Here is a 252882-nt window from a genome sequence, read left to right as displayed (position 1 = left end):
ACCTCACGATAGGGGAGCGTCTGCTTCCGAACGTGTACGGCGTTGAACAAATTGTGGACGGTGATGTGAGAGTGAAAGCCAAGTGCGTGTCACAGGTGTCCGACAAGATCGTATATGACGTCGAGTTAGAGGTACGCACCATGTTCAGAAATTTAGCCACTTTTATTTCAATTGCAACATAAGTCACACTGTCAGCAGGAACTTCTGTTGTCATACTACTCGATGACTGCAGATCCATTGGGCTGCTTCTTGACGGTTCCGTCACTTTACAAAGGCATGTTCTGGAGTCTGTTTCACACGTGTCTTGCTGCTGCTCAAGAGCTGCGTCGCTGCAGTACGAAAGCACATGTCCCGGTGGTGCTGACTGCTGAGAAGACTGTTGTGATTGCCATTGGTCTGTTTGGCGCCACTTCCATCTGCATCGCCTATAATTTAAATTAAAATTAAATTATGGGGTTTTACGTGCCAAAACCACTTTCTGGTTATGAGGCACGCCGTAGTGGAGGACTCCGGAAATTTCGACCACCTGGGGTTCTTTAACATGCACCTAAATCTAAGCACACGGTTGTTTTCGCATTTCGCCCCCATCGAAATGCGGCCCGCATATAAATGAAACAGTATGTGTGCCTATTTTTTGTGGGGATTAAATTACTCCCAATGATATGTTTGCAAAGGTAACGTTCCTGTGATTGTGTGCATATATTATTCTACAAGAGTGGTACCACTACAAGTTATGATACTTGCACACTTAGATACTTAGAAAGCATGGGCAAACAACAAACATAACGCGCACGTATCGAGCGGCTGCTTTCCGATCTGCCGCTTCCCGACGCACGCGACGACCGCGGCTTGCATTAAATACGGTCTGCTACCACACAAAAGTAGCGCGCGGCCCCTTTCGTTACCTGCACAACTAGTAATTTAAGTTGCAGCGTTTGGAAAAAGGGAAATAATTATCTTGAGCTCGTCCATGCCGATCGCGAGTGAAGGCACAGTGCAATCAAATAAATTCGGGAGTTCTAAGTGCCAAAACCATGCCAGAACCACGAAATCATTATGAGGCCCGCTGTAATGGGGGAGTCTCAGGAATAATTTTAACCTCGGGGGGTTCTTCAACGTGCACAAAATTCAAAGCACACGGTAACAAGGGTGTTCTCGCATTTTGCCCCTATCGAGATGCGGCCGCCGTGGCTGGGAATCGAGCACGCGTCGCAGAGCTTAGCGGCGCAACACGCATGCATTTACCGCTAACAAACGGCGGATGCCACCACAATTCAACAACGCGACACGCCTAAACAAACGGCCGTGCACTACAAACAGGCATATGACTATTCCGCTTTCAAGATATTACACGCGAATGCGAAAGTATGAGGCTTACTTGACTCGGCGCACTGCAGCTATCCATGCTTGTCGTCTGTCCTTCTCGTACCACTTCCCAGGAAATCTGTAGAACTTCACGGGCGGCGTACGACCTTTCGTGTCTTCGAGGCTGCTGTGGCAATCAACAACACATCAGTATTGCGTGCCACCTTTCCTGGCTGATGAGGTCGCACTCGGCATCGCAAAAACCACGCGCACGAGCGCTCCCGCCGTACAGAACACGGGCGCGCGCCAGCGCAGCGACGACCCTCGAAACTTCCATCGGTCCGCTAGGGGAGCATTCGGCGCTAGTGCCGGGCGGGCAAACTTTAGGTTGCCTCGTCTATTAATATGTGGGTTGATGCACTCGTTATGCAAAACGGAGGTGAGGCGTGCAGACAGGACACAAGAGTAGAGTATTTACAAGCAAACAACACGAGCGCCGCCCACTTCTCTACTCTTGTGTCCTGTCTGCACGCCTCACCTCTGTTTTGCATAATGAATCTTTACCAAGTAGCTGAGCTTTCTGCCGTTCTAAGTCTCGATGCACTCGATTTCGTCCGCATTAGGCACTCGCCTCTTGATTACTTCGTGGCACAGAAATACTCGGCATCAGGCTGTTTGTCTGCTGTGGCCTTTGTAGAAGCATGATTGTTCAAAGTGCAACAATTAAACAGATTCTTTGAGTTGCTTGCGGCTTCGCCAGTACAATTCCGGTGCGCTGGTCCGCCTGTCCAGCAATTTCCTACTGAAGGGAAACCTGCAAATAAAAACACCGCTCCGCATGCAGAAAAATGCTCTACTGTGACGCTTCTCAAACGATTGTGATGCACCACAAGAGCTGCCTACTCGCGTGATATTCTCAACAAGGAGATACATTTGTTTACTTACATGTGAAGGTGTATGCCAGAGCACTTCGGTGGCACACAAGGCACGAGTGTGTGTGCCATAGCGTCCGATGTCGACGCGCGATCGCATGTCAAACCTAAACTGTACGAAACTACTACGCATCCAAAAAACAAATTCGAAACCGAAATTCGCGTCATCCTTTATTGCAAGAATGCGTACATCGTGATTTACATAAGTCGCGGACTTAGCGATCGCTTTCTGTAAACTTAATATTAACGCACCACCTTCATAAAGCCATCAGGTATGCGTTTTTAGATGAGAAAGCATAAGGTGACCTGTACTTGCTTTCAGCTCTTTCAATAGTAATTGCGCTGGCCACATTGACCAGTAGCAACAGGGCGGCGCCCTAGAGGTTCCCACTTTTCCGGCCCAGCTTTTCCTCTAGAGTTGTTCTACTAACTCTATGGTTGCGTCGCGCCCGTTTCCATCGGTGTCCCATCGTCGATCTGTTGCTCCGATTGACCGCATGGTGGCACCACACTTTTACCCTCTCCGCCTCGCACTGGGCGCTCATGGGCAGACTACAAATGAAGCTGTGCAGGGTGATGGGCTGGACTAGTTTAGAAGTGAGGGAAGCTCATCGCAAAATTTATTATAAAGAACGACTGAGGAATATGGAAGAAAGTAAATGGCTGGGAGAGTGTTGAGGTATCTGTACAGGAAAAACATTGATTCACAGGGGAGGAAAAGAACTAGGAAGCTTAATACCAGAAAGTATGCGGTCAACGCAACAACAAAGAACGCCAAGTGCCTAGGGACAGGATCGTTTAGGGATTTTTGAGAAGGCATGATGGTGGCGCCGAGCGACGCCGTGGCGTGTTCGTTCTCGGCGTGGTCGTTCACCGGCTCGCGCGGACCGCGCGTTGTTCAACGTTGCTTATGTGATTGGGCTTGCGTTGCTTGCGTGTTGGTTGTAGGTACTTGTGGGAAAGCCGCGAGTAGTGGTGATGCGACAGTGCGGCCATAGAGAAAGGGATTGAACAATAGCGGACACTCGGCGAAAATTGGAAACAGGAAACACGTCACGCTATAGTATTAACATCGACGAATTGGGGCCGCGAGCATCGAAAAAAAGAATGTGAAATGAGATTACCAGAAATTGTTTTATTTCTTTTTATTCTTGCCCGGAAAAATTAAAAATATCTGAGTATAAATTAAATTAAACTTTACGACTTACTTCCGTTGCCTAGCGACAGGCGAACCGGCGAATGACGAGCCAGATGTATGCGTCATTCGTCAGACACACCGCCGAAGCGAGAGAGACCGGCCAGGCCCCGCACACTCTCAAGTTCAACAAATGGCCACAGAGGGCGAAAAGTCAATCGAATAATAATAATAATATTTGGGGTTTTACGTGCCAAAACCACTTTCTGATTATGAGGCACGCCGTAGTGGAGGACTCCGGAAATTTTGACCACCTGGGGTTCTTTAAAGGGCCCCTGAAACGTTTCGGACAAATTTTGTAGACGCGTAGGGTACAGCTTAAGTAGAACATTCGCACCACAATTTAGTGAAGCGTTACGTATTAATGGAGCTACAAGCGATTAGAAGTTACCCTCCTCCCCGGCCACGCTTTTCCTCCTCAACTCGTTCACCGAGCGAGCGGGGCTAAGCTCCGCCTTCACTGGTCCTGCGTCACGATGCGACGTCACATCGTCCTCTTCCGGTTGTTTTGGAGCCCGCCCCCGCCCGCGCGAAACCTCTCCGCTAGCCGCTTGGCTGTCGACCCCAAGCGAGAGCTATCGAAGCAGCGTGCGTTGCGAGCATTCTGTCGTAGCGCCGAACGTGTCTGCTATTTCGTTAACCACAGGCAAGCTGGTCATTTCGGCAAATGACTGGAGGCATAAACTCAAGCTATTGAAGGAACTTTGGCGTAGACGTACGTGAGCGGCCTGATCGGTCTGCACGGTCCACACACTTGTTGGCGCAGCGCTTAACCAGCCAAACAAAGCGCTAATATTGTTCCAACCAAGTGTAAAACATTTTAAACATTTATAAAAACAACGTGTTGATGATTACACTCCTGCGAAAAATACGCACCAGCAGCAAAGAAGAATACGCTTCGTTGCTGCTACTGTGTATGGTTGAGCTCTATGCCACCAGGTGGCTGCACCGTGCAGACCATTCACATTTGCCCTTCTGCTCATCTCGGCTCATCCCGTTACGGCACAGTCAAGCGGCCAGACCCTGTCCCCTTGCGCTTATATTTGCCCTAATACGGGACTCGCGAAACGCTATTGCGTTAGTAATCTTCCGGTGTAAAGTGACGGCCACAAACGCGCAAATCCTGGCGCCGATCGTATAGCGGCAGTCCGATGCGCAGCAGCCAGTGCGCTCTTACGCTGCCTTGCAGAGGAACACGATGTCGGAGCTTGACATATTGCCAGTCGCTACGTTTGCAGCCCACAAGGCAACAAAGTCGAATCATAGTGCTCGCGAAAAGACTGAGACCAACTCTAAACGCGGAGCTCTCGTCGTTGTACGTTGTAACACAAGCAGACGACACTTGCTGTGTGCCGGAAGTGCTTAAGTGTACTGAAAAATTGTTCTTGTGCATTCTCTTTATGCTACTTTCTTTTTATAAAAAAATATAACTCACATTCCAACTATTACGAAGATCATTTGTTCACCATAAAGTTGGAAAAATTATCGATCACGTGCCCTGGTCAGCCAATCGGATAGCTCGCCCCACTGACGTCATATGGGTGATCTCGCTCATATGGGTAGGGGCGGCTTAAAATTCCGCCGAGCAGTGCGCTACGATCGGCAGCGATGTGCATTTTTAAAACCTTATAATAAATTACACGCTTTACGCAGAGCACTTAGATGTGCCAATTAATGATCAGAAGGACCTTCTCTAACGACTCAGTACGTTTGTATAAAATCGTCAAAAGCGTTTCAGGGTCCCTTTAACGTGCACCTAAATCTAAGCACACGGGTGTTTTCGCCCCCATCGAAATGCGGCCGCCGTGGCCGGGATTCGATCCCGCGACCTCGTGCTCAGCAGCCCAACACCATAGCCACTGAGCAACCACGGCGGGTAAAAGTCAATCGAGGCGCGTTTCAGCGTAAGCGCGCAAGTGTAGCTACTGTAATTTGGTCGAATACTTTAATTTGTGCTTTCTCTGCTAGGAGCGCTGAACATGTCGGATTTTTTACTTTACCCAAAGCATTGACATAAACAATCGAGGTGTCTAAGGATGTTTTGTTACCTCATACAAATAGGCAGTTGATTTTTTTTAAAATTCGATTGTTGAAGCTGCTTTTTAGTCATAGCGTCAAGGTTTTTGTACTTGATTAACCACCGACAGCCGACAGCCTATTGGTATCGATGTGTTTCCTGGCCGTTGGCGTTCGAATACTGCGGCGGTAAAACATTTTCGAAAGCATGCTGGTTTCGTCTGCGAGTCATTACATAGACTTGCTGTAAAGAGGTCTACTCTTGGCAAAAAAAAATAGTGCCTCATTTTGTTTTGGGCGTTGATTATCATAATGAATGCGGCGGAGGTTGAGGGAGTACGCTTGAAGGTACGTTTTTATGCCGTTGATCTCAATAACACCGTAAGTACTCAAACCGATGTCGCAGAACACCCGATGCATCATTGTGTGTTCTCCGTCATCGCTTGTTTGCTGTACGCCTACTAATTCTTCATTTCTTCTTCAAGTGTTGTACCCTCCTATTGTCCTTGTTTTCTTGTGCTTCACTTACAGTATGTCGTTCCGTCAGCTGTAATGCGCATTTGCAAAACCAATACGTTTGATAAGACGCAGTGGTTATCATAATTTTACTACACATGTATTAAGCTGGCACATATGGTTCAGATACAGATGCCTGTTTGCGGACTTGCACGACGTTGATGCGGAGATTAGGATAATTATAACACCCGTAAGGAAGAGGCAGCTGACGGCCGTAAGCTGTTGCGTTCTTTCCGCCAAACTACCCGGCCTGGTAGTGCTGTAAGGATGCTGTATAAAAGTGACACGCGGTGACAGGGAAATTATTATACTTAGCAGCCGACCGTACGTTTTGTAGCTTAGGTCTTCTTTCTTGTGCGCTTGTGCTACCCTTATTAATGAGCCATTTCTTGACTATGTTCTTGACTATGTAACCGCGTTTGTGTGGATGCGTAGACGTGTGCTCTTTGTTGTACTTGTAAAATGCAAATAAAATATTTTCAGGCTTACTCAATCTTTGGTGTCGTGTGCGTTTATTCCAGTCGAGGCCATCGTGCCACCTGGAAACCGCATTCTGTCAGTAGCCCTACACGAAATGCAACAGCTGGAGCGCGGCAGCACAACTCGGGGTAACGGCGGCGTAATAAACGAAAACCCGCTCGGGATGCCCTTAAAGGTCAGTTCAGAGTGTGCCTCAACTCGATATGACTCAGCGCTACATGTCTTCTGCTGCACCTCGATCGTGCTCCCGCCAGTTTGGTTGCTGTGTGGCAAACGTAGCGCCTACATATATATGTAGGCGCTACGTCTGCCACACAGCAACTAAACTGGCGGGTGCACGATCGAGGCGCAGCAGCCAGAAACCCAGTAAAGCCACAGAACACCTGGCAAAGCCAACGCCCATACTGTGCAAAACCCCGTTTCCGGATGGATGGATGGATGGATGATTGTGGCTCAACCCTTTGAATCGGGCGGCGGCGCCGCGCGCCACCTAGCCTTTAATGGTTCTATATGCATGCATACCTATGTATTTACTCCTTTACTTTTGCGTTGATATTGTCCACCAATCATATAGCCTCCGTTTAGTTATTTCTACCTGTTCAAAGTCTATTCTACTTTCACTGTCTTTAAAACCCAAGGCTTTGAATAGTTCCCCGTTAGATTCAACTGCAGGGTGAAGTTGTTTACAAGCAAGTATCAGGTGTTCCGACGCGTTTCCTCCTCCTCTCTACACGCCTCGCACACCAAATCTATCTCCTGGTATCTGGCTCGGTACGTTTTAGTCCTCAGTACACCTGTCCTGGCTTCGAACAACAATGAGCTTCCCTAAGAGTTATCGTAAATATTTTCTTTGGCTATTTCTTGCTTAAACGTCCTGTATGTCTCCAATGCCGATTTGGTTTGCATCTCTGTACTCCACATACCCCTCTCTGCCTCCTTAACCTTTTTCTTGACAGATGATTTCTTACTTGTTCCCCCGCTACTGCCCAAGTATTTGCTTGTCAATTTTCTAGTTCGCTTCCTCCACCTCGTGTCAACATTCCTCGTGTATAAGTAACTGAAAACCTTCCTAGCCCACCGAATTTCCCCCATTTTTCTCAATCGCTCCTCAAATGCTATCTTGCTACTAGCCTCTCTGCCCTCGAAAGAAGACCATCCCAGATCCCCCTGCACTCCAAGATTTGGTGTCTTGCCATGTGCTCCCAGAGCGAGCCTACCCACACCACGTTGCCTAATTTCCAACTGTTGCCGGGTCTCTGTTCTAATACATAGAACTGCATTGGCAAAAGTCAGGCCTGGTACCATTACCCCCTTCCATATCCCTCGTACTACCTCGTACCTATTGTAGTTCCACAGTGCCCTACTCTTCATAATCGCTGCACTTCTGTTACCTTTAGTCGTTAGATATTTTTCGTACTCTGTCAGATACTCAATGCCATTATTTATCCACACCCCAAGGTACTTGTATTTATCGACTATCTCCAGCGTGGCCTCCTGTATCTTATGCTCGCCGCAACTGTTATCATTAAAAATCATGACTGCTGATTTTTCTTTGCTAAACTTCAAGCCTAACCTGTCTCCTTCTGTACCACATATGTCCATTAATTCCTGCAGATCTTCTGCATTGTCAGCCATTAATACAATATCATCCGCGTACATCAGTCCTGGTAATGACTGTTCAATCAATTTTCCTTGCTTGAGAAATGATAGGTTGAAGCCGAGTCCGCTTTGCTGTATTTTGGCCTCTAGACCTTGTAGGTACAGCATAAACATCAGAGGTGACAATGGGCACCCCTGCCTAAGCCCCCGCCGAATCATCACAGGCTCCGAAACCTGCTTTTCCCATTGTATAATCACCCGGTTACCTTCATAGATATCTTTTAAGAAATTGGTTACTCCATCTCGCACTCCTAAAGTTTCCAGAATGCCCCACAAGCCCTCTTGAAGTACGCTGTCATAGGCTCCCTTGATGTCCAAAAAAGCCAGCCATAGGGGTCTGTGTTCCTTTTCAGCTATTTCAATGCACTGTGTTAGCGAGAACAGATTGTCTTCTAGCCTTCCATGCTTCCGGAACCCATTTTGTAGCTCCCCAGGTACCCCCTCGTTCTCTACCCATGCCTGCAGTCTGTCCTTTATAATTTGCATAACCACCCTGTAAACCACTGACGTCACTGTTATAGGCCGGTAGTTATTTATGTCAGCTTTGTCCCCCTTTCCCTTATATATCATTCTCATCCTACTTAGCCTCCATTCGTCAGGCACTTTACCATCCACTAGCATTTTGCTCACCACCTCCTTCAATGCTTTCTTAGATTTCGGGCCCAATTTCTTTATTAACATAATTGGAATACCATCGGGGCCTGCCGATGTGCTACTTGGTACCCTCTTCTCCGCCCTTTCCCGCTCTTTTTGTCCAAGCGAAAGCAGTGGGTTGACCGGGCTATCCCTTTCCGACGTACTGCATGTACCATTTGTCTGTTTTGTAAATTTTTCCCTCATCATGGTTCCTATATGCTCCATTGCCGCCTCTCCTTCTAACCGAGTACCTTGAGCTGTTACTATATACCTCTGCTCTAGGCTTGTCCTATTACCCAAGGAGTTCAGATGTTGCCAGAATTTTCTAGCTGCCTGTTTATCTTTTTTATTGCTTATTTTTGACAGCCATTGGGACCCTTTTGTCTTGATTTTCTCGTTGACCAAATAAGATGCTTCCCTTTTGCATTTTATGTAGTTTACCCATTTCCTCTCTACTTCTGCTTCAGGTTCTCCCTTACTTTTGGAATACCTGTGTTCCCTGGAGGCTTCCTGACGTTTCTTTATGGCCTTCTTAAAGGGCCCCTGAAACGGTTCGGACAAATTTTGTAGACGCGTAGGGTACAGCTTAAGTAGAACATTCGCACCACAATTTAAGCGAAGCGTTACGTATTAATGGAGCTACAAGCGATTAGAAGTTACCCTCCTCCCCATCCACGCTTTTCCTCCTCAACTCGTTCGCCGAGCGAGCGGGGCTACGCTCCGCCTTCACTGGTCCTGCGTCACGATGCGACGTCACATCGTCCACTTCCGGTTGTTTTGGAGCCCGCCCCCGCCCGCGCGAGACCTCTCCGCTAGCCACTTGGATGTCGACTCCAAGCGAGAGCTATCGAAGCAGCGTGCGTTGCGAGCATTCTGTCGTAGCGCCGAACGTGTCTGGTATTCCGTTAACCACAGGCAAGCTGGTCATTTCGGCAAATCACTGGAGGCATAAACTCAAGCTGATGAAGGAACTTTGGCGTAGACGTACGTGAGCGGCCTGATCGGTCTACACGGTCCAGACACTTGTTGGCGCAGCGCTTAACCAGCCAAACAAAGCGCTAATATTGCTCTAACCAAGTGTAAAACATTTTAAACATTTATGAAAACAACGTGTCGATGATTACACTCCTGCGAAAAATACGCACCAGCAGCAAAGAAGAATACGCTTCGTTGCTGCTACTGTGTACGGTTGCGCTCTATGCCACCAGGTGGCTGCACCGTGCAGACCATTCACATTTGCCCTTCTGCTCATCTCGGCTCATCCCGTTACGGCACAGTCAAGCGGCCAGACCCTGTCCCCTTGCGCTTACGTTTGCCCTAATACCGGACTCGCAAAACGCAGTTGTGTTAGTAATCTTCCAGTGTAAAGTGACGGCCACAAACGCGCAAATCCTGGCGCCGATCGGATAGCGGTAGTCCGATGCGCAGCAGCCAGTTCGCTCGTACGCTGCCTTGCAGAGGGACTCGATGTCGCAGCTTGACATAATGCCAGTCGCTACGTTTGCAGTCCACAAGGCAACAAAGTCGAATCATAGTGCTCGCGAAAAGACTGAGACCAACTGTGACCGCGGAGCTCTCGTCAAAATGGAGTACGTTGTAACACAAGCAGACGACACTTGCTGTGTGCCGGAAGTGCTTAAGTGTACTGAAAAATTGTTCTTGTGCATTCTCTTTATGCTACTTTCTTTTCATAAAAACAAATTAACTAACATTCCAACTATTACGAAGATCATTTGTTTACCATAAAGTTGGAAAAATTATCGATCACGCGCCCTGGTCAGCCAATCGGATAGCTCGCCCCACTGACATCATATGGGTGATTTTGGTCATATGGGTAGGGGCGGCTTAAAATTCCGCCGAGCAGTGCGCTGCGATCGGCAGCGATGTGCATTTTAAAGCCTTATAATAAATTACACCATTTACGCAGAGCACTTAAATGTCTCAATTAATGATCAGAAGGACCTACTCTAACGACTCAGTACGTTTGTAGAAAATCGTCAAAAGTGTTTCAGGGTCCCTTTAACTTCTTCATCCCACCAGCTCTTGAGTTTTCGTATCCCTTGCCTTGTTTTCCTGACTCGCGCCTTACCTAGCTCACGCTCAAATAGTCTCATTAACTTTGGGTAAGTCCAATCAGTTTCAGTACTCTCTGATATTTCCTCTTCAATTTGTTTGGCCGCTATTTCCACTTCGTCTTCTGAGTAAAAAATCACATCTGGCGTTTCCTCGCGCGTTGTTCGTGCTTTAGTTTCCCTCTTAAAACTCAACTTGATACGTTTGTGGTCGCTACCTATACTTCTGGAGCCCTGTTCATCTATAATCATGGCTCCTAATCTATCGTACATCCTATGTGACATCAACGCATAATCTATTGTCGAGTGTCGACCCCCTACCTCCCATGTTATGATCCCGTCACACCTTTCAGTAGAGTTACAGACAACTAAGTTAAGCCTCTCACACATATCCAGCAGCATGTTACCTGTGGAGTCTGTGTACCCATCCATATCTTCAACATGCGCATTCATGTCTCCTAATACAATTACTTCACATACTTTCCGTTTCCTGTTGTACAGCGCCACCTGTGGTCGCATACTTTAGTTTACGACGCCACCGCTACGCTTATTTCCGTAGCACTGTGGAAGGTACAGCTTCCCTTCTCTAAATTTGTATAGGTGTTCTGTGGACCGGCCGCGCATCTGAGCGTTGGACTGTTCGGGCACCCGTCTGCCTGTTTTTCTATTTTGGGATTTAGCCTGGTTTGGTGGCCTCCCGGCGAATTATTGCGTTCATTCGGAACTTCGACATGGCAGCACTGCACTATTGGACTACGGCAAGGTGAGAAACATTGTTCGACAGTCTGCGACGCACTTCAAGCAATTAGACTTACTGCCCGGCACCTAAGCTAGACTTGTGACGCAGTTAATTTGAATTGAATAATCGTACTGGGAGATGTTTGCGACGCTTCCTATAAGCCCCAATATTATTTTAACTAATTTCGGTAGTTTTTGGGCACGCTAGTCGCACAGGGTGCTGTGACGCAGTTTCGCGTGTACCGAATTTTACTGCGACAAATTTTGGCGCTTTCTCTGACTGCCAACATTATTGAAACTAATTTCATTACTTTTTGGGCTACCTTTCGAGCGCAGTGGGCGCGTCTGTCGCTGTGACTCGGTTAGCGAAAATCAGCTCGGCCGTGGTGCGCGGTTTCGCGCTTTAATGCACTGACAAGTTCATGGCGCTTTTCTTTCTCTGACGCCCAACATTGTTGAAAATTATTTTCGATACTTTTATGTTATGAAGACCCGCTCGCCGCGCCTGTTGTGACGTAGCGAAAAGCAGCTCGGCCGTGGTGACAGTTAATTTGACGCGTACTGAATCTTACTGCGACAAGTTTGTGGCAATTTTTGTCCCCGCAACAATTTAAGGCTTCTTTCGGTACCCACGCTTGTCGAAAACGCGAAGAGCAATCGTCAAGAGTGATAACACGCTAGTGCGTTGCTTGCGCTTGCAGAACGCACAAGAGATAAGCCAAGGAGCTCAAACGCCAGGAACTAGTAACTCGAAAATTCTGTCACCTGAACGGCACCCACGCATTTTGTCTTGAGTGCGAGTAGAAGGAATTCTGCGAGCGCCCAGCATGCTCTGGTTGAGAGCCTGTGTTGTGGCCACCTCTGTGTATTCGTAGCATACTATCGCGTCGGTTGTAGCCAAGTTCGCGAAACGCGCCGTTGCCCGCGCATTCGTGCTATTAAAGTGCAGGAAATAAGTATTGGGAAGAGGGGAATGCTAGGAATTAGGATATTTGTGGTATGTACGGTATTGCTTTTGATGAGTCGGGTATTTTCTACGCCGTGTGTGTAAATGCGAACTGCTTTTGTTTGTAATGCCGCCCACTCACCACTTTCGCACGCTTCGCCTCTACAGGCATTATTCTTACATGTTAATACCAAAATAACGCTTGTAATTTTTTCAGCTCACGTCGTCTGGTGGAGCTTCCTGCGGAAACTACTGCTGCTTACCTGGTGCCACAACGCTGGATGAATGCACAAAAAGCCCGCCACGAGCATTTACAAAGAATAAAATAAACGTTAATTTTGCCTCATTTCACAAGGTGTCTTGCGTCTATGAAATTGCACGTGGCACATATTCAATACAGCCTTGTGAAGATCGTTCGCAATCAATTTTACTTAATATGATTTGCAAATAAATATTTAATAAATAGAAAATAAATATAAATACATATTTGCTGCAAAAGCAAAAAAAAAAAAAAATGAGACGGCGTGACGCGCACCAGCTAGTATTCAAAACGCGCGCGCACAAAACCGAAATCGGAAGTGTGCTTCAGGTTTTAACATCCACGGCTTGGTGCGCTGCAGTCAATTCGGCCGCTGGGTTCAATGGGAGTGTCCGCTCTTGTTGTATTCCTTTCTCTATGGTGCGGCTTTCGCCATCTGTGCTTTCGCCTCGGTGAGCTCTGGCAGTACAGAATCTGCGTTGTGTGACCCGTGCTTCCTTGACAATTGAAATGTCGAAGTGGCCTAGCGCCTCGGCAGCGAAGTTCTGCGAACCGCGACGCCGTGGCGTGCGTTGAATCTCCGGCCCACGCCTACCGCTGGTCGTTTGTCGGTAACACTGAACTTAGTGTCGCACATTACTTCCCCCTTTCCTTTGGCTTCTGGATTGGATTGGCGCGGCTCGCTACGTGCTTACGCGCGCTTTTCTGAGCGCAGATTGATGCGCGCCTGGTTTCTGCACTAGGCTTTTATACAGTCGCTTTTTCGAGCGCAGATTGATGTGCGTCTGGTTTGTGCACTGCGCTTTTATACGATCGCTTGTCGCTGCTTTTCTTTTCTCTGGCTTGATTCGTTGCGGCTTGGTGCAGGCGCGCATACTTGGTGTGCGCCTGCTTTTTTTTTTTGCGCTGGTCTTCGAACACATCGCTCGCTGCTCGCGCTTATATATAAGGGAGTGCTGCGCCGCGGGCGTACCGTGTATGTAAGCGCGCCAGAAAACTGCGCCTTGTTTTCCATTACTTTGTCATGTACCTTAATTACCACTGGGTAGCACCGAGCGATCGCTTCTAACAAACGCAGAAATGAGTCTTTGCAGCGCGTGTGGCCATTAATTGACTCCCACCACAGCCATGTGAGGTGCGACTCCAGCAGCGGTGCAGTTACCCTGCAGCCGGCGGAGAGGAGGTGGCGCTTCAGTTTATTGCTAGTTTTTGCGTGTGAACGCCCGTGATAGCTCGTGAGGTCGTGCGGGACGAGCTGCTGGCGCGACACCCACTCGGTGGCCCCGAAGGATTGTGCAAATTGATGAATGCCTCCTTCGCGGCAAGCGAAAACACAATCGAGGCCGCCTGATGACGGGCGACAAGGTTTCGCCGAGCCGGCAAAATCACGGCGGCATTGCAGACCTTGGACCATGGGTATTCGGCATGACCTGCGTGACCACCGGGCAGTTCCGACTTTTCAAGGTCGACAGACGAGACGCGGCGACGCTAGGCTCCATTATTGCAGCCAACGTTGAACCGGGGACCACCATCCACACTGCAGTGATGAATGGCCCGCATACAACTGCATCCCGAACTTAGTGGATGCTAACGGAGTGGGCCTCAATCTGCAATGGGAAACTAAACCAGACAGCATGAAACTTGTGGAGCCGATCACGGGCGTTCACACGCAAAAAATGGAAAGTCATTGGCATGCAGAAAGTGAAGCGCCACCTCCTCTCCGCCTGGAGTCGCACCTCACATGGCTGTGTTGGGTAGTCAATGGCCACACGCGCTGCAAAGACTCATTTCTGTGTTTGTTAGAAGCGATCGCAACGGCGCTACCCAGTGTGAAGGTACATGACAAAGTAATAAAAAACAAAGCGCAGTGTTCTGACCCTTTGCTTTTGTATGAATGTTTCCCGGCATTGCTGCGCGCTTACGTACACGGTACGCCAGCGGCGCAGCGTTTTCTTATATATAAGCGCGAGCAGCGAGCGATGTGTTCAAAGACCAGCGCAAGAAAGCAGGCGCACACCAAATAAGCGCGCCTGCACCTAGCCGCGCCGAATCAAACCAGAGAAAAGGAAAGCAGCGACAAGCGATCGTATAAAAGCCTAGTGCAACAACCAGACGCACACCAATCTGCGCTCGGAAAAGTGATGGTGTAAACACCTAGTGCAGAAACCAGGCGCGCATCAATCTGCGCTCGGAAAAGCGCGCGCAAGCACGTAGCGAGCCGCGCCAATCCAATCCAGAAGCCACAGGAGAGGGGGGAAGTAATGTGTGACACTAAGTTCAGTGTTACCCGTTTGTCTCCGCAGTGGGTTCAGTATTTGTTGGCTAAAAGTCGTGCAGTAGTAGTGATGTGGCATGTCGGATTTAAGTCTCGGTGAACTCTGGTGGTGTGAGATCAGTATTTCTGAAGAATTCAGTGGTGCTGACGATTGAAATATTCAAGTGGCGTAGCGCCTTGCCAATGCAATTTGCGAACTGGCGCTGTGCAGCAGCGTCGCCGTATTCGCCGCTTTTCGGCAGCGTCATCACATCGCACATGCACCTTTACTTGACGGGACATGTAGGCGGAGGTATTGCAGGTATTGCATGTGTTTTTCGGCACGACTTACTAAGTAATATAATGCTTAAGGTGGTGTTTGCTCACAACTGTTCACGCGTCCTTGAAATAGGGCAGCGCATGTTTTCAATCGTGTTCAGCGCTAGTGCACTATCCGTGACTTCATGCGATTTACTTTTATCGTGGGCTTTACGACAGTTATCGCGTAGTGCTGTGAACATAACGGAGCTTTAGTGACGTCACATGATCTGCCAGAATTCCACGAAATGCAGAGTAGATGTTTAATATTCGTACTAAGGGCGCGATAAGCACAGTGAGGTAGAGCTTAATACTGTACCCTGTGATGTTCAGCTGCATTTGTGCCCGTTTTTCGCGCTCTTAGTTTTGGCAACGGGACGCAGGGTTCGGTGCAAAGTTGGGACGAATGAATGTGTATATACGTCCGCAATAACTTCACCGCAACACATTTGTTACCCTGAAGATACTGCCCCGCCCGCTTTACTATAATCTCAGGTGCTCTCGAACTCTCTATTTGCCGGTATTTTTATTTTTACATGCTGAATGGTCCTACCGCAAACATATATATAGTGAGGTGAAGCTTATTAATGTTGCCAAATGCTTTGACAGTGTCAGATCTAACAGCTAAAATCTCAGCTAAAATCAGATCTATCTGGCTAAAAAAATCAGCAGTCTTCTGAAGTCAGCTTGATTTGCAGCTGCGAAAATTGGCTATTATTGAATTAGGGCAAGGAAGAAACGGCTTGAATAAACATATGTCTCATCAGAAAGTTGAGGTGGTGTGCTGCAGGCTAAAAGCCGTTTTGGCATTGGTCTACCTCTGTCCCAAAACCAGGCACCACAGCCAAGGCGACTTCACTTGGCTTTGACAGCTTCAAATTTGCTTTCACAAGCACGAGGTGAAAGCAAATTTGAAAGCAAAAAGCAAAGCACGAGGTGAAAGCAAGCAATGAAGCACGAAGTGAAAGCACAGTCGAGGTGAGCTCAATGCACATCACCCACACTGGGGATGCAAAGACATACGGCCAAGAGGATGCCACCTTGACGAAGCAGACACCACAGACCTCGAATTAACAAATGACACCAACTATCCCAACTGGTATACCCTCCATTCAAACCAGAAGGGCAGTACACTTACCTAGCATGGGCAACTAGGGCCTTCATCCAGAGTGTCAGTGCGACTCTGCCCCAAGAGGCAGCGACCATTATATGATATAATACTTGATGTACGGGTGAAAATGTGCCACATTCACAAAATCGGGGTTTCAGGCTGGGACCATTTCCGTGATGCACTTGAGTGTGCAGAATGTGAAGGTGTTGAAGAATCGCTAGCAACACGCATCCTTTACACACTGCAAAGAGCGACATGCTAACTAGAGCTTACTGGGCGCGTCATTTAAACATATAGGCCTCAGTAAGCTGTAACACATTCTCGGCTATAACAGGATGCACCAAATACTGTAATACTATTGAAAACACGCTGCTCGATTTTCAGTGCACATCTGAGAAATTTGAGGAGCAAGCTGCAGATGCTTTCCCCGACCACCTTACAGTGACTGACCGTCACCTGAGTTGTACGCACCTTAATTACCACTTGCCAAGGCAGGAATAGAAAGCCTCCATATACGATGGCAGAACCTGTTGTTGCTCTCGAGCATGTCAACACTTACTTAAAGTGCACATGGCAAAGATGGAGTCATTTTTCAGATGTTGAGGAATCTTGCCGAAACAAGGAAGCAAGCACTATTGCTTGTAATCAATGAAATCTGGAATATTGGAATTCCCCACAGAGTGGAAACACTTGGTCATGATGCCACTACCGAAACCAGGCAAGAAACCTGACACCATAGACAACCTTTGATCAGTTTCACTCACATTGACAGTGTGCATATTGACTGAAGGAATGTGCCTCGCGAGGCAATAATTTCCACCTGTGCCAGATTGGTTTCTGGCCTAAAGTTGACACGTGTGACGATAGCCTCTTTCTGCATCAAAGCATCACCAATACTAGCCGCTTCGGAGGAAAGATATGTGGGTTTTTTAGCCGTAGTCGAACCAAGGAGAATGTTGAGCAGTCTTCAATGAGAAGGTACTGGTGGCCTTTCATGAAGCATGCCCACGCATTAGGGTTGCCAGTATTGCCAAAGCCTCTTATGCAACCAAATGTTTGAAATATGAAGTCACAGTAAACAGCCAAAGAACTTTTACCAACTGCACAGGTGGAAATGCAGGTAGAACCCGAACCAGCAGACTTGGTTGCAGGAGTCATTCGCTGATGGAGGTAAGAAGGTGACTTAAGAGTTGGTGATAAGGTACACCGAATGCAGGTATGCGCAGTATGTATACATACTGTTAGGCTAAAACAGATTAAGTTTCTCCAAAGCAATATCAAAAGCTCAATTTTTTTAGGATGTCACTCATGTGCTTTAGGTAAGTGTGGACATCATCATCATCAGTCTGGTTACGCCCACTGCAGCGCAAAGGCCTCTCCCATACTTCTCCAACTACCCCGCTCATGTACTAATTGTGGCCATGTTGTCCCTGCAAATTTCTTAGTCTCATCCACCCACCCAACTTTCTGCCGCCCTCTGCTACGCTTCCCTTCCTAGCAGTGTGGACAAGGTTATATAAAGCGGCATAGGCAAATGATACAACTAGATACAGCTGTTAAGCGTAATATTTTTTTCTGGACTAAATTCTTGCTCCTTGAACTCATTTGAGATCATTAACTGTAGCACCAAAGTAGTGGAACACTACCGAACAAAGGCATGTAGCGTGCACATCTCAATTCTTATGCCAGTCTTCTTTTTTACACCAATAGCTGCTATGGGCCAACTCCCCTGGTTCTGATGTCTACTGGTGTTGTCACTCTTAATTCCCAAATTTATTGCAGATAAAGTTCTCATTGTGATGCGTGGATTCAAACATATGATCAAAAGATTGGCAGTCCACAATTCTACATTTCAGCCACTCTGCTGAAGGTACAGTCGTGGCGAATACTGATCCTGGAGAGTGCGATCTAGCCAACAGGTGCCATGATTGGCTAACACCTGTTCAATGTCTGCGTACTGTATATAGAGCTGGCATCCCCGCCTTCAAATTCTTACTCATCACTTTCCCCACTTGTGAAGGCAGTCCTATGTTAATTTTTCTTCTTGCATGTAATGACAGTGATTGGGTGCATCTGCTTTATTAATCTTCTAGTGCTTGGCTTCTCAGATTTACTGGATAGGGCTGGTTGATGGGGCAGAGCGCGAGACCTAGCAATGGGTAGCTCAGATATAGATTTGAGAAAACCAAATTAATTCAGCAGTAAGAAGCTAAAGGGTTGTTTTTCTGGAGACCAGTGAACAAGTCTGGATGTGAAAGAGGAGGAAGAAAACTAGTCTTTCCACTTCAACACTGGGAGGCACAACTCCCACTTATCTTACTTCTTTAAAGGAGATTACTGACTTGCACTGGCAAGTGTTCACTTCAACAAACACCGAATGAAGCAAGCTTTCTGCGCATATTTCACCATTTATTGCATCACTTTCACAGTGAGTGAAACTCCAATTTTCGTTACGCCACAACTTGCCCAATCTTGTGTTTTGCAGTAGGATGTTAGCAGTGCTATTAAGGCACTTAAATAGTCGTGAATAGTAGTAGAGAAAAAAACGTAAGAAAACAGTGGCTTTTTGTGCATCGACTATGCATGCACCTGGTGCTCTCATGTCCATTTTTTCCGCTATCTGCAAAACCATTCTAAACAAGAAAAGCTCATAAACAATTATTGTGCAGAGTCAGACAACTAAACCAGTATCCTTGGTAAGCAAGGTTTACTTATTTGGTGACATCTTCTGTGGCCCTGCTATTGGGCTTTCTTTTCATCCTTTTCAGCTGTGCAGATTCATTAAGAAGTGACAAGACAGTTTGACAATTTTAATCATTGAAAGACTTAGCGAAACCTTTTTTGGGTTTTTCCTTGCTTTCAGACTCTGCACATTGCCTTTTAAGGCATGTTTTAAGTGTTTCTTTTTTTTTATGGAGAGGGCATGTTAACATCTTTTACACCATGTCAATTATGTGGTGCCATAGTGTGTTCTTGGATGGAGTCTTGCCTTTTCATTCAGTACAATATAATGTCATTTTTTGTGTCGTAGGCCGTTTTACATTTGAGTATGAGTGTAGCATTTCGCTAAGTTTTGCCTCTGTCACCCAAGCTTGCAAGTTTGCTACCCACTGCTGTTGACATGTGACACAGGTGACTTTTGTTCAATAAAAGGAAGTCTGTCACTTATCCTGTGCACTGGTTGTCTTTTTGAATTACAATTTGTTGCCTATATTAGTTCTTTTGTTGTATCTCAGATTAGGAATGGCTATCACAGCTGACACCATTTAACCATATTGCACACAATGTGGACGATATGTACTTGCAATATATGGCCACCATAAATAGAAGTTAATTATTCAAGATGAGTGCCTTTGCATGGTGGGGCAGCCATGAATTGTAACTATAAGTTACCAGCACTGCAAGTAGCACTGTTTGTGCAGAATATAGTTCAACTCTACTACTTTCAAACATCATTATTTTTATCTGCATTTGTATAGCTCCAGTTCCTGTGAACAACACGCATCTGGCGGAAGAGTGGCTTGCACCTGCAGTTGGGTCCATTGAACAGCCAAATTTCTGCCCGTTTTCATGTTATTGGCATATTAGTGGAGGCAGTCGTTCTTATAGCAGCCTGTTTGCCCAGTGTAGAAGCCACTGCGGGTGTCAGGATCTTGTACACATCTTCAGCTTTGCAGAGGACACAGCATCTGGCACATAGTTTGTCACAGGCCATGTCTTTGGGACAAGTTGGGTTTACTCACTTGCAAAGAGAGAACCAAGCTTGTTGGATATGAATTAAACCGCCTGTACACTCGGTGGCCTTCATTTTGTGTTACATATATGGTTATAGCTACCCTTGCTTTATGCACTTCTTGTCCGGCAGCAGTTTTGCTTTTGAAACACTCAGGATAGCTTTCAGCAAGCTGGACAGGAATAGCACTGAAAAACCAGCAGATGTTAATTGTCGCACTTGTCATGTGAAGCTTCATACAGTATGATGAGGACAGAAATTAATGAGAGTGTTCCTCAAGGCCTTCTAGAACGTCATAAGTTTGGAGCAACGTGATGTATAGCACTTTTCTGATCGCATACTATAGGTTCAGCAGGTGCGGCCATGGTTGAAGTGCAGTGCAAGGTCAAGAAAACATATCTATGAGCAGCACACTGGTAAAGGAGATGCTGGGAGAACTAGTGGGAAGCCTGTTGAACATCTAATTGACCAAGTTGCTGGCTTCATCAGGCAAACTGTGATAAAGAGAAGGAAGTAATCAACACATCAGAAGGTTTTTGCGTATAGACACTGCTAAGGTTCTCAGGCATGTCTCTTGTAACACGCCAACAAATCTTAATGCGCAGGCTATGCATGACCAACTACATATGCCTTCTGTTTGGACAAAGAACTGCTCATTGTAACTGATGAAGATGGAGTGGACAAAAAAAAACGGCAGTTTCACTAATCTGGTTTCACTGGTATCAGCAGTGCTTTGTAAGTATGCATCGCCATACTCCCCACTGCCTTCTTGGTTGACATCAGCAAGGACCGGCTTGAGGCAAGGGGTAATAGACATCTTTACAAGCTAAAAATGCATGCATGCATGGAGAGCACATTGTGTCGAAAAAGTAGGCACTTCACAGGGGCACTGGAGCAGAAACAGATTATTGACAGTGGCCAAAGGCAAGCTTATCTGCTACTAAACACCCAACACTGGTGCCATGTGACACCTCTGAAACAATCCTTCTGAAAGAAGAAATCATCCTTGTGCATCCATAAAGAGGGCGGATAGGCAAAGCCCCTTCCACAATGCTGCCAGCTTCAAAAGGCCCACTTGGCACATCCTGAATGCTTCCTTCTTTGACTTTGCTGGGTGCAAGCATTCTACTGTCCAAAAGTTGTCATTGAGAGCACTGTTGGTTTGGTGGCAATACAGTTCAGAAGCGATTGTAAGAAACCTCCCTTCCGAGTTGGTCTGGAGGCTCATGGTGCTCACGAAGCGACACCATGAGACAAGCAAGGTGACTGGATGCCTCCAAGCCCTTGTTCATTTATCACACTGTTCTGTTAGTAACAACCATCAGATCTGAAACCTACAAGCTCAAGTTCAGCACTCGTGTGGTTACTGTGGAGGAACCATAATGAAAAGCACAAAACAGAAAACTGAAGGGAAGGGATAAGGCACCATTTAACACCTAGTATTGCTGCAGCCCACCCCCTTTTATTTTGTCTGGTCATGCTACATTTTTTTCTATATATAGGCATGAACTTATCCTGTGCACAGCTTACTGCAGAGAGCATAGGTGATGTTCCCAATCAGTGTCCGATTTTGATATACACTATGTCCTGGCTCAAAGAGGCTCGAAACACCGCAATGGAAGCTTCTAATAGAAAAGGTGCCTGGAAGAAAAAAAAGCTGTGCTGCAACCATCTTGGCAACATCTTGTCCCCTTAATAAAAATTGTGCTTCCGTATAAACTTCAGCCCTCCAGTTTAGAGTAAAGTACCAGTGCACTTATGAACAACGAATTAATTCTCAAAGAGCATGTGCAGTCCAGCCAGAAGCATAGGCATGAATCAGCATTGTGCTCCTGCATTGAAGGTGAATAATGCGTTACAAAATGACGAATGTGCCTTAGTAAGCTTCCCTGCAATATGAATTTGTAATCTACAAAGAATTGTCAATTAAGCTTACCAAGAGCACAGATGCACTTACAAATTATATCACAATTGAAAATAATGAGCAAACCTATGTGCCCTTTCCACTCTTAGTATGCTTTACTGCACGATGCTTATTTCCACCTCTTTATTGCGGTGTAGCAAGGTATGAAAGAAACGTTGCATAATTGAGCTTTTTCAGATTACCTTTTTTGCAATACACCTATGTTCTGCGGTGAAGCCTAAGCAATGTACTGCGGTGAAGCATACTAAAAGTGGAAAGGGGCCACTGTCACTGGACATAAAAAAGAGTTCTTTAATTATACCCTATAATTATACACTCGCGCAACCGCCACCCCTCAGGTCGCCTGAGTGGACATACTACGCTGGGTGATAGCGGCCCCCTCCCACATTTAGTATCCTTTGCCGCGTAACTAAATGTACTGCGGCGAAGAAGCAGTATATTTGTATTGAGTGAATAAACAAATTGTTTTTACAACAGTACAGAAATAAACGCGCACCATGCATCAGTCTACCACATGGAAGAGCGTCGCAACAAAAGGTTGCTGGTTCACACAGGCTGTGTAGCCCACTTATCAGTCGTAAAAGCTATTATGGGTAATTCAAAATTTCACACACACAGAAATATGTTTATATGTTTACGTTCGTACTCCTTGCGTAATAAGACTTCCAGAACTTCCACAATAGGAAGTAATTTACAACACACAAACGCAAACAACAGAGACATATGCCTTGTTTTCAACTCGGTCGTCATTGCAAATGACATATAGCATGGAAAAACGTGAACATGCTGTGTGCTAGCATCGTAAACTTCATACTAGGCAAGGAGCACACCACAATCCCGCGACAGCCGCTAATGAGACCAAAACGGGAGCACATATCTGTGAACGTGCAAATGGAGACCCTAAGCCACTCTGCTCCTCCATCACCCCCCGCTGCACGGCTCAACCACTCGTTTCAAGCACAGCACACCTAACACACATTCAGCACTGAACAGTGGGCGGTCGACGCAGTCGCATTTACATGACTTGTAGCGAGCAGCACATCCATCGATGTCCGTTAAGCAAAGTCGGACACGGCGACGCCACATCGCGGTTCGCAGAACTTCGCTGCCGAGGCGCTAGGCCACTGCGACATTTCAATTGTCAAAGAAGCACGGGTCACACAACGCAGGTTCTCTACTGCCAGAGCTCACCGAGGCGAAAGCCGCACTGCCGCACCGCCACTACTCGCGGCTTTCCGCCAAGTAACGCAGAACCTACAACCACCACACAAGCAACGCACGTACAATCACATGAGCAATGTTGAACAACGCGCGGTCCAGAGAACGATCACGCCGAGGACGAACACGCCACGGCGTCGCTCGGCGCCAGCATCGCGCCTTCTCAAAAATCCTTAAACGATGCTGTCCCTAGGCACCTAGGATCAGGTCACGTGAGGGATTCTTGTACGACAAATAGACGCACGCTCCATGCTGCCGGGCATGCTATCATCACAGAACACCTATATGCTATCATGCTGATAACGCGCATGCCGTTCGTTACTGGAAAGTACCGGGCTCGCAGCGTTACGCTCGAAACAGATTTCTGCGGCGTGGCGGCAGGATTCGCGAGCATTTTCGCTTGCATGTGAAACAGGCTTTAAAGAAAGGAAACGCGTCAAGGCAGATGACGATTATCGTTGTGTGGCAGAAGGGGCACTCCAAAGGGTGTAAACTATTCTTAGAGTGTAATCGTCATCGCCTTGTCTGTATTCCCTTTCTTTATTCAAAAGGCTAGCGCAAATAACAGGGACACAGACGGAGGAAGCGACAGGATGAGCGCTAAACATCAACTGAGGTTTTACTGCGAGAGAAGCTACATATATACATTTCGCTGGTGCATGCGCACACAGGGTTAAAACAGTACGAGAACAATCTAATCAAAGTGTGGCAAACTATTCTGCAAGTACATTTTTTTCTTTTTTGGACAAGGCAAGTGATGGACTCGTACTGACACAGTCATCACCTTCCCTGTCAATGTGGTATGCCTCACAAATCTCGCGCCCCCACCTTGTGCCTCGCCTGCCTGGCACACACGTGTTATCAAACGCAGGCACGCACCCGCACTGCTTACAATGCTTGGTCAAATGGCCGCCCGCCGCTATTGAATCTACCAGCGTTCGGTGCTCTCGTAGCCGTTCGTTTAGGCAGCGGCCAGACTGCCCCACGTAGCATATGCCGCAGGAGAGGTATGCGGTATACGGAACCCAACGATTTTACTGCGTCTAACAACTAGAAGATCCTTTTCCTGTGAGCAACTCAAAGGACGTGATTGAATTTTTGGGTGAGCAAGATGGTGTTTCGCCAGCCAATTTTGCCTTTTCAGTTGATATTGAAGAGCTCTTCTATTCCATTCCCCAAACAGACTTGTTAGACGCAGTAAAAGAGCGGATATAAAGCTGGGGGGCTGTCCAGTTCCAAAATAGTAGCGGGGTATCCGTAAATGACTTTGTAGCATTAGTTGAGTGCTACCTCTCTTCCACCTACATTTGTTTTAACGACAAGTTGTTCGTGCAAAAAGATTGTATTTGCCTAGGCTCTTGCATAGCTCCAATACTTAGCGAAATATTTTTAGGCCAATTTGACAAGCGCGTGGCAGCGTGCATGAAAGAGGAAAAACGTTTTGTGAGGTGTTTTAGACATGTCGATGATTTTATTGTGTTTGTGAATATTGACAACGAGAGCGACAAACCACAGGTCGTAAAAAGTGTTTTAGAGATTTTCGGTGATTGTTCTGGCAAACTAAGGTTCACGCATGAAGTGCCGTTGAACGGGTGTCTCCAATTCCTCGAGCTGTGTTTGTACTTTGGAACGGGGCACATGTGCTGGTCTTACCAGCAACGCACAAAAAAGGAAATTTTAGCATATAATTCGGCTCACTCAAAATTGGTTAAGCGGGGCATTGCAAAAAATTGCCTGCGTGGTGCTCTCGAAAAGTCTTGCCACCATAAAATTGAGGCTAGTTTCCAGATGCAAGTGGTTGCAGAACGCCGGTTTTCCAAAGATATCGTGACGGCTGTGGCGGAATGCCTCCTGAAAGAAATCAGGGCAGGTGGACGCCCTGGCGTGGCAGCGGAAAAAAGCTGCAAGAAGCTGAAGCGTACAGCTATACCGTACGTGCACCAGCTATCGCACCGGCTGAGAAAAGTTGGAGAGCAGTGCGGCGTGGACGTGATGTTCACTGCCCCCGAAAAGCTGGTGCGCACGTGCAAAGCCGTAAACGAAAAGAAAGAAACCGGTCTGCTCCATAAAACACGAACGCAAGTTTGTACCCTGCACGGTTGGGTTCCGCACACCGCTCTCCTGCGGCATGTGCTACGTGGGGCAGTCTGGCCGCTGCCTAAACGAACGGCTACGAGAGCACCGAACGCTGGTAGATTCAATAGCGGCGGGCGGCCATTTGGCCAAGCATTGTAAGCAGTGCGGGTGCGTGCCTGCGTTTGATAACACGTGTGTGCCAGGTAGGCGAGGCACAAGGTGGGGGCGCGAGATTTGTGAGGCATACCACATTGACAGGGAACGTGATGACTGTGTCAGTACGAGTCCATCACTTGCCTTGTCCAAAAAAGAAATGTACTTGCAGAATAGTTTGCCACATTTTGATTAGATTGTTCTCGTACTGTTTTAACCCTGTGTGCGCATGCACCACCGAAATGTATATATGTACCTTCTCTCGCAGTAAAACAAACTGCGAGAGAAGGTTGTTCTGTGCTATGGATCCCATATTATTTGATTGGGTTGGTATTAACCGTTTGATTGATAATCAAAAGATCTCAGCTTCTGCAGGTCCTGATCTTATTAATTCAAAAATGTTAAAATGTACTGCATTATTTTCATCTATTATTCTATCTAAACTGTATACTCAGTCAGTACAGTGCTCATCGCTTCCTTCAGACTGGAAAACGGCGAGGGTGGTTCCAGTTCATAAATCAGGTAACGCATTATGTCCCGAGAACTACCGACCCATCTCATTAACCAGCATTCCATGCAAACTCTTAGAACACGTAATCTATTCTCACCTCATCGATTTCCTGGAAAGCAACTCGTTCTTCCATCCATCTCAACACGGTTTTAGAAAAACCTTTTCATGCGATACTCAACTTCTTTGCTTCACTAACGATTTGTTTGCCGCCTTAGATCAAGGATTCGATATTGACTGTATTTTTTTAGATTTTGCCAAAGCTTTCGATACCGTATGTCATAACCTACTTATCCATAAACTTAATCAGCTTAATATTGACCCAAATGTGTTGTCTTGGATTAAACAGTTTCTTTCTAATCGAACTCAGTATGTCACAACCAATAACTCTTCATCTGCATTGTTAACAGTTGCATCCGGAGTGCCACAAGGCTCCGTCTTGGGGCCTCTACTCTTCTTGATTTATATTAATGATCTCCCTAACTGTGTAAAGTCATCATCAATTAATTTGTTCGCAGACGATTGCGTAATATACCGAAAGATTACTAACCCTGATGATTCAGATAAACTGCAAGGAGATCTTCACAATATATCACTCTGGTCTAAAAAATGGCTCATGAAACTTAATGCTAACAAGTGTAAATCAATGCGCATATCACGTAAAACCAGCAATACCAATCAGTGTCTATATGTACTGAACGACACTTCATTAGCATCCGTTAACGCTCACAAATATCTTGGGCTTCACATAACTAATGATCTTTCATGGAATTTGCATACTAATTATATTACTGATAATGCTAATCGTATGTTAGGATATCTTCGTCGTAACTTTTCTACCGTTCCTACTTCGGTAAAACTAACGCTCTACAAAACCCTAGTTACCCGCCGTGGTTGCTCAGTGGCTATGGTGTTGGGCTGCTGAGCACGAGGTCGCGGGATCGAATCCCGGCCACGGCGGCCGCATTTCGATGGGGGCGAAATGCGAAAACACCCGTGTGCTTAGATTTAGGCGCACGTTAAAGAACCCCAGGTGGTCAAAATTTCCGGAGTCCTCCACTACGGCGTGCCTCATAATCAGAAAGTGGCTTTGGCACGTAAAACCCCAAATATTATTATTACAAAACCCTAGTTCGCTCAAAACTTGAATACGCATCTGCCATTTGGGATAACAATCAAGCATCACTAACCGTAACGCTTGAAGCAATTCAAAATCGAGCAGCTCGCTTTATTTTATCCAACTATTCCCGCCATTCCAGTGTTACATGTATGAAAATAACCCTGAATCTGCCAGATGTTTCTTTACGCCGCAAATGTGCTCGTCTTTGCCTATTTCACAAGGTTGATCACCCAAACCAGGTGCTCAAGAATCAACTTATCACCCCACCTTCCTACACTTCATCCCGTTCAGACCACAGATATAATGTTGCCGTCCCATCCTCCCGAACGAACAAGTATCATGATTCTTTTTTACCCCGCACAAGTGTCGACTGGAACCACCTTCCTGCTTCCACCATTCAGATCACAGATGTAACTTCATTCAAAACAGCAGTCTACCACGCTGTCGCTTAACGTTGCCTGCATACCATTGTCTGCATATTACATTGCTTTGTATGTACCACTCCTTTCTGTAGTGCCTTAGGGCCTTGAAAGTATGTATAATAAATAAATAAATAAATAAATAAATAAAACCTCAGTCGACGTTTAGCGCTCGTCCTGTCGCTTCCTCCGTCTGTGTCCCTGTTATTTGCGCTAGCCTTTTGAATAATGATGTCACACCAACTAGCCCAGCTTTCTGCCTTGATCCCTTTAACGCGGCGAGCCCGGTACTTTCCAGTAACGAACGGCATGCACATTATCAGCATGACATAGCATTCCGAACAGTAAAGTAGCGGGCGCGGCGCGTTTAATAAGGGAAGCGCAAGCAAGACAGATGACGATTATCGTTCCGTAGCAAATATACACCGCAAAGGGTGCGACCGTTTTTAGAGTGTACACTCTTAAGCAAAATTACACCCTTTTGCTACACAACAATAATAGTCATCTGCCTCGTCCGCCTTCCCTATTTTAAAACGGCGAGCCCGGTACTTCCCAGTAAGGAAAGGCATGATAACGCGTTATCATCATGACATAGTATTCCCGACAGGAAAGTAGCGGGCGCGGTGCTCTCAAGAAAGGAAATGCAAGCAAGCCAGATGACGATTATCGTTGTGTGGCAGAGATAAACCCCAAAGGGTGTAACTTTGCCTAAGAGTGCACTGTAAAACAGTTGCACCCTTTGGGGTGTATCTCTGCCACAGAACAATAATCGCCATCTGTCTTGTCCGCATTTCCTTTCTTTAACGCGGCGAGCCCGGTACTTTCCAGTAACGAACGGCATGCGCGTTATCAGCATGACATAGCACCCCCGACAGGAAAGTAAGGAGCGCAGCGTTTTCAAGAAAGGAAATGCGGGCAAGACAGATGACGATTATTATTGTGGGGCAAATATACGCTCCAAAGGGTGTAAACTTTTCTTAGAGTGGGTAGCGGGCACGGCGTTTTCAACAAAGGAAACGCAAGCAAGGCAGATGACGATTAATGTACGTTCTTAGGCAAAGGTTACACCTTTGGAATGTACACTCCAAGAACAGTTTACACCCTTTGGCGTGCCCCGTCTGCCGCACAACGATAATCGTGATCTACCTTGATGAGTTTCCTTTCTTTAACGCTGCGAGCCCGGTACTTTCCAGTAACGAACGGCACGCGCGTTATCAGAATGATATCATTGCCGACAGGAAATGCTATCATGCTGATAACGCGCATGCCGTTCGTTACTGGGAAGTACAGGGCTCGCCGCTTTAAAGGGGCCCTGAACCACCCCTCGGCCTGGTGAAGTATACATAGTCTGCGGGTAGTATACGCTGTTGTGAACATCTCAGCCAAGTTCTGTTGTCGTACGCGATCCGTGGAGCTCGCAAGCGGAGCGTGAAGTCACCTTTCTCTCAAACGCTCTCGTTTCAAAAACCCCCTGATACTCGCTCTCTTACGTGTGCTTTATTTCGTCATAAAGCACATTGCAATACACGGCTGCTATTGGTCGAGGCGCTCGGCTACACCGCGGCCGCCGCGAGATGCCGCCACGAGTCCAGTGGCTAAGCGTACTACGGCTCTCTGAGGACAGCCGCGTTCGGCTTTCGTTTAGCGCGGCATAGGCACCAAATCGGAAATTTGAACTGTGCGCCACAATGACGTCTCCGCCGTAGCCTTTTCAGTGCAAGGCATTGGAGGAGGAAGGGGAGCACAGCTGAGGCCGTGTTTGATTGCCGATAACTCCGCTTCTGCTGAACGCAGTGAAGTACTTTTTGCGGCAAAGTAGTTCTGAAGTAGCCTACTTTCGCTTCAAATGTCTTTCTCCACTTCGATAAAAAGTGTTTCAGGGCCTTTTTAAAGAAAGGAAATGCGGGCAAGAAAGATGACGATTATTGTTGTGTGGCAAAATGGTGTAATTTTGCTTAAGAGTGATAGCTGTGGCGCGCTGCAGCTGTTGCTAACCAGCCCATTATTATTATTATTATTATTATTATTATTATTAGATCTTGTCTTTTTTACAGTCCTCCATATTTACGACCCCTCCTTATTAACGCATGAGAGCACAGTGCGGAAAGAAGCGCTCAAAAATCTGTCGCATTATCTCGGAGCATCTGAATTGCTCTGCTGATGGCGAGGACCCGAGTTAAGAATAAATTGAACTCACAGGAATAAGTGAGAAAGCAAAAGAACAATTTAATAATATAGTGACAAGAGTCTTGTGTGAAAGAAACATGTATGAACCAAATAAACACGGACGTGGATCAGTTCAGTGTCGAAGGTGGCGTACAATAAGAGACAAGTGCGTTAATCTTTTAGCCATCAAAGCTTACGAGACAGTACTTGCGAGACAGTGGGTTGTTTTCATAAAAGCTGGCTACTGCTTTCAATTGGTAGCAGTTTCAATTGGCAGTTTCAATTGGCAGCAGCGGCGGTGGAACGCAGACGCCTTGCAACACTTCCTTCTGGAATTTCGGAGTTGCGCAAACCTGATCCGGTGTCATCCTGCTGCGCAAGGAAATATTGGACTTCATCGCTGCACGTGCAAAGACCTGACCACCTGATCGCTGCTGCATGCGATCATGATGGCTACCATGTGTAGCGTCATCGTTCAACAGCTACCAGGGCGCCACCGACAGCTATAAAAGAAGAAACTCCTGCTGACCCCCTCTTCAATTGGCAGCAGCTGCGGTGGAGCGTAGACGCCTTCCAACTTTCCTTCTGGAATTTTGCAGGTTGGTTATCGCCACCTCCCTGTCATCTACGTATTGGTAGACACGTGTTTCGCCGCAGCTGCTGCCACTCTTGCTGATTTACAACTAATGCTTTGTTGTAATTCATGATACTTTTTCTGTGCCTCCTTGGTTCTTGCTTTTGCTTTTTTGTCGAACAAGCACTACGTTGCTTTGGTTGGCGTTCAGGTGCCGGTGGACGTAATCTGCCATGAGTGATCTCAGTAGTATCGATTGTGCAAAGTGTGAAAAGGCTATAGAAGTTGACTGTCGATCATTAACATCCAGTGATCGTTTGGGGCAGTATCACCTAGGTTCCTGTTCTGGCGTGTCACAATCCAGATATAAATATAAAGGGGACGACTATGAACAGTCTTGGAAATGTACGGCGTGCCGCAAAACCAAGACAACTGTGCCCAGCTCTAGGGAACCCGATGACAGCACTGTCACGGCGCTTCTGCTCGACATTAAGGGGAAATTAAATGAGCTGCTTCATCTGAAGAACACTGTAAATGATATGGAGGCTTTAATAAAGCACATGTCCGCCCAGTATGACACGGTGCTCGCCACCCTCGCAGAGCACTTAGGCGAAATTAGGCAACTAAAGAACAGAGTTTCGGAACTTGAAGTTAGAACAGACGCTGAACTCAGGAGAGTGCCTGCGGCTGTAAATGACCTTGAATACCACAGTCGAAAGTTGTACCTTGAAATTCATGAGCTGGCTAAACATGAGAATGAATGCCTCATGACCAGAATAAACGTCCTCGCTGCCAAACTGGATCCTGATCCTCTTAATGAGCTCCGCCAATCACCGTCTTCCTTCCCAAAAAGATGAGACACCAGCCGTGCTTGTTCGCTTCACGCGACAGTCGACAAGACACAACTGGTTTGAAAAAAAGCAAAGCTATATCAACGGTAGAATCTGATGCCCACACATCCGAAAATCTAACCGGTTATAATAGATCGTTGCACAAAATTGCAAAGGAATGGGCACTCGTAAACAATTTCAAATTTGTGTGGCATCGCAACGGAAGAATATTGGTCCGGAAAGCAGAACATGGCCATGTACATGTAATAAAGACAGCAACCGATCTCGAAAAGCTGAAAGTTGAACTGCACTGAAGTGCTGCCCCCACGTTTTCCCGCTTTGACATGGCTTCTGTTGACTCGTTATCCCCATCTGGTTTTTTTACATTTTGTTGGACCAGACCAAATCTACTCCATGCTTCCATCTCAATTGCCAGTCAGTGCGAAACAAGCATGACATGCTCGACCTCTTCTTCAGCAGCTTGACCCTTCAGTTTGATGTCATTATGCTGTCTGAAACGTGGTTTGACCAGCACTCAGTCGTATGACAACTGTCTAAATATCAATGCTGTACTAAAAACAGAGAAGCGTTGCGAGGCGGTGGTGGAAGTGTGCTTGTCCGTGATAACATTGATGCAAAGTGCATCAATGAATTTTGCTGTATTACTGATGACTATGAAGTACTATCAGCCTTAAGTGCTCGAACTATCCACTCAGTTTTCTACCGTCCACCAAGCGGTAATATAGACCATGTCTTACAGTTTCATGAAAACTTTTTCCTTTCTGTGGATGAATTGCAATTGAAACTCATGTTGGGTGGTGATTTCAATATCAATATGATGCTCGACAACCCCATGAGGCGAAATTTTGAGGCAGTTATACACGCACATGGTTGCTTCAATGTCACATCATCACCTACCAGAACTACTCATAATACATCTACGTGTATCGACCTATTTATCACAAACATTGCTTTAAATAAGATCAAATCGGGGGTGTTTTCCTGTGGCTTTAATGACCATATGCCCATATTTCTGAGTCTGAAACATTCATGTCAACGATCAACTGATACCTTCATACAAGCGATTACGCAGAATGCGTTAGTAAATTTCCGTGCCAAATTAGGAAGCACGGACTGGAAGGACGTTTATGCCGCGTTTATGGCGAGACTAGAAATGAAATAGACTTTATACTCTGCGCTAACCCTGGCATCATACAAGATGTGGACGTGCTCGGCAAGGTGCACTGCATTCACCATAGGATGGCAAGAACTCGAATTAGCCTAGACCTGAGGAGGGAACGGAAGAAACTGGCACATAAGAAGCTGATCAATGAGTTAGCGGTAAGAGGGAAAATAGAGGAATTCCAGATCAAGCTTCAGAACAGGTATTCGACTTTAACTCAGGAAGAGGACATTAGTGTTGAAGCAATGAACGACAATCTTGTGGGCATCATTAAGGAGTGTGCAATAGAAGTCGGTGGTAACTCCGTTAGACAGGATAAACAGTCAGCTATCGCAGGAGACGAAAGATCTGATAAAGACACGCCAATGTAAGAAAGCCTCTAACCCTACAGCTAGAATAGAACTCGCAAAACTTTCGAAGTTAATCAACAAGCTTAAGACAGCTGACATAACGAAATATAATATGGATAGAATTGAACATGATCTCAGGAACCGAGGAAGCCTAAAATCAGTGAATAAGAAACTAGGAATTGGCAAGAATCAGATATATGCGTTAAGAGACAAAGCCGGCAATATCATTACTAATATGGATGAGATAGTTCAAGTGACTGAGGAGTTCCATAGAGATTTATTCAGTACCAGTGGCACCCACGACGATAATGGAAGAGAAAACAGTCTAGAGGAATTCGAAATCCCACAGGTAACACCGGAATAAGTAAAGGAAGCCTTGGGAGATATGCAAAGGGGGAAGGCAGCTGGGGAGGAACAGGTAACAACATATTTGTTGAAGGATGGTGAGCAGATTGTTCTAGAAAAACTGGCCACACTATACGCAATGCCTCATGACCTCGTGCATACCGGAATCTTGGAAGAACGCTAACATAATCCGAATCCATAAGAAACTGGACGCCAAAGACTTGAAAAATTATAGATCGATCAGCTTACTGTCCGTTGAATACAAAGTAGTTACTAAGTTAATCGCAAATAGAATCAGGAACACCTTAGGCTTCTGTCAAGAAAAGGACCAGGCAGGATTCCCTAAAGGCTACTCAACAATAGACCATATCCACACTATCAATCAGGTGATAGAGAAATGTGCGGAATATAACCAACCCTTATATATAGCTTTCATTGGTTACGAGAACGCGTTTGATTCAGTCTAAACCTCGACAGTCATGGAGGCATTATGGAATCAGGGTGTAGACGAGCCGTATGTAAAAATACTTGAAGATATCTATAGCGGCTCCACAGCCACCGTAGTCCTGCATAAAGAAAGCAACACAATCCCAATAAGGAAAGGCGTCAGGCAGGAAGATACGATCTCTCCAATGCTATTCACAGCGTGTTTACAGCAGGTATTCAGAGACCTGGATTGGGAAGAATTGGGGATAAGAGTTAATGGAGAATACCTTAGTAACTTGGGATTCGCTGATGATATTGCCCTGCTTAGTAACTGAGGGGAGCGATTGCAATGCATTATCACTTACCTGGAGAGGCGAAGCAGAAGAGTGGGTCTAAATATTAATCTGCAGAAAACTAAAGTAACGTTTAACAGTCTCGAAAGAGAACAGCAATTTACAATAAGTAGCGAGGCACTGGAAGTGGTAAGGGAATACATCTACTCAGGGCAGGTAGTGACCGCAGATCGGGATCATGAGAGGGAAATAATCAGAAGAATAAGAATGGGCTGGGGCGCGTTTGGCAGGCATTTTCAGATCATGAACAGCAGGTTGTCATCATCCCTCAAGAGAAAAGTGTATAATAGCTTTGTCTTACCAGTCCTCACCTACGGGGCAGAAGCCTGGAGGCTTACGAAAAGGGTTCCACTTAAATTGAGGACGATGCAATGAGCTATGGAAAGAAGAATGATGGGTGTAAGGTTAAGGGATAAGAAAAGGGCAGATTGGGTGAGGGAACAAACGCGAGTTAAGGACATCTTAGTTGAAATCAAGGAATAGAAATGGGCATGGGCAGGACACGTAATGAGGAGGGAAGATAATCGATGGTCATTAAGGGTTACGGACTGAATTCCAAGGGAAGGGAAGCGTAGCAGGGTGCGGCAGAAAGTTAGGTGGGTGGATGAGATTAAGAAGTTTGCAGGGACGACATGGTCACAATTAGTACATGACCGGGGTTGTTGGAGAAGTATGGGAGAGGCCTTCGCCCTGCAGTGGGCGTAACCAGGCTGATGATGATGATGAAGCTGCTGACGCAGCTTTTTTCCTCAAGACCTGTCCATATTCAAATGTATGTTGTTTATGAGAAATAAAAGCACTTACTTACTACACTTGCTTTCTTGTCAGTGAAGTCAACGGCATAGTTTGTGAAAAGCGGCTTCATGAATTTCTTACATACAAGTTTTATTAGTCTGCGCCTGTGGCCACAGCGGTCACAAAAGAGTGTACTGGCAAGGCAACAATTAAACACGTTTCGAAGAGCTTCTGCAGGAATGTGCTGTCTGAAAGCATCGTGTGCACAAACCTTTTCAGAGGTGCACGTTAGAGAGCCGCAGGTGGTCGAAACTTCCGGAGTCCCCCACTACGGCGTGCCTCATAAGAAAGTGGTTTTGGCACGTAAAACCCCCTAAACTGGTGCAGAACTCGCACCAGTTTAGCACAGACCTCCTCTGTCCTAGCATGCGATATCAAATTACCGTCCGTCGCACTGCTCCCTTGTGCTTTTGCGACCAGCGACACGCAGCGCTCACACTGAACATTCTCGCTCACAACTCGGGATATGTAGCTCACCAGTGCAGGTACTCGTGAAGAAGTATCCTACCGGTATCCTGGACCTCGCATGCAAGCCACAGAGCAAAAAGCACAAGAGCGAGTTTGCCCGTTCCTTCCTTTCAGACGCCGACGAAATGTTGTTCAGAGCTCGCATGTCAACATCTCCCAGAAAACCATCTCTGATTGTTGTGCTCGAGCCTCTGCTTCATCCGCATTTCATCTATGACGAGGCGGCACATTCTCGGTTGTTCCGTCCCGAGTAATCCCATCTCGGTGCTCAGCATTTTCACGAGATCACTGAAACCTACTTCGTCTGCTCTACTTGCTACGTATTTTTCAACTGTCGTTTCGCAAGGGAATGTGAAGAGCATCTGTCCTCGTGGAAATGTTGCGCAAAATACTGCACTGCGATATGGTGGTTTCGGACTACATTGGTATTTTTTTTGCCTTGTAGTTCAGCACCTGATCCATAATTAATCTAGATTTCGTACTGCCCTGGTTTGATTCTGTCGCGGCCACTTGAAGAAATTGGTTGGCATTGCACTCTTCCTTTAGGCGTTGTAGCTCCTTTTTGTAAGCGTCGACGGTTCCGTGCCTTCCAGGTCCTTTCTTTTGCGTTCTACGAATTAAGGCTGACGCAGAGCTTCTCCATTCAGCTTGAGCACCAACAGATCTCAAGGCACTGGTGCCTGCCCCATCTACTGTTGAATATACTGCGCATCGGTTGGAAAAATGAAGTTAATGCATTTCGCGCTTGTTATATCAAAGGAGCAGTATCATATACGTCATCGCTGCAGACTGCAGGTACAATTTCGGATGTGACCTGATCACTGGGCCATCTAGGCTCGGGCGGGCTCGTTCAAACAAACTTCGAGTGTGTCTGACGACGCTGCAGCGCACGAACGCACCTCCTCAGAAGATGCAGGTAGGCTATCCAGCGTGGCCGCACAGGAATCGCGCTTTCTTTTCTGTGTAACGCCAGAACTCCTCACCTTAGGCTGCTCCTTCTTCATGTAGGACAGTGAGGAAAAACACTGGGCACTGCACCTTGCTTGAGCATGCGCCTCTTCGTGTCCTGGCGAAAGTCACATTCGAAAAAATGAAGACTGCATATACGGCCGAATAATTTGAATTCGAACTCGGCTCCCAGTTCTTTCTAGAGATAACTTGCAGCTACCGTTCCACACAGCCGTCGCCAAATCGGGCGTCAGTGCTCACTGCTGTGTTGAGCAATGTATTGATAAGTATGGTGCTGTTTCATTCCAGAATGAGGCCGGCATGTCTTGCAGTCAGCTTTTAGAACTTTTACAGCTTTATCTTAATTCCACCTTTATCACTTGGGATAACCAATGTTTTTTGCAGAAGAGCGGTGTTTGTATTGGGCTCTTGCATTGCTCCCATTCTTAGTGACTTGTTTTTATCCTGTTTAGACCATGACATTTCATTACAAGTGCAAGGCAGGGCAGTTTTTAAAATATTCAGATACGTTGGGGACCTTTTAATTTTCATTGACTGCTCTTCTGATGCCTTCATTCTGGAAACTAAGAATGCGTTAGAAACGTTTCATAAGGGCTCAGTTCCCTTTCAAACTACTCATGAGAGGCCGGTAGATAGGTCTCTTCGTTTTCTTGATCTTCGCCTGAGCTTTCAGGACAGCCACACGTGTTGGTCGTATGAGCCGCGAGCCAACAAGCCACTTCTACCGTATTCGTCCGCACATTCTAAGCTTGTTAAGCGGGCCATTATCAGTTTGTGCTTCAAGAATGCCCTTAGCAAGTCTTGCTGTCATGAAGTGGACGTAAGCTTTGAAAAGCAAACTCGACGTTTGTCCTTGGCTGGATATCCTAGGGTGGGGCTAGTGTCTGTCGGGGAACGCATTTTAAGAGAAGCGCGTTCCAGCACGCAGAGTTGCCGATGCCCCTCCCGGCATACGCCCTAAAGTAAGTGTTATACCTTACATGCACGAGATATCCCATAACTTGAAAAAGATGGCCCAAAGGGCGAATGTAAGAGTTGTTTTTTTCTGCTCCCAACAAGCTCGGCAGGTTTTACAGGTTGACGGATCCAAATGCCGTTCCTTCCGATAAGTGCAGAAAGCATCACCGCAAAAGGTTCGTCGAGTGTGTCCACCGGGTGGTTTACAACCTCCCGCTTTCATGTGGGAAGCAATATATCGGACAAACTGGGCGTTGTCTCAATGATCGGCTCCGCGAACACAGCAACAATGTAAAAAAATGACTCCGGCGGTTTCTTGGCAATTCATTGTCACGATCATGGCTGTAAATCTCTTGAGGGCCAACGCGCGATTGTTTCCCGTGGCAGTACGCAGCTCATCCGAGAAATATCTTAAGCGTAGATGATCGCAAAAATGGGTGATAAGTGTGTTAGCTTCCCTTCTCTGGCTCTCACAGAAAAAGAACTAAGTTTCTTGGACGCGGCATTACATGACCTGTAACTATGTTACAAGAATGCGCCGTTCATTTTCATGTAAGCGCATGCGCGGTCTACACTGCTTCACGTATATAAAATCGGTTTCAGTGGTACAATAAACTTTGTTGAAAGTTTGCGCTTGGTGTGTCGTCCTCTCACGTCCGTATCGTTTTTTGTTGCGCAATATTATTTAAGTAATGGATTACCAATTTGCCCAGAATTCTGCTCTCATTAAGGCAATATCATCAGCGAATCGCAAGTTACTAAGGTATTCTTCATTAACTCTTATCCCCAATTCTTCCCAATCCAGGTCTCTGAATACCTTTTATAAACACGCTGTGAATAGCATTGGAGAGATCGTATCTCACTGCCTGATGCCTTTCTTTATTGGGATTTTGTTGCTTTCTTTATGGAGGACTACGGTGGCTGTGGAGCCGCTATAGATATCTTTCAGTATTTTTACATACGGCTCGTCTACCCCCCGACTCCGTAATGCCTCCAGCAGGGGCGTCTGCGGCAGCAGGCGTTTGGTGTGTTGCGACACCACGTACCCGAGCACACGAGGGTTGGACCCTCCCGCGTGAAGCCGTGTCCGGGGAAAGGGGGATCCTGTGGGTTGAGCCGATGCCGGGTGTTCGGACCTTTAAGGCCCCCCGGCGGAGGCAACACACCTCTTTGGCCTCTACTTCACGTAGACGGCACCCCCGGACTGACCCACCCGGGGGAAATCGGTAGTTGCCTTTTCCTGTCTCTCTCTCCCTCCAATCTTCGTCTTTCTCTCACTTTTCATCTTTCCTGTCTTCTCCTAGCTTCCGCTTACTTCCAATTTTTCCAGGCAGCAAGGGTAACCTTGTGTGAATAGCCAACCTAGGTAATATCATATGTGGTTATAGTGGTAATGTACAGCTGGCGTTTGCAGGCCGTGTTTCACAGGTCCTGCAACGTCCCCTTGTAGGACTCCACGGCGGGTGGCTGGCGTTACTGCCGAAATTACAATTTCTTATGGCTTCTTCTTTCCCCTCATTACCTGATCGCTCCCTCAAGAGGGGGCGCACCCATGACGTCTTCGAATTTTTCACCAGTAAAAAAGAAACTTTTCCTCGTTTCCACGTAGTGCACTCCGAAACACCAGACAAACCCGTACGAACAATCTCACCATTCCTCGCGTCCAAGTCTCTTACCCAAGTTTTTGGTACAGGTTATAAAGTATCGAGGTTGGCAAGCGGCGATCTCCTCTTGGAACTCCGCAACCAGAAGCAATATGAAAAGCTACCCAATCTAGTTTCATTTGGTGACGCCAAAGTAACAGTAACTCCTCATCGTACCATGAATACCACCAGTGGCGTAGTCTCCGATGATGATCTCTTGGAGCTGACTGAGGCTGAGCTCTTGGAGGGCTTTAGTGAACAGAACGTCATCAACGTTAAGCGAATTAAGATGAGGCGTGAGAACAAGGAAATACAGACCAAACACCTGATACTTACTTTTGGCACAGGTGTTCTGCCCGAGTCCATCGAGGCCGGGTATATCAAGCTCCGTGTTCGGTCATACATCCCCAATCCCCTGCGTTGCTTCATATGCCAGGGTTTCGGTCACAGTTCACAGAGCTGCCGAGGCCGTCAAACCTGCGCGAAATGCAATGCTCATGAGCACACTTCTGAATCTTGTGAAAACTCTCTCCACTGCGTAAACTGTGAAGGAGAGCACGCTGCATACTCGCGGTCGTGCCCATCATGGAAGAAAGAAAAGGACATAGTTACAATTAAAGTAAAAGAAAACATAAGTTTCAAAGAGGCACGCAGGCGGGTATCCTTCCTGCCAAAGCACACCTTTGCCGATGTGGCGCGTCGGGGGGCAGCACCACAACGGTCTCCGGCTGCTGTCCGACCCACACCCGGTGAGGCGGCAGTGACGCCATCCGCCCCCTCGGCGGCTGCAGCTAACGCTGCTACGCCAACACAGCAGAAGGGGCCATCGACCCCGAAGGTGGGTGCAGCCGAGGCTACCCCAACCTCCCCGGCCCCATCCAGCGCTAGGATCGGATGTTCCAGCGCTAGGATCGGCACTAGGATGTAGGATCGCCCGTAAGAATCAGAACAAGGCTTGGGGGTTGCTACGCGCTTCTCCCACTGCAGAAAATCTTATCAACTTTAAAAAACTAAAGTCCCAAGGCAGGCGAACCCGCCGACAGGCCAAAAGAGAAAGTTGGTACAAGTTTCTATCGAGTATTAACTCGTTCAGAGATGAGGCCAAAGCTTTGAACAGGGTTAATAGGATTAGAGGGTGGCAAACATATTCACTCCCTCTGGTAAACACACAAGGCGATACACTGCAAGACCGGGCAGACTCACTTGGGGAGTATTTTGAGAACGTGTCAAGTTCAACAAATTATTCACAATCCTTTTTCAAACACAAACAAATAGAAGAATGTAAGCCTTTCATCAGAAAATGTCGTCAGAATGAACCATACAACTGTGCTTTTAGTATTGCATAGTTGAGAGCTGCCTTCAGCGCATGCAAGAGCTCTGCACCAGGATTGGACAGAATAATGTATGAAATGATCAAAAACCTACACAATGACACGCAAGTTACACTACTCGCACTTTTTAACACTATCTGGGCTGTAGGACACCTTGCAACCGCATGGAAACAAGCCATTGTGGTCCCTGTTTTGTAACAAGGCAAAGACCCTTCCTCAGTGGCAAGTTACCGCCCGATAGCCCTCACAAGCTGCCTTTGTAAGGTATTTGAAAAAAATGATTAATCGGCGACTAATTCACTTCCTTGAACAGAGCAAAATGCTTGATCCTTATCAGTGTGGCTTCCGAGAAGGGCGCTCCACAACCGATCATCTCACACGTGTTGAAGCAAATATCCGGGACGCATTTGTACACAAACAGTTTTTCTTATCCATATTCCTCGACATGGAGAAGGCATACGACACAACGTGGCTCTACGGAATCTTGAGAGACTTGTCAGAAATGGGCATTCATGGTAATATGCTTAACCTAATAGAAAGCTATCTGTCCAATCGTACTTTCCGAGTAATAGTCGGTAATGCATTGTCACGTCCTTTTACGCAGGAAACTGGTGTACCCTAGGGAGGCGTGCTCAGCTGCACTCTCTTTATTGTTAAGATGAACACGCTACGTGCTTCACTGCCACCGGCCATTTTTTATTCCGTATACGTAGACGATATACAAATAGACTTTAAATCCTGCAACTTCACAGTATGCGAGAGACAGGAACAGCAAGGCTTGAACAAGGTTTCCAAGTGGGCAGACGAAAACGGATTTAAAATCAACCCCCACAAAAGCTCTTGTGTTCTTTTTACTAGAAAGAGAGGCATGGTTCCAGATCCTTGTGTTCAACTGTGCGGACATCACATACCTATCAACAAAGAACACAATTTTTTAGGTATTATACTAGACTCCAAGCTTACTTTTATACAGCACATTAAATATCTTAAAGAAAGATGTCTAAGGACAATGAACTTACTTAAAATTCTATCCCACTCAACATGGGGTAGCGACAGGAAGTGCCTGATGAATGTTTATAAGAGCCTAATTCGATCACGATTGGACTATGGTGCCGTTGTATATAACTCTGCCGCTCCGAGCGCACTAAAGATCCTAGATCCTGTCCACCTTCTAGGTATCCGTTTAGCCACTGGCGCTTTCAGAACAAGCCCGATTGAAAGCTTATACGCGGAATCAAATGAATGGTCCCTCCATCTACAGAGAACTTACATCAGCCTTACATATTTCCTAAAAATACATTCCAATCATCAACATCCATGTTTTAACACTGTTAACGATATGACCTGCACTACACTTTTCCATAATGGCCATTTGTAAAAAAGCCTTTCTCGCTTCGAGTGAGGGAGCTTAGTGATGAGATACATGTCCCGCTCCTTGAGCTTCGCCTAATGCATCCAACCAAGTTGTTACCGCCTTGGAAGTGGCAGGTCATAGAATGTGACATATCCTTTTTAGAAGTAACAAAACACGCACCAGAGGTCGAAATACGAACTCATTTCCTAGAACTCCAGCACAACCACTCCTGCGCAGAGTTCTACACAGACGCTTCGAAGTCTAATGCCGGGGTGTCGTATGCTGCCGTCGGCCCATCCTTCTCAAAATCCGATGTACTACATCCAGAAACAAGTATATTTACGGCCGAGGCCTACGCATTACTGTCTGCTGTGAAGCATATAAGAATATCAAAACTTCAAAAGTCAGCGATATATACAGACTCCCTAAGTGTCGTGAAGGCCCTGATGTCATTCTATACACACAAAAATCCAGTACTTAGTGAACTATATTCCGTTTTGTGTAAAGCGTACAGATCTAACCAGCATATCATTATATGCTGGGTGCCTGGCCATAGGAGCATAGAGGGTAACGTTCTGGCGGACGAGATGGCCACGTCAATCGCATCGCAAGCTGTTAACCCTACCGCTGCGGTGCCTGTCACAGATCTGAGGCCTTTCTTGCGAAGGAGATTGCGAGACAACTGGCAACGCATGTGGGACGCGGAAACGGATAAGCTCCACCTGATAAAACCACAGTTAGGATTCTGGCCCTCTACTACAAAATCGCGCCTAACAGATGTCCTATTCTGTCGTCTGAGAATAGGACACACGTTTGGCACCCATAATTTTCTGCTCACCGGAAGTGAGCCTCCAACCTGTGGTAGTTGCGGGGTGAGGTTGGCCGTACTCCACGTCCTCCTGGAGTGTCGCGAAGCCGAATCTGAGAGAAAGAGACATTTTTCATTAGCATACCAACTTCACATTCCTCTTCATCCTGGAATGTTTCTTGGTCAAGAACCGCTTTTTAATACAGACACAGTCCTAGGTTTCCTCAGAGATGTGGTCTTACATGTTGTTAATCCCATGCATTCGTAGCGCCTCCTCTCTCCAGAGGATGCCACTGCGATAATTGCTTTGCATAGCACATGCCTCCAGGCCCTTGTGTTTCGAGGGCTCTAAGGAGGCAGTAGTGCTCTAGCATTTCTTAGAATCTGATATATTTTACCTATCGTATCATTCTTTTTAAATGCATATAAATGTTCATAGTACTAGTCATACGTCATCGCCATAATATTATTATACAGATTTTACGCACTTTAGAGCGTATATTTTAAGGCCCCTTTACAGCCACGTCACACCAACTTCATAGTAATCATAATTACACTGCAAACTCATTAGCACAGACATGGCGCTCTTTGGCCATACCTGGCCCTTGCGCCATAAAACCCCATACATCATCATCATCATCATCATCATCATCCGTAATGCCTCCATGACTGCTGAGGTTTTGACTGAATCAAACGCTTTTTCGTAATCAATGAAAGCTATATATTAGGATTGGTTCTATTCCGCACATTTCTCTATCTCCTGATTGAGAGTGTGAATATGGTCTATCGTTGAGAAGCCTTTACGCAATCCTGCCTGGTCCTTTGGTTGACAGAAGTTTAAAGTGTTCCTGATTCTATTTGCGACTACATTAGTAAATACTATGTAGGCAAGGGACAGTAAGCTGATCGGTCTATAATTTTTCAGGTCTTTGGCGTCCCCTTTCTTATGGATTAGGATTATGTTAGCGTTCTTCCAAGATTCCGGTATGCTCGAGGTCATGAGGCATTGCGTATACAGGGTGGCCAGTTTTTCCAGAACAATCTGCCCACCATCCTTCAACAAATCTGCTGTTACCTGATCCTCCCAGTTGCCTTCCCCCTTTGCATAGCTCCCAAGGCTTTCTTTACTTCTTCCAGCGTTACCTGTGGGATTTCGAATTCCTCTAGACTATTTTCTCTTCCATTATCGTCGTGGGTACCACTGGTACTGTATAAATCTCTATAGAACTCCTCAGCCACTTGAACTATCTCATCCATATTAGTAATGATATTGCCAGCTATGTCTCTTAACGAATATGTCTGATTCTTGCCAATCCCTAGTTTCTCCTTCACTGCTTTTAGGCTTCCTCCGTCCCTGAGAGCATGTTCAATTCTATCCATATTATATTTCCTTATGTCAGCTGTCTTACGCTTGTCGATTAACTTCGAAAGTTCTGCAAGTTCTATTCTAGCTGTAGTATTAGAGGCTTTCATACATTGGCGTTTCCTGATCAGATCTTTCGTCTCCTGCGATAGCTTAATGTTTATCCTGTCTAACGGAGTTACCACCGACTTCTATTGCACATCGCTAATGATGCCCATAAGATTGTCGTTCATATCTTCAACACTAAGGTCCTCTTCCTGAGTTAAGGCCGAATACCTGTTCTGTAGCTTGATCTGTAATTCCTCTATTTTCCCTCTTACCGCTAACTCATTGATCGGCTTCTTATGTACCAGTTTCTTCCGTTCCCTCCTCAGGTCTAGGCTAATTCGAGTTCTTGCCATCCTATGGTCACTGCAGCGCAGCTTGCCGAGCACGTCCACATCTTGTATGATGCTAGGCTTAGCGCAGAGTATAAGGTATATTTCATTTCTAGTCTCGCCATTCGGGCTCCTCCGCGTCCACTTTCGGCTATCCCGCTTGCGGAAGAAGGTATTCATTATCTCCATATTATTCTGTTCTGGAAACTCTACTAATAACTCTCCCCTGCTCTTCCTAGGGCCTATGCCATATTACCCCACTGACTTGTCTCGAGCCTGCTTCTTGCCTACCCTGGCATTGAAGTCGCCCATCAGTACAGTGTATTTTGCTTTGGCTTTACCCATCACCGATTCCACGTCTCCATAGAAGCTTTCGACTTCCTGGTCATCATGACTGGATGTAGGGGCGTAGACCTGTACGACCTCCAATTTGTACTTCTTATTAAGTTTCATAACAAGACCTGCCACCCTCTCGTTAATGCTATAGGATTCCTGTATGTTACCAGCTATATCCTTATTAAGCAGGAATCCGACTCCTAGTTCTCGTCTCTCCACTAAGCCCAGGTAGCACTGGACGTGCCCGCTTTTTAGCACTGTATATGCTTGTTTTGTCCTCCTAACTTCACTGAGCCCTATTATATCCCATTTGCTGCCCTCTAATTCTTCCAATAGCGCTGCTGGACTCGCTTCACTAGGTAACATTCTAGTGTTAAACGTTGGCAGCTTCAGATTCCAATGGCGGCCTGTTCGGACCCAGTTATTCTTAGCACCATCTGCTGCGTCACAGGTCTGACCGCGTGGTCAGTTGCTTCGCAGCCGCTGGAAACAGAGGGCCAGGATTTGACTGCACCAGGGCGGCCAATCCTGCTCTGGTGAGGGAGTGAGTTACCGGTTCTGGTCACCGGGACCTGGCCGCACTCCAGACCTGTTTATGCAATTTTATCAACAGGCTTTTTTTTTTAATCCGGTGGAATATTGCGCGGCTCTGGGATTCAAACCATGGTCCTCTTGCACGCGAGGCGGTTACTATACCTCTACACCACCACTGTATCCTAGTCGTAAGTAATCATTCGCAATCATAAGTAATTCTAAATACGTATCACCATCGTGGGATACTTTAGCTATGGTACCAGCTGCTTGCTTCCTATTCAAAAAGGAGTTCATTATTCGCCATTCTTTCTTTACGTCAGAACCAAATCTATGTATTTTTTCTTCATAATGGTTCGTTTTAGCCTTTTTTAAGCCGTTAAGAAAATTTCTTATACCACGCACGTGTGGTTATATTGAATGGTTGTCTTTGTTGTTTTTATAAAGGTTTTCTCGTATGCCCATGGCCTTTAGCAAACTATCTGTGACCCATGAATTTTGAGCTGAAGCCACTTTCTTTTTGCAATTACTCATCTGAGACTAGGCATGTTATTGTGATAACTTTGTCATAAATCGCGAGAAGGCTACCTGGGGATCATTGGTGTCAAGAGCGAAAAACCAGTTAGTGCGAGATAAATCTTCTGACAACATTTTTTTATCGAAAAGAAATTTGGTGTGAAAGTATAATAGCAACAGTTGGCAGACATAGTGTACAGAAAGAAGGGGAAATGGTCAGTAACGTTAGTTTCAAGTACTCCTGTATCAAGTGGATTGAAAATATTAGACAATGCATAATCGATTAGAGTGCTAGAGCCCCCAACAACTGAACGAGTATGACATTAATAACAAAACCTTGAAAACAAGACGAATAACTGACAGAGCTCGGAGATGACTTCATTCAATTAATGTTCATATCACCCATAATTATGATATTTTTATCGCCACGGATAACCTTGTCATGATTTTTTCGAGAGAAATATAAAAAGTGGAACTGAAGAGGAAGCTGAATGGTAAACGCAACCATTGAAAGTATGAAGTTCCTGTTATCAGTGTTGAGAAAGTTAGGATTAAATTCAAACCAAACTTCCCAGTTTTGAATTTTAACGTGAGGTCGAGTCTTCGTTTGTACGGGATTCCAGACGAGATATAGACAGCTGCTGCAGCGTAGTTATTGGACTGTCTGTGGGCATACTCTGATATATAAGGGAAAAGGTACCATATTTTGTCAACTTCGCTAAGCCAGATCGCTGAGACAGCATGATTGAAAATGTGAAAAAGAGTCTAAAGCTGTTCCCGGAAATTATCGTGATGTTTGCGGAGGCTACGCGCATTGAAATTAGTGATAACTGCTCTGAAGGAAGTCATTTAACTCACTCGTTGTGTAATATGATGCCATGATGGAAGAAAGGGGTTAAGGGAGAGAAACGTAATGTTTATAATTTAATGACCGCTAGGTCTGAATTATCGGCAATGCGGTACACTCGTGTGTTCTTGGATTTTATGGCCTTGACTAGCAGTTGCTGATCCACAAATATTGACATTTCTGTCGTTTTTTCACATCTAGTGCCTTTGAAGAGAGCGCTTTATTTCAAGTGCTCAAGTGCTCATTGATGTAGATCGCGCTGTCAAGAAATGTTTTCACACCAATGTCACTTAGGTGAAGCTTAGCCTTATGTGTTTTGCTGACAAATCCATCCTTCTGTGTGCGGGAACGGAATCTAGACACGATATTTTTCTTGTCTTGCACATTTGTAGGGACCCGATGGGCGACGTCGAGGTCAGCCGCCGTTACCGGGAACCCAATTTTAGCGCCAGTGATTTGCATGACTATGATGTAGTCCTCCCCTTGGGTGCAGGGTACGCTACTAACCCATTGTTCATTCAAGATCATTGTTCCAGCTCAACCACCCTTTCGGTTCTGCTTTATTCTCCGACATGAGCTTTTTGTTGTCGGCTGTAAGCTTGAGTTTTTCATCCCACATTTTTTCAACGATGTTAATTAAGGCACTTACAGTTGCTTCCAGGTTTTCAACCTGCTTTTTTAGTTCAACGGCATCAATACCAGTGGACTGCAACTTTGACTGAAAATTGCCAAGAATGTCGTCAGCAAATTGGCGGCTTTCAGTTTCTAATTTAGCCTCAATTGCTTAAATTTTCTTGGCAAGTTCTTAATTTCTCGGCATTTTGGGTTCGCATCAATGCGCTAACCAAACTGCTTCGTACACAACAGCACAAAGGGAAAAAAAGAAACTGTGGTAGCAGCGAAAGCGAACAGGTCACAAGCAGAAAATTAGGCAAGCTTTTAACAAAACTAACCTGCACATTCAGAAAAAATACGTGAGGCAATGCCTGCTGCGCCGTCGCTGCCACCAGTGAAGCCTCGGTGATGGTCCTGCTTGTTATGAGCGGTGCTCAACGAAGCGAACGACACCTGTTCGGAGTGCAGGAAGCTGTCATCCACGGAAATGAGCGCTTGATTTCCACGTGCGAATGTTAATACGCAGCATGCCCAGATAGCTGCACATTCAGAAAAAATACGTGACGCAATAACAGCTGCGCCGTCGCAGCCACAAATGAAGCCTCGGTGATGGTGCTGCTTGTTATGAGCGGTGCTCAACGAAGTCGACGACACCTGTTGGGTTTGCAGGAAGCTGTCGCCCACAGAAATGAGTGCTTGTTTTCCACGTGCGAATGATGATAGGAAGCTGGCAAAGATAGCTGCACATTCAGAAAAAATACGTCGGGCAATGCCTGCTGCGCCATCGCTGCCACCAGGGAAGCTTCGCTGATGGTCCTGCTATTATGAGCGTTGCTCAACGAAGTCGACGACAGCTGTTGGGTTTGCAGGAAGCTGTCGTTCACGGCAATGAGTGCTTGATTTCAACGTGCGAATGATGATACGCAGCAGAGCAAGGTAGCTGCACATTCAGAAAAAATACGTGAGGCTATGCTTGCTGCGCCGTCGCTTCTACCAGTGAAGCCTCGGTCATGGTCCTGCTTATGAGCGGTGCTAAATGAAGCCGACAGCTGTTGGGCTTGCATGAAGCTGTCATCTACGGAAATGAGTGCTTGGTTTCCGCGTGTAAACGATGATAGGAAGCACGCCAAGATAGCTGCACATTCACAAAAAATACGTGAGGCAATGCCTTCTGTGCCGTCGCTGCCACCAGTGAAGCCTCGGTGACGGTCCCGCTTGTTGTGATCGGTGCTCAACGAAGCCGACGACACCTGTTGGACTTGCAGGAAGCTGTCATCCACGGAAATTAGTGCTTGATTTCCACGTGCGAATGATAATAGGCAGCAGGTGACGATAGTTGCGCATTGAGAAAAAAATACATGAGGCAATGCGTGTGGCGCCGTCTCTGCCACCAGTGTCTACAGAAACGCCCCACTAAATTCCTTAGTAGATGTGAATTTCAATGTAACTGTCTTCAACCGCTGAGTAAGCCTGCAGCTAGCCTTAGTAAAAAGTTTAGTCGTCAAGGTGCCTGTAAACTTTTCAGAAGTATTTTTATCTGCTGCCATGCCACGCTCTGCCTCGGCTAACTTCCATCGAGGTTGTCTGATACCCGTGAATTTTTAGGGTGAACCTGTGCATGTGTGTGGCCGCTGAAGCAAGCAATCAAATCGTCTGTTAGATTTTCGTACAGGTTAACTCATATAATGCATTTTGTGTCTATGACTGCTGAAGCGAGCATGCTAGAAGTCTTTAGTTAATTGTTTAGTCACTAAGGTACCTGTGACGGCTTCAGCAATATTTGGCGGCGACCACATAAAGGTCTCATCCAGCTTCTGTTTAATTGCTTAGAGGCCTTCGAGCCTGTGAACACTTAGTAAATTTGTGTTTGTGGCCACTTAAGTACATCAAGTATCTTTGAACTTCCAGCACCTGTGAAATAAGTTTTGTTTTGTGCCGAAGCAAGTGTCTTGTAAGTGATTTTGTACCTGTGAATCTCCAGTAAGTTCTTGTCTGCAACTACTTAAGTGATCCTTTAGCAATTTTATTAATGTCCAGCTTGTCAAATCTTTAGTACTTTTACTGTGTGCGACCACTGAAGCACGCTCGCAATATGTCTGGAGTAGCTTCCTTCATGGCTAAGAAACCTGTGAACTTTTTAGGAAATATTGCACAATACTGCAACCACGCTGAAGCGAACCAGCCAGCAGTAGGCCTCCGACTAACTTCCTTTGTACCTCCCACCTTTGCAGAGGGTTGTTAAAGTTATTTAGCTTTAATAACTTTAGCTTTATAAGTTAAATAAGAGTTATAACGGAAGTAAGCCCACTGCAAGCCTCATGATAACTTCCGCAGTGGCCACACTACAAATTCTTAAATTTTCTTGCTATCCAAAGTGCATTTGTAAACAGTTTAATTCATGCGCACTTTTACTAAACATGGTGCGTCTTAACAACTCCTAATGGCTGAGCTTGTATGGAGAAATTATTGAGTTTTATTTGTTTACATTGATGCGCTTTACTGAAAACTGCTGAGTGCACTTGAGAGTAGAACTTGTGATCTTCCTGCAACTGTTTTATTGAAATAAATGCTGTATTTTTAATGAGATTGTCAAATAATTCAGCAGCCTGCAGAACTTCGTTCTGTAGCTTTGGTCCTGTTAGCACAAAAAAGTATAGCTTGCATGTCTATATGTTTTGAATTAATGCATTTTGATCAAGTTGTGTGTTATGTATCAGTTTACCGTAGCAAGAAATCATGTCCAGAATGCTTAGCTGCACTGCAGCGTTCTTTTAACGAGCTTTGAGATGCGCTGGGCTGTATTCCTGGCCGGTCTCCTGGTACTTTATCTTTTGAGTGACAAAAATGTTTGATTAGCTTATTGGACCACTGGGATGTATCTTCAAGAGTCACGCAATTTGTTTTCATAATTGTCCCACAAGCCAACACAAAACCAGGGCAAACTTACTTTGTTAAAATTATGTAAAATGCAGCAGGCCTGCTGCGCTGCTAGGGCACATGATGAGGAACGTTCCTTTTGTGTTAATTTATAATCAATATGGACGTCCTGTGGATATCCTAAATGCTCAACCAAATGTCGCGCAAACGTCCTTTGGGCGATTGCTAACATGTCCCAGAAGCGTCCTACATCCTGACAAAAATGTCCTTAGGATGTACTCGGGATTCTGCAATACGAATAATCCACATTTAAAGGGGTTGGGACACCAAATTTTGAGGCTCTAAAAAGCATGTTGTAGGTTGCTTCCGTATGCAAGGACACCTAGAACGAGGTATTGGGCGCTGCAAACATCTCAAAATAATTTTAATTCAGCTCCAAAAAGTCATTAAAAACTCCTTCTCGTAGTCAAGACCCATCGCTAGCGCGGCAGTTATACGTCACAGAGGAGGAACGAAAATATTGACGTCATAGCACACTAGCACAAAAACGTGACGTATGATGAGTAGCGATGAAATGCCGATTACGGAGCCTGCTGAGCCGAGTGACCGAGTATAGCCTCCACTATGACCGAGCTACAGGCATATAGAAGTCCTTGCTTAATGCAAAGAAGGGGTAAGGCGTGCAGGCACTGAGACAAGAGGAGAGAAGTGGACAACACGAACGCCCCACGTCGGCCCGCGAACGGCAAACTGCGTGCGCCGAGTTGCCGTGCGGACGGGCCTTTATACGTTTGAGTGTAACACTAGCCGGCCGACTCCGAAAGGGACCAGGATATGCGGCGCTCGTGTTGTCCGTTTCTCTCCTCGCATAGTCGCATAGTTCGGCAGCTCGGAGCGGTCTCTCGTTCGCTTGGCCTTTCTCAATGTGAGGGCCCGTCCACGTTACCGGCACGGAAACTCGCACCATGCCGTTTGCGGGCCCCCGTGCAACGGCGGTTTTGCTCGCGAACGGCGAGATTTCCTTGCCGTAGAGAGGACGGGCCCGGGACCCATTTGCGCGGCAGCCGTACGGCGAAGCGGCGAATCAGCGACCGAGGAGTGGTCACTCTGGCACCGACGGCAGCTTCACCGCCTCTGATCGTTTGGCGCCGCCGATATCGTCGCTAGGCCTTTTCCGGTTCACTTCAAAGCTAAAGCTTACGGCGCATCGGAATGAATCACCGACTCTTACAAGCCGCAATATTTTCTTACCGTTGTTGTCGCTCTTCGCAATAATTATAATAATCGCGACATGCACTTCGAATCGCCACTTGTTGACCTCTGCTGGCAGAGCACGCGTATGCGCGAGCAGACGACGCAGCATAGTTTTACGTCACTATTTTTTGTGGCCCACGTGACCAAGCCATGTTGCGTTTCCTCCTCTGTGACGTCATAGCATCCCCCGGAGCCCAGAAACCGAAACCGAAATCACTCGGTATAATAACGCTATTATTAAATTATTTATCGTATATATATGAATCCCGCTGTGTGTATCGTGCTCCCTGAAGCATGACGCAACGTTTGAATCAACAAACGCATGAATGAATTTTGATGTCTCCACCCCTTTAAACATCTCTTGGGCATTAGAACATACAATTATGACGTTCGCGGGACGTTTCTATGAACGTAAATTTGCGTGCATGGGACGATCCCATGGACGATCCAGGGACGTTCGAATTTCCGTTTTGGATCTCTGCTGGACATCTAGGACGTCGGTGGTCCAATGGATTATCTTCATACGTCCGAATATCCGATTTTGATGTAGGATGGACGCTCTTTGGATGTGCTTTTTCTTTGCATCGGACGATCCTAGGGACATCCAACTATGACGTCACATCACATGGGTCGCCGAGCGCCTTTAAAAGTCCGAACAACATCGCCTTTCGTCAGTGCGCAGGCCAGCAGCAGTATCGGCAACATGTTCAGCAATCGCTTCTGCTTTGCTCTACAGGTTGTGGCGGCCCTTCCGAGCGGACCACTTCCACTGCATGGACGCGGCTCAGAGGCTACGTGCGTGGACCAGACCTACGAGCCTATGCATCACGGGAATCATCGGTGGCCCTGAGACAGCGCATCAACGACAATCGGCGTGGATGTTTTCAATGGACGGACTGCAGAAACTCTGGCACGTGCCAGATGTCCGGTGATTAGGTGCCCTACGTTCCACAAGTGAGAGCGTATTGCTCTTTCTTGATAACTGTGACGTCACATCACGCGGCTCACCGAGCGCCTTTAAAAGTCCGAGCAACATCGCCTTTCGTCAGTGGGCAGGCCAGCAGCAGTATCGGCAACATGGTCAGCAATCGCTTCTGCTTTTCTCTACAGGTTAGTAAAAAACATTCCTATGTACTGTTACCGTAGCGATGACCGGTTTTTGTTGCTGCTGCCCTGCCCACAGTGTATCAAATGTATTTTGACAAATATTGCGTTACTGCCTACTAACCTACTTCTTTCGGGCGACATCGAGACAAACCCAGGACCTTCTGAAAAGGAACTGCTTTCAGAAATACTAGATGGCCAAAAGAAGGTCCAAGGAACTATTGAAGGAATTGTGTTTACACCGAATGAAATCAAAGAGCAAATCTCGACATTAAGCAATGGAATAGATGACATTGAGCAACAGTTATCCAGTTTGGGCTCACTGCCAGAACCGGTAAGTGAAATAAAAAAAAACAATTGCAGAGTTTGACAGTCAATTATCATTTCTCACAAATAAGGTGGATGAACTAGAAAACTGAAGCCGTCGCAAGAACCTTATTGTTTATGGATTTGAAGAGTCGGGAAACGAGACGTTTGAAGAACTTGCGAAGAAAAGGGACGACCTAATAACAAAGAAGATAGGTATAACGCCTGCAGGTATTGAAAGACTTCATAGGCTTGGCCGTAAATCTAATGGGAAATCTAGGCCAGTTATTATCAAATTTCTTGACTATCTGGAAAAGACGTCCATTTTACATGCATCCCACAGTTTAAAAGGCTCGTCGTTGTCTTTGTCCGAAGACTTTTCAAAGCGCGTTCGTGAGTTGCGTAAACTTTTGTGGGACAGTGCAACAGAAGAAAAAGCAAACGGCGCTAAAGTAAAGCTGGTCTTCGATAAAATAAGCATAGATGGTGAAGCATAGATGTTCTGTATGCCTGAGATACAGAAAAAGGAGAGTGTATCATATTGACCAAAAGAAAACAGTGACAGAAATAACACGATACTACGTCTTTGATAGTCCTGAACGTTAACTGCAAAGTGTAATTAATAAGGCAACCGAGCTTGAGGGGCTTCTTCTTTCTAACAATTCTGACATTGCTGGGCTGACTGAAGCTTGGTTATATGATGACATTTTTGACAGCGAATTCGTGCTTGCTGGGTACAATGCGCGATACTAAGTCTTTGATAGTCCTGAACGTTAACTGCAGAAGTGTAATTAATAAGGCAACCGAGCTTGAGGGGCTTCTTCTTTCTAACAATTCTGACATTGCTGGGCTGACTGAAGCTTGGCTACATGATGAAAATTTTGACAGCGAATTCGTGCTTGCTGGGTGCAATGCACTCCGGAAAGACCACATTGGTAGAGGTGGTGGCGTCTGTATTATCTACAGAAAATCATTACGAGTTTTCAGGTGGCCTGATGTGTCAAATGTTGAGTGCATTTTTAGTAAAGCATATTTTGGTTGAATCAGGTACATCATAGGCGTGATGTACAGGCCCCCTTTCTCTTCCCTGTCGCTTTTGGATGATTCAAAAGTTTACATGAACACGTATATAAAACCTGGCGATCGAATAATTCTTGCTGGCGATTTCAACCTGCCTAATATTGACTGGTCCACAATGTCCCTCGTAAACCATAACGACAAAACAGGTGATGCTATGCTGGATATAGCATTTGCTTTTGATTTATCTCAAGTTGTTGACGTGTACACTAGGATGCACGACAGTTCTAAATCTATATTAGACCTTTTCTTCGCGAGCGGATCTAATAGTACTAAAACAAAATGCGAAATTGTCACGGGAATCTCCGATCACCAGGCCGTACTCCTTACCTTATCTGACACTGCTATCGACAGAAATCGAAAACACTCTAACTTCTCACGTGCAGATGACACGTCGATAATCGATGTCTTATCCTTTCATTTTGATAGTTTTTCAAAGTCAACAGCAAATGTAGACGATTTGTGGATTTCCTTCAAGGATCTCGTATTGTATTGAACGTTTTGTGCCAAGCATTATTAAAAAGGTGAAACGTGAGAATCCCTGGATTTCTCGTACTTCAATACAAATGCGCAGAAAGTTAAAACGATTGAAAAAGAGAAAGCAAGCAGTTAACCGTCCTAGGTGTCTGCAAGAAAAAATTTCCGTTCTTACTGTTCAATATAAAAGCCAGATAGCACTCGATAAAGAAAATTATTTTGGCAACTTGTTGCCTAACTTTATTTCAACTTCACCAGAGAAATTCTGGCACTCCATCTCTCCGATATCCAGAGATTCTCATCCGTTTGGAGTCAACGGAACTCCAACCCATGACGAAAAAGAAATTTCATCTGCTTATAATGAATACTTCAAATCTGTTTTCACTAATGATAACGGCATACTGCCCGCTTTCGAAACATGTTTACCTCCGATGTCTGAGCTTGTCATCAGCGAGCAAGGTATTATTAAAATGCTTTTGAATCTCGATACCAAGAAGTCCCCCGGGCCCAATAACACACCAAATGCATTTCTAACTAGGTATGCACAATGGGTCGCTAAGTACTTGTTTATATTATTTTCAAGGTCTCTAAACGAAGTACAGGTTCCGAACGACTGGAGGACGGCCACAGTTCAACAGTACATAAGAACGGTAAAAAGAGTGCATCAATAATTACAGACGAATCTCACCAACATCGACAACTTGCAAAATTATGGAGCACAGAATACATACCCACTTCTCTGATTTTCTTGAAAAACATGATTTTATTACAAATCTTCAGCACGGATTCCGGAAAGGTTATTCTACTTGCACTCAATTAGTCCAAGCTGTACACGACTTTGCTAACTTTATTAATAATGGGAACCAAACAGATGCCATATTTATGGATTTCGCAAAAGCCCCCCCCCCCATTTGAGAATGTTTCTCACAAAAACTACTTTCCAAAATTAATACCACAATAAAAAACAACAAGATTACTCATTGGATTTCAGCATACTTGAGTAACCGTCAACAATATGTCACTTTTCGTAATCATTCATCTCAGTCTCTTTCTGTTGAATCTGGTGTCCCTCAGGGTTCGGTGCTTGGGCCACTTCTATTCAACATTTACAGAAACGACACCGTAAAAGACATTCCAGTTCATATTAAATTATACGCTGATGGTTGCGTGCTCTACTCAGAAACCAAAACCATAGCAGAACAAAAAGACTGAACGAGGCCTTCCAAAAGATTCCTGAATGGTGTGATGCCTGGCAGATGCCGATAAATTTTCAAAAACCGTTTACATGAGAATAACCCGCAAGAAAAATCCGCTCATATACCAATATTCCTTTGCTAACAATATCCTTTCCGAAGTTGCACAATACAAATATCTAGGATTATGGATTACTAATGACCTTGACTGGAATAAACACATTCATCAGGTTATAAGCAATGCTAACCGTAAACTTTTTTTTTCTTAGGCGGGCGCTAAAACTCTCCACACCCAGAGTCCGGCTCCTAGCTTCGAATCGGTTGTCCTTCCAATGTTATTTTATGCGGCGATAATTTGGGATCCATTTACTAAAATAAAAAATAACAAAATTGTAAAAGTACAAAAGAAAGCAGTTTGTTTTGTTTAAAATAACTACGGACGCACATCAGTAACTGGTCTGTTAAATAGGGCTGGTTTGATATCTGTATCCGAAAGAAATCGCGTTTCCCGACTTAAGTTCTTATACCAATTAATGAAAGGTCATTTTAAGATTAATATTGGCGAAATAATATCCTTCTCTTCAGGTTACACTACAAGACAACGTCATAATCTCACAATCACCCCTTTTCGTCAGCGTAGTAACTGCTTTAAATATTCACTTTTTCCAAGAACCGTAACGGAATGGAATCGACTTACTAACGATCAAGTACTATAGCAATCTCTGACGTCATTCACCGGAAGCCTCAGTGTCCATTAACATCTATTTTCTGTTGTATCCATTCTCTGCTGCCCATATGGTTACTAATTTCTTGTTATCAACTTTATGCCCCTTAAATTTTGTAATACTCTATCACTCAATATTTTATATGTTCTTGAATAATTAAGATATGTCATAAACCTTACAGTGCTGCTATGTCTACTGCTATGTTGCACTGCCATCATCGAACTTTGTTCTCTCAAATGCTGACCCTTTTTGTTTGTTCGCTAATCATTTGCGGCCTTTTTTTCTGGCTTCTTTTGTAAATAATTTGACCAGTGCTTGTATCTGTATGGCCACCCTGCAAAAATCCCTTCCTGGGATTGCAGTATCACTAAATAAATAATAAATAAAATAAATAAATCAGTAGTACATCATTGGGGCTTCTGTGGATATCCGACGGACGTCGAAATATCTGTTGTAGGATGTCCTTTGGATGTTCACTGGATATTTGTGGTCCAATGGGCGGGAGCCTCAGCGTGCCCGACGCGCTGACTGCGTCTCCCCTGCGTGGTTTTTTTACCGTTATGGCGGGCACTAAGGGGGAAGTAGTCATAGTAAAAACTCAAACGGCAGATAACAATGTAATCAACTTAATTTTGCTTCTTTTGGCGTTCTCCTTGCAAACATGAACACGGGTGAAAGGTCTAGCTCTGTTTCACTGGTTTTTTAAGATAATCAGCCTTGTAAGAGCAGACCTCACTTTTTCAGCGCTCATTTTCCTGTTTCTCTATTTCGTCACGGGATGGAATATGATGCTTATGTAGTGTTCGGCCACATTCTTGAAAAGAATATAAACGTGCTTTTCCAAAGCATCACAGTGAAGGATATGCTCATCAAGGCTTGAAACCTATTTGTTTTCTGAAGACAAGCTCGTACTGGTGCGCTCTGCTGGCAGTGCTCCATTAAACTTCGAGCATACATACTCATACACTGACGGAGAACAGAAGTGCAGCGTTGACGAAAATGCATGCAGCTTGGATGGGCACACGGCTTTCTGGTTTTTTCCGGCCCTGTTGAGGAGTTGTTGTACATCAGGAGAAAAGGCTGCAGTGAACACCTTCATGCTGTCCCCAGACATGAGCTTTTGGTTTTCGATATCGATCAATCTCCGCTTGCTCTGCTGCAGACTTTTGATCTTGTTGAGTTGTGTTAGCTTCTCTTGAAAAACATGAAGTATTTATTTATAATACTGCTTTGTAGGTGATGCAACTACTACGTCTTCAACAACTTTGTCAACTTCAACACCTCTGTCGGTTGGAGTACTCCATGGCCTCGGGGATAATCGCTTTCTCTTCATCTGGAACGAGAATTGCACGGTGTAAAACTACTGTATTTGCTCGCTCCATTGCGTAAAGCAAACAAAAATATAACAACAGAAAATGCACAAATGTAAGACAATTAAGTAAGACAACGCAGCTGCTCGTATACTGCCGAAACGGCGCTACTTAACACCTCGTAGTTACGAGCAAATCTTGTAATTAAGAGAACACAACAGCCGATGGCGAACACCAAGAGTCGTCTATTTAATTTCAGTGAATAACAAACGTACGCTCCATGGGGGGCGTGGAACCGGCGACATGGCGGGAGCGCTTACCGGTTTTCTTCTGGTTACGCAGGTCGTCACATCGAGCGTATCGCTTGCAGGAGCCCCTTCAGTGCCCACTTCGGATGACGAGGTGTGCTTGATGAATGTGACTGAGGCACTGCAATGTCCGTCAAGCGAGGATTTCTGGACGTGCCAAGTATCGACCGAGTACGGACTTTTTTTACTTCGAGTGTGCAACACTGTGTACTGGGCGGCAACGGTGGTGACTTACGGCTACAAATTCATCGTAGCGGCACTTCGTTGGCGGGGCGTGGAACCGGCGACATGGCGGGAGCGCTTACCGGTTTTCTTCTGGTTACGCAGGTTGATCCTGTCACTAATTGTCTAAAGCGGCAGTATCTTGTTTTGCCGGTTCCACCCCAAACTTTGTTTACCGTACTTTGCTCTCGTCCATCCGGAACTGACCGGACAAAGGCACAATACAAACGAAAATTTGCTCTTTTTCGGAGAACCGCGTTCTACCTGCTGCTTTTATTATTGTGTGGAGGGGATATAGAATTAAATCCAGGGCCTACTGAACAACTGCTTGCGCAGTTACTTGAAGGGCAAAATGCTATCATGGCAAAACTAACGTCCATGGAAGAAAAGCAGAATAAGCTCACTATTGATGTAACAGATTTGAAAGCTCGTTTTCTTACGTTGGAACTTAAAGCTGCGAAAATTGATGGCATGAGTACTGCTTTAACAGCTATTGAAGTTCAGCAGCGCCAGGATCACGAAGCACTGGCGACAATTACCAAAAAGATTGACGACGCTGAAAATAGGGAACGACGCAATAATTTGGTATTTTATGGTTTTACGGACGCATTTGCAGCTGAGACAGCTTTAAAATTTGAGGAACTTGTCGCAAATTTGTGTACATCAAGGCTTGAACTTGCTGATGCCAGCATTGAACGTGCGCATCGAATAGGGCCGTATCGTGAAGGCATAGCACGTCGAATAATTGTTAGATTTTCTTCTTTCAAGGCTCGTCAATCTGTGCTGTCAAGAGCACATAAGTTAAAGGGAACAGGTTATAGCATATCGGAAGATTTTTCTCGTTTTGTTCGTGACAAGAGAAAGAAATTGTGGGAGTTTGCAAGGGAGCATAAGCAGCAAGGAAAGAAGGTTATCTTAAAGTTCGATACGCTGCACTTAGACGGCAAACGGTATCAAGTAGATAGCGCCACAGGGTGCATAGTCCAACAATGACCACTTTGTACGCCTAGAGTTGCGCAGCCGCTTACCGTTATGGTTATCAACTGTCAGAGCACAAAGAACAAAATCGACGATTTCCTTATGGTGGTTCGATCGATACGACCCTCAATCATTTTTGGCACAGAGTCGTGGCTTGATTCTACAATAGCGGATTCCGAAGTTTTTCCTCCCGGGTATCAATGCTTTCGTCGCGACCGAAGTGCAAGAGGAGGAGGGGTGTTTATACTTGTAAGTTCAGATATACCTAGTATATTGTTGGATTGTTCTGTTACTGATATTGAATGCGTTTTTTGTAGAATACGGCTGCAGAATGGGAAAGGTGTCGTAGTTGGTTCATATTATAGGCCTCCTAGCACAACGTTCGAACAGTTATTCAAATTGTCTGAGTGTCTTGAAACGATTAAAGCGGATCATATTTTGATCGGGGGTGACTTTAACCTTCCACATATTAATTGGTCAAGCAATGAACCAAGGTGTACTGCTGGAGGCCGTCTATATGCAACTTTTTTTGATATTCTGGAAGAGTACACATTTACACAGTACGTCCGTGAGGCATCTCGAAATGATGGTACAGGTCATGTTCTTGACTTACTTCTTTGTAATATGCCTAATATTGTATCGAATGTCCATGTTTTACCCGGTGTTAGTGACCACAATATAGTTGTGGCTGATATAAATGTTGAGACTCTATCTGTTCCCAAAAAAGCTGCCAGAAAGGTGTACGCGTACACTAGAGCAAATTATGATGCAATTAATTCGGCATTTGAAACCTATTTTCCCACTTTTGATACACTAGCAGCCGAACTGAATACTGAACAGTTATGGAACGTGTTTAAAGAAAAACTATTTGATCTGCGTGAAACTTTCGTTCCCATTCGAATCTTGTCAACTAAACGCACTAGAGATAAACCATGGTTTAACAGTCTGCTGCGTACTCTACTTCGACGTATAAGGCGAATGTACAGGGAATGTAAAAAAAATAATTCCGTGGAAAACAAGTGTGAGCTGAAAAGAATGAAACTTAACTTTCAAAGTCTAACTAAAGTAGCTAAGAATTCTTACTTCTCGAGTCTTGGTAAGAAGCTAGTGGAGGACTCGAAACAGTTTTGGAAATACGTTCGTCTCAACGGTAAAGATAATACATCTATTCCTCCTCTAAAATATTCTCACACAATCGTTGACGATGATGCGTCTAAGGCAGCCATCTTTAGCAATTATTTTTCGTCCGTGTTTAGGCCAAGTTTTTCACGCGTTGTTAACATGGTTTCTCCAACTGAGGCAGAAGTGATGCCCGAGGTCACTTTTAGTGTGCCTGGTATTCGTAAATTGTTAGAAAATCTCAAACCAGCTAAAGCTTGTGGCCCAGATGATATACCAGCAGCGATAATAAAGAACTGTTCGGCAACGTTATCGTTGTACTTTCACCGTCTATTTAAGAAGTGCTTAGTTGAGAAGGCACTACCTTGTGATTGGAAGTTAGCACGTGTTACACCTATTCATAAGAATGGGCCAAGAAATGACGTTGAGAACTACAGGCCGGTGTCGTTAACTAGTATACCATGTAAAATATTTGAACATGTCCTTTATAGTTGTATAATGACACATTTGGTTAAACATAATCTTCTGCATTCTAGTCAACACGGTTTTCGGCAAGGTTTTTCTTGCTCAACACAGCTTGTTGAGTTCACGCATGAATTGGCTCTAGCAATAGATAAGCGTACAGTAGTTGACTGTATTTTCTTGGACTTCAAAAAAGCGTTCGATGTTGTTCCCCATGACCTTCTTATTAGTAAATTACGGGGCTATAAACTGAATGAATCAGTTATTGCATGGATAGCCGAGTATCTCTCTCTAAGACAGCAGTCGGTAGTTCTCAACGGTTGTTCCTCCGGATATGCTTCCGTGACCTCAGGAGTTCCTCAGGGCTCAGTTCTGGGCCCTCTTTTGTTTCTGGTGTATATAAATGATATTACTATTGGCCTCAAATCTTCGTTCAGAATGTTCGCGGATGACTGTGTAGTTTACAGGATTATAGAGAATGAACGTGATTCAGAATACCTGCAGCATGATTTGAATGCAATATCATCCTGGTGTGCCCATTCAGAAATGTCGTTGAATGTTAAAAAGTGTGTTCACGTCACTTTTACGAGGAAACGTTCATACCAGTTGAATACGTATACCATAAATAGCGCTACTTTAAGCACGGCCAGGGAATATAAATATCTAGGAGTTTATTTAACGAGTGATTTGAGGTGGACTAAGCACGTTCACCACATCAAAGTAAAGGCTGCCCGTGTTTTGGGTTTCTTAAGGCGAAATTTCAGCGAACTTCCATTTAATTTAAAAGAGCAACTGTATTTCACTCATGTGCGCTCATTGCTGGAGTACGCATGCGTTTGCTGGGATCCGTATACCAAAGAGCTGGCCGATACGCTTGAAAAAATACAGAACAGGGCAGTGCGATTCGTTCCAGGTAATTGGGATCGTGAACTTAGCATGAGAGAAAGCAAACGTAAACTTAAATGGGAAGAATTGAAAAATCGTAGACGAAACCTTAGGTTGAAATTTTTCCATAATATCTACCATTCTGAAACTGGAATCAATAAGGAGAAATACATTCAAGAGCCGTCCTATATATCCCAAAGAAGGGACCACAGTCTCAAAATAAACGAATTTTTCTTTAAAGGTGACGTCTTCCGCTATTCATTTTTTGTTAGATGTATAAGAGAGTGGAATAATCTACCGCCTATGATTGTATCCAATGTGTCAAATGATGCTTTTTACCGCGCTTTGTGTAAATAGTTCCTTTGTTGGTGTCAAATATGATGCTTATTTTTATGTATCCCCCTGCTGTAATGCCTCCAAAGGCGAAGCAGGTATCAAATAAATAAATAAATAAATAAATAAATAAATAAATAAATACGCTCCTTTCCCACTCGCTCTCCACACCGGCGACACCAACCAGCACAAGAATATGTACTCACCGGCTATTGCAGGTGCCTAGGAATGCGCCAAACACGGTCGGACAACTTCCCGGTCGCAGCCGTATCGTCTCTCCGGTCCGGTCGAAACAACCGGGTGTCACGTGCCTCGAACATATCTAATCGCCGTATTTTATCTTCCAGCCTTCTCGCCAAGCAGCTCGCTCCCACGTGCTTCGCACATTTGGTTCCATAGAAAACCTGCTTGGAAAAAACAGCGATCGTCAGATGGGAAATTGGAGACAGATTGCAAGCTGTCAGCATGCGTTGCGACAGGCAGAGAACTTACATGAAGCTCAAAATGGGCTCTTACCAGTGAAGCGTAGCCCCAGTGTCCTTTTCCGCTCGATAAAGTGCACCTTGTCAAGACCTATTACCAAATCCCCGTCGACCTTGCCGATATACCGAAGTGTTTGGATATGTGCGCATGCCCTTTGGGCTACGCAACGCTGCTCAAGTGTTCCAAAGATTCATTGCCGAGGTCAGTAAAGTGCACCTTGTCAAGACCTATCACCAAATCCCCACTGAGCTTGCCGATGTCCCGAAGTCGGCCATTACTAGACTTTCGGCCTGTTTGGGTATGTGCGCATGCCCTTTGGGCTACTCAACGCTGCTCAAATGTTCCAAATATTCATTGCCGAGGTAACGCGTGAACTCCCGGCTGTATTTGCCTACACCGATGACATCCTCGTCGTGAGTCTCAATCCACAAGATCACGAGCGCCACCTCCAGGAACTCTTTAGACGCCTTCAACACTTTAGCCTCCTTATCAACCCCCAGAAATACGTGTTTGGGTATTCCGAGCTCGAGTTCCTGGGTCACCATCTCGGCACTGGAAATTCTTCCGTTGCCCTCCCACGTCCAGGCCGTGCAAGACTTCCCAGCACCCACTACCCTATGCCAGATGCACGAGTTCCTGGGCCTAGTGAATTTCTCCCGACGCTTTATTCCCCACTGCGCTGAGCTTGTGCACCCATTGACTGACCTTCCCGCCAATTTTCTCCTCATCCGCGATCTTTTATTTAGTTTATTTTATTTATTAAGTACTGCAAGCCTGAATTCCAGGCTTTAAGCAGGCGTGGGTTACACTTCGGTACAATTGTACCTGAACAACAAAAAGAGCACACATACAAACAAATGAAACTGGAGAAAAGCGACTGGTGTGTCAAGTACGGCGCTGAATTATATAATTTCGAATGGTAAAATAGTAGATATATGAACACGCATGAAGACATATTAGACAAGAGCATTCATTGCTCAACAATTCGTATTGTGAAGAAAACAAGAAAAAAGTATTTGGTTCGATGCGTTAGACATGTCAATCCGATGTACAATATAAAGAAAACAAAATTGTAAAGACATCAAAATAAAGAAAAGCAGGATATAAGTGCGACGCTTTCATGAAACGTTACTAGACCATTGGTGATAAGACACTATCATTTCACATTTTGAAGTGCGGCAGTGAAAGCGGCAACAGAAGAGCTCTCGATTACTTCTCTGGGCAAACGACTCCAATGACGGATGGTACGGGGAAAAAGAATTCATGTAAGTGTTAGTTCTGCAATAAATGTCGCTAACTTTTTTTGAATGGAAAGAATGAGTGGGACGCTGCCTAAGAGGTTTCAAGTACGTACAATTGTAGATTGCAAGGTTATCATTGTATATCATGTACAATGTTTTTAGCCTTTCGCAGTAACATCTGGTTTGTAGGAATTCTAGATTTGCAGAAATTAATAGAGCAGTTGGGGATGTTTTGCTGCTGTACGAATTAAAAATGAATCTAGCTGCCTTTCGCTGAGCGTTTTCTAGTTTCCTTATATTTGTATATGTGTGCGGATCCCATACTGCCGCAGCGTATTCCAGTGTTGGCCTTATATACGTTTTATAGGCCAAAAGTTTTACATTGCTCGAAGCCTTGGGAAGTGTTCGCCTAAGTAACCTAGTTGCCTCATGGCTTTCTTGTGTATGTATGTGATGTGACCATTCCATCGAAGATCAGATGTAATAGTTGCCCCTAGGTATTTGTAACTTGAAACTACAGAGAGATTGTTACCGTTGATACTATAAGTGAAAGTGAGTGGATTCATCTTACGCGTAAGTCTCATTGCTATCGTTTTGCTGTGGTTTATTTGCAGCTGCCACGAAGTACACCGATTTGTAATCTGGGCTAAAGATTTGTTAAGAGAAACCTGGTCATCAGAACTGTGGATTTCGTTATATAGGATGCAATCGTCCACAAATAAGCGGATTTTTACCGTTATGTCTTGAGCAATGTCGTTTATGAAGATCAAAAAGAATAACGGCCCAAGAACAGGATCTTGGGGGATACCTGAATGAACGTAGGCAGAATCTGAACTGACATCGTTGATGGATACTGATTGCTGCCTAAAAGACAAGTACGCTGCGATCCATGCAAGGAGGGAATCGTGTTTAAGTAGAGGTCTTAGTTTCAAAAGAAGTTTAGGATGCGATACACGGTCAAAAGCTTTCTCGAAGTCGAGGAATAGGATGTCAACCTGACCAGATTTATCCAACGCTGCGGCAAACTAGTGAATGCTCTCTAGCAGTTGCGTTTTTGTAGAAACTCCTCGTCGGAAACCATGCTAGCGACTATCTATGATTTTATTATCTTCAATGAAGCTGGAAATGTGTTTAAAAATAATCTGTTCGAATACTTTGGCGCAAGTGCAGAGAAGAGAAATTGATCTATAAGGGGTAACAATGGATGGATCACTTTTTTGTGTATTGTAGTTATTCTGGTGCATTTCCAATCACTGGGAATTTCGGCGTGTGACAGCGATTTCCTAAATATTAAACATAAGAATTTCGCGCACCACTCAGCATATCGGTGTAGGAAAGCGTTAGGCATTCTGTCTATACCGGATTACTTTTTGACGTCTAGTTTAAATAAAATTGATAGTATTCCCTCTTCCCTGATAGTGATGTCATCAATGGGTGGTACTTCTTCAAGTGTCAAAAATTGTGGAACCATACCATCGTCGTCAGTGAACGCCGAGTAGAAGTAGTTGTTAAGTGCATCAGCCATTTCCTTCTTATCAGTTCTAGCCGTGCCGTTAATTAGGAGACTCGCGATAGATTTTTTTTCCCTCGGAGATAGGTGTCGCCAGAATTTTTCCGGGGATGTAGAAAGAAAACGTTTTACGGACACATCTTGATAACAGTCCCTTGCCCTCTTCATGTCGTGCTTTAGTCGAGTTCGCAGTTAAGATAAATTATGGGCACTGTGAGCAGAGGGGCGTCGCCGGTGCTGCCCACTTTTTTTTTTTTTACTTTTCTTCCCAGTCGAACAATATCTTTTATTATCCAAGGATTCGTAGTCCGCCGCTGTCTTCGCTTCCAGGGTACAAAATTGTTCATGCATTGCCAGGCCGTTTCTTTGCAGCTTGATGCAGCTTGATTCGTACTGCGACACAAAAATAGAAAATGAACAATCTAATGTATCTAGTACGTCAACATCGCTGGCTTGTGAAAACAAGGGAATTAGCCTCTCTTTTCTGTTTTTCAGGCATGACGTTAACTGGGATTGTGAGACAAGTCATTTTATGATCCGATATTCCCTCAAAAAGATGCACTGTCGGGTTTCGCTTGAGCAGTGTATCGTTAACGAGAAATAAATCTAAAACTGAGGCGCTATTTCCATTGATGCGTGTTGGTAGTTTTGCAAGTTGGGTTGAAGCATGGAGGAGGTCGATGTCAACAAGAAGTTCAGTGGAAGCGGAAAGTGCATCAGGGAACTCGTCTGCCCAGCTGACATCTGGAATGTTGAAATCTCCGACTAATAATAAATTGCTCTTACTGTTTCTATGTACGCACAGGAATTCATTAAGTTTCTCAAAGAAAACACTGGGTGAACTTGGTGGGCGATAAAATGCCCCAACCAGAAGGTGAAAATCCTCTGAAACAAATTTTACTATAACACATTCTACGACCGCGATATCGGGTAACCTCGTGGCAGTCAGATATTCGCGAAACATAACTGCTACACCACCGCCGTGGGAGCCCCAATCTTTCCGGTAAATTCTATACCCGACTGGTGTAATTTCCGAGTCATTAATGTCGCCAGTGCAACCATGTTTCAGTGATAACTAATATATCCGGGTTATGAGTGATCACAATAGTTTCAAGGACCGCCGTTTTACTGAGAATGCTGCGGGCATTTATGTCCACACAACAAAGTGTTCTCTCCGTGCAGCTTCCTTGTCATTTTGGCTGTGCACTCGCTTTCCTGTGTTTATGAAGAGGGACGATTTTCATTTGGGCAGTGTTCCATTCAAACAATTCGTTGTCAATTTTAACTTTATCGTGAACCAACCTCACTTTTCTGCCATTACGCCTCGCGTCAGCAGTGTTATCTCAAAGGTGTTTCCTAAGCTGTCTGGTTGCGGCTGAAAAATCTTCAGAAATCGATACATTGCTTCCTTTTAGCTTAAAGCAATGTTTGAGCACCATCGTTTTTTCGCGATGGTCGAAGAACTTCAGTATCGTAGGCTGTGGTCTATCCGATTTCCTCGTTCCCAACCTGTGAATACTTTCGAGATAGTACTTGAATGCCCAGTTTTTTCCGAAATGGATCGTCAACCACGCTTTCTGCAAGAAATTCAGGCGTCTCCGGAGTGGTTTGAGGAATAACAAATATGATTAGATTATTCCTTCTACCTCGGTCCTCGATGTCAACTTTCTTTCCAAATTTCTGATTGTTCTTTCCATATCTGTCATTTTCTCGCGAAATTCTTTCACTACAGCCAGAGACGTCTGGACATCCTTAAGTATTCCCTCTACTGCGTCAAACCTTTGCTCCATGTTTTTTTTTTTTTTTACCGTCAAGTAGCTGTTGTAAAAGCTGTTCAGTGCTCGGACCAGGATTAGATTCTATGTCTCCACAGAGCATAAGTAAGGACTGTGCAATGTTTCGTATACACAACAGAAAGCAACAAACACCGTTGGGGCACGTCAACTGGACCAAAAATCGGTTGCTAGATTTTATAGCTGAATATGTATTACTAACCTGTGTGAAAAACGCAAGGGGGTTTGTCATGATGTTGACAGATGGCCAGCCGACATGCCCACTAAAGTGTTGATGGCTCGCTGGTCTTATGTAGGCCGGGGTCGAGGCGTCCCGTCAGTGATCCTGGCAGTGACGTGGTCCGACGACACCAGCGCGCACGCTCCAAAGTGCAACTTCATTGCGCAGGCTCCGGGGGATGGCTTTGGCGTGACTACGTGCGACAATCTGTCAGGTGCTTCTGCTGGTACTGCCGTTCCCAGTAGTAGGATCCGCGTGAAAAACGCAAGGGGGTTTGTCATGATGTTGACAGATGGCCATCTGACATGCCCACTAAAGTGTTGATGGCTCGCTGGTCTTCCTATGTAGGCTGGGGTCGAGGGGGGTGGTGGCGTCCAGTCAGTGATCCTGGCAGTGACGTGGTCCGACGACACCAGCGCGCACGCTCCAAAGTGCAACTTCATTGCGCAGGCTCCGGGGGATGGCTTTGGCGTGACTACGTGCGACAATCTGTCAGGTGCTTCTGCTGGTACTGCCGTTCCCAGTAGTAGGATCCGCGTGAAAAACGCAAGGGGCTTTGTCATGATGTTAACAGATGGCCAGCTGACATGCCCACTAAAGTGTTGATGGCTCGCTGGTCTTCTTATGTAGGTCGTGTTCGAGGGGGCGTTGGCGTCCCGTCAGTGATCCTGGCAGTGACGTGGTCCGACGACACCAGCGCGCACGCTCCAAAGTGCAACTTCATTGCGCAGGCTCCGGCGGATGGCCTTGGCGTGACTACGTGCGACAATCTGTCAGGTGCTTCGGCTGGTACTGCCGTTCCCAGTAGTAGGATCCGCGTGAAAAACGCAAGGGGCTTTGTCATGATGTTAACAGATGGCCAGCTGACATGCCCACTAAAGTGTTGATGGCTCGCTGGTCTTCTTATGTAGGTTGTGTTCGAGGGGGCGTTGGCGTCCCGTCAGTGATCCTGGCAGCGACGTGGTCCGACGACACCAGCGCGCGCGCTCCAAAGCGCAACTTCATTGCGCAGGCTCCGGCGGATGGCCTTGGCGTGACTACGTGCGACAATCTGTCAGGTGCTTCGGCTGGTACTGCCGTTCCCAGTAGTAGGATCTGCGTTAAGAACTTAAGGGGGTTTGTCATGATGTTAACAGATGGCCAGCCGATATGCCCACTGGTGACCCTGGTATCCCGAAGATCAAGCTGCTTTACCCACTGTGGCTGCTCAGTGGCTGTGTTGTTGGGATGCTGAGCACGAGATCGCTGGATCGAATCCCGGCCACGGCGGCCGCATTTCGATGGAGGCGAAAACACCCGTGTACTTAGATTTAGGCGCACGTTATGGAATCCCAGGCGGTAAAAATTTCCGGAGTCCTCCACTACGGCGTGCCTCATAATTAGAAGATGGTTTTGGCACGCAAGACCCAAATAATTTAATTTTGATTAATCAAGCTGCTTTCAGGCCTGCTAAACAAGCTGTAACCCATTGGGTACTTCCCATCCACTCGAGAATTCGCGTGCCCATGGGGAATGCTTCCAGTGTGGCCATCAGCGCTATTCTCCAGCAGCAAATCGACTTCGACTGGCGTCCACTGGGCTTCTCTCAGAAGCTCCAACGTGCCGAGACTCACTACAGCATTTTTTGGCCGTGAGCTGCTCGTTATGTATTCCAGGACTATCCAGGACTATTTGGACGGCCAGCCATTTTTATGTTCTAACATATCATAAGCCTCTGGTGCTGTCACCCGTACAAACTCTTTCAAGTACGTTGCACGTGAACTTCATAACTGGTCCATATATATAAGTTTTCTACGGATATCCGGCAGATCAAAGGCACCGATATCCGGACCATCCCCATTGCCTCCGCCTACAACTCGTTCCTCACCCGTTTGTGCCTCTGGCGTGGCATGTCAGCATCTGCACCTCGCCTCTTCATTCCGGCTGCCTTCCGTCGTGCGGTGTTCCAATCCATTGACGACATATCTGCCATCCATGTATCCGAGCCACGCAGCGTCTCGTTACACAGCGCCACGTTTGGCTTAGCAAAAACGCCAATGTTCGCCAGTGGGAACGTTCGTGCCTCGCGTGCCAGACCGCCAGAGTGACCTGCAAGACGAAGTCTCCCACGCATTCTTTGTCACCTGGCTGTCGCTTTGACCACGTCCATCTTGATTTTGTTGGACCACTTCCTCATTCTCACGACTGCTGGGACATTCTAACGATGAGTGACCGCTTTACTCGTTGGCCCAAAGGTGTGCCCATTCCGGACATTACTGCGGAAACAGTCGCCAAATGCCAAATCCTTCGTTTCAGCCTGGGGTTTTCTGCTTCGGCTGCCCCAGCATCGTGACCACTGATCGAGGCCGGCAATTTGACTCTACCCTCTTCACTTCCTTCAACCGCCTGCTCGGCGCTAAACACTGCTGTGAACTGCATATCATCCCTGTGCCAACGCCATGGTTGAGCGACTCCACCGCCAGCTTAAGGCTGCCCGCACTGCGCGCCTGGATCAGGAGCACTGGGTCAACCACCTTCCTGTGGTGCTTCTGGGCTTACGCGCTGTACTTTGTCTGGAGCTTGGCTGTTTTCCGACCGAACTCGTTTGTGGTGCACCCCCTGCGCCTTCCTGGAGACTTCTTCCTTCCTTCGGGTCCCTCGCCCCAGCCGCTGCACAGTACCTTGGATGCTGTTGTGACAGGGGTCTGAAGATGCGGAATACACTTTGATCGCGGAAGTGTAAGGGAACGTGGGGCTGATCCCGATATCCAAGATGCTTACAAACAAGTTTATATTACATATTTACAAGAAAATTCAAAGTACAGACAGAGTTCACGAAGAAGCAGCAGACGAAGACTCCAGCCTGGCCATCGCTCTTTTTATCCCCTGCGTGGTCATTGTTCAGTCGCCTCCCCCAATCCGGCGTCAGGAGACCGATGACCTCAGGTCCGATCAATGCGGAGGTTTGCTGCCCTTTCCCTCCGAAGGTAGCTTTGTCTGACACACACGCATATCACTGGGCACAAGCAGGGGATAGTGGATATACACTGACCCCGTTTCCGAGGTGGACGCACCATTTGGGCGGCTGACAGGTAAAGGACCGTCGCCTTGCTACTTGCCAAAACCTCTCCTGACAGAGGTACTCCGTTGGTGGCCATCAATCATCCCTTTTGAGAACAACCCTGACGAAGCCGTCGGCCCGTTTCCCATAATCGCGCTATCAGTGACCGGAGGTTGTCGCGAGGTGAACGGCCGATCACAACAATTCCTACAGGACTGCATCCAGCAACTGTGCCCCGTCCCGCCTCGATCATCGGATCACAGCATCTTTGTGCATCCTGACCTTGCGTCTTCGACCCACGTTTTTCTCAGACGAGACGCTGTAAAGGCACCCGTTACACCCTCCTACGATGGGCAGCGTCGTGTCCTCCACAAGACGCCGAAGTTTGCCATCATCCAATTCAATAGTCGCGAAGAGGTTGTCTTATTAGACCACCTCAAACCGGCCTACTCCGAGGCACCTCCCAGGGAGCTCACCGCAGATGCCAGCCGCGTATCCGCGTATCTGCACGTAACCAAGACAGCCAGTTCGCCGACGAGTACATTTCGCCTTTGCGTCTGGGCGGGGGCTCCTGTAGCGCCCACAGATGCTGCTACGCACGGACGCGAAAGGTCGGCGCTCTCGGCCGGCAATGCAAAAAGATGAGGAAAATGAAGTTGGGCGGCGCGTGCACGCAGCGCAAGCACGGCACGCGCTAGCCCGTTCTAAGAGGCTGCTACGCTGGTCCTCTGGCTCAGCTGCAACCCCTCAGTTCGCGACGTCTCCCGGCGATGGCCGCGGTCATTAGCTGTCAAAATGCTGGCGTGAGTTGATGGCAGCAGCAGCGAGCGAAGTGACTTTCGTGCTGCATCTCGCTGAACGGCGAGAACACCGCGCAGGCCAAGCTATCAACCTTCGGCCCACCTCCAGTCTGTACTCATCGCAGATTGCTTTCAAGATAGGGCCCGCGTGGCCGCCCTCAGCCGCGTAATACGCAGCTGTAGCCGGAGTGATATAGTCTCGACAGGGTGAGGTGGGTCCTCAGCGCAAGAATCAGGAAACAGCGACGAAGCCGGGCATCGTGATGATGAAACGAAAAAAGAAAAAGATTGTATTCACTTCACTGATACATGGATGTGACTCTCATCTGAGTCTCGAGCGGTTCCTATTAACACGTGGGCCTGCACGGCCTTAAATAACCACTGGTTCTCCTGTCGTCATCGCCGTCTTCCTCCGGAGTCTGACCCGCCGTGGTTGCTCAGTGGCTATGGTGTTGGGCTGCTGAGCACGAGGTCGCGGGATCGAATCCGGGCCACGGCGGCCGCATTTCGATGGGGGCGAAATGCGAAAACACCCGTGTGCTTAGATTTAGGTGCACGTTAAAGAACCCCAGGTGGTCAAAATTTCCGGAGTCTTCCACTACGGCGTGCCTCATAATCAGAAAGTGGTTTTGGCACGTAAAACCCCAAATATTATTATTATCCGGAGTCTGTCTTTCTCTTTTTCCCATCCTTAGTGACAGCTCGGGGAAAAGGGGCGACGTCCTCTTGACCTTTGGTTTCTGCTTCTATCTTTTTGTGTAGCTCAGGTAAAAGCGTGACGTCGTCTTGACCTTTGACTTCTGCCCGTTTGTGTCAGCTCGGGGAAAAGCGTGACGTCGTGGTGACGTTTGGTTTCTGTTTCTATCGTTTTGTGTCAGCTCGTGGAGAACGAGGTGGCGTCGGTTCGAACAGAGCAATTATGTTGACGTGGGGAAGCTTGTTTGAATGCTTCTCACACCTGACAGGTCGATCATAACAGCACGTCGGCCGCCACAGGAGGTCTCGAAGGTGCTGCAGTATTCGAGCCCCTCGAAGAGACCGGTAGACCCCGTGCTTCTTGCTTCGTTTTCGCCAATCATTCCAAGGCCCGCCTGGTGACACCTTCCGGAAAAAAACACGCCCAGCCCAATGCACAACAGACAGAGAGCACTGAACCAACCACGAGAACTGCCAAGTTCACACGTTCTTCACATAACCTTACCAGAATTGTACCTGCAGCCCTCGTTTGAGATTTCTGAAAACTAACAAAGGCGAAAACCAGACTTCAGTGCGTATTTCAACCAGCCTAATGCCTAACGTTTTTGTATTTCCTTTTTCCGAGAAAGCCACGTTTATTGATAGACTGAGAAAGCATTGAAACCCAGCAACAGAGTTAATCCTCAATTCAAAACAGACAAACAAAATGCCTCGAAGAAAAGCAAAGAACAAAAGGGGACCTTTACAACAAACAAGAAACGTGTAGATGCGTGTATTTTGACAATTATTAACGCTTATAGCGCACTCGACTGTATCATCGTCTGAAAGCTGTCGGGCCTCGCCGAAGGCACAAAAGGGCGCCAGGCATACGCTGCTCTCTGTCGTCGTCTGCCACTTTGTGTGCCCGCGACTTGCTTTTTCGTCCCCGAAAATGAGGCCGTAAACGCGAGAGGAAATGCCAGCCTCCGTTTCCCTGTACGCTAGAAAAAGCGATGATCTCTGCTTGCTGCTACTTCCACGCCCACACGTGTTTTGTGATACTATTTGCGAATGTTTCCATATGTCTGTGTTATTACTTTGCTGTGGCGACATCGAATCTAATCCTGGGCCTACCACGCGTTCAGAGCATTTTCTTGATACACAGACGTTACCTGATGAACCCTCAGAACAAATGGCCGTCCTCTTCCAGCTTCTGAAAGACGTTCAATTGCGAGCGGTTCAGTCCTCAAAGCATCAGACAGAATTGGTTGCTGATGTTAAAGCAATCAAAGCCAGCCAAAAAAATATTGAAAGCAAGATTGGCTGCATCCAAGAAAGACTGGATGCTCTTGAAGATAAAGCTAATTCACTAGATCAGCTTAAGGAACACGTCACAGCTCTCCAGAAATCTGTAGCGACGTGCAACACTCAGCTTGTTTCTTTGCGATCTGGGTTCAACGACCTAGAGGACAGATCGCGAAGAAACAATTTAATTTTTCATGGCATCCCTGATTCTTGTGAATCATGGGAAGAATCTGAGGCCCACATCATTAACACGCTAGCAACTATCATCGGCAGTCTACCCGACATGGCAATTGAACGCGCTCATCGTCTCGGTTCCTATTCACCTGATAAATGCCGCTCCATTATAGCGAAATTCAGCAACTACAAAGTAAAGGAAAAGGTGCTTTCCGCGCGTAAGCTCCTACAAGATAAAGACATCACTATCTGTGATGACTACTCACCTGCCACCCGCCATATCCGAAGTAAACTGATTTCCTTTGCAAGAAAATTACCGGGAAAACCTCTGTTTCATCTTCGATACAACAAATTAGTTGTAAACAAGAAGCAGTACACGTACGATCCCGTTACAGACAGCGTGACAGAGTGCACGTCACAACACACGCGTGCTAACACCGAACCGCGTACTGCGCCACCTAATCATCCATAGGGAAGCGCGAGGGGCAGTGGAGGTCACTTATATCCCGTGTCTGTCCTTTTCACTAACATTCGAAGCATCAAGAACAAACGCGACTCATTCACTTCCGCAGTCGACACGTTTAACCCAGATATTATTGCACTTACCGAAACTTGGCTGCATCCACATATAAGAGACCACGAAATCTTCTCTACCGCACATGGCTTCTCAGTTTATCGCTGCGACCGTACGTTGCGTCAAGGTGGTGGTGTTCTTCTCGCAATTAATAAACACCTACACTCTCAACCCATTACTATTGCTACTAACTTGGAGATAGTCTGGGCAATTATCGAAATAAACTACGTAAAAATTATAATGGGCGTATGTTATCGCGCTCCTACTGACGTTGCCTCCTTTGCTAACGAATTACAAGACACAATCAATATCGTCGTAACACGTTTTCCTTCCTTACCCTTGTTTCTACTGGGTGACTTCAACATTCCAAACATAGTCTGGCATAGAGAACCTATCGTGATACACCCGTTCTCCGCGTTAGCAAAAGATTTTCTCGACTTGTGCGCACTGTTCTCTTTCAATCAACTGATAACCCAGTCCACCAGAATCGCACCACAAGTCGCTAACACCCTTGACCTTTTGTTAACAACACGACCCGATTTTATTTCGCACATCACTTACTTACCATCCTTAAGCGATCACTCCCTTATCCAGTTCAACATCAACATCTCACGTCCGAAATCGGAAAAAAAGATCAAGACAATTCACGACTATAAGAAAGCTGACTTTGAATCAATTAACCACGAGCTCTGTATATTCCTTGATACTTTCCTGACTGATTTCGATAACCGCAGTGTTCAATTGAACTGGAATATGTTTGTTACTAAAATTCGTGAATTAACAGGACAATTTATCCCTACCTACACTCTTTCCTGTAACGATAACGCTCCCTGGTACAACACCCACATTAAGCGCCTTTCAAACAAAAAGAAACGTTCGTACAGACTAGCTAAAACATCTGGAAACGCTCAAAAATGGACAGCTTACAAACGCGCTACATATAACTACATAACAGCGCTTAAACAAGCTAAAGATAACTTTTTAAATAACACATTGCCATCCATGCTAACTACTGATACAAAAAAGTTCTGGCGAATTATTAACCCAAAACATGACGACGCCATAACCCTTGTTGATAGCACCGATACCGCAATTCCCCCTGCCGATTGCGCATCTGTATTAAATGACGTTTTTGCGCGTAACTTTTCTAAACACGCTCATGTAACACGCCCAACTACACTATCTTACGACTGCGCCGCAATGCACCCTTTAATAATCGAACCCGTTGGCATAGAAAAAATAATCGCCTCATTGAAACTCTCATCCGCTCCTGGCTGTGACTTAATTAATGCTAAGTTTCTAAAAAACACTAGCACATATTGTTCCATTATTCTTGCAAAGATTTTCCAGCAATCACTTGACAAAGGTTCACTGCCTGCTGATTGGAAGGTGGGGAAGGTGATTCCACTCTACAAATAGGGTACTAAACATTCCCCACTGAACTATCGGCCTATTTCCTTAACCAGTATACCATGCAAAATTATCGAGCATGTTCTGTCTTCTCATATTGCCAACTTCTTAGAAGAAAACTTTTTTTCTGAGTTTCAACACGGCTTCCGCAAAACATATTCATGTGACACCCAACTAGTATCATTCACGCTTAAACTAAACCTATTGCTTGACCACTCTTCAGTTGCAGATCTAATTTTTTGGACTTCGCAAAAGCGTTCGATAAAGTGTGCCACAGCTTATTAATCTACAAACTGCAGCAACTAAACCTTGACCCTAAAATTCTGTACTGGCTGGAGGTTTTCCTCACTAACCGTTCACAGTTCGTTTCAGCTAACGAAGTAACATCTAATCTGAGTCCTGTTTATTCAGGTGTACCACAAGGCTCCGTGCTTGGACCCCTCCTATTTATCATATATATTAACGACTTACCTTCCTGTGTTTCATCTCAAATTCACCTATTTGCTGACGACTGCGTAATTTACACCGAAATAACTCGCGACGAGGATGTTACCAGACTTCAAGCTGACCTTAACGCCGTTTCTGCATGGTGCAATTCATGGTTAATGGAATTAAATGTCAACAAGTGTAAATTCATGCGTGTATCTCGAACTACCAGTGAACCACCTGTGTACTCCCTTAATAACGCTCCATTAGAATTGGTAACAACTTACAAGTACCTTGGCCTTCACATCACCTCTGATCTTACTTGGAATACCCACATCACCCATATAATAAGTAACGCTAACAGAATGCTAGGTTACTTACGACGCAACTTTTCCAAAGCACCTTCTTCCTTAAAATTAATCCTCTATAAAACTCTAATACGACCTAAACTTGAGTATGCGGCTTCAATCTGGGATCCAGGTCATGTAAACCTAATGCACTCACTGGAAATGGTTCAGAATAACTAAACTCGTTTCATTCTTTCTAACTATAATAGAACCACGAGTATCAGTGCCATGAAATCTAGCCTTAACCTACCGTCCTTGTCACCACGTCGAAAATTGTTCCGTTTGTGCCTTTTTCATAAATTATTTCATCACCCGCTGCTACGCAACAAACTTATTTCTCCGTCTCCGTATGTATCGCCCAGACTAGACCACATTCATAAGGTCGGCATTTCATTTTGCAGATCCAACGCTTTTTTTCAGTCATTTGTACCACGCACTTCCAATGAGTGGAATCACCTCCCCGCCTCGATAGCCACTATCGCAGATCACCTATTATTCAAGAATGCCATAGCTAGCACTGTATAACTAGGAACCTTTTTTCATATTGTTCAACCTGTACTCACAAACGACTTAGCTAACATTGTATATCTAGGTGCCATTTGTTAAATAGTTTTGTTTATACATATTTATATACATAATTTCCTGCTCTAGTAACTCCTGTTTGTTGAATTTACCCGTTTTGCTTGTAACCACTCCCCTCTATAATGCCGTAATGGCCCTGAGGGTATGATAAATAAATAAATAAATAAATCCCTCATTCTCACGGCGCATTCTACTGCAGTGACAGTCTGACTGGTCCTGGTGTTAACAGCGCAAAACGTAGACGAGACACGAGACGAGAAGACAACAGGTTTTGCGCTGTTAACACCTGGACGGAAACCCAAGAAGGCCAAGCCTGCTATTCTAGTGACTGATCCTCTTCGCACACGTATATCTCCGCCCGGTTGAACCTTTCAGCCGCGCCCCTAATCGCGGAGACACGTTCTGATTTGTTGTTACGTGACGCCTTCGTTTTCTCACCGAGCCCTTTGAAGTTCTGCGTGATGGCCTGTTCGCTTGTCTTACGGGCTGCGGTGCGGCGACTTTCTCTATCCTTTGCTGAGCCAAATACTTGGTTTGCTTGACCTTGCGCTGTTTAATCAATTTTCGTCATGCCAGGCGGTTGCCAATGCGCCTCTGAAGTTCCCGAGCGTTCGGTTCCTGCCCTGCTGGAACGCCCTTACATTGTCCTTTTTTTGATGATTCTTGAAAGTGGCCCAAGTGCGGAGGTATGGGGGAGTTTTTCAGCGCCTCCTTGAAGCTTTTGGAACTGTTTAAAGTGGTCTCGTCTAAGCAAGGAACGTCTTCCGGGATAGTCCGTGTTTCTACTTTTGCGACGTAATCACTCTCTTCTTCCGTTGCGATTCCTTCTACCACCGTCAGTAAGTCCGAAGAGCTTTCCGAATGTGTTAGTGCCGAATTAGTCTCTAATTTCTCTACTAGCCCTTGCTGTGGTATTCTCGCTGACCCGAATGGATCCTCGCTAGCGCGTTTTTTACTTATTTCACTAGGTATGTGCTGTGCTTCCTGAATGTCACTGTCACGAGGCATATTTTTGTCTTCTTGCCGTGATTTATCTCTGCTGCGATCTCCTGCGTTTTGGAACGCGTGAGAGCTGGGAACGTATGGTCGCCAAAACTCGGGCCCTTCTTCAAAAGTACCTCCGAGTGATTTGAAAATAAGTAGGGATAGTGTTTTGACAGATTTGGCGATACTGATGCTTCAGTCAGCAACAGTCCAAACGGCCATTCAATATTTACGCTGGCTATGGGCAAGCAAATACTGTTCTTCTAGACTACCTGCCGGATCCACGCATATTCCCCGGTTAAATCCTCAGGTTTCATAAAGGCAGGGTGGACAATGTCCATCGTCGCAGCTGAGCCCCTAAGTATACTTTACACAGCATTCCATTTACTACTAGGTCGCGAAAGTAGCGTCATAAGAGGGCCAAGTTGTCATCGCCATGTTTCACAAAATAAAAAAAAAAACAATTCTAGGCTTCCTATAGCCGATCGCAAGGTGTCCAGGCTCCTGGCAACGGAAACAAACGATCCGTGTTCTAGCCTCAAACGCTTTTTCTGCTTTTCTCTCGTCTTTTACTGTGACGTTTCTTCCTCCTGAATTATCAGGCTGCACGGATTTTGTCCCACCTCCAGCTTTATCGTGGTGAATGGGGCACCTGTTTTCCTTTTTTTCTGAATTTAGTGAATGGCCTGACACATGTTTTCTCTGATTCGCGACCTGCGGCGAATTCATCTGCTAGCACTGCAGCACTTTCCGAGTCTTTTTCGCCCGACCTATCTTGAATTCACAGGCTCATCTCTTCGCTCAAGGAGCCATAGAAATGGTCTAAGCAGACTATGTCAATCACCTTGTCGTAACAACCGAACGCGTCTTCCTCTTTTCGCCGCTCAATAAATTGACTTTCAACTTATAAGTGAAATCTCGAAAACATTCGCCTGGTGTTCTAGCTGCCTCCCGAAAACGACAACGGAGAGCCTCCGCTGAGAGCCGGTATTTCCTTAGCAACACAACTTTTACTTTCTGATAATCATATGCATCGTCTCTCGTTAGTCTTGCAATTATTTCGATTGCTTCGCAAGGAAGGACAGTCAGAATGCCTTGTGGCCAACTCTCTAGTGCCAAACCGTTTTTCTCGCAGGTTCGTTCAAAAATAACGAGGAACTATCCTAAGTCATCGTTTCCCTTGTGCGATGGCAAAGATCCCTTATTTTTACTCGTATTTCATTTAATGACATGTTATTTGCCGATTGCGTGGCCAGATCTAGCTGCACGTCTAGTTCATTTAGCCTTATTTCGTGAGGTCTGTCTTTCTTCTGAAGCGACTTGCTCAGCTTTTTGTCTTTCCTCTGCAGCTCTTTGTTTAGATTTCTCAGCTCTTTGGCTTTGTTCTGCAGCCTTTTGCCTTTCTTCTGCTTTCTCAGCTAATTTCTCTATATCTTCCCATGCTTCTGAAATTTCGTTCTCAAGAGCCCCGCACTTCTCAATCAGCTCAATAAGCTGCGGCTTTCTTGACTTTTCCCACCTCAATTTCCAGCTCTTCACAAATTAATAACTCTAGCTTTCTCCATTTGCTGAAATCCACGATCAATCCTGAACGAGGAATTTCTTACTGCGCTGTGACGCGAGAAAGCTTTCAACAGGATCCTGCACCCACAGAAACTAATTGAACTTGCAGTTTTAGAAAACACACGAACTGAAACGTGGCAAATCCTTAAAAAAAATAGTCAAGCGCTCACCATTGTGCTGAAGCCAGGACGAAGGGTGGAGTATCCCATTGCTGCCTACCAGTTGATATTACCTTGACCGGGTGAGGTGGGACTTCACCGCAAGAATCCGGAAACGACCACGAAGCCGGGCATCGCAATGACGAAAAAAAGAAGAAAAGATTGTACACGCTTCATTGATACGTGGATGTGACTCCCATCTGAGTCTCGAGCGGTTTTTATTAAGACGTGGGCCAGCGCGGCCTTAAATGACCACTGGTACTCCTGTCGTCGCCGTCGCCGTCCTCCTCCGGAGCCCGTCTTTCCCTTTTGCCCATCCTTGGTGCCAGATCGGGGAGCAAGGGCGACGTCGTCTTGACCTTTGGCTTCTGCCCGTTTGTGTCAGCTCGGGGAAAAGCGTGACGTGGTCGGGACGCTCGGTTTCCGCTTCTCTCCTTTCGTGTCAGCTCGTGGAGAACGAGGTGGCGTCGATTCAGAGAAGAAAGCAATTATGTTGACGTGGGGAAGCTCGTTTGAATGCTTCTCATACCTGACACGTCAATCATAAGAGGGGTACAAATGCCTGTTCACTCTACGGTACCTTGCCAAAGCCACCTATATCAAGTCAAGGCCTGTCCACTTGCCCCGTGACGTCACAGACCTTGTCCGACGTCTCGTTCGCGGCTTTGGAGAGCAGGAGCTTCGCCTGTAGCGTGTGATCGAGAATATTTTTCGTTTTGCTCATTCCGTATTTTCGCTTTGTTTAGAGACTAAAAATAAAGAAATGTGGCGAACGACAAATGCATGCGAGGTGAGACAGGCCTGTGAGCATGCCACACTGGCACTTTTATTAGAAGTGAGGTATCGTTTAGTAACTTTACTAATACTAGACAATATTCATATGTAATTAGTCAAAAGTAAGAATACCAGCTGGCCTTGAATGTGCCACGCGTGACATAAGTATTATTTGTTATAGCCAGAAGGAAGACACGAGGGCTTCACAATAAACAGAATGGCTTTTGTTATTGATGTGAAAATGTTCGTTTTTCGTACCACACCTTAAGACCAGATATCGCGGAAGTAATGCTGTAAACAGTCTGACGATTTTTCCTAAACAAACATGCCTGCCTTTACTGGTCAGTTTCCGTTTTCTAATGATAATATTTGCCAGTGTGAATAATCGAAACTTTAATTAGCGAATGCATTCAATTAGCTACCTGAAGATTTCGATTTCTCGTGCAAGCAATCTTCCGCCTACTTCTTCGTAGGCGCAACTGTAAACGCGGAACTGTGCCATCTAGCTGTGACAGGAGAATAAAGGAAGTGTTCGAATTCAAAAAAAAGAGAACAAATATAAAGAAAACGGGCGGGCACTGCTTTGTTCTGCTTAACTCCCTGGCACTTCTCCGGATTCGTCGCTGCAGGTTACTTTCCATAGGCGCTTCCTATGCCATGGCTCTAACAAAGGTGGTCGTTTGTGCTATGCTCTCGAGTTTTTCTTTTTTTGTGGCTGCGAGCTGTCGATCGCATAGACGACTCCAGATATGAGAGCAGAATACGCCGTGCGTTGCGGACAGACCAGACACGGGGCACACCTGCCTGCATCGCGCTGCGTTTTCTACCCGTCGCGCTCTAGTGCGGTGGCTGTGAGACATCGCGCACGAGCGCGAGTGTTCGGTGCCGGCCGCCGTATTTCGGCGGGGTCAAAAAACGCGCACGTCAATGCAGATGGTCGAAATTATTCAAGAGTACCTAACTGTACGGCGTCCCTCGTGTAATCAGATCGGGGTTTCGACACTAAAACGTCGGGATATAACTTATTTCGCGCTTTCTGCTGTTAATGGATCCAAATGACAGCTTTAGGTACACCGGAGCAAAAACTGCAGGGGAAGCGACGCCCACTCGTGTTTGTCACCCGCACGTCGAACTAGTGCACATATCTTACCTGATGATAAGTTCTCCGTAATCACGGCTATGTTATCTCGTCAGAACGCTTCGCCAAGCCGAAATGGCTGTGAAGGAATGTCATCACTTAACCTGGACGATTGCCGGGCTCCCTATCTATGCGATACGCCGTAAAGGCTGCAGCGTAGCATGCACGCAATTAAATGAATAATGCTGAAACCTCCGACGTCATTACATTGATTTCGTGGCGACAGCTCTATCGTGCGGTTGTATGAACAGTGGGTGTACAGAGACGTGCATATCACAGCAGCATAAGCCCGAGTCGCAACTAGACGAGCCCCATACTGCGTGCCAGAATTATGAAGATCCTGCTCATATCCGTCATCGCTTCCGCGATAGGTAAGTTAGGTTCGAAAAATTTTGTGAAGCTCGTGAGAAATTCCACTGTTCCGGTTAGTTAGAAGCCTGTCAGGAATTTCAAAGTGATTTTCTTGCAGGTGACATACTGTATGTGCTAATAACCTTGATAAGCGCTGTATGGATTTCTAAAACGGGAAAAAGCCGAAAATCGGAAACTGCAAACACGGTTACGCGTACTCATGAGCGGATAAGATGGGTCAGCGCGTGAACGATCGAACTAGCTGAGCTCGGAGGGCTCCGTTGTTTTCCTTCTTTTTCTTTCGGGGTGGAACACACGTGCCACACCGCAATAAGCAAAGTATTTGCCTCTGAGGCACAATTACTTATTGACAAAGCATGGGGACATAAGAAAATGCGGTGTGTCGGCACATTCGCTTCGAGAGATGACAAACGATATCGCAGTGGTGCGACTTCGTCAATGTGGATATAGGCACATTGCCGCGTACAGAGCAACACGGCGGCGCTCGACGTAAAGAAGCCGGTACGGCATGAGCTGACAAACGCGTGATTGGGTGGACCTCACTGCAGCATTGTGGCGCCACTTTCCAGAGAACAATGTGGTGCGCAAAAGCGAGCAATGCACCTAATAAACCTAACGAAGAACAGTGCGCAACAAAACGGTGGTTGAGCGACTATCATTAATGCGAAGGCCTTAAGTGTCTCACCGGTCGAACAACGCGTCGTCCGGGCGTTATCGAAAAATGGACCGTCCGGCGTTATAGCACCAAAATTCAATGGGACCAAATTTGATGGTGCCACCCACGACCATTGCTAGGAGTCGAACGCAGGGCCCTTGGTGTTAATTAAGGCGAAGTTAATTAAGACAGATAAGTATGAGAGTTGATTAAGGTGCTAGAACCCATTATCTTCGGTGGAAGTCGAACCGACGAACTTAGGTGGTAATTAAGGTACTGTTATTTAAAGAGTTAATTAAGGCACTCGAGCCTACGACCTTTGGTGGGAACAGAATTCAATGGCATCAAAACTGATGGTGCCGCCATTGATGGTCGAATCCACAACCACTGGCGGGAGTCAGAACCACGATCTTTGGTGCTGATTAGGGCGGCGTTAACCAAGGCACGCCTAATTAAGATATGATTAATTAAGGCACTCGAAACCACGATCTTTGGTGAGAAAAAACAAATAATAGGAAGTAACAACGCATTCGAATGGGAATATCAAGTAATTTAACAAATGTCTCCTGAGCACGCACGCTAAATTTCACCTTCATTCTCTTTAGCGTACGCTAAAGTAACTGTAAACTTTTTTTATTCCCCATGTTGTACACAAACCTTGGTTGTTCAGTCTTTGTAGTTACGAAGAAGCTGCATTTACACGATTGGGACGAAAACGAGCAGTCGAATTTCGTTGCCTCAGTCGGCCTTTCATTACCTCTTTGCCTCATCAGTCACCCTATAATCTAATCTTGCGCTCTGCTTTGTTTTCATATCTAGAGGCAGCTGCTGTGACCCATTTTTATGTAGGTGTAATTCCATATCACGCATGTGTGTGTCCACAAGCAAATTTAGGTCATAGCTAGAAAATTTGCAGTAATACAATACGCGATTAAAATCATGAAAGTACAAGAAGAAACCTAGAATTATCAATGAATACGTGCACGGTAGCGCGATTCAAAGACAGGACAAAAGAAGACACACGCAGCGCTGGGCGTGTCCCTGCCTGTAATCCGCGCTACCGTACACCTATTCAAGATGCGTTACCAAGAGGCCCATATTGCAACCCCCGTGAACCTAATTATCAAGGCGACAGAATCTCGGTTATTTTCTAAATGAATGGTTCCTCGGGCGCTTTTATAAACACTGCAAGCCTTGCATATCATCAGACAAGAGAACAACAGACTTTGGGTAGAGCCACGGGTGAACATCTTTTACGAGCGTGAAAGCAACGATGAAGACGCGGCGACTCATATGCAGAAATTGAGTAATGAAGGGAAAATCCGACACCCACCCATTCGTAGCAATTGCTACAAAGGAAAGCTATCCTCGTTCCTCGAAAGAAAAGCCTCGCAGTTGAAGAAACGCCTGTCCTGGTCCGGGACTCGAACCTGGGACCACCGCCTTTTCGGGGCAGCCGCTCTACCATCTGCGCTAACCAGGCGGCAAGCAGATGGCAGGACGAAGTCAAATTTGTCAACAACTCGAAGCGAAGACAAGTTTGACGTAATAGTTCTGCGGGAACCCGGAAGGTGGCGAGAAGTAGTTATTAAAGGGAAAATCAGACACCCACCTGTTCATATCGATTGCTACAAAGGTAACCCTTACAGGTTCCTCGAAAAAAAAGCCTCGCAGATGAAGGAGAATTCGTCCTGGTTCGAGACTCGAACCATTTAAACGTTGCAACTTTTCAAGCTAGAGTTCAAACTTATATTTATGAATAAATGAAAACGCTAGAGATTTTCCAACAATAAATGGAAGCATAGCCCACTCTCATATATCTAATTAAGGCTATAAAATGCATCACTTATACCTCTGAGGCTCACATGGCTCTCAAGCAGCAGTTTTGTCAGCTGCTCTGCCGCTGTTTTGACAGTGACAGCACATCAGCTCACGTTGGGTTGTTCCAAGCCGCGTCTGAAATCCAGAAAACATTGATCAGCTGATGCAGGTGGCACACACTACTTAAGTTACCATAGCAAAATAGTTGCACATTGGCTGTTAAAAGCCTCAAACTTCACTTGCTCACGTAAAGGAAGCAGCTTAAATGTGATAGCTTACTATTCAACTAACAAAATGGACCTTGCTTTAGCCTTGTTTTTTGCCTCAAATATATTCAAAGTGTCTACCAAGTTGACATTTCCAGGTTTCCCGAGTTTTCCCCGTTTTCCCCGAGTGCCTTTGCAAAATTCCCTGAGTGACACAGAACTTTGTTTTATGTCAAGACGGGCTGACACCATGTCGCCCGAAGCTGTCACTTCCAAGTTAGCATGTTAAAAAAAAACTACCTATTCAAGTTTGAATAGTAAGCAGTAGCGCTTATTTTATTCAAAAAGAAATCAGACTGGACGGGTTAGTAAAAATAAAATATATTTGAAAAATGGCAAAAACCTATTGCAACTCCATGCCAACATTCTCAAATACGGAAATAAAGGAGATGCACACAGAAGCAAATATTTTCGAATATGCCCTTCAATCACGAATTATGAACGACTGTTGGTACATGTGTGAAACATAGATGGTGCTTGAGACTCCACTGAAAGCAAATCAAGATAGTAGAATGACTCTTTGAGCATTTTATAATGAGTCATCATAATTACAGAGTAACTAAATATTTGAATATTGTAAAGTTAGCCATGTTACGTTTCTTCATAAAAAGGAATAAATCTCCCGCTCGAATTACATGCACAAGTTATTCATTTGCCTCAAGCATTTCAACAAAGAAAGCAATATATTTCGATGTTGCTGCCGACATGCCCCACGTCAAACATGACGTGAAATACAGTAGCGCCTTCACCAACGCGATACTCTGTAACGATACATATCACTCAGAAGCAAAATGGAAGTAATTTAGATTATCAGAATGTTCAGTTTACCCTAAGGTTAACGTTTGTGCTCTAGTCCTTGCTACCGCTGCACAGAAAAGGCAAAAGTAGGTCGCGTCCACAAATGTGGACGCCGCAGTTGAAGTGGATATTAGCTATTTCTATTAACTGATAGAAATAACTCGGGTGTCATTGGTGTAAGACCCGAACATTGTCACAAGTGCGATTCTTTCTCAACAGCTGGTAAAGCAACCTCAACTGTCCTGACGTATTCTCAACCCGCGCACAACGGCTGTGTTGCGTTTCACTGCTTTAAAGAGTTTATTTTGGTTTACATGAGGAACACCTTCATCTCGGCATCCGCCAACACTTTGTTTTTTGAGCTCATGCTCCTTCAAAGCACGAGCATGCTTCCTTTCCCGTTCAGTCCTCATTGCGTAGCTCCATTCTGCTCTCGTCCTCCTTCCACCGTGCGTTCGCCCCACGGACCATTTGAAGCATCCTGTTGGTCAGTTGCACAGTCAACGCCAGATTTTTCGGACCTCTGGGGACCGCGAAAACGTCCGAAAAATTGGGCATTTCGAAACAAAGAATGCACGTGCAGGCACATAAGGAAAGGCGTTTCGATATGTCGTTTCGGACCTGCGGTCACAGAATAATTTCCAGAAAATCGGACTGCGAAGGGTTCTTGCACCCGAAATTTCAGACGTTCTTATGCATTGACTCTATGGGGTACGTGGTAGTGCTGCGAAGCTGTCCGAATTATCGGGCGTCCGGAAAGTCACTTGTTGACTGTACACAGGCAACGCCTCAAACCGACGACACGTCGTCGAACAGGATTCCTTACGATTTCTGTATGTTACTTGAGCCAGCATTACCGTGACTTTCATTCCCTTTCAATAAGATTACAGCTGTAATGAAGAATATTATCGAAACTTCGAGAACAAGAATGCGCCGCTCACCCAAAAAGAGCATGACGGTTGAGAATCTGACACTTTTACCAGTTTTTGCAATATCAACATCTCCCTAATAATATTCAAATCTCGGCCAATACCCCGCAGTGGGTACGCGCCATCCAAGAAGCATATCCTATGCTATCCTATCCTATCGAGGCTCCGGCGCTTTTCTCTGCCTTTGTCGGTTCGCTGACTACGACAGTGTCTGTTTTGAAAAAGCAGTAGATTCCAAATGACCCCATTGGGTGGAGTTTGATGGTTCCCTGCAACCCTGCCGTATTTTGCTTCCTGTTTTTGTGATGACCACGGACGAAGAGCAGCCGGTTGCTTCCCAGCCTCCGACTGTGTTCTGCTCCGGCACCTTTCGGCAACGCGACCCTGCTTTCTTCAGCGGAGCCGACGACGTGGAGGATTGGCTTAAATCATACGACCGGGTAAGCAAGCACAACAAATGGGACGACACGCATAACCTCAACAATGCCATATTTTACTTGACTGACGTCATCGTTCGGCGGTTCCGCAACCACGAGGCTGACCTTACCACCTGGTCGGCCTTGAGAACTCCTGGAGCTATTCTGTAGTCAAGCCGTTCGCAAGTTGCGTGCCGAACAGCGCTTGCGCGGCCGAGCTCAACAATATGGCGAGACCTGGACAAGTTGCATTGAAGATGTGGTCGGCCTTTGCAAACGTGTCAACCCATCAGTGACAGAGGCCGACAAGATCAAACACATATTGAAAGGTGTCAATGACGCTGCATTTCAGATGCTTGTCGCCAAGAATCCGGAAACGACAGCCGAAGTTATTCAACTGTGTCAGAGCTATGACGAGCTCCGGAACCAACGCGACTCTATTCGCGGTTCCTCCTTGCTCAAAAAAACAATTTCGGCTTGAACACCTACTGGTTTTGCGGGGGATCATTCAGTGTTGCTTAACACAATTAAGCAGTTCGTGCGCGAGGAGGCTGCGCGCCTGCTGTCCCTTGTGCCTTCTACCCTTAGTACTACCCCCTCTACGCTGCCGCTCTTCATACAGCGCGTCTTCCACGAGCAAGTCTCTGAGGTGCTACCGCAGCCCCGGCGCTACCAGTGACTGCTCCGCTCAACTACGCGGGATCCGTCGTCACGCCTCTGCCTCCGCGCACCGACGCCGAAGTCGTAGTCACACCTCGGCCTGTACCCGTCGCCAACTCCCACGTGCCAACACACACCTTTCTTGAGTCGCCTCAACTTGCGCACCATGCTGTCCGTCCTAACTCACTACCAGCGCCTCGTTCTCATAACTTGTGGCGTACCCCTGACAACCGCCTCATATGCTACTCGTGCGGCATCCCAGGCCACGTAGCGCGGTTTTACCACCAGCATGGATTTCTCTCTCGTGAATCATCATCATTATCATTATCTGCCTGGTTACGCCCACTGCAGGGCAAAGGCCTCTCCCATACTTCACCAACTACCCCGGTCATGTACAAATTGTGGCCATGTCATCGCTGAAAACTTAATCTCATCCGCCCACCTAACTTTCTGCCGCCCCCTACTACGCTTCTCTTCCCTTCGAATCCAGTCCGTAACCCTTACTGACCATCGGTTGTCTTCCCTCCTCATTACATGCCCTGCTCATGCCCATTTCTTTTTTTTAACTTCAAGTAAGATGTCATTAACTCGCGTTTGTTCCCTCACCCAATCTGTTCTTTTCCTATCCCTTAACGTTACACCCATCATTCTTCTTTGCATAGCTCGTGGCGTCGTCCTCAATTTAAGTAGAACCCTTTTCGTGAGCCTCCAGGTTTCTGCCCGGTACATGAGTACTGGTAAGACACAGCTGTTAAACACTTTTCTCTTGAGGGATAATGGCAACCTGTTGTTCGTGATCTGAGAATGCCTGCCGAACGCACCCCAGCCCATTCTTATTCTTCTGGTTATTTAAGTCTCATGATCCCGATCCGCGGTCACTGCCTACCCTAAGTAGATGTATTCCTTTACTACTTCCAGTGCCTCGCTAAATATCGTAAACCGCTGTTCTCTTGCGAGGTTGTTAAAGATTACTTTAGCTTTCTGCAGAATAATTTTTAGACCCACCCTTCTGCTTTGCCTCTCCAGGCCAGTGAGCATGCATTCCAATTGGTCCCCTGAATTGCTAAGCAAGGCAATATCATCAGCGAATCGCAAGTTACTAAGGTATTCTCCATTAACTCTTATCCCCAATTCTTCCCAATCCAGGTCTCTGAATACCTCTTGTAAACACGCTGTGAATAGCATTGGAGAGATTGTATCTTCCTGTCTGACGCCTTTCTTTATTGGGATTTTGTTGCTTTCGTTACGGAGGGCTACGGTGGCTGTGGAGCCGCTATAGATATCTTTCAGTATTTTTACATATGACTCGTCTACACCCTGATTCCGTAATGCCTCCATGACTGCTGAGGGTTCGACTGAATCAAACGCTTTCTCGTAATCAATGAAAGCTATATATAAGGGTTGGTTATATTCCGCACATTTTTCTATCACCTGATTGATAGTGCGAGTATGATCTATTGTTGAGTAGCCTTTACGGAATCCTGCCTGGTCTTTGCTTGACAGAAGTCTAAGGTGTTCCTGATTCTATTTGCGATTAACTTAGTAAATAGGTTGTTGGCGACGGACAGTAAGCTGATCGGTCTATAATTTTTCAAGTCTTTGGCGTCCCCTTTCTTATGGATTAGGATTATGTTAGCGTCCTTCCAAGATTCAGGTACGCTCGAGGTCATGAGACATTGCGTATACAGGGTGGCCAGTTTTTCTAGAACAATCTGCCCACCATCCTTCAACAAATCTGCTTTTACCTGATCCTCCCTAGCTGCCTTCCCCTTTTGCATAGCTCCCAAGGCTTTCTTTACTTCTTCCGGAGTTACTTGTGGGAATTCAAATTCCTCTAGACTATTTTCTCTTCCATTATCGTCGTGGGTGCCACTGGTACTGTATAAATCTCTATAGAACTCCTCAGCCACTTGAACTATCTCATCCATATTAGTAATGATATTGCCGGCTTTATCTCTTAACGCATACACCTGATTCTTGCCAATTCCTAGTTTCTTCTTCACTGCTTTTAGGCTTCCTCCGTTCCTGAGAGCACGTTCAATTTTATCCACATTATACTTCCTTATGTCAGCTGTCTTACGCTTGTTGATTAACTTCGAAAGTTCTGCCAGTTCTGTTCAAGCTGTTGGGCTAGAGGATTTCAGACATTGGCGCTTACTGGTATCTTGTCTAATGGAGTTACCACCGACTTGTATTGCACACTCCTTAACGATGCCCATAAGATTGTCCTGCATTGTTTCAACACTCAGGTACTCACAATGAGTTAAAGCCGAATACCTGTTCTGTAGCTTGATCCCGAATTCCTCTATTTTGCATCTTACCGCTAACTCATTGATCGGTTTCTTATGTACCAGGTTCTTCCGTTCCCTCCTCATGTCTAGGCTAATTCGAGTTCTTACCATCCTATGGTCACTGCAGTGCACCTTGCCGAGCACGTCCACATCTTGTATGATACCAGGGTTTGCGCAGAGTATAAAGTCAATTTCATTTGTAGTCTCGCCGTTCGGGCTGCTCCACGTCCACTTTCGGCTATCCAGCTTGCGGAAAAAAGTATTCATTATGCGCATATGATTGTGTTCTGCAATTTCTACTAATAACTCTCCCCGGCTATTCCTAGTGCCTATGCCATATTCCCCCACTGACTTGTTTCCAGCTAGCTTCTTGCCTACCTTGCCATTGAAGTCGCCCATCAGTATAGCGTATTTTGTTTTGAATTCACCCATCGCCGATTCCACGGCTTCATAGAAGCTTTCGACGTCCTGGTCATCATGACTGGATGTAAGGGCGTAGACCTATACGACCTTCAATTTGAACCTCTTATTAAGTTTCACAACAAGACCTGCAAGCCTCTCGTTAATGCTATCGAATTCCTGTATGTTACCAGCTACATTCTTATTAATCAGGAATCCGACTCCTAGTTCTCGTCTCTTCTCTAAACCCCGGTAGCACAGAACGTGCCTGTTTTTAGCACTGGGTGTGCTTCTTCTGTCCTCCTAACTTCACTGAGCCCTATTATATCCCATTTAATGCCGTCTAATTCCTCCAATAGCACTGCTAGAGTCGCCTCACTAGATAACGGTCTAGCGTTAAACGTTGCCAGGTTCAGATTCCAATGGCGGCCTGTCGAATATTCCCATGGCGGCTGCAGTGGTGGCGTAGAGGTAGAGCATCCGCCTCGCGTGCAAGAGGTCCGTGGTTCGAATGCCGGTGCCGCGCAATTTTCCACCGGATTAAAAAAAATCCGCGTATTGGTAAAATTGCATTACCAGTCCTGGAGTGCGGCCTGGTCCCGGTGACTTGAACCGGTAACGCACTCCCTCACCAGAGCAGGATTGGCCACCCTGGTGCAGCACTTGGCCACAACCTCCTATATGAATACTACAATCAGACCCCGGCCCTCTCGTGAATACTTACGACCGAATCACCACGGTTTTGCATCAACACCTCAGAATCCTCCATTTTAGAGCGCAGCTCTTTGGCGTCCGTTCCTGGGTTTCGCGTCGTCGTCGGCGTTGTCGTCGGCCTCGTAACCAGCTCCGCCCCCCTTTCATCCCCCCAGCGCTAGCAGCGACCGACTGATACCGCTGGATGCCGCTGACGCCGCTAGAGAGTCAAGATAACGTGACTGCATAGAACACCGTCGCCGCCATGCAGAAAGAGGAGGAAAGGGTCCCCCCCCCCCTGTTCTTGTGTGGCGGATAGGGTGCTCTTCAGTTGCCGACGCGCCGGTTATTTCACGTAGGCCCCGGCACGTCGACGAATACGTGACCACCTTCCCACGGCTAGACCTGGTTCTTAGCGCTGCGGAAGCGAGGGTATCGTATTGTTTGTGTCGGCATCGGCGGCGTTGTCCCTGAAACCAACTCCGCAGCTGGGGTTGACTCACTATCGGCGTCAGCGGCATCAGTCAGCCGCTGCTATCTCTTCCCTCCTCCCTTTATCGTGTTGTCCGCTTGCTGCGCGCGCTTCTGCCCCCATCGTTTGCCGCTGGGTGTACACGCCGCCCCCCTCCCCCCTCTTCCTGCGAGTCTCCGGTTGTCAAAGCGCCGGCTCGAACTTAATTCCTTTCTTCGCTCCTCCTCCAATGCAACCCCTGTGCGGTGGCAATCAGAGAGCCAGATCGGTGGCGGCGGATCTGTATATGTGCACCGCCCGAGCCGAAATTGCCGCTGCCGTTCGCCACTGCGAAATTATCTGCCAGTTCTTTCTGAGCCATGAGCGAGACGACCGATGGAAGTCCTCCGTCTGCTGCTGCTGCTGCTGCTGCTGCTGCTAAAAGAGCTGCCAGAGCAGAGGCCCAGCGCCGTCGCCGTCAGAATCCAGAGGTGCGTGCCGCCGAAGCAGAAGCTTACCTAGTGGAGTCTTTGTTAAAGGAATACGTGTGAAAAATAAAAAAAAATTCTGTGATAGCGCATACATGTGTTGCTCGATTTCTTTGCCTCAATCTATCGAAAAGGTGAAACAGCTTATTTGCTGCGCTCAAATTTCGCATTAGGAAGTAACGTAATCGTCGGTAATTTTTGACTAGTGTACATGTTGTTCTTTCCCGGGTGACCATGTTTCACCGCTTAACAAATGCTATCGCACAGCGCAGGACGCGCCTGCATATATAGGAAGTTTCTGGAATGTTATCGATGCTTCTATCCGCTGTCTGTTAGCGCCGAACCTTGTGATATCTGATTTCATCGCGTGACGCGAATGGTGTAGAACTTTGTGGAAGACACGCGGGTCCCAGCGATTAGTCTGGAATATTCGACGACTGCTGTATAAAAGTCGACGCGCTTGACCCGCTGATCAGATTTTCGACGATCGCCGACTTTGTTTGCCGCTATCGTTGTGCTATAAGTGTAGCCTGTCTTGTGGGCACAGGTTCACCCAATAAAAGTTAGTTTTGTCGTTTGCAGTATTGCTACTGTGTTCTTCAACGTCACCACCACGTGACAATATGTTCCTCCTGCTGACTCATTCTCTTCGACTCGCCGAACCTTCAACGCAGCATCGGTCGCCTTTACGAAGTCGCCGTTCCCTTTCACGAATGCTGGGACGCCCTCAGCCTGTCCCTGAGGAAAACTAGAAGCCGCAGTTCCGGGGGCACGAACTGGGCAGCTTTCGAACTTTTCAAGACCTGTTTGTACCCTTGCAATGTTGTTTCCGTCTGCGTCGAAGGTATGCCCCTTCTAGCATTTCTTGACACGGGAGCCGCGGTTTTTATAACGACTTAAAAACTTTGCCGTGAACCCCGAATAGTAACGACGCTGCCTTCTGTCTCTACATTGAGCACTGCAAGCTCACAACGAATGCGATCTTTTGCGGCGTGCACAGCACGCGTCATTATTCAAGATGTTATGTGCACACTCGAGTTTGTTGTGCTTTCGCAATGCTCCCACGATGTAATACTGTGCTGGGACTTCCTTTCCACTTACCATGCTGTCATCGACTGTGCTCGCGCCGAAGTCGAGTTTTCGCCGTTGTGTGACCTCGCTTTTGTCGGCTCGCCGCCTCTGCCTGCAAAAGTGTTTGTTGCCGCTGACAATGCGATTATCCGTTTCTCATCCACTCTGGTATCTCTTTCTTGTGACGTCCCTAAGGCTGAACCGTGCTTTCTGCTCCTTCTGAAACCGCTGTCCGTAGCAAGTGGTTTCTGGCCCCCATTTGTCGCACTGACAATCCGTTTATCCGTTTCCCTGCCACTCCAATTTACTGCGGGGAGAGTGGCTTGGCAGTGTTGACGAACTCGACCTCTTTTCTACATATGTCGTTTCTGACCCCCCGTCTTTTCTTCAGATTGGCGTCATTGATGCATCTGTTCTGTCCTCTCCACCATCATTTACTAACGCCCTTTCTCGATGCGTCAACGCCCATCTTACACAGCAGCAACGTGCAAAGCTCATCTACTTACTTCAATGCCTTCGCGCCAGCTTCGGTTACTTTCAACCTTCTTTGGACCGTATTACAACTTTAGCTCACCACATCGGCACTAGTGTTCAACCTCCTTTACGTCAGCGCCCATATCGTGTGTCAGCCTCTGAGCGCCGCATCATCGCAGAACAACTTGATGACATGCTTCAGCGCGGCGTCACACAGCCCTCAAATAGCCCATGGGCCTCACCAGTTGTTCTCGCAAAGAAAAAGAACGGCTCAACAAGGTTCTGCTTTGACTTCCGCCGGCTGAAGAACATCACGCGCAAGGAGATCTATCCACTGCTTCGCATAGATGACGCCATGGACTGAGCATGTGTTGGTGGGCTAGTTGGTTAAGCATGAAGCAAGCGCCTACGTGCCGTCTCGTGTCCCCCTTCTTCGTGTGTTGTTTCATTCAGCACCGTCTTTGTAATTGTAGCCATGGACTGGTTACAAGGAGCCGAATTATTTTCTTCGTTAGACCTGAGCTCCGGCTACTGGCAAGTGCCGGTGGCTGAAGACAACCGCCCTAAAGCAGTCTTTGTTGCTGCCGATGGCCTGTATGAATTCAGTGTGACGCCATTCGGGCTCTGCAACGCACTTGCCACTTTTGAGCGCATGACGGATAACATAACCATGTTGTTCTTTTTAGCGCAAAAACCAAAAAAAAGAATACAGTGAGAGGCGAAAGGAGAAACGAGCACTACTTACAACTGTTTATTCCAAAAATAGAGCATTCCATATATATACAAGAATGCACATGCGCAAACGCATAAAACGAGCAACAAACGTCAGTCAGCTGAAGGCATTGTTATCCATTTTATATGCTTAGCAATCTGAATTCTGAATGAAATATTTTAAAAATATTTTTAAAAATATTTTAAAGAAAGATATACGGCTACGCACCTGTCTGCACACTGCAGGTCTTGTACCAACTGTGTACCACTGTTCTTTAATGTCAGGATCCTAATCAGAAGCAAAAAACAAAACCGGACGTGAACTGTTAGAAGCCTTCCATATCCATACCACTGGCATAGCTTCCGTATGTCAAATTTCTGTTGTGCTTTATGATTCAGAATTCAGATTGCGAAGCATATAGAATGGATAACAATGCAGGTTTAGCGAATTCACTACAGGTTTAGCGAATTCGATCAATAATGGCCCCTGGCGATCGAAAAGAAAGTCAACAACATATTTCCGACAGAAGTTACGACCTTTGCTTTCTTTGGGTGCGGTGAATTCGAATGTTTCCACTGTAAGCTTTGCCGTCGTGTTTCAGGCTCGTAATTGTGGCACCATGATTCGTCCCCGAGGTTACAATCGCAGACAAGAAGCTATCACCCTCGTTGTGATACCGGATCAGATGAGTCAATGCAGCCCCGAACCTCTCCATCTTCTGGCGGTGGTTCAAAATCTTGGGCATGCATTGCGCACAGAAGAGCCGATAACCGAGAAGCTCATGAATTATGGTGTGACCGGAACCATGACTGATGTTCACACGCCGTGCCAATACATCGATGCTTATCCTTCTTTCTTGTCTAATCAGCTCATCAGCCTTTGCAATTGCGTTGGGGGTAATTGCAGGATGGCTTTGGCCCGGCCTTCTCCCGGCCTTAGATCGTCTTTGCAACTTTCACGTCCTTTGAACCGTTTGCTCCAACACTTCACAGTGGCCAATGAAATGCTATGTTCAACGTACACGGCAGCCACACAGCGACTAATTTCTTTTTGGGAAATGCTTTCAGCTGTCAGAACCCTCACAACACCACGCTATCCAACTTTTGGAGTGTCCATTATGTTACGCAACTATGTTCAACCAAGTGCATGAGAGCATTAAAGAACATTTATCCTATCACTTGCGCGTCAATTTTGTAAATGAGATATGCCTGTGTGTTATTCGCATGCTTCGCACATAATGAACCGAACCATTATTGGCGGGACGGGTTGGCTCACTTTCATTTAACTCATCCTCGTAGATTAGAAATGCGAAAATACAATGGCATATACAAATACGAAGATACAGCTTGATAAAGGGCAAAAACGTGTTGCTGGAAACGAAGGTCACTGCACGTATAGACAAAACCTCACAATATATTTAAATATACATATAAGTCTCCGTTACATCTACGTATCTAAGAAAAAGTCACTGTATAGAATGCGTCAAACAAGGCAAATAAACATGTTGCGCAACCAAAGATTCACAGATCGCACCTCCCCTCTCCCTCCGCTCCCCCTGATGTATTGCGCGCGATAGGAGGCGGCGCGCCTTCTTCCCCGCTTTTCTCCCTTGTGCTCACAAGACTGAGCCACCATCGTTGGCTCACCCATGCCACCTGCCCTTCCACGCTTTCACTCGCACATACAGCATGCGGCACCTTGTCACGGTGTTATCGCCCTTGAACTTTATACGGAACATGAGGGCCACGGCGACGACAGAAATGCGCCTGGAGTTTCCATATAATTGCTATCGCAACAATATAAGAGTATCCGGCAAATGAAGCGTCCCGCAGTCCATCACTTTCCACAAAAGAAGAAGATGCAACAAAATTGAACTTTCGGCCATGCGACAATGCGCTGCGCTTCAAAATGTCTTTTTTGTTTTTTTAGGCGGGGGCACGGAAATGAAAAAGAAAACGGGAAGGAAAGCATTTTGGCAACAACCGAATGCCTACTTTGGGCACTTAATGTGGCTACCGAAGGAATATCGAAGAAAGCGTGAGAAGCTTAGTACACAGAGAACCATACGCATACTGCTCGGTATCTACACCGGCGAGACAAGACTTTCCGGAGACGTTGCGCTCAAGCGAACGTGTTGCAATCCTTAAGAGTCCCCGCAGGGATGGCGGCGAGCGACCATGCACTGTTTCTTTTTTTCGTCTGCTAGCCAGAAAGCTTCCAAAACTCTGCCAGGCGAAAATCCACTCCACCAGAGAAAAACGAACGCGCATCGAAGCGCGCCGCAGGGTGGTCGGGGCAACACGAGAAAAACGCATGCACTCTGGCTGGGTCCGCCAGCCACCGGGTAGCGAGAAAAAAAATTGAAGAGGCTCAATGTGTCCTCACGAATAAAAGTCAAAGTAGAAAAATAATAGGAACGTGGTTACCTTTGCTTTCTTTAGTGTCTTGACATGGATGCTTTGGTGCAGGTGAAAAAAACTTGATATTTTTTTTCTGTGACATGACGGCACAAGTGAACCATCACAACCCTTCGTCTCATCGGACCTCACTGCGTGCTTTGTCAACGTGTATGATAGTGTGTTGATTTGGGTTGTCTCGTTGTATAGTCCGATATACGAGTTTAGAAAAGCCAATGCACCTTTTGCGTCAAATGTTTATGACAACAAAGTTCCGGAATTGAAAATCTAAAGCACGACTTTGGAAATGTGAATGTACATTTCGCATCAAATGTTTATAAGATCTTTATACCCATAAAGTTTCAGAATATCAATACATGCGCTCAGGACCCCCATTCTAGACAAAATCCAGAATGATTTCCGGCACCGGGGATTCTTTTGGTCGGCGGTGCATGACAGCGCGAAAAGGGGGGGGGGGGAGCTGAAGCCCTATAAGCACTGGCTACGCCCCTGACCCGTAATACCGCTTAGCAGACTGGATTCTCTCCATACTTCTTACTTTGCGGACACGAGCCCTCGTGCACGCTAGACGCCATCCTTCCGTAGCACTCTGACGTGAGTGAGTCGACGACAGTCTCTCAAGCCGCTAAATACGCTGAAGAGTGTCGCCAGATTGCTCGCTCCCTCACCACTGCTGATCAGCAACGCCAGAAACACCATCGCGTTGTATCAGAGGCTCCAATGTCTTATAACCTCGACTCACTTGTATGGCTCTGGATCCATACCAGCCCGGGTCAGTCGATAAAGCTTGTTTTGACGTACCACGACCCTTACCGTCGTCGTCGTCGTCGTCGTCGTCGTCGTCATCATCATCATCATCATCAGCCTGATTACGCCCACTGCAGGGCAAAGGCCTCTCCCATACTTCAACAATCCCGGTCATGTGCTAATTGTAGCCATGTCGTCCCTGCAAACTTCTTAATCTCATCCACCCACCTAACTTCCTGCCGCCCCCTGCTACGCTTCCTTTCCCCTGGAATCCAGTCCGTAACCCTTAATGACCATCGGTTATCTTCCCTCCTCATTACATGTCCTGCCCATGCCCCCATTTCTTTTTCTTGATTTCAACTAAGACCCTTACCGTGTTGTCAAGCAAATTTCGCCGGCGAATTAGGTCATCGAGTCACTTGAGCCGTCTTGAGATCATCGACGCCGAGGGCGTGAGGTCGTGCATATAGACCGGCGAAAGCCGTACTACTATGGCCCTACTGTCGAATCTTGTCCCTAAGTCGCCAGGTTGGCTCTTTCCCGGAGGGGAAGTAAATGCTGTGAAGGATATTATCGATACTTGGAGAGGCAGAGTACGCCACTCACGCAAGAAGAAGATCACGGTTGAGAATCTAGAGGCTTTGGCGCTGTTCCCTGTCTTTGTCGGTTCACTGACAACGACAGTATCTGTTTTATAAAAGGAGTAGTTTCCAAACGCCCCCATTATACAGCTAATCTTCCCTGTAAGGAGCAGAAACTCCTTCAGTTTTCCCTGAGTATTTCCAGACTAGTCAAAACCCCTGATAATTGCCGGTTTCCCTTCCCGGCTTCCCAGATGGTAGACTCCCTGTTATTGTCATTGCTTTGTCTCTGCAGCCATTCCATGACAGCTATGAATTGTTTCATCCAAGGTTTTCCTCTTGCAGTGAGGAAGGTAGAACGTCATATGAACTGTAACAGCTTACACAGAACTTCAAGTGCAACCTCCGAGTGATGACAGGTGCTAAAAGAACAGAAACAAAAAGAAAAACTCACGACTCTGTGAGAACACTGCAAGGTGCACAACTGTCTTGACAGTCACATGGGATACTGCAGCGCAGGACGCATTCAGTAAAAACAGAACAAAGGCTAACTGGCGGTTAAGGCATCTTTCGGCGCCACCTAAATGCGGCCACCGTGACCGAGATTTGATCCCGGATTTGACTTCGTGCTTAGCAGCCACACACTATAGCCTCTAAGCAACAATGGCGAGCGGTAACGGCATTACACAAAAAAGAAGAAAGAAATGTCGTTGACAAACTTAAAAAAGCTTTCATTCTGAAACAGTCACCGTCAATAACTGCATAACGTGACAATCTGAAACCTTAATTGACGTTCATGGCGTTCAAATCGTGCAACACGATCTCCAGGAAAGTAGGAACCCATCCACCATAATAAAATCGCTTACAGAACCAAAATAAAGCGGTGTTGCTGCCGTTCTTGCAAACACAATCTGAAGTTCTCCACTCGAAAACCCGTATGACTTTAAGCAAGTGCACAACATGAAATAAACGCCGCCACCGCTGCCGAAAGTATCAAAATCGGTAAAGAAGAGCTCGAAGTGGCACCGTTGCATGTGGCGCCACCTTCGCTACTAGGGCTGTCCTTGAAGAAGGCTGTGTAATCTTACACAGCCCACATATTTTTAACTTAAAGTAACGTTATTACACAGCTATGTTTCTTGAACAGAATACATTTTTTTGCTCTCTCTTTATGGTCATATTAAATTGAGCGCCCCCTTTGCGGGCTGCAACTCGCAACATGTTATCAATGTGGTGGCAGATTTGAACCGGCCAACGTGCGCGCTTCAAAGCGTGTGTAGGAAATCTACGAAGAATTGGTTTCCGCGCGCTCCATTTGTGGTGATGATTAGGCTACAAGGGGTTGAATATGCCCTATCAATGGCAACTATCCACTCAGCTCTTCCGAAGCATGCCGGCAACTTCCGCACTTACGAAATTGACCGTGCCGCCCACCTTCCCTCCGTCGACCCTAATGACGAGCCCCCTCCCCTGCACCCCCCACCCCAATTTGTTGCGGCCTCCCTGGATCCTACCCGGTAATGTCTTCGAAATTACGGCACTTTTCTAAGTAATGAAGCGCTAGCCATATTGAAGACGTCTAAACTATAGCGTGACAAAGATTCAGCTGCTTCTCTCCTGCTAAAGGTGCATCAAACTAGCTAGTAGCCAACATATGCTTCCTGGGCAGTAGAACGCAAGAGACCATTACTGCTGTCTGTGCTGATTGCACTGGCACGTGGGCACAGGAGGCCAAAGCAATGGTTAGCATGTGTTTAACTCCACGTTAAAATATACCACACATCCCCTCAGTGAAACAGAATCTCGTTTTGAGCTGATTGGTTGTTGATGTCGAAGGGAAACAGGCGGCGCAAAACAACGATCACAGGAACACCGGTCACTCTGTGTTCCGGCCCTTAAAAATAAAAATGAAAATTCCATAGCATCTATAAAGAAAGTTTATAGTAGGAAATCTATAGAATGTCAAAAGCGATATTTGTAATGGCCTGTCCTCGTCCTCTCGTGCCGCCTCTCACCCCTAGATTCTTTAGTCATCATCATCATCATCATACCATCATCATCATCATCATCGTCAGCCTGGTTATGCCCACTGCTGGACAAACGCCTCTCCCATGTTTCTCCGCTACCCCGGTCATGTGCTAATTGTGGCCTTGTTGTCCCTGCAAGCTTGTTAATCTCATCCACCCACCTAATTTTCTGCCACCCCCTGCTACGCTTCCCTTCCCTTGGAATCCAGTCCGTAACCCTTAATGACCATCGGTTATCTTCCCTCCTCATTACAGGTCCTGCCCATGCCCCCCCCCCATTTCTTTTTCTTGATTTCAACTAAGATGTCATTAAGTCGCGTTTGTTCCCTCCCCCAATCTGCTCTTTTCTTATCCCTTAACGTTACACCTATCATTCTTCTTTCCATAGCTCGTTGCATCGTACTCAATTTGAGTAGAACCCTTTTCGTAAGCCTCCAGGCTTCTGCCCCGTAGGTGAGTACTGGTAAGACACAGCTTGAGGGATGATGGCAACACTTTTCTCTTGAGGGATGATGGCAACCTGCTGTTGATAATCTGAAAATTCCTGCCAAACGCGCCCCAGCCCATTCTTATTCTTCTGATTATTTCCCTCTCATGATCCCGATCTGCGGTCACTACCTGCCCTGAGTAGATGTATTCCCTCATCACTTTCAGTCCCTCGCTACTTATTGTAAATTGCTGTTTTATTCCGAGACTGTTAAACGTTACATTAGTTTGCTGCAGATAAATTTGTAGACACACCTTTTTGCTTTGCCTCTCCAGGTCAGTGAGCATGCATTGCAATTGGTCCCCCGAGTTACTAAGCAAGGCAATATCATCAGTGAATCGCAAGTTACTAAGGTATTCTCCATTAACTCTTATCCCCGATTCTTCCCAATCCAGGTCTCTGAACACCTCCTGTAAACACGCTGTGAATACCATTGGAGAGATCGTATCTCCCTGCATGACGCCTTTCTTACTTGGGATTTTGTTGCTTTCTTTATAGGGGACTATGGTGGCTGTGGAGCTGCTATAAATATATGTCAATATTTCACCTACGGCTCGCCTACACCCTGATTCCGTAATGCATCCATGACTACTGAGGTTTCGACAGAATCAAACGCTTTCTCGTAATCAAAGCTATATATATAAGGGTTGGTTATATACCGCACATTTCTATATCACCTGATTGATAGTCTGAATATGGTCTATTGCTGAGTAGCCTTTACGAAATCCTGCCTGGTCCTTTGGTTCAGAGATGTCTAAGGTGTAACTGATGCTATTTGCGATTAGCTTAGTAAATACTTTGTAGGCAGCGGAGAGTAAGCTGATCGGTCCATAATTTTTAAAGTATTTGGCGTCCCCTTTCTTATGGATTAAGATTATGTTGGTGTTCTTCCAAGATTCCCGTACGCTGGAGGTCATGAGGCATTGCGTATACAGGGTGGCCAGTTTTTCTAGAACAATCTTCCCAACATCCTTCAACAAATCTGCTGTTACCTGATCCTCCCCAGCTGCCTTGCCCCTTTGCATATCTCCCACGGCTTTTTTTTACTTCTTCCGGCGTTACTTGTGGGATGTCATATTCCTCTAGACTATTCCCTCTTTCATTGCCGTCGTGGGTGCCACTGGTACTGCATAAAGCTCCATAGAACTCCTCAGCCACTTGAATGATCTTACCCATATTAGTAATGATATTGCCGTCTTTGTCTCTTAACGCATACACCTGATTCTTGCCGATTCCTAGTTTCTTCTTCACTGCTTTTAGGCTTCCTTCGTTCCTGAGAGCATGTTCAATTCTATCGACATAATAATTCCTTATGTCAGCTGTATTACGCTTGTTGATTAACTTAGAAAGTTCTGCCAGTTCTATTCCAGCTGAAGGGTTAGAGGCTTTCATACATTGGCGTTTCTTGATCAGATCTTTCGTCTCCTGCGATAGCTTACTAGTATCCTGTCTCATGGAGTTACCACCGACTTCTATTGCACACTCCTTAATGATGCCCACAAGATTGTCGTTCAGTGCTTCAACACTAAGGTCCCCTTCCTGAGTTAAGGCTGAATACCTGTTCTGTAGCTTGATCTCAAATTCCTCTATTTTCCCTCTTACCGCTGACTCATCGATCGGCTTTTTATGTGCCAGTTTCTTCCGTTCCCTCCTCAAGTCTACGCTAATTCGAGATCTTACCATCCTATGGTCACTGTAGCGCATCTTGCCGAGCACGTCCACATCTTATATGATGCATATGTTGGCGCAGAGTGTGAGGTCTATTCCATTTCTAGTCTCGCCATTCGGGCTCCTCCACGTCCACTTTCGGTTATCCTGCTTGCGGAAGAAGGTATTCATTATCCGCAAATTATTCCGTTCCACAAACTCTACTAATAACTCTCCCCTGCTATTCCTAGAGCCTATGCCATATCCCTTCAGTGACTTGTTTCCAGCCTGCTTCTTGCCTACCCTGGAATTGAAGTCGCCCATCAGTATAGTGTGTTTTGTTTTGACTTTACCCATCGCCATTTCCGCGTCTTCATAGAAGCTTCGACTTGCTTGTCCTCACGACCGGATGTAGAGGCGCGTAGACCTGTACGACCTTCAAGTTGTACCTCTTATTATGTTTGGCAAGACCTGCCTCCCTCTCGTTAATGCTATAGAGTTCCTGTATGTTACCAGCTATATCCTTATTAATCTGGAATCCGACTCCTAATTCTCGTCTCTTCGCTAAGCGCCGGTAGTACAGGGCGTGCCCCCTTTTTAGCAGTGTATATGCCTAATTTGTCCTCCTTACCTCACTGAGCCCTATTATATCCCATTTATTGCCCAATAATTCCTCCAATAGCACTGCTAGATTCGCCTCACTAGATACCGTTCTAGCGTTAAACGCTGCCAGGTTCAGATTTGAATGGCGACCTGTCCGGATCCAGAGATTCTTGGCACCATTTGCTGCCTCACAGGTCTGACCGCCACCGTGGTCAGTTGCTTCGTAGCTGCTGGGGACTGAGGGCCGGGGTTTGATTGTTGTATTCATATAGGATGTTGTGGCCAAGTACTGCGCCAGGGTGGCCAGTTCTGCTCTGGTGAGGGAGTGCGTTACGAGTTCTGGTCACCGGGATCCGGCCGCACTCCAGGCCTGTTTATGCAATTTTATCAACACGTATTTTTCAATCCAGTGGAAGATAGCGCGGCACCGGGATTTGAACCACAGTCCTCTTGCACGCGAGGTGGAAGCTTTACCTCTACACCTTCGCTGCATTAGCTATAATGCATAATGCATATAATGCATAATGAGCTATAGTCGGATGTTGTCACTTAAGTCTGCAGTAAAGCGCCACTCTTGCCCTTATAACCGTTAGCCACTGTCCCTCCGCGAGGCTGCAAATAGTTCGTACTTCAAACTTTCGCTGTTACCTAAATAAGGCGGTTACCACAAAAATGATATTATAAGCGCGTAATTTTTATACGTTTTCAATCGTATATTATAGGGAAATGGTGAAAGCCTAATTCTTTAATGAACGGAAACAAAACGCTTGCTTCCCTGCAATTTATTGTCGTTTCACTTTAGTTGGCAGTGAAGTTTCGTGAGTAAAACGGGTTCAGCACTGAAATAAATTGTACCACGGACTTTTGAAGAGTGAAATTCTCGGACTCCATACACTTTACCATGTCTGTTGCACACTTCGTCGCTTCTGCCAATGAAAACACTCAAGAACAGCAGAGGCTCCGGAGGTATCAAGTATTACACCATTTTGAAAAGGTCTCATGACGACGATTGTGTTTGCTTCGGTAATTGGCTGGCGTAGTAACACAACCCCGCGAGGTCCGTGTGCCTTGGTTGCCAACTGTTGTTTTTATGTTCTATCCTATGATAGTTCGTTCATAGCTAAGACCAGTTATGATCGCAGGACTGAGAGCGCGGGACAAAAGAAGACAAACAGGGACGTTGCTGATTCTTGGTGAACAGCGACATTCTCGTCTATTTCTCTTTGTTACAGATTTTCAGTTCGGCTGGTAATACTCGTTTTATCTTAAGTCACTTCGAGGCTGCGGGCGACTGTTGTTGGTGCCTGCGAGAAGTGGTTCTTGTGGGGAAAGGACGAACGGCTGGCACTGTCTTCTGCAACCCATGCGGGAGCACTATGAGACGTGCATGTGATGTCGGTATTTTGCCCTTTCAGGTGGCTCGGCGTACAAATCCGCCGAGGTGACTGTCAAAGATAGCACGAATGTGCTTATCACTGGAGCAACCGAGGGATACGTGGTCAGTCCTGGATTCGCGAACGGCACGAGTTACCCGGAAGATTTTTACGGCAGTGTGACGATTGAATCGACAAAACGGAGAAGGGTAAGGCTTTCCCGCGAAATTTTTGCGGATCGCGAAAACGACGCACGGTTATGCTTTGCAATTCGAATTAAAAGGCGTGAGGTATGTATAGCTGCAACCGAACGTGTTTTTCTTTTTTCGGTCTACATACTACAGTTATTTCGATTTAACATATAAGTTCTGGCCATAACTTTAAAAAGAGCTCGAAGAGTCTGTTGGTTGACTACGAGTTTGTTAAGATTTGCGTTTTTACATGCGAAAAAAAATAATGACAGGAGCCTAAATATCCATGATCCTGACTGTATGTATTGTAAGGACGTAAAGCTCCCACGTTGCTAAGAGTGATGAGGTAGCTAGTGGCCCAATACTACACCAGGGAGTCGAATTCCTGTTCTGGTGAACGAGTATCCGTTGAAGCTTTGTGGACCTTTCTAAATTGTTTGTACCTGGACTAGTATGCTCCACTGGCTCTCGGCATTTTTTTAATGTGGAATGATGAAAGGAGCAAATTTGCATGGGCAAGTTCGTATAATCAAGCTCAAGATAGAATATTTGGAGATCGCTGGGGGAGGTCTACGTCGTGCAGGAAAAATAGAGGATAGTTATGATGACGATGATCAAAACTTCCACAATGCGAATCCCTAATCGCACTTTCTAAAGATGTCTTCCTCGAAGAGATGAGAGATGCCTTGCTGGAACAAGACCGCAACGTGGTAGACCTGTTTTGACAGGCGAGCATTGAAATTTCCGATGCGGTACAATGCGATGCGCTAAATATTAAGATATCTTCGTACTTGGTTTCAGTTTCAGTTTATTATTCGTTCATAACAATTTGTTGCAAAAAATAGTATACAGACAAGGGAACCAAAGTCAGAGACTGCACCGGGACCCCTGGATTAGGAGTTATATAAAAAATAAAGCGGAATACAGAGCAGAGAAACAAATTATGAAATAAGGAAAATATAATCAAGAAACTGAGTGACGGCACGCATAAAAGACAAAAGGAAGCGGAAAGATGCACAATCAATGGTAATTACATAGCTTCTAAATAGCAAAATAACATTGTAGGAAGTTAATCAGACAGGAAATAATTCTTGAGCTCATATTTGAGAGTACAAGGTAGATGACAACTTAATGGAATATGGAAGGCTGTTCCAAAGTTTAAGCGCGCAAGAAGAGGAAGGCATCTTTCCGTAATTAGTATGACATAAAGGCAACAAGAAATTTCCTTGTGCTGCAAACCTTGTGTTATTGGGATTAAAAGAGAGATCAGAACTAACGAAGTTGTAAGGAACTTGTTGAGTTAGTAATCTGAAAAATAATATCGGTAAATGATAGTAAACAAATCAGTAACTTGAAGGATGCGGTTTGTACGTAGTTGTGAAGAGGTGTTAGTGAAAAAATGGCTTCGCGTTATAATGCGGATATCCTGATTTTGAATGTGCTGGATGGAGGAAAGATGACAATGATAAGTATTACCCCAAGAAGCGATACCATAAATGATATGACTATGAATGAAAGCGAAGTATACCGATAATAATGCTTCTTTGGAAAGAAATGCACCTGATTTGAGTAGTGCTCAAATCCCAAATGCTGTTTTTTGTTTGATGTGTGCAATGTGGTTAGTAAACTTAAGGTGGCGATCTAATTTGATGCTGAGGAAAGAAACACAAGTGGAGGCAGGAATGTCATGCCCATTTAGAGTTATGGTCGGAGAGCAAAGTAAATGTCTCCGTGATGACTTAAATAACATGAATTGCGTTTTCGTAGGGTTTATAACTAGAAAATTCTCGTTACACCATTCATTAATTTTTGACAGATCACTGTTTAGTCTCAAAGTTAGCGAAATTAATGATTTATCCGAGAGGGCAACAGTCCTATCGTCTGCGTATAATATAGGTAGGATATAATTAAGGCAGTCAGGTAAATCATTGATATATATGTAAAATAATAGTGGACCTAAAATCGAGCCCTGAGGTACTCCTTGGTTAATAACTTTGCTTTCAGAGAAAACCCCGCCTGCGTACAGTGTAAATTTACGATTAAATAGATAACTTTTTAATAAATTAGGAGCTGGAACAAAAATGCCAACAGACTCCAGTTTAGTAAACAAAACTTTGTGGTTCATTCTATCAAAGGCTTTAGCAAAGTCTAAAAAGACCGAGCCAACAATGTATCCGACATCAAGTGAATAATGTGGAATGTAATCAGTTAATGCCTGCAAAGCCAAGTTAGTCAAGCTTCCTGAACGAAAACCGAACTGACAGGGTTTCAGCAAGCTAAATTTGTTAAGGTAAATGTTAATACCACGAAGTATTAATTTTCTACAACTTTACTAATTGAAGGTACAATACATATAGGACGATAGTTCGCGACTTGAGCTTTGTCCCCCTTTTTATGAACAGGAATGACATTAGCTTTTTTTAGGCTTCTAGGGAATATACTGGTTTTGAACATAAGGTTAATTAAGAGACTGAGAGCATCAGAAATAGTCTGAGCAAGAAGCTTTAAATGAAATGCGGAAATTGCATCAAAACCAAGACTTGTGTCCTTTTAAGTTGTAAATCTCAGTAAGGACTTCTTCAGATATTACAGGAAACAAAAAGAAAGATTGGTCGCATCGGCTCGTATGATAAACAGAAGGAACATGGGTAGTATTATAAATTTCATAAAAGTGATTACTGAACGCACGAGCAATGCTAGGCGGGTGAATGATATGCACATTATGGTAAATTACTTTCTCAATGGAACTGCCAGAATGCAGTGCATTCAAAAACTCGTTGATAAGTTGCCATTGTTTTTCTGGGTGAAATTTATTTTACATGAATTCATTTTCGTAATATGGCCTTTTTGATTTCTTCAATAAATTACTCAACATGTTGCAATATTTCTTATAGCGTAATGCTAAATTAACATTGAAAGGCTGTTTTTTAGTCTTCCTATACATGTTTTCTTTTTTTCTCATGCTCACAAGTAGCCCATTAGTGATCCAAGGATTGTGCGGAAATTTAAATTTCTTTTTGCACTTAACAGTGACAGTGTTAACATGAACAGCTTTTAAAAGTAAGGAGGAAAATAACTGAAGCACTTCTTCTAGATTTAGTTTGGTAGCTATAACTGTCCAGTCAATTTTGTCAACTGCATCAACAAAATTTATATTATCCAGACGAGACGTAACATAACAGGGATCTGACCTGGGAAGGTTAGATTTGAAAGTGGCGAATACAGGGTAATGATCTGATATGTCTATGTCAATTACACCAGACTGGTGCAGGCGAAATATTAGTGAGGGCATGGTCTAAGAGGGAGCTGCTTCCTTGAGTGGAAATCCTTGTGGCCGAAGTTATTATTCGCTCAAGCCCGAAGCCAGAAAAACAGTCCGAATAAGCGCATACAGTACTATTGTCGACAATGAACAAGTTAGTATTTATATCACCTACAAATAAGGACAGGCTTGTTTTCACTAGTAATTGTTTGAAGAACTAAGCTAAGATGACGTAGGAAATCAGGTATGGAAGAAGATGGAGAACGGTAAATACAGCCAATAATTCCGCCACAGTAATTTGGAAAAGACAATTGAGGCAACGGCTTCGACCCAAACAGTTTCGCAGTGAACTAGATCTATGGAAAGGTCCAGTCTACGTTTATATTTTATGTGGGGTGCGACGAAAATTGCGCTACCATCATGTTGATATGCAACACGGTTACAATACTCAGCCTGATAGGCATGGAACCCGTATAAATTGCTATCAGCCGGGCCAAGCCATGTGTCAGTTATGCAGATGAATTAAGAACTGTGGGAAATAGTCGATGAATGAAGATATGTTATCATGATTCTTACTCAAACTTCGCGCATTGAAGTGAAGCAATGAACAACCAGCAGATTTAAACAGTGATGTAGCTTCAGGAGGTAAAAACAAAGACATGTTTGAGGGAATGACTGAATGACTAAAACACAGACTAATCGCAAATCAGCTTAAGTGATGACGCTGAGGTCCGACTCAGAGCTTATGAAGAACATTTTGCTATTTTCAGTCTTGCGTGCTTTAATCTGACAGTTGTCTGTCCAAAGGAACTGCCACTTATGCTGCTTCTTTAGAGCAAGAGCTCGGCAGAAAAGACGTTTGTTCTCAAAAGGTGAGGTACTCATTGACATAAATAGGCCTATCATTATTACCAGAGAGCCCAGTCATGGAGGTTCTCAGGCGTGCCTTTCGAGCCTTACGGAGGAAGTCATTCTTCTTGATACGGGAGCAAAAGTGAACGATTAAATTTTTATGGGGTGATTTGCTAGCGACACGATGAACTGTATCGATGTCCGCCACATCAATTTGACAGTCAATTGCATCAGCGGCAGTACTCAAAATGGCAGAGCAATCCTCTCCTTGCGTTGACGGGATGCCTTTAATTTCAATATTGTTCAGCCTGCTGTACTGCTCCATTGATGAAATTCTTTTTGTCAGGGATTCATTTGGTGCTGTCAAAGCCTTGTTTGTTGCGGGCAGGCCATCAAACGTCGTCCGCATTTCTTCACACTGCTGACTGATAAAACGTACACTATCAGCAAGTACAGAAATATTGCCAGGGCCCTGTTCTTCAAACTTTTGTACAATCCTTGCAGCGATCTCTTCAACAACAGAATCCAGTTTGCCTTCAAACAAGGATTCGAGCCGCTCAATCTTCTTGCATAGCTCAGCATTAGTAGGCGTCTCACAGCAGAAGAAGTAGCCACAGCCAAAAACCAAAAAACTAGTGAGCAGCAGTCAAAAAAGAACCGTGACATAGTAAAATTTCCACGAAAAATGAAAACCAATCTGCAGGCAGCAGAAGTAGCAGGAATTAGTGTTCGTTCTCGTTGTTGCGACTGCTGCTCAATGAAGCTGGAGCCACAGTGGATCCGTTTCTATCCTCTCCGTGCCAAGGTAGCGCAAGCACAGCGTTGTCCAGGGAGGTGAAGCACGTGCCAGATGATTGTACAGATGACTCGATAATGAATGAACTGCGCAGGGTGCAGATGGCAGGAGCCAAGCAGAAACGAGGCAACGGCTTAGAAGAATCTGCAGGCAGTAGAAGTAGCAGGAATTAGTGTTCGTTCTCGTTGTTGCGACTGCTGCTAAATGAAGCTGGAGCCACAGCGGATCCGTTTATATCCTCTCCGTGCCAAGGTAGCGCAAGCACAGCGTGATCCAGGGAGGTGAAGCACGTGCCAGATGATTGTACAGATGACTCGAATGAACTGCGCAGGGCGCAGATGGCCGGAACCAAGCAGAACTGAGGCAGCGGCTTAGAAGAATCTGCAGGCAGTAGAAGTAGCAGGAATTAGTGTTTGTTCTCGTTGTTGCGACTGCTGCTAAATGAAGCTGGAGCCACAGCGGATCCGTTTATATCCTCTCCGTGCCAAGGTAGCGCAAGCGCAGCGTGATCCAGGGAGGTGAAGCACGTGCCAGATGATTGTACAGATGACTCGATAATGAATGAACTGCGCAGGGTGCAGATGGCAGGAGCCAAGCAGAAATGAGGCAGCGGCTTAGAAGAATCTGCAGGCAGTAGAAGTAGCAGGAGTTAGTGTTCGTTCTCGTTGTTGCAACTGCTGCTAAATGAAGCTGGAGCCACAGCGGATCCGTTTATATCCTCTCCGTGCCAAGGTAGCGCAAGCGCAGCGTGATCCAGGGAGGTGAAGCACGTGCAAGATGATTGTACAGATGACTCGAATGAACTGCGCAGGGCGCAGATGGCAGGAACCAAGCAGAAATGAGGCAGCGGCTTAGAAGAATCTGCAGGCAGTAGAAGTAGGTTCGTTCTCGTTGTTGCGACTGCTGCTCAATCTGCTCAATCAAGCTGCTCAATAAAGGGCATGTCACCCTCGGAATATGAGTAGTTCATCCTCTTGAAGAGCAGGCTGGTTAAACTGAAGAATACGCGTCAAATTGTACACGACACATTCCGCGCCCCGTTTTCAGCCTCGCTGCCTTTGCGTCTTCCCAAAGCTGTCCACTCTCTATGACATGACTTATGTCGGCTCCTGTCTACAGCACAGTTCCAAGCCACGCAGAGTGATAACCACTGCAATTATTCTCAGCAATTCGTCGCACACCTTTTACACACGTGTCGCACACTTTCGAGGCAGAGTGTTGGACGTGTTTTGTTGCTTATCCACCAAGGTCAGCACGACCATGCACCGGTTTGTTACTCTTACCACATCGAACTAAGCGTCAAGACGCAAATGCGAGCCCACTAGAATCGAAGGTTCAAAGGCTTACGGCAAAAGCGTTTCCAGGATGCTAATCTGCCGCCATTGGGTCGACAGCAGTCGATGCCGCTGTCTTCGTCCATGTCATTCAGTAGGTACTGCGACACCTTCTTTCTTGCCAGGGCGGGCACACTCCAAGAAGCGCTCTTCTGTGCGACGCAAGCTCTGCTCCGGGGCTTTCATAGACTATATGGCCAGGTTGGTCGTGCAAGTGTACTCTGCCGGAAGAACGGTATATACCTCCAGCTCCCGATTATGCGAGCGCCTTGACGTCGTCCGCAACTGGCGCAAATCCCAGACAACTCCGCAGACAGTAACAACCAAAGAGACCATGCGCGTGACCGACTGCGTGCGTTATCAATATTGACACATGTACTTGTTTATCTTTTCAGGGTGACCGCTTGTCACCGCCTAACAAATGTTATCGCACAGCTCAGGACGCGCCTGCATGTATCGGAAGTTTCTGAAATGTTATCGATGGTTCCATCTGCCGTCTGTCACCGAACCTTGTGTAATCTGATTGCATGTATGCGCGACGCGAATAGTGTAGAACTTTGTGGAAGACACGCGGCTCCCAGCGATTGCTCTGCAGCATTCGACGACTGACGTATAAAAATCGACGCGCTTGATCCACTGACCAGATTTTCGGCGATGGCCGACTGTGTTCGCCGCTGTCGTTCAGCTTTGAGTGTAGCCTGTTTTTGTGGGCACAGGTTCGCCCAATGAAGTTAGTTTCGCCATTCACAGTTTTGTTACTGTGTCTTCAACCATCACTACCACGTGACAATATAGTGTCATTAAGAACGTCCTCGAACGGTGCATCCTCCCCGACGACTACCGCCAACTGCTTATGACATGGAACCAGAACTGAATCTGTGATTGAACGCCCTGTCACTAATGAACACATTTAAATACTACGCACCGCTGCTCGCTCTTCACCTACGTGTTAAGCGAATTTGAAGAGCTTAGGTTTGGGCATGTTGGTGTTCCATAACTTTTAGGTTTTTAGCGTACAAAAAAGGGACTAGAGACAGAGGCACGACGTGTCCACAGCGCTAACTTCCAACAATTGTTTTATTCTACGAAGCGGTACACATATATATAGGTAACAAACAACCAACGCATGCGCATATGTACTGGTTTCTAATCAAATCAGACAGCAACGAGACATGTGTAATGAGCCTCTCTAAGTTGGTTAATAGGGGCATCGCGAAGCCAACCCTAATGAATGCGCTTCGCCCCTCATGTACTCACAAGTGTTTGTCCAGTTTTCTGGCGCAAGTGGATCGCCTGCAAAAGGCCGGTTTTTCGCAGCATATGATCACAGCTGTGGCCGAAGGTCTCCTTAAGACCGCAAAACGCGGGCGACAGAATGAGCAGTTTACTTCACCGGAAATTGCGCGAGTGAAGCAGAAACGCGCAATAGTACCGTACATCCACGATATCTCGCACAGACTGAAGAAGATTGGCAATAACGCAAATGTAAGCGTCATCTTTTCAGCGCCAATCAAGCTGTCCAACTTGTGCAAGGCCAGCTACTGTGGTTATGAGAAGCCCAGTTGCCGGACAAATCAAAAGGAAGGTCATGTTCTTTGTGAGAAAAATATCGTGTATGAACTGCCCCTGTCGTGCGGCAAAAAATACATCGGCCAAACGGGAAGGTGCGTAAATGATAGGTTGCCTGAACACGCAAATAATCTGCGAACTGGAGGAGTGGGGCATCTGGCTTTTCACTGCAGAAAGCATGGGTGCAGTCCCATTTATAATCAGTGCACTGTGATAGGAAGAAGCCCAACACAAACAACACGTGAGATTATTGAAGGGGCGAAGATCGCTAGCTTGAGAAACGCTTGTGTTATCGCGCCTTCAATCGGTCTTTCAAAAAAGAATTCGATTTTTTAAACGTATCACAGAAGGTGGTTTGATGGAGAGGGCTTTTTAATCTTGCAATTACAAAAAAAAAACTGGCTATGCATGGTCGCTTTTTCATCTTTTATATCATCTTCGCTTTCCATTACACATGTCTCGTTGCTGTCTCATTTGATCAGAAACCAGTACGTATGCGCAAGCGTATGCTGCTGTTGTCTGTTACCTATATATATGTGTACCGTTTCGTAGAATAAAACAATTGTTGGAAATTAGCACTGTGACCGCGTCGTACCTCTGTCTCTCGTCCCTTTTTGGGCGCTAGAAACCTAAAAGCGAATTCGCTTGCGCATTATTTTTAGACGTATCAAAAGCTTTTGATTTCGTGAATCATGATGTTCTACTTTGCGACTTTCATAGCTATGACGTCCGAGGGCCTTTCTTGTCTTTCCTTGGGAATTATTTGCATGGTCGAACTTAGGTTGTAGTAATCGAAATATTAAAAGTAGGCCCGCAATGTTGTCCAGTGGAGTTCGTTAGAGATTCATTGTAGCAGTGCTTTTATTTAACTTATATGTTAACGATCTCACTTTCAATTATTCATTGCCGAGTTTTTCAGTACGCTGACAACACGCTTCTAGTATCCCGTCGTGCTAATTATGATCAAGCCGTAGCCGACTTACAAATTTACGCTGTAAATGTCATGACTTGGTACCATAATTTAATTTCTATCAATCCAAGTAAAACTACACTCGTATGTTTTCCATAATCCCTTGATACATATTCGTGTCATCATTCCTTTGTTTCTTCATTGTCTTTAGTGTAATAATTGCGCCTGCTCTCCATTCCATGCCTTTCAAGTGTCCAATATCTGGGTGTTCATTTTGATTCCAGCATGTCCTGGCATGCTCATTTGGCTAACGTTTGTGAACGGCTGCGCAAGGCAGCGTGTCTGCTATACTCTATCAAAGCGTTATGCCCAATTTATATGAGGAAAATGATAGCTCATGCATTAGGATGCAGTGTGCTGCGCTATCGAATTTGTTCTTTTTACTTTTGTTCAGTGTTTTGGCATAATCAGGTTTATTACTTGCTAAAATCTATAATTCGTGCCGTGATGTCATCATCATCATCATCAGCCTGGTTACGCCCACTGCAGGGCAAAGGCCTCTCCCATGCTTCTCCAACAACCCCGGTCATGTACTAATTGGGGCCATGCCGTCCCTGCAAACTTCTTAATCTCAACCGCCCACCTAACTTTCTGCCGCCCCCTGCTACGCTTACCTTCCCTTGGAATCCAGTCCGTAACCCTTAATGACCATCGGTTATCTTCCCTCCTCATTACACGTCCTGCCCATGCCCCCCCTCCCCCATTTATTTTTCTTGATTTCAACTAAGATGTCATTAACTCGCGCTTGTTCCCTCACCCAATCTGCTCTTTTCTTATCCCTTAACGTTACACCTATCATTCTTCTTTCCATAGCTCGTTGCGTCAACCTCAATTTGAGTAGAACCCTTTTCGTAAGCCTGATGATGTATGATGTTCCAATTCCCAACAATTCTAGTCTGTTTCTTGGAATTTTTTCCCCTTCGTTCAGGTTGGTATTTAAAAAAACTCGTTCTTACGTACCTGTGGAATAATGAATTTTGCCTCCCATATATTCCTGCTCGAACACTGCGTCCACGAGATCGTTTCATTTTGCCCAGAGTGCAGACTAGATATGGGAACGTGTTCGCGCTTTCTATGTTCCAAGTGTTCTGAGTGACCTCCCAATTATTGTGTTCTCTTTAGGCAGTAGGAAAGACGTAAAGTCTGTTTTCTTTGTTTTGTATGCTTGATTTTATTGCTTTTCTTCCTGCTTAGTCCAGTTATTTTCGTGATGTGAACCGACAGTGGTGTATGCTCTGACTTGTCCCTTGCTGCCGGGCACTGCCCGACAAGTCACCTGTTGGCTTGGACAGGCCCATATTTGTACCTGTAAATCAACAATTCAAGAATCAAGCCAAGTTAAATTCAAATCAACCCAAGTTAATTAATGATTCATTAGTGGTTGAATTAAGGTGTGTTAGAAGGATTAAAGTTGATTAAGGTGGATTATGGTGTATTAAGGAAGATTAAGGTGGATGAAGGAAGATTACGATGGTTTAGGGTGGATTAGGGTTAATGAAGAAGTATTAAGACCCATTAGGGTGGATTAAGGTGGATAAGGGTGTGTAAAGGAGGATTAAGGTGGATAAATAAGGGTTAAGGTGTATTTTATATTTATTTATTTATTATACCTTCGGGGCCAGATGCATTACATAAGGCTGTTTCACATGGCGCGATTGGGTGAAAAAAATCGTTCTGCCGTGCACGTCGCAGAGCGATTTTCGCTCACAGCTTTCACATGCGTTTGCGGCAGCGCGATATCCGTCGCAGCGATGCGCAAGGTTGCCTCTTGCTCACAAAGTATCCATGCCTGCATCGTTAAATAAAAACAACATGGAAACTAGTCAAATATTCGAATTTTCCTATTATTATTCGATAATAGAATAGGTACACCATTTGTAACGTTTAAACAGAGCTTGGCCTACACGGTCGAGCGCTGCGATGGGTATCAAATTTCTTGAAAGATAGAAAAATATTTATGGAAAAAATTGAAGGAGAAAGTAATTACCACAGCATCACGCAAGGCGTTCCGCAGGGCAGTGTTCTCAGTCTGTTTTTATTCAACTGTGTCATGGCAGTCTTGCCACAAAAACTCCCGTCTGGTCTACGGTATTCTCTGTACACAGATGACATCTGCATATGGGCCTCTGGTTCTAATATACAAGACATTGAAACAACGCTGCAAGAGGGCATTGGTAGTATCGACACCTTTTTAAAAGAAAGAGGCATGAGTCTTTCATACGCAAAGACAGCCGCACTTCCTTTCACTAGACGACAGTTGATTAATTTCCATCTTAGGCTTAACGGGCGAACTTTGATTTTTGTGAAAGATCATAAATTTCTTGGAGTTATTCTTGACCGCCAACTTACATGGGCTTCACACATCCGCGCAATTGAAAAACAGACCAACGCAGTAATAAATGTACTTCGACGACTCGCAGGCAAAACATGGGGGGATCTGTCTCTTCGCTATTACAAGTTCATAACGCACTCATAAAACAAAGAATTGCTTACTCGGCACCTATTCTCCATGGTTTATGGCAAACTTCTGAGGAACGTCTTCAACGTTCACTAGCAAAGGGGCTGCGAGTGTGTCTTGGGGTTCCGCAGGCCACCTCGAGTTCTTTAGAAATTGCACGTCCAGGAAACGTGGAAACGCGTCGAGTGACACGGACAGCGAGGCAACCGAGTTGTACTCAGACAGCGTCGACTCCTGGGACGACGATTGCACGCTTGTCATGAGCCGAACGACAAAAAGAAGGCTGCTACGGAGGTCATCGTCGCCAAGTGTCTCCACCGTGATGACAACACCACAGCGCTGGCCGTACACTATGCTCTTCATGCCTGTGGACCCAGTGTCAAATCTGCGACTCCTAAACAGGCAAGTCCTTTCTGCGTTTCTTGAGGGAATGGCGCCAAACGAGATAAAGGACGTGAGAATAAACGCACGGAAGAATGTCCTTGCAGTAGATGTTCTACACCGTAGTGCACTGTAAAGCCTGCGGCGATCGACAAAGTGCAAGTGCGATCAATGATACCTACTGGCGGCAATTGCACTATCGGCGTCATTTATGATGTCGATATTTCTATACCAACCGACGACTTACCAATATTAATAAAGCCAACTACAGAAGGCACTCTCATCACGCACATCACAAGACTTGGCAACACCCGTTGCCTGAAGCTGTGGTTTGATGGAGGCAGCCTCCCCTCACACGCCAAAGTTGGCCACGTCCGCCATCCAGTCCGCCCATACGTACCGAAGCCCCTGCAATGCTACAAATGCTGCAAGATGGGACACGTAAAAGGTGTCTGTAGGAATAACCTCGTGTGCCCACGGTGTGCCGAATCTCATTCAGCAGATGCCTGCCGCGCAACTGCGTTAAAGTGCCCTAACTGCCATGGTACTCATGAGGCCTCATCCAATGATTGCCCGCGGGTGAGCAACGAGCGAGCAGTACTCAAACGTATGGTGCGGGACCATTCAACACACAGAGAGGCTGCCGCTACTCTCAGGCGGCGACGACATCGGCACCGAAGAGCAGCCCGAAGAGTTACGTCTACTGAAAGATATACGCCATCTTCCGGCAAAGCGGCTACCGTATCAACGCCAACTTCCACAAAGACCGACAGTGCGAAAACGAAGACTGGGGCAACACTCTCACCTACTGAAATGTGGCCTACACTTCCACGAGCACAACCTGCCTCGGAGTCACATCAAATTGCGCCGCCCTCAATGACCTCACGAACCGCGGATGGGACGACGACTGAGGATCACCAAGTCATAGTGATGCTGAAGTCACTTATGGACGCCATGCGCATTCTACTGAGCAGCATGAAAACCCCGTCGGCACAGAGCGCACTGCAGGTGCTGGACAGCTTGAGTCCGGTGCTTGCGGCTCTAGGGTAAAACCACGGCCCGGGAGATGCCGTCGTTTCAAGAGGAAGTCAAGAATGCATCTGTCTTTCAGTGGAACGCCAGAGGGCTTAAGTCACGCATGTCCGACTTTAGACAGTTTGTCTTTGCGCACCAGTTCCCTATTACCGTGATTTGCGAGCGCAACCTGTCAGCTCCCATCAGACTGTCCGGGTATGAGTGCTTCATGTCCTCTACCCACGGAGAGTGCAGCAAGTTTGTTGTGTTTATACGCCGTGACTTGACTTATATACATCACCCAGTGCCTCCTGACGAAGCAAATCAATACGTTTGCTTAACAGTGAAGAAGAAAAAGCTCACGTTCACAATTCTTGGAGCCTATTTATCTCCAGCAAGCCGTCTAGATTGTGAGTGCCTACGGGGAATTTTAACTTCGACTCCACAGCCGTGGGTGCTGACTGGTGACTTTAACGCCCACCATTACTTATGGGGAAGCTCCAAAGTTAACTCTAGAGGCAGAACGTTGGTGTCCTTTGCCTCTGAACACGAATTTTGCTTGTCAAATGATGGAAGCCTTACTTATCTGCGTGGATCAGCGTATAGCAGCTGCTTGGACCTAACTTTCGTTTCACGTTCGCTTTCGAGAAGAGGGCACTGGTTTTCGGATTTAGAAACACGGGGTAGCGACCACATCCCAACCTATTTGAAGATCGAAGGTTTGACTAGCTCCAAGTCCTCCAGAACCGTCCAGTGCACCGATTGGCCTAAATATAAAATAATAATGGAAGACTGTTGTCGTAACTGCACCTCCTATAACCTACAGGGCGCGATAAAGGATGCCACACAAACAACAACGCATTTGCTTTCGAGGAGTTCTTCCCGCACTGATTTCGACATCGAACTAGCAAAACTTCGAGCAATTCGCCATCGTGCGGAGCGAAGATATAGGCGCACGAAGTCCAATCATGATTTGAGAATGGCTAGACGAACACAAAAGAAAATACAGCGTCACATGAACAAGCTGGATTCACGACAATGGGCATCCTTTTGCGAGTCCCTGGATCCGCGAAAACCTTTGTCGCTTATATGGAGGACTGTTCGTGGCCTTCGCACAACCTTTGGTCAGCGCCACCCGTTTAAATCTCTGGCACTTTATCTACAATGTAGAGATATTGATGTCGCTGAATCTTTCTGCAGAAAGATTGCTGGCGAGGCAAATTCCGATGAAACGGGTACAGGAACGCTCGACCTCCCACTGTTCTCACGCGATCCCCGCATGGAATGCCCTTTTTCTATGGAAGAACTAGAAGCTGCGCTGGCTTTGTGCAGGCGTTCTTCAGCGCCAGGACCTGACGGCATTACATACCGTGCCCTGTGTAACCTAGGAGATCAAGCTCGGAAGGCACTGTTGCTGCTCTACAACGACTCCTGGCAGACGGGTACGGTTCCTCAAGAGTGGAAGTCAACTCGCCTCATTCCACTTCTCAAAGCTGGCAAGTCGCCTTTGGACATTTCCTCATACCGTCCGATCGCACTTGCCAGCTGTGTCGGAAAAACAACGGAAAGAATGATCTTAACACGTCTGGAATGGTACTTAGAGTACTACGAAATCTATCCACATACTATGGCCGGATTCAGACGGGGCCGTTCGTCAACAGACAGCGTTGTTGACTTGATAACATTTGTGCAGCACCAAAAGGCCTGTAAGCGACTATCTGCTGCTCTGTTTCTAGACGTTAAAGGAGCTTATGATAATGTCACCCATCAAGCCATCCTTAGCACGTTAGAAGCCGTCGGACTGGATGGTAAGATGTATATGTGGGTGCGCAACTACTTACAGAGGAGACCATTCTACGTGCACACAGAAAATGGCCCGACGTCCGAGCATTACGGTAGCCGAGGAGTCCCTGAAGGAGGGGTGTTTAGCCTGACTCTTTTCAATCTCACCCTCAGTGGATTAGGTTACAACCTGCCAAGCACCGTACGACTTTCCATCTATGCGGACGACATCTGCATTTGGGCATCAGGTGTGACACGACTTCAGCTTCGTGCTCGGCTTCAGAAGGCAGCCACAATGACATCTTGCTACCTTCGTGAACAAGGACTTGAAATTTCATGCGGAAAGTGCGCAATGGTGGCATTCACGAGGAAGCAAATGTCTGGTTACGGCGTATCTATTAACGGACAACTTATACCATACAGCAGAAGTCACAGATTCTTGGGAGTCGTAATTGACAGAGACCTGTCTTGGACTCCGCACGTCAATTACGTGAAAAAGAGGCTGACTGCTATCTGTTACCTGTTCAGGTTCCTTGCAGGAAAAAGTTGGGGAGTATCTATACACGTCATGTTACAGCTGTACATGGCGTTGTTCGTTGGATTCCTGCGATACAGCCTGCCTGCAATATCCAACACCTGCAAGACTAACCTGCGTACGATTCAGAGTATTCAAGCCCAAGCCCTTAAGATATATCTTGGCTTACCACGCAGTGCATCAACGGCTGAAACCATTGCCCTTGCGCAGGATTACCCAATCACGACGCACATTACCGTTGAGACAATGCGTATGCATCTCAGGCATTATGCTAGGACCCCTTCCCACCACTTGGCGAGCCTCACTGCTGCAAGGCCCTGCTCGACATTTAGCGGTATTGTCAGTGCTCGTCATGCGTCGTTTACTTCAGGGTACGCACCTGCGGCCAAGCCAGCGTTTCCTCCGTGGTGTTTGAGCCATCCACAAATACATATCATGATTCCGGGACTACAGAAGAAGACAGATCTACCGGCACCTGCTCTAAAACAGCTGAGCTTACTTCTTCTGCATGAAAAGTACAGCAACCACGTGCACATCTGTACCGATGGATCGACTACGTCGTGCAGTTCTTCTGGTGCCGTGGTTGTACCAACGCGACGAATGACACTGCGGTTCAAGACATCGCATGTCACGACCTCAACGGCGGCAGAACTAACGGCCCTGCGTCGAGCACTGGAATTCATTGATTCTGAAAGACCTAGAAAATGGGCTGTGTTCTGCGATTCGAAACCGGCATTACAGTGCACGCAGTCAGTTCTCCGACACGGATGTCATGACCAATTGACATACGAAGTCGTGAAACTTTACCATGATGTCCAACAAAAAGGTGACGAGGTCGTTTTTCAATGGGTACCTGGTCACTGTGGCATCAATGGCAATGATTCTGCCGATAACGCTGCTCGCACAGCACATCAAGAAGAGCACAGCGTTCCAATTCCGCTTTCGAGGACTGACGCTGCAAGGCAGCTTAGACACCTGGCACGCAGTCTCACAGTGACCGAGTGGAACTCGCCAAACTTACGACTTACGCGACTGCATCGACTAAACCCCTCCCTGCAACTCCGACCTCCACTCGGACTTCCTCGACGTGAAGCTGCGCTTCTCTGCCGCCTTAGGTTAGGAGTGGCCTTCACAAAGGCATACCCTACATTAATTAGAATGACTGACAGCGCAGCATGCGAGGTCTGTGGCACCGAAGAAAACATTGATCACCTGCTGTGACACTGTCCAAGATATGCCCCAGAGAGACAAGAACTTGTCAAAGCTTTCCAAAAACTGGACAATCGGCCACTTTCTGTGCAAGTGCTGCTGGAACACCGCCCCCATCGCCCGTCGGCCCATAAAGCGGTGAAGGTGCTTTTGTGTTTCTTAAGGACGACGGGTTTGTGCGACCATCTGTGACTTTTAATGCAATTTCTGTAAGACCACACGCGTCAGTGAACTCGCCGCAATTTCCTTCTTTCCTTCCCTCCTCTCTCTCCCTGTGATCTTTGTTTTCCCCTTTCCCATTCCCCCAGTGTAGGGTAGCCAACCGGACGTTATTCTGGTTAACCTCCCTGCCTTCTACTTTTCTCTTCCCTCTTCCCTTAGAAATTGCTGAAGCTCGTCACCCCCCATTTCCAGTCATACGAACGGTTGAAACATGCCGACATATTTATCGCATCTTAACCCAACACGAGAAGCATCCATTAAACCTCGCGCTCACCGAAAGAAACAAAAGCAAAATTCACGATGTTGTTCGAGAACATAAAGCATTATTACCAAGATTTGAATTATGCAAAGTGGATGTCAGTTACCCTCCCTGGATGTTAACATACCCTAAAATAGAGTTATCGGCTGACGGGATTATATCTAAGAGAGACATGTTCATAGCAGCCGCACAGCAACTGGCACTCTTCCAAATTTACTCATTATACCCCCATTACATCCACGTTTATACAGATGGTTCGTGTCATAAAAATTCCTCGACTTCAGCATTCGTCATTCCACATTTAGCGCTAGAGCAAATATTTACATTATCCCGGGAGACATCTTCCACCATGGCAGAACTATTTGCAATCCTGTGTACTTTGCGTTTCATAACATTAGAAAAACATTCGCAAAAATGGGTTATCTTTAGCGATTCGCAAGCCACTCTCACATTACTACAGAGCAATAAGAAAAATTCTTTGAACACTTCTATATTGTATGAGACGCTCAAAGAACTTACAAAAGCAAGCGCAATGAACCACGTAATTGCATTTCAGTGGATTCCTGGGCACTGCAATATTCCTGGTAATACTGCAGCGGACGCAGCTGCGAATCGAGCGCACAATAACGCAGAGACAACCAATCTTCCCCTATTGCGTAGTGAAATCCGTCTGATCCTGAGACAGATTTCTTGTCGTCTCAGCAAAACTACCTGGTTTGACCAGCAAACTAAAAACTCAGAGTTATACTCTATAGACCCATGTATAAACTTATCAATACCGGAAACTCTAAGAGACAACAGAAAATTTGAAACTTTGGTACACCAGCTGCGTCTTGGTACTGCATTTACGAAACACTTCTTGTACAGAATAAAACGTGTCTCTAGTCCGCAGTGTTCTTGTGGCCGTCCACACGAAAATGTGCATCATCTTCTCGAGTGCTCGAAATACGATACACAAAGAACGGTACTGCAAGCTAATTTGTTTATATTAGACAGAAGACCATTCACTCTAAAATAGATACTTGGCCCATGGCCAACTGCGGGCCTTCAAAGAAGAGCGCTTCTTGCTCTGAAAAAGTTTTTAGTGGACATCAACATTTCGGGAAAATATTAAGTATTGGATGATCTGAATACGCTAAATGAGTTACATAAACGCTGTTCGTGGTTCATAGTTGGTTTATGTGGTGATCGCAACTTTTACGCAATATGTATAATTCTGTCCTGTACTTGGAGTGTATTACAAGTGTTGTGTGTTTTGGCTGCTCAAAACATCGGACTTTACATATGCGTACGTGGACTGAACTAATGCACAGAACTTTGCGACTCATGTACTGTTGGACTGTATATTTTTTATTGATCCGGTGTTCTAGTGAGTGTTATATTTAGTGTCGCTATTCTCCCTTTTTGCGCAAATTTGTTTCGTCTGTCAAGTGACAAGGAGTAGCCGGTGCCACCACATAAAGGCGCCCACCTCTCCTAACATTCACTTCAATAAAAAAAATGTGCACAACCTGCGGCTCACAACAAAATACAAATGTGGTAGTAGAAGCACACACAGCAACATCAATATTTACAAGTAGGTGAAATTCGCTACGAACGATCTGTCGTGGTTAATTTGGCAGGTCAAGGTAAAGATGTATACATTTTTCAAACAAACTGACAGAGTCTGTTTGCGTTATGTGCTGTGGCAGCGAGTTCCATTCTTCAATTGTTTGTGGGAAGAATGAATAGTTGAATGTGTTGATCCGAACTTGGAGGGGTGTAACTTGTTTGTTGTGACTGTTTCTCAATGTTCGGGCCGAGCGCTGCGTTATGTACAGTCCGGTGTTTATGTTAAAGAAGTTACCCCGCAAAAGATAGAGGGATTTCAGTCTAGCAACTCTTCTCCGCTCTAGCAGCTGAGGTAATTTAAGTTCTGACAACATCCCCGAGACTGAATCCGTGGACTTATATCTAGACAGAATAAATCTAGCCGCCCTTCTTTGTACTTTTTCAATCCTTGCTATCTGGTTTTTCCTGTGGGGGTTCCATACGATACAGCCATATTCCAAAGTTGGCCTTAAAGGTGTCAAATAGGCGGTTAGTTTCGCTGTCGTGGTTGCCTGCCCTAGTTTCCGGCGCAAGCCCAGATTTTTCTCTCGGCTGCACTATATACGTTATGAATGCGCCTATCCCAATTTAACATTTCACTTATCGTTATGCCTAGATAATTGAAGTAGCTTACTTTCTGTAATCTGTGTCCTTCGATTTCGTATTCAAACGAAAGAATATTTTTAATTTTGTTTGTTATACTTATAAAAGACGTTTTGCTATGATTTATTTTCATTTTCCATTTTGTGTACCAGTCATGGACACTACTTAATGCCGTGCTTAACATAATTTGATCTTCTTTGGATGTTATATGTGAGTAAAGCAGGCAATCGTCTGCGAATAACCGAACGTTAACACCCGAGGAAACTGTCTCTGCAATATCGTTGATATAACACAGAAATAAGACGGGACCGAGCATGGAGCTCTGTGGAATACCTGATAAAGCACTCAGAATGCCGGATTTCGCGCTGTTGATTTCCACATACTGCGTTATATTTTTAAGATACGATTTAATCCAAGCGACAATAGTACTAATAATTCCAAAATTCTTTAGTTTCCTTATAAGTTTTATTTGTGGAACCCGATCGAATGCTTTCGACATATCAAGACCAATTGCATCTACCTGATTTTTACGTTGATTGCTTTTCCTAGCTCGTGAACTGTTTTTACAAGCTGGGTGATCGTTGAAAATTTGCGTCTAAAGCCATGTTGATTAGGATTAAGCAGATTTTCGCCCTCAAGGTAATCAAATAAACTTGCCGATATTATATGCTCTAGTATTTTTCAGCATGTGGACGTGATTGAAATTTGCCTGTAGTTTTCAACACAATGTTTGTTACCGGTTTTGTGAACAGGTATAACTTTCGCTCTTAACCAGTCGGAGGGCAATTTACGCTTCTCCAATTTTCGCTAAACTGGTGCCGCATCGAAAGAAGCGTTTCTTTGGTTTTAAAACAACTGAACTTTATCATTGTTGGTTGGCATTTATTTGGTGCTAAATGACCAATTCGGCGTGCTCGCTCGATGAGATTGGCAGAAAAGCATTCAAGAATTGAGGTAAAAGGTGCAACTATTTTCTGTTCCCTTTCTTGCCAAGTTTCTTTGGCGTCCGGTAGACCATAAGTGATTAAATTGTCACGATGTGGCCGGTCTTCTTGTTCATTCAGTCGAGATTCTAACAGTTCATTTCTAGTAGTGACCTCTTCAAGTGATCTTTGCATTGTTACGAGTTGTTCCGTGTACCGGTCTAGTGTTTTTGTTTTTTCTTCAAGCACTTTTAGTCTTTTGTTCATTGCACTAATTTTAACATCTATACTTTTCTGTCCGTTCTTGACCGTCTTATTATCTGCAGAAAATTCAGCTTGGAATCTGCTACTTTGAAGTGAGCGGTTATGCTCATCTTTAATAAAGTCAAAGAGAACGTGCATTTGTTCAGCGCGGTCATTAGGGAGGGAATCGCTTTCTAAAAGGGATTCGGAACGAGTACGAGGTCCAGGGCAATGTCACCGGAGCATAATAGTCATAGAGAAGCATTCACATAACATCTCACGCAATACCCGTGGGCACAGGAACAGTAGTAGACGCAGGGAATTAGACTGTTTAGCGTATAATGATAATTGTGCACCAACCTGCATCACGAAAGGGAAACGATTAAGAGCCATGCCGGTAGCGCTGTTCGCGTGCCTCCTGAAGTTGACTGGTACAAGTGGCGTATTTATATCACCGGCTTGTACTGAAGAAGGCGTTGACGATATAACTGAACTCGGGTGAACAAGTCCGCCAGTTAAGGGTGCATCCAGCAAATGCGCAATCTTGTCGATGTCGAGGATCAGCATCCGAACGTATGTCGGTTGTGAAGGAAATAGGGGAGTAGCATGGTAATCAGTTGCCAGCCTGACGAAAAGCGGGGCGATGAAGGCCTGCATTACGAAGGGGAAATGATCAAGAGCCATGCCGGTAGCGCAGTTCGCGTGCCCACATTAAGGAGGATTAGCATGGATTAAGGTGGATGAAAGAGGATTACGATCGATTAGGGTGGATGAAGATGAATTAGGGTTGATGAAGGAGGATTAATACCAATTGGGGTGCATTAAGGTGGATCAGGGTAGATTAGGATGGATTAGGATTGATGGAGGTGGTTAAAGATAAATTACAGTAGGCTTTACAAGGCTTCTTAATAAACCTTAGTCCTCCTTAATACACCTTAATCTTTCTTATTACAATCACTAATCAATAAGTTAACTTTGCTAATTAGTACTAATCTCTAATACACGGCTGGACATGCTTTAGTTCGCTTCCGGGCTTCCTTGGGTCACGTGATATTTTCTACGCCACGCAACGCCACCTTGAAACAGAGATCTAAGGCTTTCGCTTAATAAGCCACACGCAGAGTGATGTGCCACAAGCAACACTAGCTCAGGCGCATAAAGTAAATGATTTCATCAGGTGGCAGAAAAATCGTCTGGAGCAAAGAAGCTCCATTTACATCGCCATACCCCGTTCATACGACTTTAAGAAAAAAATAACCTTCTCATAAACGTTGCATACAGCATTATCGATGCTGTTATCAGCATTTCCAAAACTTTTCAACATCACAAAGGCGCGCAACTGGCCCGAAATAACGCGCCTCCACGGAATTATGCGGCCCGCGTCCGCGGGAGCCCAGGGGGAAAAATTGAAGGACGCTTAAGCTTCGCCTTCAAGAGTGGAACGTGACAGCGTTCCCGTCGACCCGCCAAGGGGTGTAAGACAAGGCGCTACGGCACAGCGATCACTTACGAGGCGCCCCGCATCGGACTTTGCACGGACCAATCACGCGGTGAGCGTCGAGCAACTCAGCGTTCGGCGCGGCAACGAAACGTGCGCCTGAGCAAGCGGAACGAACCAAACTCGGTGTCTCGGAGGGGGAAACGATGTACGCCAGCCAAACGTCGTGATCGGTACGGGCAGAGCGATAGACAGATAGTGATCTAAAGAAAGGAAGGACGCTTGATTCCGCAACCCGTGAGGGAGCACGGCGAAGCGTCGTCAGGGGAGAGGGAGTCCGGGCCGCGACGCGCCTCGCACCGGTCCCCGCACAGCCCCAATGCGCGCGTGGCGCGCCACCTGTCGCGGCAGCACCGTACATTGAGAGGAGGGGGTCTTCTGTGTTTGTCGCAAGATGGCTCTACGCGTGCGGAAAGCGCAGAAGAAATGTAGCGGAAACGCACTTCGCTACTCGTGTAACTGCGACTTCTGTAAGTTACATGTTCATAATTACCGATATACACCGCAGTATAACTTTCTACGGCTCGTTTCTAAGGCAACACCGCATTCACTAGAGGCGCTTTTGTACCGCTTTGAAGCATCGAACTCGTGGTTGAGTGGTAGCGTCTCCGTCTCTCTCCGGAGGCCCTGGTTCGATTCCCACCCAGCCCATCTTGGAACTTGTTTTTTATTCATGAATTGCCTCCCGGGATTTATCGCTCACGGCCAACGCCGCCGGCGCCGATGACACCGGCTTTTCTGCGACACGAGCTCCTTAACGCTGTCGCGTTAAAACGCGTGCCGTGCGCAGCGCGTGCCGCCGGCGGTGTCGTTGCTGTCAAGTTAGTTTCAGGAGGGAAATGTCAGCTTTCCCGCAAGCGTAGTGTGGGGCTGCCAAGTATAAAAATACGAATGACAGATTTGTACGTGCGATAACAGTACAATAATAATAATATTAACAAATTATTGGTGGCATCATATAAAACTGGCGACGTCGCTGTCGCCCCGGCAGGGCCGTAAGAAAAAAAGAAGGAAAAGAAAAAAAGAATGGAAAAAAACGGCTGTGCTGAAACTGGTTGTGACGGCTGTAGCAAGTATGTGACGCCCCCTCGGGCATATCTTGGTTCGCCCGCCAAGCTCGGTGGCCTGCTAAAGCTCGGCAGGCAACATTCGTCACCGCATCACAATAAACACCGACGAGCACGGCTGCTCGCCGGTCAGTCATCGTTCAGCACCACCACGCTGTGGAGCGTCCGTCTATCGGAGGGTGCCACAAGCCCTCCCTTGTTTACGAGCCCGGGTGGATCGTGACACTGGCGACGAAGATGGGATCATCGTGACAACGGCGTTCCGGCTCAGTTGATGCGATCGCTTTGAAGGAGTCATGCAGCTTCCTGACAACTCATCTCCACGCCTTTCAGTACACGGATTTCATTTCTTTAGCAGAGGAAAAGCGATGCGCAGGCATGCACAAGCTAGGAAAAGCAAATAAGCAATATCGAAGTAACAGCTGAGCCAAAGAACGTTTACGACTTAGTAGGCAATTCTCAGAATTTCATTTTTCTATTTGTGACTGGCAGCATCCATGCTGTGTTATTACCGACCTGCTAAGTATCTCGCGACATCTCTGGCATTCCAAACCTCGCGATGAAATCAGCCTGAAAGCTAACTTTAAATTTGTCGGCTGAACAATGCAGCAATGCAATCTTAACACTTGTAATGACTGCCGTAAAGCTAACTTCACACACGGGCTAAAATTAGGTATCACGCACTGTTTCATTGAGTGAGTACCAACTTCAGTGTTTTTCTAATGCTTCTCCTCAAACTGCCGCCAGTACGTGAAACTGTACTTCGAAGACGTGGACCTCGACGCGATGAACTACTGCAGCGGAGACAGGCTCGAGATATGGGAAACCTTGATCGTCACGAACCGCCGAAGGCTCTCTTTCTGCGGTGCGCACCGGCCCCGACCCTGGGTCTCCCTCGGCGGCAAGAGCGTCAAGATTGTCTTCAAGACAGACGGAATGTTGGCAGGAAGAGGGTTCAGGATTCGGTACAACGTCACCGCTGATAAAGGTCAGTCGCATTTTCGCCTCCCGCTTGCCACTTTTCGCGTGTGATATTGCCGACATATGCGCCAGTATACCGCTTTCAGAGACGAAATATTTATTGATGTCACTGAAACAGATGTTAGGATTGTACATTGGGCAAATTTCCACCCGTCCATTTTCGACTTGACTACTTGTGATATGTACATGCGAAAGAGCGCATGCCCGGTGCTCTTCCGCTGTCGCTAGTGGTGTGGTTGGTGGTGAATAACCATTTCATGCCTGGAAGCCGTTTCTTTTTTGTTTTCTTCACAGCCAATTTTAAGGACGAGTATATTTAAAGAAGTCTTTAGTTTCTGCTAAGCAGACATGACTTAACAGTCTGCTGGGCTTCCGTTTCTTACATTGTGACACGCGATGTAAAGTGAATATTTTTTAAAAGAACGTGACAGGAACCATTGTAGAATATTCAATGTCAATAGTCAATGTCAGTGACAGCTTCATTATGCGACCTTGCTGTCTACCTCCCTACAATTACGTGTTTCACCGGAAACATTATGCGCGCAATCTGATACAACCCTCTTTCGGTACAAAATCGGTGACAACAATTACATAGTTTTGAATAGCAGGCTCGTCTTGCGCCGATCGATAACTGAATAACAGTGACAATACCGTGAAATCAGACATCGCACCACCACACACGTCCTACCATGGTTACGCTTTTGTCTTACCTTGTGCAGCTTTTGCCCTCTTTTATCGTGCGAGAACGCCGACTATCCAATGATTCCAAGTGCGCGATGCAGAAAAAGAAAGCTCTACCTTTAAAAGTTATTTGGCTGCTATTTTTATTTCCTACGTGTGCACTGCGATTTAATGTGGGGGCAATTGCTGTGTTTTTTGGTAATCTACCTAAAAAGACATGGCAGAGCCACCTGTCATATATGCGATGATTTTTTAAAAAAATGTTCGAACTAAAAGAAAGACAGGTTATATCTTCAGCCATCTTGCACGAAGCATTGTTGAGCGACACATGCTGCTGAAAGCGACGTGGTTCCGAACTTCCGATAACGAAAGGCCTATGCAATTAATATCACGTTGCTTTGACAAGTGACGCACAAGTGAGTAACGACGCTTGTGGTGTGTATGTTGAGGTGCAAAATTAACGTTCATTCAGATATCGAGAGGTCACACCAACAGGTTCACAAATATTGCGTGGACACATTGTTTAGGAGCTGTTTGATGAAACTGCTGTTCATTACGTGCTATAAAACGCAGATGTGAGTTGCGTGTACACGATATTCATTCACACTTCCATACTTGCCACTACAGGTGCTCCGAGTTGTTTGCCTGGACACAAGATTGCCCAGTAAATGATTAGCTAGTTTCTAGACTCACTGCCAACCTGCATGTAATCAATTCCGCGTGATGCCGCTGCCTTTTTTGTCACAGTCGTTGGCAACGTGTTAGGAACTGGCACGACCCTCCAGTTTATTATGCGGCGCCAGGTTTCCCTACAGAATGCTTGTCTCTATCAGGCAGGTAGATAAAAAGGCTTCTGCACAAAACACGAACAGCTGCACACCGCTGTGCTATGAGGACAGGGGCTTGTTGGTAAGGCAGGTCTTGTTTTGTTGCAGCGCGAGCTGAACGTGTACACGTCTGTCAATCTGTGTGGCACAAATGCGCTTGCATGTGACTCCCTGGTTTTTGTTCATGTTTACCGAGCTTTTACACCGGTTGTACGACGTTTCGAGGGTGTATACCTATACGAGAACTGGAAATAATTTTTCTTTTTAAAGTTAGCGCTGGTGTATGTCAGATCTGCCTTTCTGTTGTCCTTGTTGTTTAGCTTGCGTTACAATAAAATAAGATATGCTGTGCTAACAAAGAGAGTAGCACAGAAAACGTGGGCTTACCAATCGGCATGAAAAAAATAAATTAAATTTGCAGAGTGTCTTTCGCGTCACTTTCCCGTTCCTGCGTGTTTAGAACATTCTCAAACCCTGCACAATCCGCGCAGACCTCTGTGACGAAGATCAGTTCCAGTGCAAGAACCGTCAATGTATTCGTCTTACCGGCATTTGCGACGGCATCATCGACTGTGCTGATGGATCTGACGAAAAGTCTTGCAGAGCTGGAGGTAAGCACGAACAACACTTTAAACTATTCCAACTATTTGGCATGCTGTCATTTAACGTTCAATGAGCATTGTAGCACTTGGCGGTGTTTCTGTTGTCCCCTTCCTGAAAGCTGCAGCTTCGTGTGGCACTGAACATTTCGTAACTCTAAAACAAGTTGCATTGTTGTCTTGAGGCTTATGGTTCACCACCCTGCCTTTACTCTGTCTCTTGCTTTGAGGCCACACAAAGAGTAAGAAAATTCGTGTTCAAGTTTTCAATAGCAGTAATTTCATTTTTCACTCACCTCGCTAAGTGGAGAAAAGCAAACCGGTTACAGGCTTTCTTAGTTTCCTTGGCTCTGGTTTTCCTACACCTATTAGCGTAACCATTATAAAAAAAATATTTGTTGTATTTTATTTCGCAGTTAATTGAATTTGGTCTATATAATGATCTTAGATTTGAATAAATGTTATTTGAGCATTCATTTTCACTTCTAACAAAACTGGCCACTGCCTTTTAATAAAACTAACAACCGGCATTCAACTAAAACTACATTGAGTAGACTTCCTTTTTATTTCATTTTTATATGTGTATAGTGAACCGCACACTGTAAATACTTATAGAAAAAACAGAAAAATATGGCAGTTTTAGTGAGGAGCGCCGACGAACTGAAATCTCGGAGGCAACGTCTGAGGCCGCGGCCCTGGGTGCCGCCACGCTAGCGGAAGTGGCTGGCGGCGAGCGCCCATAGGCGCGCAGCACTGACCCCCCGGTGCCCAGGGGATATGTTTCCCTTGTACGCTGCCGGATGTCCCAGTTAACTAGAACCAAGATTTTGAAGAAAAAAAAACGAGAGCTCTAGAGAAATCATACTGACTGCATAGTAGCCGTAGTCGTGTGTATTTACAGTTAGTATTTCATTCGTGGCGAAGTATTAATTGAATAATAGCTTTTTATTAGTGAACTTTTTTATTGTTGATTGAATCGCAAGGATATCAATTACAAAGTTGGAGGTCACCTCAAAGAACCTCCGAATTAAGCGTTTGTCTCGTCCTCAGCTTTTCCTCATTGGTTTATCCGAGATAAAAAAGAAAGCGCGAGACATCCAAATACGAAACAGATACGCATTCGCGCGCCGCTACTGAAGCGCTCTCAAGAGAATAGTCACGGATACACGGATATATACTAGCGGCGGCAGCTTGATACAGGGCTTCACGCTATGCGATGGTCGCGGCATCATGAGGACACGCCGCTGACGCATGCTAAGCGTAGTGGAGCCGTAGGAGGGGAGGGGGGATTTCGAAGCCGGGATGCGTATTTGGAAAATCCAGAAGGGACAACGCATGGCAACCGCAGCGCCACGCTATTGGCTGCCGCCTGCGGGGACGCGCCGTGGCGTCATGCCTAACAACGTACTCTCATCACCAGCGGTTTCGCGTAGCTTGTTGTGGGTCGTGGCCAACGCCGTGGCCAACGTTTTGTCGTGGCTGGCACGCAGACGCGGCTACGTGAAACTGGCGTAACTGTGTGCTGGCGCGGTCGCGAGCCGAGGGTGACGCGACTTCCGTCCCATCCATCGAAGCGCCCTCTCCGCCCTGCCGATTGATAGGAATCGGGACCTACGCCGGTGCGACAGTTTACGCTGCGAGGATCGCTGGGCGAAACCCATGCCGACAAGATCGGAACCTGTGAGATGGAGTCGTATTCCACCACTACTACTAATGATACGCAGCGCGATGCCCTCAAGTGGAAACAAAACGCCCTTGCGATTACTGTGCTGCTCACGTCCTGTTAATGCAATTCGGCATACATCGACACGGCGTGAAAGCACTGAATAGTTTTTTAAAGTACGTGCGCTGGCACAAAACGTTATAAACAGTCCCGAAAGAGCCTATATTGTGTTGGAAGTTAAAGTTCACTCTAGATATCAATAAATGTTGCAGGTATGTGCCAATTTCTTCACCTAATTGCAGAGAACTCTCTCTGGCCGTTATTGCATTTTTATGGCTTCCTCCATGTCCCAATATGGTGAATTTCAAGTAAATTGAAGTTGTTGCAGATGCGAAATGCCACTTTTATAATGTATTTGGTTCGCCTGTTAAATATAGTTTAAAAAGTTCTGTTCAAAAAGAAATTCCCATCTTTTTACAACTGGGATAAATAATGTTAGAGGTGGAAAGCTGTTATAATGGCATTGTGCAAGCTAATACTTTAATTTAAGAGCACTGCTTTAAGTGAATTTCTAAAGCACAGCAATTTTGCTTGCCTTTTTCTGTTTTATAAACTAAAATGTACATCTTTGAAAGGCAGCCTGACCCTCTTTAAATTCGAAATATTGGACACAGACTGGGAACACTGCTTTCCAATACACTTGCTGAAACTGCCTTGTCAGAACACCCTAGTACACAATGCAGATTCATAAGGAAGTGACAAGACAGTTTGACAATTTTAATCATTGAAAGACTTAGCTAAACCTTTTTTGGGTTGTTTTTTCTTGCTTTCAGACGCTGCACATTGATTTTTAAGGCATGTTTTCAGTGTTTCTTTTTTTATGGGGAGGGCATGTTAACATCTTTTACACCATGTCAATTATGTGGTGCCATAATGTGTTCTTGGATGGAGTCTTGCCCTTTCATTCAGTACAATATAATGTCGTTTATTGTGTCATAGGCCGTTTTACATTTGAGTATAAGTGTAGCATTTTGCTAAGTTTTGCCTCTGTCACCCAAGCTTGCAAGTTCGCTACCCACTGCTGGTGACGTGTGACACATGTGACTTTTGTTCAATAAAAGGAAGTCTGTCACTTATCCTGTGCACAGGTTGTCTTTTTGGATTACAATTTGTTGCCTATATTAGTTCTTTTGTTGCATCTCAGATTAGGAATGGCTATCATATTGACATCATTTAACCATATTGCACACAATGTGGATATGTACTTGCAATATATGGCCACCATAAATATAAATTAATAATTCAAGAATAGTGCCTTTGCATGGTGGGACAGCCATGAATTGTAGCTACAAGGTACCAGCGCTGCAAGTAGCACTGTTTGTGCAGAATATAGTTCAACTCAAATACTTTCAAACATCATTGTTTTTGTCTGCATTTGTATAGCTCCAGTTCCTGTGAACAACACACATATGGTGGAAGAGTGGCTTGCACCTGCAGTTGGGCCCAATGAATAGCCAAATTTCTGCACGTTTTCATGTTATTAGCATATTAGTAGAGGCGGTCGTTCTTATAGTAGCCTGTTTGCCCAGTGTAGAAGCCACTGCGGGTGTCAGGATGTTGTACACATCTTCGGCTTTGCAGGGGACACAGCATCTGGCACATAGTTTGTCACAGGCCATGTCTTTGGGGCAAGTTGGGTTTACTCACTTGCAAAGGGAGAACCAAGCTTGTTGGATAAGAATTAAACCGCCTGTACACTCAGTGGCCTTCTTCATTTTGTGTGACATATATGGTTATAGCTGCCCTTGCTTTATGCATTTCTTGTCCGGCAGCAGTCCTGCTTTTGAAACACTCGGGATAGCTTTTAGCAAGCTGGACAGGAATAGCACTGAAAAACGAGCAGATGTTAATTGTCACACTTGTCATGCGAAGCTTCATACAGTATGATGAGGGCAGAAATTAATGAGGGTGTTCCTCAAGGCCTTGTAGCACATGTCATGAGTTTAAAGCAACGTGATGTATAGCACTTTTCTGTTCACATACTATGGGTACAGCAGGTGTGGCCATGGTTTAAGTGCAGTGCAAGGTCAAGAAAACATATCTATGAGCAACACCCTGGTAAAGGAGATGCTGGGAAAACTAATGGGAAGCCTGTTGAACATCTAATTGACCAAGTTGCTGGCTTCATCAGGCAAAGTGTGATAAAGAGAAGAAAGTCATCAACACATCAGAATGTTTTTGCATATAGACACTGCTAAGGTTCTCAGGCACGCGAACAAGTCTTAGTGCGCAGGCTATGCAAGACCAACTACATATGCCTTCTGTTTGGACAAAGAACTGTTCATTGTAACTGGATGAAGATGGAGTGGACAGAAATAAACGGCAGCTCTATTAATCTGGTTTCACTGGCATTAACACTGATATGTAAGTGCGCATTGCCATACTCCGCAATGCCTTCTTGGGTGACATCAAGGACCAGCTTGAGGCAAAGGATAATAGACATCTTTACAAGCTAAAAATGCATGCATGGAGAGCACTTTGTGTCCAAAAAGTAGGCACTTCCACAGGGGCACTGGAAAAGGAACATATTATTGACAGTCGGCAAAGACAAGCTTCTCTGCTACTATACACCCAGCAAGTGGGGGCGGCAGCACGGCAGCGGCAATGGCGCATACCCACGCATGGCTTGTTTTGCAGATTCTGCCGTTTATCATCAGCAGTGCGGAGCCCAATTCAGCAACGATGGACGTCACCTGGATGAGCCGGTTGGATCAAGCAGCAGTGACATCGTCAACGGACAGCGGGCATATAAAGCTAACACTGCACTCGGCTACCTTCAGTGGGGGCGGCAGCACGGCAGCGGCAATGGCGCATACCCACGCATGGCTTGTTTTGCAGATTCTGCCGCTTATCATCAGCAGTGCGGAGCCCAATTCAGCAACGATGGACGTCACCTGGATGAGCCGGTTGGATCAAGCAGCAGTGACATCGGCAACGGACAGCGGGCATATAAAGCTAACACTGCACTCGGCTACCTTCAGTGGGGGCGGCAGCACGGCAGCGGCAATGGCGCATACCCACGCATGGCTTGTTTTGCAGATTCTGCCGCTTATCATCAGCAGTGCGGAGCCCAATTCAGCAACGATGGACGTCACCTGGATGAGCCGGTTGGATCAAGCAGCAGTGACATCGGCAACGGACAGCGGGCATATAAAGCTAACACTGCACTCGGCTACCTTCAGTGGGGGCGGCAGCACGGCAGCGGCAATGGCGCATACCCACGCATGGCTTGTTTTGCAGGTTGGTTATTACTCTCATGTATCAAGACTACGGTCAAATTGCCTATGTCTATTGGTGCTGCCGCTCCCTGCGAAGTGTTTTGAAGTTTTTAGCATGTGGTGGTTGGGTCTAAAGGTCTTGCTTTCCGGGGACGTTGAAACAAACCCTGGCCCAACTGTGGAAGAAATGCTGAAACAAATTTTGGATAAGCAAATTCAAATGGACAACAGGCTCGCCAATTTGGAAGAGAGCCTAGTAAAAATTACGAGTCAATGTGCTCGGGTGGAAATTCTAGAAAGAACGATTGAAGACGTTAAGCGTACAGTTCAGTATCAGCAACAGCGACTAACTGAATTAGAAGACCGGGCACGACGGAATAATCTTATTGTATTTGGTGTTCCCGAGACTGAAAACGAAACCCGTGAAGATATCGAGCAACAAGTTGTAAAAAATATTTTTTCGAACAAACTTGGCGTTACGATTTCATCAGTTGAAAGAATACATAGGCTTGGTCAAAAGAAACAATCACGCAATAGACCTGTTATCCTAAAATTGTACGATTACAATGAAAAGGTGGCAATCTTTAAAAATTGCAAAAAACTCAAAGGAACCAAAATTAGTGTTTCTGACGACTATTCGCCAGAAACAGTCGCAAAAAGAAGACTACTTTGGAAATCGGCTCAGACTGATAAACGCGATGGCGCAAAGGTCAGTCTTGTTCACGATAAGCTTTTCATCAATAGCATTGCTTACACATGGGACTTTGAGCAGAATGTGCGCATGAGACTGCGCAATGAACGACCCCATGCCACCGAAAAAGTTGATTGACGCGCAAGGCACCCTGAAATAAGGTTACTGAACATTAATGCACGGAGCATAGTGAATAAGGCAGAACAGCTTGAATACTTGTCATTGCTTTACGACGCAGAGCTCATTGCCATAACAGAAACGTGGTTGCACAGTGACGTCAAGGACGATGAGGTATTTCCAAGCACTTGCAATGTAATCCGCAAAGACAGAGGAACACGAGGCGGTGGCGTGGCGCTTCTAGTGAAGAAACCACTCAGATATGAAACTGTGCCATCCATAAACGGGCATGAAAGTGTGTGGTGCAAACTATTTCTTGGCAATACCATTTTGATAGCTGGCGTTATCTATAGAGCCCCCGGAAGCCCTGTTGAATTTTTGTATGCGCTTGACCAGCATTTAAATAACATAAGGAATGCCAGAAGTAGAATTATTTTAACAGGGGATTTTAATTTACCAGGTGTCGATTGGGATGCGAGAATTACGGGGCCAGTGGAAAAGCCTAGCGCTGATATAATGTTCGAGATTATGCTTAAGCATAACTTTGTTCAGGTAGTTCATGAGCCGACCAGGACACAGGGGCAAAATCAATCTACGCTGGATTTGTTATTTTTGACTAACGGAATATTTAATTATAATGTCGACATTGAGGAAGGCATATCAGATCATAAAACAGTAGTAGCAACTTTAAGTATAGGAAACACGCAATTAGAAAAGAATCCTTCTGTATATGTATATAATTTTAATCGGGCTGACGACACGTCGGTTATCGACTACTTAGAACGAGCTCTTGATAACATGCCGGTTGATAATGACATAAATAGGGTTTGGAGATACTTTGTATCAGCTGTTCGCGCCTGTTTAGAAAAATATGTGCCCAAGAAAATCAAGCGCATAGGAAAATCCAGTCCATGGGTAACTAGAAACATTATTCATTTGAAGCGGCGACTGAATCGTGCACGTAGAAGTATGCCAAGGCGATGTGCAGAAATAGCCAGTCTCAGTACACAAGTTAGAAAGGAATTAAAAGACGCAAAGGCGGCATTTTTTTCAACAACACTGGTGGATTACTTGCAAAACTCACCTCAAAAATTCTGGAATTACTTATCTGGTTCTACGTGCAACATTAATGCAATTAAGGTAGACGGAAATATCTGCACTAAACCAGCTTTGATCGCACAGGCTTTTAACAGTATGTTTAACTCTGTGTTTACACCTGGCAGTAATAGGCACCCCATAAATGCGAGCGATGGTTTGTTGCTGTGTGAAGATAGAAATGAAATTGTACTCTCTCGAGAAGGCATTCTAGCATTGTTGCTAAAACTGGATACCAAAAAATCTTGTGGCCCCGATGAGATACCCAATGAGTTTTTAAGGCGTTATTGTGAATGGATATCGCATTTTTTGTTTAGAATTTTTGCAATATCATTCCGTATCGGAGGTGTGCCAGAAGATTGGCTCCTTGCACGCATCGTACCTATATTTAAAGCGGGCAGTAAGTTATTGACGGAAAACTACCGGCCTATTTCCATTACATGCTCCGCGTGTAAACTGTTGGAACACATAATATCCAAAAATCTCGTTGAATATATAGAAAACAACAACTTATTCTACAGTAAGCAGCATGGCTTCCGCCAACGTCTGTCAACGGTGACGCAGCTTTTTGAGGTGTCTCATGCTTTCGGCGTCGCAATTAACAACAACGAACAACTTGATGTTATAGCAATAGATTTTTCGAAGGCTTTTGACCGGGTGTGTCACATAAAACTTATTGAGAAATTGTATAAACTTGGAGTCAATACACAAATTGTGAAATGGATCCATGCGTACCTTACAAATAGAAAGCAATATGTTCAAATAGCAGGCGAAAGATCATCCTCATTACCTGTGTTATCCGGTGTACCACAGGGTTCGGTTTTAGGACCAATTCTGTTTCTATTATATGTCAATGACATTGCTAATGACTTGCATCCTAACATTGAACTGCGTCTATTTGCGGATGATTGCCTTATTTACTGTCGCGTTAAGAATGTCCAGGATCAAGTGTTGTTCAACGAAAGCTTGCAAAGAATTTATGACTGGTGTGTTACGTGGGACATGAAAATTAATTTCGATAAATCAGCTTACATGACTGTATCTAACAAGAAAACCCCGTTGCTTTTTTTCTTACAGAATAAATAATAGCCCACTTCAACATGTTAGTAAGCTTAAGTATCTCGGGGTTACAATCACGCACAATTTGAATTGGAACGCACACATCGAAAAGATATGTGGTTCCGCTCAACGCAAACTCGGTCTGTTAAGACGAAAGTTGAAAGATGCTACACCCGAGGTAAAGCTCAAGGCGTACAAAACAGTAGTACGGCCTACACTGGAATACGCATGTATAGTCTGGGATCCGCACCAAGTAGGCTTGATAAATAAACTGGAACGAATTCAAAGACTAGCCGCAAGGTTTATCTTTAATGCTTATCAAAGGACGCAGTCTGTAACTGCGTTATTATCTCGTGCCGGTTTGCCCGAACTGGCCACGCGCAGAAAAATAGCCAGGTTGAAATTCTTGTACCAAATGTATAATAATAAATTCAATTTAGACTCCAGACTATACTTGCGTCCCCCTGGACGAGTGTCCCCACGTACAGCTCACCCTCATGTTGTAATGCCCTATGTGCCGCGTGTTGATGCCTTCAAATTTTCCTTTCTTGTGAAAACTATAGTTGATTGGAACAAACTTGACGCAGATGTATTTATTGAAACGCCCACAACTGAATCATTTGAGCGTAAACTGTCATGTGTTTGCTGAATGCATTGTTTGTTTATTGCGGAAGTGGTGTTACGTGTTTGTGGAAAAATTTTTTCCCCCACCCCTGTAACAGCCCGCAAGGGCTAACAGTATTGGAAATAAATAAAAATAAATAAATAAATTGTTGCCATGTAACGACATCTGAAACAATCCCTCTCAAAGAGGAAATCATCTTCGTGTATCCACAAAGAGGGCAGCAGGCAAAGCCCCTTCAGCAATGATGCCAGCTTCAAAAGGCCCACTTGCACATCCTGAATGCTTTCTTCTTAGACTTTGCTGGGTGCAAGCATTCTACTGTCCAAAAGTTGTCATTGAGAGCACTGTTCGTTTGGTTGCAATACAGTTCTGAAGTGATTGCAACAAATTTCCCTTCCTAGTTAGTCTGGAGGCTCACGGTGCTCATGAAGCAACACCATGAGATAAGCAAGGTGACAGGATGCCTCCAAGCCCTTGTTTATTTATCACACTGTTTTGTTAGTAACAACCATGAGATCTAGGACCAACAAGCTCACGTTCGGCAATCTAATGGTTACTGTGGAGGATCCATAATAAAAAGCACAAAACAGAAAACTCAACAGAAAGGATAAGGCACCATTTAACACTTAGTATTGCTGCAGCCCACCCCCTTTTATTTTGTCTGGTCATGCTACATTTTTTTCTGTAGATAGGCATGAACTTATCCTGTGCGCAGCTTACTGCAGAGAGCATAGGTGATGTTCCCAATCGGTGTCCGATTTTTATATACACTATGTGCTGGCTCAAAGAGGCTCGAAACACTGCAATGGAAGCTTCTAGTAGAAAAGGTACCTGGAAGAAAAAAACTGTGCTACAACCACCTTGGCAACATCTTGTCCCCTTAATAAAAATTGTGCTTCCGTATCAACTTCAGCCCTCCAGTTTAGAGTAAGTACCAGTGCACTTATGAACAACGAATCAATTCTCAAAGAGCACGTGCAGTCCAGCCAGAAGCATAGGCATGAATCCGCATTGTGCTCCTGCATTGAAGGTGAATAATGCATTACAAAATGGCGCATGTGCCTTAGTAAGCTTCCCGGCAATATGAATTTGTAATGTACAAAGAATTGTCAATAAAGCTTACCAAGAGCACAGATGCACTTGCAAATTATATCACAATTGAAAATAATGAGTAAACCTATGTGCCCTTTCCACTCTTAGTATGCTTTACTGCACGATGCTACACCCCTGTATTGCAGTGTAGCAAGCTACGAAAGAAACGTTGCATAATTGAGCTTTTTAAGATTACCTTTTTCGCAATACACCTATGTACTGCGGTGAAGCATACTAAAAGTGGAAAGGGGCCACTGTCACTGGACATAAAAAAGAGTTCTTTAATTATACACTCGCGCAACCGCCGCCTCTCAGGTCGCCTGAGTGGACATACTATGCTGGGTGATAGCGGTCCCCTCCCACTTTTAGTATCCTTCAGCGCGTAACTAAAATGTACTGCGGCGAAGAAGCAGCACATTTGTATTGGGTGAATAAACAAATGGTTTTTACAACAGTACAGAAATAAACGCGCACCATGCATCAGTCTACCACATGGAAGAGGGTCGCAACAAAAGGTAGCTGATTCACACAGGCTGTGTAGCCCGCTTATCAGTCGTAAAGGCTATTATAGGAAATTCAAAATTTCAGACACACAGAAATATGTTTATATGTTTACGTTCGCACTCCTTGCGTAATAAGACTGCCAGAACTTCCACAGTAGGAAGTAATTTACAACACACAAATGCGAACAACACAGACATATGCCTTGTTTTCAACTCTGTCGTCATGCAAATGACATATAGCACGGAAAAACGTGAACATGCTGTGTGTTAGCATCGTAAACTTCATACTAGGCAAGGAGCACACCACAATCCCGCGACAGCCGCTAATGAGACCAAACCGGGAGCACATATCTATGAACGTGCAAATGGAGACCCCTAAGCCATTCTGTTCTTCCACCACCCCCCGCTGCACGGCTGCACCACTCGTATCAAGCACAGCACACCTAACACATATTCAGCGCTGAACAGTGCATGGGCGGTCGACGCAGTCGCATTTACATGACTTTTAGCGAGCAGCACATCCCTCGATGTCCGTTAAGCAAAGTCGGACATGGCAACGCCACATCGCGGTTCGTAGAACTTCGCTGCCGAGGCGCTAGGCCAGTTCGACATTTCAATTGTCAAGGAAGCACGGGTCACACAACGCAGATTCTGTACTGCCAGAGCTCACCGAGGCGAAAGTCGCACTGTCGCACCACCACTACTCGCGGCTTTCCGCCAAGTAACACAGAACCTAACACCAACACACAAGCAACGCCAGCACGATCACATAAGCAACGTTGAACAACGCATCCTCCGCGCGAGCCGGAGAACGATCACGCCGAGAACGAACACACCACGGCGCCGCTCGGCGCCACCATTATGCCTTCTCAAAAATCCCTAAACGATCCTGTCCCTAGGCACCTATGATCAGGTCACGTGAGGGATTTTTATACGGAGAGCACCGGGAACGAGAGTTATCGCTTGGCGCCGTTGCTAGGGGTGACATCACGGCGTCCCGCAGGCTCGTAAGCCAATAGCGTGGTGCTGCGGTTGCCATGCGTTGTACTTTCTGGATATTCCAAATACGCAGCCGGGATAGCCTGACGGCGCACCCGGAACGTATGTTCCTTTTGTTCCCTTCCGCAATAGAAGCAAACGTTGCACAGGCAATGTCCATTCAATGCATTTTGGCGGATTTGCACGGGCAGCACATGCTGCTGTCGATTACGTAAATAATGTTTGCTTGACATGTCTGTGCGCCGGTAATAATGGGAAATATGAATGGTACCACGCCCGTCACTTGCTCTTCAAGAAGACAGTCATGCCCTGCGCGAATGATCACAAGGCTAAAATGATCCTGGCTCTGGGGGCGGCGCACGGCGACAAGAGGTAGGCAGCCAAGCCATTCCGGATGTGGCATTGGCGAGGACGCCCTACTCTGTCAACAATACTTAGAACTTAGGGAGTCCTTTGTGAGACGGGTAGCTTCATAATAAAGCAACGCAGAACTGCGACGGTGGTTCAAGAAGCGGAAACGGATGTTTTCACATTCTGTGCTGCTAACCCTTACGGTAGTGTGTGCGACGCCGGTGCGGAGGCCGGAACGTCAAGGTCATCAGTGTGGAGAATTTTAAAATAAGGTCTTATGCACCCGTACCATGTACATCTTCATCAAGAGATCGAAGACCGAGATTTTGAAAGCGGACTTTGCCAATGCATTTTTCGCGAAATGTGAAGAAGAACCGGACTTTCTCACTCGAGCGCTTTGGACGGATGAGGCTAATTTCTCCAAAAACACACAAGTTAACCTTCACAACCCGCACTACTGGAGTGATAGGAATCCCCACTGGCTGGCACAAACACGACACCAATGCCAGTTGTCGTTCAATGTGTGGTGCGGTATTTTTGATGGCAAAATCATCGCACCCATCTTTTTTGACAACACACTAACGACGCAACGACATCCTTGAGGGCCCCGGCTTGCGCGCCATCGGGACATCTGGTTTCCACATGATGATGCTCCTGCGCACAGTAGTAGTCAGTCTGTGGCTCGACATGCTTTTTCTTGGACAGTGGATTGACCGGCACGGAACTGCGTATATATCCTGGCCTGCAAGGTCGCCGGACATGACACCACTGGACTTCTTCTTGTGGGGATACGTGAAAGGTCGCGTGTATAGCGGCGAAACTACCACACCGGACGCCCTAAAGGCAAGAATAAGCAGAGTCTGCCTCGAGATTCCAACGTCGTTGGTCAAAGCTGCAACACCACAAGTGTTGGAAAGACGCAGGTGCTGTATTGCTTCAGACGATGACCTGTTTGAGCACGTGCAAGAAAATAACCGCTCAAAACTGGTGTAAAACTTGAGTGTTTAACGCGCCTTCATGATGTCACCCTATATTTACATATAAAAAGCTTGCGACAAAGATAGAAATATGTAAAAAACTGATTTGTTTTGCCTCTTTTCCGGAGAAAAGGTAAATTTCCAAACCAGTTGCACCGTTGGATGCTTCTTTGCGGGCGGCTGAGACGTCTTACGTGCTTTCGGTTTATTTTGTATTGAAATAAACTCCTGAGTAGCTCTTTTCTGTTCTTCCGAGAGCTGCCTTTTTTCTTTCTTTGGTGCTCTTTTTCGCACTGTTTTTTTTAAACATTGGTTGAATTTTATTTGCAGCTTTGTTTCATAATACGCGAAAGTTAAAGCTATCCCTCATGATCGATAACATTCTTGCGTCCGTAGATGCTGACGCTTATCGCACCACGCTAGTTCGGTCGCGAATCATCTCGAGCCATCTTACATGGCGAAGCCTCCTAGGATGCGGCGATAAACGAAAGTTTGCTGGGAGGCGCTTGAGTAACGGTGCGCGAGCACGCATCTATTTCATATTTAGCGGGCTTTTGTTTTTTCTTGGAAAAATCAACCAGGCACACTTCAGCACGAAATAAATGTTTGATTCGGAGGTTATTTAAGATGCTCTACAACATTGTAATTGACATGTTTGCGATTCAATAAATAATTAAAAAGTTAACTAATTAAAAACAATTAATTAATTTATGCGTCGTGACGAAAAAATACAGGCTTTAAGTACACAAAGCTGCCGCTACTATGCAGTCGGTACGATTTCTCCAGAGCTCTTGGTTGTTCTCTTTTTTAAATCTCGGTCAAGTTAACTTGTGCACTGGGTATAAGTGCCATCTCGGTATTGTTGTGTCGCAAAGAAGAAATTGTCTTAGAAATACTGTTATGATTTGTTTTTTGTTAGTTTTTTCCACTGCGTGCTATTCAAGATGACACTGTATGTGTGACCTCTTATACACGGTGTGGTCTGCGCACTTGCCCAGTGTCGTTCTATGTTCGCATGTGGCTTCGAATAAAATTCACTTGCGAGTTTAGCGCCTGTCCTTTGTCCGACTCACTGTCCCGTCTAAAGTTAGCTTATTATTCCATGCTAGAGAGAGAACCATCTGAAAGTCATGCGTACTGTACTGGCTCTCGCAGATAAGCCTCAATCCTCGCAGCTAGCGTTGTTGCTACGTCTTCTAATTTTGTTTTCTGTCATGTTGCTGGCGATAATATCAATGGCGACATGTCCACCGTTTCTAGACGAACTTTAGTGTCAAATCAAAATATATTCAGTGCTTTTTGTATGCCTTGTTTCATGGGAGGAGTGTGTGATAGTTTCTGGAACATTAAAAATATGTGTCAGTAATATCAAAAAAAGTTCAGCGGTTCACAAGGAGAGCCCTTTGCTGTTTAGCAAAGAATTCTTAGACTCTGGTGCTAGCCGACGTCAGCCTTAGTTGCTTAAAAGCATTATTGCGTTTTTCTTCTTTTTCTTAAGCATCAGGGCTGAATGAAAAGCTGGACTCGGCGTTAGTTGACTTCGTAGCGCGAACAGATTCTCATCCTATCTTCTTTTCTGCTCATCTTCTGTGCCCTTTGCCCTTCTCCCCTATGCTGAGGAACAAATCAGGCGGTTACTATGGTTCACCGCTCTGGGTATCATTTCTCTTTAATTCTTTGAATAAGTGAGCCGCAATTGATCCTTTAATGAAGACTCATGTCAACGTGGACGCTAAGATTTATTTTCCCCCCGTTTCTGTTAGGAAAGAATGAAGTCACTGACCACAGATAGGAGAGAATGACTCTTCCTGGTCCGTACGTATCCCTCGTTCACAATTAAAAGGCGGCTACGCAAAAGGCTCGTAAGTAGTCCCGTGGTGCGCCCAAGACAACTTAGAAGCATTCTACATAGCCAGCCTCTGATTGCGAACGAGAGATCCGTACGGACCACGAAACGTCATTTCACGTTGATCAGTAATCTGCTTCTTTATGAACCATGATTTTACCTGTCCAGACTACACCACAGCTTCTGCCAGGGGCGTTTGCGCAGTACGTCGCGCACTGTGCAGTGCACAACAAGGTTTTAAGCCAGGACGGTCGCTCACGCATGCAGCCAACGGAGCACTGAAGAGTATCCTGGACGTTCCGTGCGGTACGCCGGTGCATCTGCCCAACAAGCACACCGAGGACAGGCTCGTGGGAGGCACCGAGGCTGTGCCCCACTCGTGGCCCTGGCAAGTCAGCCTCGGCGAGGCCGAGTTCGAAGGGATGGGCCACTTCTGCGGAGGATCGCTCATCTCCAGCCAGTGGGTGCTCACCGCCGCGCACTGCTTGGAGGAGTGAGTGGACTATCTGCATCGAAGGGATGATTTTAAAGCGAAGCTTTCGTTGCCTCTTCCTTCGACTGTCGCAGCTTCTGCTGCCTTGCACACCACGTCGAGTGGTAGTTCTGACCGTGCATATACACGGAAGGAGCGTGGCAGAGAAGGAAGGCGACGCGAGAACCTCGTTTGCACCTTTCCACCGCGTCGCATGTGCGATGTGCCCTGTGATGTTCTCTAACTCTTAACATTAGCCTCTTGACAGCCGTAATTCTCCGTGACCCCCGCAAAAGCATTGCGGAAACTGCAGCGCTTACCCTTCAACTAGCGTGTAAGTCCTGTGGAGATGTAGATGGAATGGTAGAGAGAAGGCAGGCAGAAGAGGTAGAGAATGGGTAGAACCGGCACAGTCGCGAAACGAGTGAATAAACGCCTTGCCAATCTTCGCTCGCAGTTTTCTTACCCGGGCGAAGCGCGGCACAGGGAGAAGGCGACCTGCGAATGTGAGGCAACACTACTACTATAGAGACGACAACGGTTGCGGGCAAACTGAAAGTACGGTACAGTACGTTTCTGCAACTTCTGAACATTACACACCATTCAAATTTGTCAAGCGGACAACTGACGCAAGGCGTGCAGACGCAAAGCCGCACTAAATCACTATTGGGTCTAGGCGTCACTGTAGAAGCGGTTGCACGTCAAGTTAGCTATTCTATGTCCGCCTCGACATTGCTCGACGTCATGTGTTCGATGCCGACCAACTATCCCGACGAGAGTGAAATACAAAAACGCTCGTGCACTTGAATTTAGGCGCCCATTAAAGAACACCAGGGTGTCAAAATTAACCCGGAGGGCGCCACTACGGTGTACTTCATAATCCGATTGTTGCTTTGGCACGTAAAACCCCATAATTTTGCCAATACATCTACCGCGATGCGATGTACCATGTCAAGCAATGAGAACGCTCAATCCTCTCATAGGTTGTGAACAATAACGCACAACAATGCCTGAAGCAAACACGTCTTCCTATGTGTTCTGTGTACTACGCCGACTAACAGCAGTGGTGCACGCAAGGTGACGTTTAAATCAACTCACCAGTCTCATATTCGACTAAACGTCGAAGAAATTAAACATCTGCCGTCGACATCATCGCTAATGATCGCCAATCAAAGCAAACAGCACAAAAAGCTTCGCTTACCTCCATTCCGACAGTGTGTGGGATCCGCAAAGTTTTTTTTTACGCTAATGAAGAAAATATCCCTCATAACTTTGCATTCCACAAACATATTCAAGGCAAATGGAGGTACGAGGTCTGCCCGCATTACTGACGACGGAAATAGAGAATAGGTCAGGGAGAAATTCTGAAACGTAAGCTCGTTAAATAACACAATAGGTTAAAAACATTCATGCCGAACCTCCTCTGGGAGTTGGCTAAGTATGCGTAAGCATTGCGCAACTTGCTCCTCTGCATGCAGCCCGGAGTGATTATCAATGCCACGAAACTTATCCTGCCTGTACAAACGACAGCGCTGCGGCAAGACAAACTGCTGCGGACGGTGGCACAAGGCGCCTTGGTGACGCAAGCAAAGCACTGGCAGGTGGTGGCGCCAGGTGCGCTGATGACGTTCCGATCATTATAAGTAAGCTCTTATCGCTCTTTCGCGCCTTATTCATACGCGTCGAACCATTGTGAACCGTGAAAAAACGTACTCCGGCGGCGGCTGCGTATGGCAGCCGCCGTAACTGCGTATGGCACAGCGGACCATAACTTGAAAGCGATCTGCGATGCGGACAGAGTGCCCACTTCGGACGCTATGTTCGCGCGCTGTGTTCTTACCGCTTACTTTGCGTTGAAAAGGGACGAGCGGGCCCGTATCTTGAAAGTGATCTGCGATGGGGCCAGTGTGCGGCGTGTAATGAGAGCTTCGTGAGCGCTGTGTTCTTGCCGCTTCATTCGCGTTGAAAGGACAGCCGGCATGAAGGTAAAGTCGCTTGCTGCTGCAGGCTCTATTTTAAAAGCGATCGCCTTATGCGATGGATGGTCGGTTTTCTTGTTGTGTAAGCCTAGAAATGTGTACACATTTAATAATTAAAATCACTAACCTTTCCGGGATCATTTCTGATCTTTGTTGGCTCTCGTACGCATGGGGCGTTTGTGCAAATTACTGATGCACCGCGGTCGCAGGCGCCTTTATTACACCGCAGCTCTTAGGCACCCATTCCTGCGTCGGCGTTGTCCCGCGGCGTAACCGAGCGAACGAGCGAAGGATGAAAGAGTGAACGCGGCGCGCCGCGGGAGTATCTGATTTGTGCTGTTGAAATGGATGGGGGTAAGCCAAGCCGATGCCACTAGACGTGACGAACGTCGCACGAGTGTTATTAACGTGCTTTCTAGGCTTCAAAACCCTTCAAACTCCGCACTGTAGGTGGAGGAACATGAGGCTATCGACTGGCTTCGAAGCCATTGCGACATCGTCATTCTTCCGACTGACGAAGAAGACGCCAACTGTTTTGCTTGATAGTCATGACTACAACAAAAAGATGCTGGCATTGGTTAGTGACGCCAATACCTATACTCACCTGACGCGTGATCTCACAGGAAAACTGCAAAGGGACTTCCATAACCTTCTAGCTTACGTCTTCCAGTTGGTCCCGCCCCAGCATAAATTACTATATTACCGACTACTTTGTCACAACGGGTCTGCTCCTGCACTTTATGGCGTACCAAAGATACACAAGCAAGGTGTTCCTATGCGGCCCATTTTCGACTACATTCGGTCACCTCTGTACGAGCTTTCCGGTTTCTTACACCGGGTCATCTCGCCACTAGTTGGAAAAAGCGGCAATCACGTACGCGACTGTGGCGACTTTAAGATACGGCACGTTGTTCCTGCTCATGATGACGTCATGGTCTCATTTGATGTTAAGTCACTATTCACAAGCGTTCCAGTAGAAGTGGCTGTAAAAACTTTTGCACCGCTGTCCTCGAAGCTGAGCAGTCGCTGCCCGGCAGATCTCCAATTGACGTTCCAGACCTGTCCCGTCTCCTTAGGTTCTATTTGTCGAATGCATACATCGTCTTCCACCATAATTTTTATACCTGCAATAGGATGGTCTGGCTATGGGTGCATATATATCAGTCTCTGCAGCGAATCTGGCCATGGAGGACGTCGGGCGTTTGCATCTTTGCGCCTTCTCCAAAGGTTTTCCTTGGATATGTCGATTATTGCTTCTGCATAATTCACAACGATTCCCTCGCTGCCTTCACTGATCGTCTTAACAGCGTCGAACAGGCAATTCAGTTTACTGTCAAGCAAGAAGCATACCGTTGTGTGCCAATTCTTGATTTATTGTCAAGCGCGTTGACTCTGGCCTTTTTTTCAACGTCTACAGGAAGCCCACACATACAGGTCGGTACTTGCATTTTAACTCGGTACATCCGCTTTCACAGAAAAACTCTGTTCTTGCTACGCTGTTTCAGCGAGCAAGAGCCGTTTTCATAAGACAGGAGGACTGCACGCGTGATTTGGGACCATCTGTGAAGATTTAAGAGCCTGTGGCTACCCTCCGTCGTTTTTGACCACGGGAAGGAAAAAAAGTGTCACTCCCAGAAAGAGACAGCGTTCTACGCCGTCTCCGAAGAAGCGAGCTGCCATTCCATATGTCCCTGGAACAAGTGAGACCACCGTTCGTATCATGCGCAGGTACGACGTGAAAATTGTGCATGTGCCAACCCGCAAAGTAAGAAAGATTTTGGCAAACGTAAAAGACATATTGCCACAGGAAAATTTTCCCGGTGTACACTCTAAAAAATTCTACACTTAATCTCACGCTAAGCTGCAAGTTTAAGCGTGACGCGCATGTAAATAAGGCGTGGATGACGTTTCGAGCACCACGTGACCGAAAATAAGCGTGACATTCCTTCATGTAAGCGTGACGACCTAAATGCCTGCCATGAGTCTGTCTAGTGCGAGCGTGAGCGAGCCGCGAACACCTGAGAAACGCAAATCGCACGCTTAACCTCCCGCGGAGCGCTCGCACGGGAACTTTGCATTACGCTTATCAAAATCCCAATAGAGGATCCGTGATATATAACGGGATCTGCGCAGAGCATGTAAGTAAGTTTATTTCGACCATCACGTCATACATGATGATGCAGGGGGACCGAAGTAAAAGCTGTCTTTCAACAGAAAAAGTTTAGGAAAGAAAGTAAGCCAAGAGTGTCCGAAATGTGACATATTGAGGTTTTACATCCTGTCTCAATAGGTCATTAAGAAGTTGTGGAAGCCGGTGTTGTAACCTTTGTAGCCCATATGTTGTTCGAAATGCTTTAATTTCCCACATATCCTTATTTATTGTGTTATAGTTTTGTTCGCGCCTTCTCAGGCCTGAAGGAATTTAAATAAAAGATGTTTTATTTAAATGTTCTTGTTTAAGTGTTCGGCTGAGGCGATAGTCATAGATTTTTGTTACTGGAACTATTTTGTGTTCTAAAAATATTTCTCTTGTATGATGCAACCTCGGTTATTTCTTACCAATCCGCATTGCTTTTTTTGTAATACAAGTAATTTGTTAAGGTTTGCCTGTGTTGTAGTTCCCCATATAAGGCTACAATTAAATAAAGAGTAATAAACTAACATCATAACACAAGAGGGTAAGATTTCACGGTTGTGATAGAGCAGACCAATTATTTGTGATAATTTGGAAGTAATGTGGGCCGCATGATCGTGCCAGGACATCTGCTGGTTAAACGCAACGCCCAGAGTTTTAAACTGTGGTAGTATTTCTAGCCGACAAGATCTAAAGTATATTTGTTTTGTCAGAGTAACTTGTTTATTTTTGGCCCGAAAAACAACTGCTTTTGTTTTGCTCACATTAATTTGCAATGCATTTTTTGTGTCCATTTGTCTAGGTGTTTGAGCATGCAGTTCGCTGAATCTATTAGATCATTGGCATTTTCGCCGGATACGAATATGCTCGTATCATCTGCGTATATGATAAATTTTGCGAGGGCAAATACGTTGACGATGTCGTTGATATAAATATTGAAGAGAAATGGATCGAGTATACTTTCTTGCGCAACACCGCAGCGGACAGGGAGATGAAGCCATTTCGTCTGTGAGATGAAGCCATTTACACTTACAGCTTGTCGGCGATATTCCAGATACGATTTGACTATGAATGCTGCAAGCCCGCGATAAGCGTATCATTCAAGCTTCCGGAGAATCAATTCATGATTTATAAAGTCAAACGCTTTTGTAAAATCAATGAAAATAGCCGATACTATACTGTTCTGTTCAAATTGTTTTAGTATATATTCCTTCTGTTCTAAGAGTGCGAATTCTGTTGAAAGGTGCTTTCTAAACCCATATTGTGATTTGGTGAGTATATGATGTTTGGATTCAAATTCTGTAAACGGTTTGTGAAGAGCTTTTTCTAATACCTCTGAGAATATTAGAAGTATGGATATTGGGCGGTAATTGCCTAACTGGTTCCTATCTCCCTTCTTGAAAAGTACAGAACAGCGGGCAACTTGCATTCCATGAGGAAATACAGCATTTGCAATACAGAGATAATTGATGCGAGTGATGTAGGGCAAAATAATATCCAGAATTGATTTTATGGGCCGTATTTGTAGCCCATCTATATCACCTATCATCACCTATCATCTATGCGTGCTCTCGCGGGTAACATGGAAGTCCAGGATTCCTTACTGCGGGCCCTTTGGCTTCAACGACTTCCACCGCACGCCCAGGCAATTCTGCAGTCTCAGCTTACGCTATCTCTCGACCAACTTGCCAGGATCGCTGATCACATCATCGAGGTCTCTTTGTCGCAGTTGTCGCCCACCGTCCAGGCTGTCGCCGCACCGCTGAACAACACAGAGCTGGCGCGCCGTATCGACGATATCAATTGACAGCTCAGCTACATTCAACGACGCCTGGATCAACACTTGCCGACGCGCCACTCGCAAAGACGTGGCCGTAACACCACCCCGTCGCAGCAACCTGGCGACGACGACCGGTGCTACTACCATCGACGCTTCGGGAACAGAGCACGACGATGTCGACCACCCTACTCCACTGGACATAAGGGAAACGCCAACGGCAGCTCGTAGGCACGGCTGCGAGCTGCCAACCTGGAGGCCGTCGCATCTTCGTCACCGACCAAATTACAAAGCAGCGGTTCCTTGTCGACAGCGGTTCCCACATTTGCTGCTACCCACGAGCATGTACTCGTCCTCCTACGTCTTTCGAGCTCAGCGCGGCAAACCGGTCCACAATCAAGAGTTACTGCTTGCTCCGTCTGCACGTCTACCTTAAAAACCTGCGCCGTGACCTTCATTGGAATTTTGTCATCGCCGACGTCATCGAGCCAATCGTCGGCTCAGACTTTCTGGCGCACTAAAATCACCTTCCGGATTGCCGCCACGACCGTCCCATCAACGCGACAACGGGACATTCTTCGCGAAGACGGCGAACCACTACCCACGAGCCAAGTATCAAAGTACTCGGTGTTGACAATCATTCGCTGTACCACGCTATCCTCGCCGAATTTCCCGGTTTGACGCACGCTAGCGGGTTGCCATGTGATGTGCAGCACACCACTGTGCACTACATCCGGACCATTCCAGGCCCCCCGGTTATCTGCAGCACCCGTCGTCTTGCCTCGGACCACATGCGCATAGCCAAAGCAGAATTCGAAGCCATGCTCCGTGAGGGAATCGCCCGCCGCTCCGACGGCCCATGGGCCTCGCCACTTCACCTTGTCCCGAAGAAAACCGAAGGCTGGCGGCGCTGTGGGGACTACCGTGCCCACAACGCCCGCACCATTCCGGACAGGTACCCCGTTCACCACATACAGGACTTCGCCCATCGCATTTATGGCTGCCACGTTTTCTCCGTGCTATAGACTTGGCGAAGGAATACACGCAGATACCCCTCAATCCGGACGACGTCCCGAAAACTGCAATCATTATCCCTTTTGGCTTGTTCGAGTTTTCCTTCATGAGCTTTGGCCTGAGGAATGCTGGACAAACCTTTCAACGCTTCATCGACGAAGTCGTTCGCGGCCTGGACTTCTGCTTCGTCTGTCTTGAGGACATATTAGTCTTTTCCCATAATGCCGACGAACACCATAGGCGCCTTCGTCTACTTTTCCAACGCCTCGATGACCACGGCCTACTCCTCAATATCCCAAAGAGCACGCTCGGCGCTTCAGTCGTCAAACTAACTCGGCCATGAAGTTTCATCAGAGGGGACTCGACCTTTGCCTCAACGCATTTACCTTCAATCCACCACCGCTAAAGACCTTCCCCGTTTCCTCGGCATGCTGAACCTTTACAGGCGTTTCTTGCCACACGCAGCCGTCTACCAGGCTCTCCTCCATGATGCCTTAGCTAGTCTATGAGGAAACCAACCCGTCACGTGGACACCGGCTTTAACGCAACTTTTCGAAGAAAGCAAAGCTGCTCTCTGCACCGCCACACTACTCTCCCATCCCGTGCCAGACGCTCCCTTGGGGCTCTTTACGGACGCCTCTAGCTTCGCCGTCGGCGCCGCCCTTATGCAGCGCGTAGACAACACCTGGCATCTCTTGGCGTTCTTCTCCAAGAAACTCTCAGCTCGGAAAACAACCCCTTCAGCAGCCAGTCCCACTTACGAAACCTCGTTGAGTTCGCCAGCTTACTACAGAGAACTTCTGGCAATATACGAAGCAGTTCAACATTTTCGCATCATTCTCTAAGCACAGCACTGTACTATCTACACCGACTATAAACCTCTGACCTACGCCTTCTCTCAACGCCGCGACAAACTCCCGCCGGTCCAGCAGAACCAGCTCTCCTTCATTGTCCAGTTTACCACCGACAACCAACATGCAAGCGGGAAGGACAACGTGGTCGCTGACGCGCTTTCACGTGTTGCAGCTATCAGCTTATCGCAGGTAACAGCTGACGTCCTCGCCGAGGCTCAAACTACGGACGTCGAACTGCAGGAACTTCTTAAGGGCAGGTCCTCACTACAGCTGCAACAAGTCCCCATACCTGGATCAACAGCGACTATCTACTGCGGCATGTCAACAGCACGAATCAGGTTGTCGTTGCCCCTTTCCACTCGCTGTGGCCTCTTCAACCAGCTGCATGATTTCAGCCATCCCGGCATACGCGCCTCTACAAGCCTCGTGGTCGACCGCTATGTCTGGCCCTCCATGCAGCGGGCTTGCCACACATGGGCGCGCTCCTGCATTCAATGCCAGCGCGCTTAAGTGACCACGCATGTCACTTCACCGCTCGGAACATTCCCTCAGCCCACTGGTCGGTTTCAGCACGTCCACCTTGATATTATAGGGCCCTTTGCCTCAGCTGGACCCTATCGCTACTGCCTCATCGCCATCGATCGGTATACTCATGCCCTGAGGCGTGGACCCTCGAGGGAATCGCCACGGAACACGTCGCTTCGGCCTTCTTCGCCAGCTGGATTGCTCGCTTCGGGCCCCCTCGCTGCGTCACTACCGACCAAGGACGACGGTTCGAATCACACCTTTTCAGGCTCCTCGGGCTCAACATCGGGTTTGAGTGGTCGAGTACCACCAGCTACTACCGCTGCGCCAACGGGATGATAGAGCACTTTCACCGACAGTTCAAACGAGCCATCATGCGCCACCCGGACTCAACAGGGCTCGAAGCCATCCCAGCCGTCGCCCTATGTCTTCGCGCCACCTTCAAGCCGGACATTCAGGCTACACCCGCAGAGCTCATCTATGGGGAACCACTCCGTCTCCCAGGCAAATTTCTTGCTGCACCTACATCCACCACCGCGACATCAGATCCCACCGATTTCGTCGCTCAGCTCCGGCGCACCATCGCTGCCCTCCGTGCGTCACCTGCTGCTCACCACTGTAAGACTGACCTATTCGTCTTCAAGGATCCTGCAGCGTCCGCGACGACACCGTCCGCAGGCCTTTCCAGCCACTTTACAGCGGGCCCTACCCAGTTCTCCGTCGTGACGATAAAACCTTCACCCTGCGCGTCAACGGGAACGACGTCCGCGTCTCTATCGACCGGCTGAAGCCAGCCTGCATCGATTCCGCCGAACCAGGAAATACCATTGCACCCACAGGCGTCCATCCACGACCCCAGACATCGCAGCCTGCTTCTGTCACTACACGCTATAGACTTCGGGTGTGCTGCACAGATTTTACAAGCCCTGAGAGCTCTCCAATCCGCGGGGGGGAGGGGGGGTGATGTGGCAAGACACTCGGCGCATGTTTCCGCGCAGCCTCCGCCTTGTTATCATCCGGCCCATCGTAACGCGGCTACACGCTGGACTGCGTTACCGATAAAACACAGCGCCACCGCTGCGTCACCCGAGGTATGCGTCACCAACGGTGCCTACGAAAACAGGCTGCCCGGCTGGGAAGAGTTACTTTTCTTCCTTCCGCTACCGAGACGAGCGTAGCGTTGGTATGCTCGTCCGCTGCCATCGCTGATCGAATAAACATTTGTAACGCTTTTATGTTGGGATTCGTCCATCAGCAGACACGACATCCCACAAGAGGAAATATGACTGTTTTCATTGGACACGAATGTAGTCTGCTCTGTGGAGCTCTTGATTTCGAGCTGCAAACCCATCTATGCCCGCAGTGAGAGTTCACGTGTGGTAAGTTCACGTAGAATGTGACTCTTGTCAAAATTGCCATTGTGATTGGGTTGGCAATTAAGCGTAACTATGTTTTTGTACCTAACGTCAGTCAGTCAGTCAGTCAGTCAGTTTTTATTTGCAGGAAAATCACATCATCCAGCGGGTGGCAGAGACTAAAGGCATGACTGCCTGACGAGGTCTCTGCCCCCGTAACAAAATGAGCAGTCTACAGCAGTACAGCAGAGAGCTGGTAACAAAAGAGAAGCGGCGTTACAAATAGTACACGCCTACACCATACACACATCATACATCCTATACAATATGGTTGCTCTTAAGCACTGTGGACAGTTTATTTTTTTAAAAATCACATTGAAGATTCGCTCATATCACAAAAATACTGTCACAGTCGGTAATATGTGAAGAAGAGGACTATGATGGTGGCCTGAGAGACGACGAGGAAGAGGGTAGTTTTTTATCGCTGTTCTACGCTTGTTGGCCCAGCCATTAAAAAGCCATCTGTAAATAGACGCACGCTTCTTCCTTCCCGTAACATCACTGGTGGAGGTGCTGGGTAACAGCGGACGTAACCTGGCCACCATGTCATCCGAAGGAGAGAGTTCAACCACGGCCCCGTCGTCGCCACCGACGGTCATCCTGGCCCAGCCTCGTGACCCTGGCATGTTTTCCGGGATCGACAACGTTGACGTCGATGACTGGTTGTAGAATTACGAACGGGTCAGCGCACACAACAGGTGGGACAACACGCTTATGCTGGCCAATATAATATTCTACCTCAAGAAAACGGCACGGGTCTGGTTCGAAAACACACGAAGAAGAGATTACGAGTTGGGACCAGTGCAAGCAGAAGCTTAGAGATTTGTTCAGCAAGCCCGTCGGCCGCCAACGTGCTGCGAAGAAGGACCTTGGGACCCATGTACAGACGTCCACTGAATCTTACGTTGCGTATATCCAGGACGTCCTCGCCCTTTGCCGCAAAGTGGATAACAATATGGCAGAGGCAGACAAGGTCAGCCACGTTTTAAAAGGCATCGCGGACGACGCGTTTAACCTGCTTGCTTGAACGTAACAACGGTCAATGAGATCATTAACGAATGTCGCCACTTTCAAGACGCGAAGAGTCGCCGCATAGTTCAACAGTTTATGCGGCTACCCAATACCGCAGCTTCATCGACGTGCGAAGACATTTGTCCACCGCGTGCGCCCACCTCCTGCGAGAACGTCGTACGTATCGTTCGGCGAGAAATCGAAGCAGCGTCTCCTGCCACGCCAGTGACGCAGAGCTTTGACGATTCCAGGCCGCTTGTGTCTCTAATTCAGTCGGTAATTCGCCAAGAACTGGACAATGTGGGTCTTCCGTCCTTCTGCTCCGCTAGCCGTCCTGACTTTGCTTCGTCTGCTGCCTCTGCCCCTGTTCACCTGAGCCAATACGGTCCATATCCGGGCTATCACAACCCGGCCGAATGGCGCACACATGACGATAGACCCATCTGCTTTTACTGTGGACGTGTGGGACACATCTCTCGCCACTGTCGAAGTTCCTGGCCAGCCCACTCTCGACCAAGCTTTCCCGCCTACCGCCGCTCCCCACTGAATCCTCGCCCTCCATCACTCTCCACCGAGGTTGACGACGTACTTGACAACGCTCGAGCCACCGTGACCAGCCGCTCGCCATCACCACATAGTCGCCGCTCCCGTTCGCCCCAGCATCGTAGTGCATCGTAGCATCTAAGTGCCGCCACTTCAGCGGTAAGTTTGTGTTGCCCTTCCAACATTTCTTTCAGAAGTTCTGCTGTCTGTGGGCCAGGGTTTAATTCTACGTCCCCGCAAAGAAGAAGCTCGCACACACAATACACATTGTACGCTATGATAATGCACTGTTGTGGGCATAGCACGACCAATATACTGTGGCTATCACTTCTAAGCGTATTAAAACATGAACTAACCTGCGCGATACAGAAGAAAGGCTTAGACATCATGCCGAAGCTCGGTCTCTGCCATGCCCACTGAGCTCACAGAGCTGCAGCTGTTCTTTTATAGTCAAGCATGATGACGTCACTTGATCCCAAGGTGGCGCTGAGCCCCATACGTCGCAGATGATTTCCTCGAAAACGAGGTACTGCGTCGCTGTTCCCGCTGTCAACGAGCAAGATTCATCCGGCGGTATCTTGAAATGGCCAGACAGTTGATGAAGCGGCGTTGACGCGCTCCGGCTAAGCTCACCAGAAAAGCCTGCGCGATACAGAAGAAAGGCTTAGACATCATGCCGAAACTCGGTCTGCCATGCCCCTTGCGAAACGGCAAGTATAGCATCACGTGTTCTCGACTATAGTTCATGCTATCGGCCGTGTCGTAGCTTCGGCGACGCAGTACAGCTGGCTGTTGACGCTTGGCAGTCGTCTGACGGTTGCACTCGACCATGTACACAGCCAGGGTAACTACCTCCAGCTCTTGAGCTTGTTCTTCATAATGTTCCACTGGACTTTTATGCCAAACGTCTATGCTAGCGGCTCCGATCTGCTCTTCGTCCAGTTTTTCCTTGGTATTTCGTGTTCGGTGGCGCTCTTCCGCCAACTGGATGTTCACGTAGATTACCTCACTGTTCTTCGAACACAACTCTTGATTGAGCAGAAACCAAGCCGCTCCCTGTGCAGACATATCGATGGCGTTTAGCATCTGGACGCCCAAATTTCGCATAATAATAATAATAATATTTGGGGTTTTACGTGCCAAAACCACTTTCTGATTATGAGGCACACCGTAGTGGAGGACTCCGGAAATTTTGACCACCTGGGGTTCTTTAACGTGCACCTAAATCTAAGTACACGGGTATTTTCGCATTTCGCCCCCATCGAAATGCGGCCGCCGTGGCCGGGATTCGATCCCGCGACCTCGTGCTCAGCAGCCCAACACCATAGCCACTGAGCAACCACGGCGGGTCAAATTTCGCATAGTTTCCTCATATGTAACCCGGGCTTCGGGGCTTTCGTCAACTGTGGCCTTGATGACCGGGCTTAAATGAGAATCCCCTCTGTTAGCCTTATTTAAGTACTCAACGACGTACATAGCACAGGCGCAAACGTCCAGAATCCCCTGAAGGTCCATATTAGATTGCAGCACAGAGGGCATCCGAGGGTTAAACGGTTTCACCTTGGTTTTGTCAACGTCTCGCTTTAGCAGGAGAGTCGGTCTAAGCAGGCCGGCCCGAACCACTTCCAGGTATTCGTCGTAGGAAAGGACCCCGTGGTCTTTCAGCATTTCGTTCAGGTTCTGGTAGGTGGTAGCGTCCAATTTTTCATGCATGGCTTCGTGCTTGGACTTTAGGAACTTGTACCGGCGCAAGGCCTGCTCGTCAATTTCATCTGAAACCAGCAAAGCAGTAAGCACTTTAATCTCGAGTGTGGGACAGAATGGGGCGTGGAACCCGCATGTAGTCCGGTTACCCTTGTAGCAAGTGTGAATAAGTTGGTGTTCCTGAGACCTAGGCCTGGCGATAACCTAGCGGTCTACCGAGAGTAGATGCGTAGCCACCGCCACGCTTCTAGGCATATAGTGATTCTCGACCTCATTGGGAGAGTCGTTTAGCCAGAGCAAGATGTGAGCGTGAGCGCTTCCCCTATGCTGGAACTCAAACGTATGGAAACTGTGCAAGACAAAGTAAGGCTTAAAGGGGCTAATACTGTGGTTACGCCGATTCGACATGATTACTCTAACCATATGGTTAGAGTAATCACGCTATACGACACACGCGGCCGATATACGACACACATGGCCGGGTCCTCGTCAACCAACGTTGCGGCATAGTGGCTAGTCATCTCGCCTTCGTCAACGTCTGTCTCCGAAGGTCTAATCCTCAGTTCCTTGAGTAGGTCAAGCAGTTTGGGCCAATTAGTCTGGCCAATGGGCCAAGACAGTCGGTTTACATAATGTCTAATCATAGCAAAGAGCTCGTTCTTGCGCAAGCGCCAGCACTGCATTGTATTTGGGATTCTGTTCATGAGTACCAAATCTTTCTCCACGATTTGGCGCACGGTTTTCGGATTCTCGACGTCAGCCCTCGTCAACTGTTTCCTCTCGTTTTTGTTCCTGTAGATAACGTTCAAGTGGTTACACACGCGGTACCGCATCATTTTCATCGCCATATACAACACGTGAAGAGGCAGAGCTCCCAGCCTATCTCGCCGAAGAATTTCGCCAGAGGCCATGGAAACACTGTAGGCTTAGCCTCGGGCAGAATGTTACACGCGTGACCGATATATATCTGCGAGAACGAGAGTTCCTCGGCATGCGAGTTGTACAGGATGCTAAGCAGTTTCTTTCCCTCGCCAGGCGCAATGGTCAACGCATAGTCCTCGTCCTAAGCCAGTGTATGTTGGTCCAACGTTAAGGCAACCGTAGCCTGCATGGAATCGTCCAAGTAGGGGCACGGTTCAACCTCGTCCGGTTGAGCGGCTTCCGCACAAATCTCGCCGATTCTGGCAACGTCTATGTTATAGTGATGGTACAGCGGAGACTCGCGTAGCACTTCAACCCAAGGAGCCAGCACGTCGCGGGATACGACGTTAGACAGGTACGTAGTTTTAGAAAACTTCTGGCGTTTAATGTTCACCAGCCCTGTCCTTCTCCAGACTTTGGGGACGTTGCGCGATCATCTCGTCCATGTCAACCGGCACGGCAACTATGGGTCCCTTGATCCCAAACTGACCGTTACGCCAATTCGTCAGACGACGGATTTGGACAAATGGAATCCGTGGCGAGATCAACCGTTCGGCAACGTCGTTCAGAACCGGCAATCCGACCGTAATCGATGTATACTTGTAGCCACTGCTAACGCTGTTTAGTGGAACTTTAGCCTTGTTTAAACAGGTTCGACACATGCGACAAACTTCGCCGAACGTACAGTCTCGGCATCCCATTCGGGAAACGGTTATTGCAGTTGCGGACGCACATTCGGCCAGCCTAATCCTCTGGTGGGTCGCGCGTCTCACCCGCTCGTCATCACTCGTTGAACCCGTTCAACTGTCCATTGCAGATTATGATGAGGCATCCATTTCGGCTCGTCTTCGGCGACGTTCAGCAGCATCCTTGCGACGTTTAACGAGACGGGCATTGCGTTCACTCAGGGTCCCGAAATTAAGCGTCATACCCCCCCTCCCTCCACCTCTCCGCCCGTGCCACCTAACAGTCCCAAAGCGCCGCCAAGTCATCTTGAGAGTTGACGGTTATTCGGCGGTCAACATTTTGCTGCCTTTTTTACTCCTTTTGGTCTGCGGTAGCTATCGGCATCTCCTGGGGTGTGAAAGCCAGTTTTCTCATAGATTCGGCGCCCGCGCGAATAACTCGAAATGCGTTCTGCTGTCACCATCTATTGCAACAGTCACGCGCATCGCTGTTGCTTCGTTACTTCTACCTTTTTCGCTTAGGCTGATCCAGGGACCAGGACAGGGATTCGGTTCGTAGTCAGCTGATCTGTATGAAGCTGAGAACGACAGAAATCTGAGCTAGTTGGTAAGGATTCATTATGCAAAAAAGTGTTGGGGAATAGGGGAAGCGCTCCTGTGCCTTGTCTGCACGCCTCACCTCTTTTTGATCTGTATGCTCGTGGAACGCGCTGCTGCCAGAGAAAAGGTCAGTTACGTTTAACGTTTTCTTTTGCTTCGTTATTTTCGCGAATGACGGCTCGCCGTGACGCTGCCGCATCCGCGGAACCATATACCCGCGAAATGGGTTAGATATGGTGGAAAAGAAATCATACGAAATAGCGTCCATCATCAAACCCTGCAATAACCGGTAAACTCAGAAGCAATATGACTATCGATGAAGAAATTGCGGTCACTGACCAAGTCAACGTGAAAATAACACAGACGTTTCGGGACCCGTACGGGTTCCTTGATCACACTACAAGCAGGCAAGAGCAGCGAGTCGTTTTTATGCCAAAATGTGACGTAGGGAACGGGTGTAGTTGGCAGGAAGATTTCCATCAGTCCTGTTGATACTGTTGTCAGTAGTTTGAATAAAGATTCTAGCAAGAGTCGCGTCATCGAATTCTTTTCCTTAGCTACGATAGCAGCGTTTTCCCAATCTATGCGATGACTGCGATTATTGGCGTGTTCGGCAAGGGCGTTCGACGGTTTTTTCTTGTTGGAGACGTCCCTTTGGTGCTCTTTTAACTTCTCGTGAATTTGCCGGTTTCACCGATGTAACTGCAGCTGCAGTCTGCGCATGGTACTTTGTAAATGATACCGGGGTAATTATTGCTTTCAAGCCGATTCTTTACGTTAACAAGCTGATTTCTCAGCTTGTTGGATGGCATGTGTGCCATTCTAAGATCGTATCTTGAGAATACGTCGCTAAGAGCTTCGCTGACGCCAGTCACATATGGGACGCCAGCGCCTTTCGTGAACGACTTGCCTTGGGACAGCTTTGAATGGAGGACACAGGCTTCCATTTTGTTAAACTCCTTGGGGTACCCGTTCCTGGATAATTCGTGACGAATAGTCTTCAGTTCCCCGGCCCCCGGCCCTCAGTCCCCAGCAGCTGCGAAGCAACTGACCACGGCGGCGGTCAGACCAGCAATATACCGCACCTGCAATATACGGATTACCGAAAGTTCACAAGCCAGGTGTTTCACTACGGCCTATTGTAGACATCACAAAGTCACCGCTGCACCGGTTATCAGGTTACCTACACCAAGCGCTGGGCCCGCTCGCCGGCAAGACGGCGACGCACATTTCGAATTCTGCAGCCTTCGTGGAGAAAGTGCGCGACATTTTCCAGGATGAAGACGACATTATGGTGTCATTTGACGCGAAGTCGCTATTCACTTCTTATATATTTTCACTTCTTATTCTTCACTTCTTACTATATATATATATATATATATATATATATATATATATATATATATATATATATATATATATATATCAAATCCGGCAACGTTGATGCCTTCAGGTAGCGTGCTTGGGTTTATTGACCAGTCGCCTTCACCCAAAAAGATCACGTCCTCGTGATGCCTGCGGCAAAATGGACATTCCACATCCGTTGCCAAGGTCTGTGAGTGGTGGCGCTGACTAACACTCCCAGGGATCTACTAGGACACATAAATGCCCAAGAAAGTGGATGGGAAAACGGTGCCGCGGTAGCTCAATTGGTAGAGCATCGCACGCGATATGCGAAGGTTGTGGGTTCGGTTCCTACCTGCGGCAAGTAGTTTTTTCATCCACATTAATTTCCATTAATTTATCGTTTCTTTATTTCATTGATTCAGCCCAAGTAATTTCCCCTATGTCGTCCTTGGTGTCAGTGTTGGTTGACTTCTTATGATATGAGTAATAGAAATCGGGCCCCTCGGTTAACCCCCTTCCTGCTCGTTTATATATATATATATATATATATATATATATGCGCTCCAAACAGGCGGGACGTCAAAGCAGGGCCAGTGCAGAACTTTTTGAAAGAATTTTATCCGAAAGGCACTGCGTGGAGCTAGTGGCACAAGCCTCCGCCAGCAAGAGGTATTAAGCGTGTTACGAGCGAAGGTGTTGGCCATTCAGAGAGCACCCTTCAATTCTTCATCGATGCTCCCTCCGCATCACGTGCCCTGCGTTTCCTGTAATGCTGCGCCCAATGTGTGTCACTCGATTTTATCGATAACGTGCGCTTGCAGCGCGCGTTTCGTTTTGTGTATTATTGCCCTCAGGGGCTTGAGTGACTTGCGGAAAGCCGAGATTCATCGCTTAACCTTACAGCTAAGTGGCGCGCATGTATAACGTATATGGTCGAGCACGGTGCCCTAACGCAGAGGCAGCGCTAAAATTTGGCCATACCACAGTGAAGTGGCAACAATAGAACGTAACATTGCTTCTTCTAGATGCCGTTTTTCACAGCTTATCGAGGCGCAAACGTGTCTCCTGTTTCAGCATGCAGGATAACTGCGCGTTTTTAAACGGACACTTAACAGAAACACTGAATCAGTTTTGACTGATAAAGTATTCTGTTAAACCTCTATTTTCGATAATTTCGCCGTAATAGGTTGATTAATACGGTGTGGAGTTTGGTCATAGAAGGCATGCGCGTTGTAGCAAATACATTTAATACCTAATTCCAATCCGTTTTCACGCGCTCGCCAACCTCGAGTGCGCCCGTGGCGGATGGGCGGAGTTGTGAGTCGGGCATATTAATCTTGCTCTTGCAAATAGACACCAAGAATGCGCCGGGGCCCGATTATATACCGAATGTATTTTTGAAACGATGCGCGTGGCAGCTGTCTCCCTTTCTTGCAGATTATATTTTCCGAATCGCTGAGTACAGCCTCTCTTCACAAGCATTGGCTATGTGCCAAAGTAATCCCCATTCATAAAGAAGGCAATAAATTACACGTGGAAACATATAGACCAACATCACTAACAAGTTGCTGCTGTAAATTAATGGAACACATAGCAAAGCCGTCATGACATACCTAGAAGAAAATAACGTATTATATCCTAAGCCACACGGTTTTAGAAAAGGCTTGTCAACTATAACGCAATTATTAGAGATAACACATGACTTCGCATCAATATTTAACTCCAACTTCCAAGCTGATGCTTTTTTATTGATTTTTCGAAGGCTTATGATCGCGTCGTGCGCTGTAAACTAATCGAGAAATAAAGTCTGTCAGAATTGAACACAATATGGCAGAATGAATAAAAGCCCATCTGTCAAACTGAACTCAGTATCTCACCATAAATAATTATGACTCGGACCAACTCGAAGTTTATTCAGGAGTACCACAGGGGTCCGTATTGGGACCATTATTATTTCTCATAAACGTTAGTGACATCGCTTGTTGTGCAGAAACATTGCGGCCCTTCGCCGATGACTCGGTAATTTATACATGCGTGCAAAGAGTCGATGACCAGCTTGGACTAAAGAATACACTGAGCAATATAGCCCGCCGGTGTGACATGTGGTGAATGGAAATTATTCTTACGAATTCTTACAGTATATGACCATAACTCAGAGAAAGGCGATCTTTAGGTTCAAGTATACATTAATGGGTAACGGTTTAATAGAAACTGATGCAGTAAAATATTCAGGCATAACCTTTACAAGTGCGGTAAAATGGAATACCCATATCGATAATACATGTACGAAGGCCTTCCGAACACTCGGTTTCTTGCAAAGAACATTAACTGCAGCACAATCCTATGTTAAACTAACAGCATATAAAACTTTAGTAAGGCCGATTCTTGAGTACGGCAGCACAGTGTGGAACCCGTACCAGAAAGGTCTCTCACAGAAATGAGAAAGTATTCAAAGTAAATCGTTGCGAATTATATACTGGTGAAGATGAAGTATTCTCGACACAAAAGCGTTAGTGCTCTTAGAAACCAAGCAGCACTTACGCGGCTTACCTACCCTTGTTTGTCGGCGACGTGTGGCTGTCATGAAGTTTCTTTTTGTGCTATGTAATGACAATAGTAATATAAATAAGCGAGATTACTTGGAGCCACCACACCGAAACTCCAATAGAACCGGTCATAATAAACACATCAGGCAGTATCCGACACACGTTTAGATATTCATATATCTAAACTCTAAACGACACACGTTTACACACACACGAATATCTAAACGACACACGTTTAGATATTCATATTTCCCATGGGCAATCGAAATCTGGAATGCGTTGCCAAAGGAAATTATAGAAGCAGATTCTGTGGATGGCTTTGTCGCAAAATTGGAGCCATATTTTGGTTGCTCATGAAAGTATTTGAGCGCGTAGTTTAAAGATAATCAGTTGGTTGAATGATTGGTCACCAGTGCACGTGTGATTATATACGGCCTTACGATTTCAAATGTAAATATTGCAATGTGCTGAATCATCATAATATTAATAATAATAATCATCAGCTTGGTTACGCCCACTGCACGGCAAAGGCCTCTCCCATACTTCTCCAACAACCCCGGTCATGTACTAATTGTGGCCATGTCGTCCCTGCAAACTTCTTGATCTCATCCGCCCACCTAACTTTCTGCGGCCCCCTGCTACGCTTCCCTTCCCTTGGAATCCAGTCCGTAACCCTTAATGACCATCGGTTATCTCCCCTCATCATTACACGTCCTGCCCATGCCCATTTCTTTTTCTTGATGTCAAGTAAGATATCATTAACTCACATTTGTTCCCTCACCCAATTGCTCTTTTCTTATCCCTTAACGTTACACCTATCATTCTTCTTTCCATAGCTTGTTGCGTCGTCCTCAATTTAAGTAGAACCCTTTTCGTAAGCCTCCAGGTTTCTGCCCCATAGGTGAGTACAGGTAAGACACTGCTATCATACGCATTTCTATTGAGGGATAATGGCGACCTGCTGTGCATGATCTGATAATGCCTGCCAAACGCACCTCATCCCATTCTTATTCTTCTGATTATTTCCGTCTCATGATCTGGATCCGCCGTCACTACCTGTCCTAAGTAGACGTATTCCCTTACCACTTCCAGTGTCTCACTACCTATCGTAAACTGCTGTTCTCTTCCGAGACTGTTAAACATTACTCTTGTTTTCTGCAGACTACTTTTTAGACCCACTCTTCTGCTTTGCCTCTCCAGGTCAGTGAGCTTGCATTGCAATTGATCTCCTGAGTTACTAAGCAAGGCACTATCATCAGCGAATCGCAAGTTGCTAAGGTATTCTCCATCAACTTTTATCCCCAATTCTTCCCACTCTGGGGTCTCTGAATACCACCTGTAAACATGCTGTGGGTAGCATTCGAGAGATCGTATCTCCCTGCCTGACGCCTTTCTTTATTGGGATTTTGTTGCTTCCTTTAAGGAGGACTACGGTGGCTGTGGAGCCGCTATAGATGTCTTTCAGTATTTTTACATACGCTCGTCTACGCCCTGATTTCGTAATGCCTCCATGAGTGCTGAGGTTTCGACAGAATCAAACGCTCTCTCATAATCAATGAAAGCTATATGTAAGGGTTGGTTATATTCCGCACATTTCTCTATCAGCTGATTGATAGTGTGAATATGGTGTGTTGTTGAGTAGCCTTTACGGAATCCTGCCTGGTCCTTGGCTTGACAGAAGTCTAAGGTGTTCCTGATTCTATTTACGATTACCTTAGTAAATAGTTTGTAGGCAACTGACAGTAAGCTGATCGGTCTATACTTTTTCATGTCTTTGGCGTCCCCTTTCTTATGGATTAGGATTATGCTAGCGTTCTTCCAAGATTCCGGTACGCTCGAGGTCATGAGGCATTGCGTATACATGGCGGCCAGTTTCTCTAGAACAATGTGCCCACCATCCTTCAACAAATCTGCTTTTGCCTGATTCTCCCCAGCTGCCTTCCCCTTTGGCATAGCTCCCAAGGCTTTCTTTACTTCTTCTGGCGTTACCTTTGGGATTTTAAATTCCTCTAGACTATTCTCTCTTCCGTTATCGTCGTGGGTGCTACTGGTACTGTATAAATCTCTATAGAACTCCTCAGTCACTTGAACTATCTCATCCATATTAGTAATGATATTGCCGGCTTTGTCTCTTAACACATATATCTGATTCTTGCCAATTCCTAGTTTCTTCTTCACTGCTTTTAGGCTTCCTCCGTTCCTGAGAGCATGTTCAATTCTATCCATATTAAACTTCCTTATGTCAGCTGTCTTACGCTTGTTGAATAACTTCGAAAGTTCTGCCAGTTCTATTCTAGTTGTAGGGTTAGAGGCTTTCATACATCGGCGTTTCTTGATCGGATCTTTCGTCTCCTGCGATAGCTTACTGGTATCCTGTCTAACGGAGTTACCACCGACTTCTGTTGCACACTCCTTACTGATGCCCACAAGATTGTCGCTCATTGCTTCAACGCTAAGGTCCTCTTCCTGAGTTAAAGCCGAATAGCTGTTGTGTAGCTTGATCTGGAATTCCTCTGTTTTCCCTCTTACCGCTAACTCATTGATCGGCTTCTTATGTACCAGTTTCTTCCGTTACCTCCTCAGGTCTAGGCTAATTCGTGTTCTTTCCATCCTATGCTCACTGCAGCGCACCTTGCTGAGCGCGTCCATATCTTGTATGATGCCAGGGTTATCGCAGAGTATGAGGTCTATTTCATTTCTAGTCTCGCCGTTCGGGCTCCTCCACGTCCACTTTCGGCTATCCCGCTTGCGGAAGAAGGTATTCATTATCCGCATATTATTATGTTCCGCAAACTCTACTAATAACTCTCCCCTGCTATTCCTAGAGCCTATGCCATATTCCCCCACTGCCTTGTCTCCAGCCTGCTTCTTGCCTACCTTGGCATTGAAGTCACCCATTAGTATAGTGTATTTAGTTTTCACTCTACCCATCGCCGATTCCACGTCTTCATAGAAGCTTTCGACTTCCTGGTCATCATAACTGGATGTAGGGGCGTAGACGTGTAGAACCTTCATTTTGTACATTTTATTAGATTTCACAAGACCTGCCACCCTCTCGTTAATGATGTGTAATTCCTGTATGTTACCAGCTATATTCTTATTAATCAGGAATCTGACTCCTAGTTATCGTCTCTCCGCTAAGCCCCGGTAGCACAGGACGTGTCCACTTTTTAGTACTGTATATGCTTGTTTTGGCCTCCTAACATAAAAATTGTTACAGCGCAAACACATGCAACCACAAAGTCTGAAGGAAGGGACACAGGCGCTGTGTCCCGTCCTTCATACTTTGTGGTTGCATGTGTTTGCGCTGTAACAATTTTTATGTCAAGTATGCACCAACTCGCCCAGAAAGAAGTTTTAATGGCCTCCTAACTTCACTGAGCCCTATTATAACTCCGATCTGATTATGAGGCACGCCGTAGTGGCAGACTCCGGATTAATTTTGTCCAGCTGGGGTAATTTAACCTCAGTATACTGTAGTAATGGGCGACTTCATTGCAAAAGTGGGGAAAAGGCAAGCTGGTGAACAAGCAATTGGCAACTACAGCGTCGATTCAGCGTAGAATTCGCAGAAAGGAATAAGCTTCGAATAATGAACACCTTTTTCAGGAAGCGCAGCAACAACAAGTGGACCTGGAAAAGCCCTAATGGTGAAACAAGAAATGAACTTGACTTCATACTTTCTGCTGATCCCAGCATAGTGCAGGATGTATAATTGATAATTAGGGTAAAGTGCAGTGATCCTTAGTGAAGGCTAGGATTCACCTCAATTTGAAGACAGAAAGAGTAAAATTGGTCAAGAAGAAACAGGCCAACCTAGATGCAGTAAAAGTAAAAGCAGACAAATTCAGGTTGGTACTTGCAAACAAATATGCAGTCTTAAAACAGAAAGATGAAGACGACATAGAGGTAATGAATGAAACCGTAACCAGGCTCACTTCAGAGGCGTCACTTGAAGTGGGAGACAAGACACCAAGGCAACCAGTAGGCAAGGTCTCCCAAGTAGCAAAGGACCTATTAGAGAAATGACAAAGAATGAAAGTGTCCAACTCAAGATATAAGATAGAATTCGCAGTAATGTCAGAAGTGATTAACAAAGCGACAAGTGATATCCGAAATTTTAACGTGAGGAAGGCTGAATAAGCCGTAAAAAATGGACGCAACCTAAAATCACTGAGAACGTAACTTGGCATAGGGCAAACCAAGACGTATGCACTGGAAGATAAGCTGGGTAATATCATCAGCAATCTCGAAGGTATAATAAAAGCAGCGGAATAATTCTATGCTGACCTGTACAGAAACCAGAGGATTCGGGAGTACTCTATTCGAAACAATAACGAACCGTTTATAGAAACATCCCCTATAACTAGAGATGAGGTCAGAGGGGCCTTGCAAAGCATGAAACGGGGAAAATTGGCAGGAGAGGATGGAATAACAGTCGATTTAATCAAAGATGGAGGAGACGTAATCCTAGGAAAACTGGCGGTTCTCTATACGAGGTGTATCGACTGCAAGGCTCCCAGAAAACCAGAAGAATGCAAACATTATACTAATCCACAAAAAGGGAGGCGTTAAAGAATATAAAAATTATAGGCCCATTGACTTACTCCCAGTATGATATAAAATATTTACCGAAATAATCTCCAACAGAATAAGGGCAGCACTGGACTTTAGACAATCAAGGGAACAGGCTGGCTTCAACAAGGGATACTCTACAATGGATCACATCCATGTCATTAATCAGGTTATCGAGAAATCCGTAGAGTACAATACGACTCTCTATACGGCTTTGATAAATTACGAAAAGACATTTGATTCAGTAGAGACGCCAGCAGCCATAGATGGATTACGTAATCAAGGAGTACAAAACGCTTACGTAAATACATTGGAAGATATCTACAGAGGTTCTACAGCTACCTTAATTCTACACAAGAAAAGCAAGAAGATACCTATAAAGAAAGGGGTTAGACCGGGAGACAATTTCTCCAATGCTATTCACTGCGTGCTTAGAAGTATTGAAGTGATTAAACTGGGAAGGCTTAGGAGTAAAGATCGATGGCGAATATCTCGGCAACTTTTGCAGGGAGAGTTCTTTGTCCTGCAGTGGACATAACTATATGATGATGATGATGATGATGACCCAACTGTTATGTGGAGGCCATTTCTAGACCCTTTTATTGAAGTGTGCATTGTAGCCATCAGGTAAATATATTTAATCATTCCACACTCTTGGGTAAAAAGTAGTTAGATTTAGGTAAATATGTAACCGTTGATTGTGGGCCGCCATTTCCCCTTGAAACTGTGTTAATGATAAGCAGAAGATTGCCATTACCAGGGGGAGACAGTGTGTTCTCTAGTGCCACCAAGGCTGATGCCATGGGGGTCAGGGGGGTGCTTATTGACAAAACTGATTATCCAGTGGCGGTCAAAGTGATTCCGATGATGAAAAAGCGCCTGCGGCAGGAGAAAAGGCCATAAAAAGCCGCAGCGCGGATGTGTGAGGAGGAAATTCATGAGATTTTCAAGCCAGCGTTCGTTTTGCTGCCGTCTCATGTTTTTTTAGTATTTATTTTTCTTCTTGCCCTAATTCCGCCAAGAATGCTAAACAAACCAAGGTAATTGTTCATTCGCCACGTGTCCCCAGTCGCAACATATCTGGCTAGAGAGAGTTGGAGGTTTTTGCACTGAGGATTGCATAACCATTCGCATATGCCAATTGTGTTTTACAAACATTTGTCTTGCAGTCGCACCGCGGATGACGTCATTGTTATTCTTGGAGCGCACAGTCTTCTAGACATCGGCGATGTCACCACACGCAAAGCTGACACGCTACTAGCGCACTCTGTAAGTACGACGCGCGCGTCTTGCTTATGCGATAGCATTACAGGCACATTTCACCCATTTTGGAAGTAAACAATTAAATTAAATTCTGGGGTCTTAAGGGCCAAATCCACGATCTCATTATGAGGCACACCGTAGTTGGGGACTCCGGATTAATTTTGACTACCTGGGGTTCTTTAACCTGCACCTAAGTACACGGGCGTTCTTGCATTTCGCCACCATCGAAACGCGGCCGCCGGGATTCGATCGCGCGTGCTCGCGCTCAGTAGCAGCTGAGCAGCGTAGCCACCAACCTACCACGGCGGGTGCCGTGTACTCGAACTATCCCCCGACAGAAGCTGCGGGCCCACGAGAGGCCTAGGCGGGTGCACGCGCTCGGCGACGAGGCGCCCGGCGTGCGACCGTGGCCTCGGTTCGATCCCGCCACACACTTCTTGAGGCTGGCGAGATCCGCCTTGGAGGAAGGAAAACTGGACGTGCGTTGAGCGCACGCGGTTGCATCACAGCGGGCATGATATTGCGGGTTTATATATATGTATATATATGAAAGAGAAGTATAGAAACGTCACTTTGACAAGGGAGTGTGTGCAAGGTCGCCCGTGACGCATGCAGGCCATGGTGTCGAGACGACACGGCTGCTTCGAAGGTTATGGGTTTTACTTCTGGTCTAGATTTTCTTTGTTTGTCAATATTGGCAATTGCTCGTTGCACTCGTATTAGAAGCGATGTGCAGCGACGTCACTGCAAGTTTCCCAGACTCTCGAAGCACGGGAAGAAGCCGCAGGCGTGCATCACCTCTTAGAGGGCATACGTAAGGGACAGCCGCTGCTGACAGCAAAACCTTAAGCACTGGTGTTTTGTTAACTATGGCTCCTATAACGTAAAACTATTCCAAACTTTTCTATTCCAATTCTGCAATCAGCCCTCTGCGATTAGTGAAAACTTTTTTGGAATACCCCCACCTGTCTTTCACGCGACGTCACGAACACCGCGATACCTCGCCTTCGGATATGGCGTGTATACACTGATTATGCATGATTTGACGGAACAAAAGAAAAATTGTTATTTATGATTCAACGCCTGAAACCTCTTCCGTCTGTGCGTGCGTACTTACGATTCGCTTATGAATAATGTTCAAGCAGCGTTACCTGTGGTGATATTAGGTAACTGCTGGTGAGCGTGGACCGTGCCTTATCTTTATATTCGTTGCGTGTTAATTTTTCGCTCTTAACATGCTCAGTTGCCCTCCACATGAAATTACGGACGGCTCTCCGTATTTAAAAAACAGAGCTCACGTCCGTTTTTTTAGGTAGAATTCCGCCGTTTTTCATGAAACTGAACGGTCTACGTAATTTTTACGGCAGGTTTCACCGTAAAATTACGGAAATTTTTTACAGTGTATCGTTTTCTGCCAAACCACGCGATAAGCACGCGCATGCTGCTCTTGGAAGTGCGCGCGCGTACTTTTCTGCCAACATCACCTGGTAAGCACCTGCATGCTGCTTCTGGCTCCGCGCGCATATCATCATCATCGTCATCATCATCATCATCAGCCTGATTACGCCCACTGCAGGGCAAAGGCCTCTCCCATACTTATCCAACTACCCCGGTCATGTACTAGTTGTGGAAATGTTGTCCTTGAAACTTCTTAATCTCATCCGCCCACCTAACTTTCTGCCACCCCCTGCTACGCTTCCCTTCGCTTGGAATCCATTCCGTAACTCTTAATGACCATCGGTTATCTTCCCTCCTCATTACGTGTCCTGCCCATGCATATTTCTTTTCTTGATTTCCACTAAGATATTGACTCGCGTTTGCTCCCTCGGCCAATCTGCTCTTTTCTTATCCCTTAACATTACACCTATCATTCTGCTTTCCATAGCTCGTTGTGTCGTCCTCAGTTTAAGTAGAACCCTTTTCGTAAGCGTCCAGGTTTCTGCCCCGTAGGTGAGCACTGGTAAGACACGGCTGGTTATAATCTTTCCTATTGAGGGATAATGGCAACCTGCTCTTCATGATCTGAGAATGCCTGCCAAACGCACCCCAGCCCATTTTTACTCTTCTGATTATTTCAATCTCATGATACGGATCCGCAGTCACTACCTGTCCTAAGTAAATGTATTCCCTTACCACTTCCAGTGCCTCACTACCTATCGTAAACTGCTGTTCTCTTCCGAGACTGTTAAACATTACTCTAGTTTTCTGCAGATTACTTTTAGACCCACTCTTCTGCTTTGCCTCTCCAGGTCAGTGAGCATGCATTGCAATTGGTCTCCTGAGTTACTAAGCAAGGCAATATCATCAGCGAATCGCAAGTTACTAAGGTATTCTCCATAAACTTTTATCCCCAATTCTTCCCACTCTGGGGTCTCTGAATACCACCTGTAAACATGCTGTAAGTAGCATTGGAGAGATCGTATCTCCCTGTCTGACGCCTTTCTTTATTGGGATTTTGTTGCTTCCTTTAAGGAGGACTACGGTGGCTGTGGAGCCGCTATAGATATCTTTCAGTATTATTAGATACAGCTCGTCTACACCCTGATGTTGTAATGCCTCCATGACTGCTGAGGTTTCGATAGAATGAAACGCTTTCTCATAATCAATGAAAGCTATATATAAGGGTTGGTTATATTCCGCACATTTCTCTATCACCTGATTGATAGTGTGAATATGGTGTGTTGTTGAGTAGCCTTTACGGAATCCTGCCTGGTCCTTGGCTTGACAGAAGTCTAAGGTGTTCCTGATTCTATTTGCGATTACCTTAGTAAATACTTTGTAGGCAACGGACAGTAAGCTGATCGGTTTATAATTTTTCAAGTCTTTGGCGTCCGCTTTCTTATGGATTAGATTATTTTAGCGTTCTTCCAAGATTCCTGTACGCAAGAAGTCATGAGGCATTGCGTATACAGGGTGGCCAGTTTCTCTAGAACAATCTGCCCACCATCCTTCAAGAAATCTGCTGTTACCTGATGCTCCCCAGCTGCCTTCCCCCTTTGCATAGCTCCCAAGGCTTTCTTTACTTCTTCCGGCATTACCTGTTGGATTTCGCATTCCTCTACACTAGTCTCTTTTCCATTATCGTCATGGGTGCCACTGGTACTGTATAAATCTCTATACGTATAGGTACATGGTACTGCATAAATTCAACTCCCTCATCCATATTAGTAATGATATTGCCGGCTTTGTCTCTTAGCGCATACGTCTGATTCTTGCCAATTCCCAGTTTCTTCTTCACTGCTTTTAGGCTTCCACCGTTCCTGAGAGCATGTTCAATTCTATCCATATTAAACTTCCTTATGTCAGCTGTCTTACGCTTGTTGATTAACTTCGAAAGTTGTGCCAGTTCTATTCTAGCTATAGGGTTAGAGGCTTTCATATATTGGCGTTTCTTGGTCACATCTTTCGCCTCCTGCGATAGCTTACTGGTATCCTGTCTAACGGAGTTACCACCAACTTCTGTTGCACAATCCTTAATGATATCCACAAGATCGTCGTTCATTGCTTCAACACTAAGGTCCTCTTCTTGAGTTACGCCGAATACCTGTTCTGTAGCTTGATCTGAAATTCCTCTATTTTCCCTCTTACCGCTAGCTCATTGATGGGCTTCTTATGTGCCAGTTTCTTCCGTTCCCTCCTCAGGTCTAGGCTAATTCGTGTTCTTTCCATCCTATGGTCACTGCAGCGCACCTTGCTGAGCACGTCCACATCTTGTATGTTGCCAGGGTTAGCGCAGAGTATGAAGTCTATTTCATTTCTCGTCTCGCCGTTCTGGCTCCTCCACGTCCACTTTCGGCTATCCCACTTGCAGAAGAAGGTATTCATTATCCGCATATTATTCTGTTCCGCAAACTCTACTATTAACTCTCCCCTGCTATTCCTAGTGACAATGCCATATTCCCCCACTGCCTTGTCTCCAGCCGGCTTCTTGCCTACATTGGCATTGAAGTCGCCCATCAGTATAGTGTATTTTGTTTTGACTTTACCCATTGCCGATTCCATGTCTTCATAGAAGCTTTCGACTTGCTGGTCATCATGACTGCATGTAGGCGGCTATGCTTGTACGGCCTTCAATTTGTACCTCTTATTAAGTTTCACAACAAGACCTGCCACCCTCTCGTTAATGCTATACAATTCCTATATGTTACCAGCTATATCCTTATTAATCAGGAATCCGACTCCCAGTTCTCGTCTCTCCGCGAAGCTCCGGTGGCACAGGATGTGCCCGATTTTTAGCACTGTATATGCTTCTTTCGTCCTCCCAACCTCACTGAGTTCTATTATATCCCATTTAATGCCCGCTAATTCCTCCAACAGCACTGCTAGACACGCCTCACTAGATAACGTTCTAGCGTTAAACGTTGCCAGGTTCATATTCCAATGGCGGCCTGTCCGGAGCCAGGGATTCTTAGCACCCTCTGCTGCGTCGCAGGTCTGACCGCCGCCGTGGTCAGTTGCTTCGCAGCTGCTGAGGACTGAGGGCCGGGGTTTGATTGTTGTGTTGATATAGGAGGTTGTGGCCAAGTACTGCACCAGGGTGGCGAATACTGCTCTGGTGAGGAAGTGCGTTACCGGTTCTGGTCACCGGATCAGACCACACTCCAGGCCTGTTTATGCAATTCTATCAACACGCGGATTTTTTTCTTTTTTTTTAATCCGGTGGAAAATTGCGCGGCACCGGGATTCGAACCACGGACCTCTTGCACGCGAGGCGGGTGTTCTGCCTCTACGCCACCGCTGCACCTCCACGCGCATATCGTTTTCTGCCAAAGCACGCGATAAGCACGCGCAGGCAGCTCTTGGCCGTGCGCGCGTGGTTTTCTGCCAAACCAGGTGCTAAGCATGCACATGCTGCTCTTGACAGCGCGCGCACGTAGATTTCTGCCAAACCACGCCATAAGTACGCACATGCTGCTCTTGACAGCGCGCGCACGTAGATTTCTGCCAAACCACGCCATAAGTACGCACATGCTGCTCTTGACAGCGCGCGCACGTAGATTTCTGCCAAACCACGCCATAAGTACGCACATGCTGCTCTTGACAGCGCGCGCACGTAGATTTCTGCCAAACCACGCCATAAGTACGCACATGCTGCTCTTGACAGCGCGCGCACGTAGATTTCTGCCAAACCACGCCATAAGTACGCACATGCTGCTCTTGACAGCGCGCGCACGTAGATTTCTGCCAAACCACGCCATAAGTACGCACATGCTGCTCTTGACAGCGCGCGCACGTAGATTTCTGCCAAACCACGCCATAAGTACGCACATGCTGCTCTTGACAGCGCGCGCACGTAGATTTCTGCCAAACCACGCCATAAGTACGCACATGCTGCTCTTGACAGCGCGCGCACGTAGATTTCTGCCAAACCACGCCATAAGTACGCACATGCTGCTCTTGACAGCGCGCGCACGTAGATTTCTGCCAAACCACGCCATAAGTACGCACATGCTGCTCTTGACAGCGCGCGCACGTAGATTCCTGCCAAACCACGCTGTAAGCACGCACATGCTGCTCTTGGAAGCGCGCGCACGTAGATTTCTGCCGAACCACGCTATAAGTACGCACATGCTGCTCTTGGAAACGCGCGCACGTAGATTTCTGCCAAACCACGCCATAAGCACGCACATGCTGCTCTTGGAAGCGCGCGCAAGTAGATTTCTGCCAAACCACGCCATAAGTACGCACATGCTGCTCTTGACAGCGCGCGCACGTAGATTTCTGCGAAACCACGCCATAAGTACGCACATGCTGCTCTTGACAGCGCGCGCACGTAGATTTCTGCCAAACCACGCCATAAGTACGCACATGCTGCTCTTGACAGCGCGCGCACGTAGATTTCTGCCAAACCACGCCATAAGTACGCACATGCTGCTCTTGACAGCGCGCGCACGTAGATTTCTGCCAAACCACGCTATAAGCACGCACATGCTGCTCTTGGAAGCGCGCGCAAGTAGATTTCTGCCAAACCACGCTATAAGTACGCACATGCTGCTCTTCGAAGCGCGCGCACGTAGATTTCTGCCAAACCACGCCATAAGTACGCACATGCTGCTCTTGACAGCGCGCGCACGTAGATTTCTGCCAAACCACGCCATAAGTACGCACATGCTGCTCTTGACAGCGCGCGCACGTAGATTTCTGCCAAACCACGCCATAAGTACGCACATGCTGCTCTTGACAGCGCGCGCACGTAGATTTCTGCCAAACCACGCCATAAGTACGCACATGCTGCTCTTGACAGCGCGCGCACGTAGATTTCTGCCAAACCACGCCATAAGTACGCACATGCTGCTCTTGACAGCGCGCGCACGTAGATTTCTGCCAAACCACGCCATAAGTACGCACATGCTGCTCTTGACAGCGCGCGCACGTAGATTTCTGCCAAACCACGCCATAAGTACGCACATGCTGCTCTTGACAGCGCGCGCACGTAGATTTCTGCCAAACCACGCCATAAGTACGCACATGCTGCTCTTGCAAGCGCGCGCACGTAGATTCCTGCCAAACCACGCTGTAAGCACGCACATGCTGCTCTTGGAAGCGCGCGCACGTAGATTTCTGCCGAACCACGCTATAAGTACGCACATGCTGCTCTTGGAAACGCGCGCACGTAGATTTCTGCCAAACCACGCTATAAGCACGCACATGCTGCTCTTGGAAGCGCGCGCAAGTAGATTTCTGCCAAACCACGCTATAAGTACGCACATGCTGCTCTTCGAAGCGCGCGCACGTAGATTTCTGCCAAACCACGCCATAAGTACGCACATGCTGCTCTTGACAGCGCGCGCACGTAGATTTCTGCCAAACCACGCCATAAGTACGCACATGCTGCTCTTGACAGCGCGCGCACGTAGATTTCTGCCAAACCACGCCATAAGTACGCACATGCTGCTCTTGACAGCGCGCGCACGTAGATTTCTGCCAAACCACGCCATAAGTACGCACATGCTGCTCTTGACAGCGCGCGCACGTAGATTTCTGCCAAACCACGCCATAAGTACGCACATGCTGCTCTTGACAGCGCGCGCACGTAGATTTCTGCCAAACCACGCCATAAGTACGCACATGCTGCTCTTGACAGCGCGCGCACGTAGATTTCTGCCAAACCACGCCATAAGTACGCACATGCTGCTCTTGACAGCGCGCGCACGTAGATTTCTGCCAAACCACGCCATAAGTACGCACATGCTGCTCTTGACAGCGCGCGCACGTAGATTTCTGCCAAACCACGCCATAAGTACGCACATGCTGCTCTTGACAGCGCGCGCACGTAGATTTCTGCCAAACCACGCCATAAGTACGCACATGCTGCTCTTGACAGCGCGCGCACGTAGATTTCTGCCAAACCACGCCATAAGTACGCACATGCTGCTCTTGCAAGCGCGCGCACGTAGATTCCTGCCAAACCACGCTGTAAGCACGCACATGCTGCTCTTGGAAGCGCGCGCACGTAGATTTCTGCCGAACCACGCTATAAGTACGCACATGCTGCTCTTGGAAACGCGCGCACGTAGATTTCTGCCAAACCACGCTATAAGCACGCACATGCTGCTCTTGGAAGCGCGCGCAAGTAGATTTCTGCCAAACCACGCTATAAGTACGCACATGCTGCTCTTCGAAGCGCGCGCACGTAGATTTCTGCCAAACCACGCTATAAGCACGCACATGCTGCTCTTTGAAGCGCGCGCACGTAGATTTCTGCCAAACCACGCCATAAGTACGCACATGCTGCTCTTGCAAGCGCGCGCACGTAGATTCCTGCCAAACCACGCTGTAAGCACGCACATGCTGCTCTTGGAAGCGCGCGCACGTAGATTTCTGCCGAACCACGCTATAAGTACGCACATGCTGCTCTTGGAAACGCGCGCACGTAGATTTCTGCCAAACCACGCTATAAGCACGCACATGCTGCTCTTGGAAGCGCGCGCAAGTAGATTTCTGCCAAACCACGCTATAAGTACGCACATGCTGCTCTTCGAAGCGCGCGCACGTAGATTTCTGCCAAACCACGCTATAAGCACGCACATGCTGCTCTTTGAAGCGCGCGCACGTAGATTTCTGCCAAACCACGACATAAGTACGCACATGCTGCTCTTGGAAGTGCGCCCACGTAGATTTCTGCCAAACCACGCTATAAGTACGCACATGCTGCTCTTGGAAGCGCGCGCACGTAGATTTCTGCCAAACCACGCTATAAGTACGCACATGCTGCTCTTGGAAGCGCGCGCACGTAGATTTTTGCCAAACCACGCTATAAGCACGCACATGCTGCTCTTGGAAGCGTGCGCACGTAGATTTCTGCCAAACGACGCGCTCAATATGCGAATGCCGCTCTTGGCAGAGCGCGCACGTAGATTTCTGCCAAACCACGCTATAAGCACGCACATGCTGCTCTTGGAAGCGCGCGCAGGTATATTTCTGCCAAACCACGCTATAAGCACGCACATGCTGTTCTTGGAAGGGCGCGCACGTAGATTTCTGCCAAACCGCGCTATAAGCACGCACATGCTGCTCTTGGAAGCGCGCGCAGGTATATTTCTGCCAAACCACGCTATAAGCACGCACATGCTGTTCTTGGAAGGGCGCGCACGTAGATTTCTGCCAAACCGCGCTATAAGTACGCACATGCCGCTCTTGGAAGCGCGCGCACGTAGATTTCTGCCAAACCACGCTATAAGCACGCACATGCTGTTCTTGGAAGTGCGCGCACGTAGATTTCTGCCAAACCACGCTATAAGCACGCACATGCTGCTCTTAGAAGCGCGCGCGCGTAGATTTCTGCCAAACCACGCTATAACCACGCACATGCTGCTCTTGGAAGCGCGCGCACGTAGATTTCTGCCAAACCACGCTATGAGTACGCACATGCTGCTCTTGGAAGCGCGCGCACGTAGATTTCTGCCAAACCACGCTATAAGCACGCACATGCTGCTCTTGGAAGCGCGCGCACGTAGCTTTCTGCCAAACCACGCTATAAGTACGCACATGCTGCTCTTGGAAGCGCGCGCACGTAGTTTTCTGCCAAACCACGCTATAAGCACGCACATACTGCTCTTGGAAGCGCGCGCAAATAGATTTCTGCCAAACCACGCTATAAGTACGCACATGCTGCTCTTCGAAGCGCGCGCACGTAGATTTCTGCCAAACCACGCTATAAGCACGCACATGCTGCTCTTTGAAGCGCGCGCACGTAGATTTCTGCCAAACCACGACATAAGTACGCACATGCTGCTCTTGGAAGTGCGCCCACGTAGATTTCTGCCAAACCACGCTATAAGCACGCACATGCTGCTCTTGGAAGCGCGCGCACGTAGATTTCTGCCAAACCACGCTATAAGGACGCACATGCTGCTCTTGGAAGCGCGCGCACGTAGATTTCTGCCAAACCACGCTATAAGCACGCACATGCTGCTCTTGGAAGCGCGCGCACGTAGCTTTCTGCCAAACCACGCTATAAGTACGCACATGCTGCTCTTGGAAGCGCGCGCACGTAGTTTTCTGCCAAACCACGCTATAAGCACGCACATACTGCTCTTGGAAGCGCGCGCAAATAGATTTCTGCCAAACCACGCTATAAGTACGCACATGCTGCTCTTCGAAGCGCGCGCACGTAGATTTCTGCCAAACCACGCTATAAGCACGCACATGCTGCTCTTTGAAGCGCGCGCACGTAGATTTCTGCCAAACCACGACATAAGTACGCACATGCTGCTCTTGGAAGTGCGCCCACGTAGATTTCTGCCAAACCACGCTATAAGCACGCACATGCTGCTCTTGGAAGCGCGCGCACGTAGATTTCTGCCAAACCACGCTATAAGGACGCACATGCTGCTCTTGGAAGCGCGCGCACGTAGATTTCTGCCAAACCACGCTATAAGTACGCACATGCTGCTCTTGGAAGCGCGCGCACGTAGATTTCTGCCAAACCACGCTGTAAGTACGCACATGCTGCTCTTGGAAGCGCGCGCACGTAGATTTTTGCCAAACCACGCTATAAGCACGCACATGCTGCTCTTGGAAGCGTGCGCACGTAGATTTCTGCCAAACGACGCGCTCAATATGCGAATGCCGCTCTTGGCAGAGCGCGCACGTAGATTTCTGCCAAACCACGCTATAAGCACGCACATGCTGCTCTTGGAAGCGCGCGCAGGTATATTTCTGCCAAACCACGCTATAAGCACGCACATGCTGTTCTTGGAAGGGCGCGCACGTAGATTTCTGCCAAACCGCGCTATAAGTACGCACATGCCGCTCTTGGAAGCGCGCGCACGTAGATTTCTGCCAAACCACGCTATAAGCACGCACATGCTGCTCTTGGAAGCGCGCACGTAGATTTCTGCCAAACCACGCTATAAGCACGCACATGCTGCTCTTGGAAGTGCGCCCACGTAGATTTCTGCCAAACCACGCTATAAGCACGCACATGCTGCTCTTGGAAGCGCGCGCACGTAGATTTCTGCCAAACCACGCTATGAGTACGCACATGCTGCTCTTGGAAGCGCGCGCACGTAGATTTCTGCCAAACCACGCTATAAGCACGCACATCCTGCTCTTGGAAGCGCGCGCACGTAGATTTCTGCCAAACCACGCTATGAGTACGCACATGCTGCTCTTGGAAGCGCGCGCACGTAGATTTCTGCCAAACCACGCTATAAGCACGCACATGCTGCTCTTGGAAGCGCGCGCACGTAGTTTTCTGCCAAACCACGCTATAAGCACGCACATGCTGCTCTTGGAAGCGCGCGCAAGTAGATTTCTGCCAAACCACGCTATAAGTACGCACATGCTGCTCTTCGAAGCGCGCGCACGTAGATTTCTGCCAAACCACGCTATAAGCACGCACATGCTGCTCTTTGAAGCGCGCGCACGTAGATTTCTGCCAAACCACGACATAAGTACGCACATGCTGCTCTTGGAAGTGGGCCCACGGAGATTTCTGCCAAACCACGCTATAAGTACGCACATGCTGCTCTTGGAAGCGCGCGCACGTAGATTTTTGCCAAACCACGCTATAAGCACGCACATGCTGCTCTTGGAAGCGTGCGCACGTAGATTTCTGCCAAACGACGCGCTCAATATGCGAATGCCGCTCTTGGCAGAGCGCGCACGTAGATTTCTGCCAAACCACGCTATAAGCACGCACATGCTGCTCTTGGAAGCGCGCGCAGGTATATTTCTGCCAAACCACGCTATAAGCACGCACATGCTGTTCTTGGAAGGGCGCGCACGTAGATTTCTGCCAAACCGCGCTATAAGTACGCACATGCCGCTCTTGGAAGCGCGCGCACGTAGATTTCTGCCAAACCACGCTATAAGCACGCACATGCTGCTCTTGGAAGCGCGCACGTAGATTTCTGCCAAACCACGCTATAAGCACGCACATCCTGCTCTTGGAAGCGCGCGCGCGTAGATTTCTGCCAAACCACGCTATAACCACGCACATGCTGCTCTTGGAAGCGCGCGCACGTAGATTTCTGCCAAACCACGCTATGAGTACGCACATGCTGCTCTTGGAAGCGCGCGCACGTAGATTTCTGCCAAACCACGCTATAAGCACGCACATCCTGCTCTTGGAAGCGCGCGCGCGTAGATTTCTGCCAAACCACGCTATAACCACGCACATGCTGCTCTTGGAAGCGCGCGCACGTAGATTTCTGCCAAACCACGCTATAACCACGCACATGCTGCTCTTGGAAGCGCGCGCACGTAGCTTTCTGCCAAACCACGCTATAAGTACGCACATGCTGCTCTTGGAAGCGCGCGCACGTAGTTTTCTGCCAAACCACGCTATAAGCACGCACATGCTGCTCTTGGAAGCGCGCGCACGTAGATTCCTGCCAAACCACGCTGTAAGCACGCACATGCTGCTCTTGGAAGCGCGCGCACGTAGATTTCTGCCGAACCACGCTATAAGTACGCACATGCTGCTCTTGGAAACGCGCGCACGTAGATTTCTGCCAAACCACTCTATAAGCACGCACATGCTGCTCTTGGAAGCGCGCGCAAGTAGATTTCTGCCAAACCACGCTATAAGTACGCACATGCTGCTCTTCGAAGCGCGCGCACGTAGATTTCTGCCAAACCACGCTATAAGCACGCACATGCGATGCGATGCGATGCAAAAATTGTTCAACGAACTAATTTTACTGTAGCTGCTTTAAGAAGTGTTTGAGCGTGCTTTTTGATGTCACGTTAAATATTTCTTCTGTTAATTTGTTAAATATGTCAGGCACATAAGCACAGCGTCTGGCCGCGCCATACCTTGAGGCTGAACGCGGAACTACATAACGGACATGTTTTCTAAGCTCTGTTGAGGCGGCATTTTTTGTTTGAAAGCGGAATTACAGAAAGGTTTAACGACAACTGTTTCTATAAGTAATGAATGGAAGTTCGGTAGACCAAGTTCGCGGAAGATATTTGCCGATGTTACTATTAGGGAATTGTATGCAACATTTTTGAGAATGTTTTTTATAATCCGGTCTACCCTGCATCTCCAACGATCCGAACAAAAGCCAAAGACTGTAATGCCCTACCTCAACACACAGTAACGTAGTGCATGTGCTACAATCTTTTTTACACAAGGCTGCAATACTTTTGATATTGAACAACAGACAAGCTACTGACCTCAGTTTAGAACAAATAAGTGATAATTGATGTTGCCACAATAAATTACTATCAAAATAGATTCCGAGATATTCCACACAATCCATGTACGGAATAGGCGCACATTTACAATGAACGCAGTCCGACTCATGCAAGTATAGAGTCATGTTAATAACAGTAGTCTTAAGTGGGGAGCGAAAACAAACAAGTTGTATTTTTGGGCATTTACAACAATTCCATTTTTAGAGAACCAAAGCATTGCCTTGTACACGTCATTTTCCAACATTTCAGCGGACGTTTTATAAGATAGGTGTTTCGCCAATAATACAGTGTCGTCAGCCTATTGGAATACTGAACATTTCGATATTGCCAAAGGGAAGTCGTTAACGAAGTTATTAAAGAACAATGGCGACAAAATGGACCCCTGAGGAACTCCAGCTTTTACCGACAGCTTAGAACTAAAAACGCCCTTATCATCAGTAGAGACCACCTGAAATCTCAAGTAATTTTCGAGAACATTGAAAAAAAGCCCACGAAATCCCCAAAAATGCCGTTTGCTTAACAAGATTTGATGATTCAGGGTGTCAAACGCTTTCGCTACATCTAAAAATTGGGCATATGTGAAAAGATTCTAATCGAATGCCGAGAACAGTTCATCTGAAAATTCCTCAAGCAGTGCCACAGTACCACGCCCTGAAACAAAGCCAAACTGTCGAGTGGTCAGGATAGAAAATTTGTTAAGAAAAGAAGACACTGGTGCAAATAATAATAGTAATATTATTAATCAGCCCATTTTATGTCCACTACAGGACGAAGGCCTCTCCCTGCAATCTCCAGTTACCCCTGTCCTGCGCCAACCGATTCCAACCAGCACCCACGAATTTCCTAATTTCATCGCACCACCTAGTCTTCTGCCTTTCTCTACCGCGCTTTCCTTCTCTTGGTACCCATTCTGTAACCCCAATTGTCCCAACGGTTATCTAACCTAGGCACTACATGGCTTGCCCAGCGCTATTTCTTTTCTCTTAATGTCAGTTAGAGTATTGGCTATACCCGTTAGCTCTCTGATACAAACCGGTCTCTTTCTGTCTCTCAAGGTTATGCTAGAATTCTTCATTCCACGGCTCTTTGTGCGGTCCTTAACTTGTTCTCAAACTTCTTTGTCAGTTTCCAAGTCTCTGCCCCATATTTCAGTACGGGTAAAATGCACTGATTGTACACCTTCCTTTTCAATGATAATGGTAAGCTTCTAGTCTGTAGCTGACTATGTCTGCCATACGTGATCCAACTCATTTTTATTCTTCTATGAGCTTCCTTCTCATGATCAGGGTTTCCTATGATTAATTTACCTACGTAAATTTACTGCTTCACAAGACTCTATAGGCTGACTGACGACCCTGAATTCTAGTTCCTTTGTTTGTGTGCGTCTTCCTTGGGCTGATTTCTTCCGAATACAAGGAGCGCGACGATGCATGTCGAAAAAAAAAAGAAAAAAACCGAAGCGTCACACAAACGAGGAAGTCGCGACGACTTGAGATTCGTTCGTGCGAGGCGTCCACTAATGACAAGGATAAATATTCTTGACACACAGTGGCTGCGTCATCGCGACCGCGCTGTAATGCGCCATACTCTTGCTCATTATAGCAGAACTGCAAGCATAACCTCAATAAAATCGACTCCTAATCTACCTTCTCTCCCATTGCTTCACAAGCAACTTCGTCTATGCCTCTTTAAAAAAATATTTTAGCATCCTAAGCTACAAAGCGAATTGCTTTTGTTGCCGCAATTCGCACCTATACCTAGAACATTAGATGATGCCAACAAGGTCAGCATACGAGCCTGCAGAACAAACTACTTTTCATTTTTCTTTCTTCCATGCACATCTGTTGAATGGAATTAACTTCCCGCGGTAATGACAACGCTTCAGTACCATATATACTTTCAAAACACCTTAGCTAACATTGTTTGGACAAGACTTGTGTATGTTTTAGCTTCTGTATTTGTAATAATCCTATTGCATTTCGTTTTTGTGTGTGTGTGCGTTGACGGGGGGGGGGGTGTTCTTAATGCCCTAGGTAACATTGTATAAACATGATTAATTTTTGTTCCTGAGATTAATATTGGTTAGTAATTCGTCCTCTCTTTTATATTTTTGTTCTACCTGTAATGGCTCTTTTTTCTGATTATGTATTCACGTAATGCTTCGCCCTGAGGGAATTCCATATAAATAAACAAGCATCTCGCACTGATCATGCCTCATTTGAAAAACATTTCTCAAGAATACTATTTCTCTTCCAGAACTTCAGCGCTTTCAACAAGAACTACGATATTGGCCTGGTCAAGCTTGACATGCCCGTGAACTTCACTGACAAAGTGAGGCCTATTTGTCTGCCAGAAAGAGGCACCGATTTCCTTCGAAACGGCGAGTGCTTTGCGACTGGGTGGGGACAGACAAGAGGTGAGAGTAGACGTTTAATGGGGTGGAGTGCCGTTTTTTACAGTATATCACAAGCGCAAACGAAATTTCGAAATACGCTATCGTTGCACTCACAAGTTGACAAATAGTTTGTCAGTTGTACGTCCCGTAGTCACATATATGCAAAAAGAAAGAAAGAAATTGAGGCAGAAACCATCCACGATGATTGTCTATGTAAGGCAAGAGTAGTATAAAGTTCGTAAACAGGGATAACGTGCCTCAGAAAGGCTGGCCAACGTTTCGATAGGAGGACCTATCTTCGTCAAAGGTCTTTGACGAAGATAGGTCCTCCTATCGAAACGTTGGCCAGCCTTTCTGAGGCACCTTATCCCTGTTTACGAACTTTATACCACAGTGTGCTATTCCATCTGTCAGCCCCTTTCTTGTTTATGTAAGGCAAGAGAGAGAGAGATAGATAAAAGCAAGGCAGGACTATGTTAACTAGTCAACGGTCCGGTTGAGTAACCTATGCTGGGAGAACGGAGAAGGGTAACAGAAAGAAGGGAGAGAAAGAAGGGGGGTAGAGAGACGTGCGCAGACAACACTACAGAATCGAAGGCGCTCGCACAAGCCAGACGTTCTCAGAAAGCTAAGTATGGACAGCTGAGCTAGTTGGTTGTGATTGCCATTATGAAGCATCGATCCAGCGCACAATTGAACACCGACGAGAAAAGGACAACACGAACGCCGGACTTCAACTAAATGTTATTCACGGAAAACTGGACTTTATGTACACACATTTTTCCTCATCACTCAAGTACAATGATTACAAGAACGGTGCCGAATAAACTTGTACTTGAGTCACTGAGCACACGCTCAGTGACTCAAGTACAATCTTGCTCATCTCCCGCCCTACCAAGCTGATTCGACACACGCGTTTGCCCTGAGATAATTAAGATAATTATTTGTTCTTTCCCAAGCACAACAGAAGGAGCACTGACGCAGTGATCGTTTTCATTAGAGATACAAAAGGCTTCGAAAATCTCCGGTGTTCAAAATCTCAAGTCCGGCGTTCGAGTTGTGCTTCTCGTCCATGTTCAATTCTGCGCTGGAACGATGTTCCAGCGCAGAACTACTACGTCAAACACTTGCCTTTGCTTCGTGTGTTGTCGACAAATTCGACTTCGCCCTGCCATCTGCTAGCCGTCTGGTTAGCTCAGATGGTAGAGCGACTGCCCCGGAAAGGCGGTGGTCCCGGGTTCGAGTCCCGGACCAGGACGAATTTTTCTTCAACTCTGAGGCTTTTCTTTCGAGGAACCCGTATGGGTTTCCTTTGTAGCAATTGCTACGAACGGGTGGATGTCTGATTTTCCCTTTATTGATGTTTCATAATGTTCTCCGAAAGCACGAAAGTGCTGTCACTGCCTTCTGAGCCGATGATCGGTGGGGACAGTGTCCTAGTATTGTCTCTTCACTCGAGGAAGATGATCTAGTTCCCTGATGCGTATGACATGCATTGTATTTATGCTTCAAATTGAGGACAGTGCCACAATCGGTGGTCAATGTTCCTTGCAGCCGCAGACATCACATGCACTTCAGTCAGCTATTCTAATTAATGCCAAATAAGCTTTCGTCAAGGCAAAGCCCAACCACAACCAACACAGAAAACACACGTTGCGTCAGTGCAGTTCGGCCGAATGTTGCAAGGAAGGGTTTGGCTGTGCATTCTGCAGCACCTTGTACTTGCGGTATTCCGCTCAGCTAACGAGTGTGCGTTCTAGAATGCGAAGCTGTCTCGCAGCGTGTGTTTTTGAGATAGCAATGGGGACGCAGCGGTTTTCTTGGTTTTAGGTCTGAGCTGCCGTATCTGCGTCATCACTTTCAATGATACCGCAATGACCTGGTATCCACTGAAAAGAGAAAAGTCGAGAAAACTAGATCATGGCCTATTTCTCTAAAGTGATCAACCGACGCCTTCGCACGTCAGTTGACCGTGCGTTCAATTTCGGAAAAACGACTGAATACATTGTACGACCGGCCTTGCATAGCAGAAGACGGCCCATTTTTCAGGACTCTGTAAAGTTCACTCGAAGCGAACTGCGGAAAGCGGCGATCTCTGCAGCTGTATACCTAGTGACATGGGAAGTCTTGAACCATTGGGTTGTTCCCCTTGTGAGAACAACTGCAGCTCCACCGGAACTGGTTGAGATAGTTCATTGATGTTAATGTCGATCAGTATAGACGTGTGTGCAGTCGGTGTATTTCTCGTACTTAAACTAAGTTGCTTAACTGCAGATGACGGTAAGTCCGACTTTTTCTCAAGTCCTGGGATTGTGAGGTATACTTGAGTACGGCTCACACACCATTGAGGAATCGAAGGCCTTACTGCAGGTGCGTACCGTGATGTAAGGGAGGCACGGTGCGCAAAGACAGTTGCGTTGAATGTCGTGTGGGACCTTTCTACTGGAAGACTTGCGAGGTGGTGGCAGTGGTCCGCGCGAAGTGTCTTATGTGCACACGCATTGTCTCCATGGTAGTATGCGTTCTGATAGTGTAATCCTGAGCGATTGCTATAACTTCTGTCGTTGACGCGCTCCGCGGTAGACCAAGGCTTGTCCGGAGGGCTTGGGCTTGGGTACCTTGCATTGTATTCAGGTTATTTCTGGAGGGGTTGACGCTCAGCGGCAGGCTGTACCACAGGAATCCAATAAAGAGGAATCTGTACAGTTGCAGCATAGAGTGTATTGACACTCCCCGTGTCTTTCCTGCTAAGAACCGAAACATATGGCAAATTCTCGTCAGACGTTTATTTATAAAATTCACATGAGGGGTCCAGAAGAGATTTATTTCAATATCCCTCCTCCAAAAATATGTGCCTTGTGCTGTACGAGATCAGCTGCCCGTCGCCGGGTATCACGTATGGAGGCACTGGTATCCTGTTAAATGCTACCACCGCACACTTTCACATGATATTTGAAGTCCTTGTTCCCGAAAATAGAATGATGTTAAAGTGCCTGCCGTATGAAGCCGCGGGCGAAGCTGAAGTCGCGCCGCACTCAACGTCCATATACGCGTACAAATGTCGTCGGCATAGAAGGAAAGCCGAACGGTGCATGGAAGGATGTCGGCGAGTCCAATGAGTGTTAGATTGAAGAACGCTAGGCTCACACTCCGCCCTAAGGGACCCCATGGTTACCGTAATGCTGTGAGGTTTGGTATCCTCGGTAACTATGAAAAAGGATCTCGTTTTGTGGGCAGCTACTGATCCAGAAGTAGATCTTGCCGCCAAGTCATAATTCTTTTAACGTGCGGAAGGTCGCTCTGTGTGTTACGTTATCATATGCCCCTTTAACATCCAGAAACAGGCAACATATTATCATTTACAGGAATTCTGGGGATCGACGTGCGTCACCAAGTCGACAACGTCGTCTACGGAAGAATGGCCGTGACTGAAACGGGCCATTGCGTCTGGATATGCCTCTTATTGTTCGAGATACCATTGTAATCGTGCTCGAACCATTCTCTCCATTAGTTTTCCGATAGAGTTAGCAAGCGCAATCGGTCGATATGATGAAATGTGTAGAGGCGGCTTGCCAGGCTTGAACAGTGGAATTAAGTGAGTAGTCTTTCATTCCTCGGGAATCGTCTCTGTATGCCCGGAACTGTTGAACAATTGCAGGAATATTTTCCGAGCCTCTTCGCCAAGATTACATAGAGCACGGTAAGTTATACCATCGGGTCCTGGTGATGATGAACGCCTGCACAGGGCAAAGTGCAGCTTCGAGTTCGTTCATAGTAAAAGGACTGCCCAGGCGAGGGTCGCGTGCAATCGGCGAGTGGTTGAGCGTCGATATTCCAGCGCAACTGGTTTCGCCAGCAATCGTCCTGCAGAAATCATCAGCGACGCCAACCTCTCTTCATTGCTTATGAAAGGCCAAGAACATGAAAGGTGACAGTTCTCTATATGTGAGAAAAAAGTTTTCATGGATACAAATACTCGCAGAACGACATCCATCTTTGTGATTCGAGATTGTACATGCGACGCTGAGTTTTCTTTTGAGTAAGTCCTGACCAACCTCAAGTAATGTGCGGGCTTTTTAAGCCTACATTTTCGCTCTGCACGGTGACGAATTGCACGAAGCTTCTCAAGCTCAGTGTCGTAGTCGGTGCATGTAGACGTTCTCGAAAACGAATGAGTGGCAGCCTCTAGGCACCCCTTGTAGTGTCCTCTAGGCTAGAGGATAAGCCATGACAACAGCCGTATCCCACAATAAATTTGAATATCAGCCAGTCGATATATTGGGTGACTCCGGGTAACTTGGAGTCCGTCAGCTCTTTATTCATAGGTGGGGAGGTAGTCACTTCCCCACGTTTCAATATCTAAAAACCACCTATCCTCTCTGGTGAAAGACCGTGAAACAAAAATGAGATCCAGGCAGCTACTGTAGACAGCTCCACGCCGAACGATGCGTGTAAAGCGTACGGACACAGCTACTGTGGACAGTTCTACGCCAAAAGATGCGTGTAAAACATGCGGACCCCGAGCAACGCTGCGACAGATGCTCTGGGATTGTGCCAGCAACAATGGTACCGAAACCGCCACCGTTCGGGACGCGTCCATAACCGCGGCCTCTAGCATCGGACGCCTCGAGCTCCCTCCTCCCCGACGCCGCCCCACCTGCGGGGTCCGCCGGGGATCTTCTCCGTCGGCGTTGCCGCCGCTGGGAGGCGGCTCTCAAAAGTTCAGAGCTGGAAGCCCAGATGTGTGTCGTCCGGCAAGCCGAAGTTGCCGCCCGAGTCCAAGGACTTGTAGCCGCCATCCGAGGCCCTCACAACCAAAACTGTCGGACCATTGTTTTTAATAAAGTTTATTTTCTTGTTGTTCTTGTAGATTTTAAACAAGTACCTACTATATTTGTAGGGCCGAGCGAAGAGGTAGCCACCATAGCCACGGTTTATTTAGGCTGGCCAGTCATAGTGCCGTGAGATCTCGGGAGCTGATTCTCCAGCTGAAGAAACCAGACGGCAGAGCTGCTCCTGCAAAACTTCGGCAGGCCGTGCATCCACGGAAGGTGCGACCGCAGAACATCGGGAGGCTCGCCAGCTGCTGCTTGCGGCGACTACTCGAATACCTATAGCATTGGGGTTGCGTTGGTCGCTGCAGGCATCGCCAAGGTTGTGACTGTGGCGTCGCCGTGCCTGCGAGAAAGAAATTTCCGCCTAGTGGAACCGGTGGGCGAGCCTCTGTATCGGTGATGAGTGGGAAGTGCCCCGAACGGAAAGCGCACAACCTGCGGGAACGTGCAAGGAAGGAGAGCGGTGGGCCGCCTAGATAGCTGAAAGCGCTCGCGTTTGGCCCAGTGAATTCCTTGGAAGGCGTCGTCGTGCCTTTGAGCTGAGCAGGAGGCTCACGAACCGAGTGCAGGCTTGACGCTGGGGCCTGCACGCACGTGCTGACGATCGGCACGGGTGCAAGCATGCAATGTTGGACGACAAGACTCGGAATCGCGCAGTGGTTCGGATGACGAGAGATGCTGTCACGGAGCGCCAGCTGGAGGAGACTGGGCGCTCGAGGTGACGTAGTGAGCAAGGATGGCTGCCCGCGAGTCCTCCTAGAACTAGGGACCCGGGGGTGACAACCGGAGCCTGGAAGCTTTTTGAGAAGGAAGCGACTGTCCAGCTGGATAAACCAGAAGTCCGGCATGTTGATGTGAGATTCCCGTACATCCTACAACCGCGGGACGTCTGCCGAACTGCGTGAGACCACGTCACTCGCCTTGATGAAGTCAGGGCGCTGAGGCTGACGTGGCGGGGCTCGGTCGTCCGGGTCACCAATTTGTGGGAGGCGTTGCGAAGAGGTAGCCGCCAGGACTACTGTTTAGGCTGGCCGGCCGTGGTGCAGCGGGGTATCGGGAGTGGCCGACACCGCTCAGGTCGAGCGCGCCAGCGTGTTCTGCATTCTCGCCCTGCTTGCGCGTGAGCCCATCTTTTTCGCATGCTTTGGCGGCAATAGTGGCGCCGCTACAGATGCACTGAAGTTTCCTTGTCCATTGCATTACACACAAGAATAAAGCAGTGAGAAAGTCAATGATTCTGAGATCTTGTTGGCTTTTCATCTACAAAGCTCAGTGTTTTTCCAACGAATATTCAAATAAGACATCTCTTATTTTCACCTCTTCCCACAGGAAGCGGAAGTTTTGCGACGCTCAAGCAAGCCCACATGAGTGAGTTGCCCTTCGAAGAGTGCCGACACGCCGGCGGTCTGGTCTTCAAGGAGCTGGACGAGCACAACACCTTCTGCGCGGGCGACCCTCACGGAGAGCACGGCGTTTGCCACGTGAGTTAATTGCACCATTCTTAATACAATCACACCACAGCATCAACCTCAATCGACACAATCGGCAACTGAACACAGCGGATTGATGCGCTCTTGAGAGGAGAGGCCGACAGTCGCAGTTGTGTATGTGTGACATATGACCGAACACCAGTGATAGCCGCGGTCTCAAACATAAACCTCAGCACCAAGCGCGTAGCCAAGATGTTTTTGGAGGAAGGAGGGGTGGGGCTAAGGTTGAATTTCGGGTATGAAGGGGGCTTTCTATTCCCTCTTACCCGTCCCCCAGATTAGGGTAGCCAACCGGACGCATTTCTAGATAACATCCCTGTCTGCTCTCTTTCCTTCTGCAGTTTCACTATTCTCTGGTAAGCTTCCCATGCTTGGTATAAACTGTTACCTTCAGCAGACCCTTGGTCTGAATAAATGACTGAAACCACATTTATTCCACTTTAAAATGGGCCGAAGACGCTGCAATAATAGTCTTGGTCTGCCTGAAGGCGTGTACCACCCTGTACTGGTCTGGCGCAGGCTTTCGAAGGCATGCGCCTTTGTACATAGGCGACGTGCCATGCATAAAAGGGTGCAGGGCGCCGACCGAAAATATCTCGGGGGGAGGGGGGTGGCTGAAGCCCGGTCAGCCTCCACCCCCCCCCCCCCTGGCTACGTCAGTGACAGACATAGTTGGGCACAGTGTTCGCGGCGTTCATTTCCATACGGACAAAGCGCGTACCCGTAAAGATTCACTGCCTTGCGCTCACCAATCCACTGCTGACGGAGAGAACCTTGCCGCGTTGCGAGAGTTCTTGGACAAGAGCGTCGTTCGAGATGAAGGACGGTAGAGACAAGTAGGCGACGTTGGTAACTTGTGGACCAACAGGGTCGATTGGGACACGCTCGCTGCCCATGACTACACAGCCAGCGCCGACAATTAGGACCATATAGAAGCGCCCTGCTCCTCACGCTCACTAAAAAAATTTTGGCTTCCTGATGATGTACACAATTAATAGACTACTGAGTGGCCAACTACAGAGGCGGCCGCGTCGATGACGGTGTCAGCAGTGGTTTCCGTAGGAACAACGATGTCGAAACTAGGACCTTCGAAGGAGTCCATGATGGCACGACTGAAATTTGTGGATGCCGCTGAACCTATGCCACCGCATATGAGCCACTTATATGTTGACCCTGATATATGGCGGCGTTATCGGCTTTTACCGCCGCAGCCGCGCAAACTCTCAGCTGATTCCCAACTTGGAGCCGATAAAACGCGACCTTAGAAAGAAAAATTATTCATTCCCGGTTAAAAAATGCGCAAGTAATTTGTCTATTCAAACGAGATATGTGCAAGTGACCAAGTCAACCTTTATTTGTAATCATTGACAGTTTCAGAGCAAAGCTTTGGAAATCTGGTCGTTTTCAAAGCGAAGCTTTTCTTGCGAACCTCTGCGGGTTTTGTGACCGTGTTCTCTTGCCCAATAGGCCAACCAATCACAGCGGAGTATGCGCGCCGCGCACACCGCTGTGTTCCTTGCACCACCACCAGATGGCGCTCGCATCCGCAGCAGCGACGACGTTGGTCGTGCGCCGTAGAGCAAGTAAATAAAGCAAGAAGAGAGCAAGCAGGCGTCTAGGTCATTTTGATCATTTTTAGATCATATTTTTCCCATTTTCTCAAGAATCGCTTCACAAGATATCAGCACTCGCCTGATTTCATATTTCATTAAGACCAGAACTATTGTAGCACAACAATACGGTTTCCAAGAAAGAAAAATGTACCGCAATGGCTTTACTTCACATAAAAGAAAACAATGAACAACATAGAAAACAAAATGCTCACTGTGGGATTATTTTCAGAATTTAGAAAAGCATTAGACTCAGTCAGTCATCAAGTCTTACTACTTAAATTAGAGTTTTATGGCATCCGAGGCGGCGCTCCGGGTCTTATTCCAAGTTAACTGTCGTCCAGAGTGCAATTCACAAGCGTTAATGGCATACCTTTCAGTTACGGCCTCATGCGTACTGGCGTGCCTGAAGGCTATGTACTACGCCCACTACTATTCCTTGCTCAAATTAATGATATTGTTAATATTTCTCCCAGCTCCGAAATAGCCTGATGCGCTGATGACGCCAATGTTTTCTTTAATGGCCCGAGTTTGCAAGCAGTTGAAAATAAAGCAAATTTTTGGTTACATAGATTAGCATTGGTGACTGCATAGCCAAGAAGTTAGAACTAAACGTTAAGAAGACCAAGCACATAATATTCAAAGCTATAAATAAAGTAATGGACTCTAATCCAGTAATATGTTATAACACAAGCACGATTCAACGCGTCCAGTCGACGTGCTTACTTCGAGTCATATTTAATGAGAACTTGTTGTGGACCGGCCATGTAAACCACGCGAGAAAGTTTCGCGATCAGTGGGTTTATTAAATAAATTGTGACCTTTGTTACCAGCATGGCTTAAAAAAACCACTGTACATCACTCTAATATAGTGTCATCTTCACTATTGTTTTCTGATAAGGGGCGATAAAACACTCAAAAATTTTAATTATTTGTTCCTCCTGCAGAAGAAAGCTATTAGATCAATCGCTAACCTGGGTTATTTAGAAAGTGCAGCCTATATACTACTGGAATCATTTCAAAATATTATCTATATTTCAGCTAAATACTTTGCAATTAGCGCTCGAGACATTTCATGCAATTACCATAATAATAATAAGGTTCATTCATAATGAACCTCCTTTTCATCCGCCCACAGAGGCTCCCTAGAACCAATATAAACTTCGACACATCGCAATAAAAGCACCGAAAGCAAGACCAAATTAGGGCTTCGAAACCCTTAAACACGAGATGGTTAACTTTTTCAATGAAAACAATATGCAGAGAGTTCGGTTTAGCGGAGGCAAGAAATACTCGTGTTGACAGGTTGAGAACGGAGAGTACACTGGCTTTATGCCATAGTAAAAGCAGGTTTGCCGAGTGGCTGTGGTGGCGCCCCAGTCGGGCACTCACCTCGATTTCAAGAAGGAGCAGGGGGCAATGACCTCCATGGCGAGGCAAGGCGAGGTAAACTGGATATCCGCTAAGCGGGGAACAATGTAGTGACGGACGGTCGCTACAAGGGAGGCAAGAACGCCGGAGGCTTAGGTGTGTACGGGGAAAGGAATGAACAGTTAGTGTTCAAGATAGGCTGGTTTCACGTGGCCGCACGACACTGTCTCTTTTTTGCCGCGAACTAGAAACTTGAAGGTTTTTCTCCGAACGCGAAACCACACAAAAGGAGCCTTCATAGGAAGGAGTCAATGGTCACTTGATAAAGACGCGTCGCAGAAGGACGTGCGTGGTTGTCTCCATCGCCGGGAAACCAAACACAGGCTGCCCGCGGTCGATACGTTGTGGTGTAGGTCGAAGCTGGTTGTAGCCTCTCGAAGTGCTGAGCGGCCACTGGCGGTGTGCCGTGTTGGGTGCCCAAAATGAGGCCTGGAAAGCGGACTGCTGACTGATAGAGTATATTGGTGTCGCTGACTCCGAAGTCACCCTTGATTGTTGTTCGCAGCCCCAGTAGTACCAGGTGTAGCCTTTCCACTGAGTGCTGTATGTCGAGAACTAAGGTTGAACAGCGCGAATAAAACAAGGACACGAGGAAACAAATACCACTGACAAGCTGTCTGTGGAACTCGTTTCCTCGTGTGCTTGTTTTATTCGCGCTGTTCAACCTGAATTCTAAATATGTATAAACCACTTAGCCCTCATGAAGATCTTACTACTGTATGTCGAGTGTGGCGGTCAATGACGCCTTTCATTGTCGGTGCATACGCTCGACAATGCCGGTGCTCTGAGGGTGGTAAGCCGCGGTGTTATGAAGACGCGTGTCAACAGGCTCGCCAGAGCAGAAGCGAGCTTTGTAATTGCCGGCCTCGGTCAGTAGTGATGCGCAAAGGGCAACCGTACCGCGACACCCACGTAGCAACAAATGCTTCCGCAACTGTTTAGGCTGTGATGTCATGTAGAAGCGTCGCCTCAGGCCACCTTGAATACCGGTCGACACACGTGAGGAGGTTCCTGAAACCTTGGCAGTGTCGAAGAGACCCCACCATGTCTAAATGCACGTGATCTAAACGGCTATCTGGTGATCGAAACGGCTGCACCGCTGAACGCGTATGCCGAGTCACTTTCACGGCTCGACAGGCTCGGCAGCTTCTTGCTCAAATTCGAACATTTTTGTTGATCCCTGGCCAGAGGAAGCGTTCTGTGATAAGCCTCTGTGTCGCTCTGATGCCGGGATGGCTTAGCCCGAATATTGGCCGCCGAAACTGATGGGATACGAACGTGTGAACAGCTGCTGCCGATGTATCGCACGTGACCAATGTCGTATAGGGAAGCGGCACCTCCGCACGCTGGAGCAACGAGCCTTTTGCCCGCAAATGGCGCAGCTCTGGATCGTTTTGCTGGGGCGAGGCTAGAGTTTGGCAATGCACGGGTCCAGCAGGCACAGCCCCAATCCGCGACAGTGCGTCAGCTGCCTGAGCTTCGGGCCGCAAGATATGGCGGATGTCCGTAGAAAATTCGGAGATAAAGGAAAGTTGCCGGAGCTCACGTTCTGAGTACGAGGTACTGTTATTCTCGAAAACGAAGGTTAACGGCTTGTGGTCGGTCAGAATGTAAAAGCAGCAGCCTACAAGAAAAAAAACGGAAATGCTTGGCATCGCAATCGATGGCCAACACCTCCCTACCAAAGGTACTGTAGCGAGCTCCTGTTGGTACGAAGAACCTTGAGAAGAAGCCCAGCGGCCTCCACTCTGTGGCATCGTGCTGCTGCAGTACCAGCTGCACCTACTGCCGCAGTCGACGCCTCTACCATAAGGCGAGTTGGCACGTTGGGCAATAGATGAATCTGTAACACTGCAGTCGCCAGCCGCGTTCTGGCTTCCTTGAAGGAGTGTTTTCGTGCTCCGAGGACCAGTGGAAGGTAGGCGTTCTTTTATTTCTTTTTTTGAGTCGCGACGCAGCAGGTCGGTAAGCGGCTGAGTAACTTGCACACAGGATGGTATGAAGCGCCTGTAAAAATTTATTAGCCCCAGAAATCCGCACTACTTTCGGAAGGAGGTTGGAGAGAGGAAGTCATCGACTGCCCGCACCCGTGATTTCAATGGCTTGATGCCTTTTGGTGAAATACGATGGCTGAGAAAATTCAGGACTTCAACTCGAAAGATGCATTTCTAGGGCTTTAGGACCAGGCCGTGTTCATCCAGTAGCCCAAATAAAAGGCGAATGTGCCCTTTGTGCTCTACTTCTGTGCGACATGCAGCGATAATGTCGACATGGTATACGTAAATGAACGGGAGTCCGCGCGTAACTTCGTTCATGAACCATTGAACTGTTTGTGCAGGATTCTTCAAACCATTGCATATGAGCAAACTCAAATAGGCCAAATGGGGTAGTGATTGCTGTCTTCGAAGTGTCGCTGTGTTCGTCAGGAATTTGGTGGTACGCACTCATCAAATCGCCCTTGCTGTCTATTTTGGTTCCTGCGAGACAGGCGTTGAAGTTTGTTATGTGGGGAAGGGGATATTTATCCGGGGTAGTGGCGGCATCCAAAGCTCGGTAATCACTACAAGGCCGCCAGTCACCACTGTCCTGCTTTGGAACCAGATGGAGAGGTGAAGAGCAATTGCTGGAGGAAGGAATAACGCTGAGATGAAGCATATGTTCGAACTCTCGGCGGGCGAATTCCAACCTCCGTACAGCGAGCCCCCGTGGCCGGGTGGCGACAGGTGGGCCGGTGGTGGCGATATGTTGCGGCACTTTGTGTTTCACGGGCAGCACATAGTTTCGGGGCTTCGTGAGTAGCGGGTACACAGCAAGTATCTTGTCATACGTTGAGACCGGCCGAAACGTGCGGATGCCCGATGAGGTGAGGTTGCACTGTCGGCCAAGTACATCGAGGTATGTGACGTTGTCTTTTAGGTGCCGATCGCGAACACTCACTTCTAGGTTGAAATTGCTGAGGAAGTCCGCTCCCAGTAGGGCAAAGATGATGTCGGCAGTCACAAACACCCATCTCTTCAAGCGACGGAGTCCGATGTCTAGCGTTGTTGACCGGAGCGCATACGACGCGACGGCAGTGTTGTTCACTGCGTGGAGCGTGCATGGGTGTGGACTTGCCGCGTTGGCGATCTGCGGCCCTGGCGGGAACGATGAGCAGCTCGGTGTCCACGAGGAAGCTGGTTCCGGGCATGCGGTCGGCTGCGAAGAATAGGCGGCTTGCGTGCGGGCCGATGTCGCGTGCCGCCATTGGCGACTGCCCGGTGCATCTCAGGTCCACGAGCAGGGCTGCGTGCAGTGACTTGCTTGTTCGCGAAAGTGACGGCACTACCAGTAAAACTGCCGCGGCGAGTGTCTAGGTGCACTGCGAGACTGTGAAGGCTAATAGTTGCGCCGAAGTTGGCCGCCAGTGTTTCGCCAGTGGGAAGAATTGGGGACAAATATTAATGGAGAATACCTTAGTAACTTGCGATTCGCTGATGATATTGTCTTGCTTAGTAACTCAGGGGACCAACTGCAATGCATGCTCACTGACCTGGAGAGGCAAAGCCGAAGGGTGGGTCTAAAAATTAATCTACAGAAAACTAAAGTAAAGTTTAACAGTCTCGGAAGAGAACAGCAGTTTACGAAAGGTAGTGAGGCATTGGAAGTGGTAAGGGAATAATAGATCTACTTAGAACAGGTAGTGACTGCGGATCCGGATCATGAGACTGAAATAATCAGAAGAATAAGAATGGGCTGGGGTGCGTTTGGCAGCATTCTCACATCATGAACAGCAGGTTGCCATTATCCCTCAAGAGAAAAGTTTATAACAGCTGTGTCTTACCAGTACTCGCTTACGAAAAGGGTTCTAGTTAAATTGAGGACGACGCAACGAGCTGTGGAAAAAGAATGATAGGTGTAACGTTAAGGGATAAGAAAAGAGCAGATTGGGTAAGGGAACAAACGCGAGTTAATGATATCTTAGTTGAAATCAAGAAAAAAAAATGGGGGGCATGGGCAGGACACGTAATGAGAAGGGAAGATAACCGATGGTCATTGAGAGTTACGGAATGGATTCCAAGGGGAGGGAAGCGTAGCAGATGGCGGCAGAAAGTTAGGTGGGCGGATGAGATTAAGAAGTTTTGCAGGGACATGGCCACAATTAGTACATGACCGGGGTAGTTGGATAAGTATGGGAGAGGCCTTTGCCCTGCAGTGGGCTTAACCAGGCCGATAATGATGATGATGATGAAAAGCAGGTTTGCCGAGTGGCTGTGGTGGCACCCCTGTCACCTCGATTCCAAGAGAGAGCAGGGGGACTCCCACGGCGAGGCAAGGTGAGGTAAACTGGATGTCCGCCAAGCGGGGACAATGCAGTGACGGACGGTTGCTACAAATGTACTTAAACATCTGTGACTGTAAAAACCAGAAAATTTACAAGATAAAAAGTAACAGCACTATTAATGACATGATTTGGCTTGTTCCTTGGTATTTCGTGAGATTTGATATACTTAAGAAGGGTACATGTCCTGTGTCAAGAAGGCAGCTTATTTTTGCTTGTGCCAACTTTGTGTTGTTATACCCCGTGTTTTTCTATGCCCAGAATGCGTCTGAACCTCTGCTATGCAGTTCTTGTTCTTTTTTTCTATTATACTGCTGTTATTACCTGCGGTATGCGGTGTTTTTGTCCACTTGGTATTCGTATGTCGGCTGTATTTATACTCCCTCAGATACCTGACACGGGAGTGGCTTGCAGCTTTTCTTTTTTTTTTATGGCCATGGATTGATTTGTGCCAACAAGTGCTGACGTATATGCTAGGCTGCTTGTATACTTATTTTTGTTTGTAACCCTCGGATTGCAACATGCCTGCTATGGGGAGAAAAGCCCTAGTTAGGCATGCTGCCTTGCGGCCTCCTTCCTGGAGTTTATGCACTTCGAATAAACTTCTATTTCATTCTAATCTAATATATCGAGAAGTTAAAAGTTGTCATTACACGAAAAAGAGGTGCTCCATAGATGGAACAAATACGGAGAAAGGAAAATGGTGGCGACTGACCTCATTGCAAGAGAAAATTAAATGCAGATGTTAGCGTTTTGAAATAACGTTCCCGAAGATACTCTACTGAAGCACCAAAAACATTCTGGAACCCTGTAACAACACTCGGAGCTCCAACTCAAAATTCGCAAACGGCTATAAGCGATGAATACGGCAACGTCTTCGGAGGACACGATGCGCTGGGCTACATCAGAGACGTTATGAGGGATAACGTGGGCACAAGAGCAAGCGCAGTTCAGACTCGAAAAGGTTTAGCAACAACAGAGAATCCCGAGATATCAAAATGTAGCACAGAAAACTTTTACTGGAAAAAAGCCGACGAAAATTTAATAACATGGCCGCAGAGCCGATGAACTGCCAATACAGCTAATGAAAAACCTCGTTCCAAAGAGCAATTAGGCACTGCTGACTCATGCCATAGAGCAAATGATTAAAACGAAGAAAATTCCGGTTGGATAGCGTGAATGCGAAATGAACCTCATCTCCAAAGGCAAAGGTGATAAGAACATAGGACGTTCTCGTACGGACAGTTACAGTATCGTTGGTTTCTATACAGCAGAATGGCAATGCAAGTCATTAAATTAGAACTGTCGAAGTGGGTGGAGATATAATGAGAGAACTACAGAATGGGCCATGCAAACACTCGGAGGATATGTTTGTACTAACTGAGTGCACAGATATTTCAGCAGCGCAAAATATATACCTTAGCGGACAGCATTTCTACATAATTGTTATGGGATATTCTCTAGCACGAAGGCATAGGTGACAGCTCGCAGCGAAAAGCTTGATTAAATCGCGAATTTCATTAATGCCAGGTTTGAAAGCTTGAGCATTAAAAACAACTTCACGAATATCCAGAGCACTCCTGCTGGGTAGTATGTCGTTAGCAAGCGCTTATAAACAAACTTCGACAAGGTTGGGCCATAACAGCGATGTTATGAGCGCAGATTGCGCCGAGCGTCATTTGTGGCCGCAAATCTTGGATGCCATGGATGCCAGTGGCCGCAACCGGCGGCTGCAGATTAAAAACAAAAGTGCGAAAGGATACGGGTACTCATACTGAGTAAAAAAGAAAAAGAAAGAGAAAAAAAGGAATAGTCACAGCTTCTCCAGAAAGACGCAGCATTGATGACGACGATAGCAGAGACAACTACGCGAAGTAAGGTTCGTACTTTCATCGGTGTCACGCTTGCTCAGGAGACATTATTAGCTGTCACTCAATGACCACGAATTCGCAGTCGGAATGCTAGCGAGAGCTAGGCACCGTGCGACCGCCAACACTACACGCGTGGGGACAAGAAAATATGCGTGAAGGCAACAACCATTTGTACTCGACCTTCGCAGCGTAAGATTCCGCGCATGCGCAGCACCGTCGCCCCTAGCTCTTCGTCCCCTAACCTAAAACTCACTCTTGGCGGCAAGGACTTGCGGAGTCGCCATCTGTCGGAAGCGCCTCGCTAGCGTTGTACGAGGGATAATGCGACGCGCTCCTCATAGGTTTGGCTGTAGGCGCTCAGTAAAAACACCGCGCGAGAGCCCTACTGGTCATTTCGGTCAGTATCCTCTCAACGGCACAAGTTTTCTTTTTTACTGTAAAAATAACAATCTTGGGCAAACAGAAAGCACAGAATAGTTTATAAACTCTATCTATGTGCCGAATACGTACAGTGAACGTCCCTTGCGTGCGGTCGCCGCGATGGAGTCTCCTGAACCGGTTCCTTGCGTGAAAGGTAGGCAAACGCTGAGAGTAAACTACGTGAAATATGTTATTATAGTGGGCTTTCTGTATAACTAAATGGAGCATAACAGAATGAAGCCTCAATGCAGCGATCGCGCGCACCGACCGACTGTGCGTCTGCCTGCACGTCTGCGCACAATGTTTCGCTCTCGCTGCGACCGCACTTTCGCCCCGTGCCACGAGATTTAGGCCGCGGCAAATGAGCACTTGACATCAACCAAGCAACCAGGGTTGCGTGAGTGCTATCAGAACTGTTCAAAAATAATTTCGTTGTAAATAGGTGCTTCGACGCCTACGGCAACTTTTCGTATGCCGTCGCGACGATTCAATCTTCTTTCTTTTTTCTATACCCTTGGACGTTTCAATATCATTATTCCTGAAGTTGTGTCACACTCTATGTTTATTGGTCTTCTCAGCGAGCAATTTCCCGCTGGTTATTCTTAATCAAGTGCATTCATTGTTTAGTACCTGCAAACGCAACATTAGGGTTACAGAATGGGTACAAAGAGAGGGGAAGCGCAGTAGAGGACGGCAGAAGACTAGGTGGTGCGATGAAATTAGGAAATTCACAGGTGCTTGTTGGAATCGATTGTCGCAGGACAGGGGTAATTGGAGATCGCAGGGAGGGGCCCTCGTCCTGAAATGGACATAAAATAGGCCGATGATAATGATGATGATGATGATCACAAACATGAGCATATGCCATGCCTTTTAACAGCGGAGCTGTCCCAAGCCGAGCTTTCGCCGTCCGTTGTCACGCAGGGCGGCAGGTATCTGAGCTCCTGACCCACTACTACTCTATCCTTCTGCTAGCCATTCTCTTCCTCTTCTTTCACTTGTGGCGTTCCCTAGAGATACGGCGAAGGACTTTCGCCACAGTGCACACTGATCATGCGCCCATACGCGCGATGAAGATGGCAGGCACACACATGATGATCACAATATGCAGATGAAGAAGTGCACAATATTTACTGGAAGTCTCGCGTCGCAATATTGGCCTAAATTTAGCAGCGCCTGTGATCCTGTATTTTGGAGACTGCATTATACAGCGTTCAGTCACAGGAATGTTTGCTTGGCAATACAAAATTACCTAATTGAAACCAATGGATTACCATGTTAGACTGATCGTCCTACACCTCCATAATATCTGTTTCTTTTATTTATTTATTTATTTATTTATTTATTTATTTATTTATTTATTTATTTATTTATTTATTTATTTATTTATTTATTAGATTTCGTAGTTGTGGAGCGGTGGCTTAGAGGTAGAATATCCGCGTCGCGTGCAAGAGGACCATGGTACGAATACCGGTGCAGCGCAATTTTCCACTGCATTAAAAAAATCCGCGTGTTGATAAAATTGCATAAACAGGCCTGGAGTGCGGCCTGATCCTGGTCACCAGAACCGGTAACGCACTCCTCACCAAAACAGGATTGGCCACCCTGGTGCAGTACTTGGCCACAACCACCTTTATGAGTACAACAATCAAACCCCGGCCCTCAGTCCCCAGCAGCTGCGAAGCAAATGACCACGGCGTCGGTCAGATCTGTGACGCAGCAGAGGGTGCTAATGATACCTTCGTCCGAACAGACCGCCATCGGAATCTGAGCCAGGCAACGTATAACGCTAGAACGGAATCTAGTGAGGCGAATCTAGCAGTGCTATTGGAGGAATTAGACGGCAGTAAATTGGATGTAATTGGGCTCATTGAAGTTAGGAGGACAAAAGAAGCATATACAGTGCGAAAAAGCGGGCAACTCCTGTGCTACCGGGGCTTACCGGAGAGACGAGAACTAGGAGTCAGATTCCTGATTAATAAGGATATAGCCGGTAACAAAGGAATTCTATAGCATTAACGAGAGGGCGGCCGGTATTGATGTGAAACTTAATAACAGGTACAAATTGAAGGTCGTAAAGGGCTACGCCCCTACATCCTAAGTTTGAAAGCTTCTATAAAGACGTGGAATCGGCGATGGGTAAAGTCAAAACAATATACACTATACTGATTGGCGACTTCAATGCCAGGGCAGGCAAGAAGCAGGCTGGAGACAAGTCAGTGGGGGACTATGACATAGGCTCTATAAATAGCAGGGGAGAGTTATTAGTAGAGTTTGCAAAACAGAATAATATACGGATAATGAATACCTTCTTCCGCAAGCGAGATAGCCGAAAGTGGACGTGGAGGAGCCCGAATGGAGAGACTAGAAGTGAAATAGGCCTTATACTCTGCGCTAACCCTGGCATCATACAAGATGTGGACGTGCTCGGCAAGGTGCGCTGCAGTGACCTTAGGATGGTATGAACTCGATTTAGCCTATACTTGAGGAAGGAGCGGCACAAACTGGTACATAAGAAGCCGATCAATGAGTTAGCGGTAAGAGGCAAAATAGAGGAATTCGGGATCAAGCTACAGAAGAGCTATTCGGCTTTAACTCAGGAAAAGGACCTTAGCGTTGAAACAATAAACGACAATATTATGGACACCATTAAGGAGTGTGCAATAGAAGTCGGTGGTAACTCCGTTAGACAAGATACCAGTAAGCTATCGCAGGACACGAAAGATATGATCAAGAAACGCCAACGTATGAAAGCCTCTAACCCTACAGCTAGAATAGAACTGGCAGAACTTTCCAAGTTAATCAACAAACGTAAGACAGTTGACACTCGGAAGTATAATATGGATAGAATTGAACATGCCCTCAGGAACGGAGGAAGCCTAAAAGCAGTGAAGATGTAACTAGGAATCGGCAAGAATCAGATGTATGCGTTAAGAGACAAAGCCGGCAATATCATTACTGATATGGATGAGACAGTTCAAGTGCCTGAAGAGTTCTATAGAGACTTATACAGTACTAGTGGCACCCACAACGATAATGGAAGAGAGAATAGCCTCGAGGAATTTGATATCCCACAAGTAACGGCGGAAGAAGTAAAGGAAGCCTTGGGAGCTATGCGAAGGGGGAAGGCAGCTGGGGAGGATCAGGTAACAGCAGTTTTGTTGAAGGATGGTGGGCAGATTGTTCTAGAAAAATTGGCAAACCCTGTATAAGCAATGCCTCATTACCTCGAGTGTACCGGAATCTTGGAAGAACGCTAACATAATCCTAATCCATAAGAAAGGGGACGCCAAAGACTTGAAAAATTATAGACCAATCAGCTTACTGTACGTTGGCTACAAAGTATTTACTAAGGTAATCGCAAACAGAATCAGGAACACCTTAGACTTCTGTCAACCAAAGGACCAGGCAGGATTTCGTAAAGGCTACTCAACAACAGACCCTATTCACACTATGAATCAGGTGATCGAGAAATGTGTGGAACATAACCAACCCTTATATATAGCTTTCGTTGGTTACGAGAAAGCGTTTGATTCAGTCGATACCTCAGCCGTCATGGAGGCATTACGGAATCAGGGAGTAGACGAGCCGTATGTAAAAATACTGAAAGATATCTATAGCGGCTCTACAGCCACCGTAGTCCTCCATAAAGAAAGCAACAAAATCCCAATAAAGAAAGGCGTCAAGCAGGGAGATAGGATATCTCCAATGCTATTCACAGCGTGTTTATAGGAGGTATTTAGAGATCAGGATTGGGAAGAATTGGCGATAAGAGTTAATGGAGAATACCTTAGTAACTTGCGATTAGCTGATGATATTGCCTTGCTTAGTAACTCAGGGGACCAATTGCAATGCATGCTCACTGACCTGGAGAGGAAAAGCCGAAGGGTGGGTTTAAAATATAATCAGCAGAAAACTAAAGAAATGTTTAACAGTCTCGGAAGCGAACAGCAGATTCCGATAGGTAGCGAGGCCTTGGAAGTGGTAAGGGAACACATGTACTTAGGGCAGGTACTGACCACGGATACTTTCCAGGTACTGACCACGGTTTCTTGCCCAGTACTCTCGTACAGGGCAAGAAACTTGGAGGCATACGAAAGGGGTTCTACTTAAATTGAGGACGACGCAACGAGCTATGGAAAGAAGAATCATGGGTGTAACGTTAAGGGAAAAGAAAAGAGTAGATTGGGTGTGGGAACAAACGCCGGTTATTGACAACTCAGTTGAAGTCAAGAAAAAGAAATGGGCATGAGCAGGACATGTAATGAGGAGGGAAGATAACCGATGGTCATTAAGGGTTACGGACTGGATTCCAAGGGATGGGAATTGTAGCAGGGGGCAGCAGAATGTTAGATGGGCGGATGAGATTAAGAAGTTTGCAGGGACAACATGGCCAGAATTAGTACATGACCGGGGTAGTTGGAGAAGTATGGGAGAGGCCTTTGCCCTGCAGTGGGCGTAAAAATGCTGATGATGATGAGATTTCTTTATGCACGGTTTTCCTCTGATTACTTTTCCCCACGCGAAAATTTTTACTCTTTAAGAACCAACGTTCAAATTGTTTACTCCCTTGTTTTTATGCAGCTAATTTAACCACCCGATTAATGGCCAATACCCCACTGTGGGTATGTGCTGCAGCCACTCAGGAGAGCAACAACAACAAATGCCGGAGCTCGCACGAGAGCGAGAAGCGGAAGCCAAGCGCTGGTGGAGGCTAGCCAATCCCCACTTTAAAGAGAGGGCAACCCGAGCCAAGTGCGAGCAGAGGCAAGCTAACCCCAAACTTCGAGAGTAAGAGGCCGAGCAGGCACGTCAACTCAGAGAGATTGCTCCCACGGAGGGTGCCGATGGACGGTTCAAGAAAGAATTCATCGACCGTGAGTGCGGCCACAGCTGCAGGGTGTGTGGTAGACTGCGGTTAGATCACAACCTCACGCAACTGAAGAGCTGGAATCTAGCAAAAAGGCGACAACGAGGCAAAAGAGTCACGAAAATCGCGCTGAGCCCGAGTTTAAATTTGAGAAAACGACCACCAGCGTCTCTGTTTTCACATCTTTCACTGCGTCGAACTGGCTTTACTTTTTTTAATGCGCTTATTACCATTGCCTTTTCTATCCAATGAACTGGCCACTATCCAGCATCAACAAGTTCATAGACCATGACATTTGCCGGGCAGCACGCGCGCACGGGCGTCTGAGTGCGCGCTTTCTGCTACTCACCGAACATCCCATGCAGCCCCGTCGCCGTAGTAGAAATCTTTCTCACGGAAGTGCTTGCTGCAAACTGGAGTTGTAGCCGATGGCTACTTGTCGGTTCTAAGTGTCACAATTTAAGCTTCACGCAGGCTCTTGACCTGTAGGTACGTGTGAAGGCTAACACCGGGCTCTGCTGCGTGCGTCCGGCACTGCAGCGCTGAGCAGAGCCTACCATGTTGGACTAAGGGGCTTTATGTCGGATGCTCTCAGAGGCAGCCGCTACCTATTATAGTACTACAAGTGTTGTCAAGCGGACACCCGATGTGGGGAAACCTCCCTACTTAATGAGAACCGCAGCGCACGTGGCACTTTAAACTGTCGTTTTCAGTTTGCTTCGCCGCTTCCGAAGCAGCCGACGCGGCCACTGTGTCCATGTGATCCCTCATACCACGTCACGTCGAGGCAGCGCCACCTTTTCCAGTGGTGGAGCTCGCCCCCATACGCGTGAGAGGAAGAGGCGCGCACATTCCTGCCCCCCTCCCCCTTGTCGTAAACTTGAGTGCTTCATCACGTTACCGGGCGGTCACTCCCTCCCCATCCCTCTTGCGCAGAAGGCATCGTCAGGTGTCGCGTTTCTCCGGGCGCTGCGAGCTGCCGCGCGCCCTGCTGCCTCTGCAAGTTGTTTACCAATGCGACAAATGGCGCAGCGGTGTTTCCTGCCTACCGCGTACCAGCACGCGGGCTTTGGCGGCAGTTTTGCCGCTCGAACTTTTCATTTAGAAGGAGATCTGAAATAACTATTGCCTCGGCCGACAATTTTATAATTTCTTGCTAGATTATCTTGCCATACAGGCTCCAAGTTCAGGGTTGAGATGGCCGAAAATTGCGTTAAATCGAAACCGTGTCACGAAACTACTTCGTTAAATCGCAAAAGAAAATACACGGTTTTGAATGATCAGGAAATGAAAATGGTTCGTTAGATCGCGAATTTCGTTACACCAAGATTTAGTATATCGAGGTTAGGCAACCGAATACGAAGTGTATGGGAAAGCCGAAAATGTAATGAACTGGTGGAAACTCATCAAGGACTGAAGCCAGGACCTCCTCTATTTCCATTGTTGTTCACGCTCCATGTTAAGGGCATAGAAAGACGACTGAAAAACAGGTGAACCAAGGTTTGATTTATCCCACAAGCGTAATGGACAAATGTTGCAACAGAAAGTGCCCGGATTGATGTATGCGGACGACATAATGCTACTAGAGGACAATGCAACAGATTTGCAGACACTGCCAAAATTTGTGGCAACCCAGCAACAAATATATAGGCATTAAAGTTAGCACAGAAAATCGGTAATTATGTGATCTATAATGAAAATGGTACGATTAATTACGGGGTGTCAATTCAACAGCAAGTCATAGTCACACAGCTAAACAATATAAATACCTCGGCGTATGCACAAACGTAGGAAAGGCTTACTGAAGCATCCACCAAGATAATCTGAAAATACAGGGGATGCGGAATGCAGCAACAATGAAATATAGAGAACTTTGGGGACACAATAAATATGAGGTGGTGCGTTGAACTTGAAAACGTGTAATGGCGCCAGCGCTAACATTTGCGAATGTCATTCTGTGCTTCAATAGGATATCTTCTCAAGGTAGGAAGATAACCAAAGATGGGTAGGCCGTTTGGCTTTGGGAGCCCACGGTAAAACCACAAATGAGGCGCTGCAGGCTGACATGGGTTGGGCCTGGTTTGAAGTGAGAGAAGCGCAGAGCAAAATTAGTTTTGAAGAAAGACCCAGGAACACGACTAAAAATAAATGGGTCGCTAAAGTGCACAAGTATATGTACCTAAAAAGCGTGGGCACAGAATGGAGGAAGAGGTCAAAGAACTTGGCAACCAATTACGGGTCAAGTGAAAGTGTAAATAGACAACCACGAGTCACCAGGAAGTGAGAGAAACAGACAGTTAATTGGACGCAACGAACGGAAACAAAAAGGACCATGGAGATTTACAAGAATGAGAAGAAATCAGAACGAAAAGTTCGTACAATAACACAAGCGTCACTGCCTTGCTATTTGAGGCTAAAGCCGGTTGCCTAAGGGCAAAAACGTACCAGAGCAAATATTCGTAACAAGATGAGGCATGCGTATGCTGCAGCAAAAATCCGGACAACACTGAGCACATTCTAACGGAATGCAAAGGGATTCACTCAGTGGGACCTAAGCCTTCCAGAAGCGCGTGGATTTCAATGAACGAATGTTTGGTTTTTATTGGCGCAAGGGCCATCGTGGATTTAAAGTGGACGGAAAACATCAACCGGTCAGCAGCAAAAGATAAGCAAGATACGCTTAGGATATTGGCGGGAATTAAAGCAGGGTAAAAATTGATACGACCTGATCTGTTGCAGGCATAGATAGCAGTGCAATTTAGCGGTACAAGAAGTGTTGAGGAAGAGGAACAATACTAAAGGGACGTATACAAAATGCTAGAATGAAAACCATCTTTAGCACACCTGAGTAACTCGAGCAGGCTCGGTGACTATTTGTCACCGACCCGTTTCAAAAGGGGAGCCCATCAAATTATCACGATCAACGTAATCGTGTGAAGAAAAGAAAAGAAGAACCAGAAAGATCTCCTTCGCGCATCCGCGACTGCATGGTAATGAGGAAGTAAGCGCTTCTTGCGGATAGAAAGGATTCGAATTGCGCTGCATACGTATGCACGTGCTGCCACTAAAACAATGATACATTCGAGGCGTCCGTTGTACTAGCTAGCAGTCAGTAAATCCGTTTAACAAAAGGCTCGGCATAATTTGTGTGAGCCCGCGCTTGTGTGGTGTGTTTGCGTGCGTGCGTGCGTGCGTGTGTGTGTTTCAATTCTTTATGCACTCACGCAAAGGCTCGCTGTGTATGGATGGATTCCAACTCCTTGTACCCGCTGCATCTTTTATTGCCATAACAATTATATGGCCACTCGAGGGGAATTTCAGCCGCAGCCGTCGGCGTCGTCGTGAGGTTCGGTGTAAAGTCCAGGGGGTGAAATTGTCTCCGCACGCCGCGTGCTATATGTGCGAGGGAAAGCGTGCGAGGTTGAGGCGGCGATCTCGCGCACGCAACGGAGGAAAGCGGGCAGGAAGCACGCCGCCTTCCGTCGCGCGCAAGGCTTCGACCGGAGGGAGGGGGGGGGGGGGGGGCGTTCTACTTCGGGCGGCCGCGTGCGCCCGGCCGGGTCGCTGTATCTTGAACGCCATCAGCGACGGGCAGACGGGTAGAGAGTACGCGCTGCGCTGTGTTTTCGCGGCTTAGTCCGCGTTGCTGCGAGCGGCAGCACGCATGTCCATTAGCTCGCTGCTGCTTCCGCGTTTCCTCACTGCACCGTTTTGACAGCGAATTTCCGTGGTCATCGAATGAAGTAGTAACTCAGCGCGATAACAACCACAGAAACAAGGAAGGTGGAGAAACAAGCGCGAGTGAGATGTGTTCACGTTTGCTTGCGCACGCGTGACACCATGCTTGTTAATTTAGTTAGGCTGCCGATGTTCCCAATTTATACAGCCAATAAATCTGCTATTCTTACTTCGTATAGCTGTGTTTCGCTATCACAATCGATGCTTCGCCTTGCGGTCGAAACTGCGACTTTTATTGACATTTGATACTGAGCAGTCCCTCGCACGCCGGCTTCAGCCGCACTAAAGTGGCTGTGGAACTCTCATTTACAGGTTCGCTCTAAAACGAACAGGGGTGCTATTCTGGGCGTTGTCTAATTGCTCGATATCATCGAACTCCGTAATGGCCGCATTTCGAGTCAGTCATAGCTGACAGTGTGGCTGAATTTGACAATGTGGCCTAATCTGGCAACGTCCGGAATAGCACCCCGTTGCAAGATTTCAATGGCAAAGACAGCTTAGAAAGGCAGAAGATTGGGCTAGTTGATACGTCATGCTTACTGCTGATAAAAATCGCGCGATGTAAAGGAACACCGAACAGCGAGACAAACAAAGGCCGAGCGTTCGTCTTTGTCTCATTGTCCGGTTTTCCTTGACACCGCGACTCCAATATTCTTCCTTTCCTTAAAGACGCCTGACTGGACGAGTATTATATAAAGGGTGGGGTTTACACATGTACGCCTATACAAAAGACCTGAAAATGCACAGAAAAAAGATGCATAGAAATATAAACTAGCACAAATACACATAAATACACAATGTAGGCATTTGTTTTCTTTTTTTCAGGCAAGCAATGAACAACCGTCGCATCTGCAAACGCGCATGGGCAGGTAATTTCCGCAATGCACTGGGGCAGGCCGTTGTAGTCTGTAGCTGTTCGAAAGAAGAAAGAGGCAGAGAAAGTGACGGAATGACAGCGCTGGTGGGAAACTAGTAAGCCACAAGGATCTACATATACAACTTCTCCCCATTCTCCAAAGCACCAAAAGTATCTCTCCCCCTTCTCTCACTTGGTTTCCCACTCACTTGGGGTCGTCTGAGAACTCTCCCTCTAACCCTATAACGAGGGCGCGCACGAGGCCTCGCGAAGACTTGAGATCAATGAGATCACTACACACTACTGTCTGTCAAAACGGGCATTCATATAATATACCCTGAAAGGTATCCCAGTGTGGACTAACGGCGACATTGCATCGTGTGTTGTGACAATGTGAAGCCATCGGCTCCTCCTTCAGCGAGGATAAGTGGGCTGCGCTCTTAGGCAGCCGCGAACTCAACGACCAAACCCTGGCCGTCCCGAGTGCCCGCGATCGGGCCGTCAAGCTCCGCTTGGCGGTCCCTACGCGGGACTAGCCAGGTGGCGGGGAGTCTCCCCTACGTTTTCTCTGGACCAAATAAAGTTCACTCACTCACTCGCTCACTCACTCACTCACTCACTCACTCACTCACTCGCTCGCTCGCTCGCTCACTCACTCACTCACTCACTCACTCACTCACTCACTCACTCACTCACTCACTCACTCACTCACTCACTCACTCACTCACTCACTCACTCACTCGTAAATGGTGCGGCGAAAAAAGTGTGCAGATGAGGGCAAGGTGTGTTGTGCGTGGAGACGTTGACTGTGATATAAAACGTAAGGAACAATCCGGCCATTTGGAGACGATACGAGTGCGTGCGTAGATCGGATAGTGCTGTTAAAGATGAAACCCTGACACGTAACGTCGAGTGCAAAAGTTTAAGGACCAGAGTGGCCGTTAAATTTCTTTTTACAGGGAAGTTATATATGGATAGTTTATGAAAATTTTTCCGTCCGTCTATCGAGTCCCATCGAGAGAGAAATGTTCCCCGGCCGCGCTCCTTCGGTCCCTATTGGAGGGGCTGAAGAAAGAAACTAAAACGACATAGCCTACCCACCAATCGTTGCGCCTCGTTTTCTTCTGACGTAGTCATTACCCTAGCGACGTTACCGGTAGTTGCACTTTGGACTTGTTATGTGCAGGACGCGCGTAGTTCGCTCTCAAGAAGTGCCCTCAAAGAGCGCCGACGTGAACAACAGCGCGTAGGGGCGCGAAAGCGACGGGAAGCCGCTGCCGCCGAACGCGCAGCGACCGACGGGTCGGGACCATCGACGCTGTTAGCGAAGACGAAGAGGTACAGAAGGCCGTCTTCCCACGTTCCTACGGCCACGTCCAAAGGAGCCATTGAGACCTTCCTAATAGACGCCTTTGGTTGGATCTCATCCATCGAAGACAAGTCAATCGTCATAGTGTGGGACTTTAACGCCGGCACAGCACACCCTGACGCAAGTGGATCGTGTCCTTCTTGTTGGGACAGCTTGGAATTGAGTGCTACACGGACGTCAATGTGCCAACAACGCGTCACCGGTGGCGTATAGATTTAACCGTCGGCAAGAGCATGTCTATCATGGCAGTACAACCGATGGCGGTGTACGACAGCGACCATAAAGCTATGGTCACTGTGGTAACGAATGAGAGAAAAGATGATAACAACCACGAAGTAGCAATAACTATATAAATTATTATAGTTAACACAATAGTCACCGCAATACAGCTTCGCTGGTTACCCTTCTTCATAGAGTGGAAGGGCACCACGTTCTTTTCTTCTCAGCCTCGGCGGAAAGGCTGGAATCAAACTTACTTGATTCCACGTGCGCCAGCTTGACCAGCGCCACGCTTTTATACAATTTCACGTTGCACGGCTGTGCTAGAAGAAATTCTTTTTTTGCATACGGCCGTGGTCTCCAGACTTTTGTACTCAACAGTACTCACGAGTATAAGGAATGAATGAATCTGATTGCACGGTTTTTAACAGATTCGGATATTGCTATTATATATGTTTGGTGCGGGCTCCGTATAGCTGATCAATTTCCAAGTTTGGGACGCATGAGTATTTTGTAGGCAAGCAGTTTAACGTGTTCGGGTACGTGTCGGAGATATCGTTTCAAAAAGCTCAGCATTTTATTAGCGGTGGATACGATGTTTGTGATATGCGCTCGCCAGTTTAGATCTTACGAGAGGGTCATGCCTAAATATTTAAATGACTCGACTGATTCAATGAACGCGTTTCTAATATAGTAAGGAACAGATAAAAGGTTCTGGCTGCGAGAGAAAGTCATTCTTTTACCTTTAGTAGCGTTAGGACCGTAAGCCGGTTGCCACCCCAATCTTGCACGTCGTTAAGGTCGAACTGTAGCTGCGGTTGGTCAGAACTGTTGCGGGTTGCTCGGCAAATGACGCAGTCGTGTGCGAGCCTTCGGGTTTGTTAAGAACCTGCACGCGATGGAAGGTCATTAGTATAAAGTGGGAAGAGTAGCGGGCCGAGAACACATCCTCGGGGAACGCCCTGTGTTACACGGAGGAGTGGTATTGACGTGTACTGACCCAGAACCATTAGTAAGGTAGCGTGCTATTTGTTTTAGGATGCCAGGGTGCAAGTTCGCTTTGGATAAGTTTAGTAGTAAGCATTGGTGAAGTACTTTGTCGAATGCTTTAGTAAAATTTAAGAAAAAAAGATCACCGACGATTACGATACTCCGTAACGCGAATTTTGAGCGTAGCTGTTGAGGGGTTTCGAAATCGCGATGTACTGTGGCGAAGGATTCGATTCTAGACAGCGGGGTCCTCTCGGCGGCGCTGAGCCTCTGCTCGCTTAGAAGCGGCGGCGGACGAAGAACCGGTTGCGTAGCTCATTGTTCAGAAGGAACTTGCTGACGCTACATTGTATTACGATTATACTGACACCCAGTAGCGACAGTGAAGAACGACACAGCGTCGAAACTGTGAGTTACAAGTTCAACTCTTTATTGGGCGAACTTGTGCTCCGCAAAACAAGCAGCACTGGGCCTTTTCGATTATCAGTCCCTGGCAGTCCCGGACCCCTTGGGACTGTTGTGCCGCATTCCATTTTCTCGAACAGCTTCGACCCGCCGTGCTTGCTTCGTGGCTATGGAGTTGGGCTGCTCAGCACGAGGTTGCAGGATCGAACCCCGGCCTCGGCGGCCGCATTTCGATGGGGGCGAAAACACTCGTGAACTTAGTAGACGCAGGTGCGCGTTAAAGAACCCCCGGTGGTCGAAATTTTCCGAGTACCCAACTACGGCGTGCCTCATAATCAGAAAGTGGTTTTGGCATGCAAAACCCCATAATTTATTTTTTAACAGCTGCGGAAGCTCTGCCCACCAGTCCGAGAGCTGCCAGAATGGCGTCCGTTTTTCACGGACCGGAAGACTCGGACAGGCCGCGCACTGGCGGAGCTGTCACCAGAATATTGCTTGACCAAGCGCAAACGGATAGGAGACGAAGTCTGTCTTAAAAAGATGCGCTCGGCGTTTGACGCCATCTTATGAAAGGTGCCGTGTGCGACTGCGTACTTTGCGCGTTCCAGACGACAAATATCGCACACACAGCTATCGCTTCTATTAGATCTGTGCTTTGTGTGCCATCATGCAATTTCTTTTTTCACGAGCGCTTTAATTGCTGCAGCTTTAGTCTTCGTGTTCCTTCTAAGAGAGAAGCACAGCGATTAATTAAGTGCACATGCTTGCTTTTGTTGATGTGTTTCGCGAAAGCTGTCGTGCTCATTGCTTTGTGCGTAGCAGACGGGTAGATTTTGCTTTTCAGGTGAGGCAAACTGGAATGCGAGGAAGCATGTCATATCGCATGTGGCTATTTCACGCCGGTAACTGGGGTGGTACGCCATCGGTGCTTCGCCAGTTGCTGTTCCCATGCGTGTATGTTGGTCCCTTCTGTTGCCATGTTCGAGTTTGGTTTTTGACGTGCAGGATTAGTAGAAGGTGTACATACGCTCTGTCCTAGACACGCGTCGGGCCTTTAGTAGACGGTCTCGCGAGCTTTGAGGATATCGGTGGGGGCTCTTCGCAAGAACAGCGATGTGGCACGACCGCGATTTTGCTTATGTGCGCGCGGGAATTATGCGCTCATGCTGCTTATTATTCCATAATGCAAGCTTTATGATTGTGTCGGCGACGCCGCCTCTGGCACTGCACCGTTATGGAGGCCACGCTAGCGAATTCGCTGGGTATTGGCACATCTACGAGTAGCTAAGAGCAGACGACGGCAGCTAGGAGGATGACTTCTAGTCACGGTGCTTTTGAATGAAACCTTGGACAATCTCTGACAGCTGGATCACGTGACTGTAGACGCGCTCTTTTGTCAACGCTTGTCAGACCGGAAGCAACAGACGGTCTGCGGAGAGTCCGGGACTGCATAAGGGAAGAGGCCCGCTCAAGCACAACGATAGCGGTGGGTGGAGTCGGCGATCATCGAAGATCTGGTCTGAGGATCAAACGCGTCGGCTGTTATACACGAGTCGTCGAAGGTTCCAGTGTAATCGCTGGTACGAGCGTGTCTTCCAGAAAGTAATGCGCAATTCACGTCATGCATACATCATCATCATCAGCCTGGTTACGCCCACTGCAGGGCAAAGGCCTCTCCCATACTTCTCCAACTACCTCGGTCATGTACTAATTGTGGCCATGTTGTCCCTCCAAACTTCTTAATCTCATCCGCCCACCTAACTTTCTGCCATCCCCTGCTACGCTTCCCTTACCTTGGAATCCATTCCGTAACCCCTAATGACCATCGGTTATCTTCCCTCCTCATTATATGTCCTGCCCATGCCCCCCATTTCTTTTTCTTGATTTAAACTAAGATGGCATTAACTCGCGTTTGTTCCCTCACCCAATCTGCTCTTTCCTTATCCCTTAACGTTACACCTATCATTCTTACTTATTTATTTATTTATTTAATTATTTGAATGAATGAATAGAATTTATTGATAGGAAAGACAGAGAGGTCGACCTGAGCTAGTGCGCTCTAGTCTGCTACTCTGCACTGGGGAAGAGGGAAGGGGAGTGAAAGTATTGGAATGGATGATGATGATAAGAGAAGTGGTGAGTGCTTATGTACATGAGACAGTTGCCTCGCTAGAGCCGCTCGTCGAGCTTGGTGTCCTGCAGAAACTCCAACAATACTTTTGTTGCACGCATTGAAATTGCAGTGTCAGGCCATGGGCCGAGGATAGCTTCCTCCGACAGTAGTTGCCTGCCAACGCTGGCTAAGAAACTGTCTAACGTCCTTCGTTCCAGCATATATGCTGGGCAGTCGCACAGTACGTGTTGCAGTGTTTCGGGCATCTGGCAGTGTACACAATCAGGGCTGTTCGATTGGCCGATGAGGTGTGCGTAGCGACGGGTGAAAGCAACGCCGAGCCGAATCCTGTGTAGCAATGATGTTTTGCTCCGTGTAAGCTTCGGGGGCAAACAGAATTTACCGTCTGGGTCAATCATATGTAGACGTCTGTGAATGTTATCAGAGTGGGCTCTGTAAGCCTTTGTAAGGTCCTGCATGAGTGCCTTGATCATGGAGTTGGTGTCAGGTCGCGAGTAGGCAATCCGTACTTCATCAGAGGAAGAGGAGGCCGATCTTGCCTCACTGTCAGCGAGTTCATTACCAAAAACACCACAATGGCTAGGCACCCATTGAAAGGTGATCACGTGGCCACTTAACTCGGCACTGTGATAAAGTTCGACGATTTCCAGCACGAGCAGATAGTATGGTCCTTTGTTTAAAAAGTATTTTAGCGCCTGTAGCGCTGATTTGGCATCGCACAATATTGTCCATTTATGGGGTGTCTGCGTTCTCATAAAACGGACAGCCTCCCGTATTCCCGCAAGTTCCGCAGCCGTAGATGTCGATTTGTGGTCTAATCGAAATCGTTGAGTAATTCCAAGTTGTGGGATGACAAATGCGGCCGTTGTGGCAGATGGCGTGACCGAACCATCGGTATATACTTGTACAGTCCCACTATATAAAGTAAATATATGGGACAGGGTGAGCTGCTTCAAGCCAATGGAGGAAACGTGAGATTTCTTCCTAATTCCGGGTATCTGAAGCCTCACTAGTGGTCTTGGCAATGTCCATGGAGGTGTCGCGGGGATGTCGGTTGCCTGGAATCTTGCAGGTACAATGCTTGCGTGACATGCAATAGCTTTAGAAAAAGCACAGTCAAGGTTGATGCTTGGAAGCGTTGACAGTGGATGGTGTGAGTGTCTGGTTAGCAGGCGAAGATAGGTTCGCACAGGTTCACAAGACCTGTATATGTCGATAGGACAAGCCCGTGCTTCCGCTATTGTGCCCTTAGTTGACATGCAGCGTGGCAAGCCAAGACATATCCGTAGTGCTTGAGCCTGAAGGCTCTCCAGCGTGCGTATACAAGATGACCCCATGTTAGATAACACAGGCATGCTGTAGCGTATGTAGCCCACAAAAAGTGCCTGGTACACTTGGAGCAAACTTCGCTCAGAGGGGCCCCATCTCAGTCCTGATATTACACGAAGAACGTGTATGAAGTTAGTCAGTTTAGCCCTAAGCGCAGTAACATGTTTGGTCCAAGAAAGACTGCGGTCTATTATCACGCCAAGAAATCTGTGGTGGGTGACTAAAGGAAGCGCCGTTCCGTCGACAAAGATTGGATAATTTGACATCGATTTGCGCGTAAATGCCATGACTGCACACTTAGTTGCTGAGAGTTGCAGGCCTCTACGGCGCAAGTACTCCGCCGTTATTATTCACAATACCTTACAGGGACCAGAGGCCATTGAGTAATGGGGACGAACAAGGATGTTATAAAAATAAGAAATGCAAACTATGCAGGTCAAAAAAGATAAAGGGAAAGCATCGCACAGGGCTAGTACTAAAAAGCAGCAACAAACATAAGAGCAAAATACACAAAATAATTGAAGTGTATAAATACAGCACAAATGTCTGATACATGACTAAAAAAAATAATAAAACAGTCGTTTACAAAAACACAATAGCCTAAAAGTGCGACATTTTATGCAAAGGAAGGTTTAACGTCACGATGTCACTTGAAAGTATTCGCGCAGCTGATCATTGAATGATTGATGGTTGCATATGGATGCAATATTATCGGCAAGATCATTCCAAAGAACGATGGCATGTGGAAGGGCTGATGAATTGAAGGCTTGTGTCCTTTCATATATGCGCTTCATGCTGTACTGATAATGTAAACGGCTCGAAATGCGTGACGGCGCTTCTAGAGGTAACGCAGACTGCCTGGTGTAGTGGCGATATTTATGAAATAAGCATAAAAGAGCGATTTAACGACGAATATGCAATGGCTCAAGAGAGATACCAAGTTTTATCTGTGTTACGCTCGAAAGGGGACTGTAACGTATAATGAAGCGAGCGGCTCTATTCTGTATAGATTCTAGCAAGTTTATTAAGTAGTTTTGGTATGGGGACCATATAGATGCTGCATATTCTAGCTGCGGCCGCACAAGTGTTAGATAGGCCAGTTTTCGAACATTGTTAGGAGAATTCCGAAGGTTCCGGCGCAGATATGCCAGTGTCCTTGAAGCTTTCGCACAGATCTCGTTGACATGCGTGGCCCATGAAAGATTATGCGTGAGGTGAATTCCTAAATACTTGCACGATGATGCGTGAGACAATACCGTGCTATCCATGAGATACGAGAAGTTAGAATTGGTACGCTTGCCGCTGAAAGAGATAACCTTGCATTTATTCGAGCGAAGTTTCATTTGCCATTTATTACACCAACTGGAAATTAGGCCAAGGTTACTTTGGAGGGCGAGATGATCATCCATGGAATTAATGGAGCGGTAAATGATGCAGTCACCAGCAAAGAGTCGTTGACGAGAAGATATGTTAGCGGGCAGGTCGTTAATGCATATGAGAAACAATAAAGGGCCAAGAACGCTGCCTTGAGGTACGCCTGAAGTTACCTCACAGAGTGATGAACTAAAATTGCTAACCATTGTAAACTGTTGGCGGAAAGAACGAAAGTTACGAATCCATGGCAGTGTAAAAGAATCTAGGCAAATAGCAGATAATCTTGAAAACAAACGGGAATGTGCAACGCGGTCGAAAGCTTTAGCAAAATCTAAAAAGATGCAGTCAGTTTGTAGGTTAGCGTCCATGTTAAAATGCAAATCAGTCGTGAATTCTAGTAGTTGAGTATCACAAGAAACTCCTTTTCGTAAGCCGTGCTGTCCAGGAAAAAGGAAGCAATTATGTTCCAGGTGACTGTAAATGGGAGAAGCGATAATGTATTCGAGTAATTTACAGCAAATGCATGCCAGTGAAATTGGACGGTAGTTCTCCGGTGAATTTCTGTTTCCGCTTTTAAACACAGGGACGATCTTCGCAATTTTCCAGTCGGTAGGGAGCAAGCCAGATGATAGTGATTGTTGTAAAAGGAGGCAAAGAATTTGACTCGAAATTGATGCCGTGCTTTTTAATATTTGAGAGTTAATGTTGTTAAACACCAGCACTTGTAGAAATCTTTAGGTTATCAATGAGTTGAGCGATACCTTCAACGGTGACATTAATATGGGCCATATATTGCCAATCATCATCAGGTACAACGGGTATGTTGAAATGATCCTCCCTTGTGAATACTGATGCAAAGTACATGTTAAATGCATGAGGGCATTCACTATCCGACATTGGTAGATGGTCATCATTGGTCAGTGCAATAAGATTACTAGCACTGCCGGGAGATATTACACGCCAAAACTTTTTCGGATTGAATTTTATAAGAGAGGGGAGGTCGTGAGAAAAATATTTATCCTTAGAAACGCGAACAGCAGAACAATAAGGCTGTATTTTTCCCAAGCCGATGGAATGGAAGATGGTGTACTCTGGCGCCACCTTGTAGCGATCGTTGCAGAACATGTCTGGCGTGGCACTACACTTTTCTTCTCAGGCCTTCGCCATACCCTCATTCTCCGCTTTTCCCCTCTCGCTCTTTTCACCGCCCTCCATTGCCTGCTGCGCTCCGCGTTGCTATTTCATCCTTCGCTGTTGCGCTCGTTCACTTACGCCAACGCAGGGATCATCCTCATCAGCCTGGTTACGGCCACTGCAGGGCAAAGGCCTCTCCCTTACTTCTCCAACAACCCCGGTCATGTACTAATTGTCTGCCATGTCGTCCCTGCAAACTTCTTAATCTCATCCGCCCACCTAACATTCTGCCGCCCCTGCTACGCTTCCCTTCCCTTGGATTCCAGTCCGTAACCGTTAATCACCATCTGTTATCTTCCCTCCTCATTACATGTCCTGCCCATGCACCCCCCCCCCCAATTTCTTTTTCTTGATTTCAACTAAGATGCCATTAACTCGCGTTTGTTCCCTCACCCAATCTGCTCTTTTCTTATACCTTAACGTTACACCCATGATTCTTCTTTCCATAGCTCGTCGCGTCGTCCTAAATTTAAGTAGAACCCTTTTCGTAAGCCCTTTTCGTAAGTGCGTTTCTTGGCGGTGCTGCTACGCATACTCGTCGATCCCACGTCGTTACACTGGTGGAGGTGCGGGGTATTCTTCATGCTTGGCACCCCTTCGCGGAGCCGACGATCAAGCCCGGAATCACCATCGCGCATCGAAACACCGGTCCACCGGTTGAGTCGTCGCCTGCTAGGCTTAGCGCCCGAGTCCAGTCCCCTGCAAGAAACTTCGAGAAATCGTTTGCCTCCTACAAATAACATGGTCACCTCAGCTCCATCGCAAGTAACACTACAGAATCCTATGGTCCCGGAGAGCTTTCATGGTGATGCCTTTGAAGACGTCCAAGATTGACTAGACCAGTTCGAGCGCGTCGCCCAGTATAACCATAAGACCAGCTCGGCGGACAAACTCTCGAGTGTCTATTTCTATTTGAAGGACAATGCTCGTACGTGGTACGTAAACCGGGAGAGGAGCTTTGCCACGTGGGACGACTTCCGCGCACACCTGCTGGGTACCTTTTCAAGCATCGACAGGAGGGAGAACGCGCAGCGTCTCCTTGAAATCCGCGTTCGAAAGCCCAATGAGAGTGTTACTATGTTCTCGGAAGACATGGCCCGTCTTTTCCGTAGGGCAGACCCAGACATGCCAGAGGAAAGAAAGCTGCGATATCTCTTTCGAGGAGTGAAGGAGCAACTGTTTGCCGGCCTTGTGAGAAATACACCGACAACAGTGGCACAGTTCACAAAAGAGGCTACAGCCATTGAACGGGCTCTGCATCAACGATACCGCCAGCATGACATGAGCAACTCGGCGGCGAACACTTCCGTACTGGCTGCGAGTAACGACGTGTCTCTGCGTGAAGTTGTCCGAGAGGTGGTGCGAGAAGAGCTTCGGCAGCTCGGCTTTGTGGTTGCGCCTCGCGGAACCGACGCCAGCGTTATCTTTTGTTGCTGATGTAGTCCGGGAGGAAGTCCGGCAAGCGTTTTCAGCGCCAGACTGTGGGAACGTACCGCGGCGCCTCACTTATGCGGAGGCTGTTCGCCGTCCACTCAACGCAACTTCAACGCCGTTGACACCCATAACTACAACACCACCTACGCCACAAACAGAGCCGACATCGTCACCCTCGTCGAGTCTACCGACCCCGCCAATCATGCCAGCACAAACAACGCCGTATTTTCGACATGCGCACGCCACTCCTTGGCTCCATGGAGAGTTGCCGCCGAACTATCAGCGTCGGAAAACCGATTTGTGGTGCACCGTCGACCGTCGACCAGTGTGCTACCATTGTGGTGAAGCTGGACACGTCTATAGAGTTTGCCACAAATGGAACAACTATCGCGCCGCTCAACACCCAAGCTTTCCTGCCAACTATGCTTATTCTCCGTACGACGGTCGACGCGCTTACAACGACGCTCCTGTGAACAGTCAGCCACAAAATACGACGACGCCCCGACCACGTTCTCCTTCTCCATCTCCGGCGCGCTACAATTCGCCGACTCGTCGCAGTTTTGCCGACGTCACTAGGGGCAGATCGCCTAGCCCTCGACGGGGAAACTAGCCGCAGCGACCTCCGGGGGTGAGGTTGCCGATACTCGAACTGCTCCACATCCACCGTTATCGACGAACGACGACGTGAAGACTACATTGACGAAAAAGACGCCCAGCACAACGACGAATACGACGGATAGAAGTACGAAAGACGTAACTGACATCGTCAGCGCCGACCTCATCGTATGCATTGACGGCCACGAAATAGCCGCTCTGGTTGACACTGGCTCCCATTTTTCAATCCTAAGCTTACAGGTCGCTGACAAACTAAGGAAGGTGAAGACACCATGGCACGGGCCCAACATAAGAACCGCCGGAGGTCAGTTGATGACACCTGTCGGGAAATGCACGGCCCGACTCTTAATCGCCGGTTCAACCTTCGTCGTCACTCTCGTCATCCTTACTGAGTGTTGTAAAGGACTTATATTAGGCATGGATTTCCTACGGGAGTACGGCGCCGTGAATAACATCCGTGACAGAAGCGTGACATTTGCCACGAGTTCGCATAATGTCACCCATGAGAAGCCACAACGACCTCGCTTACGTATTGCCGCGGACGACGTCATACTTTTGCCGCGGACGACGTCATACTTTTGCCGCGGAGTTGCTCTCTCGTACAGGTGCGCTGTGACAGCCTGCAAAATGGGACTGGAGTAGCTGAACACATCAGTGCGCTAGCACTGAATTGCGGTGTCTCCATTGCCAGAGCACTTATCAATGTAATCGACGGAAGCGCCGAACTCTTGCTGACGAATTTAAGTAAGGAGCGCCGACACATCGTTAGAGGCACTGCTGTCGCCTATTTCGACGAAGTGACAGAAATACAAGACTGCCACTTAGCGCAGGAGTCGTCCTCTGCAATCCACACAGCTGCGCCTATTGTAGACGTTAATCCGACGTTAACGGCCGTTGAGCGGAACCGTCTTCTTGAGCTCATCAATCAGTACCAGGGCTGTTTCTCCTCTGCGTCAAGAGTTGATCAAACGCCACTTACCAAACACCGCATCATTACTGATGTCGACGCCAGACCCATCCGACAAAACACTTATCGTGTGGCCCCAAAGGAACGCGAAGCAATACAAAAACAAGTGAAGACGATGCTGGAATATGGCGTTATTCGACCATCTAATAGTCCTTGGGCATCACCTGTAGTTTTAGTGAAGAAGGGCGGTAGCCTGCGCTTCTGCGTCGACTATCGGAAGCTCAATCAGGTCACAAAGAAGGACGTTTATCCACTGCCACGTATTGATGATTCCTTGGATAGGTTGCGAAACGCGTGCTACTTTTCCTCAATGGACTTGAAAAGCGGTTATTGGCAGATCGAAGTGGATGAGAGAGACCGTGAGAAAACAGCCTTTGTGACGCCTGACGGACTTTATGAATTTCAGGTACTTCCTTTCGGTTTGTGTTCGGCGCCAGCAACATTTCAGCGTCTAATCGACACTGTGCTCTCCGGACTCAAATGGCAAACATGCCTCGTGTACTTGGATGACGTGATTGTCTTTTCCGCAACGTTCGACGAACACTTACGAAGGCTGAAAACTGTTTTTGAAGCGATACGCTCTGCCGCTCTCACTTTGAAGCCTGAGAAGTGCCATTTTGGTTTTCATGAGCTCCAGTTCCTCGGTCACGTCGTCAGTAGCCAAGGAGTCCGACCTGATCCGGATAAAATTGCCGCCGTCGCTAATTTCCCGATTCCATCAGACAAAAAAGCCGTGCGACGTTTTCTAGGACTCTGTGCATATTACCGGCGATTTATTGCGAATTTCTCGCGTATCGCATGGCCGTTAACACAGCTCACCCGAGAAGATATGCCTTTTACTTGGGGCGAAGACCAGCAGCGGGCATTCCACGAGTTCTGGCAACGCACGCAATCGCCTCCCGTATTAGCACACTTCGATGAGGAAGCCCCGACGATATTGCATACAGACGCTAGTAATGTCGGTCTAGGGGCGGTGGTAGTACAATGGCAGGGCGACAGCGAAAAAGTGATTGCTTACGCCAGTAAGACACTATCCCGAGCGGAAGCTAACTACTCCACCACTGAAAAAGAATGTCTCGCAATGGTATGGGCAGTTCTGAAATTTCGTCCGTATTTGTATGGTCGGTCTTTCACCGTCGTTAGTGATCACCATTCCCTCTGCTGGCTCATTAGTTTGAAAGATCCTTCCGGCCGGCTCACACGCTGGAGTCTTCGACTCCAAGAGTTCGACTTTGTTGTTACATACAAGTCTGGAAAACGGCACGCAGACGCCGACTGCCTTTCTCGGTCTCCTGTTGAGCCGACAGCACAAGACGATGACGACACAGTTTTTCTGGGACTCGTGGATACTACCGATCTTTCACGCCAGCAACGGGATGACATTGAATTGCTGTCGCTTATTGATTACCTAGAAGGACGAACCAACAGCCTGCCGAGGCTCTTTGCAAGAGGGGTGGCATCATACTGCTTGCGTCGCAACGTCCTCTACAAGAAGAACTTCTCGCCTAGCGGCAGCAACTACTTACTTGTTGTTCCATCACCGCTTCGACGTGAAATCTTACAAGCCTGCCACAACGAGCCGACTGCTGGGCACTTGGGCTACACTCGCACATTGGCACGGATTCGGCAGAATTACTGCTGGCCGAGACTTACTGCGGTCGTTAAACGTTACGTTCAGACATGTCTGGATTGCCAACGTCGTAAACCGCCATCCGTCAAACCAGCCGGCTTACTGCACCCTGTTGGCGTACCGGTCACACAATTTGCACAAGTAGGCATGGACTTTCTGGACCCCTTCCCAACGCCTACTACTGGTAATAGGTGGATAATCGTCCCCACGGATTATCTCACTAGATATGCCGAGACATGTGCTCCGCAACAGGCAACAGCAGATGAAGCGGCACGATTTTTTCTGGAATCCATCGTTTTAAGGCATGGCGCTCCCGCAGTAGTCGTCACGGACAGAGGTACTGCGTCCATGGCCCAGTTTTTAGATATCGTTCTACATCTAAGTGGTACCGCCCACCGGAAGACAACAGCGAATCACCCTCAAACGAACGGGCTGACAGAACGACTCAATAGGACATTGGCTGATATGATAAGCATGTATGTAGATGTAGAGCATAGGAACTGGGACGAGGTTTTACCTTATGTCACCTTCGCGTACAATACGGCTCGTCGAGACCACTCGCAAGACTCCCTTCAGTCTCGTATACGGCCGTGAGGTTACAACAACGTTAGACGCAATGCTCCCTCATGAATTTGACGACAACGAGACGGGTGCTGAAGAGATAACACACCGAGCAGAGGCAGCTAGGCAGCTTGCGCGTCTGGGAATCCGCGAACAACAGGACTGTGACGCCAGACGCTACAATCTTCGGCACAAAGCCGTAACATACAACATCGGCGACCAAGTGTGGGTCTGGACACCTATTCGACAGCGTGGGCTCTCTGAAAAGCTCCTAGCAAATACTTCGGGCCCTACATAGTTCTCCGACGCATCAGTGACGTCAACTACGAAGTAGTTCCAGACAGCTCGCACTGTTCAAAGCGCCGACGGCATTTACCCGAGGTCGTTCGCGTGCTTCGTATGAAGCCGTAATATGAGGGCTGACAAGACTGCGCAGTTCTTTACCGCTGCTTTCCAAGCCTCTATCATCGGGACGATGATCTTTTCTAAAGGGGGGGCAAATGACACAACTATATTTAGCTGAACCATAATGCCGCGGGTATGCGCCAGTGGGGACGACGCTGAAGTAGCGCGGGTTTTTAGATGAAGCGGGGAAAACGAAGAAGACGTTGTTGTTTTTCCCGTGGACGACTGATAAAGTGCGTTTTTTGGCGGTGCTGCTACGCATACTCGTCGATCCCACGTCGTTGCAATACACTTTTCTCTTGAGGGATAATGGCAACCTGCTGTTCATTATCTGAGAAAGCCTGTCAAACGCACCCCAGCCCATTCTTATTCTTCTGATTATTTCCGTCTCATGATCCGGATGCGCCGTCACTACCTGCCCTAAGTAGATGTATTCCCTTACCACTTCCAGTGCCTCGCTACCTATTGTAAATTGCTGTTCTCTTCCGAGACTGTTAAACATCACTTTAGTTTTCTGCAGATTAATTTTTAGACCCACTGTTCTGCTTTGCCTCTCCAGGTCAGTGAGCATGCATTGCAATTGGTCCCCTGAGTTACTAAGCAAGGCAATATCATCAGCGAATCGCAAGTTACTCATGTATTCTCCATTAAATTTATCCCCATTACTTCCTAATCCAGGTCTCTGAATACCTCCTGTAGACACGCTGTGAATAGCATTGGAGAGATCGTATCTCCCTACCTGACGCCTTTCTCTATTGGGGTTTTGTTGCTTTCTTTACGGAGGACTACGGAGGGTGTGGAGCCGCTATAGATATCTTTCAGTATTTTTACATATGGCTCGTCTACAACCTGATTCCGTAATGCCTCCATGACTGCTGAGGTTTCGACAGAATCAAACGCTTTCGTAATCAATGAAAGCTATGTATAAGGGTTCGTTAAATTCCGCACATTTCTCTATCACCTGATTGATAGTGTGAATATGGTCTATTGTTGAGTAGCCTTTACGGAATCCTCCCTGGTCCTTTGCTTAACAGCAGTCTAAGGTGTTCCTGATTCTATTTGCGATTACCTTAATAAATAGTTTGTACGTAAGGTGTTCCTGATTCTATTTGTGATTACCCTAGTAAATAGTTTGTAGGCAACTGGCAGTAAGCTGATCGGTCTATAATTTTTCAAGTCCTTGGCGTCCCCTTTCTGGTGGATTAGGATTATGTTAGCGTTCTTCCAATATTCTGGTACGCTCGAGGTCATGAGGCTAAGCGTATACAGGGTGGCCAGTTTCTCTAGAACAATCTGCCCACCATCCTTCAACAAATCTGCTGTTACCTTATCCTCCCCAGCTGCCTTCCCTCTTTGCATAGCTCCCAACGCTTTTTTTACTTCTTCCGGCGTTACCTGTGGGATTTCGAATTCCTCTAGACTATTCTTTCTTCCATTATCGTCGTGGGTGCCACTGGTACTGTATAAATCTCTATAGAACTCCTCAGCCACTTGAACTATCTCATCCATATTAGTAATGATATTGCCTGCTTTATCTCTTAACGCATACATCTGATTCTTGCCAATTCCTAGTTTCTTCACTGCTTTTAGGCTTGCTCCGTTCCTGAGAGCATGTTCAATTCTATCCATATTATACTTCCTGATGTCAGCTGTATTACGCTTGTTGATTAACTTCTGCCAGTTCTATTCTAGCTGTAGGGTTAGATGCTTTCATACATTGGCGTTTCTTGATCACATATTTCGTCTCCTGCCATAGCTTACTGGTATCCTGTCCAACGGAGTTACCACCTGACTTCTATTGCACACTCCTTAATGATGCCCACAAGACTGTCGTTCGTTGCTACAACACTAAGGTCCTCTTCGTGATTTAAAGCCGAATAGCTGTAACAAATTGTTATGAACAAATAATAAACTGAAACTGAAACTGTAGCTTGATCTGGAATTCGTCTATTTTCCCTCTTACCGCTAACTCATTGATCGGCTTCTTATGTACCAGTTTCTTTCGTTCCCTCCTCAGGTCTAGGCTAAGTCGAGTTCTTACCATCCTATAGTCACTGCAGCGCACCTTGCTGAGCACGTCCACATCTTGTATGATGACAGGGTCAGCGCATAGTATGAAGTCTATTTCATTTCTAATCTCGCCTTTCGGGCTCCTCCACGTCTACGTTCGGCTATCCCGCTTGCGGAAGAAGTTATTCTTTATCCGCATATTTTTCTGTTCCACAAACTCTACTAATAACTCTCCCCTGCTATTCCTAGTACCAATGCCATATTCCCCCACTGCCTTGTCTCCAGCCTGCTTCTTGCCTACCTTGGCATTGAAGTAAAACTCTTGCTTGGGCTAGTTGGTTCATGCGTGGAGTAGTGAAGGCAAGGCTCAGAAGACCAGGACTCAAGAAGAACACAAACGACAGGACCGGCGCCGGTCCTGTCGTTTGTGTTCTTCTTCTTGAGTCCTGGTCTTCTGCGCCTTGCCTTTACTACTTGGCATTGAAGTCGCCCATCAGTATAGTGTATTTTGTTTTCACCCTACCCATCGCCGATTCCACGTCTTCATAGGAGCTTTCGACTTCCTGGTCATCATGACTGGATGTAGGGGCGTAGACCTGTACAACCTTTATTTTGTACCTCTTATTAGGTTTCACAACAAGACCTGCCACCCTCTCGTTAATGCTATAGAATTCCTGTATGTTACCAGCTATATCCTTATTAATCAGGAATCCGACTCCTAGTTCTCGTCTCTCCGCTAAGCCGCGGTAGCACAGGACGTGCCCGCTTTTGAGCACTGTATATGCTTCTTTTGGCCTCCTAACTTCACTGAGCCCTATTATATCCCATTTACTGCCTCTAATTCCTTCAATAGCACTGCTAGACTCTCTCACTAAACGTTCTAGCGTCAAACGTTGCCAGGTTCATATTCCAATGGCGGCCTGTCCGGGGATGCGCAGGGATGGGCGGCTCTAAAAAAAACGGCATTAGTTGGTGTATTATGGTCCAGATTAGCGTGTAAGTCGGCTAGCTGTGTTTCGCACGATAATCCTTTATGGAAAGCGTGTTGTGAAGGATGGAAAAAGTTGTTACTACCTAGGAACTGCATTAATTTGGAGTAAGTTATGTGCTCCATGATCTGGCACGGTATGCTGGTTAGTGAAATGGGGCGATCGTTTAAAGGAGAGCTTTTAGTACTACATCTGTAGAGTGGTACGACAACCGCGAACTTTCATTCGTGCGGGATGCTATTGCAAGACAATGACTGAGTGAAAAGCAGGCATAAATACGCCGCAGATATATCTCTTGTGTTTTTCAGTAGCTTGGAGTTGATTTCGTCTGGATGATGATGATGATGATGATCATGATGATGACGATGATGATGATGATAGTGTAGGAACAGAAGGCCCACGAAGAATTGCCATTTATGAAACACATGATTGCTTTGATGTCGCGGCTACCATCGTTGAGCCTATATGCCTGATGGCGCTAGTCCAGTCTCTTCTTCCACCGCAACGCTTTATGAGTACGGTTCACGACATGTCCCCCAAGCGATGAAGGCGCTGCCGTTGAGCGGTTTAAGTTGTGGAGATAGCACTGCCAGAGTCTACATGAGCTCGCTTCAAGCGGTCAACGGACATGTCTTTTGCGTCCGCTGGCAAGAAGTGTGAAATCTTGGCGTCACGATTGAGGACTTTGAGGGGACCGCCATAAGGAGCTTGTAAAGGAGCACGAGTAGCATAGTGACGGATAAATACGTGAATGCTATGAAGTAAAGATGGGCTCATGTAAACATTTCTGTGGTCTTTACGAAGCGGCGCTGAATAGCCACAGAAAAGGGCGTCGCAGACCGAGGTCAAGAGTGACAGATTCCTGGCCGTGCGTTTTAATGTTTGAACCGTTGACAGCAATGACAAAGGACGTGTCATGGCGATGTCTTGAAAAGTACGGGGAATGACATCAATGTCCGCACCAGTGTCTACAGGATAGCGAACTTTCGTGAGACGGTCGGGGACGTAGAAGAGACGGCTTGATGTAGAGCCAGTAGCACTAGCCGTTATCAGTGACCGACCCGGCCGTTTCCCGGACAGTTGCAAAGCGGACGAAGTCAATGCCGGAACGATTTACTTGGCTTGTATTTACATGAATCCGTGACAGTGCGTCAGCGACAGAATTACCGGCCCCACTGATAGGCCGCATATCAGTAGTGAATTCAGAGATATATGCAAGCTGGCGAATTTCGTGGGGAGTCTGCGAGGAACTGTTGGATGTAATAGCATAAATGAGCGCTTTGTAGCCTGTGAGAATAAAGTACTGACGCCTTTCGAGATTGTGACGGAAGTGGCGGACTGCAAGGTAGAGTCTTAGCAATTCCCGACCGAAAATGCTGTAGCGGGTTTCTTGCGGTGTCAGCTCCCTTAAAAAGAAAAATATGGGCTGCCATGTCTTGCCAATCAGTTTTTCAAACACGGCGCCAACAACTATGTCAATGCGTCTGCCATAACGGACATTGGTGCGTCTATTTGCGGGTGTGCCAGTAGAGTAGTGGGCGTTCTTGGCAGAGATAATACCAGATTCAATAGCATTCGTCCACGATATAGGCGTTGCTATCTCGTGGTGTGCCAGAGAGCTGAATGTGCAGAGGCTGTAAAATTAAAGCACAACAAGGAATGAAACGGCGATAGTGATTGATGAGGCCAAGAAATGCCCGTAATTGCTCGGTGGAAGATGGACGTCATTGGCGACCGTGTGGCATTACCGCGCCTTAAACAAAGTGACGATTCCCGATAGGTGTCCTACACCTCACATCCACGATTTCACCGCATCGCTTCATGGGTGCTTCGTATTTAGCAAGATGGATGTAGTAAAAGCCAACCATAAGATTCCTGTCGAGTCTTCAGGCATTCCTAAAACCGCAATAAGTACCCCTTTCGGGATGTTTGAATGCGCATGCCATTCGGGCTCCGTAATGCCGCTCAAATTTCAGCGGTTCTTCGATCAAGTACTGTGTGCAGTCGCTCTACTGTGGAACACGAATCCGACCGACGTAAGGTGTTTGAATGCCTCCGTCAATAGGGCCTGGTTGTAAACGTCTTGAAGAGCGAGTTTGGCGTTGCTTCTCTCGATTTCCTGGGCTATTGAGTAGACGAGCATAGCATCCAACCCGTCCCACCCCGTCTGCAACCCATTAAGGATTTCTCACCTCCGGGTTACCACCTTGTAGGAACAGATGGCCCACAAAGAAGTGCCATTTATTAAACAGATGACTGCGGTGATGTCGCGGCTACCATCGTCGAGCCTATATGCATGATGGCACTAGTCCAGTCTCTTCTTCCACCACGGGGCTCTATGAGTACGGTCCACGACAATAGTTTTATTTTATCTACAGATTTAATGCATTTGGTATTGAATAGCATTGGCGGCATAGTAGACTGTACAGGCGCTGATGGCAAGAGCAAGGTTGCATCGAGTTCGATGGTGAACACGGAAGAAAAGGAGTCGAATGCGTCTGCGCAGTCGTAGTGAGTGATCATCGCACCAGTATCATCGGTGTCTGTTCACTTGGGATTTGTAATTTCCAAGAATTTTGGGGGGTTTGTATTTAGCACATTGGGTAACGTACAATGATGAAAATGTAATTTTCGGGAGAAAGAGCGAGTACTCGTATTTTTTGCTCCGCCTCGTAATATTTCCTCCATGCCAACGGACACTGTTTCAACTTCCGCGGAACGGAAAAGATGTTTTTTGCTTGTTTTCTAATGTTCTAAGGGATTTCGTAAACCACGGTTTCTGTTTGTTGGTACGAAACGTAACAACAGGAATCTGTACTGCTGCTAATTTGGCAATCTTTCGCAGAAACAGCGACGAGTTCAGCTCTAATGAACGACTACTAAGATTGCTTGAAAAAGCAAGGTAGAAGGAAACAAGTTCACTGTTTATGGCGTAATAGTCACACTTGTTGGAAGTGCGTGTGGTTTTAGTTCAAATTTGTCTCAGTGAAAACGGAATGAATCATTTTGTGGTCACTTAATTCCCGTAGGTATGTTAGTAAAGACGTAGATAATTCGTTCATATCAAGTTCGAAATGTTCGCACTCTCCACTGTGAGTCATGTTGGTTTAGTGAGCAGTTAGGTTAAGTTGAAATTAAGGCAACCTTCAAGAAAATATTTTTCTGGTCGAGTTGTAAGCTAGTACTCCAGTCAATGCCAGGATAGATGAAGTCGTCAAATAATAATACATGCGTGTTCCTATGTCTACTTGTGAGCTAACTATAAAGGTGTTGTTAGCCTTAGTGGCGAAATTTGGGTCATTACTCGGCGGCCGGTAGCAAGCACTTATAGCCAGGTACAACTTTAGAAGAAAGGGGAGGCCCCGCCCAGATGACCGAAGCCCGACAGCCTCGTCGATTAAAATAGTCCCATTTAAAAAAAAACGTGCTTTTAAAACACGTAATTCTCGGTATAAATAAAGACTTTTGTATGTTGATGAATGGTTTGGTAGAGCACTCGTGATTGGAATGCTACAGTGCATACCAAATCGGGGGGAAAAATGACCCTGTGCCTTCTACAATTCTGCGCGTCGTCTGCTTTTTAGCTTCATTGCAGGAAGCAAAAGTAGACAGATCAGCGCTGTGTGGCTTTTGCGCCGGTTTACATGTACACGGCACATTTACTACTCGTTTTCCGAGCTTCAAATGAACCAGTTGCTAGTTAACAAGTACTTAAAAAAACAATGCATTTATTGAACCTGGGGCGAGAAGACGATCGAGGCAGGAAAAGTACAAAAATGCTTCTGTGAGCGCCACAGACGCCTGACTTTCAACTACATCTCCACATATCATCATCCATTCTACATCTTCTTCATATGTACATATCATCACCAGCAGCGCAGTTTCATCCTCGTGGTAGTAGCACGAACTAAGCTGGAAAAAAGCGGTTCCTTACAAGTGATGGAGGTGCGTTTCGTTGCCCAAGAACTATCGCACGTTCACACTGGAGATCCGCTCGGGTCGCCGCATAACACCACCGGTCATGCTCGCTTCAGCGAATCCAGGCACGTCCGAGACCGCTGCTCCACTGCCGCGTTCGCCTTCCGTCGTGACCATCAACAGCAGCCAGCGCAACCCCCAAGTCATCGCTGGTCTACGCGGGGATGACGTAGAGGACCGGCTCCAGAACTACGACTTTGTAAGCGACTTCAACAAGTGGGACAGTTCACAGAAATTACGGAACAACCCGTTCTACCTGTCCGATGTCGCCTAAACCTGGCTTTGCAACCATGAACCAGATCTTCCTGACTGGGCTACGTTCACACCACAGCTTCGGCAGGATGCTCAGGCAATCTGTCATTCAGACATCTGCCCGTTTGGCCTACGTATGATGAACCCCACGACAAGGGAACCGAATAAACTACTTTCTTTACACATCCGAGATGTTCCTGGCCAAGTTTTTTTGCGCACACCTGTTTATTTTCCCGATGTCCTGCGTTCACCTCGACACACATCAAACCAAGACGTTTCGTAGCGGAAAATAAAACCCGAACACCAGCTCGTTTACCTACTTTTTCTAGATTGTGAGATATGCCGTGAACATATGGAATGATAGCACACCTGGTTTCAGAAGGGCCTGCTCGGCTCTGGTTTACAAAGTTAGGTTGCTTGAGCTGTATGACAGCCTTGCATCTTCTAACCCTGACTCACGAGCTTCCGGCCGATAACTGTTTAAGATTTTATGCGAAGCATATTACTAGAGCTCAACCCAGCTCCTCAGGCGCGGCGGTGTCGCCTTCAATACCACGTGACACCGTGACGTCACGACAGAGGAGAAACGGGGCTCCAACTCGCGCCGTCGCTCGCGGCGTCGCCTTCAAGGCTGACCACGTGACACCGTGACGTCACGACAGAGGAGAAACGGGGCTCCAACTCGCGCCGTCGCTCGCGGCGTCGCGGCGGTATATAAGCAGCTGCGCTTGTTTCTAGGTTGCTTTGGCTCAACTCTTGCAAGATGGGCTGGGTGGGAATCGAACCAGGGTCTCCGGAGTGTGAGACGGAGACGCTACCACTGAGCCACGAGTACGATGCTTCAAAGCGGTACAAAAGCGCCTCTAGTGAATGCGGTGTTGCATTAGAAACTAGCTGTTTCTAAGGCTCAGGCGTGCGTCGCTTGCTCAGGCGCACATTTCGTTGCCGCGCCGAACGCTGCGTTGCTCGACGCTCACCGCGTCCAATGCGGGGCGCGTAGAAGCTGCGCCGTAGCCCGTTGTCTTACACCCCTTGGCGGGTCGACGGGAACGCTGTCGCGTTCCACTCTTGAAGGCGAAGCAGAGTAACGCATGAGTTGTTTCTTCGTCTAGCCGAACCAAATATAGCCAAGAAACAGCAGTTCACCAGGCTAAACAGTGGTTCAACAACTAAAATAAAGGCTAGTATGCTTCGCATCCTGGGCTTAACCTTAGCTAAGCCACAGCCATTTTTTTTTAGATTTAGAGTTCACTTTCTCGTCGTGTCTTCTGCGCTGGCAGTTCAAGCAAAGGGCTAGCAAACCCATCCTCTCCTATCATTCAGCTCATTCAAAAGTGATAAAAAGACGCATCATTCAATCATGTCTAACCAACGCACTTAAGAAGTCATGTATGCATTGGCTGCAAAGCAGTTTTCATTGACAGGTAAGCCGCCTCAAAGGGCCAAGTTATACTCACCATGTGATCGTATCTGTTGCAGAAAAAATGCTCCGACAGCTCAAGCAACCTAACGTTGTAAACCAGGGTCGAGCAGGCCCTTCCGAAACCAGGTGTGCTATCATTCCATACGTTCACGACATATCTCACGATCTGAAAAAAGTAGGCAAACGAGCTGGTATTCGGGTTTTATTTTACGCTACGAAACGTCTTGGTTTGATGTGTGCCGAGGTGAACGCAGGACATTGGGAAAATAAACAGGTGTGCGCAAGAAAACTTGGGCAGAAACATCTCGGATGTGTAAAGAAAGTAGTTTATTCGGTTCCCTTGTCGTGTGGTTCATCATATGTAGGCCAAACGGGCAGATGTCTGAATGACAGATTGCATGAGCATCCATATAAGATCGAAAACCAGCTCTCCGGTCATATAAGTGCGCATTCTAAGGCTCACAAGTGCATTCCAGATTTTGATAGAACATGTGTTTTGAACAGAGCTGATGATCAACTGACAAGGGAGGTATTGGAAGCGCTTGAGATCAAGAAGCGTGGTGATGATTGTATCAGTGAAGCCTCAGTTTTTCTTTCGACAAAGGAACTGGCGTATCTTGGGAGCGACACTTAGAAGTTATTCTGTATCGTGGCTTCCTTGCGTGATGTAGATGACGGCCGTTTCTTCTTGTTGTTTTGATCCTTGACAGCAGCTATATATTCCTATGTCCAGAAACAAAACACTCAGTTGTTAGCGTGCCTACGAGTCTCGTGTCTCCTTCCTTCGTCTGTTGTTTTATTTGGCGCCTTCTTTGTAATCATGCATAACCAACTCGCCCACCAGCACGTGCTCTTACAGAGCGCAAAATTATCGAGGGAGACGCATCGGACATGCTTAGACGAAATATACGTCCTTCCTAGAGTCACTGGTCCTCCCCAGTGCAGAAGAAAGACTGCTCAGCGCGTTTTTGCGTCGATCACCGTGGGCGCAACAAAATCACTCGCAAAGATGTTTACCCCCTGCCACGAATCGACAGTGCACTAGATTCGCTCCACGGCGCCGAATATTTTTCTAGCCATGACCTTAGATCGGGCTGCTGGAAAATACCGATGTCCGAATTCGACAACGAAAGAAACGGCGTTTGCTACCCCTGATGGGCTCTACGAGTTCAATGTGATGCCTTCTGGACTCTGCAATGCGCCTGCCACCTTCGAACGCATATTGACACGTGTACTTCATCTTTATCGGGCAACCACTTCTCACCACCTAACAAATGTTATCACACAGCGCAGGACGCGCCTGCAGGCTGTAAGGACTTCCCCCGAGCACGGACTTTTCCCTGAGACGACCAGGAAGATTGCCACCAAGTCCACCTCAATGGTAGCCCCAGCGTGCCCCATCGTGCTGCAGCAGCCCAGGGAGCCTCCAACGTTCGGCGGTTAAACGTTCGAGGACCCGGAAAGCTAGCTTAAGACGTATGAGAGAGTCGCTACATTTAACAGCTGGAACAGCGACGACAAACTGCGACATGTCTTCTTCGCATTGGGAGACGCTGCGAGGACGTGGTTCGAGAACCGAGAAGCCACCTTAACGACTTAGGGACCTGTTCTGAAGCGGCTTCCTGCAGACATTCGCAAGCGTCGTACGCCGAGAACGAGCCCAAGCCCTATTAGAAACTCGGGTGCAGCTACCTAATGAGAAAACCGCGATGTTCAGGGAGGAAATGAGCCGTCTATTCCGCCACGCCGACCCTGATATGCCCGAGGAGAAGAAAGACCGCCTACTCATGCGTGGTATGAAGGAGGAACTTTTTCTCGGAATGGTACGAACCACACCGAAGACCGTCGACGAGTTTCTTCGCGAGGCCACCAGCATCGAGAAGACACTCGACATGCGAAACCGGCAATTCAACCGCCGCACTAGCTCTACAAACTACTCCGCAGTTCCGTCACTGGCCACCGAAGACCTGCGCGAGACTATCCGAGCGGTCGTGCGGGTGGAGCTACAGAAGCTGTTCCCATTATCACAGCCTCAAGTGGCTTCCATTGCCGACGCCGTACGTGAGCAGCTCCAACAACAACTCGGAGTAGCCCCTGAATCGCCGCAGCCTCAGACTGCAAGAATATGACGTCACAGTAATCTACAAGTCCAGACGAAAACACTCACACGTCGACTGCTTATCACGCGCCCCCATCGATCCCCCGCCGGGAGATGACGAGGATAACGACGCCTTCCTCGGAATTATAAGCGCAGAGGACTTCACTAAACAGCAGCGAGCAGACCCGGAGCTAAAAGGCCTCGTCGAGTATTTGGAAGGCAACACCGACGTAGTACCTAGGGTATTTGAGCGCGGATTGTCTTCGTTCACATTACAAAACCAGCTGCTCGTAAAGAAAAACTTCTCGCCAGTCCGCGCCAGCTACCTTCTTGTTGTCGCGTCGGCGCTGCGTCCAGAAGTACTGCACGCCCTACATGACGATCCAACCGCTGGATACCTCGGATTCTCCCGAATGCAGTCGAGGATACAGGAAAGGTATTACTGGCCACGTCTGACCGCCGACGTCGCCCGTTATGTCAAGACATGCCGAGACTGTCAGCGACGCAAGACACCACCAAGCGACGCAAGGCCAGCAGGATTACTACAGCCGATCAAATCTCCTTGCCGACCATTTCAGAAGATCGGGATGTATTTGTTGGGACCGTTTCCGGCGTCAACATCCGCAAATAAGTGGATCGTCGTGGCGACGGACTACCTCACCCGCTTCGCTGAAACTAAAGCTCTACCGAAAGGCAGCGCAGCCGAAGTGGCGAAATTTTTCGTCGAGAACATTCTGCTGCGACACGGTGCCCCAGAAGTCCTCATCACCGACAGGGGAACAGCGTTTACAGCAGAGCTCACCCAAGCCATTCTGCAGTACAGCCATACAAGCCACAGGAGGACAACTGCCTACCACCCGCAGACGAATGGTCTCACGAAGCGCCTAAACAAGACCCTCGCCGACATGCTAGCAATGTACGTCGACGTTGAGCACAAGACGTGGGACGCGGTGCTGCCGTACGTAACCTTTGCTTACAACACGGCGGTGCAAGAAACAACACAGATCATGCCGTTTAAGCTGGTTTACGGCAGGAACCCGACGACGGCGCTCGATGTCATGCTGCCTCACGTCACCGACGAAGAGAATCCTGACGTCGCGACCTATCTCCAGCGTGCCGAAGAAACCCGACAGCTCGCCGGCCTACGGATCAAGAACCAGCAGCGTACCGATAGCCGACACTACAACCTCCGACGACGCTTCGTCGAGTACCAGCCCGGTGAGCGTGTTTGGGTTTAGACCCCTATACGACGACGAGGACTGAGCGAGAAGCTTTTGCGTCGCTATTTCAGACCGTACAAGATCATCCGACGTATCGGTGCAAAGGACTATGAGGTCGTGCCAGACGGCATTTCGCCGTCACAGCGGCGCCGCTCACGACCTGAAATAGTCCACGTTGTGCGACTCAAGCCGTAATACCAGCGTAACTGAACTTTGGGACTTCGCGTAACTGACCTTTGGACTTTGTTTCTTTCCATTGTTTTGTCACTTTTGTTTAATAAGTGTCCTTTTGTGTTTCGCTCTCTTATATTTGTAGCATCGGGACGATTGCTTTTAAGAGGGGGGTAATGACACGTGTACTTCTTTATCTTTATCGGGTGACCACTTCTCACCACATAACAAATGTTATTACACAGCGCAGGACGCGCCTGCATGTAAAAGAAGTTTCTGGAATATTATCGATGGTTCCATCCGCTGTCTTTCCCCGCAACTTGTGTAATCTGATTGCATGTATGCGCGACGCGAATATTTAGAACTTTGTGAAAGACACGCGGGTCCCAGCGGTTACTCTGGAACATTCGACAGCTGATCTATAAAAGCCGACGTGCTTGACCCGCTGATCAGATTTTTTGGTGATCGCCGACTGTGTTCGCCGCTCTCATTGTGCTTTAAGTGTAGCCTGTTTTCTGGGCACAGGTTCGCCCAATAGAAGCTAGTTTTGTCTTTCACAGTATTGCTACTGTATTCTTTAACGTCACTACCACGTGACAATATAATTGACAATGTCTTGGGTGGTTTGAAATGAAAAAGCTGCGTGTGCTATATCGACGACATTGTAGTGTTTTCAACCACGTTCTCACAACACTTGCAACGTCCTGATGAAGTCCTTGCCTGTCTTGAAAACGCGGCCTGCAGCTCAAGACAAGAAAAATACAGTTTCGCCAGCAAGGCCATCAAAGTTCTGGGGCACTTAGTCAGAAAACAAGGTATTCTACCGGACCCTGAGAAATTTGCTGCCGTCCTCGATTTTTGCCATCCGCTGCGTCAAAAAGACGTGCGCAGTTTTCTCGGACTTGCTTCTTACTTCCGGCGCTTCCCACGCAACTTCGCTGCGCTTGCGTCCCACTCCATCAACTCCTCGTTAGTAATGCGCCCTTCGTTTGGTTCACCGAATGGCAACGTGCTTTCCTGGCTTTGAAACATGCCCTGACGTCGGACCCTATACTTCGATCCGAGCGCGCCCACCATCCTTCACACTGATGCTAGCAGTCATGGTCTCGCTGCCATTCTACTGCAACGGGACAACACCTTCCGCGAACGAGTACTTGCTTATGCTAGTCGTGCACTAATCACTCCAGAGAAGAATTACACCATAATCGAGGAGGGAGTGCCTTGCCGTTGTTTGGTCAGGGCAAAAATTTCGCCCATATCTTCACGGCCCCTATATTACAGTCATTACCGACCATAATGCACTGTACTCGCTTTCATTTACAGTTCATTCATTGTTTTAAATAAATACTCTTGGTTTTAAATAGCATATGATTGATATTTTTTACAGCGAAGCTGTATACCTCTACTGTCCAAGGAAATTTTGGTGTCGTTGGCGTGGTAAGCAAAAAGCTCCCCATACGTAGTCAGATCCCGCAGACAATGCAATGCCGGCCCGACCCGCGGCGAAGACGAAGCAGGCGTTAAACATACGCAGTCCGAAGATGTGCACTCGCGACAGCGAAACGCGAGAGGAGATACTTGCACTTCATCGAAACACGTCATCTCCTGTTGTATTCACTAATATTCGCTATATTTATTGAAAGAGACGAATTGGGGTGTTGTCTGGTTGATGACACTGATGCTGACATAATAGCAATAACTGAAACTTTGTTGACTAACAAAATAACAAACGAGGAATTGTTTCATTGCCGTAAAAATAGGTTGTGTATCTGAACGACCATACTGATAGAATTAGGGGCGGTGTATTGCTTGCTGTTAGGAAAAACGTTGAGTGCTTTAATTAACCTATAATCACTGAAATTGAATCTATCTGGTGTTGTTTAACCATTAAATTCAAAAAGTTATCTTAGGCGTCTGCTACCGGCTACCCTCAAATAGTTCGTTTTGTGATCACCTGCATGTGTGTCTAAATCAATTAACAGTAAGATTCGCCGGAGCAAAGATAATTCTTATGTGTGACTAGCTTTCCTAACATAAATCGGTCGAGCACATCTCTCTAACCCATCATCCAGTGAGACTAATCAGTTTATCGCTATCTGTTCTGACTAAGTACAAACGGTCCTTATTCCAACTCGTGTAGCAGGCACTACGTCATCATTTCTTGATCTCGTGCTGACATCAGCTGACATTATATCCCCGATAACGCACTTACCTGGCCTTAGCGACCACGGCAACTTACATTTTACAGTCACGATATCACTACCGCTGAAACGTAAACGATTTAAGGAAATAAAAGATTATAAAAAGACTAACTTCTCAGCAATAAACAACGAACTTGCTTCCTTTCTTGAAACGTTTCCACTCTGCCATCTCGATCATTCGGTCGAGACAAATTGGCGCCTCTTTAAAGAAAAAGTATCCGATCTAATAAATCGTTATATTCCAGTCCGACGTATATATTGTAACGCACCGTGGTATAACAGACACCTTAACAGACTAAGTAACAAAAAGAAACGCCTATTTCATATCGCTAAAGGGTCACTAAATCATGAACACTGGTTCTCATGCAAATCCGCTGCCGCCACGTACTTTTCAAACTTACGGTCTGCGAAGTTTTCCTACTACAACGTCACCCTTCCCAAGCTACTGAAAACCAACAGTAAGGCATTCTGGAGCTCTATGAAAGGAGATAGCACTAGAAAGGTCACTCTAACTTCACTAACTGGGAAAGCAATCGCCGACCACGCATGCGCTGACGTGCTAAATGACACGTTCGTACAGGCCTTTTCGCCGTCTTCGCATGCTACTCCTCCCGAAATACGACCCAAAACATACCCCCACGAGGATCCCATAGCTTATTATAGTAACGGTATTAAATCGATTATAAATAAATTAGAATGAAAATGGTGAGTGGTGTTGATGGAATTACCATTCAATTTTTACACAGTACTAGTGAGTATTATTCAATAATTTTACAATTCCTTTTTTTTTTTAGTCGCTTCACAACGGCACATTGTCTTCAGATTGGAAAACAGCTAAGATTATTCCGATTCATAAATCTAGTGATACGCATAACTCTTCTAATGATAGGTCCATTAGTTTGACTTCAGTGCCCTGTAAAATAATGGAGCACGTAATTTATTCTCAGGTAATCAATCATCTTGAACCTAACAGCTTCTTTACATCTAGCCAACATGGTTTTCGTAAAACATTCTCCTGTGATACCCAGCTTCTTTGCTTTACTAACGACTTGCATTCCAACTTGGACGCAGGCTTTCTTACGGACTGTATTTTTCTTGATTTCGCTAAAGCTTTTGACAAAGTACACCACACATTACGGCTATGTAAACTCAGAGCACTAAACATTGATACTGTGGTGAAGACGAAGACGAAGAAGGCGCTCTTGTGTCGGCTGTGCGCGTGATCAGCTTTCGTCTACTGCCAGTGCTACTAGACTGGGCCTAGTGCCTCATAATAAATCATCTTATTACATTTGGTGGAAGGTGCTGCACTCCCCGACCTCACCCTGGAACTTCGCAGCCGAACTTTAACATCTGCTCCAGCCGCTACTATGAACGACGCTCCCAACTATCCGCTTGGCGCATCTGCCGTTCCTGTCATGTGCGGCGCCGTGCAACGGCAGCGGGACCCTCCTGTTTATAGCGGATCAGGTGAGACTGACGTAGAAGATTGGCTCTCTACCTACGAGCGCGTCAGTGAACACAACAAGTGGGATGACCCGACGAAGCTCCGTAGCGTCATCTTCTATCTTGCTGACGTTGCGAACCTCTGGTTCCACAATCACGAACGGGAACTCCAAACTTGGTCCGCTTTCAAAACTGCATTCGCGGAAGTCTTCGGTCGCCCAGCCTTGCGAAAACTCCGTGCTGAACAACGCCTCCGCCAGCGCGCTCAACAGCCCGGCGAGACTTATACTAGTTACATAGAGGATGTCGTTGATATTTGCGCCCGCGTCGATTCCACCATGCCTGAAGAGGACAAGGTGAAGCACATCCTCAAGGGCATCGAGGACGACGCATTTCAAATGCTCCTGGCGCGGAACCCTACTTCTGTCGCAGCTGTCGTCAATCTTTGCCAGAGCTTCGATGAGCTGCGTCGACAGAGGGTCCTTGCGCGCAGCGCTCTCGCACCTGGCGACTCTCTCTCGGGCCTCACGCTTCGCTCACACACCACGCCAGCAGCATCGCTCTCTGTTGAGATTAAGGATTTCATTCGTGAGGAGGTGGCGCGCCAATTGTCTATGCTGCCTCTCAACGATGGACCTCCCCAGCCTGACACATCTTTGGCTGCTCCCATTAGGCGGGCCATTCGCGAGGAACTTGCTGGGTCTTTACCTTTCGCCCAACCCTGCCCTCCCGTGGCTGCACCTCTGACCTATGCCGAAGTCGCCGCGCGACCTGCGCCGCCGACGTTCTCGTTTCCGGCGCCAATGCGACTTCAAGCTGCACCTCCTCCCGCGTCGCCTGCCGTTCCATCTCGACGCCCAGTTCAGACCCCTTGGCGCACACGCGACAACCGACCCATATGCTTCGCTTGCGGTGTCGCCGGCCACGTTGCGCGCTTCTGCCATCGTCGTATGCCAGCTGCTAACGCTACTGTCGCACCACCTGGATATGCCTATTCCCACGATACCACCGGGCATGCGATGCTTCCCGACCACGAGTTTTCGCCGCCTCCTCGACGCCCTGTCGGCACCCATCGTTCGCCATCACCACGTCGTCGCTCACTTTCCCCCTTACGTCGCCGCCAGTCACCTAGCGAGGGAAACTAGTTGCTGCAGTTCCGCAGGCACGAACTGCAAGCTTCGCGACTTCTACAAGGCCTGCAGAGTCGCTACGCAATTTATTGGACGTTTTGGTCGAAGGAACCGCCGCAATTGCGCTTATTGATACTGGGGCTGCAGTTTCTGTTATCGACGAAAAGCTTTGTCGCAGCCTCCATAAGGTCACAATGCCGTTGTCTGGTATGCTTCTAAGCACCGCGACTGCGCAGCATATAGCCCCGCTCGCTCAATGTACTGCAAGGGTGGTCATCGACGGCATTGTCTATGTTGTTGAATTTCTCGTGTTGTCATCATGTTCGCATGACATTATTCTCGGCTGGGACTTCTTGTCTCACCATCGTGCCATCATCGACTGTGCCCGGGCCGAAGTAGCGCTTTTCCCGCTTGCCGATGCCCCGCTGCCTGACCCTTCTGAACAAACAGCCTCCAAGCTCACTATTGTGTCCGATACGGACATACCACCCGACATGTGTGTGCTTGTGCCCGTCTCTTGCTCTACCGCGCCAGACGCTACAGTACTTTTTACACCATCGCCGATTTTTCTACGTCGCAAGGCCCTACCTCTCCCATTTGCCGTACTCACCACTGCGACTGGATTATCCTCAATGCTTGTGTATAACCCGTCTCACTACCATGTGACGTTACTGCGCGGCGAATCACTCGGTCGTGTTCAGCCCCTTGACCCGCTTCACCTTCTCCATGTTTCCGACGACACGGCCTGTTATGAACTCGACGCCCTCACTTCTCCCGTGCCGTGCACATCATCACCATCATTGTCGTCGTCAGACGTTCTTGAATCTGTCGTAGACGCCGCTCTGCCGCCTCCATATCGCCAACAAGTCTTCGCGCTTCTTCAGAATTTTCGCTCGTCGTTTGACTGTGACCAACTATCTCTGGGGCGTACGGCAACCGTCACTCACAGCGTCCACACTGGTTCCCATCCTCCTTTACGCCAGCGACCATACCGCGTGTCGGCAGCCGAGCGACAGATCATCAACGAGCAGATCGACGACATGCTGCACCGTGGCGTCATTCGCCCTTCCCACAGTCCTTGGGCGTCTCCTGTAGTATTAGTACGCAAGAAGGACGGGTCAATACGCTTCTGTGTGGATTACCGTCGACTCAATAAGATCACTCGTAAAGATGTCTATCCGCTGCCTCGGATAGATGACGCCCTCGACTCCTTGCAAAGCGCGGAGTACTTCTCATCTTTGGATCTTCGCTCCGGCTATTGGCAAGTGCCGATGGCAGATGATGACTGTGAGAAGACAGCTTTCATCACGCCCGATGGCTTGTACGAATTTACCGTAATGCCATTCGGGCTCTGCAACGCGCCCGCTACTTTCGAGCGTATGATGGACACCATCCTTCGCAACTACAAGTGGAAAACATGTCTGTGCTACCTTGATGATATCGTGGTGTTTTCGCCAGATTTCCCGACGCACCTCGTTCGCTTGCATGAGATACTGACCTGCCTCACCTCTGCTGGCCTCCAACTTAACATCAAAAAGTGCCGTTTTGCTGCTCGCAAGTTAACAATATTGGGTCACGTTGTATCGAAGGACGGCGTGCTTCCTGACCCAGCCAAGCTTCGCGCGGTCGCAGAGTTTCCGACGCCCACTACTCTTAAGGCGCTCCGCAGCTTTATAGGGCTCTGCTCTTACTTTCGGCGTTTTGTGCGCAATTTCGCGACTATCATCGCACCACTGACCAATTTGCTTACCGCTACCAACGGCATCTCCGCGTGGTCAACTTCCTGTGACGAAGCCTTCCAGCAACTACGTCGCCTACTTACTTCGCCACCGATTCTTTGACACTACGATCCCACAGCGCCTACAGAGGTACATAGCGGTATCGGACTTGGTGCAGTCCTCGCACAACGGAAAGACGGCTATGACGAGTACGTCGTCGCGTATGCGAGCCGCACTTTAAAGAAGGCAGAAGCCAACTACTCAGTAACAGAAAAGGAGTGCTTGGCCATTATTTGGGCGCTCGTCAAATTTCGTCCATACCTATATGGTCGCCCTTTTGACATTGTCACCGACCACCATTCACTTTGCTGGCTGTCCTCGTTGAAGGATCCGTCAGGTCGCCTAGGGCGATGGGCACTCCGCTTACAACAATATGATATCCGCGTTGTCTACCGATCGGGCAGAAAGCACTCTGACGCCGATGCGCTTTCCCGATCGCCGCTACCTTGTGATGTGGCTTCAGTGTCTCCGCTCTTCGCATCCATGTCAGCCTTCAACGTCGCTGATATGCCGGACGAGCAGCGTAAGGATCCCCTGCTTTCAACTATGCTGAATTTCCTCCACGACCCATCCGCCACACCCTCTTCTCGAACACTTCGTCGCCAAGCCGCTCACTTTACTGTCCGCGACAACGTTCTTTACCGCAGAAATTATTTGCCTGATGGTCACAAATGGCTCCTGGTGATACCACGACACATGCGTTCTGACATATGCGCTTATTTTCATGCTGCTCCTCATAATGGTCACGCCGGTGTTCTGAAAACGTATACTCGGCTAAGGCAGCGTTTCTACTGGCACGGCATGTATCACTTCGTGCGCCAGTACGTACGCGCTTGCACGGCGTGCCAACGGCGTAAAATTCCACAGCGCCCTTCTGGTGAGCTACAGCCGCTGCCCTGCCCGGCTCGGCCCTTCGATCGCGTCGGCATAGACCTATACGGGCCACTTCCCTGCAGTTCCTCGGGTAACCGATGGATAATTGTAGGTGTCGACCACCTGACGCGCTACGCCGAGACTGCCGCACTCCCGGCAGCCTCTGCGCGCGAAGTTGCGTTCTTCATCTTGCGGAACTTCGTTCTTCGACATGGCGCACCACGCGAACTGCTCAGCGACAGGGGACGTGTCTTCTTGTCCGAAGTCGTCCAAGCCCTTCTCGCTGCATGCAGCATCGTTCACCGCAAGTCTACAGCCTACCACCCGCAAACGAACGGCTTGACAGAGAGGTTCAACCGCACACTCGGTGACATGTTGACTATGTACGTCGCCTCGGATCACAGTAACTGGGACACTGTTTTGCCTTTCGTCACGTATGCCTATAATACGGCCACACAAGCTACCACTGGCTTTTCGCCCTTTTTTCTGCTGTATGGATGAGAGCCCTCGTGTACTATGGACACAATGCTCCCATACCGACCCGACGCTTCCGAATGCACGACTGTGTCTGAAGCCGCCAAATACGCCGAGGACTGTAGGCAGCTCGCGCGAACCCTTACGACCGCTGCTCAAGGTCGTCAAAAGCTGCGGTGTGACAGTGACGCGCTTACACCAGTTTTCCCGACTGGTTCTCTTGTTTGGTTGTGGGTCCCGCCTCACAGCCCTGGCCTTTCGACCAAACTCCTTGCACGCTATGATGGCCCCTACCGCGTCATAGACCGTACCTCCGCTGTCACCTATGTTGTGGAACCTGTGACACCTTCACCCGACCATAGGCATCGCGGGCGTGACACGGTTCATGTCAACCGACTTAAGCCGTACTATGACCCCCTCATCCTACCTACGCCGTAAGTCGCCAGGATGGCTCCTCTTCTCTCCCGGGGGCCATTGTGGTGAAGACGAAGACGAAGAAGGCGCTCTTGTGTCGGCTGTGCGCGTGATCAGCTTTCGTCTACTGCCAGTGCTACTAGACTGGGCCTAGTGCCTCATAATAAATCATCTTATTACAATACTAATGTAATTAATTGGATACAAGCATTTCTAACCCACCGCATGCAGTTTGTAAGAGCCAATGAAGTTAATTCAACTCTAACACCCGTCAAATCTGGCGTTAGACAAGGGTGTGTGCTTGGACTGCGGTTGTTTTTTATCTACGTTAACGATTTACCTGATAACATTTCGTGTAAAATTTGTCTTTTTGCAGAAAACTAATATATCGTAAAATTACTAATGACGCTTTTATTTCATCTTCAGGACGATTTAAACACACTGCATAACTGGACGATAAAATGGCGCATGCAGCTTAACGCCAAGAAATGTAAATCGATGTGAATATCCCGCACTAATGAAGCCTGTCCTGCCTATTTATTTGATAACATTCCTTTAGAGATAGCAAGAAACTACAAATATCTGGGCGTCCACATGACCTACAACTTATCCTGGAAGTACCATATCGACTTTATAACGAGCAAAGCTAATCGCACACTTGGATATCTTCGCAGAAACTTCTCCCTCGCACCATTATCACTGAAACGTTTGTTATACACGACATATGTCCGTCCACAGTTGGAATATGCATCATCAGTATGGAACCCACATCATGGCATCTCAATTAACTGCATTGACAGTGTCCAGAATCGCTCCGCTCGGTTTATACTAGCTAATTACCATCGTACGGCAAGCGTAACACAAATGAAGGCTACACTAACCTACCTTCGCTGTTATCCCGCAGGAAACAATCACGCCTATGCTGCTTTTCATAAAATTGACTACCAGAACACAGCGCTTCGGTCAGCATGGATTAATCCAGCATCATTGATCTTCTTTTTAACGCGATAGCGTTAAGGAGCTCGTGTCGCAGAAAAGCCGGTGTCGTCGGCGTCGGTGTCGGCGTCCGCGGCGTTGGCCGTGAGCGATAAATCATGGCAGGCACTTCATAAATAAAAAGCAACTTCCAAGATGGGCTGGGTGGGAATCGAACCAGGGTCTCCGGAGTGTGAGACGGAGACGCTACCACTCAGCCACGAGTTCGATGCTTGAAAGCGGTACAAAAGCGCGTCTAGTGAATGCGGTGTTGCCTTAGAAACGAGCCGTAGAAAGTTATACTGCGGTGTATATCGGTAATTATGAGCATGTAACTTACAGAAGTCGCATTTACACGAATAGCGAAGTACGTTTCCGCTACATTTCTTCTGCGCTTACCACACACGCAGAGCCATCTTGCGGCAAACAATAGACCCCCTCCTCTCAATGTACGGCGCTGCCCCGACAGGTGGCGCGCCGCGCGCGCATTGGGGCTGTGCGCGGACCGGTGCCAGGCGCCTCGCGTCCCCCACTCCCTCTCCCCTGACGACGCTTCGCCGTGCTCCCACACGGGTTGCAGAATCAAGCGCCGTTCCTTTCTTTAGATTACTATCTATCTATCTCTCTGCCCGTGCCGATCACGACGTTTGGCTGGCGTAGATCGTTTCCCCCTCCGAGACACCGAGTTCTTTGCTTCGTTCCGTTTGTTCAGGCGCGCGTATCGTTGCCGCGCCGAACGCTGCGTTGCTCGACGCTCACCGCGTGATAGGTGGGCGCAGAGTCCGATGCGGGGCGCCTCGTAAGTGATCACTGTCTGAGCGCATTGTCTTACACCCCTTGGCGGGTCGACGGCAACGCTGTCGCGTTCCACTCTTGAAGGCGAAGCTTAAGCGTCCTCCAATTTTTTTTTTTGCGATAAGGCTTGCCCTTAAGGCATAATTCTTGGACTGTATATGTGTATTATATGTGTGCTGTGAGGCCTGTGTTGTGTATCAATTGGAGCATTGTTTTGTGGAATCTGTTGTCATGTATCCAGCGGTCATAGCTGGTTGTCACACTGTAGCGGAGGCCGGATTCCAGTAGGAGACGCGAGCGTTCCGATTGTAAACCCGTACATGTCCATATTAGGTGGTATGCATCTGATTCCACCACAGGAACGGAGCAGTATGGACACGTAGCACCCAGTGGTAAATGCGACCAGTTCCACCTTGAGACAACAGCCGGTGTAAGGGCCACCCCGGCCCGAAGCCTCCTAAGCACAACTTCCTCCGCCCTAGTAAGGTGAAGGGGGAGGGAGCAGACACACGGTGGGATAAGAGCGCGTGTGTCCTGCCGGAGAACATTTTTACGGGCTCGCAGCGAGTTACGGGGTTGGGGTGGGAGGGGAATAGGTGGAGGATCAGGATTAGGAGGGCAGTGTGCCTGCTGGTCAGCAGCAATGTTGTGAGGGTTCGCTGAATGGCCTTGAATCCAGTGTACCTTGACGCAAGTAGATGTCTTACTATTCATAGTGTGTATTGTCTCGCAGATTTCCATCGCCTTATCAACCTTCTTGAGTTCCTGGATAGCCGCTAAAGAATCGGTGAAGATATCTAGTTGCTTGATGGTAGGCAGCTTAGATGTCGCATCTTGCACAGCGTCGTGGATGGCTTGAAGTTCCATTACTAGAGCGCTGGCTTCTGTAGATAAATAGCGCTGGTGGCCGCTGATGAAATTATGCGTAGTACTCAGGAATGATGTCCTTCCGCCGTCTGGGAGAATGGCAGCATCCGTATAGACTTGGCAGGTGTTAACGCATGATGCATCGACGATGTTGTGTTCGTCAGTAATACCTGTTGTATCGCGGCGTCGTAACTTCGTTGGCTTATTAGTTGTGATGCTGGTGAATTCCCAGGGAGGCATTGGATAGGGCTGATTGTCAATCCGAGAGCCGCGGTGAAAATGAGCATGCAACGCAGCGACAGCCGGAATAAGTTGCTTTTTTATTTCACGTGCTTTTTCACGTTGCAAAATGAGCTCTGCAATTGTGTTGAGCTGGGCATGTTCCTGTAAGGTTGGTATCGGAGTGATGCGGGGCAGTGCTGTGATTGTGCGCATAGCATCACGATTAATCGTCTCCAACTGTGCCAGCTGTGCCAAAGTCAGCCGTTGAAATTGAGCTTGATATAAAATCCGTGGCTGCAAGACTGCACGCACCAACCGTCGAGCTACGTCAGTACGAGCTCCAGCTGCTTTTGCTGCAATGCGACGAATAAGGTGAAGTGTTTTTGTCGAACTCTGTCTGGTTTTACGGAGCCAGTGTGCACCACTGCCGGATTGGTGAATATCGAGACCCAGTATGCGGACCTCAGAAGCCTCAGGGATTGTCACTGCGCCGAGTCTAAATGTAAAGGGGTGCTGCATGATTCTTGTGCGCCCTTTCTTGTTGGCCACCACAACATAGCTTGATTTTTGGGCGGAAATGTCCAATCCTGCTTTCCGAGCGTAGTTGTTCAGCACATCAAGGGCTTCTTGAAGCTGTTGAGCTTGTCTAGAGATATCTTTATGCACGGACCACAAAGTGACGTCATCCGCATAGATTAAGAACCTCACATCTGGAATCCGATGTAGTTGCCAGGCTAGAGGTATTAGAGCAACGTTGAAGAGAAGAGGAGCCAGAACCGAACCTTGTGGGACTCCTCTGTTCGATGTGAAGTATCCTTCTTGCCTTCCATCTACTCTAATCGCAAATGTGCGATTCTGAAGGAATGAGTAGATGAATCTTATCACCCGCGGTGGAAGTCCCAGGTCGATGAGGTTGGATATAATGATTTCATGGTCTATATTGTCATAAGCTTTCGTTATGTCTGTTTCTACTACCGTGCGTACAGCGTGACTGTGGGGTGAAACCTGTAAAACATCGTCTGATAACATAGAAAGTCCGTCTTCAGTTCCCAAGTAAGAACGGAATCCAATTTGAGCAGGATGATATTTATCGTGGCGTTCAAGCCACCAGGAAACTCGTGTGGCCAGCATCTTTTCAGCGAGTTTGCAGACAGTTGAGGTTAGTGAAATTGGGCGTAAAGACTGCAGGCTATTTGGAGACTTTCCTGGTTTCGGAATCGCAACAACAATTGAATGCTTTCAATCAGGTGGAACGTTTCCAGTCTCCCATACTTTATTAATAGCCTGAAGAAGTGCGTCGAGAGCTGCTCCTTCCATGTTCTTGAAAACCTCATAAGGAATACCATCGGGATCAGGTGCTGTTCGTTGCTTCGAAGTTTCAATCGCCGCTATTAGTTCGGCCATGCTGAAAGGGCTGGATATTTCGGATTTGGACTCATCAATTTCGGGGCAGTTTATAGGTGACGCTTGATCGTATTTCGGGAAAAACGCTCCTCACGTAGAGATCATACGCATAAGGTACATGTGCCTCGCTCTAACACATTCGCAATCATTTTCACCCAAAACATGCAACGAATGGAACGGTCTGCCAACATCCATTGTTAGTATGAGTATTCCTGTTCAATTTCGACATGCTTTAGTTAACTAAACTACATTTAAATCAGGAAACTAACGTTCAATATATCATTTGTCTTTTCATTGTATAAATACTATATTTGCAACTTAACTATGTATTGACCTATCATTACCAATTTGTTTTATTGAAAAGTGAATCAAGAGATTTCTATGGTGAACTACCACTATTATTTTTTGCCTATGATGTGTAAATCAGTGAGGGAGCATAATTTATCATTGTTAGTTATACTGTGTCTTTTACGTACATCATTTTACCTCGTTTATGCTGCCTCTCCCCTCTATAATGTTTACTTACTCTGAGGGTACTGTAAATAAATAAATAAATAAATAAATAAATGCCGGTCCGACCCGCGGCGGAGGTGGAGCAGGCGTTAAGCAGTCCCCATGTGTGGTCTCATCCCGAAGATAAGCTAATGCCGGACCGACCCGCGACGGAGGTGAAGCAGGCGTTAAGCACTCCCCAGGCATGGTCCGATCCCGGAGATAGTGTCATGCCGGACCGACCGACGCAGGAGGCGAAGCAGGCGTTAATGGTGCGATGCCGAAGATAGTGCAATGCCCGACTGACCCGCGGCGGAGGCGAAGCAGGCGTTAAGCACTCCCCATGCATGGTCCGATCCGAAAGATAGTGCAACGCCGGGCCAACCCGCGGCGTAGGTGAAGTAGGCGTTATGCACTGCCCATACGTGGTCCGATCCTGAAGATAGTGCAACGCCGGGCCAACCCGCGGCGTAGGTGATGCAGGCGTTATGCACTGCCCATACGTGGTCCGATCCTGAAGATAGTGCAATGCCGGACCGAGCCGCGGCGGAACATTTGTGGGAGACACAGCATTTGTGGGAGCATTTGTGGGAGACACACGGTCCGATTCGTTGTCCAATCCGGCGTCCGGCGCGCCGGAACGGCAACCGGAATTGAGGCGTTTTGCCGTGTCGAAGCGCTTGATCGGACGTCCGGCGTGCGACAAACCAGGCAGATTTTCATCGTCCGAAGCGTCCGACAACAGCACCGTCATTTGGCCGCAGCCGATGACAGCGCGGCTGGCATGTGACGTTCTCTGACGTTCCCTCCACGGAGGCAGCGCTGGCTGGCCGGTTTCTCGCAGTGTTTTTAACGCGATAGCGTTAAGGAGCTCGTGTCGCAGAAAAGCCGGTGTCGTCGGCGTCGGTGTCGGCGTCCGCGGCGTTGGCCGTGAGCGATAAATCACGGCAGGCACTTCATAAATAAAAAGCAACTTCCAAGATGGGCTGGGTGGGAATCGAACCAGGGTCTCCGGAGTGTGAGACGGAGACGCTACCACTCAGCCACGAGTTCGATGCTTCCAAGCGGTACAAACGCGCCTCTAGTGAATGCGGTGTTGCTTTCGAAACGAGCCGTGGAAAGTTATACTGCGGTGTATATCGGTAATTATGAACATGTAACTTACAGAAGTCGCAATTACACGAGTAGCGAAGTGCGTTTCCGCTGCATTTCTTCTGGGCTTTCCGCACACGCAGAGCCATCTTGCGGCAAACATAGAAGACCCCCTCCTCTCCATGTACGGCGCTGCCCGACAGATGGCGCACCACGCGCGCATTGGAGCTGTACGAGGACCGGTGCGAGGCGGGTCGCGGCATGGACTCTCTCTCCCCTGACAACGCTTCGCCTTGCTCCCTCTGCAGAATCATGCCGCCTTCCTTTCTTTAGATCACTATCTGTCTATCTTTCGGCCCGTGCCGATCACGACGTTTGGCTGGCGTGCATCATTTCTCCCTCCGAGATACCGAGTTCTTTGGTTCGTTCCGCTTGCTCCGGCGCACGTTTTGTTGCTGCGCCGAACGCTGCGTTGTTCGACCATATGGGTCGACGCTCACCGCGTCCGATGCGGGGCGCCTCGTAAGTGATGGCTGCCCTGTAGCCCATTGTCTTACACCCCTTGGCGGGTCGACAGGAACGCTGTCGCGTTCCACTCTTGAAGGCGAAGCTTAAGCGTCCTCCAATTTTTTTCCTTGCCTGCTGCAGTTTGTTTCCGACACGAAATAGTTACCAGTTCAGTAAAATTATCTCGAACGTGTGCCTGTTATGCAAAGCAGCGCCTAGTACGCTAGCACTAAGCTACTGACGAGATCGGGAGCCGCGAAGCCAGGGCATTTCGCGGGCAGACATCTCACACCGAACGTCTGAGCGAGGCTGCTCGCTTCGCTTGCACCTTTGCCCTTCGCAACGACTGCGTCGAGTAAAGCGATTGTATTTAATTACGGGCTTCCTAAGTGTACAGTGTTAATTGTTTTGGCAAAAATAAGCGCTCTTCGACGAGCTCGGGTTAGATCGTAAGCGCCGTCGGCCGCGTCGTCTGCCTAGCTAGGCCTACCGGCCTTATTGCTGGCTGTTAGCGGAGTCGTCAGTGGACAACGCGCCGTCGTGAAGTGTTCTGTCACTCGCAGGGCCATAATTTTATTGACCGTGTTCGTGTAAAGCGAAGCACTGTTGTGCATATTTGTTTATATTGCGTTTCTCGACGTGGCTATGAAGTCAAGATGGCGGGGGGGGGGGGTTGGGTCTGGACCGAGCTTACGCGCCGCTCAATCTTTCGGATGCACGCCCCTTGTGCCCCGAATCATCGTATGCCGCATGCCGGAGCATGCGGCGCCACACGTCGGATCGGATGCCGAATCGTACCCTGTGTCTCCTGCTTTAAGCACTCCCCATACGTGGTACGATCCCAAAGATAGTGTCATGCCGGACCAACCCGTGGCTGAGTTGAAGCAGGCGTTAAGCACTGCCCATACTTGGTCCGATCCTGAAGATAGTGTCATGCCGCACCGACCCGCGGCGGAGGTGAAGCAGGCGTTAAGCACTCCCCATACGTGGGCTGATCCCTAAGATAGTGCAACGCCAGGCCAACTCTCGGCGGAGGTGAAGCAGGCGTTAAGCACTGCCCATACGTGGGCCGATCCCGAAGTGCTTGCAATGCCGGGCCGACCGCCGGCGGAGATGCAGTTCCTCATTAAGGGGCTCGCATACACAGCTTCGCTGGTCATCCTTCTTTACAGAGTGGAAGGGCACTGAGTGATTTTGTGTGTGTGTTTTCAGACACTTATTTTCAAGAATGTAGGAGGTTTTTCTTTCGTTGCTTTTCATGTTCAATTCTATTTTCTGTAAGCATGCAATCTCTCCAGTTTGCATAGCGTAGCGTCAGCGATGCTCGCTGCAATCTTTCGTCGCCGAATCACGCCTCAGAATGAAAGTACGCGGCCCAAATGGTGCATCGGTGCGATAGACCACCACAAAGAGTTTGGGAATTCACTCTGACGAGGGGCAGCCGCACACGACTCGAAGCGCGGCCGACCGTCTTGTCCATCGGGGGCGGGGGTGACGTCACCGGCCGTCCGGCTCGTGACGTCAGTCTAGAGTACTCGCTCATTGGTGGAGGCTCGTGTGCATCCGCCTCGTAGGAGTAAACGCCCTTTTTTTCTAAAGTGGTACCTGGTTATTATTGTATTGCGTTGTATAGGATAGTTTGAGGTGCCGCACGAAAAATTAACCATAGGATTTCGAGGTCAAATGAACTGTCGATGAAGGAGCAATGCAGCCGGCCACCCAAAGAAATAAGAACGCCACCTCCCGGCACGTGTAGATGATATTACGGAAGATACGGACCCAGGTAAGTCTTCCAAAACCTCGGTGTCAGACACGTCATCGGTAAGCCACGTTCCGGCAAGTATTATTATATCGGATCGGGATGAAGAGACTGGCGTTTGCGGTGTAAAATGGGAAAGCAGCGCGTTCGAACTTGCACTCGTTGAGCGCGTACTTTCACGCAGGGTGACAGCGGCGGCCCGCTGTTCTGCGCCAAGGATGGCACCGGTTGGAGCGTGCAGGGCGTCGCCAACGCCGTCCTGAAGAGCACCGACTTGGGGACGCTGTGCGGCGTCGGCAGCGACTCGTTCTGGAACAGGGTCAGCGCTCACCTGACCTGGATCCACCATGCCATTCACGTTTTGTAGCACCTTCATCAGTTTGTAGCGCGTTGTTCTATAGCTGATCCAGAGCGTCCAGCCAGCACGGCGTGCAAAATTTGCACTGTGATTAGCATGATCGAGCCAATGAGCCACGAGGCAAGTTTCCTTTAGCAGGAAGAGATGACCGTATTGGCAATAAAGTGCTAGGGGAATATTGGATTTCGAAAACTATTGCAGCGTCTTTTATTGATACCTAGATACCAGCAGCCGTGTGAGTATCTAAAAGGGTACTGTCACGCAACAATTACATGGTTTGGTGTTACACTTGGTCATGCCCGCACAAACAGCGCTGACAAATGTCCTCGACTCTGCCGTAGTATATATTGTGTTATTAGCGTTTGCCTGTATGTAATAAGTAGAACATGTAAACTAAGAAAATGAAAA

At 47.1% G+C, this 252882-nt stretch overlaps 1 protein-coding gene and 1 long non-coding RNA gene across 2 annotated transcripts; both read left to right on the top strand.

The window, feature by feature from the left end:
- Nucleotides 1–11427: 11427 nt before the first annotated feature.
- On the top strand, nt 11428–12841 carry LOC142567837 (uncharacterized). Its single transcript, XR_012825255.1, has 2 exons — nt 11428–11574; nt 12713–12841. It is a non-coding gene; the product is annotated as an uncharacterized LOC142567837 (long non-coding RNA).
- A 67910-nt stretch (nt 12842–80751) lies between these two features.
- LOC142567742 (chymotrypsinogen B-like) lies at nt 80752–252666 on the top strand. Its single transcript, XM_075677923.1, has 9 exons — nt 80752–80923; nt 102973–103139; nt 126436–126676; nt 128669–128788; nt 143340–143565; nt 168345–168444; nt 183343–183502; nt 189646–189797; nt 252301–252666. Exons 1-9 carry the CDS (start codon nt 80884–80886, stop codon nt 252481–252483), a joined length of 1389 nt encoding a protein of 462 aa, XP_075534038.1. The 5' UTR covers nt 80752–80883; the 3' UTR covers nt 252484–252666.
- The last annotated feature ends 216 nt before the right edge of the window (nt 252667–252882 follow it).

This window comes from Dermacentor variabilis, unplaced genomic scaffold, assembly GCF_050947875.1.
Source record: "Dermacentor variabilis isolate Ectoservices unplaced genomic scaffold, ASM5094787v1 scaffold_14, whole genome shotgun sequence".
Lineage (NCBI taxonomy): Eukaryota > Metazoa > Arthropoda > Arachnida > Ixodida > Ixodidae > Dermacentor > Dermacentor variabilis.
This window is presented reverse-complemented; position numbering and strand designations above follow the sequence as displayed.

Bases quoted from the DNA above. Each gene is read 5' to 3' on its own strand.
- LOC142567742 (XM_075677923.1), top strand. From the start codon at position 80,884: ATGAAGATCCTGCTCATATCCGTCATCGCTTCCGCGATAG. The intron at 126,677-128,668 runs GTCAGTCGCATT...CAATCCGCGCAG, and splicing joins CAACGTCACCGCTGATAAAG to ACCTCTGTGACGAAGATCAG. The intron at 183,503-189,645 runs GTGAGAGTAGAC...CTCTTCCCACAG, and splicing joins TGGGTGGGGACAGACAAGAG to GAAGCGGAAGTTTTGCGACG.